Source organism: Anolis carolinensis, chromosome 1, assembly GCF_035594765.1.
Source record: "Anolis carolinensis isolate JA03-04 chromosome 1, rAnoCar3.1.pri, whole genome shotgun sequence".
In the NCBI taxonomy this organism is placed as follows: domain Eukaryota; kingdom Metazoa; phylum Chordata; class Lepidosauria; order Squamata; family Dactyloidae; genus Anolis; species Anolis carolinensis.
In genome coordinates this window covers 329,583,329-329,850,375 of record NC_085841.1, presented here as the reverse complement: position 1 = coordinate 329,850,375, position 267,047 = coordinate 329,583,329, and the positions used below count along the sequence as shown (strand labels likewise).

Below are 267,047 nucleotides of genomic sequence, written 5' to 3'. Positions count from 1 at the left end.
TAGATCTACACTGCCATATAATCAAGTTTCTGAATCCAGACTATCTGCTTCAGGTTACAGTGTTCCCTCACTTAATGCAGAGTCTAGGTTCCAGGACCACCCACAATAAGTGAAAATCTGCGAAGTAGGGACACTATATTTATTTTAATATTTCTACATTATTTTAGTAGTTATACACTACTTTAGTCTTTATCAACCAATCGTATGTTGATAAATCGCCTCATTCTCCTCCCGTTGCTGCTTGGGCTCCATTTCTCCCCCTTTCAGCTTCTCCTTCCTCCCTTCCTTAGACAGTAAATTGTAATTTTTTATGATTTATAATAGTTTTTTAGAGTTTATTGAAAAACCGCAAAACAGCGAATCCGCGAAAAGTGAACCACAAAGTAGTGAGGGAACACTATATATGAATCTACACTGCCATATAATCCAGTTCAAATAAAATAATCTGGATTCAGAAAATAGATTATATGGCAGTGTAGATGGGACCTCAGGCAAAAGCAAACTGCCACAGCCTCTGCTAGTTTTTTTGCTTCTTTCTCAGTAATAACTTTTGCCACCTCAACCACACTCTGATGTTGCTCCCCCCCCCCCCGTTTTCATTTGACATGTTGGAGGGCATGCAGTGGCATGACTCAGAAGTCAGTTTCCTGTGTTCTTTTTTATTCTGAAGAATAGGTGGAGAAATGGAAAAGAAAGGACAGATTAGGGTGTAATGCCTGTCCATTCATTCTAGCTCTTGCATAATCCTTGGCTGAAGGACGCTTGCTGGAGTCTCTTTGGCTGAGGCTTTCCTTATGGGATGCGGACTTGAAGTAGACAATGGCCCCATTGTTTGAATGGTGGCAGGTGCTCCTTTGGCTCTTTACAGTAAAGCCTCTTCCTGAAAAAGGCAAAAGTTTTGACATTTTGACAGCTAAGCCTAAACACAGCTTGGAACAGCCAGGTTTTTTAAAACCCTAATGCTAGCTGTGGAAGTGGGTGGATTCTGGGCATTGCAGTGCAAGAAAGTGACTTTCCAAGATCTGAGCATGAGGTGAGAAGAACCTCACTTCTGCTAGCAATTTCTTAGCTATGCATACGTAAGTGTCATAAGACAAGAGCCCCATCTACACTGATTAGACAGCCACTAAACAATGAACTCACACAAAAGTGCACAAAAGAAAGACCTTAATGCGCATCAGTGCTCTGTGGTTAGTGTAATCACCATCTGGGCGACAAACTGGTTCCAGGATTTCCTGTGTAATCATCTGCACAGCAAAACTAGTTACTTCAACACCTACTTGAAATTGACTGAAGTAGTTAGTATAGATGTGCCCTATGTTTCTTTTCCTTTTTAATAGTCCAACGAAAGGGAATTTCGCCAAACTCTAACCCAGAATTGTATACCTTTTGGACAGAACTGGGTGTTCCTGGGGGAAGAGTACAACTCTCATTTTCTTGCACTGCACAGTGTCTTCCTTCATGCTCCTGCTGTGCGTCATGGTGGCAGCTGCTGCCCAGGGCATGCTGCAGGATGTGTGCGCCTACATGTTGCCTAAACAGTGCTCAAGAGCATAGCAAACACTATCCTGCCAGACGCCCTCCGCCTGCCCTTGCTATGGCAACAGCCTCACTCAGTTAGCTGGCATCTGGAGCCTGCTGTTTGTTTTTGTCCAGGTTTGGGACTCTGTGGCAGATTAAGAAAAATCGCCATGGGAACCAGGCTGCCCGGTTCCCTTAATGGGGTCCGCAAGAATGGTCCGAGACTTTTTGTCTACTGTGGATCTCAGACTAGAAAGGTCAGAGCCAGCAGGGAAGGATCTCCTTATGGCATTTTGCCTCCAACCATTTCCGCTTTGAGATCCCAGTCTTGGAAAACCCAGACATGGGATGAGCCCAGCGTGTCCGATAGTGATCTAAGATTGCTAATTGACAGAGGAAGGGGAGGGAGAAGGGAGAGATAATCCTGACCAAAGCAGGCCTGACCTGCTATTGTGCCCTTTATGACAAGTTTATCTGCACAAATCAGCAAGTGGGGCTTTTCACAGTAGGGAGAGAGAAACCTCAGGCCAGTTTGCTGTCTGCGTCGCAAGCCACTGCCAAAGACACAGTAATTACAGAGGCCAATTGAGATGTTGTCAACCCTGCCAACATCATTCCTGCAGCCGGAGGCCCTTCACTATTTACATTTCCCAGACCTCAGGTTCTCCAGTCAAGATGGGGATGAAATTGTTTGACCTCTATCCTTCAGGGATTCCCACAGGGCAGATTATTACCTTCTCAAAGAAAGGGAAAAGGGTGTTCTGCCAACAAAACTCCCTGTAATTGAGTTTCCCTTTCTATGCAAGATGAGTTAATCCTACTTGGGCCTTAGGAACATCACATATTATTTATTTACTAATTAGTTACAATTTTGGGGCTGGTCGAATGAAACCTGGAAAGGGCTCCTATATCTTTAACAGCTGAATAGAAGAGGGAATTTCAGCTGGCAATGTTTGCCATGCAACCGGGGCCCATTTGCACTGCGATTATAGTGCTTTATTTCATTTTAAATCCTATAGCAACATCCCATTGAATCCCAGGATTTGCAGTGTAGGGAAGAGCATTTAAAATGATCAACCAGAACACTCCAGTGCCTCAGCAAACTATAAATTTTAGAATTCCCTAGGATGGAACCTTGACACGTTTTTTAAATCATGTTAGAAGCAAATTGAAACAAGTTGCCCCTAGTGTGAGAGAATCAGCTGTCAGCAAGGATATTGTCCAGGGGAGGCTCAGATGTGTTACCATCCTGCTGGGAGGCTTCTCTCATGTCCCTGCATAGGAAGCTAAGGCTGACACATGGGAGTTCACCCTGTCATGTGGATTCAAACCACCAGCTTTCAGGTCAGCAGTTCAGTCGGCACAAGAGTTTTACCCACTGTGATAGTTAAAGAGGAATAATAGTGTTATATCTCAAGCTAATGGCATCCAGATAACAAGAAACATCTGCTGAAGTTCCCTCTTCTACATAAGTATGAAATGTACAGGAACCATCCCTCATTTTCCATCAGGCAAATCTATGAAGTTATACCTATATTCTACATTTCTGTCTAATGATCTCAAGGTGGTAAAATAAGGCTTTTTTTCTTCCCACTTTAGCCTTAAGCCTCTTCTACACTGAAATATAAAATCCAGATTATCTGCTTTGAGCTGGATTATATGGCAATGTAGACTCATATAATCCAGTCCAAAGCAGATAATGTGGATTAGATAATCTGGATCATATGGTAGTGTAGAAGGGAGCATAGTCTCTGGATCATACAGATATGCCCAGATCTCATCACCAGTATAAACATTTCTGAAAACTTCAGGAGATAATGCTTCTGGTACATGGCCATACAGCCCGGAAAACTCACAGCAACCCATTCCTGAAAAGGTTGTCCTCATGGGCCTCAAATGCTGCCTACAACTCCAAACTCAAATACAGTCTCTTCTCTTTCTAACCAGCTGTTAACTTTTCTGTACCCAAAATTCTAGATAATGCACTTGACAGCAGTTTGACCACAGCTAAGTTCCTTAATAATCTCTTGGACAGTCATACGCTGGTCTGCGTGAATTATGAAGTCCATCATGTTTTAGATTACATTAGTGAACACTGGCAATTGCCTGCCACTTTGTGGCTTGTCTTCAATACTGGTTTCACCTTCTTTAAACCTTTCCACCCACCTTCACACATTACTCTCAATCATTGCCTCACCATACGAATTTCTGAGCCTTCTATGGATGTCAACAGTACATCCTTCTGTGGTCAAGAACTCAATGACTGCTCTTGGTTTCTGTTTCATATCCATGATTTTGCAACTCTCCAAAATACATAAATGATGTCAGCCATGCAGTATGAATGATTCTGTCTGGTGGTGTAATAGCATCACATTTGGATTGATAGTTTTAATTAAAATGGCACACAGGCATTGCTTTTAGTGTATGTCTGTATGTCAAAAATATGTCAATTGTATTTTAAATTAAGTAGTTTGTAGTATGACTGACTGTGGTTCTATTTCTAAAGATATCAATGTTTAAAGACAGTAAGAGGTACAGGATGTACTGTATTTTCCCTCAGAAAATTGCCATATCACATTTTACAGAACTAAAAAACAAGTAAACTTGTATGACAATAAATATGTCACATTATTTAATAATTTTGTCAATTATGTTTACCAGATATTGTTTTGTATCACCACATATATACAACACCAAAAGCAGATAAAGGGGAGATGCTGTACTGTCTCAGATATTCCTTCCTAAATAATTATTGCTTGCCCATGCTCTGACAAATAAATTCAATTGTCCTTTATGGTGGCACTTGGATGTAGTAAGATTTGAGTATAATAATTTCCGCCCATTTGCCAAGGAAGGAATCAAAGTAGTTGCCCACTGCAGCAAGAAGGGAAAAAAGGTACTAGTGATGGGTGACTCATTGCTTATAGAGACAACTGTATTCTGGACTAACAAATTCAATAAGGAAATGTGTCATCTTTCTGATACACATACAAAATTTCCGGCAATTTTGCCAAAATTCACCAAGAACACAGATTGGTATTTCTTTCTCCTTACTCACATGGATACTAATGACACGTTCAAAAACGTATTTGAACAGACTTGGGCAGGAAGCTGAAGAATGCTGAAGTACAGGTGCTGTTCTTGTCCATTCTATCAGTGAAAGATAGAGGACTACAAAGGGACAGGCAGATACTAAAAGTGAATGACTGGTTATGTAGATGGTGTTGACCAGGCATGGGCAAACTTCGTCCTTTCCAAGTATTTTGGACTTCAACTTCCACAATTCCTAACAGCTGGTAGGAGTTGAAGTCCAAAACATCTGAGGACTGAAGTTTGCCCATGCCTGGTGTAGACAGAGAGGTAAAGGTTTGACTTATGGGACCACAGTCTTCACTTCTTAAGTTGCTTCCACATAGCCATTTAAACCAGATTAGGATGTGGATTTAAGAGATCCAGTTTCCTACAGAGTGCCTACATAGACATCCAAGGTACAGGCTGGAAGCTGATACAATAGCCACAAAGATCAGCTGATTGCAAATCAATCCAATCCTTGTCTTGTAGGATGTGTGGATGTGAGGAGGATCAGCACTGGATGAAACCAGGACAGAGGAAGACAGTGGGCATTCCCATGGGAAAACTGTGGTTTTCTCAGGAAGAGGTGTTGTTTAATTTCTGGCTGGGCTGTGTATCTGGTTTCGTCCCCTGAATGATCCAGCACAAGTGCTCCACATTTTGTCATGAATTCCACCTCTGCAAGGTATATATCCAGATCAACTGGAGTGGATTTTATGACTTGAACTGGAATTTCTGGTTTCCAGCAGGATACCGTGCACATTGTGGATACTCCGACTTTGAGCCACTTCAAACTGGATTTTCATGCCTGTGTAGAAATAATAATAATAATAATAATAATAATAATAATAATAATAATAATGTTTATGTCCCGCTTTCTCTCTCTATAATGAGACTTAAAGTGACTGACATTAGAAAACATTATAATACAATTTAAAATATACAAATATACAGTATTCAAACAGTATTAAACATCATTAGTATTAAAAACAATCCAGATTAAAACCATAAAAAACATACAAAACCATAGCAGTCCCGACATGATCTTAAAAACCTTCTTCTTTAAAAGTCTGCATGAATAAAAAAGCTTTAGCCTGCCGCCAGAAGGACATCAGGGAGTGGGTTATTCTGGCTTCCCTGGGCAAATGATTAGGTGAGGATGGACAAAGTATCATTTGTCTATACATCAACATATAGTTTGAGAAAGAAACAAGATGAGCTTGAAATTCTTTTGCAGCAAGGTAAATATAACTTTATAGGCATAGTGAATTGTCAGAACCCTGCTACTAGAGCCTGGATGTGGCTCTGAGTTTCAGGGTCACTGACATTGATAAGACACCTGCGGCTCAGGACTCGGAGAAGAAACGGCTGCTGGACTTGGCGGGGAATTTGCGCGGGGTTTTGCTGAGCGGGAAGAGACTTTTCAAATGAGGGGGAGGGTATATAAAGGATGGTTGGCCGGAGCTTCCCATTCTTGGCTTTTTTGATGTTCATGTTTCCTACAGTAAAAGTTTCTGGTGATATCACAGAGAGTCTCGTGTGTTCATTCAGGAGCGGCTGTGGTGAGCTGACACTAAGCCAAGAATACGGACACCATCCCGCTGTAGCGGTGAGGTGTAACATGCAAGTGGAGGATGAAGAGCTCTTGGGCGCAGGAGGAGGAAGGTCGGAAAGGGCCACTCCCGAGCCGGACGCTGAGTTCCACCAGCTGGCGGCCCTGGCGTCATCCACCGCTTATGCCCAGCCAAATGGGGTAACCCAGAGGCGTGGAGTGGTGCGGGGAGACAGCACCGGAGGAGAGGATGTCGGCGATGGAGACCACCCTGGCAGTGATGTCGAGGGCGATGGAGCGCCTGGCGTTTTTGGCGGAGCCAGAGAGAGGAAGGGAACTTCGGGCTGGCTCAATGTGGGACGTGAGCGTGGGAAGCAGCCAGGGCTTTGCAGACCTCCCAGCACCGAAGGGAAGGGAAATGCGAAAGGAGCCCGGCGCCCGGCCCAAGACCCAAACAAGCCTGACGCGGGTGGAGGAGAGTGACGACGAAGGGGAAAAACCTCCGAGAATCCCAGCTACGCTCCCAGCTGAGACCCTGGTGCCCCTGGCGAATGCCGGGCGTGGCACAGGGCCAAGAGAAGCAGCAGCGGGGCCCACTGGTCCGCAAGGGGGCTTGCGACGGGCGGAGAATTGGGGATTGCCACCACAGGGACCCCTACCGAGACGAGAGGAACTAAGGATCGAGTTTGGGGGAGAGTCCTCTGAACTGGATTTTTTCCTGACCACGGTGAGGGGCTATATGGAGGACAATGCTCACACTTTTAGAACGGAATCCAGCCGGATACGGGCCATTGGTGCAGTGTTGAAGAGGGGAGCGGCCAGCTGGTACGTTCAGCTGCACGCGCGGCGCGACCCATGTCTGGGGTCACTCCGACGCTTTATGGGGGCCCTGGAGACCCGTTTCCGAGATCCACTGGAGCAGATCCGGGCGAGGGAGAAGTTGAAGACCGTCTCCCAGGGGCAGAGGTCGGTATCTGAGTATGCGGAGGAGTTCCAATGCCTCGCCGAAAAGGTGCCGGAATGGTCTGCAGTAACAAAGATAGAACTCTTCAAAGAGGGTCTCAGGCGGGAGATCCTCTCCTGGGCGGTGCATCGTGATGAGCCTGACACACTGCGCGGATGGATTCAGCTGGCGGGGCGCGTCGAGACATCGCTGGCCCAGGCGAGGAGGCACCGAGGAGGGCTACAGCAGCGGCCGCAGATGAAAGAGGGGAGCCGGAAGGAGGGATCAACCCCAGCCGGGAGGAGAACGGAGCCGACAGGGAACGGGAGCGCCAGCAGGAGTGGCTGCTTCGTGTGCGGCCGGTTGGGCCACAGGGCTGCCGAGTGCTGGCAGAGAAAAGGGGAAGGCGGAGGCCAGCCCAAACCAAGAGCCGTGGCAGGAAAACGCGCCGAGGAAGAACCACCGATGAGGCACCACTCGGGGGGGTTGGTAAGTCAGGACAAAGCTATGATAGTGGTCCCCATTCAGCTTGAAAATGGCAGCAAACAAGCAACCTGCAAAGCATTTGTGGATTGTGGATGTTCCAGGAACATCATCTCCCCTGAATTAGCCGAGGGATTGGGATGCGAAAGAACGAACCTAGAATCCCCAATAGCTTTTTCGCAGTTGGACGGATCCACAGCATCGGGATCGTTAGCTAAGTACAGTGCCGAAGATGTAAAGTGTAAGATAGGGAGTTGGGAAGGAAAGGTGTCATTTGTGATATCACAAATAGCCAGCTATAATGTTATACTAGGCATGCCGTGGCTGGGGCAGGCCAACCCGCAAATCAACTGGGAGGATAAGAGCATGATCTTCAGGATGAATTTGGAAGAAGGGAGCCAGGAAATTGAGAGGGAGCCAGGGAAAAGGGGGGAGGAAGACTCTATCAGAATAGCAGAACTGGCAGATAAATTACCCCCAGAGTATCGGGATTTTGTGGACGTGTTTGATGAGAAGGAAGCAGACAATTTCCCACCGAAGCGGAGAGTTGAAGTGAAAATAGAGCTAGTCCCAGGAGCAGAGCTTCCCAAGGCAAAAATATACCCGATGTCAGCTAGGGAAAAGGAGGAACTGAGAAAATACATTGATAAAAACCTAGCGAGGGGTTTCATAGAGCCTTCAAATTCCCCTCTAGGGGCGCCTGTGTTGTTCAGGCGGAAAAAGGACCAAACGCTGAGGCTCTGCATTGACTACAGGGGCCTAAATGCAATCAGTACTGTAAATAAATACCCCCTACCCTTAGTGAAGGACTTGATCGCCCAGTTATCGGAAGGACAGATATTCACTAAATTGGACTTAATTGAGGCCTACCATAAATTGCAGATCAAACCAGAGGACAGGTGGAAGACGGCCTTCTCCTGCGCATTCGGATTATTCAATTATCGTGTGCTCCCCTTCGGTTTGTGCGGGGGAGGGGCCGCGTTCATGCAATTAATCAACGAAGTATTGCATCCATTGTTGTACAAGGGAGTCTTTATTTTTTTAGATGACATATTGATAATGTCTCGAACAAAGGAGCAACACGTAGAACTAGTCAGGGAAGTCCTACAAAAGTTGAGGGAAGCGAAACTGTATGCGAAGCTTGCCAAGTGCGAGTTCAATAAAGACCAGATAGACTTTCTGGGGTATAGGATTTCCTCCCAGGGAGTGGCGATGGACCCGGCGAAGGTGGAAGACGTGAGGGGGTGGGAAGCCCCCAAAACACGGAAGCAGCTGCAATCCTTCCTAGGGTTCGCAAACTTCTATAGAACATTTATCAAGGACTTTGCGCGCCTCACTTTGCCATTAACGGATTTGTTAAAAACTAAAGGCAGGGGAGAAACAGCCAAAGTGAAGGCCCCAGGGGCCAAACTGACATGGACAATAGAATGCCAGGAAGCTTTCGAAGCCCTTAAAAAGCGTTTTACTGAGGAACCTGTCCTACAGCACCCTGATATGTCTAAGGCCTTTGTACTACATTGCGATGCGTCAGACCGGGCATATGGGGCAGTTCTGCTGCAGAAAGACGAGGGGGGAAACCTGAAGCCATGTGGCTATCTGTCAAAAAAGTTTAGCGATACAGAAAAAAACTGGCCGATTTGGGAGAGAGAAGCCTTAGCGATTCTAAAAGCACTAGAGTGCTGGAGACACTTTCTGGAAGGAAGTGGAACACCGTTTGAGGTGTGGACTGATCATAGAAATTTACAGTATCTAAGATCCCCTCGTAAACTATCAGCGAAGCAAATTAGATGGGCCCAATATTTCAGCCGTTTTGATTTCAGACTCAGATTCTTCCAGGGGAAACATAACATACTCGCTGACGCTCTCTCTCGGATGCCTCAGCACGGGGGAGGAATTCAGGAATCTGAAGGGAGCCTGTTCCTAGATAAGCAGTGGGGCCTGGCAGTACTAACTCGAGCACAAGCGGCCAAAGAAAACAAACGTACTGCCATTTCCACGGGGGGAGGAGAAATATGGGAGGAAGAGTTGAAGCGAGCGTATGGAATGGACAAATGGTTACAAACTAACAAAGAAAAGGGAGAATTGTGTGGGGATTTGGTGTTTGTAAATAAGAAATTGTATATTCCTGAATGTTTAAGACGAGAAATGCTAAGGAAGTGCCACGATAACAAGGGTGCGGGTCATCTAGGCCCCACCAGGACTATTAAACTGTTGGCCAAACAATGCTGGTGGCCCGGAATGAGGAAAGACGCCAGGGGGTACGTCACGCAGTGTGAATTATGTGCAGAGGGAAAAACACCACCGGGGAAGCCCCAGGGGCTATTGCAGAAGGTGGTGGAGCCCATGAGGCCATGGGAATGCGTGGCCATGGATTTTGTAGGCGAACTACCCCCCAGCAGAGGCCACAGATACATTTGGACAATATTGGACCTATTCTCGAAACAGGCACACTTTGTGGCCCTGCCAAAACTCCCCTCAGCTGAAAAACTTGCTGATTTGTATGTGAAGCATGTATATCGCCTACATGGGTGTCCCGACAAAATAATTAGCGACCGGGGAGTCCAATTTACTGCAAAATTTTGGGGAAAATTCTTACAGCTGTTAGGAGCAGAAAGGAACCTGAGCTCGGCCTTTCATCCCGCAACCAACGGGGGAGTCGAACGCACCCAACAAACACTGTGCCAATTCTTGAGGATGTACACCAATTATAGACAGGATGATTGGGCGGACCTTCTACCGTTTGCTGAGATGGCTTTTAACGGGGCCGTACATTCGGCCACAGGTCGTGCCCCATTCGAAATAGTATACGGACAGGAGGTGGCACCTTTCCCCAGGCTACCCGAGTGGAAGGAAGGGGAGGGCCAGACCGAAAAGGAATGGCCGGCCAAAATCAAGCAAGGGTGGCAGACCGTGGTGGAGGCATTGCGGGAAACACAAAAGAAGTACAAGCTCTTTGCAGATCGTAGGCGCCGAGAGGGGGACAAATTGGGCGAAGGGGATCTAGTTTGGCTGAGCACAAAAAACCTGAAATTGGGGTTCCCATCTAAAAAATTGGCTCCACGCTATATAGGGCCGTTCAGGGTAGCAAAAAGAATAAACGAAGTGACCTATGAGCTGAGGCTACCCAAGGACCTAGGAAAGGTACACCCGGTATTCCATTGCAGCCTGTTAAAAAAGTATAAAGGAACTCTGGACAGCGGAGAACAATAGTTGTGTGTAATCTTTTCCTTCCAGGACGAAGGGGAGGAGGACGCCATGTCAGAACCCTGCTACTAGAGCCTGGATGTGGCTCTGAGTTTCAGGGTCACTGACATTGATAAGACACCTGCGGCTCAGGACTCGGAGAAGAAACGGCTGCTGGACTTGGCGGGGAATTTGCGCGGGGTTTTGCTGAGCGGGAAGAGACTTTTCAAATGAGGGGGAGGGTATATAAAGGATGGTTGGCCGGAGCCTCCCATTCTTGGCTTTTTTGATGTTCATGTTTCCTACAGTAAAAGTTTCTGGTGATATCACAGAGAGTCTCGTGTGTTCATTCAGGAGCGGCTGTGGTGAGCTGACAGAATACTTTGTGGGATGAGATGACACTTGTGATTAGAATATTAGAATGGAAGGATATGACCTACTCAAACGGAATAGATGTGGCAAAGATAGATTCAGTCGTACAGAAATCCATGAAAATGGTCAGAATGAAACAACTGACAGCATTTGGATAAAAACAAATGGAGAAATAAATAAATGTAACATGATGGTAAAGGTAAAGGTTTTCCCCTGACATTAAGTCTAGTCGTGTCCAACTCTGGCGTTGATGCTCATCTCAATTTCTAAGCCAAAAAGCCGCCGTTGTCCATAGACACCTCCAAGGTCATGTGGCCAGCATTACTGCATGGAGTGCCGTTACCTTCCCACTGGAGCGGTACCTATTGATCTACTCACATTTGCCTGTTATTGAACTGCTAGGTTGGCAGAAGCTAGGGCTAACAGTGGGAGCTTACCCACTCCCCGGATTCGAACCGCAATAATTAGTAGTTATGAAGGACTTCAGTTACCATGATATTATCTTCTGGAAGACTAACGCTGCTAAACATAGGTTCTCCAACAAATGTTGCAGACCATTTACTATTTCAAAAGGCAGAGGAAGGAATAAGGTGATCAGCAATCCTAAACGTGATCCTAACCAACAGGGAGGTGGTGGTCACTGGAATCAAAGAGTCGATACTTTAAGGCAATGGTTCTCAACTTGTGGGTCTCCAGGTGTTTGGTCTTCAACTCCCAGAAATCCCAGCCAGCTTACCAGCTTTTAGGATTTTTGGGAGTTGAAGGCCAAAACATCTGGGGGCCCACAGGTTGAGAACCACTGCTTTAAGGGAAAGAGAAAATAGAATCCTTGAATCCACAATTATGGGACAGGACAAAGAAGAGTAGTGTCAAATATGGATCACGGATTTCAGGAAAAGTGATTTTTAGTTCAGGGAAATACTAGATGGAATCCCATTGTGAGACATGCTAAAGGAAAAAGACATCCAACAAAAGTGAGCATTCTTAAAGAATGAATTGCAAGAGGCACGCTACTAAACAATCCATTGAAAGAAGAAAAATTCAAAACATCTGAAAAAGCCCATGTGGCTGCATGACAAATTCAAGGAGGAAGTAAAAAAAACAAAAACAACCAAAAGAATACAGTATGTTTAAAGAATAGAAGGAAGGATGAATCACCAATAAAGAGTACAGGTGTGTAGCCCAAGCTTGCAGGAATATAAAGCTAAAGCTCAGGATGAGTTGAGAGACAACAAAAAGGGGTCGTCCATCCCAGATAAATTCAAGATAGGAGAATGAGTAAGGAGAAAGTGTGGCTGATGTTCGGTGAGGATGGTTAAATGCAAACAGATCATAACAAAAAGGCAGAACTATTTTGCTTCAGTTTACTACCCAAAATAGAATTGTTTGCTTCCACGCAGCAGCAGAAATCTTGGCAAGGGAGTTAGTCAGGAATTACCTAGCTTAGTCATGAATTACCTATCTAAGATACGTAAAAGAAACCCAATCCTGAGCCAGATGAATTGCACCACAGAGGGCTGCAGGGTTCTGCCCTAGAACCATTACTCTTCAACATTTTTATCAATGACTTAGATAACAGGATAGAAGGAATCTTTATAAAATGTGTAGATAACACAAAACTGGGAGGAAAGACGAACACATTGGAAGATAGGAACAGAATACAAAAGAACCTAGATAAACTAGAAAATTGGGCATAAATTAATAAAATCATCTTCAGTAGAAGCACATGCAAAATTTTACATTTAGACCACCATCTCCCCCAACCCACCCAAATGCATAAGTATAAGATGGGCTCAGTAATGTTACATGTGAAAATGACTTAAGAATTATTATTTGTCATAAGTTGAACATGAGCCAGTAGTGTGAAGCTGTGGCAAAAAAAGGCAAATGCTATTGTATCATGTATTAAATGAAGCATAATTCCCAAGTCAAGGGAAGTAATAGACTAGCTATAGTCTATGGTGATCAGGCCTCATCTGACGTATTGTATTCATTTCTCAGTGTCTCACTTTTAGAAGGATGAAGTCAAGTTGAAACAGGTCCAGAGGAAATCAACAAGGAGGGATGACATAATCACACTCTTTAAATATCTTAAGGGCTCTTACAGAGAAAAGAGGGCGGTTTCTTGTCTGCTGCCCTAGAGGATGGGGCCAGGTTTGATGATACAGGAAGTTAGATTTTGATTGAACATTGGAACTTCTTGGCAGAGTAGTTTGGCAATGGAACTAGTTGCCTAGAGAACTGACGTGGCCTCTTCTGGACATCATTAGAGACTGTAAAATTACCTGCTGGAGATGCTTCAGCTAGAGATCCTACATTGAGGTGAATGTTAGACTAAATAGCTATGAGGGCTTTGCCTAAACAAGCTTATGTTCAAGCGTAGCAAAAGCCTAAGGGAGATTGGGAACTACTGGTAGATTTGAGTACTTTTCAATAATTAAAAAAAATCAACTAAAATTTGTCAACATACTCACTAAATTAGGCGCTTGAAATGATGGAATATTAAGTGGATTCTACATTGTCCTTATATCCAAGGTTCTGATCCTAGGTTATCCGCTTTAAACTGGATTATTTGAGCCTACACTGCCAGATAATCTGGGATAAGAATATAATCTAGGATCAGATCCTATAAGGACAATGTAGAAGGTGCCTAAGAGGCTAATTTTGGGTGATCAAAATGATTTCCTTTATGGTACTGAGAATATGGCTATCTCAATCCCTGAAGTACTGTTTTGCCTCTGGTCCTGATAGATAAAGCTTAAGGCTTTAGGGGAAACAACAAAAACAACAATTAGCCTGATGCTTGTCCACCCGTTTTTGCACTTCTTTTGTGTGGTCAGGAAGATATGTAACTTGAAACCAATAGTCAGGATTTACTGCCACTGAAACAAGAGACAGAGAAAAGTGTTTCAGATATACGTGAGTATATCTTCAATCTGCCTGTTGATGGATGGTACACTCATGAATTTCTTGGGGCTTTTTTTAAGACAATGAGTACTCAGAGGTGGTTTTGTCATTGCTTTCCTCTGAAATACAAGCTACAGCACCTGTTTGTTTTTTTTTGCTATCCCCCATCATGTACTAACCAGAACTGACCCTGCTTATTTTTTAAGATCAGACAGGATCTGGTGCTTTTAGGGCATTTCTAGAATCTAACTGCTCATACTGGCTGGGGGATTCTGGAAGTCATAATCCAAAAAAGTAAAATGTTTTCAAGTCCTATACAGGGCTGTATAAACCAAAATGCCTTTGGCTGTATTATCTTTAGTCCTTTCTATCCTGGGGACAGAGCTGAACTGATCTGATGTGCCAGCCAAATGTAGGCCCCTGAACAAATAGAACAGCGTTGTCCCAGCCATGTGCAGCTGGAGGTGAATAATTGCTTGTTGCTTCCTGCTGATGCGGACAGAAACAAACAAGGTTGCACGTGGCAATGGAGGTGAACAAGACAGACCATTTCCCCCAATTGTCATGCCCTTGAGCAAACAGAGCCCTTATACACCTGGCCTGGAAGAAACTTAATTTTTAAAAAAGAACAACAACATAATGTCTTGTGCCACCTAAAAAGATTATCAGTTTATATTATGGCATAAGCTATCAGGGATATTGTCTACATTGTATCAAATACATGAAATGTTACTCCATTGGTAGAATGGTCCATAGGCTAATAGTGCGACACAACTTTCTTCCTCTTCTGTCCTCTCGTGTGCATTGCTAAAAATAATCTCCAGTTTCTCAGTTTTTCATAGCAGACATTTTTGGGGTGGAATGAGCTGCTGGGGCCCTCCAGGAATGCCAATATTGCCCAGTTAGCCAGAGTTTAACTAGATTTTAGAAATGATGTTCTGTTCCTATTCACATCATTAGCGGAATCGGTTTACAAGTTTTCGTTAAAGCAAACATTACATACATACAATCACCTCCACCATTCCTACTACAGAAAGTGAGACTGCTACTTCATTTCAGGGTGTTTAATCAATGCATTAAAACAATTTCACCATTCAAATTTAACTGTCAACTAAACTCTTATTTGCTTGACAGTTGCAGGATTGTATGGATTTCTAATTTTAGGGTGACTTGATCTCTGCACTGCTAATGTGCATATAGGTCTGATATGCCAATGGAGCTGTGCATTTTTCCTTACACTAATATTTCTGTTTATCTCAACAGACCGTGAAGCCTTTTTTTTTTAGTCACTATGGCTTTCAGATGGCATTCCATCCAATGTTCATTTCATCTGAAATTAGCCACACTTAACTCAGGCCCCTTCCACACAGCTGTATAAAATCCACATTGAACTGGATTATATGGCAGTATGGACGCAGACAACCCAGTTCAAATCAGATATTGTGGATTGTCTGCCTTGATATTCTGGGTTATATGGCTGTGTGGAAGGGCTCTCAGTGCAAGGAAGAAGATATAGCAAGAGGGAAAAGACGGTGGAAAGCACAATGGAGGGTTGTGAACAAGAAAGGAAGGATGTACAGAAATGTACGGTGAAGCACGTGGGAAGGGAGAGAACTGTGGTAATGAGGGATGTAGTGATGGGATTTAAGATACGCAGTTTCAAAATGCTTACGTACTGTGGGAAATCCTACATTCCCTTTTGAGTCTGGATATTTTGCCTGTTTTGAACTAGCTGTGTGGTTCTTGTTATTCACTTGCTTGACAGCTTTACATTTGTCATGGTGACAATGAAAGTCTTTAGGTTTGAAAATCTCTGAAACTGGAGCTTTCACCACTTCTGCTTTCACCTGCTTACACACTCTGGCATCTGGGTTAGTCCCAAACAAGAGAACCACTTAATCAATTTCTGGATGGTATGTACTGTAAACACATAGGTAAATCCCGTTGATTCAACGAGTTCATTCTAGTCAGAACTAACAACACATTTTGCAATCTGTATGTGCCTAGGACATGATATATTTATCTTGAGTGGCTATTTTTCTTCCCCTGAATGGTATGTTTGCATCTTCCCCCCCCCCCCCTCTAACAGAATTCCCAGCAAAGTTATATGGAATTCCCCCTTGATGGATTGTTACTCTATTGTGGAGAGAGGACTTGCATGTTCCAATGAACCTGCGGACGTAACCGTCGGAGTCATGTACTCCCAGGAGGGGCTGCAGGGGACGTTCCAGATCAAGCACAATCTGAAGACCCAAAGACCTCAATGGCAGATCAAGCAGAAGATAACATGGGACATGTTACAACAGCTGTGAAGATGGAAGAAGACTGCAACAGACTGAGAAACCACCGTTGTCATGTTAACTATGCCACTGGTTGGGACCCTCACTCTGTGAAGCCTGTGTGTTGATTGGCTGTGCGCTGACCTCCACACATTAAAAATACCCTCATGTACAGGTGTCTTTCAAGAATAATAAAACCCTTGGAAGGCCAGCAAGGGATCGCCTAAGTCAATAAGTATATGGTACTCCTGTGGCTCCATGTATAAGAATGGAAAAGAAGAGTATTCTGGGAGCTCACAAAATGCCTTGGGGGCAATGGTTGGAGGTTGTGCTCTCTTTAGTTCATACAACAAGATATAACTAGAACCCACCTAATGTTTCTTACCAATTGTTAAATCTTTTATATATTGTGTATTACTATGTTATTTAACTATTTTTAACTGTTTTAATTCTTATTTTATTGTATTATGATGTATTGGTAGTGATCCTGCCAGTTGTGTAAACCGCCCTGAGTCCCCTTGGGGAGAAGGGCGGGGTAGAAATATCGGAAATAAATAAATAAAATAATTGAAAGCTGTTATTCTGGTAGGGGATTGAGAATGCAGGAAGCTGATATGCCACATAATTTTCTTAATGGGAAAATTATTTGTATAATATGAAAATGAGGCTGCTCAGATCTGGGGGACAGGAATACGACAACTGCCTCCTCCTGTTTCTGCCAATGGAGGCATTTCTATCAACAAGAGATTGCTATTAGATATTGATCCAAAATGTCTACTATTCTGTTAATTGCAATCTGAAATTTCAGTGTATCATTCAAGAATGTTCTGGTTTAAAATGTTCCAAAATCAAAAGATGAGTTTAATTTTTTTCTGAATGAAATATAAAGACACATGAAAGAAAATGAGAGAAAGGTGATTTTTATCTCTCCAGGATGTTTGCAGGTTGTTTGACATAAAAATTGTTCGATGTCGTATCCACTTATTTGGCTTTGTTCAACAGGTTGCACAGGTTTTTATATTGCATTAATACATGCTTTTGCCACTTTTAAACTTCTTTTTCAATGATTGTGTATGAATGAAAGCCTTCTGGGCTCTACTTAATTGCATCCTTCATCCTGATTTTACGGTCCATGATTATTTCAGTTGAGCAATTTCTAATCCCGTCATGGGGTTTCCCCTTTTCACGTCTTGTGGACCCTTCAATAATCTCAACATTGTTAATGCACCTTAAAATGGAAATGGATTTTATAATTTTGGAAATTATTTGAGGGACACTTGGCTTCCCAAGGATCATGTTCATACTTCCTTTGTCACACTGTCTGTTGATTCCTGCAGTTTTTGGCAATGACTATCTGTTACGAGTATTTTATCAGAAATCTCCCAGTCAGACAAATTGGAGCACCAAAACCTTTATGTGATTGAGACTTCCCAGGAATAATAAAATCTGCCTGCAATCTATCCTATTTATACTTATTTGTGAATAAGCTACGTGGAACATATGGAGGGCACATCTATTAGACACAGTACTTGTAAGCCTTCATAGTGAGGCAGGTTTCTGTGATAATTTTCCTCACTTGCAAGTTCATCCCAAACTTAGAAAACAGTTCTGGGGTGCCTGGCTGTAGCTTGCAGAGCCTGATTGTAATTGCAACCAGGCTCCATCTCCATAAGGTACAGTTTTGTAAGGTGGTTTGTTTAATTGTCAGGCTATCCAAATAACTTGGGTGGCAAAACAATGACAGAGTTTGTATGATCTCTGTAATCTGCATTGTGGTTTTCCTGCTTTTAGGAAGCCATTGTTGGAACAGGGAGGGAGAAGTGCTGTCATGTACACCTGCTCTCAGGGAAACATAAAGAGCAGGACAAACGTCACAGCTTTCCTGCCAGCAGAGCGTATGTGCTGTGCTCTCATGCAACATCTGATGAGTCTATGCAGGTTTTCTCCTTCCAAATTTCCTCAGGCTTCTGAGGAATGTTAATGGAATGGGAGTTATGTGAGCCAAGCTTACAGATAACATTCCACAGACTAGGTTGCTGTCTCTGATATGTATACAAGCAAGCCTTAGCATATGAAATATTATTTGTATTTTTGTGTTTGGAATCAGGATTACTACTTCACCTGCTCTATGCTTCTGTGGAGCCTTATAACTTCTGTGGCTTCATGAAAACGGAGGAGGGTTTAGTTGGAAGGATCCACATGATTTCCAACCTTAATTTTTGTTGTGCGTCTTCATGTTCATTGCAACTTATGGTAACCTTAAGGCGGTATTATTGATAAGTGTGAGCATGGTGACGTCGGAAAACATGGATAAGAATGGGAGTAGAGTATTCTATCTCTTTCTCACTTAGTCAAACATGAAATTTTGTCTGTTAAGAAATCAGGACTTTGATCATCCAAACTCTTCCTTATACAGTTTGGTATGCTGAACACTGAGCCAGCATGATGTAGTGCTGGCAAAGGCATTTGACACAGTGAATGGCAGTGCTCTCTAAACCATTGGATGCTCTGACAAATTTGTGAACATCCTGCAGCTCCTCCATGATGACATGATGGCAACAGTTTTGGACAGCAATGGCCTCCAACGTGAGCCATTTAAGGTGGAATCAGGTGACAAACAGGGATGTGCTATTGCCCCAACCTTATTTTCCATCTTTATAGCTATGATACAGCACCTTGTTGATGGGAAGCTTCCCTCCAGTGTGAAAATCATCTATCAGATGGATGGCAAGCTATTTAACCTCAGCAGACTGAAAGTCAAAACCAAGATCACAACAACATCTGTTATAGAACTCCAGTATTCTGATAATAATGTGTTCTGTTCTCATTCAGAAGAAGACCTATAAGCCACTCTAAATGCCTTTGCAGAAGAATACACAAAGCTTGGCTTCTCACTGAACATCAAGGAAACCAAAGTGCTCTTTCAACAGGCACCAGCCAATCCCTCAGCAATACCAGAAATACAGCTTCATGGTGTAATGTTAGAAAATGTTGACCATTTCTGCTACCTTGGCAGCCATCTCTCCACAAAAATCAACATTGACCCTCAAATACAACACCTTTTGAGCTCTACGAGTGCAGCATTCTTCCAAATGAAGCAGAGTGTTTGAGGATCGGGACATTCGTAGGGATACTAAGGTGCTTTATTATAAAGCCTTTGTTCTCCCAACTCTGTTATATGCCTGAGAAACGTGGACTATCTATAGACGTCACATAGCTCCTGGATCAAATCCATCAATGTTGCCTCCGAAAAATCTTGCAAATCTCTTGGGAAGATAGGCGGACAAACATCAGTGTCCTGGAAGAAGCAAAGACCACCAGCACTGAAGCAATGATTCTCTGCCATCAACTCCACTGGACTGGCCATGTTGTCTGAATGCCCGATCACCTTCTCCCAAAGCAGTTACTCTATTCCCAATGGAAGAACAGAAAATGGAAGGTTGGTGGACAGGAAAAAAAATTAAAGATTAGCTTAAAGCCAACCTTAAAAACTGTGGCATAGATGCTGAAAACTGGGAAGCCCTGGCCCTTGAGCACCCTAACTGGAGGTCATCTGTTACCAACAGTCCTGTGGAATCCAAAAAGACACGAATGCAGGGTGAAAGGGAGAAACATATCAAGGGGAAGGTGCGTCAAGCCAACCCTGACTAGGACCGCCTTCCATCTGGAAACTGATGTCTTCACTGTGCAAGAACATGTGGGTCAAAAATAGGTCTCCACAGTCACCTATGGACTCACTGCTAAGACCCTATGCTTGGAAGGCCATCCTACTTGGATATGAGTGATTGCCGATGATGATGATATAGTGGTTTCAGTGTTGGACTGTGACTCAGCACTAGAGCTTGAATCCTCCTTATTATGATTACGTTTATTTATGAATCCATGGAAACACACTGGATGAATTTAGGAGTCCACAATAGTACCATACTTTTGGAATCCCTGAAGAGGTCCAATAGGCTGCCTCTCATACCATTTTCCATTCGAAAACATATGTTTAGACCATGTATTTGGTGTGTTCAATGTGTAATTAGTTGTTTTAATTACCTGTATTTTTGACACTATCATTTTATTAATGTGTTAATTTTCATATTTATTGAGATTTAAATTTACTTTTGATTTATGTATGGCTTTGTGTCAAGTTAGGGTGCAATTTATTGTTGAAAAGCAAGATCAACGGTATTTATACTGCTTTTTTTCTTTTAAGTGACCCCATTCTCAGGAAATGCTTCTGCTTTCTGTGGAACTAATTTTCTAACATTCAGAGATCATATAATGTGCTAGAATACTTGTGGTATCATCTGTTTTGATGTTTCAAGGTTAAGATGCCTGCTAATCAGAGGAAGAAGTATTTCATTTGAGTCCTGGTAGAAACCACTATGGAGGCCAAGAACTCGAAATATTCAGCTCTTTAGGTGTCTGATTGGTTAATGAAGCCAAGTGGGTTACAATAGGGTTCTGCTATAAAAATGGATCTAACCCCATTGTTCTCACCCTCACTTCATTTCTCTTATTCTGGTCCTGAAATCTTCTTTTTGGGAGGTTTGTGGTTTTGGCATTTGTATGGAGTTAGTCTAATGGGCTTTTCTTGTTGTCTGCTAAGTGAAAATAATTCATACTGTTTCTCTGTATATTCTATTTTTCTAGCCATTGTAAACACTGGGTAGAAAAATAGCCTGGGTGTGTATGTGTTACTAAAGGAAGAGTCTGGTTCTAAATCCAGCATCTAGCTGCTTGGCTTATTGCTGCTGAATATAGTTCGCAGTGTCTAGCCTGGAACTCGAAGTAAACAGAGAGTGTGAGTAGGGGCTTGCCCCTTCTGGATTTATGCCCTAGGGATATCCTGTAATGTCTGTACCAGAGTTAGGTTGGAGAGAGAATGGTGGCAGTATATTTGGCAAGATTGCTGTTAAACCCTTTTATTTCAGCTATAGTGTGTTATGCCCCTTTGATGATATTCATAAACACATAAAATAGTTATCTGCTTCCAAAGACAATAGTCTCAGCAGGGTGATAAAGCCTGACACAAATTAGGATCAGTTAAATTAAAATTACAGCTTTGTTGATGTATCCCAAGCCCTGCTTGTGTTTTTAGAAGCTTGTTTTAGGGGCAAAAATCAGAGTATAAATCGATGGCCCTGGTGCTAATCCAGCCTTTCAAATAAGTAAATAGGGCCATGTGGATTGCAAAATCCATAGTTTGATGAAGCGAATCCTGTCTTCAGATCTAGTTCAAGTGCATTTCTTGATACTTTCAAACTTCATATGGGCTTCTTGCTGATCTGTGCTATTTCAAAATGCATGTGAAAACCACAAGTTTTAAAAAAACACACACACCTAAATTTCCCAGCTTTTGGAAAATGAACTCAACAGGGAGGAGGCTATGGATAGTGTTCCACGTGCAACTTGTGGCAACGCAGCTTAGGGGAAAAAAAGATTGTTATCCGTGCTTAGAAACAACACATCAATCCAGCTCAATCTTCTTTGTAACTGAAACATTAATGTGGCAGCTCTTAAGAGAGAAAACAAAATCTACCAAACATTTTGCCCATCTTCAACTCTCGAGAGCTTTTAGCACACAGAGAGACAACACAGGCATACACTTGAAATTTGTGGAATGTCAATCTACGGCCAAAAAACTGTAAAATTCCAAGCCACAACTGACTTGTACAGTTTGATTGGTAGCAAACTCATTCTCTCCCATTTGTGTTTGTTTTCTTGAACCGACACCCTCACCGGCATTTCTACAACATTAAGGGACAATAAAATATTAATTCTTATTTGCTTCATCTGTGACTGCTACAATAAAAAAGATTAGCAAGAATGACATACAACATAAATGCTCTTTCAAGGCACACATCCAAGAGCAACAAACCTGAGGTTTATGCCGACTCCTGAGAACCTGAGATCTTAATCTTAATGCGGTGTAGAAAATGAGAGAAAAATACCAATGGGGAAAACGTCACAGGAGAGAGTTGTGAAAATATTATAGACTTCCATGAATAAGACTCATTGAGCTTCTTGTATGGTCCCAGACAATCATCAGACACTAAGCCAGATTTTTCTCTATAGTTTCCAAAGTTATTTTAAACCTGACAAAATAAATACAAGTGTCCTGTATAATGATTCATTTTACTAAATATGCTAAATTAGCTGGATTATATGTTAAAATATAAATAAATTATGTCTGGAATCCTGTTTGGGAGTTACAAAGGCGTAACCATGCAATTATGCAGCCACACAATGTCCTAATCCAAAATGCAAACTACTACAGCATTGTTAAGTTGCCCAAAAAAGAGATACACAACTGAGTGTCAACATGTATTATATTGGCAGTCCTCTGTATCTACAGATTCAATCATTTAAGATTTGAAAATATTGCACTCCCCAAAATTTCAAAAAGCAAACATTGCTTTTGCCATTTTATATAAGGGATACTATTGTACTGCACCATTGTATATAATGGGACTTCGGTATCCACAGATTTTGGTATCCAGGACTGGAATCAAACCTCAGTGGATAGCAAGGGCCATTATACATTGTTGGTTTCATGAAACAAGATGTTAAGCAGGGAGCTGGAAGAGAAGGGTGTTGTTCTTCAAGCCAAGACGTCTGTGTCCTGTTGCCTTGAGATGTGATGAAGCGTCTGTGAACTTGCAAGTGGAGCGCAAATTGAGTGGTGTGATGGTGTTAGGTTTCAGGCAAGGATGCCCACTATCTTGCAGGCAAAGGCAAGCACATTTATTTGTGCACTCTCAAAATACAGCCCCCTCCCATGAATTGAATGCATCCAGGCTGCAGTACTGTGGACAGTGGCAACTCCCTCATCCTCACAAACGCATCGCTCTGCCGTTTTTCACACAAGAAGGCCAAACGGATGACCAAATGACTAGGCAAGATGGATCATAATCCATGTCCATGCAGACCAGAGCACAGAATCATTACAACTCCTCACTAGCACAGGAAAAGGAGTTGCAATGCAAAAGAAAGGGATAACTTTCTGGATTGGATTAAACATTAGGTAAAATAAACATGTGCTTAGTGCATCAAGGAAGGGAAACACAACAAACTTTCTATTGCCAGTTTTACCATAATCCAAATGGTGGAAAACTGCAAAGGATGTAGCTGAACCAGGTTTCACAAAAAGGGGCCCACACAATAAAGGACATTTTGCAATAAAAAGGCAGAAACTTTTTTTCAAATATCATTAAAGTGGAAGCACATGTAAAAGAGATCAAAGGACAAGGGGAAAAGACCACAAAACAATCAAATGAGATACAAAAAAATACTGTAGCCATTATTGTTGTTTATTTGTTCAGTCGCTTCCGACTCTTCGTGACCTCCTGGACCAGCCCACGCCAGAGCTCCCTGTTGGCTGTAGCCACCCCCAGCTCCTTCAAGGTCAAGCCAGTCACTTCAAGGATACCGTCCATCCATCTTGCTCTTGGTTGGCCTCTCTTCCATTTTCCCCAGCATCATGATCTTCTCCAAGCTTTCCTGTCTTCTCATTATGTGGCCAATGTACTTCATCTTTGCCTCTAATATCCTTCCCTCCAGTGAGCAGTCGGGCATTATTTCCTGGAGGATGGACTAGTTGGATCTTCTTGCCGTCCAAGGCACTCTCAGGATTTTCCTCGAATACCACAGTTCAAAAGCGTCTCTCTTCCTTCACTCAGCCTTTCTTAAGGTCCAGCTCTCGCATCCATAGGTTACTATGGTGAATACCATTGCTTTAACTATGCGGACCTCGTTGCCAGTGTGATGACTCTAGCCAGATAGATAGGCAGATAGACAGACAGACAGACAGACAGACAGATAGAAGCTTTGGGTAGCATAAGGAAGAGTTAACACCCCTGTGGTGTTTGTTTTGTTGTCTATGCCCCTGTTCAGAAGATTTCACCTCACTTTCTGTCCTCGTGATCATTGGATTTTGAAAAATGTGACTTGCTGTGGAAACACAGATTGGTGATAAAGCTTCAGTGGAGACCCCCTTCCCCCCTCTAATAACTCTCTCAGGATTGATTTTCCCTTCCTAGGGCTAGATTTCTCTCACTTCCTGTTGTATCACTCCTGTTCCTAACTATAAGTCATTTATCAGTCAGATGTGTTGTCCAAGGTTTTTGTGGCTGGAATCACTGGGTTGCTGTGAGTTTTCCGGGCTGTATGGCCATGTTCCAGAAGCATTCTCTCCTGACGTCTATGGCAGCATCTATGGCAGCATCCTCAGAGGTTGTGAGGTCTGTTAGAAACTAGTCAAGTTGGGTTTATATATCTGTGGAATGTTCATGGTGGGAGAAATAAGTTTTGTCTATTTGAGGCAGGTGTGAATGTTGCAATTGGCTACCTTGATTAGCATTGAAAAGCCTTTCAGCTTCAAGGTTTGGCTGCTTATTATTATTTATTTATTTACAGTATTTATATTCTGCCCTTCTCACCCCGAAGGGGACTCAGGGCGGATTACAATGAACACATATATGGCAAACATTTAATGCCAACAAACAACATATATAGACAGACACAGAGGCATTTAATATTTTTTCCCAGCTTTATGATTCTGGCCACAGGGGGAGCTGTTGCTTCACTGTCCAGTAGTGGCTGTACTTCCTCATTCCTTTCCTCGTGTTTTGCTGGCAGTTTTTTTATGATGTTGTAAATTAGTTAAATTAGCCTCCCGCATAAAGTGTACCTGAATTTCCCTACTTGATAGATGCAACTGTCTTTCGGGGCTGCATAGGCCAACAGCAAGCCGGGCTATTTAATGGTCGGGGGCTTAACCCGACCCGGGCTTCGAACTCATGACCTCTCGGCCAGTAGTGATTTATTACAGCTGGTTACTAGCCAGCTGCGCCACAGCTTACTGCCTGCGGAATCCTTTATTGGGACGTGTTATCTGGCACTGAGTGGAAAGAATGCTTCTGGAACATGGCCAGACAGTCCTGAATACTCATAGGAACCCACTGTCCGTGGGATATTTGTAACTGGGGGATTGCCTGTCCAAAGCGCATCTTCTAAGTGGATTGTGCTGTCCTGCATGGCAGAGGGGGTCGGGCTGGATGGCCCTTGGGGTGTCCTTTGGCTTTTATGATCAGCACCATCGTTGGAGGCCAGCGCTTGCTCTCCCGGTCCAGGCGCGGGAGGGGGCCATATCCCACGGGGGACGTGGGTCTGGGAGGGGCTGGAGGGCGGGGAAAGGGAGGGAGGGGGAGGGAGGGGAGGAGGAGCAGCATCAGCAGGAGGCGCCCTCGCCGGTCTGGCTCAGAGGCATCCTGGAGGCGCGTCTCCCTCTCTGTCTCTCCCGACTTTCGTTGTTCTCTGGACGTCCAGGCTCTCTGTGCCCGCTCCGGTGTAGGAGCCGCATGTCAGGTCTCCGGAGACGCGACCGCGGATTTGGAAACCTTGCGACGGCGGCAGCGCCTCTCCCTCCCTCCTCATGCCGCTGCCCCTGGGCGCCGCCTTCTTCATCGCCCTACTGCAGGTGCTCCAAGCGCAGGTAAGGATCCGCTCCTGGACCCCCAAGTTTGGCCCAAGTCCACCTGGGCTTGTAGGGGAATCGACAAAGGGCTCCGAGGGGGAGGAACCGGTCACGAACGCAACACTCCGCTTTTCCGCAGCTTCGGGTTAAATGAGAAGCCCCGGGTTGTCCGTCTTCTCTCAAAGCGAGGTTAGGACACGACTTGGTAGCACTGCCACCATCGCGCATTTTCCAAGGCATAGGAGGAGATCTTTCATCTTGGAAAAGTGGGAAGCAAAAACCCTTTCCCAGCTCTGATGGGTTGGACTGTAACTTCCATCATCCTCAGCCACCATGAGTTATAGCCTAGCGTATCTGGAGAGGATGGATGGCCATCTGTCGGGAGTGCTTTGATTACACAAGCCAACTAGTATTTTTCATCAGCTATAACTTTAGGTCATTCTTATGGAGTTATTTTTTTCAGATCTGTGTTTTTTTTTCTTTCTCTATCACATGTAGTTTTTGCAATTATGCTCTTCAGATAATTAATCCATTTATGAACTGATATCAATCAGATTCTATTGATATCAGTGCATAAATGCATAATTAATCGGTTAGCCTCATCACAAAAACTATACGATAGAGAAAAATAAACGCAGATCTGAATTCAGTGCAAAATATATACTACAGTAGAGTCTCACTTATCCAACACTCGCTTATCCAACGTTCTGGATTATCTAATGCATTTTTGTAGTCGATGTTATCTATAAATCATGATATTTTGGTGCTAAATTTGTAAATACAGTAATTACTACATAGCATTATTTCATATTGAACTACTTTTTCTTTCAAATTTGTTGTATAACATGATGTTTTGATGCTTAATTTGTAAAATCATAACCTAATTTGGTGTTTAATAGGCTTCTCCTTAATCTCTCCTTATTATCCAACATATTCACTTATCCAATGTTCTGCCAGCCCCTTTACATTGGATAAGTGAGACTCTACTGTATAAGAATAACCTAAAATTATATCTGATGACAAATACTTGTTGGCTTGTGTTATACGAATATGATGAGAAATGTGCAGACTTTACTGTAGTCCGCTGTAATGTATCATTCATCATATTTTAAAAAGTTGATGTGATGGGAAAAGACATATTTAAAAACAGCATAAATTTGATTTAAACTGTGCTACTCTCATTTCTGATGATTACAAAAAGTTTGATTTTGTTGGCTTGTGTTATGTGTTCTGCATGGCTGACTGGGCTTGGACTGGGTGGCCCTTGGGGCCTCTCTGGTTCTGATTCCATGAAGATTGAGGGAGAATAAATATGAAAAACTTGGTGAACATTCCAGGCGGAGTGTCCAGCTCAGATTTCCTGGCTTGGTACATTGTGTAGTCCATAAGATAAGAGATTTTAGCATTCCAGCTCCAAATCTTGGAGTTCTTAACACTCTTCAACTGCCCCACTCAAACGGTAGCTGCCATTCCTTTCCCTGCCTTCCTTTGTGGGATTCCTTTCCATGATCTTGGGGATGGACCAGCAGCTGAGAGGACAAGTGTTGCCTTGCTTATGTTCTTTGAGGAACTTCTGCCAAGTCTTTTCCCAAGTCCTGAGTGTCACTCACAGCCAGGATACTGTTCTCTTCCTCCACCTCCATCTTTTGTTTTTTTCCTCTGATTCTTTGCTGCTGCTTTTGTGTGCCTTCAAGTTGTTTCTGACTTGTAGCAACCCTAAGGTGAACCTCTCACAGCAGTTTTCAGAGGGACTTTGCTTTTGCCTTGTCCGAGGCTGAGATTGTGACTCAGGCCCCTTCCAAACAGCTGAATAAAATCCAGCATTATCTGCTTTGAACTGGACTATATGGCAATGTGAACTCAGATAACCCAGTTCAAAGCAGATATTGTAGTTATTTGCTTCGATGTTTTGGGTTATATGGCTGTGTGGAAGGGGCCTTGGTATCATAGAGTTGGAAGAGACCACATGGGTCATCCAATCCAATTCTCTGCCATGCAGGAAAAGCACAATCAAAGCACTCCTGACAGATAGCAATCCAGCCTCTGTTTAAAAGTCTCCAAAGGAGCCTCCATCACACTCCAAGGCAGAAGTTCCACTATTGAACAGCCATACAATCAGGTCAGGAAGTTCTTCCTAATGTTCAAATCTCCTTTCCTGTAATGTAAACCCATTGCGCCTAGTCTTAGTCTCCAGGGCAGCAGGAAACAAGCCTACACCCAGTTTCTATGGCTGAGTTGGGAATCAAACGCTGCTCTCTTGGTCTAACACTCAAATCACCACACTACATTGACTCTTACTCTCTGACCTCTCTGTCAAATTAAATGTATTTATTCAACTGATCCTTCACCTATCTCCCAAAAATTGAGACTAAACACATAAGGTTAAGAGGAACAAAGGAAGGTAGAACATAAAATGATCAAAGGTCTACAAAATGTAATACACAGTGTATAAACAATAAGAAAAAATGCAGCAGCCAGCCTATTAGAAACCCCTTCTGCCCTAAGTCAGGTCAGTTGCCTGAATGAAAAAAAAGCCTTTGCCTCTTGGCAGAAAGAGGACAAGGGAGTAGCTTCAGAGCCTGGGAGGAAGCCAAAGATACACCCAGAGAAACTTTTAGACTGTGAAAAACCAGAACTGAAAGAAGCTGATCTGTTGGCTACATTTCCCATTATACTCCCCTTTGGACTCTGGCTGTACTAGCTGGGAAATTCTGGGCATTATCTGCTAAAATGTGAGCTAGTGTGGTATAGTGGTTGAATGCTGGGTTAGGACTCTGGGAGGGTCTGAATCTCTGCTCAGCCTTGAGCAAGTCTCATTCCTTCAGCCTCAGGGATAGGCAAAACCATCTCTAAGAAAGTCCCCTGGGTAGTTTTGCCTTACGGCTGCCATGTGTCAAAAACAACAATCTTTAAGGCAAATATAAAAATATAACTTGCTGGGCAGTGGTTCTCAACCTGTGGGTCCCCAGGTGTTTTGGCCTACAACTCCCACAAATCCCAGCCAGTTTACCAGCTGTTAGGATTTCTGGAAGTTCAAGGCCAAAAAACCTGGGGATCTACAGGTTGAGAACCACTGCACTGGGGGAACCAAGAAAATGTCTCCATTGAGATCAGGAGCGGCACATGGAGGGGGCTCCGAAGTAATTCAGTGAAGTGGGATGGAAGAAGAGACTGCTGAGCTTGCCTCTTCACAAGCAGCTTTGCTGTGGATGGTTGCACAGGAGGCTCCTCTTTTCTTGAATAGGAATTTCCTGGACAGAATCCACAGCTTCTCCAGTTGTGATAGCATGAGGCTGTTTTCTGCTATTTGTGATATTGGAGATTGGGGCTGTCATTATAGCAGAACTTGAGAAGTTATGTGGCCATATTGGTTGGGCAGATTCTAGGAAAGAATGTCCCCAAAAAGGACTTTTTCAAGGCTGGAATATCAGCCTGTCCAATCTGCATACATACATCTGCTCCAGTTCTCCACCAGCCTTCATTATGACTTTTACACTGTTGGTTCCTTCCATCAACAATGAGAATATTGCTGGATATTCTGGAGATTCTCCTAACTAGGAACATGTGAAGTTATCCATTGGCAAACTTTCCTTGTATACTCTCACAACTGTTTCCCACCTGACATTATCCAGATCCTTTGAATTAAAACAAATGTGGTTGTGAGTGTGGGAAGATCTAGTCCAGTACATTTGGGTGGTTCAAGTTGAGTAAGGCTATAAACCAGGCATGGGCAAACTTCGGCCCTCCAGGTGTTTTGGGCTCCAACTCCCACAATTCCTAACAGCCTCAGGCCCCTTCCTTTCCCCCCTCAGCTGCTTAAATGGAACCTTTTTGCCTAAACTTATTTGTGGCATAATAGTGGTTGTGATTCAAAGGATCAACATTGAAAAAAGAAGGGAATACCTTATATGCTGTACAGGCAAAGGTCTATGAGTCTAAAGCAATGAGTATTGTTTTTTTTCCTGAGTTATGAGCTATTTATACATACACTTGAGATCTTAAAGCCCTTAGGGATTCATTTCTTAATCTCTTGTTAATTGCTGTCAAATTGGCTTTGATTTATGGTGAGCACAGAGTTTCTTTGAATGAAGTAGAGAGTGTTTGAGGATTGGGACATTCGTAGAAATACCAAGATGCTTCTTTATAAAGCTACTAGCTGTACCCAGCCATGCATTGCTGGGGTCCAGTCTGGTTAAATAGAAAAGAAAGAAAAGAGAAAGAGCTGGTTTCTAATATATGTAATTTCATAATACTTTTGGGTATACAATATTTTTTGTTGTTCCATTGCTGTGCAGATATAGAGAATGTCTGGTTTGGCAACTCTAGAACACATAACATATAATAGTCCATGTGAGAAGCAATTCATGTGTAGATCTAAACCACAGAATTCTAAAGATTGGCCCTGAGTATAAATTATGTAGTATAGCGTGTGTTGCTTTGATGTCCAGCAGATGGTGCTGTTTTTCCCAAAAAGTATATTTTTTTTACCTGCCTTCGGCTCTCTGCCCGGAGAACGGGTGCAACTTTGAGACCACCCCAACTGAAAGACGTGAAGTCATGGGAGCTGTTGTAGCTCGTCAAGGTCTTTAGTCATCTCTGCCAAAGAGTGCTGCAAAAATCTGCAGCTCCCACAATCCCACAGCCTTGAGCCTGGATTGTGAAAGTGGTGTCGAATTGCATCAGTTCTACAGTGTTTTCTCTTGGCATACTGATATTCTAGGCAGTGGAGAATTCCAATTCAATTAAATCAAAGTGAAACTAAATCAAAATCTATGAAAATTCAATGTAGCAATGCATTCAAAAGAATTGGAATAGAATGATCAAATATGTAGTAAAGTGTGTGTTTCTTGGATGTCCAATAGATGGCGCTGTTTTTGAAGAAAAACATATTTTTACCTGTTACAGGTGTGACATCTATATAGTAGTAGGTATGTAAAAACATAAAAACATGCACCTGTTCGATTGCTGCATTGTGTCAAAATTTCAAAGCAATTGGTGAAGTATTTCAAGAGATTTGAGGTTTTGAACAAACAGACATTTGCATTTTATATAGATTGTCCTCCCAGCTCTGTTGTATGCCTCTAAAACATGGGCCATGTACAAATGTCACTCTCAATTTCCGGAAAGCATTACCTCCAAAAAAAACTTACAAATCTCTTGGGAAAACAGGAGGACAAATGGCAGCATTCTGGAATAAGCAAAGACCACCAGCACTGGAGCGATGATTCTCCATCATCAACTTTGCTGGATTGGCCATATTATCCGAGTGCCTGATCACCATCTCTCAAAGCAGTTACTTTGCTTTCAGCTTACGAGCAAAAAATGGAATGTCAGTGGATATCAAAAGAGATTTAAGGATGGACTTAAAGCTAACCTAAAAAAATGGAATAAACACTAGGAACTGGGAAGCTCTGGTCCTCAAACATTCTAACTGGAGTCAGCTGTTACCTACAGTGCTGTGGAATTTGAAGAGGCACGAATAGAGGGCGAAAGGGAGAAACATGCCAAGTGAAAAACACATCAAGCAAGCCCTTATTGGGACTGCTTTCCATTTGGAAATCTATGTTCTCATTCTGAAAGACTTTGCAGATTCAGAATAGGTCTCTACAGTCACTTACAGACCCACCACCAAGACTCACTTCTGGAAGACAATCATAGTCGTCCATGTGAGATCACCTATGATGGGTATGATGATGATGATCCTTTGAATGAGAAGCAGGTGCAGAGCTGTGACCTCCCAATCAAGTCCGTTCACCTGCAATGTGATCCTCCTCTTCTCCTACTACCTTCCACTTTACCAAGGAACATTGCTATTTCTAATGAGCCATGCTCTTTGATATATGCAAAGGACACTAGGCTCATATTGGCAGTCTAGAGTATCGGCAGAACTCTCATCCAGCACCACATTTCAGATGAGCTGCTTCTTTTCTTGTCAGCTTTCTTCACTATTCAGCTTTCAAAGCCATACATAAAAATTGGAAATGCTGCAACATGTTTCTTTATACTTGTCTGTATATCTGTGTGGTGGTAGTGCTGCTACTGTAAGTAAAGGTAAAGGTTTCCCCTGACGTTAAGTCCAGTCATGTCTGACTCTGGGGGTTGGTACTCATCTCCATTTCTAAGCCAAAGAGCCGGTGTTGTCCGTAGACACCTCCAAGGTCATGTGGCTGGCATGACTGCACGGAGCGCCGTTACCTTCCCGCCGGAGCGGTACCTATTGATCTACTCACATTGGCATGTTTTCGAACTGCTAGGTTGGCAGAAGCTGGAGCAACAGCGGGCGCTCACTCCGCTCCCGGGATTTGAACCTGGGACCTTTTGGTCTGCAAGTTCAGCAGCTCAGTGCTTTAACACACTTCGCCACCGAGGCTCCTGCTGTAACCCACTCCAAAAGTCCATGCAACTTCTTTGAATTAATATCCCATATTTAATTTATTTATGAATAAGCTTTGCAAAAAGTTAGAGATACTCCATAAAGTCATTTTAGGTATAGTTTTTGGCACTTCAAATCATAATGCTTTCAAAGAGTGGATAACTTTTCACACAGTAAATAGTTCAACACAGTCATCTAGCAGGATTTAGCTGAACGTAGACATATTGGGCTGCAAAGTCAAACTGAATGCTGCTGCAGATGAAAAAAAATCACTGTCCTGCAGAGTACAAAGATGTGTAGAGCCTTGGAAAAAATTGTATTACAATTTTCAGAATTATTCACCCAAAACGTTGAGAGTTGTAATGCAAAAAAAAGTTAATTTTCCAAGCTTTGATCATGCAGATAAAGAAATATGCAGGCAAATGGAGTCATATTTAGTAAGCTCTGTGTGGTCTGTCTATGTGCATTTGTCTGCTACATTGGCTGCACATCTCTTTATCCATTTGCATGCACCCATCAGATTATTGTGCATCCTTCCAGTGGGGCAGAACATTTTCTTGTTTATCCAGCCAACTGCTGTCAAATTGAGCATGTTTATTAATTTTAATTCCAAGATACAGCCAGTTTTAAAATATATCAATTAGTCAAAATGTATGTAAATACAGTTCATGTCCTGCTTGAATAAGATGTGGGACTGCTCAGGATACAGTACGATTTAGAATTAGAAGCTGGTGCAAAAGTGTTTTTCTTTCGCTTTTTAAATTTTATTTTACTAAACCTTTGTCTGATTTTAGTATCATCAGAATAAACTTTGGATTTTTCAAAATGTTACGGGTTTATTGCTGATTATGATTGGTATCAGCAAGAACATCAGGAACACCAACATTCAGATGTGGCTGTTCTCTTTCCTCATTCCCTACCGGACCTCTGCAAAACTTTAGGATCGCTCAATGGAAGCTGTGCACTAGACTGACATCTAGTGTCCTTAACTCAATGTTCCATAGGGATTGGAAGGAAATAATAATAATAATAATAATACACTTTATTTATATTCCACCCTTCTCCCTGGAGCGACTCAAAGTGGATTACAGTATCTATAGAGCAGACAAAGGCAAACATTCAATGCCTTATTTACAAACATACAATGAGGCACACAACACAGACAAAGGCAAAGACTTCTTTGACTTTGGAGGTGGTGCACATCTCTGGGTCTGGGAGGTGCTCTTCTCCATTTTCAAGCCGAGGAGCCTGCGTTGTTACCACCTGGTTGTGTGGCCAGCATGATTGTTTGGAGAGCCTTTTATTGCCTTTTCCCACCAAAGCAGCACCTATGCATCTACTCACATTTGCATGTTTTAGAACTGCTAGGTTGGCAGGAGCTGGGCTAATAGCAGGAGCTCACCCCAACCTGTGGATTCAAACTGCCGACCTTCCGACCTTCAGGTCAGCAGATCAGCTGTTCAGCAGCATAAGGGTTTAACCGAGTGGTTCTCAACCTGAGGTCCCCAGATGTTTTTGGCCTACAACTCCCAGAAATACCAGCCAGTTTACCAGCTATTGGGATTTCTCAGAGTTGAAGACCAAAAACATCTGGAGACCTCAGGCTGAGAATCACTGATTTAACCCATTGCGCCACCACGACTGAGACAAGTGCAAAAAGATTAATCATAGAAGGAGTTTTGAAGAAGTGATTCATTTCAGAAATCATTGAATCATGGAGTTGGAAGGGACCCAAAGGTCAACAGGTCCAACACTCTCTTCATGCAGCATCTCCAGCTAAAACATCTCCACTTGGTATCTGCCCAACCTCTTTCTGAAGATGCACCAAGAAGGAGACCCCATCACTTTTCCCGTTACTGAACCCGTCTCATTCTGAAGGCATTCATTTCCCTGTTCAATTGAAATCTGCTTTTCTGTTACCTAAAACCATCAGATATAGTTCTACCCTCTGAGACAGCAGATAATAAATCGGCACCTTCATCTTTGTGACTGCCTTTGAGGTATTTAAAGAGTGCAGTCATGTTCATAAAAGATACTGAATCAAAAGTTTGTTTGATGTTGCTTTCTTCTACTTGGGAACTTTATACTCTCATCTAGAAATGGACTACCTGTAGGCCAGGAGTCCTCAACACTTTTTATGTAGAGAACCAGTTCACGATTCCCCAGACTGTAGTTTGAAAAAAAATGAACAAACCCCTATGCACACTGCACATATCTTATTTTTAGTGCAAAAAAACAAACATGAAAGAACAATACACCCTCTCCTTAGTGATGCCTGCAGAAACCTTCAGGCAAGGGAGTCTTTTGTTGGCTCTTCTTCCACTGCCAACATTCAAATATGTGCATAGGAGAAGAGTCCCTTTACTTATCTATCTCATCAAAAATGTAAAACAGTCAGGAAGAGGTCAAGTTATCCGTTTACGTGAATATACCACCAAAGAAGTAAATGACTGTTTAATCCTTCTTCCACTTTTTGTGACTTCTTGAATTATATTCAGGATACTGAGAAAGAGTCTTTATTTAAAGAGAAACAGTAACTCGGTTTATTTATAGCGTTCTTGTGGCAAAAGCGTAATGGTTACAAAGGTATAAATGCTTAGTAGTTAAGAAACGTTTCAGTATTTCAGTGGGAAATGTGGACCTGCTTTTGGCTGATGAGATAGTCAAGTTAATTAGGATTGTTGTTGTTGTATGCCTTCAAGTCATTTCAGACTTAAGCCAACCCTAAGTGTAAAGTTTAGGTGGGTGGTGGGTGGGTGGGTAAGTGACCTTGGAGGGCTGCATCCAGTCTCTGGGCCTTAGTTTGGGGATCCCTACTCTTAAGGAAAGAGACTGCACCTCCCTTATTGAAACATCTCCCCTTTTCTCTCTCTCTGCAGAAGCAAGACATGATTCCTCAGAACAGCACCACTGAGGCGTCAGGTGAGTGTGATGATCGTGCCTCTCTTAAAATGTAAACATGATTTAAGAAATGGGTGTTCTTGATTGGATAGCAGATCTCACTATCCTTCCAATTGGCCCTGTTGGCTAGGGCAGCTGGGAGTTTCAGTCCACCAATGGTTGGGAATAGCATGATCCCAAACTTTCTCAAAAAAGACAGATGTGAAGGAAAAAGACTTAATGATCAGCATATTTTCTTCCCCTTTTTTCTGTTGGATATCACAGAGTTGTTAGTTGGTCCAAGTACACAGAGAGGCTTTCATTCACTGTTGAATTTCAATGGGCTAAACTAGATGTGGTACCTCTTTGCATTTAAACGAGGCAAGCGTATCACAATTTCAGCAGGACAACAGTGTTGTTACCTCCAATTGGCACTCTTTTTTTTACAAACACAAATAATCTATTAGTGACTTCCTTTTGTAAAAGAAACACCTTCTAGTGGCCTCCCACTGGTAGAGCAGTGGGAAAGGATCACAGCTGGAAAGTTATCTAAAGAAATAGGGCATCATCCATACCCCCACTTTTTATGTTTTAATCCCTTTTCTGCCATGCTTTTGTATCTATCTAGTGGTATCCTTCCATGATGTATGGAATCGCAGCTTATGCCAGCCTTTGGAAAAGCTGGTCAATGTTGTGTCGGAGTACCCCAGTGAAGTTGAGCATGTGTTCAGCCCTCCCTGCGTTCCTTTGCACCGCTGCAGTGGATGCTGCCAGGATGAGAGGCTCCAGTGCATCCCAGTGGAGACAGCCAATGTCACCATGCAGGTGGGAGGTTGTACTACATGGTTCTGATTGTCATGAAACCCTTGGTCAAAGACCTATAGCTCCGTTGTCTCTTTGTGAAATAGTTGTCTGCACTTCTTTATCTTAAAGGTAGTCAAAATTTATCTCTCCAGGTGTGCCTTTATGATCCCTGCCTTCCAGGATCCTTCAATCTATGCCCACCTGGCACCATCGCCTCTAACCTAAACTTGTCAATTATCACTGCAAGACAGACTTCCTAAGCCAGAAGCCCCCCCCCCCCAATTTTTTTTAACTAAGAATGGACATTTGGTCACTTCTGTCTTTGCTCCCCCCCATGTACTATAAGGCAGTTGTTCTCAACCTGTGGGTCCCCAGATGTTTTGGCCTTTAACTCCCTGAAATCCTAACGTCTGGTAAAATGGTTGCAATTTATGGGAGCTGTAGGCCAAAACACCTGGGGACCCACAGGTTGAGAACCATTGCTATAGGGATTGTCAGCAGTTGAATCATAGAGCAAGACTTTGCACCTTGGTTTAGGATAATTGCATCTTCTTCTTGACATTTCCAAAAGTGTCCATTCACTTGTTTTGTCTGATCATCACCTGTATATCCTCACCAGGACTCTTGGGTTATCCAAGGAGGGGCAACTCATGGTTCTCATAATGTCCAATGTTGGTTTAATATATGGCCTGGTTTGGACCTTGAACACTTGTCATGGGAGACAGAGGACCCTTCCACTCAGCCATATAACTCAGAATATCAAGGCAGAATAATCCACAGTATCTGCTTTGAACTGGAATATCTAAGTCCACACTGCCATATATCCCAGTTCAAAACAGATAATGTGGGATTTTATTCAACTGTGTGGAAGGGTCCAGAGAGATCTGAGCCATAAGGTACAATTGGCTGGAAAGATTTTCTGTGCAAACACTACTGAAATAAATACGAAATGCTCTGTCTTCTTATTTTGATATGGGATGAGAGGGTGAGTGTTGGGAAGAGGAAATTAGATCTTGGGGAAGGAGTTGCCCTTAGATTTTCTACCTTTCACCCTGAAACACTTTGGTCCTGGCACATGGCAGGAGCAGAAAAGTGTGGGAAAAGAGATGATGCAATGCTCAGAGAGTTTACTGAGGTTTTATTCTTTCAGCTTGTGAAGATTAATTCAGAGAAGCCTATGCCATATGTAGAACTGTCCTTTGTGGAGCACAGGAAATGTGTCTGCAGGTACGTGTCTTTTCTGTCTTTTTGGCAAACCTGTTTATCTGGCATATGAATTGTGCTTAAATTGTGCATAATGTTTATGCTGTGAAGCTCTTGAATACTCCTGCATTTAATCCAGCAAAGATACTTTTTTGGACAACAGCTCCAGGAATTCCTCATCTGATACGACCATTGGGCCTTGATGGCTGGGGCATGCTGGGAGTTAAAAGTCCTAAAATTACCTCTCCCAAGCTCTGCTTTTTCGTCCATTTCATCAAATCTTCTGAAGAAATGAAACATGTCTGAAGAAGTGAACTTGAGTCAACAAAAGTTTTTTCTGAAATATATCAATAAGTCTCAAAGTGCTGCTAGATCTATTTTCTCTCCTGGCCCCATCTTTCCTTTTTATTGTTTTCATAGGGAGGCTTGCTTGACTCTGTATCTCCTGAAGTGAAATTGAATGAAACAATTTTCACTGAGTTCCTTGACATCTGAGACTTGGCATACACAAATTAGCAGAAGTGAGATTAATTTAAACTTTTCTGTGGGTCAGAATGTTGACTTTGAAGCTGATTAAGTAGGAAGCCATTTCCTCACTGTTTACTTTTTGGTAGCTTTTTAGTCAGGAACACAAAGCACCCTTCTTACTGTGTACACTATTTGTCAGAAATAATTAAGATTTATTGGCTCCATTAGAACTTGAGCTGGCCTGAGTAATTAGATCTCTTTACTCTGCCACTTCTTAAAAGTGAGCCAAGTCTCTTCAACAGGCACTTAAAATAAACCCTGCCCTTTTGTGTTGGATCATCATCACCATCATCATCATCACCGCCACTCAATAATTCTCATCACCGGGTTGCTGTGAGTTTTCTGGGCTGTATGGCCATGTTCCAGAAGCATTCTCTCCTGAAGTTTTGCCCACATCTATGTCAGGCATCCTTAAATGTTGTGCAAAACATCAGGAGAGAATGCTTCTGGAACATGGCCATACAGCCTGGAAAACCCACAACAACCCAGTGATTCTGACTATGAAAGCCTTTGACAACACATTCTCATCACTGGTTTGTACCCAGGCAGTCCAAAGCCTATGCCAGAAGAAGCTAAATTAAACAGGATAGGCAGATGATGCAAACATGCACAACCCCTCTTATTTTTTTACAACTGCATAAACCATTCTGATTTTTAAGGCACAGAGTGCAGCGAAGAATTGGGCAGGATTCTGTGGGTGGGGATGGGATCTCACACAGAGATTTCAGCAGGTTTTACCCATATATAGTTGGCTCCCTGTATCAAGGATTCAACCACCCACAGTTAGAAAATATTCCCCCTACCCCAAAGGCCAAAAAACAAGCCTTGATTTTGCCACTTTGTGTCAAGGATGCCATTATTTTACTATGCTATTGTATGTAAAAGAACTCAAGCATCCAAAATTTTGGTATCCACTGGGGTCCTGAAACCAAACAATTCTAGCATTGTTGCCATGACTACAGATGTCTCCCAAACCCATCTTAAAAGCCAGGCAGCCACATCAAGCAAAGGAATTCTGTGGTTTTTAGGAGATCTGATTGAGAAGTGCGTTGTAATGATATCTTCCATACAGGATCTTGACCAAATTTAGAAAAAAAATCATGTTTAAGCTAAAATGGTCAGGAAGCCAAATCCTGCAGCTGCCACATTCCTCCATGCTGTCTGGATTCCAATATAAAGTCAGCATATATGATGCTGGATGGACCCAAAATCAAGGAATAAAATGGTATAGACTACAGAACATCTCTTCTAACTCAGCTGTTCATCCCTGATACTTGAGATTTTTTAAGGGACATTACCTAGACAGAAATATATAAGCAGCCTCATATTGATATTCCAATTCCTTTTTGCAACACACACACTCTCTCTCTCACACACACACACACATTCCCTTCATTTCCAACTAGTGATCTTGCTCTCACAAGCTGAAACAGTATCAGGACTGTCTTCCTATGGTAATTATGCTTTCACTTAATTAAGATTAAATTAGGCCTTAGTAATCTCCCAAAATGGCAGATCTCAGTCTGGTAGAAGTTTTTGTCCCTACTTGCCTTGCTGGTGCGTGGGACATACTTTGTAACTGAATGTGTATTTTTGTTTCAGCATCAGAGGAGAGGCCTCTTTTTCAAAATATATACCTGCCTGGTGTCTGCTTCCTAATCCCCATCAGAAGTCACTTGTCACTTCCTGCATTTATCTTTTCTGGCTACCATTTCCCTCCGTTATAGCTTAAATTCCATCCCAAGAGACTTTTCCTATTTGTGGCAGCTGAGTCATAGTATCCTGAGACTGTAAATTATATTTTACTTGAATTACAGGGCTTATGTAGAGGTAGTTAGTCTAATGCAGAACTTGGGAAAATTTATTTTTGGACTATAACTTTTAGAATCCCTTGGAATTTTATCTCCCCGGGAACATTTTCAAGCTTTGGTCTTGCATGTGTGGCCTTTATTCAAGAAGGACGAGGAAGCCTTGGTATCTAAGGGCATCTAATGCAAGGAAGGAAAATTCTCCAAATTCCTTCTGAAGATGAGATTCTTACCTATAGGATAATGGTGTCTGGTGTCAACCATGTGAGTTTGACCATGAATCTATTCCAGGTTTTAATCTAGGCTTTGAAAGATTTCTCTGGGGTGCTGCAGCATATTTCTAAACAACCCCAGCACTTTGGACAGCTCCTTTGAAGCAAGCCAAAATCCACTGACATGAGAACCAACATTCATATAGGATGAATGGTTTTCAGTACTTTGCACGCTCATCATTACTATGTTGGGTTGTGGGCATTTGTCAGGGATTCAAGAGGCGCTCTCCTGAATTTGTCACATTCTGGAATATCTCCTTCGTTGCCCACTGGATTTCTGAGATGCCAGCCTTCTTTCTGTGCAATTGCCACCTTTCTATGTCCCGTGGCACAGCGGGTTAAAATGCTGAGCTGCTGAACTAGTGGACTGAAAGGCCTCGGGTTTGAATCCAGGGAGTGGAGTGAGTGCCTGCTGTTACCCCCAGCTTCTGCCAACCTAACAGTTCGAAAACATGCAAATATGAGTAGATCAATAGGTACTGCTCCGGTGGGAAGGTAACAGCGCTCCATGCAGTCATACTGGCCACATGACCTTGGAGATATCTATGGACAACGGTGGCTCTTCAGCTTAGAAATGGAGATAAGCACCAACCCCAGAGTCGGACACAACTGGACTTAATGTCAGGGGAAAACCTTTACCTTTACCTATGTCTTGTGGTTACTCTTGTAGGAGTCTCAAGAGCTTTCTGAGTCTAGTGTTCAGTTCCAGCTTGTAACAGGGACAAATGTTTATGTCTAGGGAGGAGAACATTCAAGAGCTTCATACAGAGAGCTAGCATTCATTTGTCACGGGGGCTTGTTGTGAGCCTACCTGCTTCTTCAGAGGCTGCAGCCATGCCTCTATTGCTTTGGAAATAGTAGTGTGTTGGAACTGCACAGCCATAGGACAAGCTATGCACAAAGACCCTGTTTTTGCTTTTTCCATAGTCACAGATCCTTATCTTTAAATGTTGCAGGCACTATGTTCCAACTGTGACTCTGTATCTCTTCTTGTGCCTAGGCCGCGGCAAGACGTTTTGAAATCAGGGAGGTAAGTGGCATTACCAAGGATTTTGGATGTTGGGACTCTCTGCAGTGTCTCATCTCCCACCCATTCTTCTTTCCCCCTTCTCTTTCCTCCAAAAGGAGGAGGAGACCCAAGGGACGCAGCAAGAGGAAGCGAGCAAAGCAGAAAATCAAAAATTGATCTCTATGTGAGTATCAACATCAGGGAAAAGGGGGAGGAACAAATATTGTTGTGTCACGGGTGGAGATTTTCTCCCATAGGGCCTGCTGTGGCTCCAGCTTGCCGATTCGAAGCTAAGGAAGAGAAAAATCCTATTGCTTATCTGGAAACCTGATACCACTTTGTGCATATTAATAGCATCCATATGGCTTCTGTTTCATGCACATCACCATCTCCATGGTTCTGAGTTATGCCTTTATTTTTGTAATGGTGCCATCATGTACCCAGACTGGAAAAGCATGGCTCAGGTTGCTGCTGCAACCATCAGAATCCTATTTTTGGTTCTGTTTTCATTCCCAGCTAGTAAGATAATCCACACTGTTACACACCTAATGGAGGATAATGTCAAATAGACTTTAAATGCCTGAGTGTAAACCCTGCTTTATGCAACACATTTTATGTATAAGAAATAAGAACAGGGAAATAGTTCAAACCCAAGTAAAGCAAAAGGTGGGCAAAATGGGGTCATGGGCTTCATATACCCACAGAGTTAAAAAAAATTAGAGAGTTTTTTTAGTTTTGTTTTTTGTTTGCTTGCAAATGTTCATAAAGTGTGGGAGATAGTTTCACCATGTTTTTGGCCCGTACTAGACTCATTAGAGGCATTCTTATGAAAAAAGAAGTGAACCAGAAGTGCTTGTCTTGCTCCATGATATAAATTGATTATATCATGGAGTAAGACAAGCCTAAAATTTTCTGGAGGAGAGACAAACCAACTTTCCAGCAAATTTTCCAGCCAAAACAATGATTTTTTTTTTTGTAGAGCTATATTGGAAGGGGTTGATCAAAGCAATTGCTTATCTCTGAATTAAAAGTTAGCAGCATTATCTACATCAGTGGTTCTCAACCTGTGGGTCACCGGTTGTTTTGGCCTTCAACTCCCAGAAATCCTAACAGCTGGTAAACTGGCCAATAAATAAGCTTTTATGGCTTAACATGGTCTGGAACAAGGATTGTGCGCAAGGTTTTTGGATGAATGGATTTAAACACTTTACATATTTTAAGCTTTATACATTATTTTTATTTGTTTAATTGCCTAGCTGCTTTTAATTGTTCTGTTTTATTGTATTGTATTGTTGTTTACTGGCATTGAATCTTGCCACATTTGTAAGCCGCCTTGAGTCCCCTCGGGTGAGAGAAGCGGGATAGAAATAAATAAATAAATAAATAAATAAATAACTTTCTGGGAGTTGTAGGCCAAAACTCATGGATACCCACTGATCTATATGATAATTCTTGTAAAAAATATAGTTCCTTCTGTTTGCAAAAGGGTGTAGATAAGCATTTCTGCTGATAGCACAGGCCCATCCCTACCTGCAAAATTTGCTTTGAAGGATAGGAAGACCATCTGAATCATGTTTAAGGGAAAAATTAGGAAAGAGCATATCTCATCTTTTCACCCACCTCTCAGTGGGTGAAAGCATGCTTTTGCAGGCAAAATGTACTTGGATCCAAATACGTTGAAGTCTTGCTGAAATCAATAAGGCACAAACCAGTTGCAGTTAAATCAGTGGGATGCTGTGTGGGGTCCAGGCTGCATGGCATCTTTTCCCTTTTAACAGGATTTGCATAGGATCAAGCTCACCATTTTCAAGCAATGAAAGTGACGTTTCATGATGGCAGGGATGCATTTCTGCCCTTTTGCAGTCACAGGGCCCTCAAGAGTTTTTCTTGTTGCTAGACTGCCTCATTAGAGCAGAGGCAACTTGACAAATTATAGAGACTTTCCAATTCAAGGTTGCATTTCTGCTTAAAATGTATTTAACTTTCTATATATCTTTTTAATGCTCGGCCATAAAACCTTTCTATCTTGTATGGCACTTAAAGCCTCGAGTTAAAAAAAATAACAAATGCTAATGCTTTGAATGGTTTGTTTGCTTTTTTTGTCCAGAAAGTAAACTTTAGCCTTTCAGAGGGGAAAACAGTGAAACTATTTGAACAGATTGGAGCCCTTATCTATGGGGAAAGGGAGGATAATGGAAAGGATGTGAGACAAATGGAGCAAGTTTTCAATTGTGTTTGACATGAGAAAAATGCACTGTTTCTATTGCCTCTACAGCTAACAGGGCAGCTTTACTTTTAGAGTTAGTGATCCACCTCTTAAAAATATGGCATTTTTAAGAACCCATTAGCTTCCTCTGACGTTTTTTAAAATGATGCCCTTAAGCCAGAGCAAATAACTACTTCCTCACAAAATGCTTTTTTCTGGAATAGTTAAGTGCACTAGACCAAAGCTTCTTAAACTTTCCACTTGGTAACCAATTCCACTTGAGAAATTTCTATGTGACCCTGGATATATTGGTATATAAAATAGGCATGAAAACCAAACATTTACTGATAACAAGTCATCATTTGAAAGGCTTGCTAAATAGGCAGGTTTTCCTTTTTATGATACACCTGTAAACACTGCACAACAGACTCATGTAAATGTCTAAATCAGCCACTGGGTGACATTTAGAGAAATGTTTCAGGACCCCAGAATTGAGCTAAGGGGGCCCCTTTTGAAGTCGGGACCTAAAGTTTAAGAAGCAGTCCGCTAGAAAAAAAATTAGTGGTTACTGTTGTTTATGTCAGCCAGCTTTTCAGATCAAGCAGGTTATAAGTCCTGGCATCCATAAACCAGCATGATTGGGGCCTTTAGGGATGGTAGTGAATCACAGAATCATAGAGTTGGAAGAGACCACACGGGCCATCTAGTCAAACCCCCTGCCATGCAGGAAAAGCACAATCAAAGTACCTCTGACAGATGGCCATCCAACCTGTACTGTGATAGTGGTTGTAGTTCAAGCTGCCTAGAGCAGTGGTTCTCAACCTGTGGGTCCCGAGATGTTTTGGCCTTCAACTCTCAGAAATCCTAACAGCTGGTAAACTGGCTGGGATTTCTGGGAGTTGTATGCCAAAACACCTGGGGACCCACAGGTTGAGAACCATTGGCCTAAAGGGAAACAAGTTGAGGAAAGCTGGTTTAAGTCCAGAAGTAAGACTTAAGAGACAAAGTTGTGCTGGCTAGAGGATTCTGTGCATTGCAATCCAAAAAAGTTAACTTTTCCAACCTCTGGTTAGACCAATTAGAACCATAAAATGTAGCAGCATAACAGCTTTAAAACTTTTCAGTATGTATTAACTAGTCATCTGTCTTGAGGAGCCACACACTCCACTATAACGTGCATACTGCGTATGACAACAGGAGCTGGTATGTTATCTTCATAGTTTGTTAGTGAAGCAGAGTGCTTCCATGGGTCCCAGTATTGCCAAACAGAAGACATTATAAAGCTCTTCTGCCATGCCTTACTTAATGGATTTTTAAAAATTCTGACAAGAAAAATGACCAAGTATTGGTGGGAAAAACATGGGTTATAAGTGCTAGATGATGTTAACTGGACTCCCTCAGACTTATACAATACTATTTTGGAGGCAGGGAAGCAACACAATAAAAGGCCTGGCTGGAGCCTTTGTGTTCATTCCAAGAGAAAACGAAAGCATGCCTTGAACCCTGTGAGAGTAAACCTATATAGGAGATACTGGCATTCTGTTTTTTGAGAACCAAGTTGAATATTCTGAGCACTTCTACATGACAGCAAATATAGATATTGTTTAACTGGTTTCCTAAGCCCTTGGGATTGTACTTTCTAGCAGAGTGTTTCATAATGTGATCTTGATATTTGGTTACTACTAGCTTTGTAACAATTGACTTGGATCCTAAGACAATTTACTTTAAGGACATTCATGGAAGAAGGGTTTCCTGTCCTCTCCCATCCTGCTGTCACCACAACAGCAACTTCTGCATCCTGAACCAATCCTGGTTAACAGTCTGGATACAGTGTTTTGGGCCAGTTGTTTGTCAAAAGCAAACCCACGTAGAACACTTTATAATAATCCCAAGTATAGTGTAACTAAGGCATGTCTCATCATGGTGAAATCAGATGTCTCGTGGCATAATTTCCTAAAAATTCCTTCATCCAATGCCTAATAGATTTGCCTTGCTCTTTGCATGAGGAAAAAGGCAACATGAGAGCATTTTGTTAAGAAGCCTGCAATTATTTTTCACAGTTTAACCCTCAAACAGTAACAGGTCTTCTGTATGAAAAAGAGATTTCAGCCTATGTACGTTTTCAAATATGAAAGGAGTTCCATCATCATTTTGAAGCCTATCTTATCCTAAAAGCTAATCCCATCCCCATGGTGATGATAATATAAAGCCATCTGTGCTCATTATTCCACAATTACGTCTACAGAGTAAAGAGCAAGCTGCATCCAGAGCAAAAAATGCAGTTCAAGATTTCCAATGGATGCCTAACCTTTTTGATATTGAGCTTATTGTGTGTTCTCTTTCCAGGTGTACCGTTTGATGGAGACGGATGCTTTGTCAGCAGATGGCTGACAAATGCCACGATGGCTGCTTTTATTACTCAGTCCTCATCAACACTTCTCTACCCATGAAACCAATTGCATTTTTGACTGATTAATTCGAGGGGAGTCCCAGCAGCTCCCTTGCTTGCAACTCCTGACCAAAAAAGGAGAGACAACACTGCAGTAGAAATATATCAGGCCATTATTAGGAATATGCCTATTATAATCCCATCAGAGCATGCTGTTGCAGGAGCAGGCAAATGCAGCAGCTGGACAGGAAGCTGTGTGCTTGTCTAGATCTGTGTCCTGCTTATACATACCCAGTATTTCACATGGATATCTGCAGAACATGGATTAAAATGGAAGCATGAGCAAAGAGTAGTTGTCCTGACGGATAGGTACAACATTTTCTAGTTTGAAGAACCTAAAATGAACCAGCTCAGTACTGAAGCTGAACTGTCTGGATGCTTCGACATATCCTACTGGAGATTGAGATATAAAAAAACCTCACAAAACAAGAAGGATTTGAGTCAAGCTTGTTGTCTTGTTTTCCATCAAGCCTGCTGCACTGGAAACACTTTGTTGGTGAAGGACTTGGATTTCAGAAGAAACGATACTTCTTCAGCTTCAGCGCATCTAATAATATCTTTAATTTTGTTGAATGGATAGATGGACAAAGTTTTCTCGTCAAGGAGCATCCTGGAGACAGTGGGAAGAGTTTTCCCATTTTGAGGCAGCAAGTCCTGGTCCAAAGGAAGCTCTAGCATGAAGAGGCCTTGTCCTGGAAATACGGCGATGGGAATTGGGAGAGCAGTACATGAGGGGTACAAATTGTTTGACTGGAAGAAGCCATGCAAGAGGGTACCTCCCAATCCTAAATAAATAAATGTATCTTTGATAGTGTACAGATTGATTTTCCCTAATAGAATTATAACAGTATCTTGTGCTTGGCTAATGTAGAGCTTGGAAAAGCTTATTGGGGGCTGCAAACATTTCTTGACCAGTGGGTTGCTGTGAGTTTTCTGGGCAGTATAGCCATGTTCCAGAAGCATTATCCCCTGACGTTTCTCCCACATCTATGGCAGGCATCCTCCGAGGTGTGAGGCCTGTTGGAAACTAGGCAAGTGGGGTTTATATATCTGTGAAAAGTCCAAGCTGGGCGAAAGAACTCTTGTCTGTTTGAGGCAAGTATGAATGTTGCAATTGATCACCTTGATTAGCATTTAATGGCTTTGCAGATTTAAACCCTGTTGTTGAGAGTTGGGATCTGATTATTAGCTGGGCCTGATTATTTCTTGTCTGGAATTCCCCTGTTCTCTGAGTGTTATTCTTTATTTACTGTCCCGATTTTAGAGTTTTTAATACTAATAGCAAGATTTTGTTCATTTTCATGATTTCCTCCTTTCAGTTGAAATTGTCTACATGTTTGTGGTTTTCAATGGCATTTCTGTGTAGTCTGACATGGCAGTTGTTTGAGTTGTTAGCATTTTTCTGTTCTCAGGCAGGCTTTGAATCTGCAAAGCCATTAAAGGCTAATCAAGGTGACCAATTGCAACATTCACACTTGCCCCAAACAGACAAGAGTTCTTTCTCCCAACCTGGACTTTCCGCAGATATGTAAACCCCACTTGCATCGTTTCCACTTCTGAGGATGACTGCCATAGATGTGGGCAAAATGTCAGGAGAGAATGCTTCTGGCATATGGCCATACAGCCCAGAAAACTCACAGCAACCCAGTGATTCCGGCCATGAAAGCCTTCAACAACACATTTTTTAACCAGCATGCCACTTCACCTCTCCCAAAACTGGAGGATTCTGATCACTGTAGTCCAGAAAGTAACTTTTCCAGTTTGTGTTTCACATGACAACAGTTGGACATGCATTTATCTATGATGTTGCTCTGAAGTAATTTGATAGGCTTTTATAGGGAGGCAGTTCTGGTCCAGTTCTTTTCCCCACTTATTCTGTAACACAGTGGTTCTCAACCTGGGGTCTCCAGATGTTTTTGGCCTTCAACACCCAGAAATCCTAACAGCTTGTAAACTGGCTGGGACTTCTGGGAGTTGTAGGCCAAAAACACCTGGGGATTCCAGGTTGAGGACCACTGCAAGTCTAAGAGGTCCCTTGCATGGCACTTTATCATATTTGATTATAACTATTGTAGTAGCACCCATTGATCTTATTTTACAAGCACAATGATCCAAAGACAATTTAGAATAATAAAACAATAAAACTTTATTTGTATTCCGCCCTATCTCCCCGAGGAGGAGGTATCAAAGCATATTTAGGTCACAATAAAAGTCAAACTCACTGTGCATAACTGAAGTTGAATTCTTACATTTGCTCTAGGAAGAAATTCTGATATCATTGCAATATTTTTAAATGCATTCCCAAAGACCCAACGGGATTTTGGGACCTCCTATAAAGAGAATAAGAAAAATGTAACCAATCCTCTCTCTTCTAGTCTTTAATTTGGCCCAAAACCCTGCTGCAGAAGGCCATGAAACCCCCTGGAACAGTTTTTTGGGTGTCAGAATTCTACAAGAGGGTTGCAAAAATCCTGATACAATTGCAAGCATTGCTTTGGATTTAAGCCTATGTTGTATTTTGCAAAGAACACAGCTATTATGTGTAATATCTTGCTACATGGGGTTTGCCTAAAATCATGTAGGCAAAATTATGCAAAAGAGGAAGTATCAGCACTGTTTTTTCCCCCCTTGTATTAATATCTATGACATGTTCTTAGTGAAAACAGACAACGGAGTAGGCCCTGGCATGTTTACCATGTTAGTACATTTGCTCTGCAGTATCCAGTATAAGCCAATGCTGATTGACTAAACTTATCTTTGAATGGGTTTTGTGATTATATTACAACCACTGGATGGCAACTCAATATTTATTCTGGTCTTGTGGAAGACTGTTTTATTCTGTGGGGTCAAGTGGGGCTTAGGTCCTGCTTTTCCATTCAGTGCAATGTTGCAGCAACATTCCAAATAAATTCTAAATTAAATGTTGTATTGTTTCATATTTTGAAAATTGTCAGTGTACCCTAAGGCCTCTCCTGGAAAGCAACTTTAAAGAACCAATAAGAGTGCATCTAACTGTAGAATTAATGCAGTTTGGCACCACTTTCATTGCAATGGCTTGACGCTAGGGGATCCTGGGATTTGTAATTTGGTGCGGCACCAGAGTCCTTGGCAGGAAAAATTAAAGAACTCATGAAACTACAATCCCCATGATTTTATAACATTGTGCCATGTCAGTTCCCCCAGTATTTCTCCTAAAGCTGAAATCTTTCACAGATTTAAAGTGGGTGGTATAATTTTAAGATGAATAATAAGCAGAACCTGAAAGCTTTCAATCAAGAGGCATACTTTGGCTAATGAAGGGAAAAGGACTGCTGGTAGCACTGCCGCTGGTAGGGTCTCCCAGATGAGACAGGCCTTTGGTGAGGATCCAGACTCAGCGTGGCAAAAAGCAACTGGGCAGTAGTGCTACCATTGGAAGGAGGGCTCTTTCACACAGCCATATAATTCAGAATATCAAAGCAGAAATTGCACAATATCTGCTTTGAACTGGGTTATTTGAGTCCACACTGCCATATATTCCAGTTCAAAGCAGATAATGTGGGATTTTCTTCAGCTGTATGGAAGTGACTGGAGACATTGGCAGATAACCTCTCAGAGACAATGTCAGCTGCACCATTGTTAACACTTGTTAGTAGTACATAAAGATAAACCTCCTTTTGTGTTGTTGAAGGCTTTCATGGCTGGATTCACTGGATTGTTGTGAGTTTTCATGATTTCCTCCTTTCTGTTGAAATTGTCCACATGCTTGTGGATTTCAGTGGCTTCTCTGTGCAGTGTGACAGGGTGGTTGTTGGAGTGGCCCAGCATTTCTGTGTTCTCTAGTAATATGCTGTGTCCAGGTTGTTTATCAAGTGCTCTGCTATGATTGGTTCATCAAGTGCTCTGCAAAGACATAGCAGAACACTTGATGAACCAACCTGAGTGTGTGGACAATTTCAACAGAAAGGAGGAAACCATGTAAATGAACAAAATCTGGCTACCAGAATTAAGTAAAGTAAAGGTAAAGGTTTCCCCTGATGTTAAGTCCAGTCGTGATCGACTCGGGGTCAGTGCTCATCTCCATTTCTAAGCCAAAGAGCTGGCGTTGTCCATAGACATCTCCAGGTCATGTGGCCGGCATGACTGCATGGAGTGCCGTTACCTTCTCGCCGGAGCGGTACCTATTAATCTACTCACATTTGCATGTTTTCGAACTGCTAGGTTGGCAGGAGCTGGGGCTAACAGCGGGTGCTCATTCCGCTCCCGGGATTTGAACTTGGCACCTTTCGGTCCGCAAGTTCAGCAGCTCAGCGCTTTAACACACTGTGCCACCAGGGGCCGATCAATATTAAATAAACTCTAAAATCAGGGCAGTAAATAAAAAACGGGAATTCCAGACAAGAAACCATCAGGGCCAGAAATCACCTCTCAATAAAGGATTCCCCTAGGTAGGAAACAATCTTTGAAGCTGCAAGGCTATTCAATGCTAATCAAAACGATCAATTGTAACATTAATATCTGCGTCAAACAGTTCTTTCTCCCACAGATATATAAACCCCACTTGCCTGGTTCCCAACAGACCTCACAACCTCTGAGGATGCCTGCCATAGATGTGGGCGAAATGTCAGGAGAGAATGCTTCTGAAACATGGCCATACAGCCCGGAAGACTCACACCAACCCAGTGGATACATATAATCCAGTTAAAAGCAAACAATCTGGGGTCAGATCCTGGGATATATAGCGGCTGAGGGGGGAAAGGAAAGGGCCTGAGGCTGTTAGGAATGGTGAGAGTTGAAGTCCAAAACACTTGGAGGGCAGAACTTTGCTCATGCCTGCTATAGGTCAAAGCTGACTGGATGAACACGTTTACTGGACAGCTGCCTGTTGAGGATCCTACACTGAGCAGAGGCTTGGCCTTGATCATCCATAGTTTACTTTTCAACTCAATGACTATACGATTTCTGAAATATTCTCCCAAAATTTGCCTCTTTGCAATCCCCTGCCTTGGGGCCGGGCTGTGGCGCAGGCTATTGAGCAGCTGCAATAAATCACTCTGACCATGAGGTCATGAGTTCGAGGCCAGCCCGTGGCAGGGTGAGCACCTGTCAATTAAAAATAAAAAATAGCCCCTGCTCGTTGCCGACCTAGCAACCCGAAAGATAGTTGCATCTATCAAGTAGGAAATAAGGTACCACTTATAAAAAAAAGTGGGGAGGCAAGTTTAATTAATTTACGACCTGGAATGAGGAAGTGCCATCAGAGTGGATGATGAATTAGCTGCCCTGTGGCCAGAATTGAACAGGAGAAGATTAAATTGCCTCTGTGTCTGTCTGTCTCGGTCTCTGTTTGATGTGTTTATGGGCATTGAATGTTTGCCCTATGTGTGTATAATGTGATCCGCCCTGAGTCCCCTTCGGGGTGAGAAGGGCGGAATATAAATACGGTAAATAAATGAATAAATAAATTGGACACTATGGAGAGGAATAGGAGGACTCCCTTTTCTTTCTCCCTGCTCCTAGCAACATACATCATCACCATCACCACCACCACCACCACCACCACCACCACCATCATCATCATCATCACCATCATCATCGCCATCAATCCTCTTCCCCCTCCCCTTTAAGAGGCTCCGCCGCCCGCCGATTGGTCCTTTATTCTCACCGGCGCGGCGATGAGCGCATCCTCAGCCAATGGGGAGGCTTGGAGGATGGAAATCCCCGCAGACAGACAGGTTGCAGTCCCTGCTTGGGTCTAAGGCGGAGGAGGAGGAGGAGGAAGAGATGGGCGCAGAGCAGCTCCGGAGCCACGGCTTCCTTTAGGTAAATCCTAAATTGCTCAGCCTTCCTTGGGGAAACAGGGAGGGGTTTCCCGGGACCTGATCCTTTCCCTTGAAGGTGGTGGGAGACTCTTTGCATCCCTTGCTTGCTTTCCCAGAGGATGGCGGGGCCAGGGGTCATCATTTTCCTAGCGGGGCATTATCACCAGCGAGGCAACAACAACCTTCCCGGATTTGCGGTGGTTTCCTCTCCGATCCGGTTCCATCACGACTGAGCTCTTCCCCTTAATCCTCTTGTTAATGCCAGTGGTGCTCAACCTTCCTATTGCCCAGACCCCTTAATACAGTTCCTCATGTTGTTGTGACCCCCAACCATGCGGTAGAATTATTTTCGTTATTAGTATACAATACTAATAATAATACAATATAATAATATTATTAATTATATATTTACATTACATGTAATATTACCATATAGTGACATTGTACTATTTATTTATTTATTTATTTATTAACAGTACAGTAGAGTCTCACTTATCCAACATAAACGAGCCGGCTGAACGTTGGATAAGCGAATATGTTGGATAATAAGGAGAGATTAAGGAAAAACCTATTAAACATCAAATTAGGTTATGATGTCACAAATTAAGCACCAAAACATGTTATACAACAAATTTGACAGAAAAAGTAGTTCAATACGCAGTAATGCTATGTAGTAATGACTGTATTTATGAATTTAGCACCAAAATATCACGATATATAGAACCATTGACTACAAAAATGTGTTGGATAATCCAGAACGTTGGATAAGCGAGTGTTGGATAAGTGAGACTCTACTGTATTATAATATTATTAATTATATATTTATATTACATGTAATATTACTAATAATATTACCATATAGTGATATTGTACAATATAGTAATTTAATGCTAATCATGTGCTATGCTAATAATATAATATATTGTCTGTACATATAATTTGTACATATAATAAAATGGAGCCCCGGTGGCGAAGTGTGTTAAAGCGCTGAGCTGCTGAACTTGCAGACTGAAAGGTCACAGGTTCAAATCCCAGAAGCAGAGTGAGCGCCCGCTGTTAGCTCCAGCTTCTGCCAACCTAAGGTTAAGGTTTCCCCTGATGTTAAGTCCAGTCATGTCTGACTCTGGGGGTTGGTGCCCATCTCCATTTCTAAGCCGAAGAGCCGGCATTGTCCATAGACACCTCCAAGATCATGTGGCCGGCATGACTGCATGGAGCACTGTTACCTTCCCGCCAGAGCGGTACCTATTGATCTACTCACATTGGCATATTTTTGAACTGCTAGGTTGGCAGAAGCTGGAGCTAACATTGGGCGCTCACTCCGCTCCCGGGATTTGAACCTGCGACCTTTCGGTCTGCAAGTTCAGCAGCTCAGTGCTTTAACACACTTTGCCACCAGGGCTCCTCAAATTAGGTTATGATTTTACAAATTAAGCACCAAAACATCATGTTATTCAACAAATTTGACAGAAAAAAGTAGTTCAATACGTAGTAATGTTATGTTGTAATTACTGTATTTACAAATTTAGCACCAAAATATCACGATATATTGAAAACATTGACTACAAAAATGCATTGGATAACCCAGAAGCTTGGATAAGCGAGTCTTGAATAAGTGAGACTCTACTGTACGTGAAAAAGATCTTGAAGTCCTCATGGACAACAAGTTAAGCATGAGCCAACAATGTGATGTGGCAGCAAAAAAGCATGAGTAGAAATACAGTGTCTAGATCCAGGGAAGTCATGCTACCCCTTTATTCTGCCTTGGTCACACCACACCAGGAATAAGGTGGCCAATTCTGGGAATTGCAATGTAAGGTTGACAGGCTGGAATGTGTCCAGAGGAGGGCAACTAAAATGATCAAGGGTCTGGAGAACAAGCCCAATGAGGAGCGGCTTAAAGAACTGGGCATGTTTAGCCTGCAGAAGAGAAGGCTGAGAGGAGACATGATGAAGGCCATTTATGTAAGTGAGGGGAAGTCATAGGGAGGAGGGAGCAAGCTTGTTTTCTGCTGCCCTAGGACGAGGAACAACGGCTTCAAACTACAGGAAAGGAGATTGCACCTGAATATTAGGAAGAACTTCCTCACTATGAGAACTGTTCAGCAGTGGAACTCTCTTCCCCGGACTGTGGTGGAGGCTCCTTCTTTGGAGGCTTTTAAGCAGGGGCTGGATGGCCTTCTGTTGGGGTGCTTTGATTGCAATTTTCTTGCTTTTGGCAGGGGTTTGGACTGGATGGCCCATGAGGTCTCTTCCAACTCTATGATTCAATGCTTCTATAATCTGCATTCTGAAACTAGATTATATGGCGGTGCCGATCCAGTCTGGGATTTGATTGTCATGTGTTTTGATCTTCGTTTTCTGTCTTAATATATGTGTTTGAATGGTTTTATATATATTTTTACAATGTTTGTACCGTGCCTTGAGCTTTGAGGAGATAATACAAATAAAATGTATTATCATTATGGTGATAGAGATGATGATTATGATGATAAGAAGGCTAGAGGGGTCTCTTGTGGCTAGGGAGGTCCTTTACCTGTCGTCTGCTTGATCTATAGTAAGATCAGGGCTACCGAGCCTCACTCCCCTGCAGCTGCATCTGCCACCCACTGCCTTTATTTAGCACCAGCCTCAAAGGCCCTGGGAAGGATTTACTAACTAGCCAGGCCCTATCTGGTTGCGTTTCCTCTTTGCTCGCCACCCAGAGACAGCAAGAACCAGAAATAGCCTCTTGACGTTTCATTTCTTCCTCCACAATCTGCGGAAACTGCAGACCAGGGTGGATCCGCCTGAATGTTTCCTGCTCAGATGGTTAAGGAAATTGGAAAATCAAGGATGCATCTATACCAGGCCTGGGCAAACTTTGGCCCTCCAGGTGTTTTGGACTTCAACTCCCACAATTCCTAACAGCCTATCGGCTGTTAGGAATTGTGGGAGTTGAAGTCCAAAACACCTGGAGGGCCAAAGTTTGCCTAGGCCTGGTATAGAATGTGATGTTGCTCCTTTCTTACTACCTTCAGTCTTACCAACCATTACTCTCTTTTCTATTAAGTCACTAGCTGTGCCCAGCCATGCGTTGCTGTGGCGTTGTCTGGTGGTGTTGGTGAGAAATTGTTGAGGTAGTGGTGGTATTGAATGTCTGTTGTATGGTTGTCTTTATGTTTAGTATGCACACTGAAGTGGATTATATGGCAGTGTGGAGTCAAGATAATCCAGTTCAAAGCAGATAATATAAGATTCTAAATGGGTTATATAGCTGTGTGGAAGGGCCTTGAGTCTACACTGCCATATAATCCAGTTTAAATCTGATAATCTGTGGAAGAGGCCTAAGTGAGGCCTAACTGTGCCTGTCCCCTGGGCTGAGTAGGTTGCTAGGAGACCAAGTGGGCGGAGCTTAGCCTTAAAACTGGCAGCAATTGGATAAAAACTATTATTCCTCTCCCTGTAATTAGGACTTTATTTTTCTTTTCTTTTTGTTGTATCAACCTAGAGCCGTGAATGATGGGTTGTGTTGTCAAATTTCGAGGTTGGGGAGCCTGTAGTTTTGTTGTTTTGTCCGCTGCCGTGATTCCATCACTCTTTTATATATATAGATGCCATGTTATCTCATGATATGTTTTAAGTGTGCTGAGGAATCATGGAAATGCCTGTGGCCCTCCAGGTGTTGAGCTCAATTTCCCATCAGTCCTAGCTAGTATTATTATTATTTATTTACCCTATTTATACCCCACCTTTCTATACCCCAAAGGGGACTCAGGGTGGCTTACATATGGCAATTATTCAATGCTTTTAAAAACTCATACAAAACGTAAGCTTAAAGTATTTAAATTAAAAATTAATACATATTAACATTTAAAGCATTGCATTCAATTTGCCAAATAGTCACTGTTGAATGTTTTTAGGTTGAATGTTTTTATGTTGAATGTTTTTATATTGTGGAATGATATTTTAAATTGTAAGTCGCTCGGAGCACTCTGGTGGAGAGCGACTAATTAAGAAATAAAGTGAAGTGAATTAAAATTTGGAAAGGTTTTCATTTTTATATAAACTGAATTAGATGCCAAATATTAAAACAACAACAATCTATATTTTCAGATATAAGCTCTTAATTAAGACTGAAATATGTATATAATTTATGGATGTGGGCAGCATGTTAATTTTACATGAAAATACAGTAGAATCTCACTTATCCAAGACTTGCTTCTCCAAGGTTCTGGATTATCCAAGGCATTTTTGTAGTCAATGTTTTCAATATATCATGATATTTTGGTGCTAAATTCTCAAATACAGTAAATATAACATAACATTACTGTGTATTGAACTACAGTAGAGTCTCACTAATCCAAGCCTCACTTATCCAAGCCTCTGGATTATCCAAGCCATTTTTATAGTCAATGTTTTCAATATATCGTGATATTTTGGTGCTAAATTCGTAAATACAGTAATTACTACATAGGATTACTGCCTATTGAACTACTTTTTCTGTCAAATTTGTTGTATAACAGGATGTTTTGGTGCTTAATTTGTAAAATCATAACCTCATTTGATGTTTAATAGGCTTTTCCTTAATCCCTCCTTATTATCCAAGATATTCGCTTATCCAAGGTTCTGCCAGCCCGTTTAGCTTGGATAAGTGAGACTCTACTGTACGTGGGTAGGTTAACCAAAATCAGTATTTCATTTTGTATATTGGTAGAGCACACACTTATTGTTAATCTTGCATGTCATGAATTTCATCCAACTCTTATTGCTGTTATTACTATCTCCAAGAACACACAGATTCTGTTTCCAGTTTATTTCCATCTCTGATCTGTAAAGTCCTTTGTTGTTTCTCTAGACTATTGAACCTACCCACCTTTGGTCTGTTTATAAGTCTTTCTTGGTCTTCAGCATTACAGGAAACAGGCAGACAAGGATTTCTTGAGAATGACTGGGTTATAACCAAGGAGTCTCTTGAGCCCCTGACCGGACATGGATTCAGAGTCCTGCACCCGAGCCTTCTCCCAAGCCAGAGTCTATCTGGAGCAGATCCGAAGCCGCGTGGCACCAGGAGGCGTGGACGTCCATGGGACGGTGAAACGCGACTACCTGGTGGATGCCGCTAAGCAGATCCGCCTGGCTTTGGAGCGGGATGTCAGCGAGGACTACGAAGAAGCTTTCAATCACTACAAGAATGGCGTGGATGTGCTGCTCAATGGAGTGCAAGGTATGGCCGGAAAGTGGCATGATGGACAGGGTAACATGCATGGGAAAAACCATCTAATACAATTTATAGAGATACAGGTTCCATATCTCTTGTTTGGGAGTGCCTCAAGATTCTTTGTTGCAGTTGAGGATCTCTTTTCTGAAATGGTTGGAGCCGGAAGTGTTTTGAATTTTATTTAAAATCTGGAATAGATTTATTTGCATATCCATACATAATGAGATACCTTGGGGATGGGAGCCAAATCTAAACACAGAATTACCGTATATACTCGAATATAAGCCAGCCCAAATATAAGCCGAGGCATCTAATTTTACCACAAAAAAACTGGGAAATCATTGACTCAAGTATAAGCCGAGGGTGGAAAATTTCAGAAATAAAAATAGATGCCTATAGAGGCTGTGGAACACCCTCCCCAGCAACATACGGCAGATACCAACTCTCCTAGGCTTCAGGAAAGCCTTAAAGACATGGTTGTGCACACAGGCTTTTAATGAATGAGAACATGGACTTTACATGACCTGTACGAAGACTTGAGGATTCTGGATGAATGGTTTTTAATCTTGGACATTCTTAAAATTTTATATAATGTGTTTTATTTTGAAATGGTATCTGTTTTATATGAACTGTTGTTTTGTAGATTGTTTTATATGAATTGCTGTTTTTACATTGTTTTAGGCATTGAATTTTTGCCTATTTACTGTAAGCCGCTTTGAGTCTCCTAGGAGAGAAAGGCGGGGCAAAAGTAATGTAAATAATAATAAATAATAATAATAATGCCAAAAAGTACATTAATTGAGGCATCAGTAGGTTAAATGTTTTTAATAATAATAAAATAAAATAATACATGTAATAATAATAATAAATACAGGAAAATAATACATGTAATAATAAATAGAGTAGAATAATAAATATAATAATAATAATAATAATAATAATAATAATAATAATAATAATAATAATAATAATATTAGAGTGAAATAATAAATGTGAGTAAAATGAATGTAATAATACCAATAATAATAGAGAAAAATAATAAATGTACCATATATTCTCGAGTATAAGCTGACCCAAATATAAGCCACCCAGGACCCTCACCCGAGTATAGGCTGAGGGGGGCTTTTTCAGTCCTTAAAAAAGGGCTGAAAAACTAGGCTTATACATGAGTATATACAATAAATTCATTTATGCTTTGTATATGCTGTATACAGCAGGCATGGGCAAACTTCAGCCTTCCAGGTGTTTTGGACTTCAACTCCCACAATTCCTAACAGCTGATAGGCTGTTAGGAATTGTGGGAGTTGAAGTCCAAAACACCTGGAGGGCTGAAGTTTACCCGTGCCTGCTGTATACAGATAGCTTGAAGGTACAGTATTTTTAAACACATTATTTTTTATTCTTTTGAGCATGATATGAAGGAACTATGGCAGTTAAAGTAGTGTCAAACTAGTATCAAACTAGTGTAAATCTGCCTTGTGAATAGGCGTCTAGCCCATAATACCTGTGTTCTTACATAACTAGGAGGGGTTGTTTCATTTTGGGAGTTTGCAAGGTGATCGCCCAAGCAGCAAGTTTGCTAACATGTGGTTATCTATGGTTAATTTTTTTTAAAAAAAAAATCAAACCATATACGAAAAATGTGGGGCAAGGTGAAGTGTAAAGTTTTGCTGAAGCAGAACTATGCTCCATCTCTTGTGCCCGAACTCTCCTGTCTCTTGCGGGGATCGTCTGACATGGCCATGTAGCTGGAAGTGTGGTGCGGAGGAGTTATCCCTAGCTATGCCCCTGTGATCAAACATACAACATCAAAGGAAAAATAAGGTGTGTTACATTATGTGGGAGGTACAGTTTTGGAATGCTTTCTTACATTTGAAAAAACAAAACAAAATCTCTCTGTAAGTTAGAAAAAGCGAACAAACCAGTATACCATGCCCATTCTTGTTTCTTGGAGAGATCTTTTGTTATTATTGTATTGTATTATTGTATTTTGTTATTATTGAAATACCTTAGCCAATTGGACTAAATTCTTGACTATCTATATTGCTGGGTGGCAACAGAAAAATATGCAAAATTGGAACAATTGTCTAAAAAGCATGCAAAATAAGAAAACTGTAAACATGAATAATTTATAGTGTGCAGTGTTGGAAATAGCAAGCTTCTACAAACTTCCTATACTAGTTATTTGTTATATATATAATTGAGATAGCTTACAATATTGTATGCATATATTGATATGCAGTTTTTCCTTAACTCTATTTGTTATTTATTTATTTACAATATTTATATTCCACCCTTCTCATCCCGAAGGGGACTCAGGGCGGATCACAATGCACATACATGGCAAACATTCAATGCCATTTATAGACATAAAACAGATAAAGGTAATTCAACATTCTTCCAACTTCGGCTTCAGGAGATTATGCTCGATTCTGGCCACAGGGGAAGCTGTCGCTTCATCCACTGTGACACCAAGTCCTTTTTGATTGTAGTATTTCCTCCTTCAATCGCAGGCAGTTTTATGGTGTCGTAAATTAAATTAACCTCTCTGCTTAAGCGGTCCCTAATTTATCTACTCCCAGCTGCAGCTGTTTTCTAACTACTTAGGTGGTCAGTAAGCTAGACTATTAAACAGTCAGGTGCTCAATCCAACTCGGGCTTCGAACTCACCATCTTTTGGTTGGCAGTGATCTATTGCTGCTGGCGATTAACCAGCTGCACTACAACCCAGCCTATGATGTTCGGCCAGTGTTGAACAACTCTATGTCCTGGGAGGAACTGCAGACCATGTGACCAGATCTGGGAGTATTCAGACTGAGACTCTATTTTGGAAGCTGTTTTTACCTCAGAGTCAGTTTGCGGTAGAGTTTACCTCAGGAGTACAGTTTAGAAGTCAGCAAGTGTCAGTATAGTTATAGTATAGTTAGTCTTTATTGAGTCAATGTTCAGTAATATATTAGACTTAAGAGAATGTTAGTCTGTATGCAACAAATAAGAGACTAGAATAGAATGTTTTAGAGAACTTACTGTTTAAACTTTGAACAAATAAGAAATGTACCCGTATGCTGAATACATTAAGTTTATAAGTAAATCAACTATGTTAACTTTTAACGAAGACTTCTTCTTCTTATTTTTTATCTCTTCAGAGCATGATTTAAAAGCAATATATTTTATGGGAGAGTAGATGTTTCCTTTTGGGCAACTGAAATAACACTTCTGAAGATCTGTTTTATATATATATTGGCATATCTTTGTTCCTAACAGTTCAAAGAGAAAACCAGGGATATCAGTCTAACAACTGAGAAACCTAAATTGCTTTGCATGACTACTAGTGGATATTTACCACTAAAGAGAATATTGACTCAAGTGAGTTTTTAACCCTTCTCAGGAAGATCATACTTTACAAAAAGGTTATGGTTATTCCAAATAGTGTGAATGCCAATTGATCTCCAAAAAGTGTCATGCTTCCAAATGGCTACGTAGATTTTGGTTTTCCAAAAGGTTATGATCTCTAACAAAGTCACGACTTTCCAAAAGGCAGTTTATCAAGCTTATTGTGATGCAAATTAGAATTGCCTAGCTTGTTTAATTGTAAGTAATTCACATCTTTGGTTAGAAGGCCAGTATGATGTTCAGAAGAGCTGAAGATATATGGTGATTTCATTTATGAGGATGAAACATTATTGATGCGCATGGCTCTCTTGCACAGTTGATCCTAACAAGGAGCGCCGTGAGGCTGTGAAGAGGAAGATCACCCAGTACTTGAAGCGTGCCGAAGAGATCTTCAATTGCCATCTGCAACGGACTCTAGAGAATGGAAGTTCTGCGGAAACGGTGAGGAACCGAGCACTCGGCAAAATGGCTTCTTGGCTAGTTTAGGTTTCCAGGTGGAGAGCTGATAATATGCTTTTGGAATATGGCAAATGGTTAAGGGACAATGGGTAAGAATGCAATATGCTTGAACTCACCCAGAGCTTGGAAAAGTTACTTCTCTGGGCTACAGTCTCCAGATTCCCACAGTTGCAATGGCCACTGGTCAGGGCTGGAACATTCTGAGAATTGTAGTTCTGAGGTTATTTTTTTCCAATCTCTTATCCTGTCCAGTTACAGATGTGGCATATTGCTTAAGGACAAGAATGAACTACTTTTGTCATTCAACTACAGCTCTCGTGACACCTGTCAAGTGTTGAAAGTTGCAGTCCAGCAACATCTGGATGGCCACATGTTTGCCTGTTTCTGATTTAGGAGGAACAAGAACAGCTGATCACCCTCCAGGCTTTCTTATTTTCAGAAAAAAACATACATACTAATGCTCTCTAAATGATTCAGAAATTATACCAAGTGGATTCAAAGCTGTTTGGAAGACAAGCTGGAGCTGGCTGATGCAGAGTATCATACTACTTTATAGCAATGCTGTGTTGTGTTGCGGTATAACAACAACCACTAAATGTGTGTGTTCAGAGAGTGGAGGAAGAAAGATTATTTTGAAAAGTTTTTGATACCCTCAAAAGTGCTGAATCAACCGTAGAAGCAATCCAATTGGTTAATGGTTTCCATTTTCTTATAATGAATGTGGTTGATGTTTTCCAATTCTTTATTTGCACAGAACTTGGAAGTGAGCTCTATTGGTACACTGAATAAATCCCTTGCGCAGGGCTGCCTATGACATTTTGCTGTCGGAGGCAGAGCAGGATAAGATGCTTTCTTTCTTCCACCCATCACATTGTCTTGTGCCCAAGGCTAGTGAGGTTATTTTCGCCATTGAGACAGAATATTTCATAACCCCACATTACTTATAGTAAAAATAACAAAGTTAATAGCTGAGAATTCTCACCCCTTCAGACACCGAAATCTATTGCCTCAGGAAACTATGTTGCTCCCTACTCACCTCAATTTATTGCATTAGGCTAATCCTCAATAGAACTAGACTCTCCAAAATTAATGGGAGCTTGGTAAATCAAAACATATGTAGGTTGCATTGACTCAGTAAGTCTTCTGTAATTGGGACTAATGGTAAATACTGATTAAGGTCTTTAGTTCCCTATTCTGTACTTGGATTGAGTTCAGTTTTGCATAAATGAGAACAGAGAACTAACTTGAACATTACAAAGGAAGTTCTCTGCTGTGTCTTTATTTGTAGAGAAGTGCATTTTCAAATGAAGATTTTTTTTTGTATTGATGTTTAGGCTACTATCTCATTTCTGGTCTAATGCTGGTAAAATAGCTTGCATATGTGATCCAGAAAGGAAGGTATTTTGAGAACTGTTCCAGGGCTGCAACTACCTCAATCCAGACTTGCATGAGATACATAATTAAAAGTCCCATCAAACTTCTGGAATGACATGGCTCTAACTTTTTTGGGTGAAAGATGTGGATTTCAATGTTATTAAGCCCCTGGTGGCACAGTGCGTTAAAGCGCTGAGCTGCTGAACTTGCGGACCAAAAGGTGCCAGGTTCAAATCCCGGGAGCGGAATGAGCACCCGCTGTTAGCCCCAGCTCCTGCCAACCTAGCAGTTCGAAAACATGCCAATGTGAGTAGATCAATAGGTACTGATCCGGAGGGAAGGTAACGGTGCTCTATGCAGTCATGCCAGCTACATGACCTTGGAGGTGTCTATGGACAACGCTGGCTCTTTGGCTTGGAAATGGAGATGAGCACCAACCCCCAGAGTTGGTCACGACTGGACTTAACGTCAGGGGAAAACCTTTACCTTTACCTTTAGGCATAAATACATCACTGAGATGACAGAATGGAGCAGGAAAATGAAATGTGCATCTAGGTAAATAGTGCCATAGCAAAGGTAGGGTTGAAGTTAGATCTAGGAACAGGTTATCATGGTGTAGTGATTTGGGTGCTGGACTAGGACACTGGGCGACAAGAGTTCAAATCCCTGCTTGGCCATGGAAACCCACAGGGTGAACTTGGACAAGTCATGCTTCCTCAGCCTAAGAGGAAATCAAAGGCAACTCCTCTCTTAACAAATTTTGCAAAGAAAACCCAGTGTTAGGTTCACCTTAGTGCAAGCATGAGCAAACTTCACCCCTCCAGGTGTTTGGGACTTCAACTCCCACAATTCCTAACAGTCAATAGGCTATTAGAGATTGTGAGAGTTGAAGTCCAACACACCTGGAGGGCCGAAGTTGGCTGAAGTCACCATAAGGCAGAATCTGCTTGAAGGCACACGACAGCAAAGATCCCATTGACTTCTGGAGACCAGGTAAATAGACATTGAATTTTGTCTCTGGCTCCTTTCTTTCATGATATGACATTGTTGTCATGTCTCAAATGAAGATATTTCTTAATTCTTATGGATTAATTCTTATTGATTGGCAGGGTTACAGCAGCCTTCGCTTCCGTCCAATCAGGACACTTAGCACACCAATTGAGAACCTGAGACGCTGCAAAGTTGTGGGAATCATTGATAAGGTAACTTAATTGTTTGCACCGGATATTTCTTGTTTGGGGGCAGAAAAGTAGCCATGTTATATAGATTTGGCAATAACAATGAAAAGTCATTGGAACCCTAATAAACTATACTATTTATTTGGTATCCACTTTCTAGGCCAGGTCCTCAATATAATTTAATGAGTCTGATGAAACTTTGGGTCCAATCTGTACTTTTAATATGGGACATGCAGCTGCATTGGTGCTTTTAATTATTCCCAGGAACCCAATATAGATTAAGAACCTAAACTGGTAAGGGTAAAATAAGAGGGTTTAAATCAGTGGTTCTCAAATGGTGGGTCCCAGGTGTTTCACCCTTCAACTCCCAGAAATCCTAACTGGCTGGGATTTCTGGGAGTTGTAGGCCAAAACACCTGGGGACCCACAGGTTGAGATCTACTGCTTTAAATACTGTGCTTCCTGCTGGGGTCCCACTTTGGTTCACTTCCCACACTTACAATTTGCACTGCAAAAGGTTCCCATTGAATTGAATAGTGGCTTGCTTTCCATATGCAAATGGTAGGTGTGGAAATGGTGAGGCTAAAATGTTAGTTACATGGTTAAATCTGCCGTTGTGCTCATGATCTGGACTTGGCAAATAAAAAGTTCTTACCAAATTTCTACTTCTGCCAACCTAGCAGTTCGAAAACATGCAAATGTGAGTAGATCAATAGGTACTGCTCTGGCGGGAAGGTAACGGTGCTCCATACAGTCATGCTGGCCACATGGAGGTGTCTGCAGATAACGCTGGCTCTTCGGCTTGGAAATGGAAATGAACACCAACCCCCAGAGTCATATATGACTAGACTTAATGTCATTGGAAAACCTTAACCTTTACCTACCAGATTTCTAAAATTTATGACCGAGATTGGTCACGCAGACATAGAGTATGTATTCTGCGGTCAAAGTGCTATCCTTGGTCTTTTGCCTTTGCATTTCTGATGTCACAAGTTAGGGGCATATTATTCCAAACTAGAAATCTGGATGGTGGTTCCCAGATTCTGCCTTCTAGCTGTTTGGAGAATTGAAGGAGCAGTTGCCGAAAAAGAGGTCTGCAAACTTTGCTGATCTTTTGTATTCCCTGTAGGTGCAAATTGTGCAGGACCCAGCCACAGGAGGAACCTTTATACTGAAGGTATGTGCCTTCCCTTGCCTTCCTTTGTGTTGGTCATTTGATGTTAGCACAGAACCAAGTGTTGGACTACTTTACACGAACTCCAGCAGCTGGTCGTCAGAGCCATATAATGCCATTCATACTCCCTTTTGCCATAAAGTACCATACGTTTCCATAATTTTCTTTTAAAGCCACCTGGGCTGAAGAAACATCTCTATACCTTGTGATAACAAATTCCTTAAATGATGTTCACTGGTGGTCTTCACAGATTCCCGTCTCCCCACAAAGCCACCTATGTTAATCTCTCATGTTTTTCTGGAATATTTGCAACCCACCAGATAGCTTTTCAAAAACTCAGGGAATAGCAGGAAGAAGTTAAATCAGACTTTTCTTTTAACATAAGAGGAGTTCTGCTAAATTCTGATTGTTCTATAGAGCCAGTAAGCTGGATCTATGGAAATGTTTTTGAAGACATTTTTCTTGAAGGGACAAAAGCCTGCATCTAAATGAAAAGCTTAATCGAATAAATAAATTTTCTTAATCTCTTACTGCTCCAGAGAATCTATTGGAAAGCCTGTGGGGGGATTTTTATATGGCATGTGCAGTAGGAGCTCCATTGTGTCCTATTGCAGGACAAGCACAGCCAGCAACAACACAAGCTTTTCTGTCCCTTGAAAAGCAACATTATCCCCTGTCCTGCCTTTCTGAAGCTTCACATCTGTTTGTTTCCTTTCTCCTCCTCACCCCATCTTCCTGTTCTTCCAAACAATAGAAAAAAAAAGTTTAGTCCTGCTGGCTTTATGTAAAAATATGCAGACTGTGCTTCTTTATACAGGCATGAAGAAAGTATCCCTTTTCTAACCCCCTTCTATTTTTTTTAAATGTGGGCATTATTATAGTAGACCCCCCAGTGGCGCAGCAGGTTAAACTGCTGAGTTGCTGAACTTCCTGACCAAAAGGTTGGTGGTTCGAATCCGGGGAGCAAAGTGAACTCCCACTGTTAGCCCCAGCTTCTGCCAACCTAACAGTTTGAAAACATGCAAATGTGAGTAGATCAATAGGTACCGCTCTGGTGGGAAGGTAACGACGCTCCATGCAGTCATGCTAGCCACATGATCTTGGTGATGTCTATGGGCAACACTGGCTCTTCGGCTTAGAAATGATGATGAGCACCAACCCCCATAGTCAGACACGACAAGACTTAATTTTAAGGGAAAATCTTTATTTTTACCTTATTTGACCTCAAATGCTCCAAAATACTGCAAATAATCCCAGAATGGATTGGGTTGCTTTCTTCTCACCACTCATAATCGTATCACTTCCAGTCTGGTAGAAATGTAGTGGTTTAGCCTGATGGGGATGGAAGCAGGAGAAAAATTGGCTCCCATTCTTTGCACAGTTACCCATGTCAGACATTGAAGTGTCAGTTGGTTTGACAGAAAGTGAGGAGGAGTTGCACAAGCAAGAGAGGCGATGGGGATGATGGTCCTTGCTGTTATGAGATGGCCCTGTCAGTCTGCTTACTGATAGCCTGGCTCTTGCCCTGATAAGACTATTCGTGAGACTTTTCCAGTCCAGTTGTGCCCAGGAAGCCAATCAAATCTTTGTCTACGCTTGTGTTAAAAGTTTAATTTGAAGTGGGTGGATTATGGCAATGGTTCCCAACCTTGGGTCCTCCAGATGTTTGGGACTTCAACTCCCATAAATCCCAGCCAAATTAACAAACAGCCAGAGCTTTTGGGAGTTGAAACTCATTGAGGACCAAAGTTGGGAACTGCTGGATTATGGTATTAAACCAATGTATATACCAGGCATAGGCAAACTTTGGCCCTCCAAGTGTTTGGCCTACCGGCTGTTAGGAATTGTGAGAGTTGAAGTCCGAAACACCTGGAGGGCCGAAATTTTCCTATGCATCCTATATAATGGTAGCTTGCAGATGTCAGGAAACAGAACCAGGATGATTATGGCATGATATTACTGTCACAATAATTAATTAGCCATTTTTAATTTCTCATATAAATGTTTTAACATGTAAAGTGATAGTAATTTGATAATAAGAGATGCTGAAGATTAGAATGATTAATCATTACAATAATGATTGTAAGGTCAGAACCTTATGGGTACTTTAAAGAATGTGTGAATTTTATATTAATAACATTTGATAATTTAACTAGAAATACAATTTATTATATATTAAGATAGACCATTATATATTATGATAAATCAGAAGATTTTGAAAGTGGCAGCGATAGGTATCAATTGTTGGATTTGAAGAACAATAGTACTAAAAATATGTAGCTTAATTAACAGGTAATGTATAGAAAGTAAGGTTTGATAGTTTTTGGGGTTTTTTATTGTGTCAAAAATGACCTGGAAACATGCTGCAAGTTGCTTCTGGTGTGAGAGAATTGTCCGACTACAGAGACGTTGCCCAGGGGACGCTGAGATGTGTTAGCTGGGAGGCTTCTCTCATGTCCCTGAAAGTTAGAGCTGACAGACGGGAGCTTACCCCATCTTGTGTATTCGAACTGGTAACCTTCAGGTCAGCAACCCAACCTTCAGGTCAGCAGTTCAGACGACTCAACGGCTTAACCCATTGCGCCACCACGACTCATATTACTCATGTTAGTAGAAAGTTGGAACTTGCATATGATTCTCCTTGTTGTTGGTCTGTGTATGTATTCATTTAGGTTACTGTGTTAGTCTGGTATGGTTGTAATTTCATGTAGTTTCTCCCTCTCTGTTGTTTTAATATTTTTAAAATTGTATGCATCAGTAAACATAGTTTTTAATTACTTTAAATCTTTGTTTGCTTTTAGAGCCTCCCCAAATCCCACATGGAGACCCGTAGAAGACAAACAATAATTCCACATGGAGTGCCCTTCATGGTTGAATTGTTGCGCTATTCTGCAAGCGAGGACTCCATCTTCCTTCATTTGGAGCATGTCAAAGGTGAGTGGTACCACTGAGTGAGTATATAGCTCTTTTCTACAGAAAGCCCGTGAGGCTCAGCGCCAGTGCCGGATTTACCATTGTGCTTTGGTGTGCTGAAGCACAGGGTCCCATTGGCCAGCGGGCCCCATCTTCCTGCCCAATTATTTTTACAATGGATTTTGCTTATGTGGTGCAATTCTAAATTTAAAGGTCTCATTTGTCCTCAATCCAGTACTGCTCAGAGCTATCTAATATTGTTTTGTATGTTGGAGAAAAATTATAAGTGATGATGGGTCTGGAAAGACCATGGAAAACAAATTACGGCAGCCAATTCAGATTGGTCATGAGAGCAAACAAGAGATAAGAGAAGAAGGTGTGAAAACAGACTTGTGCCTGAATAGGGTTACTTGTGTCTGGGATGCAGATAACCTACTGAAGTTAGGGTTGGCAGTTCGAATCTGAGCTCCCGTCTGTCAGCCCCAGCTTCCCATGCGGGGACATGAGAGAAACTTCCTACAGGATGGTGACACATTTGGGCATCCCCTGGGCAATGTCCTTGCAGACTACCAATTCTCTCACACCAGAAGCGACTGCAATTTGTTTCTGACACGGGGAAAGAAAGTAATGGGTAAATGCTTCCAATGAATATAATAGGTTAATCTTATTCAGCAATCCTTTGAGGGTAGGGAGGAATCATGGCTTGACCTTGAAGGAGCTGGGGGTGGCGACAGCCAACAGGAAGCTCTGGCGTGGGCTGGTCCATGAGGTCACGAAGAGATGGAAGCAAATGAACGAATAAACAACAACAACAAACAGGAATCATGGTAGACAAGCTGGTGCTTCTTAAGCTGTGCCAGCTCTCAACAGACTAAGCAGAAGGGGATGGGTCAAGAATAAAAGTTTTCAGTTTAACATTTAGAACATTTCCCCTCTCTTTGACATTATTAATGGGAGAGGAAATCACTCTAACACCTCTAAGATTTGAGTATCTTTTCTTCTTTTGTCAGGGTCAGAGAAGAGTGGGATTCTGTAGTAAAAAGCCTCCACTCACCACCAATGCCCCCATCCCTTGCTGTGGTTATTTTGTATCTTCTATTAATTTCTGGTTTATGATTATCCCAAGATGACACTACCATTGGATTTTCTTGGCAATATTAGTTCAAAAGGGCTTTGCTTTTTTGCCTTCCTCTGCGGCTGTTCTACCATGCTTCCATTATGTGTCTTCAAATTGACTCTGTCTTATGGAAATACAGAGGCAGCATTGTCTTTGCAATATTTATTGAGTGGAGGTTTGCCTCCACTGATGTCTGATGCTTCTTGTAGTGACAAAGATGCCTGGGTATCTTTGGAGACCTGCAGCTGAAATTATTCATATAGCCATTTTTGTTCTCCTTCCTTGTTCATCCCTTGCAGGAGGAACCCTCTGGTCCCATCTTCGTTCGCAGCCTCGTTCCCAGCATTATGATGCTTCCGACTGCTCCTGTCCATTGGGGAGTTCAAAACTCAGCTTGGCTACAGAGCACACCAGAGAGGATCAGCTCATAGGAAGCTCTCAGGAAGCCAAGACTAGGTCTCAGCAGAACTGCAGTGTCCACACCAGGAACAATGCTGGCCAGATCCCTGCTTGCTCTAATCACGGTCAGTTGAGAAGTGTTGATGGTTTGTCATCTCGGAAGGAGTCACCCAGCCACACTCACACCACAGCAACAACTGAATTCAGGGGGCAGGGAATTCATGGGGGGAAGGAATCAAGCACAACACACACTTTGCCTGCTGCGACAGAATCTAACTTCAAATCAGCACCTCGGGGACGTAGCCGCTCGGCCAACCAGGGTCTAAATTTTCGGTCATGTAACTCACTTGTTGCAATCAATGGTATCAACGGCATAAATGAGAAAGACAGTCCTCATCAGGAACCAGCAACACATCCAGGTGAGAGATCTAGCCAGCCCATCTCCAAAGCAGCGAGAGGGTGCAGCACACCAAAGACGGACACTCAGCGTCGCAGACTCTGTCGGCTTTCGCGTCACCCAGCATCTCTCCCACGGCAAAACCAAACGTGTCCTGGGTCTCCTCTCCAGAACCACTGCAGCCAGAAGAGTCAGTGGGAGAGACCACACAGGAGAGAAGAAAGACATGCTCTGCAAGAAAAGACTGCTCCTGATAGCAAACTGCACAAAAACCAAATGTCACCTGAGCAATATGGGCCAACTGCACATCAGCCTTTTGAAAATCATGGCACCAGGGCCTGGGATGTTTATGAGAATCAGGTACAAATTTGGGCAGCAGAACTGCTTTTGGCTCTGGAGGGTCTCCATCAACAGGGGATCCTATGCCAGGACCTCAACCCACGAAACCTGCTTCTAGATGATGCTGGTAAGAGTTTCTTGATAAGTATATGGAGGGCACATTTTGTCCATGATTTAGAAGAGTTGTAGAAGTAGGCTTGTTTTTGGGGTTCAAGGAAGAAGAGAAATAAAATTATTCCAAACTATATGTATAGTTTGTTCAGCTTGACAGTTTCTAAATATTTCTAAAGTCACTTGGACCATGCCTCTTGCATTTGTTTGGGGCCCTTTCACATTATATACTTATAGCACTATGATTCCATTGTAACTGCTACAGCACCAGTCGACAGAATCCTAAGATTTGCATTTGGTGAGGAATTTGAGCTCTGAGAAATCTAAACACCCCTTCCTAAACTGCCAAAAGCAGGATTTCATAGGACAGTGCCATACTAATTAAAATTTAATGTTACAGGGCCCTTGCTTTTCCCAAGTCCTATAGCCTGTTTCATGAGTAGATGTCCTCTTTCATCATTTAATAGAACAGGCACCAAACAGAAGGGTGGCAGTTTGAAATTTGTTGGGTTTTAAAGCATTGATACTTCCATAACCTTCAGATTAATTCTACTGATGTCATTTTCTTTCTATGGTGACAGCAGCGCTGTTTGCAGACCAAGGTTTAAAAGCTTTTATTTGGGGAGGTTAAAAGCAGTTGTATTATTACTATGTATAGCTTTACATAATCACTCTTAATGTTCTGGGGATTTATAGGTCACATCCATCTGACATATTTTGGCCAGTGGAGTGAGGTAGAGCCACAGTGTTGCAGTCAGGCACTGGAAGATTTATACTGTGCTCCAGGTAAGAAAGAGATCATCTGTTCTTCTTTTACCTTCTGCAGTTAGTAGCCGTGAATGTGCTTATCCTCCTACCCACACTTCTTCCTGAATCCCCCATCCCCACCCTGAAAGGAAGATGGAGATCACTCTCTTGCTGTGAATGCATTCTGTTGAAAGTGTTTGCCTAAGCTGTACAAAGGGATTTGACTCCTGGGATTGTTTTTCATAAGTGCTTTTTAACCTGTTCTTTTTCTCTGCAGAAGTGGGCGGAATATCTGATCTAACAGAAGCCTGTGACTGGTGGAGCTTCGGGGCACTTCTCTATGAGTTACTGAGTGGAGTGGTAAGTAATCTCATGTTTGTGCTGCATCTTGAAGGGCAATCCAGAAAAGCTGGTTCAAGGCACAAAGACCTATTGATGAACTGGGTAAGTTTAGCTTGGAGAAAAGGCTGAGAGGGAACATGATAGCCATGTGTTGTCGAAGGCTTTCATGGCCGGAATCACCACAGGGTTGTTGTGTGTTTTCCGGGATGTATGGCCATGTTCCAGAAGCATTCTCTCCTGACGTTTCACCCACATCTATGTCAGGCATCCTCAGAGGTGGTGAGGTATATTGTGTTGTGAGGTATATATATCTCACAACCTCTGAGGATGCCTGCCTTAGATGTGGGCGAAACGTCAAGAGAGAATGCTTCTGGAATATGGCCATACAGCCCGGAAAACACACAATAACACTATGATAGCCATGTTTAAATATTTGAGATGATGCCACATTGAGGAGGGGGTGAGATTTTTTTTGCTACTCTGGAAACTAGGAAATAGAGCAATTGATTCAAATTGCAGGAAAATATTCCATTTAAACATTAGGAAGAAATTCCTGATAGTAACAGCTGTTTGTCAGTGGAATATGCTGCCTTGGAGTGCAGTCGAATCTCCTCTGGGGGGTTTTAAGCAGAGGCTGGAGGGCCATCTGTGAGGGGTGCTTTGTGTGTTCCTGCATGGTAGGTGCTGGACTGGATAGTCCTTGTGCTCTATTTCAACTATTTGTTGTCCAGTATTAATTTTGATAAAATACATATTAGCCAAGCCCTCCTTGTCTATTGGAAATGAAGTCATCATTGTGAACTTGAGTTGCTATCAGACTACTATACTCAGCATTTTTTTGCCACAGGCCAGACTTTTTCCTAAAAAGCTAATTTCCTCTCTTACAGTCTTTATCCCAGAATCACCCCTCAGGGATTCATCCTCACACGCAGCTCCACCTTCCAGAAAATCTCAGCAAGGCTGCCTCCTCCCTGCTTTCAGAGGTGAGGTTGCTGCCTTGCTGGCACAAGGGGTGGCAAATAAGCTATAAGAAACAAGCTGCTTGGGATCTAATGGAAGTCTGATCTACTCTCCGTCTGATGTTTTATTTTCAGCTGCTGAGATATGATCCCAAACAACGTTTGGGCTCTGGAGAAGATGGAGTGAGCACAATCAAATCACACCCATTCTTCAGCACCATCCAATGGAACAAGCTTGTTGGATACTAAGAAACAAACAATGGACTTTGGGGGGGATGTGGGTATGAAAATTGAAGCTGTGGGATAGAACACCGGGTAGTTTTGTGTGCTGGGTTGTGTCCCTTACGAGCAATGATTCCATAGCCTTCCAGAAGCACCTCCTCCCATAGCCTTCCACAAGCACTTCTCAGGGGGAAATCCAATGCTGAGTCCAGACTTGTTTTCATCATTCTGCTGCTTCTATTCTATTTCCTACCTTTATGCCTCTGTCAGCTGCAGGGGACCAAGCCAGGCTTAGTAAGAATGTTTATGCCCCTGCATATGTCTTTGAAGAATATTTGTCCCAATATTCTGTAAATGCTACGTGCAAAACCATGTACAGGCAGTCCCCAAATTATGGACGAGATAGGTTATGTAGGTTTGTTCTTAAGTTGAATGTGTATGTCAGCTGGAACAGGTATATTTTTAAAATGTAACTCCAGCCAAAAATATGTATTAGCCTTGGATTGCATAGGAAAGGGTTAACTCCCCTTGGGGTTTGTTTGGCTGTCTGTGCCCGTTTAGATTTCACCTCAATTTCTGTCCCTGCAATAATTGGATTCTGAAAAAAATGTGGCTTATTATGGAAACAAGGATTGGCGATAAAGCTTCAGTGGAGACACCTTTTCCCCACAATAACTCTTAGGAGTGAATTTCCCTTCTTAGGGACAGATTTCTATTTCCTCGTACTGTATCATTTGTAAGTTGGATGTTTGTGACTCTGGGGCTGTCTTTATTAGAATTCCCCTGCCCCAAATCTGGTGCTCCCAAAGGAAGTTGGGTGTTGCCCAACAGCTACCAGATGGTATGCCCTCGCCTCCCCCATACATATATATGACCCAAAGAGATCACTCTCCCGCCCTGTATGGCTGTTGGCTTCCCTGTCATTCCTTATTTCACCTTTTCAAATTATACCTCTTGTCCTTCCTTGCCCTGTAGGTGCCCTGCTACATCTTACCTGACTTACTTTTTCATCTAGAAACATCTTGCTGCTATTCCAGCTTGACTCATCCCAGTTTATTGGTGCATTTCTGCTAAACTACCGCTAGGTGACATTCTTTGGTAGCTAGCTAGCTACACATTTCACAGCTTGCATGCAGGGCTTCTGAAACTGGCTTCTTCTGCAAAAAGTTCACTATTACAGGGAAAGAGATCCAAAAGCACTTCCTATGACCCCGTTCTATGGATCTTCCACTTTCTTGCCTGTGAACATTTTGAAAACCAATAAAAGACTCACAGCACAACCAAACACTTGTGTGGCTTTTTGGAGACCGCTGCAACCAAGGCTTTTTGCTTTTCGCAATGTGGTTTTTCACAGTAAGTAGTGTTCCTTCACTTATTGCGGGGGTTACGTTCCAGGAAAACCCGCAATAAGTGAAAATCCACGAAGTAGGGACACTATATTAATTTTAATATTTACACATTATATTATAGATTTAATATTTACATATTTAATACTTACACATTATATTAGGGGAGTAGTAGCCTTTCTCCCCTTTGCAAGCCTTCTTCCTGCGCCTCTTCTTGGTGTCCTCCTCACCGGTGCATTGGCATCCAGAATGGCCCAGCTGTACGCTGATGAGAAGGAGGGCACATGCGCAAAAGGGAGACTGGCAGATGCCCCTGATCAGAAAAAAACCCATGGAACAGCGAGGGAGCGAAAAGTGAACTGAGAAGTAGTGAGGGAACATTGTATAACTAGATCCCAGCCTGTCCTAAATAACTCATCAATGTTCTATGTTGCTCAATGAACCAAGTTCCCTTAATATTCACTTCTGGTTAAATTCTGGTGCTATAAAAAATAAGTACTTCCAAGAGCAACCCTTTGGCTAGTGGAGAAAGCTTCCAAATTAGGGGCAAAGATACTCAGAAAGGCAAGGACGTGTAAAGATGCGCACTGAGCACCCCATAGCATGTTTTAATGCCTAGCCCATGTCAAGAGAACACAGAAATATGGACTATACTTCATGTGTTGCCATCTTCCCTCAAACACAATCTGAAAAAGTTCTGCGGAGTTAATTAGCTTCGTCTTAGCGGATCTCCTCATCACAACATTCTCAGTCTTACAATGGAGAAATGTAGGAAGCCTATCTTTCAAGCCTACCATTTTTGAATTGTGCCATCCATCTTTATACCATAAGAGTGTATTACAACAGCAATTCTACTATGTAATAGTAGAAAAGATAAGCTCCAAGTTAAAGCAAAGCATTTCCACAAAAAAATAGTGGCTAAGAAACCTGTATTATAATGGAGCATCATTGTTGCTACTTCTATAGATGCCACCCCTCAGGAACCTCACTCTTTTGTGGCTCTGCTGATTGAGAATTGCTGCATTCAACCAGCAGACTCAGACAAGCATGCTAAGAGGGACACGATTGCCATTTCTAAATATTTGAAAAGATGTCAAATTGGGGAAGGGGCAGGTTTGTTGTGGAAACTTAAGATATGGAGCAGTGGATTCAAACTGCAGGAAAAAAGAAACAACCTAATCATTAGGAAGAACTTCCTGACAGAGTTGTTCAGCGGTGGGATATGCTGCCTGGGAGTGTGATGGAGTCTCCTTCTCTGGAGGCTTTTAAGTAGAGGCTGGGTCAGACGGCCATTTGTCGGGGGTGTTTTGATTCTATATTCCTGCATGGCAGACTGTTGGAGTGGATGGCTCTTATGGTCTCTTCCACCTCTAGGATTCTGACTGAAAGGTCCTGCTGCAGCTGCTTCTCCCATCACACACTTTGTGATCAAGAGAGCCCTGCTGTCATTATTTCCCAATACCCTGATCTGCAGTGCCTTCAAACTCCCTTGGTTGAGATACTGACTTAAGAAGTAGGGCTTTGAGGTCTTATATGTTCATTAACTCCTGCAACCATAAATCCCAAAAAGTTATGAGATCATATATCTGGCTTATGAACTGAATAGGATGGCAGACAATCTACTTGTAACAAACCATGGGGAGAGTAAGTAAATAAACCGTCACCCCCCAAAAAAGGCCTGTTATGTCATCTGTCACCTTACTATGACCCTTCAAAGAAAAGTGACATTTTAACCAGATGCAAACAGATTTTAAATTGGGGAAGGGGTAAAATTCAGTGCATAGGCACAGTTCTGCACCCTCATAGGAAAAATGACCACCAAAATTACTGAAACAAAGAAGTTTTGCTAGAATTAGAATCAGCATGAGCAAAAGGAGAGGGCTGGAAAGGGGGTGAGTATACAGCACACTTCTTGCCCAGTAACACTGAAGAGCAACTCTGGAGAAGGGAAAGAAAAGTTTCTGACACAGCTGCAGAAGTCAAATCCTGTTCTTTCCACTCTGCATATGACTAAAGTAACTACAAATATTACTGTAGTACTTATAATTAAAAAGATGTACAAATCTAAAAACTAACAGGTGTCTTCAAGCACCTGAAAAAATGCTCTCCGCATCCTACTGCAGTTGCACACCCTAAACTTTCCCATAAAAGTTCTGATTTAGAAACTGACATCATCATGGTTTGTTATCACATTTAGCAAGACAAATTACAGGTTATGTGCAAACCAGAATTGCAATGTAATCCAAACTGGGTTTGAGAAAAAAAAAACAATTTTCCTGATTTGGATGAAAACAAACAATGTTTTGCTGCTAAATCTGATATTGGTTGGGAAGGCATAGGGTAGGACATGTTGACAAGGCACCAATGATTTCACCTTACACTTGAACTAGAATGAGGTAGCTCACATGACACATTGGAAATTCAAATATCTAGACTTGAGGTATCAAGAGTTTATTTCCTCTGCTGAGAGTAGAAATGGTCAGGATAAAATCTGCCCATATTATTCAATGTATGCTTATTAGCAATTCAGACATGTTTTGGAGTTTAAATTCTACTTTCCCTCTGACACATACACCCAATTGTCTCATTCACATGCACACATGTAATTTCCTTGTTTTATTTTGTTTAAAATCTCTTTTGTTAAATACTTTAATTACAAGTTCTGTGCGGCGACAAGAGTAATAAACCTTGCAGGCACTAGCAACCCTCTCACTCAATAATACATGTGTGTCTATTATACTAAGGGTATGTCCCATGAACCAGCAGCCTTGGGTTGAGATACATGCCACGTGTGACACATGAGTCCCAACTTACATTACCACATTATCAGACCAAACCACTGCAGACAAGAAATTGATGAAGTCATCTTCTGAGGATCAGATGGAATGCAGGACAGCTGTAGAGGATTGTTTCCTCTCACTAATCCCTGGCAACCAGTCCATTTGAACTGACCCTGACAGGGACACTGATTCTGCCCTATCAGGTTAGAACAAAAAGGAAGAGCATCTGGATTTGTCACGGCCATTTTCTTGTTCTCAACAGGAATAGGTTGGAGGAAAATCTGTGAAAACAGTCTTTAACACTGCCTCTCGGCAATCATGGGGTGTAGGAAATGACAAGGGAGGCAGGAACCCCAAGAAGCGCCTCGCTCTTGCTAAGGTCGAGAAACCACAAGGTGGCTAGAGAAAAAGATCTCCTCTCCATCACTGGAGGTGTAGAAGACCAGGCACTGCAACAGAGTCATTTTACAGGTTCCCAGGCCAGCTTCACTTGCAAGAGAAAGAGAGTGAAAGCCTTCAAATGGAGCAGAGACCCAGCAGCAACCTTTTCTCTCCCTAGCAGTCTGCATGGCTGACAGTGAATTAAAGCTGAAATTCTGTGCAAGACCAGCTTGGGAGTGAAAATCTAGCTAAAATGCGGACTAATCTAGCTATTCCCATGAGATCTTAGGAGTGAGGTGAGGCTAAATCGATCTGAAGTCAGAGGGAGAAATAGTAGCTTACATCTGAACTAGTCATGAAAACTGCCTTAGGGAAGAAAATGATCTATCTTTGGAAGAGACAGGGAAAGTGGGTGGCACACGATCCTGAGGGTTCAGTTCAAAGCACCTCCTGCACAATGAGGAGGAGGATGCCAGAATGAAGCCCTGCTGATCCCTGGCAGCCCTCTTCTGTCTGCTGGTGCGGTCTCCTTCCTCGGCTGGCTGGGGTGGGAGGGGGAGGTAAGCTGCTGCCCATTTACAGGTCAAGCAACAGCACACGAGGGTCTTCCACCACGGCCTTGATCTTACGCAGGAAAGTCACTGCCTCTCTGCCATCAATCAAACGGTGGTCATATGTCAGGGCCACAAACATCATTGGTCGCACCTCAACCTAAAGAAGAAAGATGTCCTTGTTAAATTAATCATTATTTTTGATGGTAACTCTAGTTCAGGCTGGTAGGCTGTTAGGAATTGTGGGAGTTGAAGTCGAAAACACCTGGAGAGCCAGTTTCCCCATGCCTGCTCTAGTTCTTCTCTTCAAGAGCCAGGCCAGTTCACATAAAAAAAAAACTTCACACAGTTCAATTACACTAGCATAGCCAAGAAAGGACCCTCTTTTTCACTAAAACCAAATGCACATATTTCTAAACTAAAGCCCACTTTGTGTTGTCAAAAGCTTTCACGGCCAGAATCACCGGGTTGTTGTGAGTTTTCTGGGCTGTATGGCCATGTTCCAGGAGAGAATGCTTCTGGAACATGGCCATACAGCCCAGAAAACTCACAGCAACCCAGTAAAGCACACTTCTTTCAAACAATTTGGGATTTCACTGCACACAACTCCTTCTCATACATTTCCAGCATATGAATGCTGATCAGCACTCAGAATTGTTTCCCAAAAACCATACACCAAAATTCTCAATTAGTGAGCCTTTTCTACTGTACTTAGGAGGCACTGAAACTAGTCAAAGTTCTTACACTTCACTACATTAAAGGCCCTTGAAATATTGCTATGATCATATGAGAAATGCCATGAGCATTTCCAGTACGGACCGGAATTTGTCCACTGAGTCAGGCAATTTAAGAATCATCCCAATTGAGCAGCCATGCAAACCATGCAAAGTTGGTGAACCATGTATTTTAATGACTGACTACGTGAAGTGCATTTGAACCTTCCACATAGTACATACCTTGCCTCCAATAGCAACAGGCCTGTCAAAGATGCCGTGCATCCCCAGAATAGCAGACTGAGGTGGGTTGATAATGGGCGTTCCAAAAAGTGATCCGAATACACCACCATTGCTGATAGTGAATGTACCACCATCCATGTCTTCAATGGCAAGCTCGTTCTTGCGGGCCTAAAATGAGAGTGAAACCCCGGACATGACACATTTGCTCTGGTTGCAACATGCAAGCTTTGTAAAGGAATCCAAAAAGAGAAATCAAGATAAGTAGGGGTTTGCCTAACTGCTTCTTATCTATTCCAAGTAAGAGGAACTCACTGCTACTTTTAAACTTTTAACACTAAGATTATGTGAACAGTTCAAATACTTCTCCCCACTAGAGCACTGCTACCTCTTGACTGTTGCGCTCCTGGTAAAGAAACAGTTGAATCCAGCAGGTTGTGAGCTCTTCTTTCTTTCTTTCTTTAGATCCATGAAGGGAAATACATTCTATCATGCTAATGCTACACTGGATATAGGCCACTATTTCAGCATATCAAAACAACCTTCTAGGATGAAGACACCTTGAGAAGTCTGGCCTCTAATGCCGAGAAATGTGAATTCTAGTATATTTTTACAGATAAATCGTTATAATTATTAACAACACTTCTTTGCCCAACACAATAGGACCACTAGCTTAGATTACTTTTTAAAAGATAATCTTCACAAGCTTTTTATCAAGAGCTGATAACCATGACAGACAATTGAATCCCCAATTTTGAACATACTGCATCTCAGATGATTCAGTCTTGGGTTAGACAACATCACAGCTCTAGATGAGTACTCTTTTTGTAAGTTTCCTAGAGGTGCCTTTCTAATATTCGAAGCAGAATACAGGCAGTCCCTGAGTTACAAACATCCGATTTGCAAATGACTCATAGTTAACAACAGGGGTGAGACAACAGGAAATGAGAGAAATCTACTCCCTGGAAGGGCAACTCACTCCTGAAAGAATTATCATGGGAAAGGATGTCTCAGCTGGAACTTTTATCACCAATCTTTGTTTCCACAACAAGCCAAAATTCTCAAAATCCAATTATCACAGGGACAGAAAGTGATGTGAATTCTTCTGAACAGGGGCACGGACAGCAAAACAAATATCACAGGGATGTTAACCTCTCCCTTTACTATCCAAAGTTTGGCTGGAGTTACACTTAAAAATACACCTGTTCCAACTGACATAAAAATTCAATTTAAGAACCAACCTACAGAACCTATCTTGTTTGTCACTTGAGGACTGCCTGTACTGGACTAGATGGATCCTTGCTCTAGCCTAGTGGGAATCTTTTGTTCAATCTAGAGCTTGGAGAATTTATATTTCTGGGAGCTGTAGCCCACAAAAGTCATTTTCCAAGCTTTGAGCCTTATGAAATTAGACTATGCAGAATGCTTAAGATATTTTTTTAGCCAAATTGCTGAACCAGAATCTTTATCATGCTATCCTGTTTTTGTTTTTCAAGTGCCACAAGTAGCTCTCTCTCCCATTTTCACCCCTTTGGGATGGCCTTGTACTCATCATCCATTACCTTTTCTCCCAGTTCATTGATTGCTCTTTCAATATCAGCAAAATTCATTGTGTCTACATTTCTGATGACAGGGACTACGAGACCCTATAGGGAAGAAATATCATGGGATCAGACAGAACCTCCATAATACTATACAACATTACAGGGAGATGGGATGGGGGAAAAACATCTTTAGACAGAATGATGTCTACAAAAAAAAATCACTGGAAGATGGAACTAAAATACATTGCTAGTAATATTTTCCTGTAGTGCATGCACCAGATAATTAGAACCATCAATTACTGAAACATAAAAGGATTGTATAATTTTAGAAAAAAGGAGCCTACAGGTTTTCTGGAAGTATCCTGTCTCTTGAAGTCAAGAGGGGAAAGTAGAGTAAGGCAAGATACATACCCTTGGAGTTGCAACTGCAACACTGATATCCACATATTCCCTGTATACAATCTCTTTGGTTGTATCATCAATCACTAGGACAAAAAAGAAAAGCAGGCTGTTACATAATGCAACATGAGGAGGCAAGGCTCCAATCAGTGTGGCCCAAAGGACATAAGAACTGAGCCCTATCCACATCTCTTCAGATTAATACCGGAGGCCTGACCGGACCAGATGTTGTGATGGGCATTTATGCCTCATCCTCAATCAAAAAAAAAGACCAAGACAAGGAGAGTCTTCTTAAATGTACAGGGAAGTGCGGAAAAGGTAGAGGGGAGAAAAAGGAAACCAAGCTAGTAATTTTGGACACCTACGGCTATATGGTGGCAACAAAATGGATCAAGATGTTCTTAGGCTACAGTTAAGCTTTCATGTCAGGGATGGGGAACTTAATTAACTCCAGAGGGCAATTTTGGCCCCACTTTGGATCTGCCACAGGCCATAGCACAGCTTCCTAATGAAACTAAATCAGACAAAGTCTACTTTAGTTTATATTCCCCTTCTTTAAAGAAAACAACAACTAAATCCAGAAATGTGTTGACATGGAAGTGGTTCTGAAGCTAGATCATGCTTCCTGGTGTGTAATTCTTCATTTGTTTTAAACTGTGTACACTTGGACTTCTGGGAGAATGGCCTACCATGAATATGATGAAGTGTGCCCTAAATATATGAATTAGATAACTGGATATGGTACAGATGCCCTAAACTTCAAGCCTATCATCATCATCATGTGACTTTTGCCAGGAAAGGGATTTTCAAATATAGTAATTGTTATTTGTACAAAAGCACTTCACATAATCAGTATCACTGTAGATATTCTCAATGATTTCATCATGAAGTCCAAAGCCTAACTCCAGTTTAGCAGTGTGAAAATGCCCGCTAGTACAATTGTGATCAATTATACCTTTACTCAAGCAAATGTGCAAAACTGCTGTGGTTAAACAAATACTTAATGCAACAAAGTAATATTGTTTGTGGTAAAAAAAACCCAGTGATACACTATATCTGAAAATCTCAACTGCTAGTCCAATGGTACAACTGGACAAAGGCCTGAGAAATTGTAGCTCCCATTCAGGCCTTTTCCTGTAAACTTTCAGGCCATCTTTATCTCACGAATATAGGCCCGCTGTCCTTACCTGCATTTACAACGGGTTGCTCTTGCAGGGCAAAGGCTGAAGCTTTCACAAAGGCAGACATAAATCCAAGTTTCATATTGTGCTTCTTTAGGAAACTGTCCCTGTGTCGGGCTCTCATTTCCTGGATGTTACTGGAAATGCCAGAAGAATATTTATGATCAGAGAGATCTTAACAATTAGCAAGGTCAGAAAAGTTCTTATTTTCTCTGTATACAGAGGCACCAATTCTACAATATATTCTGTCTGGTCTATATTTGCTTTACATCTCAAATATATCTTGTAAAAAAGCTTAATGCTATACTAGACATTTACACCATGAAACAAAGCAAAAACCTTCAGCAACACTGCAGATTCAAAATCCAGGCTGACTGGACTGTTTTCCAGATTAAGAGATGCACTGAGAGATACTGAAATGTACAGTATTCCTTCCAAACTTCTTAAAACTGTATTATTGCTAAGCAAGGAATTTTGAAAAAGGTCACAGTGAAATATTTCTTAAAACCTTTAAGACACTTTCAAACTAAAATAACACTAGAAAGATAAAACGGTAGTAACTTTTTTAGAACATCCAATTTGATAATTCATCAGCAGCCAATCCAGTTACAGCCACAGAATGCCTATCAAAACAAATTTCTGCATGCTAGTCTAAAACATCCACAATTACTCAATGTTTTCTCCTGTATGAGTTCAAACAACTAGGCATGAGCACATTCCAAATTCATACAGACTATCTCAGAAAGAGGCCTGAAGGTTGCCCCAATTTAAAGTACTAACAGCAAATTTCTGTGTTCAAGGGTTTTGAGAGTTGCCACCAAGGCAGAGTACATTATACTGCAAAGAAAAGACTAATGTCCTGAAGCAGAAAGAGGAAGCTTTAGAATAAATTGTACTGAGAAATAAGAAGGAACCTTCTGCTTACTCTGCTTATCTAATCCTGAAGGAGTTCTCGTATGGTTTTATTTAATAAAATCTAAAAAAGGTAAATGTCCAGGGGTTTTTTTGGCCTCACATTAAAAAACAAATAGAGAATATGAGTTTGGCGCTACATCTTTTGAGGGTCTCCACAAAAATGGTTTTCTGAAATCATCTTTAATTAGAGGACAGAAAATAGCAATTTCCTTCTTCCCTTAAGAGAACCCAAACCTGCTGTACAAATCGAACAGAGCAACTTTTGTCTTGATCGTTCTAAACATTTACATTGTTAACATTTATCTTCTACCTCTCAGACAATATGGCTTTACAAAGGCAGTTTTTAGAAAGTAAAAGTGCCCCTTTGGGCTTAGACTGTGTGTTTTCCTTTGCCTAATCTTGTTTGCAGCTAGGATTACTGTCCAAAGACATTATTGCCTCCCAAGACACACATCCTGCTAGACTGAAGGAGTGGTTTGAGAGGAAGAAGCCATCATGAGCCAGCTTCCCAACAGACACTGATTCCCAAAGGGAAGGCAAAAGGCCCTGCCCAGGTTCTTGCAAGTTGACGGCACGGCATTCAGGCTGGGGACAATCAATTCAAAACAGATTACTGGCTGCAACAACAGCCCGGGGCCAGAGTAAAGCGACACCTCCATTAGTCTCTAAAAAGAGATAAGTTGCAGCATTTCCTCTCCAATCATGATTGTTTTGCCAACCTTATTATTTCAAGCACAAAATATTTACATGTTTTGTCTTAAGAAGCCAGATAGAATTTCATGGGGCAATTTGATTTGGGCACCATTACCCTTAATGCACTGAAATATAAGCTTTTCCCTCCAGAAATCCATTAGCACTCAGGCCAATCAAGCATTTGGCTGGAACACTGTTGGTCCCCCACAAGTAAGATACCATAACTGAGTGAAGGTCCCACAAATTCTTTATGGCAAGTGGCATTACTGAATCCTTCTTTGGAGAGTTTCACCCTTAAACATTCACCAGCTAAACAGAACTACGAACACAGGATGGGAATGATGTGAGGGAAATGTGTTGGGAGTCAAATTTTATGCCTCTGTAAATTGGGAGGATCTTGCTTCCCAAGAATCCACCCAGCCTTTCTCAGTACTGTGCAAAATACACTCCGAATAAGCTGATCAAAACCATCAGCCCAGGACATGACTAATAAAACTCTGAGGAGCTGAGCAAACAAGCTCAAATATGACACCAGCAAATCAACATTCCCACAGAATTCAACAGGGAAAGGTGTGGGTTTACTGAAGGTTTTCTTTTACCTCATATCAATTTCATTGAATGTAGTCAGCATGGCACATGTATTTTGAGCTTCTTTCAGGCGCTGGGCTATGCGCTGACGCATCCGATTCATCTTCACCTGAAGGAATAATAAAAGCAATAACATTTCCATTACCTCACATTCAAAATTATGCAAGCCACAGTTTTCCTTCCTTCTTTCTCTTCCTGATTAACATGCCAGAAGAGACTGCTACACCAAATTATATAATGAAACTGACCCTCTTTTTTGAGAAATAAACTTAGAACTCAGCTATAATAACCACTGGAGAAATATTAATAACATGTGAAGATGACATTCCAGTCTCAACTAACACACATTAGAAGGGGTTCTCAACCTGTGGGTCCCCAGATATTTTGGCCTTCAACTCCCAGAAATCCTAACAGCTGGTAAACTGGCTGGGATTTCTGGGAGTTGTAGGCCAAAACACCTGGGGACACACAGGTTGAGAGCCACTGCATTAGAAGTTGTGTTTAAGAGAAAGCTAGCAGGAAGGACTCAAAAGCAGTAATTCACAAAAGCAGCAAGGCAACCAGCTTATTAGCACAGATAAGGATGTACAGTTCTGATCATCACTCAGATCAGAACAGTAAGTAGAAAAGACAGTGCTGTTGAATCAAGAACGCTTCTGAATTGAGCTACCGCCTACTGTGTCTTCTGCATAAGGGAACTATTCTCTGCTCAATCTCATCCGATTTCACCAATTCAGCACCTCATTCCCCACCAGATTGCGAAACCTGAGAAATTTACCCTTTGTTCCAACCTGGCACCTTTGCTGACCCCAGGTTCCGCAGGAGCAGCTGCTGGAGCTGCAGTTGGCTTTACTGCAGACACTGAAAGGAAGTGAAAGAATCATGTCAAGAGATTGAGAAAATAGGGTTACTGGCAAAGAGAACATTCATTTGGGAGAAGGCGCCTAAAGAACAGACAATAGCAAAACAGGAATTACTTAATTAGTGTCCATGGAGAATTATGAAATCTTTAGTTCTGACTGATCCTCTGCTATACAGATTGGAGCAGATTTGTTCAACAGGACTACAGACTGTTGGCCTCACCTGGTTTAGCATCAACAGGGACTGCTGACACAGGGGGCACTGGAGGCATTGCGGTGGGAATTGGTGCTGCAGGGGCAATTGGTGGTGCAGGTGCTGCAGCAGGCTCTGGTGCAGGGGCTGCTGCTGGTTTGGCCTTGGCAGGTGCAGCTAAAAAAAGAGAAAGATGAAAGACGGTTACGCATGCAGATTTATTTCCCCACACAAATCACTTAATACTTTTCCAGCATCTTGCAGAAAAGTGGGCCCTGGATGACGCAAAAGTGCTTTGTTCCACTACCATTAATGCTTAGTCTCATGAGTGAGTCCCATTAATAAAATATATCCTTAAATACTCTACCTGTCCAAATGCTCCATGGGTGAAGTTTGTGGGGTCAATTTGAAATCCCAGCATTGACCGTAAAAATTGTAATACAGTTTGGGATCAGATTGTCTCTAAACTTAGATAAATTCATGTTGCTCCCCAAACTTTGAAAAGGCATCTGAGACCATACTATTAGACCTGCCATTAACCAACTTTCTTAATGATTGGCTCCACAAATGTAGCACTCATTTCCCATTTATATTTGCCAAGCTTCCTCCCTTCAATTTTACAAAGACCTTTCTGTTTTGGAAGGCCTTTTGCTATCTAGCTTTCCTAGGTTCCTATTTTAAACAGCTATCTTTATTTCACTGACTGCATCGTTTTAAAGTTTTATGCTAGCTGTAAGCCACTTTTGAAAGCCTACTGCCTTTAAAAGCATTAGTACAAATTCCTAATTAAATAATATGCTTTACAACTATGTTTGTACATTAATACAAGTAGACAAAAGTGTGATTTCATTTTTCCTTGTCTCTCTCCTCATTCTGGAGTAACCTAGCCTTCAACCTTAGAGAAACTGCAGGTAAAGCCTCAGCTGTTATAGTCTTCATTTCTGTTCAAAAAGAACAACTGCTTCTGAGATGCCTGCTGCCACATTTCATGCTTTCTCAAATAATCAGGTGTTTTCTTCTACCTTCCGACAAGCAACAAGCTTACACAATCCATTCAATTTTACAAGATGCCCATGTGTCAGTTTACTGATGCAATTAGGCAGATCAACCAGATGTGTACTGAATTACATAAACTGTACATCAATGCAGATTTTTAAGCTGCAAAATCAATTTTCCTAATTTAAAATTATTGGTAGTTTCAACAAATAAATGGAAAAGAGATGATCAATTAGTTACATGGTCCTGACTTACCTCCACCTTTCCTGAGTTTAAACAAAGGTGTACCTCCTTCGACTTTCCCTCCATCAGGGACAAGAAGTGCTTCAATTACACCAGCTGCTGGAGCTGGAACCTGCACAGATGTCTGCAGATAAAAGAAGAATGAGTTGCCTGCCAATAGTGGGAAGAAAACAGTGGCACCATTTGAGGAGGAAATAATTATACATTTCTGGAACTGGCCCTCTAATAGAAATTATGTAAAAAGGCAGAGCATTCTCTCTCTCTCTCTCTCTCTCTCTCTCTCTCTCTCTCTCTATATATATATATATATATATATATATATATATATCAGAAACAAGTTACTACGCTTTATTGCATGGAGAAAATGGAGACTGTTTTCTTCAAAATAATGATTCATTGCTTTATAGTCAATGAAAAAGCCAATGGTATACATGCTGATTGATCAACCTTGTTTTCTTCACTGTGCATAAGACTGTTTCACTCTCACTCTAAGAATGATGGAGGAGATATTAGTTCCCAGCAATCAAAACTGAGAAAACATTTTCATACGCAGAGGTTAGAATTAGAGTTGGGCCCAAATCACTGTTAATGAAAAGATTTGTAGTTTTCGGAGGGGCGTTTTGTCTAATTTCCGAAAACAGAAAGGGGAAGACAAAGATGAAAAGACTAGTGAAATGGATTCAGAGAGACAATATTTTTTGAAAGAGTTACGTCCACAAAATACCTGTGGTGTCTTTTTGTCTCTCCAGCAGAAGAAGCTTCATTTTTTTTCTTGGAAAGTTTCCTCCTCCTCCTCCTCCTCCTCCAGAGGAGACCTAAGAACCCGCTTTTTTCCCAGTGGCACTAGCCTAGGGTGGCCATTGAAAGTTCATCTCAGAGCATGATGGGAGTTGAAGTTTTTTTTTCTCTGTGTCTCTCAGCCAATAAAAAGCCCATGCTCTGATTGGCTGAGAATGGACACAACCAGCGACTACAATTCCAAAATGTTATAGCAAAAACTTAAAATAATTTTTAAAAATCAGTAGATTGGTGAAGTGTTTTGAAACTTGACAGGCCTGCAGTTGTAAATGGGGTCTACAACTGATGTAGATTTCACACAGAAAGGCCTGAAATGGCTGAGGATTGAGCCTTGTAGCCATTGGGCTGAACCTCTGCCAAGTGAAATAGAAAACACCCCTCCCCTTTCAGGTAACTTTCTGATAAACAAAATGAGGGGTCAGACAAAACGGACTTGAAAACGGCATGCCTTTTGGCTTGAATGAACATGACTTGTTAGAATATTAAACAACTTTGCAAGTGGTTGCTTTTTGTCTATGTTTTGTGACTTTCTGTCCTATTTTCCAGCTCTGTCTACACATACAAATACCTATGTCAGTTTTTTTATTGTGTTTAATGGCGATGATGTTAAATTAAAAAGAAAAACAAAACATTTACCTTGTCTGTTTCAATCTCACACACCACTTCATCTTCTGCTACTGTGTCTCCCACAGCTAAACAAAAGCAACAATGAAATAAGGGGCAGTGCTCTATTAATATTTTCTTTAGCATCATATATGTTTCACAATAATTTCAGTTCTTTACATCTACTGTATTTTTAATTCTAAGATTGTAAGATGCACATTAATTTCAGTACCATAAACAGAAAAAATATTTATAGGTAAAAAAAAAAACACCCACATTTAAGAACACACCTCATTTTTAGAGATGTTTATATAAAGAAAAAGTGCACCTCAGAGTAAGTGATGTACTTAAAGCATTTACCAACTTACAAAATTTGGCTAATTTGGTTCTGGATACCTATGAGTATCCAGAGCCCCTTTATCCAATTCAACTTTTAGTCCACTTTCATAGCAGATCAAGAGAAGATTATATGGGAAAAGATCAAGGGGAGGAGCAGCTACTCACCTTTCTCCCACCTGACATCTCCCTCTGTGACTGATTCTGCAAACGCCGGTGTGTTCACTGTAACAACTTCCTCCCCTGTAAAAGAAATATGAGCATAAAGACATAATAAAATGCGTCATATTTTCCAATTTCAAACCCTTGGACATCTACAGAAAAGAGCTATTTCCATGTCAAGGAAATATGTCACGGAAGTAATCACAGCAAATAGTGCCTTAAATAACTTGTCAATTGTTGCCTTATAGCTCCTAATGGTCAGAATTCACTTCTGTTACATCTGCATGGTTCCACCTGTTTTCCAGGCTCAGCTTCAAACCCGTCACTTCTTCAGATGTTTAACTTCTTCCATAATATTAGAACTTAGGGCCCACCCTATGAAACTGTTTGACAGGGACTTCAGATCAGATGATGAAAGAAATTATTCTGTAATTATGGCTTCTAATTTGTCTGAATGAAAGTAAACACTGTCAGTGTTAATCAGTGTTTGTCCAGCCAAATGAAACGTCTCAAAGTTCCTCCTAATTTGGGTGGAATGCAAACTAAAGGACCGGGCTATGGCGCAACTGGTTAGTAGCCAGCTGCAATAAATCATTACTGACCGAGAGGTCATGAGTTCAAAGCAAGCCTGGATCAGAGCAAGCTCCTGATCATTAACAGTCCAGCTTGCTGTTGACCTATGCAGCCAGAAGACAGTTGCATCTGTTAAGTAGGAATTTAGGTACCGCTTATGTGGGGAGGCTAATTTAACTAATTTACAATACCATAAAAATCTCCAGTGGCATGCGGAAGTATGAGGAAGTATTCCATCAAGGACTTGGTGTCACAAGTGGACGGTGAAGCAGTAGCTCCTCCTGTGGCCGGAATTGAGCATACCCTCATGAAGCCAGAAGCTGGAATATTAAATTGCCTGTGTCTGTCTATATGTGTTTGTCTATATATATGTTGTGTGTCTAATGGCATTAAATGTTTGCTACATATATGTGCATTGTGATCCGCCCTGACTCCCCTTCGAGGTGAGAAGGGCAGAATATAAATACTGTAAATAAATAAATACATATAGGCAGTTTCTGAGTTATGAACATTTGACTTGCAAATGAGTCATAGTTAAGAACAGGAGTGAGACAACAGGAAGTGAGAGAAATCTATCCTTAAGAAGGGAAATTCACTCCTGAAAGAGTTATCATGGGGAAAACATGTCTCCACTGAAGCTTTATCACCAATATTTGTTTCTACAACAAGCCACATTTTTCAAAATTCAATGAGCGCAGGGACAGAAGGTGCAGCAAAATTTCCTGAACAGGGGTGTTAACTCTTCCCTATGCTATCCAAAGCATGTATGTATACGTGTGTGCATGTATATATATGTGTGTGTGTGTGCGTATGTGTGTGTGTATGTATATGGCTGGAATTACACTTTAAAATGTATCATTCTGACTTAAATACAAATTCATCTTAAGAACAAACTTACAGAACCTATCTTGTTCGTAACTTTGGGAATGCCTGTAATTCCATTCCTTATTCACATCATAATAAGCTATGGTTCCAATTCGGCATGATGTATAGACAGAGCTGTTATCTTTCACATAATTGAAACATAAATTGTAATTGTCCTTCCTTAGGACAAGAAACATTCCTTTTGATCTTGTATTCAATTGGAGAATGCTATTTAGCCTGCTGACATAAGATAAAAACGCTTGACCTGAGGCACAGGAAAAATATTACAAAGGGATTTAACATGTCAGAGCCCAATCTGCAGTGGAACACCACAATTAGCGCCGTGATAAGAAGCCCAAATCCATTTTCCTATCACTTTGCATCTGTGTATAAGAGCAAAAAATAAAAGTGATAATGTAAATGTGATCTAAGGAGCAAGACTACATGTACTTCAGCAAGTAGAAAATCTGCAAGTACCAGTCACAATCATCCGAGTTACTTACGACATGCTGCGGTGCTTCTGAAATAACGGACAGTGAACACACGGGAGCTATTTACCCTGAAGGAGATGGAAGAAGAATAAGATCAATTGATATCTCAGAGGGAGCATCAAAATAAGGGAAGAGCAAAGTGCATTTTGGCAACTTGCAGCCCACTCCAGAGATTACTCATCTTGAAAAATATTCTACCTGAAGCCCATTTTCTCTCCCTAGAAGCTTCCAAGAATTATAGTTTTTCAGAGTTGAATGATGCCTTTCCCAACTTAGAAAACAAACCTGGCAGTGGATATTGTGTCAGTTTCATCTAAAATGTTTGATTTTTCAGATTTGCCAAGACTAAATGGTGCTGAAAATTGCCCACCAGGCCTTTTCAAAATTGCCCACCTCCCATTTAGGTATTACAGATATTACACTTGACCAGGTTGGCTAGAATGCCCATAAGCAATTATGTTACTGTTTTTAACCAGGATGCAAAACTAGAACTATAATGTATGTTTTCTGTGATACTGTCACTTGAACAATTGGAAGCAATTGCTTTTATTTCAGCCACTTACCAGGTATACTTAAAAAGAAATCACCTGGAACAAAATGCCTCCAAATATACTCTTCTACTGCTGTGGTATTTCTGTTGACAGCCAATGTAATATATTGGGATAAAAAAAATCCATACATCATGATGCAGGAAAGAAGAAGTGCTCGGTGTGTCAGAAGGTTAGCAACATTTAGAAGGGGGTGGAATTCTTACTGGGGTCAGAAAGTGCACAGAATGTACATTAAGAATTAAATGTGACCCTTACTCTCAATATATTAGAATTCTCACTGACATTACACAATATAATTCATTCCATATTTTAAAACATCCTGATGAATGTGATTTAATATTTCATAACAATACCTAGAACAGTCTAATTTCATGTATTCAACAATTTAGAGACAAGCATATCTGTAGGATGAGCCTGGATAGGTGTCTAAGTAGCTGACAAACAACTTTTAGAGCAGAGATGGGCATTATACAGCCCTCTAGGTGTTGCTGGACTGTAATTTTCATGATCCATCACAACTGGCTAGACTGGCTACAATTGGTGCTAACTTTAATCCAACACTTGATAGGCCCAATATTATTCAGTTTATTTTAGGGATGTTATATGTAATAGAGCAAACACAAAGTCAAACCCATATTTACCTCAATTGGAAATATTAACATTCCCACATTTAAGAACAGCACCCGAATATATAAGCAGAGTGCCACAGAAAACCTCGGTCACTGGGTATACTTTCATTATATAGTCAGATGCAAAAGGCAAAGACAATTCAAGTATGACAGTCATAGCACTGCAGTATCATTCCAGAGAATGGACTGTGCACAAGATATGGTTTAGTAGAGCCATATATGTCCCTGCAATGAAGAATCTTTCCAACAGACTGCAGGTTTTAATAAAAACAGTAGCCATTTACATAACCTCCTCTCCGAGACTACAATATAATTAGAAACTGATGCTGTGCTAGCTTTTCCGAACTGTAATAAGCTGGGATAGCTTACATTTGCTGACTTTGTAAGCGGCATACTTACAAATGCTTCCTACTGTTGGCATAAGCCAGCCCCTGGCATCGAGAGACACCTTTGAAGCAGAAATGGCTTTAATTAGAAATTTGGTTATTTTATTACAATAACATATAGAACAAGAAAGAATGTTTATGTGTTTATAAAAGGCTTGAAAAAACATTTTCTGATAATCACTGGGTTTAAACATATTTTAGTTCTTGTAGACTACTGGTGGTCCATGGACCACAGGCTGGGAACCACTGCCATACAGGAAGATAAGGAAAGCATGAATCCCAGCCATCTAGGACTCTCTAAGTCACAATTAGCACTGCAAATTGATCCCAGAAATAGACTAGTAACCAATGAAGCTGTCATAATAATTTGTTTTCTTAGTCAGAAGTCTGATTACGGCATCTTGGATCTGCTGAAGCTTCTAAACACTTTCCAAAGGAATCCACAGACAGAGTGCATTACAATAAACTAAATAGGATATGACAAAATCATGTGCCTGTATGTCCAGATCAGACATCATCAGGAACAGGTTTAGCTAGAGCCCTCGTTTTAACTACAAATATACTCTCAGCCCCTGCTGAAACTGAAATATCCTACTCAGGACTGAGCCCAGAGAGTTAACCAAGCTGAAATCCTGAATTTTTAGCAAAGTATAATCCCAACCAGAACAGGCTGATTAGATCCCTGTTCTATGATCTGCTTTTTGCCTGATTAGAGGTTCTTCTGTCTTATCTGCATTAAGCTCCCAATTGTTCAGCCTCATCTAAACCTCATCTAACTCAAGAAAATATCTTATTAGAAGTATTACACTTGCATTAGATGTCAGCAGGAAAGGGGATTAAAAACCAACAGTTATGCTTTTGATGCGTTATGCTTTCCATGCATTATGATCTATTTCAACTACTGGCATCCCTCCATGCTGATGTTAACCTTTTGTTGACTTGATTATTTATGTATTACTGTATTTGCTACTGCCCTGTGCCAATTTTAACAAGGACTATGATAATGCTAGTGTTGCTGGGAGGAAATAAAATTGGCAGGTTGGCTGGGCCTGGCTGTGTTCACATCCCAACACTCACTCAGGGGGGATGGGAGGAAGGAGGATAGACAGTACATCCCCTTGCTCACTCATTCAAGTGGGAGAGGTGAGTGGGGTGAGAATGGGGGAAGTGGCAGGAGGGAGGGCACAGGTGTTCCCTTGCTTGCTCACTGACTCAGGTGGGAGGTGGGAACAGGGTGGCAACAGGAAGGAAGACATAGTTTTCAGGCTCCAGGGTGAATAGAGGGAGGAGAATGAGAGGACGGGGGAGCTGAGGGCAGAATGAGGAGTGCAAACCTAGCAGGAAGAGGCTATCATGGCAGTTCTTTAAAAAGTGGTCATGGAAAATCTGGCTTCAAAAGGACCATGAGTCTGGCTCAGAGCAAGGCCTGCCTGCCACTCTTGGGAGTTTCTTAATAATTCTTGCTGAAGTAGTCACTATAAGAGAAGCTGCTAAAGCCACTTTCATTTGCCCTTTCCCTCAGCCCTCAACTGTCATCCCACCTGTCCTGATAGAGGGTTGTAGCAAAAATCCCCTTCACTGTCCTTGTCTTCGTCTTCCTTCTCCTTGAGAAGCCTGATGATACTGAAAAGTTTGCAGCAGCAGAGTCTGTTGGGAGGCTTAAGATATTCATGGTTTTCCCACTTTCGCGGGGAACCTGTGCTCCTAATCTCCACGAAATTCGAGTGTCAACCCTATTCTACTCTGCAAACAAATCTAAGTGAATGGGCTCATTGGACTACAAAATATAACTATTAGATGTCTTTAAGCAATTTGCTTTGCAGTGTAAGTTTTTGTGTGTTAAAAGTTGGCTTTCAAAAAAAAGACAATGGATTTTTGTTGTACTTTTAAAATATGTTTTGTGCAGGTTTTTCTTTTTTATATTTATTATGAGACATACAAGCTATTAACCCAAGATAAGACTCACCAGAGAGTGAACGTTTTCCCTGTGGACAGTTTCCCTGCCAAAGGAAAATATGATACAATCACCATTGCAAAGACCACTCAAGAGTTATTCAGGGCAGATTTATCTCATGATACTCTATATTTTGCAAGAGATAAAAATCTGGGCAAACTCATGAGATCTCATATTTTGCATTAGACAAACAAATATAGTACTCAGCAAGTCACAGTGGATCCTATTCAATAATAGCGTGTGATTACACTATTCTGTCAAAGCAAAAAAAAATGCTAAGTTTGCAAAAGCATTTTAATAGGAAAATGTTCTGAAAAATATATGACACATTTGTACAATGAAGTGAGAAAAAATGGTTCAGAATCATGGTCAGCCTTGAATAATTTTGAAAAGTTGATTACCATATTTTGCTATAAGAACATACATTTATTATAAAACTTGTTGCACGTGATAACATAATGTTCTGGCAGGAAAGTTTACTATGATCAAGGACCCTTTAAAATAATGACCTCTACTCTTTTCTATGTACACAGTACTCTATATACAATGTGTACAATCAAGAATACTTTTCAAAACTGAAGGTCAGACTACTAGCTTGAGATATGACAAGCCCAAACATTTTTAATTATGTAGAGCATATCAGTTAAAACAAAGCACAGCATACTATAAATAATTTATGGATACTACTTGGTGCTCCAGAATATACTACCAGAATTCTTTGATAGAACTGAAGCTACATGATATATGGTCTGCAGTGAAGTTTTATTAGTTTCTAACAAACAAAAATGAGATCCACTGTGGTATCTCTTATATGATTTTTTTACACAGACAAGCAAGTATGACATTGACAAGAAAGAGATGTTCTCACTTGTAAAGATATAAATTCTGCTGTCATGGAGTAACAGACTCAAGTATTAAAAAAAAACAATTCATGGAAACCATGCTGTAAGTCTATTTTATGATGATCAAATTCTTAGACATCCTCAGAACTGTACTCCCCAGAAAGGCACCAAATGAATGATTAAGATCACATTATCCCCAATACCACCAGTTTGTAAGAAAAACAAGAAAACTTAACTCCATGCTACAGATCACCACTGAACTCAATACAACAATGTTTGTATCATACACAATTCTGTGCACACAGCCCAAGACTATACACACCCAGGTGTGCCCCCCTTGCTTGTTTTCACTCCTCTTATTTTTATTTTGGAAAGTTAAGGATTCAAAAGAAAAGAAGTTCTATGGTTCTTAACAAAGCAATGCCTAAGTGCCATTTAATACAGTGGAACAGCAAGTCTCAACTTTGAACAAAGGTCAAAGATCTGGTTGTGGGAAAATTCTTCTACACTCATCTACTTCCTTTCAATTGTTCCTTCTATCTGTAGAATACATTCTTATTCACCTCTTCCTTATCCAATCCACACCATTAAAGTCATCTTGCAGTTGCTTTTCATTTTCAGATTATCAATGTTACTGTTGTTTCCTCTAATCCCCAAAACAGCACACTTGGCTTTGCAAATGCCTTCATACTTGTTATTGAACAAATGGTAAACATAACTGTTCCCCAAACTCCACCCTGGTTTGTTCAAGTTCTTTCAACAGCCTTTTAGTTAACGTTTGAAAGCCAAAATACTTTAATGTCTCAATTATTCGGGCATTACTCATAATGCTAAGAGCGGTCTGACCACATCTCAAGAAATATTTTAATAATTCACTGCCCACAATGGAAAAAAATCACAGCAAATCCTTCCATTCCTCCAATATCAATTAAAAGTTAGAAAACAAGGGGAGGAAAAATTCTAATGGTACACAATATTGACAGCCAGTGTGGTGTTGTGTTTTGGGTGTTGGACAAGGACACTGAGAGACCAGAGTTTGAATCCCTATTCAGCCATGGAAACTCTTTGGGTGACCTTGTCTAAGCCACACTCTCTCAGGAAGGCAAAGACAATCTCCCTCTGAGCAAATCTTATCAAGAAAACACTGTAATGGAGTTTCATTAGGATGGACATAACCCAGAATCACCTTCAAGGCATATCACAAACACATACATTGCAGTAAATGAGAATGATGCCAATGGGAAATATCTGCCATTTTGAAATTATCTTTACTGACACCAAGAGCAAAGGTGTGGAGCTTCTTAAGCTTTTTCCATTTGTGACTCCTTTCTGCCCGGGAAATTCTTCCATGACCTCTTTCTGCTCAGGAAAGGTTTATGTGACCCTGGGTATAACTTTTACTGATAATAATCCAGCATTTATAAGTCTGGCTAAACAGGCAGATTTTCCTTTTTATGAGGTACAGCTGAAATCTTCTGCAGAGTCCACTGTAAACACTGCATGTTGTTGCCAACAGATTTGTGTAAACGGGTGGCATTTAGAAACTTTTTACTGAAGCCACAGTTTAAGAAGTGCCATAGTACACAGAGGGATCCTGTAGTGCCTTTGAGACTAGCAGCCAGTACTCAGTTGCATCTAAACCAGGCATGGGCAAACTTCAGTCCTCCCAACTGTTTTGGACTCCAACTCCCACAATTCCTAACAGCCTGGCTGCCAGTGTGCCACCGAGCACAATTCAAAGTGCTGGCTTTAGCCTATAAAGCTCTAAACATTTCTGGCCCAGCTTACCAACCCAAACATCTCTCCCTCTATGACCCACATCGGAGGTGAAGCTCATCAGGGGAGGCCCTACTCTCAGTCCCCCACCTTCACAAGCGCGGTTGGTGGGGACAAGGAACAGGACCTTCTCAGTGGTGGCCCCTTGTCTGTGGAACTCCCTCCGCAATGAAAACAGGTCAGCCCCCTCCCTTCTGTCCTTCAGGAAAAAACTTAAAGACAAGGCTGTGGAACCACTGCAATAATAACAAATTAATTGAATAGAAAATTGGACAGGCCTTTGGATTTGGATTGTGTGGTTTTAATTGATGTTTTTAAATAATTAATGTTAACTGTATGGTTCATAATTGTATTTATTTACCTTTTGCTTTTCTATGTGTTCGCATCGAAAGGCCGCCCTGAGTCCCCTTCCAGGGTGAGAAGGGTGTGATACAAATGTGAGAAATGAAATAAACAGTGGGAGCTAGAGTCTAAAACACCTGGAGGGCCGAAGTTTGCCCATACCTGATCTACACTGTAGAATTAATACAGCTTGCCACCACATTAACTGTAATTGTTCAATGCTATAGAATCATGGGATGTCTTTAGCCTTCTTTGCCAAAGAATGTTGGAGCCTCTCCAAACGATAAGATCATTTTGCACACTGATCCAAGACCAAAGCGGTGGTGTCTTGTGTTGAATGAAATGCTGAGAGCTCCTGATTCCAGACCAGACTGGACCACGAAACTCACTGAGTGACCTTGGGCCAGCCACTCAGGGCACATCTACACTGCCCTATAATCCAGTTTCTGAATCCAGACGATCTGCTTTGAACTGGATTATGTGAACTGGATTATCTAGCCTCGCTTTCTCAAACTGATTGACTTTCACAGCGTAGTTGTGAGGACAAAAGTGGAGAAGAAAAGGGCCACAGTGGAACACAAATCTAATAATAAACAAAGGAGGGAATATAATAAAGGCGGCATACAATATTGGAAAGACACCATAATCATCTTCAGTGGTTATGTTTGCTGGAAGAATCACGAATGACCCAAGTTTGCCCATGCCTGCGAATGAGGCTGGTATACCACATGCTTTCTATAGGGCAGAAACTCTGAAAACGCCCGAATTGGCTTGCCCCCGCCTTGCCCTTGGCGCCTGCCTGTCTCCAGGCCGGGCCCGTCTGGCCGCCTCGCTTTGCTTCCCTTCTCCCCCGGGAAGTACCTGTCGCGGAGCGCAGAGCGAGCGGCCCAGCAGCCGGCTGAAGCAACGAGCCCGAGCCAGAGAGAGGAACAACATCGCGGCGGCGGCAGCAGCTTGAGGCCCAGGGCGTGCACCGGAACCAGGCCCGGCAGAGGCCGGATGCGGCCTGGGAGCAACCAAGTGTGCCCGAGAGGAGGGGAAGGGCGGGGAGGGCCGTACCACTTCCGGGCAGCAGGGGGACGACGGAGGGACGGGCCAAGCGCGGAAGAGGGAGGGGGACTCCGCCATTGAGGAGCCAGAGACCTATACTAGGTAGAGGCGTGGTCTGCGTGGAACTTCCGAGTTTATGTAAAACCCCGTCTTTGGGTTCATTGGTGTTAAAGTCAGGCGGGATCTACACTGCCGCATAAAATCCAGATTATCCGCATAAAATCCATATTGTAGGAAAGTTACTCAAGCCCCTTCTGCACTGCCAAATAATCCGGGTTATCAAAACAAATAATCCACATTATCTGCTTGGAACTGTATAATATGAGTCTACACTGACATATAATCCAGTTCAAAGCAGATAATCCGGATTATATATGGCAGTGTAGAAGGGGCCTAAGTATATTAAAGGAAAGTTACTCAAGCCCCTTCTGCACTGCCATATAATCCGGGTTATTAAAGCAAATAATCTGGATTATCTGTTTGGAACTGGATTATATGGAAGTGTAGACCAGGCATAGGCAAACTTGGGCTGGTAGGCTGTTAGGAATTGTGGGAGTTGAAGTCCAAAACACTTGGAGGGCTGGAGTTTGCCCATGCCTGGTCTACACTGCCATATAATCCAGTTCCAAGCAGATAATCTGGATTTTATATGGCAGTGTAGAAGAGGCTTTAGGATCAAAGAAATGGGGTATGTTGCTACCTTGAGATCCAATCCTAGCTCTTTTAGGATATGTAAGAAATCAGTTTAGTGTGTGTCTCAACTGCAAAATAAGGTGCATGAAGTTGATTGGTTGAACCATGCCTGGAGAGCTGTTAAGCCTGGGAATTTTTGATATTGTTGCAATTTTGTTCAGGCTTGAGCTAAGCAGTTGGAAGAAAGAAGCAGGGAGAGAGACAAAGTTTTATGAGCTGCTGGAAGGAATTTATCCACCTGGACAAAGGAAAGACTATTTTAAATATCTCATAAAAGGAGATATTTAGATATGTGAGTTGGTGCAACTGAGCACATTGTACATATGTCGTTCTGGGTTTAAGAAGAATAAACCACTTCTTTATTGTTCACCTATATGGCACATATCTTCTTTCTCTGGCAAGGCAGTGCGTGGACTACACATTTTGATTTTTCATTGTGTCACAAGCTCAAATGTTGTTCAAGACAAGAGAGCCAGGCACTTTGATCTATTTTTCTCCAACGCAATCCTGATAAGAACTTGCACTGCCTCTTTCACATTTAGGGCCCTTCCACACAGCCATATAACCCAGAATATCAAGTCAGGAAATCCCACAGTATCTGCTTTGAACTGGAATATATGGCATTGTGGACTCAATCCAGTTCAAAGCAGATATTGTGGAATTTTCTGCCTTGAAATTCTGAGTTATATGGCTGTGGGCCCCCAGAAGACTCTTGGATGGACTTCGATAAGTCTGGGCACAAAAGAGAGTTAAAAGTGGTTTGAAAAAGGAGTGGATGTACACTCATCCCACATCTCCCTCTGCTAAATCTTTGTATATTGTTTGAAAAGCTGTGAAATTTGCTAAGCATAAAATGAACAAGTAGTTTCCTCCTTCAAATGCTGTAACTATGGTTCCTTTTGGACTTGTTCCCTAAGGGAATTTCATTAAAGGCAACTTGACCCCGGCATCTCTGTGTGTGCATATTCATTGCCTTCCCAAGCTGGTTGGCTGCCCAGGGCCACCCTCACACCTCTCTGAGGCAGCAATGCAGGGATTTAAGGGATCTTGAATGACAGCAGTCCTGATCCAGTGGAAGTTTCTTCATTCAAGAGAAACCTCCACTTGCTTTGAAAGTACAGAGTAGTGCTCACTCTGCAACCAAGGTGAGCAACCTCTCTTTCAGCACCAGCAAAGAAGACTCCTCACGGTCAGTAATGGATCACTTGCTCACAGGTAGATTTTGGCTATTCAGAGAACCACTGAAGATGAATTAGGAAGCTTGTAGATGCACTTGCTTTTTAAAATAGCTCTCTGATAGTAAACACTCAGTTTGGTTTCCTTTTTAAATGTTTTATGTTGCTTGTTTAATTTCTTCGTAATTACAATTTTGATGTAGATAAAAGTACATATTTTTTAACATTTTGATACTTTATTTATTTTCCTTCCTTTGTCCTAATGCAGGATCCAAGGCAGTTTAGGATAAAGAGACAGTTAAGATAGTCAAGGAGTGCATCAATGCTGTAGAATTAATTTGGTTTGATGCCACTTTAACTGCCACGGCTCAATGCTATGGGATCATGGGAGTTGTAGCTTTACTTTGCCAAAGAGGGCTGGTGCCTCATCAAACTTCACATCCCAGGATTCCATAGCAATCAGCCATAACGATCAATGTGACATCAAACTGCATTAATTATACCAAGTAGATGCACCCAAGAACCATCTATCTGGTAGGAGGATTTGAGAACCACATAGAGATCATACAAATAAATTCTGTAGATATTATTTGGGATGCATTTTTAGAGAGAGGCTGTTTTTGGAAAGGATGTCTAGTTGTTTGCATACCATGAGAGAATGTTTTTAGGTATGTTGTCGAAGGCTTTCATGGCTGGAATCACTGGGTTGCTGTGAGTTTTCCAGGCTGTATGGCCATGTTCCAGAAGCATTCTGTCCTGAAGTTTCACCCACATCTATGGCAGGCATCCTCAGAGGTTGTGAGGATGCCTGCCATAAATGTGAGCAAGACGTCAGGAGAGAATGCTTCTGGAACATGGCCATACAGTCCAGAAAACTCGCAGCAACTCACTGTTTTTAGGTTTTTACTATGCAATTATAGTGCATGGATGCTACTTTAGTTTCCTTGGATCCATGCTATAGTGTCCTTGGATTTGTAGTTTCATTAAGCACTTAGAACTCTTTTCTAGAGAGCTCTAAAGCAGTAGAGAATTCTAAGTATCTCACTAAATCAAAACTAAATGGCACCAGACTATCCAAACTGCAATGTGTGTTGTGCAAATTCAACTTGATTCCAAATTATAATGATTCCAGCAATACCCCATTGCAGGTTGTTTTAGCAGTATTTGTTTGTAGGAGGTTTGCTATTGCCTGTCTTAGGCAATGTGAATTCTGCCTTACTATTTTGTATCATGGAGGAGTCTTCTTTAACCCGGGGCCCCATAGAGATATTGAACTACCTTTCCCTAGCCAACCTCCCAGGCAAAAATTGCCCTTAAGCATCTGTGTCAGGATGATGAGAGTTGTAGTCCAGCATCAGATTGGGAAAGACTGACAGATATCATGACATAAATGCATGGGGAGACAGACTTTGTATATACTTTTTATAACTATACATAAATATAAATAGGATTAGGCAGAAACTGGCCCTAAATTTGGGACGAAACCATGAATGACATTTTCTGACACACATACAGGGACAGAGATTGGGAAAAGTGTAGCGGCTGCTTCAGGTGCAAAATTCAGCAAGGTAGCAACATGTGTCCCTTGGTCAATTTTCCTAAACCTTCTGGGAGCCTCTGGTGATTCAGTGTGTTAAAGTGCTGAGCTGCTGAACTTGCAGACCGAAAGGTCCTAGATTCAAATTTGGGGAGCGGAGTGAGTGCCTGCTGTTAGCTCCAGCTTCTGCCAACCTAGCAGTTCGAAAACATGCAAATGTGAGTAGATCAATAGGTACTGCTCCGGCGGGAAGGTAACGGCGTTCTATGCTGTCATGCCGGCCACATGACCTTGGAGGTGTCTACGGACAATGCTGACTCTTCGGCTTAGAAATGGAGATGAGCACCAACCCCCAGAGTCAGACACAACTGGACTTGACATCAGGGGAAACCTTTACCTTTACCTTAATGTTAGTCTGGTCCTGTTAGCACAGAAGAGATACTATATGCCCTAAAACAAGATTTCAGAATTTCATTAGGTCTTTTAATTTTGGAAAGAGGACAAGTTTGAAAAGAATGATGTGCTTTGGTTATGTTGGACAAATCTTTAGAATAAAGGTTGAAGAAACTGGAGAATGTTAGTGGGGATGGGAGGATTAAAGGGAGAAATATACTGAATGGTTGCCTCCCAAAATTTTAGTACCTGAGGCAGTATCTCCAAAACAGTAACCCTGTAATAAATATGAGACATAATTTACAAAGCAAGTTTTTTGCTAGCATCTTGAGGCATATTAAACCACACCTTATTATAACATAGTATACAATTGAAGTCTTTGTTAGATGCCTAAGGCATTTTAAACTACACCTTATTATAGTAGAGCGATCTGTCACGTCTTGTTCGGTATTAAGCCTGAGAACAGATAGGAACAGTTTGGAGTTATTGATGTGTAACCCAATGAAAACAGTTATTCCTAATGTGATATCTTCTGGAGGATTTGGCCATCTGTCGGGGGTGCTTTGAATGCGATTTTCCTGTTTTTTGGCAGGGGGTGGAATGGATGGCCCACAAGGTCTCTTCCAACTCTTCGATTCTATGATTCTGTGACTACAACTCCCATCAGACATTAGTCAGAATAATCAATGAACAGGATTCATTGAGTTTAGAGTATCCATTTGGGATACTCTTCTCTCCATCTGAGCAATTAATTATCATTGTATAAGAAAGACTTTGGGGAAAATTGAAAAATATCAGATTTTTCTTTTTCCTCCACCAGGTAAATGATTATGAGCCAAAAAAAGTGGGTTTTCTTGAAACAAGATGAGAATAATTTCAGTGTGTGTGTGTATGTGTGTGTGTTTGTTTAATTTATGAATAATTCTTTAACAGTTGTTTGGTTGTTGTTTTTTTTTGGCTGTTCTAGCGTTCTGACCTATCAGAAGTGTAAAATATTCCCACCTTTCTGATCTCAAAATTGTGGGTTGTGACAAAATTCTAATCTTACTACCTCAATAATCTCTGCTGTTTTGTGTTTCGTTGGATGCCAATTTGTCACCTCAAAGAAGAAAAAGACATGAATGGAAACCCTCTTTCCAGCCTATATAATTATAATCTCAGTTCTGGATACTCAGACAGACAGAATGGAGAACACTGTGTTGAAAGAGACTATTTATTTCCTTCTGCGTCTTACTATGCAGCCATAATATCATACCTCCTTAGCCAGTCAGAAGCTCACGGTGAGTTGGATCCAAAATGTCTTCTCCATTCCTCACCAAAAAAAGATCAACCGTTGCCAAGTGGCAGGAATGACACCTCTTCTCAGGGACCTCCCTCCTCTTTGGCTCAGTTACCTGCTTATGCCTTGAGTGACTCTAGTCAGTTCCATCACGATCCTTTACAAGCTAAGAGGGCCAGGGTTGAAAACATTATCCAGGGAATGAACACAATGCCAAACACAATGGGGCCTTGTACTTTGGAAGATCAGCACCATGCTGATAAAACAAAGAAGGGCTATCAAGATAGCAAGAGAAAACAGAAACTTCCTCAGCAGCAAACTTCGCTGGCAAGATCTGATAGGAACAGCATCCAGTCAGAGGAATATCTCCATCTGAAAAATCAATTCAATCTTTTGGAACATCAGCTGAAGCAACTTCAAGAAAGGTTCTTCCAGCCTTGTGAACTCCATTTTTCCAACCTGAGTCAAGAGAGTATGGAGACAATGAACAAATTGAAGGAAACATTTGGACCAAGTAGGGACAATAGTAATTGTGCCGTCATGAATGGCCAACAAAGAGATTATTTCCGAAACAATATCCCTGTGTTGAAAAGGTCTGAATTTTCAGATAAAGAAGCTGTAATTATGGATTCACATATTCCAATGTCAGACGAAATCATTCTTTCAAATACTTTGAAACAGGAGTTAATGCAAGGGGTGACACAGGCTGTGGACTCCGTCTTGAAAAGGGTCTTGTCTAAATCTCCAGGACTCCAGTCCCAGCTGCCCATTGGCTCCCCAGAAGCAGTGTCCTCTCCTGGAAGAGAATGTATAGGTTCTGGAGGAAATCCATCAAGGAAATGGCTTCCAAAGATCTTTTCCCATGAAGACTCAATATCAACACTCACAGAAAAACCTCATGTCCTTCCAAGTTGTTCCATTCACTCAAAACCTGGAAGAAAACCCTGCCATGTGCTCTGTGGGAATTATCCCTTAACCTCCCCTGAGGTCCAAAAAGATGGCCTTATTGGTAAGATGCTACTATGTGGTCCAGATAGCCATTGGCTCAGTCCCACACTGAGAATGGCCTCTTCCCCAGAGTCTTTAGATATGCCACAGCAACCAGTCAAATTGAAGTCCTCTGTCATGAGACAGCAACAATATCCAACAACCTGCAAACCTGTGGAAATAGAAACTTTGGCCTCTCTTCCAACATCAAAGGCAGCATTTGCTGAAATGTGTGCTCTGATGGATGGGGTGTACTTTCCCTCAATACATATATCCTTTAAAGGCTTTCTTTTATCTTCTTCTACCACAAGAATACAAACTTGTGACTCTCCAGGGGTTTTTGGATTGTAATGACTACTGGTCCTAATCCATGATGAGGAATGATGGGTTTAGTCCAGCAACATCTGGAGGAGCAGAAATAGCCCATTCTTGATTTGGAGCCTCTGGCATATATGGCTATTTTGTGCTGACTTTGCTGACTTCTCATACTACAGGTGTGTTGACCATAGGGTCAAACAGGAGGACCTAGAGATTTACAGAACATTTTAAATCAAATACGTAATTTATCAAATCCACAAAAGTCAAAACTGCAAACATGGAGGGATGACTGTAAATTAAAGTTTCTCCCATAGACCTGTGTAATAATAGAGCTAGGAAGACAGTTCTTTGCATAGGCACTTAGACCTATCAGTCCATGTCATCCTGATTTAACACAGTGACATGCAGAATGTGGGAGAACAAGATGCCCAACAGTGACGTCTTCTAAACCTTATAAAGAACAACGGAACCTTTAAAAGCAATGCAAAATTGGCAAATTCTTCCAAGACAACTTCTCTAATTTTTGCAAAGCTATGACAGGAAGGATCAAACCTCCTCAGATTTCTGTGCAGTTCTTTACAGAATAATGATTTTCAAGCAAAGGGTTGCAAATGGTACCAACAAATTGTGTTACTCCTGGAGAGGATTACCAGCCTGCTACATTTATGGGCACTTTTGCTGCATGGGTCCGTAGATCTCTGCCCCCAAAGTCCTCTTTGATGGCACCCTTGCACAGCAAAAGAAGGGTCCAGCAGGTATGTTTGGCAATTAGGGGTTTAAGCTGTAATATGGGATGAGGCTCCTATAACCCAATCCTTTACAGCATGGTTATGGAGTAGTATGAAGTCCCTTAAAACACCTTAAAGCAGAATGAAGGTATCTATCCTCTCTCACTTTCAAAACCTGAACTTTCATTTGCTGTTATTCACTCAAAACATGGCTTTTGCCTTCTGGACAGAGAGCAGGATGATGGAGAGGGCAGGTGCCTTGATTCTGCATCATTGAGACTTATGGTACCTTTTGCATCTCAGTCTGTCAAGGATTGAAGCTATAGTAGCTCTGCCTTGTATTTGATCTGCTAACCTGATTGGCAACATATGATGAATGTAATTCAGGTTGTCTATAGGAATTGCAAGTGATTTTCCCTTGACTCCAGATTACATTCAGGAAGCCCTGACACCCGGTCATTTGAAAAAGGCTAAGCTGATGTTTTTCTTCTCTCGGTATCCCACATCTTCTCTGCTGAGAGCCTATTTTCTGGATGTCCAGGTAAAAATATTTTTCTTCATGGATCAGTCAAGGACGAATATGCATGTGTGCATGTCAGTATTTCCAAAAGTATATAATTTTAGACTGCACCATTCAATTTGGACCGTGATAGTGTCTCCTCTCCTGGAGGTTTTTAAGGAGAGGCTGGATGGCCATCTATTGAGAGGGCTTTGATTGTGTGCTCCTGCATGGCAGGGGGTTGGACTGGATAGCCCTTAGATACTCCCCAACTTTATGATTCTGTCTCTATCTGTGCCTATCAAATTTGTCTCCAGCCCAATCTGTTATTTGGATGAAATGTTTTAAATTATTATTTTTTTGCTGTGAGATGCCTTAGTTCCAACTTTTATGGAGAAAGGTGGGACATAATTAAAATAACCGTTAAACTAACAAGGAGTAACACTCTCTTGTTTGGGTTTATTCAAAAATGCATAACAAACTTGTCATTAAGAAAACCATCAAATTGATATTAGGACAGAATCTTTACTTAGGCCAACCAAAACTTTATAGAAAGATTTAAAGCATTCCAGTTCTCCTGATGCTTCTGGAACATGGCCATACAGCCCAGAAAACTCACAGAAACCCAGTTAATGGAATATTAGTGACCCCTAGTGACCATTTGCAGAGCAGTTATCTTTTCATGTGTTATGGTGGGGGTGTCAGAATCATTTTCATCTAGGGCCACATCAGCCTTTGAGTTACCTTCAAAAGGTCATTGAATCAATGTACAGAGAATCATGCTACTGAGGGCTAATCATATACACACACACACACACACACACACATACAATTTGGGTCCCTAGATGTTATGGAATAACAACTCCCATCAGTTTTCATTATCTGCCATGCGGACTAGGGATAATTGGAATTGCAACCCAACAGCACTTGTGGCTCTGAGGTTGAGAAAGGGCTAAAGGATATTTTAAGGCCAGGCATCATATCCACAAGCCTTGTATCTAAATTCAGCCCCATTATCCTGACTAAACAGAACAAACTGCAGCCTTCCAAATGTTACCATATCATAATTCCATCAGCTCTACTCATGATGCCTAATGATGAGGAATATAATAGTTGTAGTCCAGCATCTAGAAGGCCATGTAAAATGACTTGGTGGGCCAGATTTGGACCATGGCCCTCGAGTTTGACACATGTATGTTATGGCATTTTAACTTTACATTTAAAGACAAACCAAGTTATTATACCACACAGTTTTTCCTGTGATGTAATTGTAGCCCATTGAATGCTTGCCTTGTTTTGTGTTACGCTTGGAAGCCGCCCTGAGTCCCTTCAGGGAAAGAGGTGTGTGGCGGATTGAAAATCACATGTAGTTCACGTTTGACCAGTCCACACACTGTCTTGCCAGAGAAAAGATATCCCATGCAGATTATCAGTAAATAACAAGAAGTTTACTCTTCAAAATGCAGAGCAACATATTTACAGTTATATGGACAGTTGCACTGACTCACATAATATCCTTTCAGAGAGAGATTCAAGTAGTCCTTAGGTGTCCATTTAAAAGGTCTTCTTCCAGCAGCCCAGAAGCAAACCTCTCTTGGTATGCTCCTGCACAGAAAACTATACGTAACTGTTGCCAAAACTCCCAGGCTCAGTTAGCTCCCTGGGTGTAACCCAACCAATCATCTTCGTGCTTTGCATTTTCAGATAACACACTCACCTACTGATTTTTACCAGTTCTAACAAGGTGTGGGTTAGAAATAAAATTTTACTATCATTATATTATTATGATTTTACTTTATCTTCCATATCTGCATCCTAAGGAATCCTGGAGTTTGTAGTCGGGGATGCACTAGAGTTGTCTGACGAAGAATGATAAATTCCTCTTTAAGTTGCCAATCCCAGGATGTCATAGGACAGAATCATGGCTGTTAAAATGGAATGATAGAGTGTGGAAAGACCCATTATTTATGTAGATTGGAATTTACTTCTTCATATATGCTTAAGTCATAACAAACTGCTCAATTCCTTTCCTTGTTTCCACTGGAATCAGTTAAAATGTCCATGCAAGATGTTATGTTGGTTTACAGTGGATAAAAACAAACGACTACAATGAATGGGTTGCTGCATTAGTAATGGAGACTGGTCACACAAAGCCTACTCCACTCAGAAAGAAAATTCTGGTCCACGGCAATGACTGGTCCATGCTGTTTCCACAGTTCACCCGCTGCATCACTTCCCAGCTGATCAAGTGGTTTAGCAACTTCCGTGAATTTTATTACATCCAGATGGAAAAGTGTGCCAGGCAAGCCCTCTTGGAAGGGGTGGCGGATTCCAGCCGCCTCCTTGTGACCAGAGGCTCAGAGCTCTTCCGGATCCTGAATGTGCACTACAACAAAGGGAATGATTTTGAGGTGAGCCTACCCAACATGTATTCCTCAATTCAAGGGCTATGTCTTATTCTGAGAACATGGCCTTTATTTTTGAACAGTGCATCCCTATGACATAAGGTGTACCTTGTTATTCCAGGACAGGAAAATTAAAGGGAAAGGACACCATATTCTATTCAAACCAGTGTGACGCATGTGTAGATGTCAAATCGTATGTTTCATATCCCTAACCTCTTGTTCTTTTTCTTGACAGGTTCCTGATGCTTTCCTGGATGTTGCCAGCCTGACCCTTCAGGAGTTCTTTAATGCCGTCAGGGAAGGAAAGGACTTGGACCCTTCCTGGAAAAAGCCGATTTACAAAATAATTTCTAAACTGGATAGTGAGATCCCAGATGCATTTAAATCCTCCAATTGCCCCAAGGAATTACTCTAAGATTAATATAATGCTATCATGGCACCTGACGTGTGAGTGTGAGATGTTGTGGTCCTTTGAGTCAAATGTGGTCAGAATTAAAGTGAAACTTCAATTGCGTGCACAAGATGAAACCTGAATTCACCAAGGCCCCTTCCACACTGCCACATAATCTGGATTATCAAAGCAGATAATGCACATTATCTGATTTGAACTGGATTATATAAGTACACTGCCATATAATCCAGTTCAAAGCAGATAATTTGGATTTATATGGCAGTGTAGAAGGGGACTGAAAGATGATAGTATAATCAATACTCCTAATACTATTTGGAGTAAAATACATAGTTGCAGCTAGGAACTTCCTATTTCTCTCTGCTGGCCCCTAATGGTTCTATAGCCAATATTATTCTCCATATACATAAAACACGCACACACACACACACACACACACACACACACAATACAAAGTACAACCTTTGTATCTACATGGGATCTGTGGTTTCATATATCCCTGTCTGACAAAATATGACCTTGCTAGGCATTTTTGAGGTCCCCTGGTGTGACTTTATGGTTTTCTTGCGCCAGAAGTACTTCATTTCAATAGAGCTTGCTATTGCCCATGGCCTTGTGTATCCAGACACATTCTTGGAACAAATTCCCCATGGATATAAGGGCCAGCCTGTAATGTTAAGCTATGCTGTAGTCTTATAGTTTCTTGGCCTAGCAAAAGTCAGGCATGACCAAGTTTCAGTAAAAGCAATGAAACTAAAATATACTCTTAAATGCAGTGTAGAAGGGCCTTAGTTTACTTCAGTTACTGCAAACTGAGGCCCCTTCTACACAGCTGAATCCCACATTATCTGCTTTGAACTGGAATATATGGCAGTGAGTTCTCAGATAACCCAGTTCAACGCAGATATCATGGGATTTTGTGCCTTGATAATCTGGGCTATATGGCTGTGTGGAAGGGCCCTGAGTTCAAAGTACAAAATAATGTTTGCCCAGTGAACTCATCCAAAAAGTGTGGAATCTTGTCCTTCCCAATAGATTCCAAACTTCTATGTTCTTCCTCATTGTCAGGTTTTCCAGCCATCTAACCATTGATTTCAAAGAAAAGTCTTTCAAATAGTACTTCTATTTCTTAACAAACAGCAAGATGATGACACTCTTTATCACAACTGAACGATCTCTACAAACCATCCTTGGTTTTGCATCAGTCAAACCCTTTCCGCTTTGTTCCAATGTGAGAAAGATTCAGTTTCCCAGTTTCATCTAAACTTAAGTGTAAACAGACTTTTATTGCTTCATCTGGTCACTTTTGATTATCTGAACCAAATGTTTTGGATCAATGCTCTTCCATAAACCTTATATGTTTCCATATAGTGTATGTATATATACAATAGCTGTGTTCCATGTTGGCTTTATGGCATGACTTCAAAGGAGTTGCGAAACTCGTTCTTATTTTTTGACCTCACTCTGATGTTGCTTGTCCACAAGTGTTCTCGTTTTCGTCTGTGAAATGTTGGAGAGTATGCAATCTGTTGTTGTTGTTGTTGTTGTGACTTCGAGTTGTTTCCAATTCATGGTGACCCTAAGGCCGGCCTGGGCAAACTTGGGCCCTCCAGGTGTTTTGGACTCCAACTCCCACAATTCCTAACAGCCTACCGGCTGTTAGGAATTGTGGGAGTTGGAGTCCAAAACACCTGGAGGGCCCAAGTTTGCCCAGGCCGGCCTTAGGGTCACCATGAATTGGAAACAAGTTTGCCCAGGCCGGCCTTAGTAGATGTTCCCCCCTCTCTAAGCAAAGGGAAGGGGATAATCTGTATTGTAGTGGGGTTTGGGAGTAATAAAAACGCAAAGAGAAATGACTTGTTCTTTCTTCTTAACCCCAATTACCGATTTGCCACGTTTAAGTTCTTATTAAACCGTCACAAGGCCAGGAAATTGGTAATGTTTAACCAGTTCTGTGTAGATTAAATCCTTCTGTCTGACTTCTGACCAGATGTCACCCTTTCTGCATGTTGAGTTGTGAGAAGTTACCTGTCCTTGGGCGTGACAGTAACCTGTCAAAGATGCCAATCCTTTTGAAAGCTATCGTATATGGTACTTACTTTACTTACTTTAACCTCTCTCTCTCTCTATCTCTCTCTCTCCCGCCAGGGGGCGCTCCCTCCGTTTCTCTTTGTCTCCCTTTCGAAGCTCAGCTCGGAAGGGGCGGGTAAGATGCAAATGAGGCTCCACCGCAGGGCAGTGTGGGAGAGCGCAGACCCGGGCGTTTCGGGGTTTAGGAGCCGGAGGAAGGGGATCCCTGCCCGCGGTTTGGGGTTTACTTCGATAAGGAAAGAAATGAGGTGTTGAGTGCAGGGGAGAGATGATGCCCGCCGTACGTTAGAGTGTATGCGGCACGGGTGGGGTAGGCGGCAGGCGAGGCAGAAAGCATACTTACCTGGCAGGGGAGACATCTTGATCATGAAGGAGGTTTTCCCAGGGTGAGGCTCATCCATTGCACTCCGGGTGTGCTGACCCCTGCGATTTCCCCAAATGCGGGAAACTCGACTGCATAATTTGTGGTAGTGGGGGACTGCGTTCGCGCTTTCCCCTGGTTTTCTGGTATTCAAAAATAGATTTGAGCGGCTCCACGAGACTGTTTGATTATTGCATCTTGTTATGCTGTCTAATGTATGTCTCGAGAGTCTTAAAGTTCTCCAGTTCATTGCATCCTGTGGAGGACTGACATCCATAAACGCCCTGTACAATCCCCGTTCTGTGCTTTTTTAACAGTCTTTCTTGATTCTGATAAGTATATAAATCAGTCATATTAGCACCTCAGGCTTGAGTGGCTTAATTCAGGGGTTCTCAACCTTTCTAATGCCAAGACCCCTTCCTTAATGTTTCCTCATGTTGTAGTGACCCCCAACCATAACATTATTTTCGTTGCTCCTTCATAACAGCCCACCCATTTTAGCAATAGAAAAAATAAAATATTTTGGAAATGCCGATTGTGATTATCCATTGAGGAAACTACACAAGAATAAACTGTAGTACAGTGTTCCCTCACTACTTCGCAGTTCACTTTTGGCGGATTTGCTGTTTTGCGGTTTTTCAATAAACTCTAAAAGACTATTATAAATCATAAAAAATTACAATTTACAGCCTAAGGAAGGGAGGAAGGAAAAGCCGAGGGCAGAGAAAAGGAGCCCAAGCAGCAACGGAAGGAGGAGGTGATTTATCAACACATGATAGGTTGATAAAGACTTAAAATAGTGTATAACTACTGAAATAATGTACAGTAGAGTCTCACTTATCCAACATAAACGGGCCGGCAAAATGTTGGATAAGCGAATATGTTGGATAATAAGGAGGGATTAAGGAAAAGCCTATTAAACATCAAATTAGGCTATGATTTTATAAATTAAGCACCAAAACATCATGTTATACAACAAATTTGACAGAAAAAGTACTTCAATACATGGTAATGCTATGTAGTAATTACTGTATTTACGAATTTAGCACCAAAATATCATGATGTATTGAAAACATTGTCTACAAGAATGCGTTGGATAATCCAGAACGTTGGATAAGCGAGTGTTGGATAACTGTATAAATAGTAAAATAAATATAGTGTCCCTACTTTGCGGATTTTCATTTATTGTGGGTAGTCCTGGAACCTGGAAAGTGAGGGAACACTGTATGTAAGAAGTATAAAGGGAAGCATTCCACACATTGTTTACACCAGGCACGAGCAAACTTGGGCCCTCCAAGTATTTTGGACTTCGACTCTCACAATTCCTAACAGCCTACCTGCTGTGTTGTCGTAGGCTTTCATGGCCGGAATCACTGGGTTGTCGTGCATTTTCCGGGCTGTATGGCCATGTTCCAGAAGCATTCTCTCCTGATGTTTTGCCCACATCTATGGCAGGCATTCTCAGAGGTTGTGAGGTGTTGGAAACTAGGCAAGTGGGGTTTATACAGTAGAGTCTCACTTATCCAAGCTTTACTTATCCAATGTTATTGTCCAACATAGTCTGCCTTTTAGTAGTCAATGTTTTTGTAGTAAATGTTGCAATGTTTTGGTGCAAAATTTGTAAATACAGTAATTGCTACATAACATAACATTACTGTGTATTGAACTGCTTTTTCTGTCAATTTATTTGTAAAACATGATGATTTTGTGCTTAATTTGTAAAATCATAACCTAATTTGATGCTTAATACGTTTTTCCTTAATCCTTCCTTATTATCCAACATATTCGCTTATCCAACGTTCTGCTTATGTTGGATAAGTGAGACTCTACTGTAAACTTTTAGTGATTATAACGATTGAACTCTGTATGTTTGCCTCCTAAACTCTAAATTCTTTTCCAGCCACAACACTTCACGTTCTGCTTGCTGAGAGCTGAATGCTCAACCCTAAGTATCCTGACTGCATATTTTTGGATGCTCTGCTGTATTTTATGAGTTTTCACTGACATTAAGTCCTAACAGGCAGTGGGTCCCTAAGAGACTGGGGAGTCACTCTGGGTCTGCAAAGTCTTTTGTAGTGAAGTGAGGACATTTTTTGAATTTATGTCAAAAGCACTGCATAATAAGTAAGTTTGAAACTGATAAAACAAAGGGATCACAATCAGCTAAATAGTTGTAGACCAACAAAGTGAGGCCATGCTTTTCCAGATCAACTAAAGCAGCAATTCTCAATGGGGGTGGGTAGGGGGTTAGCAACGATGGTTTCAGAGGGGTCACCAAAGACCATAAGAAAACACGTATTTCTGATTGTTTTAGGAACCCAAATCCCTCCAGTATTTTCTGTTGGTCATGAGGGTTCTGTGTGGGAAGATTGGCCCAATTCTATCCTTGATGGGGTTCAGGGACTTTTTGATTGTAGGTGAACTATAAATCCCAGCAACTACAATTTCCAAATGTCAAGGTCTATTTCCCCCAAACTTCCATCAATGTTCAAATTTGGGCATATTGAGGATTTGTGCCAAGTTTGGTCCAGATCCATCATTGTTTGAGTCAACAGCGTTCTCTGGAGGTAAGTGAACTACAACTCCAAAACTCAAGGTCAGTGCCCACCAAACCCTTCCAGTTTTTTCTGTTGGTTATGGGAGTTCTGTGTGCCAAGTTTGGTTCAGTTCCAAAGTTGGTGGAGTTCAAAATTCTCTTTGATTGTAGGCTAACAGCAACTACAACTCCCAAATGACAAAATCATTTACCAGTATTCAAATTCGGGCGTATTGAGTATTTGTGCCAAATTTGGTCCAGTGAATGAAAATACATCCTGCTTATCAGATATTTACATTATGATCCATAACAGTGGCAAAATGACATTTATGAAGTAGCAACGAAAATAAAACAGTTGGTTCTCGCAGAAGCAGAGGCAGCAGGAGGACATTTTTGCTCCCTGGCTTCAGGTAGGATTTGGCTAAGATTTGGCTAAGATTTTAAACTGAGTGTGGGCTTGGCTCCTGTGGTCAAAGTCTAACTGTTGTGTGACTGTTGTGTTGAAAGAGAGCCAGGTACTTAAGTTGATTGACAGCAGGCATTGTCCCCTGTTAATTGAGTTTCTGGGAAAGCTTTATTTGCCAGTGTGAGTTTCTGCCAGAGCCTGATCCCAGAAGGGCAGTTGGTTCTCGCAGAAGCAGAGGCAGCAGGAGGACATTTTTGCTCCCTGGCTTCAGGTAGGATTTGGCTAAGATTTGGCTAAGATTTTAAACTGAGTGTGGGCTTGGCTCCTGTGGTCAAAGTCTAACTGTTGTGTGACTGTTGTGTTGAAAGAGAGCCAGGTACTTAAGTTGATTGACAGCAGGCATTGTCCCCTGTTAATTGAGTTTCTGGGAAAGCTTTATTTGCCAGTGTGAGTTTCTGCCAGAGCCTGATCCCAGAAGGGCAGTTGGTTCTCGCAGAAGCAGAGGCAGCAGGAGGACATTTTTGCTCCCTGGCTTCAGGTAGGATTTGGCTAAGATTTGGCTAAGATTTTAAACTGAGTGTGGGCTTGGCTCCTGTGGTCAAAGTCTAACTGTTGTGTGACTGTTGTGTTGAAAGAGAGCCAGGTACTTAAGTTGATTGACAGCAGGCATTGTCCCCTGTTAATTGAGTTTCTGGGAAAGCTTTATTTGCCAGTGTGAGTTTCTGCCAGAGCCTGATCCCAGAAGGGCAGTTGGTTCTCGCAGAAGCAGAGGCAGCAGGAGGACATTTTTGCTCCCTGGCTTCAGGTAGGATTTGGCTAAGATTTGGCTAAGATTTTAAACTGAGTGTGGGCTTGGCTCCTGTGGTCAAAGTCTAACTGTTGTGTGACTGTTGTGTTGAAAGAGAGCCAGGTACTTAAGTTGATTGACAGCAGGCATTGTCCCCTGTTAATTGAGTTTCTGGGAAAGCTTTATTTGCCAGTGTGAGTTTCTGCCAGAGCCTGATCCCAGAAGGGCAGTTGGTTCTCGCAGAAGCAGAGGCAGCAGGAGGACATTTTTGCTCCCTGGCTTCAGGTAGGATTTGGCTAAGATTTGGCTAAGATTTTAAACTGAGTGTGGGCTTGGCTCCTGTGGTCAAAGTCTAACTGTTGTGTGACTGTTGTGTTGAAAGAGAGCCAGGTACTTAAGTTGATTGACAGCAGGCATTGTCCCCTGTTAATTGAGTTTCTGGGAAAGCTTTATTTGCCAGTGTGAGTTTCTGCCAGAGCCTGATCCCAGAAGGGCAGTTGGTTCTCGCAGAAGCAGAGGCAGCAGGAGGACATTTTTGCTCCCTGGCTTCAGGTAGGATTTGGCTAAGATTTGGCTAAGATTTTAAACTGAGTGTGGGCTTGGCTCCTGTGGTCAAAGTCTAACTGTTGTGTGACTGTTGTGTTGAAAGAGAGCCAGGTACTTAAGTTGATTGACAGCAGGCATTGTCCCCTGTTAATTGAGTTTCTGGGAAAGCTTTATTTGCCAGTGTGAGTTTCTGCCAGAGCCTGATCCCAGAAGGGCAGTTGGTTCTCGCAGAAGCAGAGGCAGCAGGAGGACATTTTTGCTCCCTGGCTTCAGGTAGGATTTGGCTAAGATTTGGCTAAGATTTTAAACTGAGTGTGGGCTTGGCTCCTGTGGTCAAAGTCTAACTGTTGTGTGACTGTTGTGTTGAAAGAGAGCCAGGTACTTAAGTTGATTGACAGCAGGCATTGTCCCCTGTTAATTGAGTTTCTGGGAAAGCTTTATTTGCCAGTGTGAGTTTCTGCCAGAGCCTGATCCCAGAAGGGCAGTTGGTTCTCGCAGAAGCAGAGGCAGCAGGAGGACATTTTTGCTCCCTGGCTTCAGGTAGGATTTGGCTAAGATTTGGCTAAGATTTTAAACTGAGTGTGGGCTTGGCTCCTGTGGTCAAAGTCTAACTGTTGTGTGACTGTTGTGTTGAAAGAGAGCCAGGTACTTAAGTTGATTGACAGCAGGCATTGTCCCCTGTTAATTGAGTTTCTGGGAAAGCTTTATTTGCCAGTGTGAGTTTCTGCCAGAGCCTGATCCCAGAAGGGCAGTTGGTTCTCGCAGAAGCAGAGGCAGCAGGAGGACATTTTTGCTCCCTGGCTTCAGGTAGGATTTGGCTAAGATTTGGCTAAGATTTTAAACTGAGTGTGGGCTTGGCTCCTGTGGTCAAAGTCTAACTGTTGTGTGACTGTTGTGTTGAAAGAGAGCCAGGTACTTAAGTTGATTGACAGCAGGCATTGTCCCCTGTTAATTGAGTTTCTGGGAAAGCTTTATTTGCCAGTGTGAGTTTCTGCCAGAGCCTGATCCCAGAAGGGCAGTTGGTTCTCGCAGAAGCAGAGGCAGCAGGAGGACATTTTTGCTCCCTGGCTTCAGGTAGGATTTGGCTAAGATTTGGCTAAGATTTTAAACTGAGTGTGGGCTTGGCTCCTGTGGTCAAAGTCTAACTGTTGTGTGACTGTTGTGTTGAAAGAGAGCCAGGTACTTAAGTTGATTGACAGCAGGCATTGTCCCCTGTTAATTGAGTTTCTGGGAAAGCTTTATTTGCCAGTGTCGCGCGCGCCTGACGGCGCGCACGAAAAAGGCACCTTTACTAACTATCCTTTGCAGTACATACAGGAAACAAAGCAACATAAACAAATACACAAAGAGGTGGTTTGTTGCAGTTTGCGCATAAAGTGCGTGCATATTACTTAACTGTACAAAGATCCCACTTGGCCACCACGCTCACCAAGAGATGCAACAAAAGCAAAACATTCCCATCACATGCACCAGCTGTGGCATGTTCCGCTTTTTCACACAAAAACTAGACAACTACATCTGCTCCAAATGCAAACAGATGACTCTGATGGAGCAGAGGATCCAACAGCTCGAGCACCGTATTAAGACCCTTAAGGACATTCAGGCACTCGAGCTCTTCTTGGACACTGCACAACACGTTGCTGTAGATCAGCAGCCTGCATCACACCAACACCACCAAGACCATGATCAGGAACCTTATGGGGAGATCAACTCAAAGGTAGACAACCCTCAGGCTTGGAAGGAGGTCACCCATAGAAGGAGACGCAGGACCAGGCAGCCTCCGCAGAACTCCTCTGCTCAGCTGCATTTACACAACAGATTTGAAATTCTTACATCATTAACATACAATCAGGAAACACATCTTGTGGAGGACCACAGTTTCTTAGATACCACTCAGTGGACCACCCTGGATCAATGCGCAGGGGATACCCCTGACGGGGAGAGTGCATCACCACAGTCACACTTATGTAATCATGCAAATGCTCCATCCCCAATCATAGACCAGGAGCAACAGGAACATCCTTGGGAGAGTAATGGGCTCTCGGATGTATCTCAATGGATTGTCATTGATGAATGCACTGGGGATGTTGAGGAGGAGGACAACACTTTACACCTACATGATTCACTTCAACAGGAACACTCTTCAGGGGACATAAACACTGTCTTGCACAAAAGGGAGCCTGTCAATCCTCAAAGGAAACAGGTCTTGGTAGTAGGTGACTCCCTCCTTAGAGGAACGGAAGCCATCATTTCCAGACCGGATGGGATGGCTCGAGAAACATGCTGCCTCCCGGGGGCAAAAATACACCATATCACTCAGAGGCTCAGCAGGCTCCTAAAGCCCCATCACCCTCCCCACCTTATGTTGATTCATGTAGGTACCAATGACACCGCTAGGCATACTTTTCAAAAGATCACAAATGATTTTCGAGCTCTGGGAACAAAGCTAAAACTGTATAATGTACATGTGATCTTTTCATCCCTCCTCCCTGTTGTAGGACACGGCTCTACAAGGGCCGAAAAAATAGTACAGGTCAATAACTGGCTCAGAAAATGGTGTCAAGAGGAGCATTTTGGCTTCCTTGACCATGGTCTACTCTTCCAAGAGGATGGACTACTGGCAAGCGATGGGGTGCATCTCACACAAGTAGGAAAACATCTTTTTGCACACAGACTCACAAACCTCATCAGGCGCACTTTAAACTAGATCCACTGGGGGAGGGGAACAACAGCCTGGCGAACACTATATTACCCACGACCACAAAGAACCGCCGAAAGGCTAAACGGAGGGCTGCACAAACACAGCAAGGACCAAGTACAGAGAGCACAATAATCCCAAATAAACAGTTCAAGGGGAGGTCACAGGGGCTTACATGTCTTTACACTAATGCTCAGAGCATGGGAAATAAGCAAGACGAACTCCAACTCCTAGCACAGCACCACACATACGATGTCATAGGCATCACTGAAACCTGGTGGGATGACTCCCATCACTGGAATTTAACCATTGAGGGCTATAACCTCTTTCACAGAAATAGAACAAAGGGGAGAGGAGGGGGAGTAGCTTTATATGTCAAAAACAGTTACGTTGCAGAAGAAATGCAAGACTGTAATCCGGGAAACCAGCTTGAAAGCATCTGGATAAGAATCAAGGGAACCGGGACTCAAAAAGATCTTGTCGTGGGTGTCTACTACAGACCTCCGAGTCAGGATGAAGGACTTGATGAAGCCTTCTGTCAACAGCTGACCAAACAGGCACAAAGAAGAGATATAGTAGTCATGGGCGATTTCAATTATCCCGATATCTGCTGGAAAACAAACTCAGCCAAGAGTACAAAGTCCAACAAATTCCTCACTTGCCTTGCAGATAATTTTATGGTCCAGAAGGTAGAAGAGGCAACAAGGGGATCAGCAACTCTTGATCTAATCTTAACAAATGTGGAAGACCTGATCAATACAGTTGAAGTGGTTGGATCCTTAGGGGCAAGTGACCATGTGCTCCTGCAGTTTGCAATACAAAGGAATGCTGAAACTAAGACAAGTCAAACACGCATTCTGGACTTTAAGAGAGCTGACTTCCAAAAAATGAAGGAATTACTGAGCGGCATTCCATGGACGCTGATATTAAAAAACAAGGGAGTTAAGGATGGATGGGAGTTTTTCAAAAGTGAAATACTCAAGGCGCAAATACAAACAGTGCCAACAAAGAAGAAAAATAAGACAAGTGCAAAGAAGCCAGAATGGATGTCCAAAGAACTTCTAACTGAGCTAAAGCTCAAAAGTGACATGCACAAGAAGTGGAAAAGGGGAGAAATCACCAAAGAAGAATTCAAACGTATAGCCAACACCTGTAGGGAAAAGGTTCGCAAGGCTAAAGCGCAAAATGAGCTCAGGCTTGCCAGGGACATAAAAAACAACAAAAAAGGCTTTTTTGCTTACGTTGGTAGAAAAAGGAAGAAAAAGGAGGCGATAGGGCCATTGCAAGGAGAAGATGGGGTGATGGCGACAGGGGACAGGGAAAAGGCAGAACTACTTAATGTCTTCTTTGCCTCGGTCTTCTCAGAAAAAGAAAGCCATCTTCAACCTCAGCAACACGGAATGGACGAAGGATTGGGGGAAATCCAACCCCAAATAGGGAAACAAGTTGTCCAGGAACACTTGGCCTCTCTAAACGAATTCAAGTCCCCAGGGCCAGATCAGCTACACCCAAGAGTACTGAAGGAACTAGCGGAAGTTATTTCAGAACCACTGGCAATTATCTTCGAGAGTTCTTGGAGAACGGGAGAAGTCCCAGCAGATTGGAGGAGGGCGAATGTGGTCCCTATCTTCAAGAAGGGAAAAAAGAACGACCCAAACAATTACCGTCCGGTCAGCCTCACATCAATACCAGGCAAAATTCTGGAAAAGATCATTAAGGAAGTGGTCTGCGAACACTTAGAAACAAATGCGGTCATTGCTAATAGTCAACACGGATTTACCAAAAACAAGTCATGCCAGACTAATCTGATCTCTTTTTTCGATAGAGTTACGAGTTGGGTCGATACAGGGAATGCTGTGGATGTAGCGTACCTGGATTTCAGTAAGGCCTTCGACAAAGTCCCCCACGACCTTCTGGCAAACAAACTAGTAAAATGTGGGCTAGACAAAACTACGGTTAGGTGGATCTGTAATTGGCTAAGCGAACGAACCCAAAGGGTGCTCACCAATGCGTCGTCTTCATCATGGAAAGAAGTGTCAAGTGGAGTGCCGCAGGGCTCCGTCCTGGGCCCGGTTCTGTTCAACATCTTTATTAACGACTTAGACGAAGGGTTAGAAGGCACGATCATCAAGTTTGCAGACGACACAAAACTGGGAGGGATAGCTAACACTCCAGAAGACAGGAGCAGAATTCAAAACGATCTTGACAGACTAGAGAGATGGGCCGAAACTAACAAAATGAAGTTCAACAGGGACAAATGCAAGATACTTCACTTCGGCAGAAAAAATGGAAATCAAAGATACAGAATGGGGGACGCCTGGCTTGACAGCAGTGTGTGCGAAAAAGACCTTGGAGTCCTCGTGGACAACAAGTTAAACATGAGCCAACAATGTGATGCGGCTGCTAAAAAAGCCAATGGGATTCTGGCCTGCATCAATAGGGGAATAGCGTCTAGATCCAGGGAAGTTATGCTCCCCCTCTATTCTGCCTTGGTCAGACCACACCTGGAATACTGTGTCCAATTTTGGGCACCACAGTTGAAGGGAGATGTTGACAAGCTGGAAAGCGTCCAGAGGAGGGCGACTAAAATGATTAAGGGTCTGGAGAACAAGCCCTATGAGGAGCGGCTTAAAGAGCTGGGCATGTTTAGCCTGCAGAAGAGAAGGCTGAGAGGAGACATGATAGCCATGTACAAATATGTGAAGGGAAGTCATAGGGAAGAGGGAGCAAGCTTGTTTTCTGCTGCCCTGCAGACTAGGACACGGAACAATGGCTTCAAACTACAGGAAAGGAGGTTCCACCTGAACATCAGGAAGAACTTCCTCACTGTGAGAGCTGTTCGACAGTGGAACTCTCTCCCCGGGGCCGTGGTGGAGGCTCCTTCCTTGGAGGCTTTTAAGCAGAGGCTGGATGGCCATCTGTCGGGGGTGCTTTGAATGCGATTTCCTGCTTCTTAGCAGGGGGTTGGACTAGATGGCCCATGTGGTCTCTTCCAACTCTACTATTCTATGATTCTATGATTCTAATGTTATGGTTGGGGGTCACCACAACATGAGGAAGCATATTAAGGGGTTGGGGGCATTAGGAAGGTTGAGAACCACTGAATTAAGCCACAGAGGCCTGAGGTGCTAATATGACTGATTTATATACTTATGAGGAGCAAGAAGGACTCTGTAGAAAAGGAGAGAACAGTGAGTAGAGATAGTAAAGGGCCAGCGTGAAAGCGTTTAGAGTGTCAATCCTCTACAGGATCCAACAAATTGGAGAAAAGGAGCACCAAAGGACAACAAAACCAATACATCAAGCTTTTATCTATTTCGTGTCAAAAGCATTGCATAACAAATACATTTTAAAAATGATGAAAAAAATAGAGGAAATCACAAAACAACTAAATAATGTCAGACCAAAAGCAGGCAACAGCAACTACATTGTCCGTAGCTTTAAGCAACTCCTCCTCTGTACATGAGGTAGGACATTGTGGGCAAGCATACATACGCAGAATTGTTTGTTCTGCTCTTCACAGCTGACAAAAAAATAATCAAATAGTCTCGAGGAGCCGCTCAAATCTATTTTTGAATACCAGAAAATCAGGGGAAAGCGCGAACGCAGTCCCCCACTACCACAAATTATGCAGTCGAGTTTCCCGCATTTGGGGAAATCGCAGGGGTCAGCACACCCGGAGTGCAATGGATGAGCCTCACCCTGGGAAAACCTCCTTCATGATCAAGGTGTCTCCCCTGCCAGGTAAGTATGCTTTCTGCCTCGCCTGCCGCCTACCCCACCCGTGCCGCATACACTCTAACGTACGGCGGGCATCGTCTCGTCCCTGCCTTCAACACCTCATTTCTTTCCTTCTCGAAGTAAACCCCAATCTGTGGGGCAAGACCCCCTTCATCCGGCTCCTAAACCCCGAAACGCCCGGGTTTGCGCTCTCCCACACTGCCCTGCAGCGGGGCCTCATTTGCATCCCACCCGCCCTTCCCGAGCTGAGCTTCGGAAAGGGAGACAAAAAGAAGCGGAGGGAGCGCCCCCTGGCGGCAGAGAGAGAGGGAGACAGGTTTACGCACGGAGCCCATCGCCTTTCCCTCGCCCTCAATTGCCTCCTTTCTGTTTTTCTGGAAGGAAACTACAAGACCTCCTAAGCCGCGGGACTAGACTCCCCTTTTCTGCCATCCCTGAACCCTGAGACGCCCCGGTTTGCGCTCTCCCATAATGCCTATCCGTGGCACCTCATTTGCATATCACCCGCGAAACCCCGCCCCGCTGCCGCCTTTTCTTCACGGCTGCGCGCTCCTCCTGGGCGGGGGAAGAGGAGCGGAGCAGCGCCCCCTAGCGGCAGGGAGAAGGAAAAGCTTTCCTCGCCCTGCCTCCAGGGTTGGATCTATGTCTACACTGCCAAATAATGCAGTTTACCCAGTTGGGTAGAGGGTGGGGAGCTCACCTTGAGCCCCGAGGAGACGTGGGTAGCTAATAAACAACAACAATTTACCCTTGCATTTCTCTGATCCACAGATAGTGGAAGCACTGCATATTTATAAAAAGGGAGCAAAATACAGTAGAGTCTCATGTATCCAACATAAATGGGCCGGTAGAATGTTGGATAAGTGAAATGTTGGATAATAAGGAGGGACTAAGGAAAAGCCTATTAAATGTCAAATTACGTTACGATTTTTCAAATTAAGCACCAAAAACATGTTTTACAAAAAATTGACAGAAAAAGCAGTTCAATACAAGATAACATTATGTAATAATTACTGCATTTATGAATTTAGCACCAAAACATCACAATGTATTGAAAACATTGATTAAAAAAACATTGGCTACTAAAAAATTGACTACAAATAAAGATAGAATTGCGTAAAATGAACTTACAGTAACAACATTGTTGGAAATTAAATTCATTAAAAGTCCAATCTTTGCTGCCTAGAGAAACAGCTGTGGATCAGGGCAGGAGGCAAACTGTGCTGGATAACCCAGAACACTGGATTTTTTTTTCCGTGTCAGAAGCAACCTGAGTTGCTTCTGGAGTGAGAGAATTGGCCGTCTGCAAGGACGTTGCCCAGGGGACGCCCGGATGTTTTTACCATCCTTGTGGGAGGCTTCTCTCATGTCCCCACATGGAGCTGGAGCTGATAGAGGGAGCTCATCCACACTCTCCCCGGGTGGGATTCGAACCTGGCAGCCTTCAGGTCAGCAACCCAACCTTCAAGTCACAAGGCTTTTATCCCCTTGGCCACCGGAGGCTCCAGAACACTGGATAAGTGAATGTTGGATAAGTGAGACTCTACTGTATATTCATTTCCTGAGAGAATCCTTTGTTGGGAGGTGAGAACACAGAAATGCTGGACAACTCCTAACACCCACCATGCCAGACTAAACAGAGAAGCCATTGAAATCCACAAGAATGTGGACAATTTCAACAGAAAGGAAACCATTAAAATGAACAAAATCTGGCTACCAGTATTTAAAAAAAACTCTAAAATTAGGACAGTAAATAAAGAGCAACACTCAGAAAACGGAATTCCAGACAGGAAAAATCGGGGCCAGCTAACACCTCCCAACAAATGATTTTCCTAGGCAGGAAGCAGCCACCCCTTGAAGCTGCAAGGCTTTTCAATGTTAATCAAGGTGATTAATTACAACATTCACACTTGCCTCCAACAGACAAGAGTTCTCCCCTCCCCAACCTGAACATTCCAGATATATAAACCCCATTGACTAATTTCCAATATGCCTCACCTCTGTGATGCTTGTCATAGTTGTGGGCGAAACGTCAGGAGAGAATGCTTCTAGAACATGGCCATACTGCCCAGAAAACTCACAGCAACCCAATTCTTCATTATCTTCTTATACAGCAAACACTTTTTCACACAATGCCTAATTAACTTTCTGTATTACAAACGGCCAGTGGTGATTTTTGACAAGTGATTGTTTATCATAAGAAATATGTCGACATACATTTCCCCAAATCATTAGAAATGCCAACTCCCAGGCAATATCATGTTGTTGTATGCCCTCAAGACACTTCAGAGTAATGGTGACCCTATGGCAGACCTATCACAGGGTTTTCTTGGCAAGATTTGTTCGGGGGGGGGGGGGGGGTTGCCATTGCTTCCTCTGAGGCTGAGAGAGTGTGACTTAATCAAGGTCACCCAGTGGGTTTTCATGTTTGAGCAGGGACTTGCACTCTGTCCTCCCAGAGTCTTAGACAGATACTTTTGACAAAGTCTACAACCTAGCATGAACCATTTCCCACCATTTTTCTCCATTCAGCAGCTGTGCTATATAAATTGTACATATTTGGGGCCTTGCACTCTTATTACCAACATACTTGTGTGCCTGCTCATAATGACATGTAAGACCTTTGCCATCACTTCCCTCAAAAACAGAAATAACTTGTTCACCTATTAATTCAAAAGAATCATGAAAGGCTTACAAACAAATGGGTAGCATGGCATTTACTGTTTCCTTCCTTATAAAAGCAGGACCATTAATGAATGATTCCACTTTTTAGCCAGTATGAGAACCAATGTCAGGAGAGAATGCTTCTGGAACACGGCCAAACAGCAACCAAATGATTCCGACCATGAAAGCCTTTGACAACACATAGAGCCAAGGCAGCTTGTAATGTAAGTTAAACCTTAATAAAGGGCAATGAAACAAAAATAATGGCAAAAATAAAGCACATCCCAATTAAATGGCCTTCTGCAATAGGGAATTCACAATTGAATTCCTGGGTAAAAAGGGGCTTTGCCTACCAGTAGAAAGATATCAGAGGGAAGCCAAGCAAGCCCCTCCAATAGCCAGGGGACAGCTCTTGCCAAGGGTAATGGGCACTTTTTCAATTCAAAGATAATAAACACACAAGTGGTTAAGAGCACAAAGTTTTATTGAAAAACAGGCAAAGCATACAAACTTAGCAAGTCTATCCCTCAATCATCCTGTCGGGAACTCTGGGGACACAATGCCTCACAAACCAAATCTTACAGCACCGATTTCAGTCTGTAGTGAAGTTCAGTGTAAAGCTAATGTCTTTGGACTTGTATGGACACCTAAGTTGCCTAAGTACTTTGTCTCCCTTCAAGCCGTGGGGAGAAGAGGGTAAGAAATAAAATTATTATTATTAGACTGGAATAATCTTAGTAAATCAATCATGACTATTCTTTAATCCAGCTACTCAAAACAGACTACCAACACCACAAAGAAACATTATTCAAACAATATACTGACGTCAAATATCATCAGCTCATGTAATTATGAAGGTCAGCTGGTGAAAGGAAGGCATTGAAAAATAGCTTACTGCTATTTAAAAATAGCTTAATGCTTTCATTAAAAAATCCTTGATAATTTACTAAATTGGGAGCCACAAAATTAAAAAGCAAAGCAAAACTATGCACACATAACTCATTATACTCTTTCCTTTGTGACAATGTATGTTACAAAAACTGCGAATACTAGATTTTAGTCTCTTGTAAATCATGACATTGACACAGATTGGCTTGGATAGGTCAAGTCTGTAAAATGTAATTGATTCTTAGAAGCCTAGTTTAGATTAGTGATGAAATAAGACACTTAAAATCAGGCAGGGTTGAAATTTTATGCATGCACATATGTGGGCACGGAGTATGATACATGCATGTATGTGAACACGGATTTCTTACAAAATAATTGATGCCATTTTTAAACATCCCCTGGTGGAATAGAGATCAAGAATGTAGGAACACATAGGATGTTGGCTTATACTCAGTTCAACCAGTGCTCCATCTAACTTAGAACTGCACAAAGCAAGGGTTTGTGCTATACTAAGCATCTCTCCAGATATTCCTGGGCTGCTGGAAGATGTAGTTACAAAATATCTTAAGGCCATACTTTGCCAACTCCTGGAACTGGGATTGGCAATGTCTTCCTAAAAGGCCTTTCTCAACCCTAGTAGGAGATTCCAGAGTGGAATCTGATGTACGCTTACCATTTTCATATTGATTTTATCAACTGGTTATAGTCCTTCTCCAGGTATGTTCTAATCTTTACCCATTAGTAAAAAGTCAATAAAATAAAAACAGCACCACATTCAAAACCTTGTTCCGTTTATTATTAGCTGGTAAGGCTGTTAAATCAGTCTCAACAGCATTCAGGAATTGTATACTTACCTGCATCAGAGCATTTAACAGTCACTATTTACAGAGCTGCAACACACAATATCACAACTTCACATCTTCTGCAGAAGCATGTTATCTTCATAGGTCACAAAATGGGCACAAGCATTCTGTTATGGAGAGCCTAAGAGTTTAAACATCTTAAATTAATACCACCTTGCTCATTATTAAAGGTCATTGTAGATCTTAGTCTGTACCCATGTACTCATGTAAATTTTGAGCTGAGGAGCCCTAAATAATTTGGGTGGCCCAAAGATGGACCCTTGGCATTGTCATACTGAGATACTTACTTCTTCGTCAATACAATCATGGCAATACTGGAGCATCATTATTTATAATGCTAAAATTTACAGTATTGCTCAAATGTTGGCATTAAATATTTTATATTCTTTCTTCTTTTGGCTACAAATATTAATTTGGCGTCCTTAAGAGAAATGAGAAATGAATTAATGAAAAACCACACAAAGGATAAGTACTTCTGTTACTGGACTGTTTTATTCCAGACATTCTGGTAGGAAATAGACATTAACATTATATATGCCTATAAAATATAGTTTGATGCTATACCACTTCTTATAAACCTAAGTACAAAGGAATTGTATAGCTTAGAGAAAATACTCAGATCATACCTACCTGTCACCTGGATGGGAGGTGGAAGCCTCTTGAGAATCTCAGGCCCATGCAACTTGGAAAAGAGACAATCAAATTGACACCCAGAAATTGTGATTACATCTCCACTGCAATCCAGTGTTATGTGAGTCATGAAGTAGTACAGTGTCTCTGGTGACCTGTCATAATGCAAGAAACTTTGGGTATTGCACTATCATACCTCATTTGCCTCATACAAGTTTAATAGTCTTGTGAGATCATAAAAGCCAAGATTTACTAAATATGCATTCAATAAAATGTTTAATAATTTTCTTGCAAAATGGAGGGTTGTGCTACAAAAGGAATATTTAATAGGCAGAGAAACAAACTTTGTCAAAAGCTTTGTGAAAGGAAAGCACATACCTTATAATGCCGGCTTTGAAGGTAGGTGGCTTCGAAATAGTTGAAGTATAGTCAAATCACCCTCTGAATACTGAAAAAAAATGCTATCATCCAGGGATGGTGTGATGCAGTGGATTGAACTCTAGAACCAGACCATGGTTCTAATGCTTCCTTGTACGTGAAGCTCATTTGCTGACTTCAGAGTCGTCACTTTCCCATCTGCCCCTGAATGAAACCTACCTCATTTAATTTCCCTCAAAGTGATTATAAGGAAAAAAATTATTGCTATACACTTCTATATATTTGTTTAGTGTTTTGTTTTATGGATTTGTGATCATATGGCATAAGAAAAACAATTGTGTTGGATACATTCATTTTTGCTGCCTCTTGTCTCAGTCCTTTGTTCAATGAGGGCAGCTTTTGCCTATATTGATTCCTCCAAACCAACTGAACTACAACAGAAATTTCAAAGACAAAATGGAGGCCTATACCTCCTACACTATCACATGTATGACATTTTTTTGGCCAGATGAAGCAGCTAGTGGAATCTTGAAAGCTTGGCTGATGTGTTTTGTGCACTTTGGTTGGGCAACAAAGGCGTCACTCTTTTGAGGATTTTGCTTTATTATACAGCGAAACAGTGCCTGAAGCTCCATTACTTGAACAGAACACAGCTTTCCTACACAGTAGCTTTTTGGTGTGTACGGATACATATTTACTGACATTCTATCACATGCTATAAGAAAGGTCTTATTTCTCTGGTTCTTGAAATTTTGATCTTGCCCATCAGGAGCCCTTGAATGGAGCCCTTGGAGTCTATACATAGTTTTGAACTAAAGAGTCAAATTGGAACCCTTTAGTTCAAAATCCATTCTGCTGCATATGATCCTTCCATGAGGGGATGTTATGTATGCAGTTGAGACCTTAAAGTTAACAGATCTGGGGGACCTCAACTTTCATGCCAAGAATATTTAGCAGTCTGGCTTAGGAGTAGATAACTTCCATGGAGCTCCTGTGATGTATTTGACTCAATATAGCAATTGATTTAATCATTCCTTTTGGGTGTGAGAAGCCCGATTCTGTTACTGGTGGGTTACAGCAAGTTGTTACAATCAAACTATTTCCACAGCATCAGCCACCCCCATCCTGTTGCTGCAAAGACAGAAGTTATTTTAAAAGTATGACTTAGACAATCAATACTTTCTAAATGCTCTGGAGGCTTCTAAGAATTAGAGCACACATACTTACCAAGATCTTGGCCTTACTATGGGGTGGTGAATAAGGCACACTAATGTGTCCCGAGTACCCTTCTCATGCTGTAGATCCCATTGGTTTCTACTGTAGTGTTGTACATAGAGGAAATTAATGAGAATTCTCCATCACAGAATTCCTAGTCCCTCACCAAACAACAGCCTCCAGATCCTATAGGATGGAGTCATGACAGCTGAAGTGATATCAAAATGCTGTGATCATACAATGTAGATGTACCCAATGTGGCTAATAAAACTGGGTATCAACCTCAGAAACCTGTCAAGAGTTTGGAAAAGTCACATTTTAATAAACATTGTCAGCATCATTCAGTCAGTGTCTAGGAGCTGAAGTTCCAAAAAGGAGTGTGGTATAATTGTTTGAGAGTGGGCTAGGACTCTAAGAGGCCAGGATTCAAATTTCTGCTTGGCCATGGAAACCAATTGGGTGACCTTGAGCAAACCATACGCAATCTCCTCTTTTGAACAAGTCTTGCCAAGAATACCCATGATGCATTCGATCTAGGTTTCTGTCAAGCATTGTGAGAGACAGATCACACGGTTATGATTGGCTATGATTATGACAGTATGTATGTGATAGGGTAGATAATCCTGTATCGTGTGGCAGTGAAGGGAGAAAAAGTTTATTTTGGTGACTCTACTGGATCCTTTAGTAGCTGTCCAGTGAAACTTTCTTGAGTGACATGAAGGCTTCCTCCATCTGGCAAATAATATTTTCATATGCTTGGTGGCTTGTGACACCTTTGCCAAGCAAGACCTTAGAAAATGCAGAGTACCTGAAACCATTCTTGCTTCAAGAACAGAATTAGCATTAGTCACCCCGACAGATGACTATTTATCAGGTGAGGGAAAATGATCAAACTGCTTCCTTTTCATTTCTCATATTTTATACAACTGGCAATATCCAGGATGGCAATATAAAGTACTTATATTGCTATAGTTCTGTTTGTACCTGAGGTTTCAATTCCACAGAATAATATTGGGATCTGTGTCTCAGCTTCTTGATCATGGTGCTGTAGATTAGACAAAGCAGTCGTGACCCCAATGCTATTTAGCATTTGTATGAATGACAATGAGGATTTGAACTTAAGTGCTATCAGTATACTTAAAACTACTTTTGAAACATCCAAGCTGAGCAAGTCTATGAATGACTTGAATTAGTACTGTGATACAGAAAATTGGAGGAAGTTTACCAGTAAGTCAAAATATAATCTTGAAAAGATAGAGGCACTATTAGTATTTTCTGGTCTCAGAAACTGGGTAACTCACCTGTTATGGATAGGGTTGCATTTCTACGGCATGTATAGGTATGTAGTTTGGAGGAGCTCGGGGATTCATCTGCCATCGGAGGCTCAGGCAGCCTCTATATGGTAACAAACCTCCTTCTTATCGACTCATACAGCAGCTGTGATAGTTCTTGGACATGCCTAGGCAATCTAAAACGATTCATGTATCAATAACCTCAAGACTGCCCTGCTGTAATGCATGTCATGAAGGCTGCTGTTGAGACTCATTCAGAAGCAAAAGCTGGCCCAGAATATGGTGGTTAGACTGTTCGGCGGTGCTCTCTACTGCATAACGTATGATTCCTGTGCTGAAAGCTATTCACTAATATACCAATTACTTGCAGAGCCAATACATTATTGTTGATATATGAGGCTATAAAAAGTTGAGGTTATCTACTGTATAGGTAGATCACCCCAGTCTTTATAAGCCATTTCAGGAATACAGGAAGCTATTTTATACTGAAGTGAAAACTTAGGTCCATCTAACCCAGTACGGTGAACAGTGATTTATAATGGCTACCCAGTGTTTCAGAGAGACTTAGTTCCCAATCTTATCAGGCACTCCTATTCATGTACTGAGCCCAGTTCTAGGTCATTTCCAAATCAGACGAGAGCAGGAGGACTCACCATGCCACAGTGAGGTGTGGAGGATTTGGGACTGTTTCCTATACAATGATAACACCCAGCTGTATTTCTGTTGCATCCAAGTCAGGTATGGCCACGAATCAGCTAGAGCAGAGCTTTCCAAACATTTCATGGAGATGACACACGTTTTAGACATGCACCATTTTCAACACAGTCATTAAGCTTCCCTAGCAAACAAGAGCCTAAACCAATCCCTAATAAGTGATATGGACACATGCTTAAATGGTAAGAACAAAGTGTATGGGAGTACAACGTATCACATGAAAACCTTTTATTTATATATTGAAAAATGGTTTATTGTTTATTTCATAGACTCCAGGGATTTCTCACTACATTTGTGCGACATACCTAAATACTGCAGCTGACACACTAATGTGTCATGACACAGTTTGGAAAGCTCTGACCTAGACTATTGTGGCACCTACTGCAAGGAATGTTCTTCCCATTGAGGAGTGTACCCACTGAAAACTTAAAATTTGTTTGCACAAGTGTTTTTCTGGTTTGTCAGCATAGTCTTGTAATGTGAATGGAATATTTTACTATTTCTTATTGATCAGTTTATTGTACTATGTTATGACTTTATTTTGTGAAACACAATGGAACTATGTTATGAGTTTATTTTTGTGAACCACAATGCCATACAGCCCGGAAAACTCACAGCAACCTACAATGGAACTCTCTGTGAAAATGAAAAGCAGCACACATAATTTTAACAAATACACAAATATGGCCATTCAACATTTTTTTTAAAAAAAACAATGAACTGATATTAGAGATGCAGCATAAATTTAAGAAAGGGCAACATCTTGATGGATGGAATTTGTAACACAATTATTTTTACAATACGTAGCATATTTGAGCTCTCTCCAATGCTTATATTCCCACTGATGTTCTGTAATGTTGGGTTTTGTTACGCATGATGTATTCAGTTCTTGTTTACAACAAGATGATGAATGAAACTGGAATAACTGTTACTAGTTAAATATAACATTGTTGGATAATGAGCAATGGTCATGCAAGTAAAAACTAAGTAGGTACAATTAATTTCAGTATAGAGTCAATGGCATTTTAGTATCTCAAAGGCAAGACAATATTCTATGGGTTTTTTTTCCATGTCAGGAGCGACTTGACCGACTATTTTATGTAATGCAGTGGGGAAAACAATGGAATAAAAACAGTAATAAGTAGACTAGTTGATATTCCACTTTGATCATTATTAAAAGCTAGTATTTCTAATTTAGTGTGAATGCACTGAACAAACACAAAAATGAAAGATTAAAATGCAAGAAAATAAAGAATAAAACACTACAGTATGAAGAATATTAGCATAAGAAAAGACTTAATATAAATAATAATAATAATAAACTTTGTTTATAACCTTGACTTGTGTACAAATCTGTCACTCAACATTAGGGTTTAATCACAGAGTAAGTATAACGAGAACACTCAACTAAACGTGAGAATAGTCTCTATAAAGATTTGTCAATGAAGTGTTAAGGATATTAGGTCTAGTGCTTGCACTGAGAGGGTTGTTTTTCACATGCCAGTTATAACATTGCAGAAGAGTGTGTGTAGTGTGGTAGCAAGGAACAGCTTGCAAGTTCAATTAATTATCAGATCCTGTATCCAAAGATTTTATGACAAAACTGCACACTCATCATTCTGGAAACAGGAGATTCTGGAAAACTGATGAGTTCAAGTTATAATGCACAATTACAAAAGGAATGAAAAAAGAAATGGAAATATGTACAATACACTTCTTATGAAACACATTTAGTGTTATTTGTTCAATTGGATGAAGTGGCTCTATTGTCCACAGATATCAGTGAAATGAGCTAATGAAAGCAAATAAATTCATTACTAAGGCTTATTTATTTCTAATTTAAATTCATTGTGAAAGTTGGGAACCTTTGAGAATTTGTTCTATTTCATCTTATTGTTGATTCTATCAATATATTTTTGTCTGCTTCAGATATGTGTAAAAAAACCCCATCTCTATTCCACAAATCACAAGAAAGTTCCTTCCACACGCCTTATAAGTGAAAGCTACACAAATCTCGTGATTTCACAGGAATGCATGATAATGGACACATAAATCAACTAGTGATCTCACCTTTTTTAAAGCAAAAAATCCTCTAGCATTTCTGATTTAAATGTCAGAAGTAGCTGAATATCACTTCAGTGGTTGTGGAAACAGATCTTTCCTCATATCCATGACTGGCAAATATCACAATTATGAAAAATAAAATGTTAGATATACTTCATTTTAACACCTTACACACTACGACTTCTGGTGATGCAGAATTTAGATTGCCCGGGTACAACACCCCCCCCCCCCCCCTCAAAATACTCAGTACAGAATGACTGTGAAAGAGCTTGCCCCACATCATATGTTGTTCTACACTTTCAATTCAGGTTGTATTTAACCAGTGGCAGAAGTGGATTACAAGTTGTTATGAGACTTCAGATTGGAAAGGTAGTCACAAAAACCACATCTCAAGTTCTATGCATCTACTCTACCAGGAAGGAACACTTGTATACTTACTTACCTTATATGTTTGTATGTCTGTGAAGTTCTAGACTTGTGTTTATTTTTTAGAAAATAATATATTTGTTTCAAATATAGACAATGTTGTTTTGCTTACGTTATAGAAAGTAAGGTAATATAATGTCATGTATAGCTAAGTACTGTATTGTTTTGCATGAAATAAGGAAACAGTTTGTTGGGAGAGTTATTGGACTTTGGTGGAATGTCCAAATGGGATTGTGAAAAGGCTGTTGCATATCATAATCTAGGTCAGTTAGAGTTCGAGAGTAAAATTAAGAAGAGTGACAGTTGTTAGAATAGTCAGAGGACAAAGTGAAGTCTGTTGGGGTGTTTTAGGAAGGATAATACAAATAGTCACGCATTATGTTTTAAAATTTTTATCCCACCTTTCTTCCAGGGCATAAATAACTATAAGAGCTAAGTTAAAGCATTATTTTATAACACATTTGATCAACAAGTAATTGTGAATAGTTTCATTACTGTCTTCAGTTAAATACATGATTTTGTTTATATACATGCATATTTTGAGATCACTATACTGAGATTAAGTTATTGACGAGTCAGACACAGAGGTGTCTGTGAATATGCAATTATACAATATCTTTGATTATTATTTTTGTGTGTGCTAAGAATCCACATGAAAGTGATTTTTACAAAAGCAGCTCACTCAGAAGAAGTTTGTTACAAGTGTTGATAGCAATGGGATAGAAAGAAGTCTCCACAGATTCCCAACAGCAGACCAGGATGGTGCTGATCCAAACAGATCATGAAATAAAACTAAAATTGTTCTTTTAAACTATATAAATCAGGTGATATGGCAAAATGTACAGGCAATCCCCGAGTTATAAACATCTGACTTACAAACAACTCAAAGTTAAGAACAGGGGTGAGACAACAGGAAGTGAGAGAAATCTTTCCCTAAGTAGGGAAATTCATTCCTGGAAACTCTTTTCAGGTGTCTCAACTGGAGCTCTCTCACCAATCTTTGTTTCCACAACAAACTAAATTTTTCAAAATCCAAAATACCACAGGGATAGAAAGTGAGATGAAATCTTCTGAACAGGGATACAGACCTCAAACATCACAGGGGTATCAGCCCTTCCCTATGCTATCCAAAGCTTATATATACACGTGTGTGCGTGCGTGTGTGTGCACGTGTGTATGTGGCTGGAGTTACATTTAAAAACGTACCTGTTCCTACTTATATACAAATTCAACTTAAAAACAAACTGATCTTGTTCGTAACTTGGGGGCTGCCTGTACTGGCAAATTTGAATGCAGTTGAACACTGTGATTTTATGTGGTTATTAGAGCACCAATTAGAATATGAGAATTAAAATATTATTCGATATAGTTTGATATTCATTACATAAAGGAAGAGTGACAATCTACAGTGCTATATGCCGGTATATGTAACGTCTCTTCTTAAACAATATAACTGAAAAAATACATGACTGGTGAAGAAATTGTAAGATTTGCAAAGTTTACTACTATATCACTTTATAACAAGATTTTTGCCTCAGTCTAATCTGGTGTGAGTTCAGCCCACTGTGGGATGTTATTGGTGCATTTGATTAGGATTTTATCAATATAAATGTGAGGTTTATATAAACATAAATAAATTTAATAAAAAGGCATGTATCAATAGAAATATGTGGAAATGTAACAAATATTGTGGTGAATGAATGCTTAGGGGTAAATCATCTATATTCTTTAAGCCGGGCTTAATGAGGCTGGAGGATAGATATCTCATATGCCATATGTGTCCAGTTCTGCGCCAGAAACATCCTTAACACAAGTGAAAGCAAATAAAAAGAGCTTTACTTCAGCCAAAATAAAGATAATGCAATTTAGAAAACAGAAAGCAATATCTCGATATTAATCTTCAAGTAAAGTCAAAACAAAAGTCTTTGAAGCAGACATCAAATATAGCTTTTACTAGACAGGCTTACGAATTGTCAATAACAGGTTTCAGAGATTCCACGCTATATGTACACGATGCTGGGTTCAGGCTCTTTCTCGAAAGTAAGAAGGTTGCAGCCAGCACTGGGCTCTAGCCTTGCTGCTAATTTGTGGCCCTTAACTTTCCAGCACAGCTGACCCTTGGGCAAGGTCTGATTGCTCAGTGTTCTCTCTGCTAGCCTAAGCTGACCTTCTTCTGCCTTCTTTCTCCCTTTGTCGCTCCAAAAAAGTAGGGATCTCTGCCATATCTGTTATCATTCCTCCCTTGTCTTCATCATCACCAGTTAATCCTAAATCCCCAAGTCCTGCTGTGTCTTCAACCACCTCCTTCTCCCTCAGAATCAGAAGACCAATGTACAACATCATGCAAGTGAAAGTATTGTTTTAACAAATAAACTATCTTGCTGTTACTGACCAAAAGTCTATCTAATCCAACAGTGCCTAGAAAGATCCCACTGGTAAAACCATGTAGAGAGATAATATCATCCATAGTTATTGACATCAGTGTTTGGTAACAAGTGATTCTGTATTGTGTTTCTGTGTATGGTCACCTCAAATTTCTGCATGACGTCCAAGGATGCAGAATTGCCAGGAACAATGCTTGAATCTAAACCAAACTGTTTTAAGAGTGTGCAAAAAGTGAAAACTTATAGAAATGTAGCCCAAACCCTCCCATTAGCTGAAGTAGGCATGCAAGTAGCATTCCTTAGGTATCATATGGAGGTTACTGCTGCCATATCCCATGTCATTTATATGCACAGTAGTGAACATCCAATCACTTGCTCAGTGTACTAATGGTACTGACCTCAAACTATGGAAAGCTCTCCCACTGGTTACAACATGCAGATGTTAAATAGCATGGGGAAAATGAATGGAAGCAGAATCCCTCAGTACCATTTTTGGGTTCTTCCCTTCAGAAAAGAATGAAGCCACTGTAAAAAAGTGCACTGAAGACCATGACAGAATACTATGATCAACAGCATCAAAAGCATCAAAGCAAGACATTCACTAAAAGGACCAAACCCAATTTTGTCTTATTGCCAGGACAACAACAGATTGAAATGGATGTAGAAAATCTGCCTCACCAAGGAACACCTGGAGCTGAGAGGCCACTACACGTATTAGCACCTTAAGGCATCCTATTACCTTTTAGCACCTCTCAAAGGTACAAACATCCCACTTACATCCAACTTCTAGTTACAAAAAGCGGTGAGAAGAGGAAAAAGACTCATAGGAAAGGCAAAGCTCCACTAAAGCTTTCTCGCCAATCCTTGTTTCTATGACAGCCCAAAAATTTCAAAATCCAATTGTCACAGGGACAGAAAGTAAGATGCAATATTCTTAACAGTTGCATAGACAGCAAAGCAAATGTTACAGGGGTCTTAACCCATCCCTGTGCTATCCAAAACTAAAAATAAATTGGCTGGAATTACACTTAAAAATTGTACCTCTTCCGACTTACATACAAATTCAATTTAGGAACAAATCTACAGAACCTATCTTGTTCTTAATCCGGGGACAGCTGTAATCTGATAAATGGATGAAGAATCTTAAGAGCAACAGCCTCTTTGCCAGACTTATTAGTTATGACAAAATCTCTATAATAGTCTTATGTTAATTTCTTAATTAATTTTAATTTTATAAATATATATTGCAAATCAGAAAGGAAACAGAAGAAAAAGTGAGATTTATAACCCAACTCAATACATTTATAATCCATCTATAGAAAGGAATTTCCTGGATTTATGGAAGGTTAACACTTGCCTATGAATAAAATACAAATAACCCAAATTAAAAAGAAGATACAGATACACATAAAGAATGGCTGAAGTCAAACTTAAAAGTTCAGTACCTACAAAGTCATAGTCATCCACTGGGATTCACATCTGTGACAAATGCTTTCCAAGTTAAAACCACATTTGAAAGCAATAGAAAAATTTTCTATTGATCCAATCAGATCTTCATATTTCAAGATTTTCCTCACTGAATCACAAGTTCATTTAAACCTTTAATATTACAAGACATAATTTTTAATTTTTATACAGACATTTAAGTCTACTCAACCCCATCCCCCCCACCTTTTCCCCATCCCAGTCAGCAAAAGAAACATATTATATTTCCCAATAATCAGTTCATTACTCTTAATGTCCCTTTATTTGTTAGTCTTTCCCCCCACTTTTTCATTTTCTTCTTCCACTTTTTCAACTTCCTCTTCCTCTTCTTTTTCTTTATCCGCTTGGGTGCTCTCCTTCTCATTTTCCTCCTGCTCCTTCCGCTTTAGCTCTTTCCTTTCCTGTGGCACCCCTTTACCCCTTCTGTGCCCCTGGCTCTCATCGCCTGCAAGCTGTTGTTCTCCATTCGGAAAGTCCTGGGCGTATTTCCTTAGGAACTGTTCAACCTTCCCTGCATCTCTAATGACTCTTTGACTTATGGTAGAAGGAGATGCCCTTTGGGAAGAGCCATCGAAAGGGGGTGCCTTTGTTCTTCAGTTTAACCACCAGCGAATTAAATTCTTTCCTTTTTCTGTGAAGCCTTCCCGGGATTCTCCTTCATCATTAATATTTTCTTTCCCTCAGTCACAATTGGGGTTTCATATTGTTTTTTCAGCACTATCTACTTAAATGTTTTGGCAACATACAGTCACTGGGTACTTTTTTTGTCTATTTTTGACTATTAAGTATATTGAAAGGACTAAGCATATCAGACTAACAGAGCCCATAAAACAGAAGGAAATAAATCATCTACATTACTGAGTGAACAGTGGTTACATGCATGTTATAATTTGATAAAAATACCTAGATCACAAAATATAAGGCCATTTCTATATGGTCTACGTCAACCACTACTTGCATATGCAGTTTTAGCACCACAAAAAGATGTCTGCAATGAGGCAGGGTAGAAGGAGTCATTAATATTTATAAAACATATAATAGATAAGTAAGTCAGTGCAGCCAGCTTTTGGGTGACCTGTTGTGCAGCCAGTAATTGTGGGTAGCCATTCCCCTTGATAAATGTGCCAACTGTTTGTGGATTATTTCTCTGGGCCACCTCCAGTCAGATCTATTTACAGCTAGACAGGAAGAACCCAGGCCTGAATACTGATTGGAATCTGACTGACCCCTGTGATGGCATATGCACAAACAGTAGAGAAAGGCTTAGTTGAAATTCAGAAATGGGCAATTGTGACCTTCCAGAAATTGTTAGACTTGTGAGTGCATCTAATACTTCACTCCTAAGTTATGCCTTTCCATCTAGTATTATATTTAAATCTGTCTAAATCAGGTTGCTATCTCAGGTGGACAGCTTCTGCTACCAACAAATGTCTCATGGCAATATGTCTCAGTGCTAGCCATGAACTTCTTTTCCTTAAATGTGTGTATGGAGAGACTACATTAAGGTTTAGATAAGAAAAAGATAATTATTTTAAACATATTGCCTCCTCCCCAGAAAAACGATACTTCAAAGAGATTTTTCTAACCATCTTTGTCCAACTTCAGTTATTATTCTGGCTTTGAGAATACTATAGGGTTCCTTTATATCATGAGATATGAGAAAATAAAAACAATAGGAGTGCCATCTTGACCTCTACAAGGTCTTAAAAGCTTTCAATTTTCTATGTCTTTATACAATTACCATAAAATGCAGGTCCAAAAATAATTTACAAATAACAAAAAATAGCATGATATAATGGGAAAGTATACATACGAATAAGCTTTCGTGGCATTTTAACATTCAGATATTCTATTATCATTCTGAGAATGAACAATTTTTAAATTATACATAATTAATCAGACTGGAAAATGTCAAGTAAACAAATGCATTACAATAGGAAACCAAACCATTCATGATATACTGAACTGTGGTCCTCTTCAATATGGAAATATGCCTTCATCAGTACTAATGTGCTCATGAATAGGAATTGCCTGCAAAGCAATCACTGACTGACTAAACAGAATCTGAAGCCGCTTTCAGATCACCCTCCCCGTTTCAAACTAAAACTAAGAACAACAATTTCAAAGATAATTAACAAAAAAAGCCTCATTCAGGCTTTCAATCCAGCATCTTCTCCAGCCATATAATTCACAACATAATTGGAAATCTAGAAGGGTAAATGTATTTGTTCATTAGCAAATATGTGAAGCCATGCATGTCATGAGACAGAGAGAGCACTGTATGGAAAGTCACTCAACCATCTTTCCTGAAGGCAACTTATTTACTCTCTGGTGTAAAACAAAGGCCTCTTGGAGCAAAGATGTTTTTTCTCTGTGCATCAACTAATGCTTTCTGGTGCATGTTTAATTTTTTGTGTGTATAATAAAAATACTTCGAAAAAAATGTTTATAAGGAGTCAAAATTCTCTAACAACCAAAGCCACCTGGGCTCATTCACTCACATTCTTCTATATGGGCCTTTTGAAAAACAGTCTGCAAAAAGACAGATCACATATTTTTTAAAGATAGCTGTTCACCCACACAAAGAAAGAGCTCACATAAAACACAGCCAACTACAGTATAATTCACTAAATTCTTAGTGAAAATTTATTGTTTTTTTTCTAGTACAATAAACTACAGTTTGTACAGTATAAAATAACAACAGCCACAAAGCAACAATGCAATAGTAATGCTGACATTCTGTGATAATACAGCGAAGAAAATGTTCTTGGCCTTACCATTTCATTCTACTGCAAGCGTAAAAGCTAAAACTACAAATTTTAACACAAAAACCTTCTTTCACATTTAGATGCAAGAAGACTCCATGTAACTTGGGGATCCTGGACAATACCAGTTAAGAATGTGGATGTACCCAACAAAGTAAAAGTTTTAAAAGAAAAGTACACAACTTTCAAGATGGATAATGACCTTCTCCATGCTACCCTGTGTTCTGTTCTCACCAAAGCAAACGGTCTGCAAAGAAAAGACAACATTTACAGAGAACAAGTCAATTTTTGAGCCTGAGTGAAATACCCACATAGCTGCAAAGTGGTCAGATGTTTCTTGAAACATTTCTCATTGTGATGTTTTGATTTCAAGAATTGCCTTTCTTTGAATCATAACACCTCATACAGATTAGAAATAGTAAAAAGACAAGTCTATCTATGACCTCATGAGCAAATCATTATATAGAGGAGGGTACATTTTTAGTTCATTTTCAAAATCACACAAGAGGCATAGCTCTTACCTTAAATGAAGAAAAGCTCCACTTGACAATTGCATCAGATGTATTTAGTACGATTGAGGGCCCTTTCAGCAAAATGACCAGTTTCATCTGTGATTTTTTCCCAATCGGTTTGTCCAACAACAAAGCCAATAGCTCTTTTTCTGTCTGCATCTTTTTTCTCTTCAAGGTCTGCCCACCTCACCTAAAAAGAAAAAAGAGCTGGGATGAAACTTGTTTCAAGAAAAAGAAACAAGACTTTTAAAAACCCAAATGTATCAGGCAAAGATTTCAAACACTTCCAAAATGGGATGGCAACTCTATTTAGTTGAAGAATCTTAATATACTGATTGAGGTGGACACATCTTAAAGCCTGACTCGATTTCTACAGCCTGCATAATTTCAGAAGTCTACGTAATTATTTCCAAACAATGCTTTTGCTCAAAAGGAAAGGTAAGATAAAAGTCTAAGAGAACTTTTGTGCCTTATGGTCCTTTATAAAATTCGGCATGAATGAATTGGTGCTTGTGGAAAAATAACCCAATGTTCCTTTTTTCAGAAAGAACTTAAAACATTTATGTTTCACTACTAGCTATTGGAATACCAAATTCTTTACTGAAAAGATTATTTTAAAAAGTTGCTTATAATCCTCTTGCAGTAAAATGTGTGGACCTCACAAGTATGGAATTCTCATATTCTATCTCAGTGAACCTGCTCCAAGGTCCCTTCTCATGTAAACATGAATTCCCACGTCCAGAAGTATATCACTTGAGGATATGATTTTTGCTTTTTTGTGTGACATGATCATGTCTCGCCTATTTCATTCATGTTCTTGTTACTTCCTATTTTGATGACAAAGCTCTCCTGCTGTATCAGAAGACTGCGAAAAATCAGTCCTGTTAATGCAATAAATCAGGACAGTGTTCATCCTGTTTAGTATACTTAATTCTTAATGGTAGCTGGTTTTCAAACTCAGTTAATTTTTTTTAGTTCTGATATCAAGACTGAGCAGAAAAAAATAGTTCAACTTACTGTATCTACTTTGCACTATCTATATATCATTATTTAGCTCTAAATTTTAGATAAAACGAGACAGCAATGAAACTGAGAATGAAGTACTGAAATAATAAGGAATAAAGATCATGCTAACCAATTTCCTCAATCTTTCTTTACTACTCTCAAGATTAAAAAAAGATGATGTAATGGAACTAACACTGAGCCAAACACTGAGGAGAAATTACACAATGATTTCTGTTCACAATTTTAGCACATATTCCTTTGTGAAAGGATGCAAACTGTCCTTGAATAAAAATGTAAACCTTTTTTTCTTGCTGTAGTGATAGGACAATTGCTCCTTTGCATTCAACTGTTTAGTGTAGTTCAGGGTGTGTAAAGGATAATTTCCCAGATGTTATCAGCTGGATTTCAGTTCCTATCATCCTTCACCATTAGTTATGCCATGTATCATTCCTGGGAGATGAAATCCAAAAGCAGCTGAAATGCTGTACTTTGCTCATTCCTGGTTTAGCTGATTAGCTTGGGCAGGAAGAGACTATATATTCAAGATGCATGTCCAAAAGTGTATTGTACTGAAAATAAGGCAATGGATGTCAATTGCTTCTGGATACTGTTCACTTCCACTGAAATGCAGAAATGAAACCACCCATAGAGTGCAGTAAAGCAAGGCATGTTAGCCAATTGTCTAGGCAATAAAATGTGTAACCTTCTCTCTACCACCATTCTGCAGCAGTAGATTGGAACAATGTCTATAGGTATGAAAACATGGGTAAAGGATAATAAAATGCTGGGTTTTTGTACATTCTTCTAAACATCTATTTTGGATGTAAAAATTACATTTCATACATATTTGTTACATCGCTAAAGAGAGCAAATTATTTTCCTGGGGATGTGTGGGACATCAGAGAACATTCCTAATGTCTATCCTCAAGCCAAACTGCTTTTCTAAAAAATATTTAAAAATGTTTCTGCAAAATATTTTTTTCTGCAAAATATTTATAAATATTTGTTTATATTTAAGTTTTCTCTTTTCCTAGTTATGTATTTATTCTTACTAAACCATATTTTTTGCTCTTAGCTTTACACGGATATTACTATGCTATAGTCCTTTCAGCCACCTATATAAGATTAGACATGCTGAATTTCAGAAGTTTTGCCAGTAAGAGAAAGGGCAGAAGAGAACCAAAGCTTTAACTAGATGCCCCCAAATTAAAACATTTTGTAAGATCTTTGAGACTGAGATACAGCATGAGGTTTTGTAGACTCTTGTCTACCTCATAAGATGCATCTGATGAAATAGTCTATGTAAGTGTATGCATCTGATAAAATAGACTGGGTCTATGAAAGTTTCTGATACAATTCTCAGTATCTAATGTGTTGCAAGATTCTCTTCTAATACAATCACATAGAACACTGACATAATTACGTCTTTGAATACAATCCAAATACAAAGGAACTGAATGAAAGAAATTGACTATAATGAGCTCCCATGAAAGAACTGAATCAGACAGCTCTAGCTTTTTGTGAAAAGCCATCTAGATACATTCTCCTGAAACATCATAATCATAAGTGATATTTTTTACCCTCTTCTTTCCTGGTTCCGAAGCACGGGTATCATAATCATCAGGAAGTTGCAGATAATCTTCCATTCTACTGGCAATTGCTTCCCAATCACGCTTCCTCTTAGCACCAGTTCGTAATCCATCCAATTTGTCTGAGAAGAAACATATAGCCTTAGAGTTAAGGAAGAACTGCATAGCACCCAGCATAAGCAAGATGCATGGAGATATTCTCAAAAGGTGCCCACAGCAGTAGAAGTTCCACATTGTTGTATTTTTCATGAGTGGAATACGTTCAGAAAAAATGGGAAAATTCTTTTCCATCTTTCTGAGGCATCCTTGCTTAAATCTACAAGGTATAAATATATATTCGCAGAGAGAAAAAACATCTTGTCTTGGGTAACTGAGAGTCCATATACCGAGGTAATGCTTGAACACATTCCAGAAATAACTCGATTTTCCATCAATTTTATGATTAAAACCAATATGTTAGGTCAGTGCTGTGACAAATAGATGCTACCAGACATTTATACATCTTTTAGAAAGATCACAAGGTCATTTTTCAGCTGTTTCAGTAAGGAATCAGATTGTGGTGCAGAGTATCTGATACAACAGGAGTACGTGCAGCTGTCTGCCATTTTCTCTTTGAGCAAATCACAACGATAATGAAGTTCCAAATTACATCTGCAGCATTTTTTGCTGTTATGGTAGCTGTTTTTTCTTCCAGAACAATCTCAAAAATGTTATTGGAAACAAGCAGTTTCTAGCAGGTGATGCCATCATGTACATTCTAAGTCATCTAACAAGTCAACTATTTTCTAGATGCATGATTTCTAATTTTCACATGTCTGCAATGTTAAATGTTAGACTCAACACTTAAATATTTTGCCCATAAACCTGTTTAAATGAGTTTTAAAATTCTAGTTTGTCCAAATTGTTATTAGGAAATGCTAATAAAATTGAGAAAACTTTCTACATTTGTTCTGGACAGAATGTTGTAAATTATAACCGTGTATTTTCAATACAGAAAATAGAATACAAACAGTTATATATGATTTAATGTATGGAATTTTATATTCTGGATATAATATGAATTTCTGTGAAGTACGAAACAATCTCAATTCCAATATTACTGACCTACTTTGATTTTCTCAAAACCTGAAGTCTGAAAAACAGCAAAAATCCAATAAATGAGGTCATTTACTAATAAATTTGCACTAACGTCTTTTATTTGAGGTAATTTAATTTTAATTAAAGTCTATCTTCTGTCGGTCTGTAAAAGAAAAAGTTCCAGTGATATGTATTTGCACACTAAATTAAAATTATTGCCAGTTTCATAGGTTGCCATCAGCTGTAAAAAGTATGAATATTTCTCAAAAGTTAGCTCACAGGAACCAGCTTTCACAATGAATAGTGCAGTCAGTGTGTAAAATGCATGTAAGGAAAATACATTTATACTTATAATCATACAGTTAGTGATCTGAGATATAGAAGATGTCTATACTAGAGATCTCACAAACCATGGCAATGATCCAGGACGTTCTGTAATCATGTGGAAACTTTCTTTCATGAGGTATGTGTTTATGTGTATACATGTGTTTTGCTATTTTCCTTTCCAGCTAAACTCTTTCAATGCTGCACCAAATCGTGCTCCAGTGTATAATATTTTTCAACGGTAGCTTTTAGGGGAAGGGATTGCAATGGGAACGAAGGATAGAAAACTCTCAGCACACATACATCTGCTTCATTACAGATTCAGGCGTCAAACTGTTCAGACTTAAAACATTAACAGGTATATCTAATCAGCACAGAAGAGCTATAGGAATGATACACACGATATCTAGAAAGAAAAGGATGAAGTAAGTATGAAAAAGGCATCCTTGTTCATTCAGTTAGCTACTTCATAATGATTTATTTTTATTATTTTGGCCTCCAAGTTTCATTCCTTCATTACTGTGTCTTTAAAAAATGTAATGTAAATATCATAAAACTTTATGAAATGTAATAAATATTTAGCTAAGCAACTGTAAAAGAAACAGAAAAGCAATTTAAGATGTAATAAATAATTTTCATGTAAGCACAGGTTTTTATAGAATAGAGACAAAGTTCAGATGCATAGTAGTAGTAGTAGTTTCAGTTACAAATAAGTTTGATTTGGAGTTGAAATAATGAAATTAGTACTTGATAGAGATTACTACAAAAATCCCCATGAACACTCAGCAGCTGTTATATTTTCGCTAAAGTATTATTGCCTTTGTAAGCAAATACAAAAGGATATTGCATGAACACATTCTAAGGAGCACACACAAATATAGTATGTTATTGGCAAAATTGACAGAAAAGGTATTAACATAGGAGATATGTTTATGAAAAAGAAATCTAACAAATTGTATTTTACAGATATTTACCAGAAAGCCCTCATAGAGTAAGTATGTGAAAGGCTGGCTGCGATCACAGTATCAAGATGCACTTAAGTTTCAGAGATACTTTGGAAGGTGAGCAATACCTCTATACTGCATTACCCTTCCAGATCATCCTGCTAGAGGATCCTCATTAGGAGATGGGCAAATAAAGTGCATCATTATGACTCTTCCTACATGTTTCAGATGCCTTTGATGATATTAACCAGGGTAGGGTATGCGGCTGTACATCTCAGATGGAAACTGCAGTCCTCACGAGGGACTGCTGCTCTGCTTCATGACATATATATTGCATGGTTTCACAAACTCTAATATTGACTCTTAAGGTATTTTAAGCTACATAAAACTGTTGTGAGGTAATTTGCAGAGAAAGAGAAAACTAGCAGCAGTAGACACATATCTGTCTCCTTCCTATCCTTTTAATTCAGGCAGTATTGTAGATAAACTGGGAGTAGGTTTATGGAACTTGTCTATGGGTTGTACAATGACCCACGGCTAGCACAGCAGGTTAAATCGCCAGCTACAGAAGATCTTGCTGATGGGAAGGTAGACAGTTAAAGCTGCAGGCGGGGTGAACTCCCCCCATCAGCCTAGATTCTGCCTATCTAGCAGTTCGAAAACAGCAATGTGACTAGATAAATAGATACCACTTTAGCGGGGAGGTAAAAGGTGACCCTAAAACACACACCAGCAGTTCGATCGACAGGCTCTTCAGCGTGGAAGAATGGAACAATAGCATCTCCCCATGGCCAAGTCAAGCTCAGACTCCAGGTGCAGGAAATGAAAAGAGGGAAGCCTGCCTGTTTATGTATTGTCTGTCTCTGTCAATTGTATAATGGCATTGAATGTTTGCCATATATATGGACCTGCAATCTGCTCTGAGTCCCGTCAGGGAGATAGAGCAGAATATAAATAAAGTATATTATATTATTACTATTCCTTTAGTCCGCCACTGTATTTCTCATAGTAATCAACCAGATGCCTCTTGGAGGTTTAAAAGAAGAGCATGAAGGCAGAAGCCTCTCCCACCATTGTTCCATAATGACACATTCTCAGACAGGGTTGATGTTCTATTGGCTAATATTTCAAACTAGATCACAGTAGTCCATTCTGAATATTAATAAGGTACAAAGAACCCTAGCATGAACTTATCTCAAAAATGGCTGCAGCTGATAAATGAGTTTATTAACAAAGTTGAGAGACCTTCTGGGAATAAGGTATCATTAGCTTAAAAACAATAAGATAAAAATGATTTAATTTTGCTGCAAAGCCAGTGGCAAATTCAACAACAGTTGGGATGCTTGCAGATGGGTGAGCATGCAGCCTGGATGTTGTCCAACTGCAAAGAACCAAGTGCTCAGTTTGTGAGTGCTATAAGATCTGGCCTAAGAGATTAATATTATGGTAACCTCCACTTAGTATACCATCCGGAATAAATTTTGAAGATGAAATCAGCTAGAGTCATTCATCAAAAGCTGGAACAGATAGTAAAAAATGTATCTTACCAGTTTTTGTTAATAGCTTCACCATCTACCAATTTGCTTCTGGACATATTTCAAAACTCTGTCTTCAGCTTACAAAGCCCTATCAGTGTCTTGGGATCAAAGCAACTAAATAACTGCTGATGTCCATATAAACATTCTCAGTTACTAAGATGTTAGATATTCTGTTCAGAGTACCACTACCTCAGCAAGGTGAGTGGGTGACAACGATTGACATGTCTTTCCAGTTTGTGCCACCTCATTTGTGAAACTTCTTTTTCTTATTCATTACCTTAGTCTCTTCTTTGAAAGTTTTTAGATGCCAACCAGATGCATTTACTTCACACAGGTTTGCTGACTCACATTTTCAATGCATTAAAAACCATTTGATGAGCTCATTAAAATAATGTATCCCTTGTTGCTGTTTAATGGTGATTTTTTACAGTTCAATTTAACTATGTTGAAAACCACTACAAATCACAGCAGACATTAGAGCTATACATATATTTAAACAAATAAATTCAGGTCCTTAATTCAGTGACGTAACATTTAATTTACATGTAGTGTTCTTTTGAGATGAGTGTTCTGTTTATAACATTCCCATGAAGACAAAGCAGGCTGCTACACCAAAAGTGTGAAAACAATAACCAAAGATTCAGGAACTTTACCTAGACAACTATATCACTTAAATATACATCTATCAGTTTAGGCACCACTGTAAGATAACTGCTGTCTACCATTTGCCCCAATATAGTAGCAGTGAGTTGTAGGAATCCTTTGAATTCTACATAATTCTGCAAGATTTCATCCCTGTGGAATGGTAGAGACCACCCTTACCTTTTTATATTCATGGATATTTGAGTGTATTATGTACAGTTTAAATTGTGTTTCTCCTTTTGTGTAACACTTCAAGGTTTGCTATCAACCATGTTTGGTACCAGTGTCAAGTTCCTGACTACCTAATTGCTGCATAAAGTTGAAAGCACATAGAATTACTAGAATACTGAGGCAATCACACATAGTAGCAACATAACTTCCTGTAGGAATAAAATTGCAAGAGTGAACTGGTAATGATTTTCACATTATGTATTTGTACATAAAGCATGTGTGTGAGAAAGCAGAAATGTAACATATGTTGTGTCAAGTTCACAAAAATTCTTTATATGTGGAAAAATGTGTTCACTTTTACATATTAAATTCATCAAGATACTTGATATAATTTTATACCACTCAATTATGACAAAATGTGTCAAAAATGTGGCTAAAACCGCAGCAAGATTAAATTACTTACCTTCTTTGGTAGTCCTCTTATCCCCCAAATCCCATCCCACATTAGCTACTAAACACATTAGCTACTAAGTCGGCACTATGCTTTCTCAAAATTTCAACAGCTCATCAACAAACTATAGTGAAAGAGACGTCAGAAATAGGTTGGGGTACCCTCTTAAGTATCTTACACAACGAAGCTTTAAGAGATGATGTTGGGATGCATATACAGTACTAATAATTTAATTCAGTTTGCGTCTGAAATGTAATGTGCAATTATTCAGCATTATATATAAAATATATGCTCTTCATTTTTGCCAGGGATTTCTTTCAGCTAAAAAAAGCACATAACATTAATTTGTGTTTACACAATTTTCTTTTACAGTAAAGTCTGTTTTTAAAAAAAATGAATTCTATTTAAAAAACTACAATAATTTTCAATTAAGTACCAAGGCTGCAATAAAATTATAGAATGAGCTGGCTCTCAGTCATATAGCAGTGGCTTTTTACATAGCAATGCTTTGAAATACTGATGGTTCCTTGCTGATTCCAATTATGTCAGGGCAAGGTATAATGCTGAACAATGCACACAGGTTAACCATACTGGGTTCCTATAGCCTTTGGAAATTCTAAATGAACCTTTTTGTTGTGTGACTGCAAGTCATTTCCTACTTATGGTGATGCTATAGCAAGATTTTCTTCATAAGATTTGTTCAGAGGTAATTTGCCTTTGCCTTCTTCTGGGATTGATAGTGCGAGTTGCCCATGGTCACCCAGTGGGTTTCCATGGCTGAGTGTAGATTTGAACCCTGTCTTCTAGGATTGTAGTCCACTATGCTGAATATACTATAAATATTTGCTGTTAGACACAAATAATATAAAGATAAAGGCGTCATGCAAGTCACACAAAATGTCACATTTTCAAGGACATGATTGTGTTTTGCACTGTGGAAGACAAGCTGCATACTACAGATATAATTGGGTAGTATATCTGCAGAAAAGCTAAATTTTATTTGTTTTATTTTTCCCTAGGTAAGCCATCAGAGAAGAATGTCTGTGCAAATAGTTTCAAGAGATTAAAAAAAAATTAAATACCCACCTAATTTTGCTTCGGAAGTATCCATCTCCCATTTGCTTTTCGGAATGTAACCCTAAATCATATACAGAGAGAAGCTCGAAGGATTAGAGAAAGATATAGAAGACATAGCACACATTTTAACTTGCAACAGCATTACATTACAAACATTTCCTTAGGACAAACTAAATCTCAATTGTGACGTGAGAGACAAGATTTGAAACTGCAAAGTAGGGCAAATTGCCATAGCTTTTTTGTACCAAGTATAACAGCTTAATGCTCAGAAATATTGAAAACTCAATACCACAACACTCTTCACCTGGTTTCTAACAATACTGGTACAAATAGATATCACATACATCTCCAAGTAGCTTTAGAAAACAGTAATTAAGTACTTTTACCAGGATTCAGAGACAAATGTGCAAGCTTTTACTTGCACACCACAGCTCACCAGATTGAACAAAACTCTCATGTGCTGCATCAGAATGTCCAACTTTCTGGAATAAGCACAGGGTGCAGCAGAAAAAGGGCTTCTGAAGCCCCAGAGAAAGAATACCAGTCTTCAGTAAATGTATACTGTATAATACAGTGTATATTCTAAGAATACATTTCAAATATTTATGAAATTTCCACCTTCTTTAACAGTATGGATATTTGTAACTTGTGTTCACACTTCTTGTGTCAAAAGAACCAAGAAAGAACTGAATATATATGAAGATCATCTATCAATGAATGTATAAACCCAGCCCCACGTGTTCCAGTTTAGCCTAGTCATATGTTCCAAGCTATTAAATAACATTTCTAATTACCAGTGCTATGTATTATGTGTACACTTAGCCAGGTTTGGCTTTGAACCAACACAAGATATATAAACCAGCTAGGAATCACTGAGCAGCCTTGTTTTAAAAAACCACAGAATTCCATTTCTTCTCTTCCTGACCATCTGATAACATGGTTTCAGCATGGAAAAGAAATGATATAAACATTACCGTTGCTGTTAGTGTGAAGCAGTATATTAATGTGGAAAATATGTGTGTATATAACAATCTGTATTGGTTGCCAGTCAGTTGCACACTTCAATTAAAGTTGTTTGCTACTGCTAAAGTCCAACACATTTGGGTATCTAGTTATCTTTAAGATCTGTGGTCCTGAAGTCTGGCAGTTGCCTGTTAGAAAAAACATTTTGAAGCATGCTAGAAACTTGGTCAGAATGTGGTAGGCCTACATATTTTAATACTTTATTTCAAAATAGCTCCACCAATGTGTCTTTTTCTTTCCTCCAATTTCTTCAAATTATTGCCGATATAGCTCATGTTTTTAAAAGATTTTGATCTTAGGTTCTGTTCACAAAATGTGGAGTGCAGTCTTCTGAATTCCTGAAAAACAGTTCCTCTGTAATAGCACAGGATGTGATATATTGAGGTTGCCCTAAAGAGAACTGTTGAAAATGGGCAATTCCTCTCAATGTGTACATAAACATGACTTCTGCTTGTGTAGTAGCACCTTTGGGATTCAAACCATTGTCATTGGAATTTCAGTGGCTGGGATCTCATTATTCCACTATCAAAAGGACATTTTGGAATGTCACATTAGGACATAGGAGCACATTTCTCCTTCCTGCTACTGCCAAATCTTGCTCTGTTACTGCTGTCACCTCCTCCTCTTCCCCCCTGCAGGCACCTTTGTTCTTCTTCTTCTAAGACTGGCCACTACAAATGTGGAGGAAGCAACCATGACAACTGCAGGTGCAGGAGGTCTCAGAGGAGGCAGCCTGCATGTTGTTAGAGAAAGGAGAAGGCATGGATTGAGGAAGGAATCCCAGTGTTATTCCTGCTCTTGGTGCAGCTGACCTTCAGTTTTTTAAAGTTTCAGAATAAGACAAGATGGTGGAGTTTTAAGTTACATCAACGTTTCACAGTATCTCAGCCACAAAGATTATTAAACAAATAAATTCCCAATAAAGACATCTGGAGTACACAGTCAGATGTATATGCTATCTTTGTACCAATGATGTGGGATTTCCTGAGATACAACAGGTAGCAAAATGTTTGTAACATGACAGAGTCACACATACACACAACATGCATCCAGTACATATTTTAAAGAGTGCATTTTAGATTTCAAGCCTAAAAGTGTTCCAAAGACCCTCTAATAAAATGCAATGGGACACAGAAAGAATGACGTGAGAACATGTAAGCGGGTATTTGCTCTTAAGTTTAAGTTCTAGATTGCCCAGTTCTAGAAAGTTCACATTTTTTTCTGCCAGTTGCAGGATAACTCACACTTGTGAATACAGGGACCACGAGGAGAAAGTGCTATTACATTATCAAATGTCAACCCAATAATTATATTCATCCTCCTACTACTGGGAAATTCTTTTATATTCTTTCACATATAGAAGTCAGTTCTAGTAACTTCTAAACCGCAGACTACTTTTCAGATCAAACTGAAAATAGCCAGAGTATTCAGAATTGTATATACTGCAGTTGATGAATTAGGCCAGGTCTCTCGTTCTCATACAGAAAGAAAAGTGAATTGTAAAAGTCCATCAGTGGGAAAGAGTTAGGATAGGTTAAATGTACAAGAAATGAAAGGTCTTTGGATGGAGTTCCTATAGGATATCAAAATTTCTCAAACTGGGCTCCTCCAGATGTTTTCGTCTTCAGCTCCCACAATTCCTAACAGCTGGTAAGGTGGCTAAGATGGAAGCTGAAGTCCAAAACATCTGAAGGAGCAGTTTGAGAAACAGTATATATACATGTTTCCACTTTAGTCTTTTCTAGAGAACATTCAGCTTTTTCCAATATTTGGTTTTTACAACTTAATTCTATTTCCCTTGTAAAAAGACAGTTTTTAATTCATAAGAAACAAAATCAGTTGCATCTACTAAAGACTGAAGGAATATAATTGTAATGTACACTAGTTAAACTAGAACTTGAAATGCTTTTCTATACCGAATGAAAACTGCATTTCAGCTAGTAAAGAAGGATCACAGTATTTTTTAAACTAAAAAGCATGTACTATTTTAGTTTTCTAAATTTCATTTATCTGGATGGTAATAGCCACCAATGTGAGAATCAGAATAAGTGTGCATCTAAATACAAATTGCAAGGGAGAAACAGCAGAAGAATCTGATTATCATCCTCAAATCTTGCTTTTGAGCTTGCTATGGGAGCTGTTTGGCCACTGTGGGAAACATGATATGGAACAAAACAGGGCTTTAATATGATCCATCAGGGCACTTTTAATGGTTTGATGATATAATTTTACTTTTGGAGAAGAAACCTGTTTACTGACAAAGGAAAACAAAGGTTCCAGTTATGCAAGGATCTCTGTTCAGAAGATCAGCCAGGAAATCGACAGGAAATATATTGAGCTTTTATTTCAGAAAGTACTATTCCAGAAAGAAATTTCTGTCCAACTTGGGGAAACAATTCAAGGACTGGTGAAGCGCTGACTTACAAAAGAGTATGATAAAACTCTGAAAAAAGTTGAAATTAAAACTGGTAAAAACAGAATGAAAGTGAAACAAAATGAAAATCAGGACAAAGAGGAAGAATCGGTAAGAATACAGAAAGAACACTGAGAAGATTTGAGCAGTTGTAAAGCTCAATTATTGAGTGGACTTCTATCTGCTAAACAGAAAAGAACCTCAATAGCAAGGCCAGTTTCCCTTCTGAGTTCCAACTGCAGAGACCAGTCAACAAAATGATGAATTGAAAAAACAACTGCAGTCCAGGAAAGGACCATATACCTAGGAATGAAATCGTATCCTTTTAGTTGTTAGAGACTATTTGCATAATCCTTCTTCAAAAAAATTCTACTGCTGCTTCAGTATCTCTTTGTGGTATCTTACAAAATTTCAGATTATGGAACCGCAGGTATTCTCCATCTCTGTTTAACTTTAATATGTAGGACTGGGCATCAGTCAATGCAAGGGGAATACTATTTTCTATAGCAAAACCATCTTCTCAGAGAGATGGGGAAAAGGCCTTAGAATAAGTTATCCATGAATTGGCAAAAAGTCTTCAATAAAAGGACCAGCATTCCAAAATTGTAGATTCAATACCAGGAACTGGCTTTCAAAATACATCCACCATGTTCCATACTCAGATTAGGAGACATGTTATAAAATCTTTCCTTTCAATATGATTGGTTTAATGGACGTTGCTATGGTTTGATAGTCCACTTTCCCCAGAATCATAAATGTAGATATTGATCTTCCCATCTCTGATGCATGTGCATCCGTGTGATACTTTGAAGATGTTTCAGAAGTTATAAACTATTTCTGGTTTGTTTTCACTCTGTCTTTCAATGGGCCAAGAGTCAACTCTCAGCAAGACTATATGAAATACTCTGATGTTCACATATATGCGAATGATTCCCAATAAATCAAAGTCTTAGTTTGTCTAGATTTTAATAGTTACTCTCTTTCCGCTCATTTGCTATCTCTGCTTGATATCCTCAAGAGCATTGGTGTGAAATGCTACAGAATACACCGCTCTTCTGAGGGAGACAATCACGCCAAGACTTATAAAAGATCAATGTGTTTTCCTAATCCACCTGATGAAAGTTGATCTATACACTTATAAATAAGGCACTTCAGTGGTTATATAAGTTGAACAGATTTGCAGGACATTATGTCCTTGCACTTAAAAAATACAGTGTTCTAAGCAAATAATGTCAAAGATATTTCTTCTCTTTGGAGCACAGGTTTGCAGTATATCTGCAAATTTATCATGCATATGTATCTTCAATATTCCAAGCTCCCGCATCAACGGAAGGCTTATCGAATAACCCATTTTGGTACAAAGCCTTGATAACAAGAATAAGCAGCAACAAATAGTAGTGTACTACCATACCATACAATACGGTGGACAAAATTCTTGAGTATGGATTCTTGAGTATGTAAAGTGTTTCACTGTGCATATGATTCCTAATAAAATTCATGTGTCCTCAAACTTTACACAATGTACTCTGAAGAATAGCAACAGCACAAATACATAATCTACAAATGTAATAATTGCGTATTTGCTGTCCATACACTTGCTTCACATCACAATTGTTCAAAATAGTGATGAACAGTTTCGTTTGTTACCTCTAGAAATATTAAAATAAAATGTATTGAAATAAAATTCCATAAAAGTTGTATCCTTTTCAAAACAGAACATCTGAAAGAAACAAAACAAGAATGATGATTTACCTTCTAGAAACACGTTAGCAAGCTGCTAAAAAGGTCTTTGTTCTTATGTACTGGAGAGAATTAGGACCCAAGGGCACATATATGTTTATATCTATATATGTGTGTGTGTGTTTGTATGTGTGTACAATGGAAGCAACTTAATATTTACAGATATGAGTTTTCACTCTTTTGAGATTCTTGATTACTTATTAGATTGCATTTGGCTCTTGGAGCTGAAAGTCCAAAAAAGGCAGGAATCCAAAGACTATCCGAAGAGTTTCATCACATAATAATCACATTTTTTGCTTTTTTTCCAGGAAAAAAGGGGTGAAGCTATTACGTGACAAACAAAAACTCTGGTCTGGTTTCTTTTCTTTTTTTAAAAAAAACCCACCTTACCTCTGAGACAGGAGGGCCCCCAAGCAAACAGCTCCATTTCTGTTTGCTTTTAAAAACTGCCTTGACACTGAGGAAGGAGGATTTTGTAAACTGCCTTGCCTTCAGAGAAAGCAAGGAAGGAAGGAAGGAAGGAAGGAAGGAAGGAAGGAAGGAAGGAAGGAAGGAAGGAAGGAAGGATCTGAGCCCCAAATGGCTGTGTTAATTACATACGACGGTTATGCAAAGGAAGGCTGGAAGCCAATTTTTGAAGCCAAAAAAAGGGATGTGCGATGATTATGCGGTGCCAACTATTATGCGGTGAATTACTGACAGCATGCAGTTGATAGCATCTGTCTGGATTTTCCTTTCTCTTGAGTAAATATGTTCTACTTAGGTTGGCCAGAGCAACTTATTTCCTAATTAAACATTAGATCATAGAAATATTGCCTCTGCAGCCAAAATGAAACAACCATGATTACCTTAATTATGATTACTCACATTATTGAACCGAGAGCAAGAATTGTTTTAAGAGAATCCAAAAGGTCCACCTAACCACCATGATGTGGTACAATTATTTCTGATACACTGCCGTCACCCTTGACCATCACCTGATGATTCAACTATATGTGAATGTCAGGAAACATGGGTAAGCTGGCAGTACTCAGGTATGACTATTCTAATCAATGGCAGTCAGTTTACCAAGCGGATCAGGTGGAAGATAACATGGTACGTTACAATGGCTATGAAGGTGGAAGAAGGCTACAACAGATTGAGAAGCCACTGCCATGTTAACCACGCCACTGGTTGGGACCCTCACTCTGTGGAGACTGTGTGTTGATCGGCTGTGCACTGACCTCCACATATTAAAAAAAAACCTCACACACAGGCGCCTTCTAAGAACTTGGAAGGCCATCATACTGGAATAACGAGGGATCGCCTAAGTAAGTACCCTCTTCCGCTGAGCACATAATCTTTTAAAATTATTGCTTCAAGAGCTTGATGTCCAGAATATATTTTCTGATATGCACATGAAAATGGTGCCTTTGGAATTGTGGAACTTCCCTAATAGAACCTTTGTGCAAAAAACAAAAACAAAACATAGCATCCAGAACTTTTAGGTGGTCTTGCTTTATCTTGTACAAGGATCTAGAACAAATGTCATTGTGTAGTTACAAGGTCCAGAGCATAGGCTGACTGTGCTATCCTGAATAACAAAAATATTGGTGACTGTAAACTTCTATAAGGGTAGAAGAGCTTTAGCCACAATCCATCTTCCTCTTACAAAAGACTTTTACTTGGTGGTCATCTGCTTCCTTCTTGGTTTTGGTCTTGTCAAAAGGGTACATCAACTTGAAAAGCTGGTAATTTTTTGACCATGAAGGCTTGGATCCTCTAGCCTCCTTGAGGGTAAACGATATAGATTTCATGTCTTTAGCATGAAATCTTTCTTCTGATTTCTATTCCTCCAGGATTGATTTAATACTTCATTTAGAAATGAAGTTGTAGTTGAGACTATGTTTGCTATTTCTTAGGATTAGCACACTGACTAATTATAGCACAGAAATTTCTATATTGCATCTTTGACCAGTCTAGGCTGGATTTTTCTTTGTTCCAATCATTTTATTCTCATTATTGTAGCCCAGCCTCCATCTGAGCTATTCAGGTGAGCCTGAAGTTGGGCCTGTTCAGCCTGTGATTGTCCCTGCATCTGCCTTATCAGAGGACTCCAGATTTGAGCCTGAGATGCAGCCAGAGTTTGTCCCAGTGGATTTTGGGACCAGAGTCATAATGGTTTCAAGCAGGCATCTTGAACCACATTCCTCAAAGGACTCAAAATCGGATCTCCTGGTGCCAGATTCTAGTTCGGATTCTGGAAGTGATAAGGTGGATAGGGCTAATGAGCTTGACAAGGAAGGCGATAACTCAGCAGCTGAAAAAAGGGAGTGTGTCAGACGAAGTAAACGATTGCTTTTGAAACGAAATAATGAGCACAGTTCTCACGGGAAGAGACCTTGAATTTCCCTTAAGGACTGCTTTCTCTGAAAGATTCAGAGGTGGTAACTTTGCTTATTCAAAGAGAGGAAGATCTCTGCTTCGTGCTCCTGTGAATTACATGTTATTGCCTGCAGCTTTGTATCTTGATTCTAATGCCAGCCTTGCTCTTATTTCTGGGGATTTCTGTGTATCCAGTTGAATGTTCCAGTAACCTTGCAGTTTGGTTCCTGCTCCAGCCAAGACCCTTGCCTTGTGTTTTAGCATTAACCTTGTACCGTGGACTAAACTTGGAGATTTATTCCTGTGTTCCAGCTTTGACTTCCTGTTTTCCAGTTTGACTCATGCCGTGGATTAATCCTTGATATCTTGTTTGGGCTATTCTTGATACCTTTCTTGGGATTTACTTTGATATCCGGTTTGGACTATGTTCTCTGAGTGACTTTTATGGACTCTTGCTTCAAGATTTTCAAGTACTTTGTTCTTGTGGATTTAAACACCCATTCTATTGACTTTGAACTTTGATTTGCTATTGCTTGTATATAATCTTCAATAAACAGCTTGCTTGCTTATATTCTGGGGCTCCAGTGTGGTGTTGAGGTGCCTACACAGCCTAGGGGTACAACACTCATTTCAAGAGCTATACTGTCTTAAGGCAAAGTTCACAGCTTTCAAACTAGATTGCAGGAGATTAAGTCCTAGGTGGGGACTTGCATCTGCCATCTTGGAAGAATCTGTAGAGAACGTCTTTGTAAATGTTTTTAACCACTTGGACTTTAGTTGATCTGAATCTGGATCTCATTGGTTCCAAGGTCCTGAGACCATCCCTTGATGGATCCAAAAATAATAACATTTCTTCTCACAGAGAAGAACATTTTTTCCTTTTTTTCTAAAATATCTACCCCTCTCAAAGTAGTCTTTACGCAGACAGAAAACCAGAGAGAGTACAACTGTGAAACTCTTCTTCTCTTCTCCATCAAAGTATCACATGAAGTACTGGTAAAGGGGCAAAGATCAGGAGTCATCCAAGAAGAAGCAGGCGGACTGCACATAAAACCTATTCTAATTTTTACAAAAGCTGGTGAAACATGAAGATTACTTTTCCCTGTTAGAACATTTGTGATTACAATGAAGCTGGCTTTGCTCTCTGTTGGAGTTCCAAGGCAGTTATGCCCTCCAATGAGAAGGAAGGACTGAAACTTGAATCTTCTACAGGAGGAATGTTATGTTTGTAAACACTCTTGATTGAACTAAAGGAAAAATTAACCTTTTACTGACTCTTTTATCAGTTAAATGTAGATGAAGTCCCAAAGTCTGTGACATGTGGAAACCTATGTGCACATTTATATGAATAAGCCACACTGGACAAAATGGTGCTTATTTCTAACTAAAAGTGAACAGGATTATGCTATAAGAAATATTAATGACAGTTAGATAAAACAATTAAGAGTTGTTATGACATCTGCAAAATGACAATACACCTGCCCCTTCCTATATTTAACATTTCATAGAAAATCTCTCTATATCAGTGGAAAACATTTCAATTTGAACTTTTCCAATGGACTGAGATACAACTTTTCGCATTCTCAAGATATACTGCTAACTCTGTTTCTACTAACAGAAAATGTAAGAGAAAGCTTTAACTAGACTCAGCTAAAAATAAGAATAGTATTGAAGGCTTCTCAAAACGAGTAAGAAATTTTTAAATGGTAATTCATACATTTCATGCCCTCACACTGAGTAAAATGGCAGAAACAGGAAGGGCAAAAGGGATGCTTTGGCAAAAATAGCAGTATTTAGTGCAGACAGCATCCTTGTTAGCACAGTAGTTAAATACATTTGATGCTGAGACAGGTTGATGTGTTTCCCTACCAGTTCACTTTCTTCTTCTTCAGCATCCTTCTTATTTTCTTCTTTCTGATCTTCGATGTTGGCATCAAAATCTTCCATTTCCACCTATGAGAATACAAAATATACCTCAGATAAGACAAAATACTAACTCAAGTATTTAACATCTACACAGAAAACACACAACAACCATGTGATTCCAGACATGAAAGCATTCGACAAAAATAAAGTTATTCTTCCAGAATGTTAACAATTACTAACTATGACTATTCAATCTGCAGTCAAACACTACATTAGTAGTGTTTTATTTTACAATTCACATTTCTTTTCAGCCACATGTAAGTCTATGGTTAAATTAAGATTCTTAAAAATCTTACCTCTTCAATAGCAGCATCTTGTAGCAAAGAGCGAATATCTAAGCGCATCATATGACGAGGTGCTGTCTCCCAATGATCAGCCATCTGAAAATGGGAATCAAAGATGCTTCTACAGTATACATTGTTTTCAGAAGACAATTATTGCTTTGGTTAGGAATTTAAAATTTCTCTGAATATAGACAAATTAAATTTTGACATGTGTATGTATGCAGAGGTGTTCTACTCTAACACTTCTAAAGGTTTGTCTACTACATTTTGCTATCAACTCAATTACCATCTTTAGTAGAAAAGTCCAAATCAGACTTGTTATGGATGATTAAAAATGTGGAAAAGAAGCAAACTCACAAGGTAATTTGTCTATTAAAATAATTATTGCAACTGACCACTAAAGTCTCCTATAAGGGAATATAGACTTTGTCCAAATAAGGTTCTTTGATTATGAAACTCTTAGTCCAGTTTACTGTTATTCTTTCCTTTTTCTTTCTTTATATCTTGATTTTATTTCTTTTTTTTGTTTATTGCTGGACTGCTTGTGTTAAGGACATAAATGCTTTACACTTTCAGTGTTCTATTACCACTTGTACACAAGCTAACAAAATGTCCAATAAAAACAAAAGGAAAATATTGTAGATATTATGATCTTTCAAAAATCACTTCATAAGAGACCCACCCCCAATGTTGGTAGCCTTCAGAAAAATACATAAAGAGATGTTGTGCTTTTGCATCTTTATAAAGTTACCTTATTAATTTCCTTGAGTTTGCGTCCATGAACATTTCTCTTACAACAAATTTGGTGGTCAGCAGTTATTTCAGCCAAGTAAACCTAGAATGCAGGAAGAAATGAGAATCTGCTCAGAATCCATATCACAACATGGAAAATAAGATTAGACAGGAACCATTCATGCTGAAGCAGCAGGCACGACTGAGGGAGTCTGTAAGAACTTTCTCTCTGTCCGCAAAGCAGACAGAGAATGTTATCGCCTGATATAGATATTCACAGTTCAAAGTCACTCAAAGCCTATTTTTATAGGTACTAATGACAAGAGGGATAATCCATGAATGTTTACCTCAAATCCTTTTGTTTTTGCAGCACTCCAGAATTGCTCAAAGTGGCGTACTCGATCATTAATGGCATCAAGAATAATAAAGGGAAAGAATCCATCATCCAAAGTTTTTTTGAAAGTTTTGAATAAGCTGGTACGGTAGATTTCTTCCATATCAGCTTCAAATTCATATTCCAAAACCTGTTAGAGAAAGAAAAGGAAGGTTAGAAAAAACAAATAATATTCTTCCTAGAAGGGCTTAGTTTATACTTCAACTATTACCTAATTTATAGAACTGGTGGGGATTAATTGAAAAGGGAAGTGTGATTTAGATATCATCTGCATGCTAATGACACCCAGCTTCAGATAACCATTCCCAGTAAAGCAGCACTGGGAGAGGCGAGGCAGAAAACAGTAGAAATCCATGACATAGGTGACAAGGAGCTAACTAGGAAGCTCCTAGCACAGCACCTTAGAATACAACCATTACACATGCATGAAAAGTCACTAGATTGTGATATCAATTTCCAGTTTGAATAAATGATCCAGAAGATTCCCATAGTTGATAATACTGAAAACTTCCAGCTGGTCCTGAAGAAATCATTATCTCATCACACCTCTCCACAGACCATTTTAATTCAAACATTAGGTGAAAAATATAATTAATGGAGTGAAATAAATTATTCTCCAGTAATTCCAAGGAGCTGTGTCACTCTCACCTGTTCCAATTCTAATAAATAAAGTGGAACTCAAGACTAGCCAAAAGGTGGAAAAATGTTGGGGCTTCTTGAATAGTGGTCTCAAAAATGAGTCTCTCAAAGCAGGTTTGAGAATCACTTTCTTAGTAAAGCATTTACCACTTCATAACCCAAGCAGATCTACCTTGTTGCCTAGACATCATCAGTCAAGATAGGCAAGCATACTCACAGAACACTAAGGTATGCGATCTATTTAGATATATGTAATCCAGAGGGACCAAGGGTCTGAGCTGAGTTTTCAGGAAGTCTCATCTCAGCCTCTAGAGATTTTTTTTTATTCCAACTCCCATTTGGATCCACCTGGTATTGAGGGTAGAGCAAGTGGCCCCCTCGCCCTTGTAAATGCTGGAAAATGCCAACAGACGTATCAGTTAATAATTGGTTCATGAGAATCATACTCGTGACAAATGCTCCCAGACTGTCATTTAGTCAAGACCACAAAACTAAATAAAGCTTGTTGCTCAGAATACTTCAGGATTGGTCCAAGGTTATTTCTGTGATCATGAATGCTACTGCAGAACATGCAGCACCTTACCGAGAAGTCAGTTAACGCAATTTAATTGACAAAAAGAACATGAATAAAAAGTACCTTCTTTTTTACTCTTTTCTTTGTATCAGGGTCTCTCTCTTCTTTTTCTACTTCAGTAATAAAATAGTCATCCAAGCTGAGTACTCTGGGAGCAGCTCCTCCACATTCTACTTCCTTATCCTGGGGAGGAAACAGAAAAGAAAAGTAGTTCACATTGCACATGCACGTAGTATTCCATCCTGGGGCATATGGAGCCAGAGACCGCTCCAATTAGTAAGAGAACATGTTGTTTTCATCCTTTCAGTCAACCCAGCTGCGATGCTTTGTAACATTGGACAAGAATACCCAAAATATGTGGATTTCTGGTCTGAATTGAGAAATAAAGAAAACTGTAAACACAGATGGCTGAGAGCAAAACATAATTAAGTTATACTCTTCAGTAAAATATTGATGGCATAAAGAAAATTGCTGGTTAGTGACTCACCCTGATGAGCTTTGCAACATGCGTTTTTCCACTGCCTGGCAATCCTCGCATGATAATGACAATCTAAAACAAAGACCACATAAGTGAAAGACTGGACACCTACTAAGTTGAATAATGAGTGTGCAGTGGAGTGTCAAAATACAGTCAAACTACAAATCAACTCCTTGTAACCTCTTGGTAAGAATTCAAGAAATGAGACCAAAGATTGCCACATTATTAAGGTAATGGATAGTGATTCACACAGCTGTTACGTCCAAATTACATCTGTGTGACTCTTTGTTGTTGTGGAGATTGGAATTCTCTGCTGACCTCTCACAACTAAATTCCCTCCAATATCACATTTCACCTGTTGCAGGCCTCCCACAACATGGTCAGTGGAGAAATGGCAAAGAAACATCCGAAGTTCGAATGTTTTTTTCTTCTGCTCATATATCACAATAAAAATTTATATTAAAAAAGAAACATCCTACAGTTGGATGTAGAACATTCATCCCCTGGGATCTCTGAAGAACCCCTAGGAGGCTGCAAATGATGCCTCATCAAAGTGTATCCAATTTCTGCGAAGTGGACAAAGTGTGATCTGTGGGCAGCATGTTGCCCCGGCGTTTTTGTAGGACAACCCAGTGGTGGTTTTTGCACCCAAATATTTACAAATGCCTGTAGGAGGTGTGGGGGCATTTCTGTCACATCCCTTCAGGCATTTTAAGCCCCACTAGATCTTTTTAAAAACTGGGAGTGGTTAAAAATGAACCTCTCCTAAACCTGAAGTGGCATGGTCCTCCAAAAATATGGCAAAAATTGCCACTTATAGCACATAAGAGAGCATTGAGGGTATATTTGTAGGTATTTTTACAGTATATGTGGTAGAGGTGCTGTTCCCAAAGGTCTCTTATATGTTGCCTGTCTCTGAACTACAGGAACTGAACTATTCTGAATTACACCTCATAGTACAACACTTCCTTCCTACCTACATATTCTCCACCAGTCAGTAATTGGCTGGGTGTGCAACAGGTAACAGGTGGATTGGGGGGGGGGGGGGCAGGGGAGGAAGAAGATGGGATGTAATTCCATCCTGTGGACTTTACCTACATCTCCCTAATGCAGGATATCAGCTAACAGTGGACCAGATCTCAGATCTATATTGCCATAACTCCTAAGACTTTTGCATTAATCTAAGCCCACAAAAAGGGAATTCTATTTCAGGAACCCAGGGATGTTAACACTATTTATATGCACATTATTTATAAGAAATGTAACAATTTATTCATTTTTATTTATTAAATGTTAAGTTAAATATTTATTAGCCACCCTAAAACACATTTTCTGGGTGCCTTACTATAAAATCAACTTAAACAATTTAAAATCAAATACAAAAACACATTCTAAAACTATACTGAACAACTGAATAATTTAGATGTTAAAATAGTTTATTGGACAGCATTATGTTACAAAGGCTTTAATTTCAACTTGTGCCCCAACTGATGTTGCAAAACTTTGCAGAATTCTGTGCATGCCTAGTTATTTTTGTTGAGTTTAATGAAGATGAGAACCATTAGCTCTGCCCTTTTCACCATTCAGACTCCAAACAAATCCTAATTTTCCTTAAGGCCAAAGGATAAAAGAGCCTGCTTCTTAATTTTCGACATGCAGGTATTTGTTGATAGAATTTTATGACATCATTAAACATTGCAACCATTGAATTCAGCTGAAAACAAACAGGCATCTTAGAATAAAGAGAAGGCTCAAATGGATGGAAATTCTCTGTGTTTGCTACACAACCAATGAAGTCCCTATGTGAGTGTTACTTTCATAATTACAGCACCTTCACTGAGAGGCAAATGAGACAGAGGATTAGTCTAAGTGAAGACACATTAACACCTGGAAAGAAGAACATAATCCATATGTATTACATATCTTTGCTGAAATCTAATGACTTTGATATATATATCTTCTTCCACACCTTGCTTAAGATTAGAAAACCAAATTCCCAATACGTACCCTCTCTGGTCTACTTTCCCGCCCAGGTGGTTTCAGTATATCATCCACATTTTTAGACTCTGGTTTTTTCTCTACACGAGGGGCAGGTGGTGGCTGTCGAGGTATTGATGGGGCAGAAAGGGGCATTCTATCCTCAGGGTAATTTCTCCGGTCACCTGAACACAAAGTTTACACAAGAATGGAAAAAGAAAATTAGATTTGAAAACAGTATTCTGTGGCAAGATCATAATTCTCCAGATGGCTCCCCCCTCAAAAAAAATAAGCTGCTTTGGCAATTTAAATTTTCTAACTAGAGAAATTCTGTTAATCGATTTCCAAATAATATTTACAAATTAGAACAAAAATAAGCCAGCAGAATATGGTATGTACAATACAGATAACTTCCCTTTCAGCTAGATTTTTATACTGTACTAACATTTTCTATAACTGGGACAGCCATTAAATGTTTGTTTCAGAACAAACTGGATTATACCCTAAGTTTGTTTTAGGCCTGGGGCAGACAGGATTTATGAGGCACTTAAGTCTGTTTGAAATGTGATTTTAAACTGCACCTTCATCTTTAGTGTATAATAACTAATGATTTTGACCTGGAAAATTTAATTAAGTTGTTTGAATTAGGGTCACACACACAGAGTGGGCCTGACAGGAAAATATTTTTAACTCACAAGACATAAAAAATTCCCTATAGCATTGCTTAATTTTGCTTCAAAAGACAACTTTACATAATAGAATTCTGTCCCAGTAAATACTTGATTTTGTGAACTATAATCCGTGGAGCAGGGTGAGCTCTCGTTGTTAGCCCCAGCTTCTGCCAACCTAAAAGTTCGAAAACATCCAAATGTTTTCAAACTGCTTAGAAATGTAGAGCACCACCCCCCAGAGTCGGACTTGACTGAATTTAATGTCAAGGGGAAACCTTTACATATGTATTATGCACATTATGTGCATGCACATATTTTTGTATAATTTGCACACATTCTTCTATCTAACTGGCAGTTTGAAGTCCCGCTTTCAGCCCTTACTGGCCTTACATTGGCCTTGACTTATAGCAATCCTATGGATTAGAAAACATGAGCTCTGCTCAGGTCTCAAAAACTTAGGGCCATGGCTTCCTTTAATCAATTAATCTGTAACATGGTATTCCTCTTTTTCTACTGTCATCCACTTCAGCAAAAATGATAATCTTTTCCAATTGAGTCATGCTGGATCAATCAAGTTGACAGACTATCATTTCTTCAAGATTCAAGAATTATACCTCCAAACATAGAATGCCCATGATCATAAGGCGGACGATCAGGTTTCCTCTCATATGGCTGCCTTTCAAATCCTCCCTTCCTTGCGTTTGAATAGTCTTTGTCACGGTAAGACTGAGTTCTTGAAGGAGATGGCCTACCAAATGGAGACAGTATTTTGTTAACACAAACAATAAGAATGTACACATTATTTTGAATACATTATGAAAATGTATACAACACCCTGTGATCATCTAATTCTTAGCCAAACTGATATGCTACTATTAGACACAAGGAACAGACTCTTGTTAGCACACACCTAGCAATACAACAGATAAGAAAATATTAACTGGTCTCTTGGAATCTAGAAGTCCTTCCTACCCCATTTTTAGAAATATACAAACATGTTTCCAAGTAAGCAGTCTTTAGGTTTTTATACAACTATATAACAGATTATATAATCATGCTTTACAGAAGTCCAATTATTTAATGGTAATTGTTATGTGCCTTCACATTGTTTCCAATCTATGGCAACCCTAATGAGACCCTGTCACCACCATTTTCTTGGCAAAAATGGTTTTCTGAAGGTAGTACCGGTTGTTTCTTTATTTTAAAATATGAGAGGTGGAATTTGACTACAGGTGGAAGCTACAAGTTGACACCCCGAGATAAATCAAGGTAAGGTAAATGTGAATGACATATGGTGTTGGGAGAGTATCTGCTCTTGATGGCTCCTTCTACACCATTACGTGTTCATTTTTTTGGGTTTTTTTGGCTGCCAGGGGGTCCAAACCTTGGGAACAGGGGGAATACAGGAAAAAAATCAGGGTATAAATTTGTAAGGGGTTTATTTCTACAACTCTAAATACACTGCTCTTTGAAACTGGAGGAGTGAAATGCTCACCAAAAGATAGATTTTGCCCTAAACTGCCACAGTGATAGAAGAATGCTCACCACATAGGTCAGCCAAATCTAGTTTATAGTTTCATCAACAGTTCTTTCAAAATGATGCTGATGCATCTTATGCTGAAATATACAAACAACATCATATTTAGAAGAGACTAGCTTGGGGACTCGGCGGTGCCCGGGTTATTAGAAGAAAGCATTGTTTGATTTGGGATGCTAGGAAGTATCACTGAAGTTTGATCCAGATCTGTTGTTGGCTGGGTTCAGTGCTGTCTGGATAAGGGTGAACTACAACTCCCAGATTCCCAGGGCAATCACCCCCAAGTATTCACAATTGGTCATGTTGGGTCTCTGTACCAAGTTTAGTCCAGAACTGACATCAGATGGATTTAGTGCTTTCTGGATGCAGATGAACTACAACTCCCAAAACCAAGATACATTTCTCTAAACCACTGCAGTATGTTCAGTTGGTCAAGGGGCTTCTCTGTACCAAGTTTGGTCCCAGTCCATTGCCGGTGGTCACAGTATCACCGAAGGTACTGCGAGTCCCATTATCCGTGGCAAATTTGGTCCAGATCCATCGTTAGTTGGGTTAACAGTGCTCTCTGGGTGTAGGTAAAGTACAACTCCTGTAAATCATGATGAATTCTCCCCAGACCTCTTGTTCAGTTGCTGATCCATTCCTCTGTTAACTGTGTGCCATAGGAAAGGGTTAAGGTAGAGGCAGTGGGTGGGGTCATACAAATTAAGGAACCCTGGGATGTCCATTCTGGAGGAAAAAGAGAACATCTAGGATGGAATTGTCCCCGCATGAAAGCCTTCACCTGGGTGGGGGACAGAATGGCATTTGTGGAGGACATTGGCAGGGTTTGGGCTACATGTTCATGGTGCTCTCTAGAACTTGCACGTCAGTGGAGGGAGGGCCATTGGTGTCTCCTGCTCAGTGGGAACTATAGCTGTTTGTGGAGGCGGGAGGCTGTCTGTGTAAGTGGACACCTCCTCCACATACACACATACACATTTTTCACTTTTATAATGTGTACAGATGATGTTACAAAATCCAAACTACAGGAAGTTCCTGGGTTATGAACAAGATAGGTTTTGTTAGTTTTTTCTTAAGTTGTATTTCTATGTAAGTTGGAACAGGTGCGTTTTGAAAGTGTAACTTCAACCAATTTTTTTATCGTTTTGGATAGCATAGGGAAGGGGTAATATTTCTGTAACTTTTGTTTTGCTGTCTATGCCCCTGTTCAGAGGATGTCACCTCGCTTTCTGCACCTCTGACAACTGGATTTTGAAAATGTTGGCTTGTCGTGGAAACAAGGATTGGTGATAAACCTTCAGCAGAGACACCTTCTCCACATGGTAAGTTTAAAAAAGTTATTTATGTATTTAATATTCACATAAGCCCATGTTACTATATTTGAGTCTGTATGATAAAAAATCTCAATTGTTGCTAGTGTGGTGTAAAGGGGTTTGAGCACTGGAATATAATTCTGGAGATCAGGACTTGGAACTCCTTGGCTGGCCATAGTGACCAAAAGCAAGTCACTCTCTATCAGCCTCAAATGCCCTCTGAACTAATCTTGACAAAAAAGCTCATGATAGGTTCACCTTAGAGTCGCTATACAATGGAAATATACACAACAAAAAAAAACAAACAAACATAAAACTGCTCAAATAATAATTTTAAACAAAAATGCTAAATTAAGATGTACCCTCACTATGGGGACACACTTCTGCATCAATTACTTCTACATTATGTACCTATCTTCTCGTGGATAGCGTTCTTTGTCAAATCTTTCCCGTTCATGCTCCCCAGAAATACGTTCCCTAAATGGTTCTCGTTCTCTCCTGAAATCTCTGTGATCTGAAGTATTATTTTGCCGCTCAAAATAATTGTCTCTCTCCTTCATGTATCGATCTCGTTGGCTTGGATGTTCTGAAAAAACAAAAACTAAATTATTTTAGAACTGTCCTGTAATTAAACACAAAATAAAAGTGAAGATGTTTCCTCATATTAAACATTCCTTTCAAGAAAATTATTTAATTATAGATAAAACTATATAACACTCTCTCTGTTGTTTTCTTATGTACAGGATCTTAAAACATATATGAGGATATTCAAAAAGTGGCAGTCCGTCCTGCACTCCAATGCAGAAGAATCTTGAATTCACCACATTTTTATCTCTAGAATAGTCCTAACTAAATATTTTTAAAACCCGAAAGCACGGGGAAGTATTTAAATCACCTTTGTTACAAAACAGAAGAATGCTACCAATTATTAAAGTGATGCCTGCCTTCTTCATAGCAGTAGCAAAGATATACTCACCTTTTGAAAAGGACTGTCTTTCATGAGGAGGTTCTGGACGTAGAGCTATTCGTTCCCCATAAGGAATATGTCCACCTTTATTGGTGCTAATGTCTGTTAAATATAAATTGGCAATAATTTAAGTAAAGACTCCTTCTTTCAACACATTTATAATTTCTTTATAAAAATAACTACTCCGGAGAAGATAACAGCTACCTGCTACTTAAAATATGACCTACAGCAATCATTTAGGTTAGGCATGGGCAAACTTTGGCCCTTTGGAAGTCCAAAACATCTGGAGGACTGAAGTTTGCCCATGCCTGACTTAGATCAAAAAGTTAAACACAATATGAAGATTACATGTTTTGCCTTACTTACAAATATTAAGACATAGTAATGTTAGTCTGGATCAGTATGCAAATGGATCTTGTAACAACTTTCAGGCTAACCAAGAGTAACCCCAAAGTGTGGGACTGCTCTGGAGCTTTTGTAGTACTCCTTGACTTTGGTTTTGGCTTTTTTTTGTGTCAGAGAAACTGCAAGTCGCTTCTGGTGTAAAAGAATTGGCTGTCTGCGAGGACGTTGCCCAGGGGACACCTGGATGTTTTGATGTTATTACCATCCTTGTGGGAGGCTTCTCTCATGTCCCCGCATGGAGCTGGAGCTGATAGAGGGAGTTCATCCGCACTCTCCCCGGGTGGGATTTGAAACTGGCAGCTTTCAGGTCAGCAACCCAACCTTCAAGTTACAAGGCTTTAATCCACTACTCCACCGGGGCTCCTGGTTAATGTGGGCAAAACAAGATTATGTGGCCTTGTCCTGCGTTGGGCGCAAGAAGGGTCTGTTTGACATGTGAACATCATGAGATGCCCCATAAGATATGCCCTAGAGATGTAAGTAGGAAAACACTGTGGCGTAGTGGCAAATCTACCAAAACAATTGTATATTCCAACAAAAGCATCAAGAAATAATTATTAAGAAACAACCACTATGACAAACATTAAGAACACTCTTGATCAGGAAGTGTCTTACTCCAGACTAGTCCAACATCTTTTTTTCTATACTATTCTTAATTTTACAACCCTCTGTAACATATCTTCTGTAAATTCAAATAATAATACCTGAAATGCTTTAACAAGAAAAGGACTCCACTTATTTAAACAGCTCTATCATTTCAGTGGAGTTATAGAACTGTTTTAATACACAAATAATATACAAATTGTAACACATGAATCAACCTCTTCTAGTAAAATGGCAACTTCGGATTCCTTCATAATAGTCATGTAGACTGCCAACTGGTATATTATTGTTTACTAGTACTGGGTTCAAACTAATCCACGCCTTCTATGGTACCGGTGACCAACACAATGTACATATTTTTCACTCTTAATCCTGACTATTGACAACAAAATTTAGGGAAACAATAATAACAGAATTTTCTATTAAAAAGGTGAATGTGAAGAATATTCATCTTATTTACTACGTTTTTAGGGTCTGCAGAAGTCATCAAGAGCTGGTACTTCCATTTCTAACAAGATGAGTATGGAATGCCTAAGAGAAAAGCTAATCAGCAAGAAACATGGTGCATATTTCCTGTGTGTCTTGTTGTAACGGCATTTGCATCTTCCTCCCATCATCAGTACTATGCTGTTTAATTCTAATGGTAAGGCAGTGTGTACATGTGTGTAGTTGGCCTCTTCCTTGCAAATAAGACATACAGGGAATATATGCTGTTTACCACTGGTTAACACTTTGGGGAAGTATTCCTCAAACACAGTGTCTTAAAGGGGAATGCCAGCTCATTTCCCTTTACTGAATCCAATAGGGTAGCTCTGGGTGAATTTGGAGGGGAGTATATTCCTACTCCAAAAGAAATGTAGCAAGAATTTCTTAGTTAAGTAAGAAACTCAAAAGATAATTAAGATAGAAAGGTGAAGGGTCTCATACTTAACACCAATGTCCCTCTAAACTTCTCATTTAGAATACACACAATGATATTTGCTGTGCTCCTCTGAAGACAACAGTTTCTATTCATGCTTAATAGGTTAGGTAGCATTAAGAAAATTTAACACATTTCACCTTGGCCATGACTGTGTCCATGTCCATAATCAACTGTCTGATGAATAATTGGTGGCTTGGAAAACTGTGCCATTCCTGGAGCAATGGATGCTGGGATTGTTGATGAGGGCAATGAAGGACCTGCTCTAAAAGAGTCATACTCTAACTTTAAACCTTTATCTTCACTGATATCCCAAAGTCCCTGGAATGAATCTTCATCCCAACGCTCCTGGTTCATGCCAGGCGATGACTTTATCACAGGAGCTGCAACGTGTGTGGGTGCTGCAGTTGACATGAGAATTGGAGCATTTGGCTGTGTTGGTAGAGCAGCTTGTTGGAAAGCTTTTGTCGTTGGAATAGATGGCGCCATAATTGGGACAGAAGGCTTTGCCACTGAAGTAGCTGGCTTGATTGTTGGCATCTGGCTTGGGGTAGGCTTCTGAAACAAGACGGGTGGTTTTATAATTACAACTGAAGTTATTTATTTCGTGTCAAAAGCATTGAATAAAAAGTATAAAACTGATAAAAATTGAGGGAACACAAGTGGCTAAATAATTTTTGACCAAAAATGGGCAACAGTGACCACATTTACTGTAGCTTTCTACATTGCTAATGATTATATCTATTAATATGGAAGGTTTGTTACTTGTTAAGGAAGAGCTACTGGTCAAAATGTCTGAGAACATTTCGTGTGACATTTTATGTATACAGCTGGAGTAACAGACTGCTCCTCTATTGGGACCTCAGTCTGCATTTCCAAAGGGGAGCAGAGAAAAGGAAATTTGTAATTAAAAGATTTATAAACTATCAGGCTCCATCTACACTGCCATATAAAATCCCGATCTGCTTTATACTGGATTATATTAGTCTACACTGTCATGCAATCCAGTTCAAAGCAGATAGCCTGGATTTTAGATGACAATGTAGAATAGGCTCCGTCTTGGTGCAAGCATGTCAAGCTAATCCATGATTTAGATCAACTTGTATTAAGAAGGAAGAGAACAGAGAAAGGCTGAGGTTGAAACAATCCTTTCTCCCACCAAGACAGAAGGGAGAGTTTCTTTTTTAAACTGCTACCATGTTTCCCTGAAAATAAGACAGTGTATTATATTAATTTTTGCTCCCAAAGATGCACTAGGTCTTATTTTCAGGGGATGTCTTATTTTTCCATGAAGAAGAATTCACATTTATTATATACTGTACAGTAATTGTCGTCACAAACCAGCATAACCAGACAAACTGTGAATCCTATCAAGAATTTAGTGTTACTACTATTATTTCCATGTACAACACTCTATGATGCATACATTTACCGATCCTGCATGCTTCCAAACAAAAGCATGTTCTTTTGTTCTGTTTGGCAGGCATGCTACCAAACAAAAACTTTGCTAGGTCTTACTTTCGGAGGAGGCCTTATATTTAGCAATTCAGCAAAACCTCTACTAGGTCTTATTTTCAAGGGATGTCTTATTTTTGGGGAAACAGGGTATTTTTTATCTGGGACAACAAAATAAGGTTAGCATTAACTTAAGTTTGAAAACAAATCCATTGTGAATCATGCTTTTTGTAGCTGTTCTGTTATAAACCCCCATAGTTTGTTTAGTTAACTGTATTTCTAGGTCTAATGGATAAGGACTGAAATAGCCACCATGTTGAATTCAAAGATCAGTTACTCCAATGCACCAGATGAACACACTCCCTTCCCCATGGCGCCATAATTTGGTGATTTATCAGCTTTTGTTCAGATTTTTTTTTACCATTTGGAATATTGAACTGCTTTCCACCAAGGTTGGCTTACTGGCATTAAGGGCCAAAATAATCGGACATTTTGATCCCATCCTTTTGCCTCTACCCTGTCAACTCCTTGAATGCATACTCCACAAGAACGTCTCTGAAAATGATTTCAGTCCTTGGCCCAAGAGATATTTCCCTGCCCTTACTGTTCCAATTTTATTCATAATGAAGCAACCCTCCTCTCAATTTGGTAATTGCAAAGGATGACGGTCATTTCCCAGATCTATTAAAGGTTATGAAAATAACCTACAAAATTCTTACCTCCTGAAACCTGGACAAGATATTATATGAAGTAAATTTCCCATATTTTCCCTTGGCTATTGAGGTCTTCATAAGAAGTCCCCCAAATGAAATTTCTTTGAATCATAGAGATGAAAATCGGATTGTTCTACAATGGTTCTAACATTATGTAGCTGCTTCTGAAAGGCATCTGCCATGTGACCTTCCAAAACACAGGCAAAATCAATTCAGTTTGGGGGAAATCCAGAATAACTGCTGGGTTGACTACTCCATTGCATTCTGCAATGCTGTTACATTTTATGTGATTTGGATTATAACTATTTGTGCAATTTTAAATCACAGTAGGCTTCCTTTTTGAATGAAAGATAGATTACAAATTATAAAAACAAGGTACACCGAACTGTTCAGGAATCAAGGATGCCTCTTCAGAAAGAAAGAGAAAAAAATTTCATGGCAGTTCTTCCTTTCAAATTACTATTGGTACAGCCTAGCTTAGATTGTTACGAACCTAGAACAGCCCCTTGAAATATCATCCAGGATCAGCATTTAATGTCACACAGTTTGTGGTAAAGACCTGGCATTAATCAAATATCTTCTCCTTAAGTCCCTTGTTCTTACAATTGTTCAGGCAATCCCCTACATTATCCAATTTCCGTAAGGAACTGAAGACCTGGTGGTGTCGGCAGGTTTTTGAGTAATTATATTGGACTACCGCCGATTTCTGAGCCTGAATATATTGCACAAGATTTCCCTAGCCTAAAATGATACATTTTAATATATTGGGTTTATAGTTCCCATCCCCTTGATCTGGTCATGTAAGTGTGATTTATTGTTATAATTGTATTATTTTACTTTGTTTAATAATGTGTATTATGTTGTTATGTAATGTTTGTGTTGCTTTTATGACTGTAAACCGCCCTGAGTCCCATCTGGAAGATAGGGCGGTATATAAATAAAGTTTTATTATTATTATTATTATTATTACCCAAGATGGCTTTATGTTTCTATCTTTATCAAAGATGTTGGAACTAAATTTAAAACAATCTGCTTGAATGAGATCATGAAATACTTTCCTAGCAGAACTCCCCCAGAATTAAATCTTTAAAGTCAATGATAAAATCATATTTTTCTTGTTAAGCTAGGTATTTATGGTTACTTCTTTTAATTCCAACAATTAAAAAAATACAGAGCTCATCATTTATGCAACTTCAAACTCTACAGTGGACCACTATTTGGTAGGAAACCAAATTTTAAAATCTTTTTTAGAAAATGTAACAACAGTCATACATATAATATCAAAGTCACATTTGTCCAGGTATGCCCATAGCAGTGCTCAACTTACCAGAAAATTATCCTTTCTACTAGCTGTATTCTGTGATATAGCCATTTCCTGCTGTGACAATTCAGACATTTGGGGCTCAGGAAGATATTCTTTTATGTGATGCATATGTTCCTTCTGTTCTCTGTAGAGAAAATGTATATATATTATTTTCTTAAAATGCTTTTACGAACCAGCAATTAAATTATAACACACCCATATTAAACCATGATATACACATTATACCATTTTCAGAGAGGCTGGAGAATTGAACATACCATGGGTATGTTCTGCTCACAAGTTTTCCTTAATAGTATGAGAAAATTTCTAACACTTTTAAAATACTGCAAATTCATTAAATCGATAAAAGTAAATCTCAGTGATTTATAACTTACAGGACGATGGATGGGAAGAGACCTAAAATGGGTACATTTCTATAATAAATAAACATTTTTTAAAATAAATAAACAAATACTGAAAACCAGTGTGCTGTAGTGGTTTCAATGCTGGACCAGGACTCTGGGAGATCAGTGTTTGAATGTGCAGTCAGCCATAGAAACCTATTGGGTGACCCTGGGTAATAGCTAACCCCCCCCCCCCCTTGAAAAGAAAAGAAAAATATTCCCAAGAAAATCCCATGATGGAACTGCCATGTGAAATCTACTTGAAGGCACATAAAACAAAATAAATAAGTACAGTATCAACTCACCGTATCATTTTTAGCTCTTGAGCTGCTTTCAAAATGATTTCATGCTGTCTTTGACTAAGGATCATTACTCCTCCCACAGACTGCTCAGAGGTTACATTTGACTCTTCTCCCAGTAAATCAGGCCGTGGTGGCAGAGGCGGTGGTTCCATACGATCTTCTAAAAGTGGGAATCTATCCCTTTCATCCTGGTACCACCTATCTGAAAACCTTTCCCTTTCCCAATCACCCCTGTCAGGTGGTAAGTCAGGCTGTTCTCTCCACATATCATGTCTCTCTGGATACTCTCGAATTCTTAGCTCTCCCCGTTCTCTAGGATCTCTGTCATAGAAATCTCTCTCTCTTTCATCCAACCACCGATCCTCATGATATCTGTCTAAAGGAGGAAGAGGAGGCAATGGAGGGAGAGGAGGTATATCCAGATCATGACTCGCTGCATCCCTGTCCAGTGGTCTCAAGTAATCTCTGTCCCAGTCTCTTTCTAATCTATGATCATACACATCCATGGGTCTTCTGATCCGATCAAGATCTCTTTCTATCTCCCTGTCTCTATGCACAGGCCGTTCCCAGTCATCCCAAAGTGGATCTTGTCTCTCTACATCAGTAGATATGGGAGGTAAAGGAGGCAGAGGGGGCAGAGGTGAAAGTGGAGGCAATGGATGGCGGTGTGGTAATAAGTCATCTCTCTCATATGAATCATGGGGATCATCATACCCCTGGTCATGGTCATGCCAGTATCTGTCTCTGTCCCAATCATCCGATCGCCTGTGCTCTGGGGGAGGAATATCTCTGTATTCAAATGGATGTCCTTCTTCCATTCCAACTTCTCTGTAAGCCCATGGAGGCCTAGTTTGTTCTTCACAAAATTGAGGTACATTTTCATTATCACCTCCATCGTATCTGTACAGAGCCCTCTCCCATTTACCAGGCCTCCTCCTCCTCCCTAGTTCTCTTTCCTGACTACTAGGTCTCCTGACTAGGTCTCTCTCCCAGCTACTAGCTTGATGAACTGGGTCCCTCTCCCTGCTCTCAGTCTGCCAATCCAGTCCTCTCTCCTGGCTGTTGGGAGGCCTGACTGTACCTCTTTCTAGGCTACTTGCACAGTCCCTTTCTTTGTTGCCCATCCGTGGTGGTAACCCCTTCTCCTGGCTGCTTGGTCTCCTACCCAATGCCCTTTCTTGGTTGCCAGGCTGTCCTCCTATCTCAGATTCCCAACTGCCCTCTGATAGCTTGTCATGGTTTCCTAGTCCACTGCTTACATCTCTACCAGCTACATCTCTAGTCTGACCTCTACCTCTATTTGACATTCCTCTGCCTCTGACATCTCCAAAGCGCCCCCGGCCCCTGCCTCTTGTATCTTCCATTCTACCCTGGCCCCTGCCTCTGCCAACTGGCCCTTTTGCCGGCGTATCTCTTGGCGTAACTTGGCCCCTTTCCCTGTCCTCCACTTTAGACTGTTCCTTGCTCTGATTATTTTCTGAAGCCAATTTATTTTCCATAGAGTTAACATCTTTATTTCCTATTACTGGTGATGGTAGTAATGCTTTCTTCGCTCCGGATTTTGGAGGAAGTGAAGATACTGGTGGCTGATGCAGAACAGTTGAAGTACAGCTAGATGCTTTTGAAGTTTCTGATTGTGATGCAGATTCAGCTAAATTTTGCTTTTTTGCTTCTGACATTACCTCAGACTCTTTTTTGGATAGATTTTGTTGTGCTGCAGACAAGTCCTTATCGGGCTGACCTGGGTCAGATACTTTTGTATCTGGTGTAAATTTAGATTTATTTGCCACTGTCTGGCCACTTGCCATTTCAGTAAGAGATTCTTTACTTTCTCTGTGATGATTCTGGTGTCCCAGAGGAGGTCTAGGTCCTCGCCAATGTGGGCCACCAGCTTGAGATGTCTGGATTTGTGATGCACCTGAAGGACTATAAAATGCTGCTGCTGGACCCCGAGGGATAGGCCCCTGTTTGCCTGATAATCCATCGTTAGGCTGATTTTGAAGCCTTGGCCATGGACCTTCTAAACGTTGGCCCTGAATATGAGGCATTCTCTGTCTTGGGGAGTCAAATCTCTCAAAACCTCTTCCTCGTGGTTCATCAAACCTTTGTGTTTAGAAAGAAAAAAATTCCCGTAAGAAAAAATTATACAATCAGACTGCATTATTGAACAATGTAACAAGTTCTTTTTGTCAAATTAAAACCTCATGAAGTAGTAATGAACATAAAAAGTAATCAGAAAGATGTAATGATACAAAAGAATGCAACCAGGATGAGGATGGATTCCACACAAACTTCCCCTTTTCAAAAGGAAGCAAATTAAACTAGAAAAATCAAGTAAAGTAGATATTATATTTAGCCATGAAAACAATGGCCAAGTTAGACATAACTCCCTGAACTTAGCAGGACTGGCAGGAAGTTTTGGGTCCGAGTACTTGGATTATGTCTTCCTGCATTGCATGGGGTTGGATTAGATGGCTTTTATGCTCTCTTCCAAATCTATGATTCTATCACATTCTTCTATCCACAAGACAACTGGCACAGATGGATGTTCAATTAGCCTTCCATATTATCTGGGGTTCAGTGCACAGGATCCCCAGGAAAATGGAAAACTATGAATTGAAAAAAAATAAACACGAGGGAACACCTTTAGGTGTTCAGTGAGCTGGAAATTGACTATTGAGTTGTGCTGAAGGGCCTGCAGAATCCTAGAGACACTATATTAATCAAATCTGTGAATAATGAATTCCACATAAGGAAACCCACAAATGTGGAAGGGTGACTATCATTATTCTACTGTTTCAGCTATACTCGGGGACAGACAGGTGAGGGAAACAGAAAAGGAATGAAGCACAACTATCTGTGAGTCTGAAATACACATTTAGGGCATGTTAATCAACTGATATCTGGGGTTCTAGAAAGTCTTGAATTTAGGAAAACAACAAATCAGATCGATCACTTTAAATATAGATGGAAGCATTATGTCCAAACAGTTCTTTGTAGCAATTTTCTCTCTGATGCCAGATGTCTCTGAAAGGTTTGGAGTTTTTGAAGAAGGGAGAAAGTCTGTGGCAGCAGGGTGATAGGGTGATATTTCTTAGCTCTGTGTGTTGATGGGAACAGCAATGGGCAGCCAAGAATCTGGAAAGCTGTAACTTGCCAGGATCCTGTGCTGTCCTCCCCATTCACACATTCTGTGTGATATCAAGCAGCCAGGAAGGCAACCAAGAAGTTGGACCCTGTAACCTTTCAGAGTCCTTTCATGGCTCGCCTGCACCTGTTTGCCAAGTGACTCTGGAAGGCAAGTTTATTTGAAAAAGGAGATTGAGAAAGCGGGTTTTCTATTACTCAAAGCATCCTTTCTCCTCAGGACTTTCAATATTCGGTCCAACTTTAACAAGAAAAGAAAGTTTGTTTCACTGAGTCAGAACTGCAAACTAAAGTTTTAATTTTTGAAAGTCAGTGCCTGCTCACCCCAACATAATCCATATACAAGAGGACAAGAGGATGATGAGGATTTACACCTCATGTTTTCTCTCTAAAAAGAGACTCAAAGTGGCTTATCATTTATAGTTTGTAGTCAGGTATACACATTCTGACCATTGTCTTTTCTGACTGATTAAAGCAGTCAGGGAAGATCTGAGTGAGTAGAGAGTGGTAAATGCATATTTGAATATGGAAGTTACGACAATCAACCTTATGGTGAATGTTGTAAAACTTGTATTAATATGCCCTCCATGAATTACAGTATTCCAATTAGTGTCCAACGTGCCAGTTTTGGGAAAAGATAAGTTGAGGGCAATCTCTTGATTCTTGGATGAAATGAGCCTTCTGGATTTTTTACAATCTGTCTTCAGGTCAGGCCTAGGGCCCCTCCAGACAAGCCCTATATCCCAGGATCTGATCCCAGATTTTCTGCTTTAAAGTGGATTATATGAGTCTGCACTGTCAATCTGGGGTAAACAGAAAATCTGGGATCAGATCCTGGGCTATAGGGCCTGTCTGGAAGGGTCCTTAGAATATGAGATAGTTTTGATCACCCTGATGGATTATTAATACCAGAGCAGGGGGCATATGCCCTTTTAGTTCTTCTGACTTCTGAACAAGTATTCAATATCAATAACATGGATATTTTTCTTCACAACTTAAAAAGGATTGGCTTAAAAAATATCATAATATAATGGCTCCAGTCCTTTAGGGTTGGTTTTAAAACATGATATGTTTGTTCACTGCTTTATCCCAGAGTATGAGCTGGCCTGAATTTTAAGATTTTGGGAGGGAGGGCTTTCCCTTGGTTGCATTATCATCACAAACATGTTGATGAGGATAGGAAGGAGCCTCTTCAGTGCCTACTCTTAGAATATGGAGTTACCTTCCACAGGAGGTCAAGTTAACCCCCTCTCTGCTGCTGCATAAGCTCCAAAATCCAAATTACATATTTGGCAGCAGACCTAAGCGTGGAAACTAGAGCTCCCACTGAACTGTTGCAGGAAGTGGCAAGAAATATGTATTTAGCCACTCAATAGTTCACTTTTTAGGTCCAACTTATGTCCACCTTTCCTCAAGTAAAGTAGCTGTGTGAAGTGGCTTGCTGTAAGAAGTTGTCGTCAAGTGAATGCAGACATTCTTTGCTCACTGCTTTCCTCTCTAAACTGTCCTTCAGTGTAATCATTTTACAGCTATTTTGTGGTGATACAAATGGCTAGCTTTGACGAAAGACAAACAAGTAGAGTACTGTATAACACAGGGGTCCCCAAACTTTTTAAGCAGAGGGCCAGTCCACAATCCTTCAGACTGTTGAGGGGCCGAATTATCATTTGAAAAAAATACAAACAAATTCCTATGCATACTGCACATGTCTTATTTGTAGTGTAACAACAACAACAACGAACAAACAATACAATATTTAAAAATGAAAACAATTTTAACCAATATAAACCAATTAGGATTTCAATGGAAAGTGTGGGCCTGCTACTGGCCAATGAGATAGTCAAGTTAATTAGGATTGTTGTTGTTGTTGTTGTTGTTGTTGTTGTTGTGTGCCTTCAAATCATGTCAGACTTTGGCCGAGCCTAAGTCTAAAATTAATTATTTATTTACTGCATTTATTTACTACATTTATATCCCACCCTTCTCACCCTGAAGGGGACTCAGAGCAGCTGTATGTACATACAATATATTATATTATTAGCATAACACAATATTAGCATTATATATTACTATATTGAACTATACCACTATATTATTATATAATATGTAATATATACCATATAATTAATATTATTATATGGTATTACTATTAGTATTATATTGTATAACATAAGATTATTATCAATATTATATGTATATACAATATATTATATTATTAAAACTGATATAAAAATATTATATTATAAAACTGAGGGCGGGGGCCAGGTAAATGACCTTGGAGGGCCGCATCCGGCCCCCGGGCCTTAGTTTGGGGACCACTGGTATAACACATCCACTTTTCCTCATGAGGAAGTTTAGAAGGTAACATAGGCAACTTTTAAGGAACATATATTTTAACAATTTAACAAAAAAGAGATTAAAAATTTCATATTTTGGAATTCCTGATTGGACAACTATAATTTCAATATTTCACATACCCATTTCTTTTTCAAGCATTCATTAAGGAGATCAACAGATATGGATGTGTTTGTCTGTTTCAGAGTTGCTCTGGAATATTTTTTTTTCAAGGTGGACAGATTTAAAACATTCCAAACCACAAGATAAAGATGGTTTTCAACTGGACAGGGACCATGGGATGACTGTGGGATATTACATAACTGATTTTTACTATGCAAAAAAAAGAAGAAAAGAAAGAAAACCTACCTTGAGCCCCTTGGATCTTCATTGTATGATCCTCTTGGAGAATCGGAAAACCCAGCTGTTCTCCCTTGTCTGTTCTGATAAGTGATGGTGGTGGTTGTAGTAGTAGTAGGAGTAGATGCAGATGATGATACTATAGAATGGGGTTTCACTTCAACAGAAGTTGGTTCAGATGAACCAAATAACATGGGCTGTTTACCCAGAGGAACATAAGAACTTCCTTGGTCTGAAGAGCTAGCAGATGATGTTAGATTTGAGCGACTAGATAAAGTGGAAGATGTATCTGTATTTTTATAAGAAAAGGAACCAGGGGTAGGGAGAAGAGCTGCTCTGCCTGTTTCAGTGGCCTGGGAACTGGCAAGTGAATCAGAAGCTTTAAATGACAATGAAGTAGAAGTAGGGGTAGGAAGCAGAGCTGGTCTGGTTGCCTCAGTTGACTGGGAAGTGACTGAGGAATCATTATTTTTATAGGAGAAAGAAGTATATGTAGGGGTAGGGAGCAGAGCTGGTCTGCTTGACTCCATGGTCTGGGGGGTGGTAGGAGTCTCAGCTGCTTTAAATGTAGAAGTGGAGGTAGGAGTAGGAAGCAGACCTGGCCTGGCCACATCTGTCATCTGGGATGTGGGAAGTGGCTCACTGGCATTAGAAATACAACTAGGAGTAGGAAAAAGAGTTGGTCTAGTTACTTCTGTGTTATGGGTACTGGACGGTAACTCAGCTGCTTTGTATGCATAAGAAGAGGCAGGAGTAGGAAGCAGAGCTGGTCTTACCATCTCTGTGGGCTGGGAATTGGGAAGTGATTCAGTAGTTTTAAATTTAGAAGAACCTGCTGTAGGTAACACGTTTGGCCTTGTTTCAATGGCCTGGGTGCACTGAAGGCCAGGATCGTTTGAAACAGGCATATCAGATGTCTGTGGGTCAGAAGAGAATCCAGTAGAGGACAGAGGGAGTGAAGCTGAGGACAAAGTAGATGATGCCATTGGCATACCACTCTGCATTGTTTGAGAATATGGAGAATATAGAAGTGGTAAAGTTCCACTGCTAGCATATTGACTGTTCATGTTTCGAAGAGACTTGACTTTTTCTTGAAGGTGAATATGAGTAGCTTTCATCTGTCCCTGCCACATCATCCACTGTTTCTCACACTCATAAAGCTGATCTTTGTGAGGGTAAGTCTGAAGCTGATCCTGCCATTGCTGAAATTCACGTTCCCATTCTTTGTAAAGTGGTTGGAATTGTTTATTCTGAGTCTCAAAGTGCTGCAGTTGCATCTCCACGGAGAAAGTCTGCCAGAAACAGAAATTAATAATTACATATGTGCTGGCTTCATTCAGCTGGTCTACTCCAGTCAGCAATTAGATTTAGAAACTGATATAGTCCTATGTTTTATAAGCACAGCCTTTTCTAATATGTAAATGAACGAAATACAGATTTAGAAATGAAACATTTCAAACTGTTCATAGCTTTAATAAAATTGTAACTGTACACTGAATGTGCAGCCATGCCTTGAAGCCTTGAAATACCATAATCCTTCACAAATTATATACATAACATGTATCACATCTCAATCCCCAATCATCATAAATGAAGTCATACTCTTGCACTAAACATTTATTATGATCACTTCCACTGAAATTAATGAGAATTCTTTCTACACAACCTGTTTCATATGATTTTAGTAAACAAATATTTTAGTTTCTTATAATTTAGAAGAGAATTACACCTGTGGGCCTATGAAGGTAAACTTTTTCCACAAAACAAAACAAGAAGGAATGGGAGTTCTACAGGCTTCAAAACTGATTTGGGGTGAGGGAGGCTGTGTGATACCTGCCCACATATATACAGACAAATAAGACTCCCTCCAAAGTCTATGCTCAGCATTCAAGTAAAATAACAATTTTATTTAAAAAGGAGGAAGTCTGAATCAAACTCACAGGCAAATGTGGTGGCTGCTGCATGATCTGCTGGTAGTGCTGCAGAATTTGTTGCAGCTGTGCATGCTTTTGCATGATTCTCTGATACTGAAAGCCCACTCGCTGCTGTGGATGCTGCTGCCATTGTGTTGCTGCCACCTGCAACTGCTGTAATCGCAAACTTTCCTCCGGGTCCACTGGTGGCTCAAGGCTCAGCTGAGGGCACTGGTAAATATCAAGCAAAAGAAAGTTTGTTCAGCAGTGTAAGATACATCAGATATACAACTCTGACTACTGAAAATACTGCTGTGTGTTTTATACACATATACAATTGATGGTTCAGATGCAGTATAATGAAACAGCAAGCCCCTCATATGAAATATCTCAAAGTACAAAGCAGAATGATTCACTTTTAAGGAGAGCCTCCAACAAAGCAATAGCTACTTTCCAAAATTAGTACTCTTTTTGTTTTTGTCGAATTGTCACCCTTTGTGGACAGAAGTGCTTCCATTAGTGCAACCAAGAGAAGGCAATTTTTCTCCCTTGTAACCCTTACCCTCACATGCCCTAAAAACATGTTATGTAGAACAAATTTGTGAGTAGTATAGAGGGCTATGGGGTGGGCAGTAGGAAAGCAGACTTAATTATAAACAAGAACTGGACTTCAGAAATGTATGAGTGGGTGAAATTCTTATACTGTTTCATGAACGATTGTGCAAGAGCTAATAGAAAATTGTTAAATGATTTAGAGGAACATGACCAAGCAGACACAGTTCTGGATGTCAGATCTCTTTTCACTTAACAATGTTGTAATAAGACAGAAATTTTGATTTTCCATTTTAAATATGGGACACTATTTTACTATACAACTGTATATAATGGGACTGGAGCACCCACAGATTTGGTATTCATGGGGTCAGGTTTGGGGGTTCTGGAACCAAACTCCAGCAGATACTAGTGCATTAATATCTGAAGCTACAATCCAGCCGTGAGACTAGAAATGGGAAGGCCTGGGAAAAAAACAGAAAACATTGAGAAAAAAGTGTTTTTTTCTGTGTGTCCCCCCAATTTTTTTCATCCCCCCCCCCCCCAGCCCAATTTTTCTGATTTTTTGATAGGCCTTCCCATCTCTACGTGAGACATGAAATTTAGATGCAAATGTCTATAAAATCTAGGAGCAGAATGTAATGGATGTTCTCCAAGTGTGTGTGTATGCATATGTATTGTGTTTACATCTCACTTTACAGTCACAAAGAAAAACTTTACATGACACAAAGAGGAAAAAAAATGGCTGTGGATGAAAGGACAAAATTCAGCACATACTGATTCTTATCTCACTGCAATGACAGGGCAGTGACAGTTGGGATGAAAGGAAGGCCTTTCATTTGTTTCTGGACCTAGGGGAGGGGAGGGGAGGGGAAGGTTGTCCCTACCCCCTTATCGAAGTGTTTCTATGTACATCACAAGAAAGGCCTTTCCTCCCCATTTTGACCACTAATAAGCTTGGTACGCTAAATGTCATTCCCATGTCTGGTTCAGAACTAATATTTTCATCTTAATAAATTCTCTTGTTCAATAAACTGAAAACAAGCATTGGAGGATCTACTCTGTTTTCATTTTCATAATGGGTTCTGGAGTTTCTTTTGATCTAAACCAAATGCTGAATTCCAGTTAGAGCAGATGACTTAATCAACTAAAAGTAGACACACAGACCTACATCTTTATCCTTCTAACAATGTCAGCCCCTCAATCTTTTTCCCACCTTGCAACCGTGAAGTCTCAACCAGATCTTACATCCCTTTCCCAAGAATCCACCATATTTTTTCTATTTTTGCAACCATTGGGACTACAACAAAGACACGTGTAGCTTCTCTCCTGCGTTTTTGTCTTATTTGCAGTTCTTGTGGAGACATTCACACTCAAGCCATTAGGTTGAAGAATGAAAACTTTAAAAACTATCATTCTAGCATTAATGGGAAAAATAATACAGGTGGTTAAAAGCACTTAACAAATTATCAGTGGATACCAAACTAGTATTAAGATTACTGGAGTTAACTTGATTAGAAAATGAGAAGATGAGCTATATAGCACAGAGCACATTTATGAAGTTACGGATTTGCTAGTCAACTTCAGTCCCATATAAATTGGAGGAATTATTATGAATATTACTATCAAACACAAAAAGAATAAATGATCCCAAGGAATAATAAGTATCGCTTCAGCAAAAAGAGATATGTACTTCATATCATATGATATATTAACATAAAATTCACTACCATAAGAAATGAAATTAATTATAATTCTGAAAACTTTTAAAAGAAAGAATTAGATATTATTAAAAAAAATCATGTCAGGAGCGATTTGAGAAACTGCAAGTCACTTCTGGTGTGAAAGAATTGGCCGTCTGCAAGGACATTGCCCAGGGGATGCCCAGATGTTTTACCATCCTGTGGGAGGCTTCTATCATGTCCCTGCATGGGAGACTGGAGCTGACAGATAGAAGCTCACCCTGCTCCCTGGATTTGAACCACCAACCTTTTAGTCAGCAGTCCTGCCGGCAATTAAACACAATAAGTTGGACAGACTTCTCACCTTTTTCAATCTTAGGGAACCCCTACATAAAAATATCGTAAGTACAGCTCCATTTTTAAACCCCATCTTCATTCACCCCACAAATCATGATCTTTCACAGAACTCCTTGCAAAATCTCATAAAATCCTTGGGCTCGGGAATTCTGCTTGAGAAATCACAACACAAAGGGTATGAATTACATGTATGTGGGTGTGAATGTGATACAGATTGTCTAGTATAGTGGAACTTTGACTTAAGAGCATTTTGAGTTAAGATCTGAAACTCAGCCCAGGTTTTGCTTTGATATATAAGCAGCATTTTGAGTTAAGAGCTAGCGTCAGAGGGAGCATTAGCATGAGAGAATAAGGTTTTAAGTTAAGAGCTCAGTCACAGAATGGATCAAACTCTTAACTCAAGGTATCACTGTAGTACTATTTTGGGTACTTGACAAATCTGGATGGTCACTTCTAAAAACAAAAAATTAGACGTATTCCACGGAACATATTCAGACCAACCAAAGCAAACCTATACTCTTGGCATTCGATTTCATTATGGAATCACTTCTCCACTATATAATCACATACAGTAATGTGAATTACTCCTAATCCCAAAATCTATTCAAAAGCACACAAAAATTATAATGTGTAATACAATGTTATATTTGTTCTGTGATGGTCTCAGGTAGTGAAACTACTACTCAAGGCAGAGTGATACCAAAACCTATTTTACAGATAGGCAAAGCCAAATGAACACAGGGTTTTCACACACTGGCATGATGTCATATACCTAGACAGACACAAATCCTGAGCCTGAAGCCTAAATCTCATGTCTATCTATTGAACAGATATGGTTTCTGGTCATTCATTTGAATTTATATTCTTCCCTACATTGAAGCCTCAATGCAGGATGCACATACAAAATATAAATCAAAATAGTATCTCCATGAGAAGGCCATAAACCCAAAATTAATGCATCAAGCATGAATTAAGGCACTGTACACTTCAACTGACTGGGAAAGCACTGTTATTAGCTCCTCTTGTATTCTAAAGCAACAGTGCTAGAAGCAAACAGTTTTCAGACAGCTCCACTGAGAGCAGATACTTGAAAGTAAGGAAAAGAGGAAATGAATCCCTATTAATAGGCAAAACAGTGACAGCTCTGTGCACAGCATACCTTTGCCTCAACAGATGACAAAGGGAGATCACCACCTTTGAGATGTGGTAATTTAGGTTCATAATGCAAAGCAGACTCAGAAAGTTCATCAGAAATGGGAATGCCCCTTTCTTCTTGTCTCTGCTCAGGGGTATCTTTTACAGCTCCCAAAACTGATGGCAGCTGCTGTCCCAATGCATGTGTTTTTGCCCTCTGCTGCAGAGTAAGCAGATGTTGTTGATACCAATACTGCTGCTGTTCCTACAACAGAAAAGATGAGAAGGACAATAATATCTAATTTTAGAAGAAAATATCATATCCAAAATTTTAATGTGAACAAGCAATATTAGTCATTGAAAAACAGAGAACAAATCTCATTTTTAAAAGCATTAAATACCTCAAATAAATCCAGATGCAACATATTTCTACTGCAGTAAATATTAGAAGAGCCAATGAAAATATAGGTCACAAATCTAATCAAGATTTAATTCTACAACCAGATTTTAATTAGTGATCTTTTCACTATTCTTGCTTTCTTGCTCTTCATGCTTGTTTTAAGTTTTTTACCAGCTGTCTGCACTTTTAATATATAATTGTAAACTAATAATGGAACAGTATTGTTAGAAAGACAACATCAAGCTTTTAAAAAGATACCTTCAGTGCTGTAATTCATAGTGATTTCGATTTTTCTAGATGCTATTTATCCATTTCTTTGAATTTAACTGGCAAAAATGAGGTATATAAATTTGTAACATGTTGACTACTCTAACATATTCTGTGCAGATCTTTGTCAATTTCAGCTGGTCTAGTATGCTGGAGCTCAGATTACAATTAAAGCTGGTTATACTGAGTACAGGCATTCCCCAAGTTATGAACAAGATAGGTTTCTTAAGTTGAATTTGTTTGTAAGTCAGAACAGGTACCTTTCTTACGTGTAGCTCTAGCCAAACACACACACACACAATATAATAATAATAATAATAATAATAATAATAATAATAATAAAACTTTATTTATATTCCGCCCTATCTCCCCAAGAGGACTCAGGGTGGATTACAACACACTAAAAAAACACATAGAGGCAAACATTCAATGCCTAACCACAAAAGCAGACACGGATACAGTTAACAACCCACCCAATGCCAACACCAACCGACATCAAAAACCAATCATAAATAAAACCTAAAATTGCACAAACGGTTACATAATAAAATTGTATCTAACCATAAAAACATAAACATTATTTCAACCATAAAAACATGAACCTCAGTTTAACACACTCCTGAAGGTTCACTAAATTTTTTAAAAATATTTAAAAATTCAAGGTTGGAAATTGCTATAATATCTGACAGCGCCAAACCAACCCACCAAGGCTAGAGGACGATGAAAATATCTGATCAAAGGCAAAGTAGCTGACTGTCGTTCCCTAGTTCTCTTCCTCTCTGTATGCTAAAGTGCACAAGTAGGTTTTTAATTGTTTTCTTGAAGAAGAGGAGGGAAAGAGCTGTTTTTATCTCTTTAGGGAGGGCACTCCAGATGTGAGGGGCGATCACAGAGAAGGTCCTCTCTCTCGTTCCCACCAACCGCACTTGAGGCGGGGGTGGAACCAAAAGTGGGGCCTCCTCCGCCGACTGCAGTGTCCAAGTAGGTCTATAAGAGGAGATGCAGTCCTTCAAATAGCCTGGATCCAAACCATTTAGGGCTTTAAAGGTAATGACCAGCACTCTGTATCTAGCCTGGAAGCAGACCAGCAGCTAGTGGAGCTGCCACAGCATGAGAGTTGTCCGCTCCATGTACGGAGCTCCAGTTAGTAATCTGGCTGCCCATCTCTGTACCAATTGATGCTTCCGAACCATCTGCAAGTTGCTTCTAGTGTGAGAGAATAGGCTGTTTGCAAGGACGTTGCCCAGAGGATGCTGTAAATGTCTTAAATTCATGTTACTGACTGGATACATTAATCTATTTTTACTGCCTGTTGTTTCTACTATTTGATTCATTTCCATACCTATTTGTAATTGTTCGTACTAGTTTATTTTTGTGACATGTGTTTATTAAAATAAACGCCTGAGGCTCAGTAGAAGAATGATATGCTAACATGTAAGTAGTATCATAGCAAAATTTAAGATCAACAGCAATATTTTTTCACAGCCACAGATCCAGAGGATGCAGCATTGTATTTCCTGTTGTGTGCATGTGAGATTACTCTGGCCAAATAAGATAGCAACAGAACATTGTACTCAGAGAATATGATTACCGAATCATTATCAATGCAATTGTGCCCAACTCTACACAGAATTAATTTCTCGTGAGTTCAATGAAATCTAGTTCCAGCTACAGCTTTTGATTTGTAACTGATGTTCTTCAGAGATTAACAACTGTCTGTTGCAACATCTATTCAACAATAGAACTAATGTCAAGTGCAGCCTCTGCTACACAGAACCCCCTCAACAGAACAGAGAAAGCTTATTTCCATTGCTGAAAAACAATAAAGAAATGTGTGGCAAAAAGAGGTATTAGAAGAAATTCTAAGGATTTATTTATTTACAGTATTTATATTCCACCCTTCTCACCCCAAAGGGGACTGAGGTCGGATCACATTGTACACATATAAGGCAAACATTCAATGCCATAATATAGAACAGAGACAGACGCAGGCACGGGCTGGCCTCGAACTCATGACCTCTTGGTCAGAGTGATTTGTTGCAGCTGGCTGCTAACAAGCCTGTGCCACAGCCCGGCCACATTCTTTGAATCTTCAAAGAATGTGAAGATTCACAATACAGGATTTATAAAATGTACATGATTATTTGGATCTAACTACTAGCTACTCAGGAGCCCCGGTGGCGAAGTGCGTTAAAGCACTGAGCTGGAGACCGAAAGGTCCCAGGTTCAAGCCCCAGGAGCGGCGGGAGCGGCCGCTGTTAGCGGTTCGAAAACATGCCAATGTGAGTAGATCAATAGGTACCACTCCGGCGAGAAGGTAACGGCACTCCATGCAGTCATGCAGGCCACATGACCTTGGAGGTGTCTATGGACAATGCCGGCTCTTCGGCTTAGAAATGGAGATGAGCACCAACTCCCAGAGTCAGACATGACTGGACTTAACCTCAGGGGAAACCTTTACCTTTTACTAGCTACTCAAGTCATGTCTACACATTACACAACCATGTAGGTTTACTGTATACACTACAGGAACAAGCAGAAGCTTCATCCAGAAATCATGGAAGCGATCCAGGTTAGTCAGAAGGCAGATCAGGAAAGAAGGATTCAGACTATGCTGAATCCTTCTGAATCCTGGATTCAGACTGTGATGAATCTTGAAACTTTAGGGCTGTTGCTTACTCTCAGCTCTGAACCTGGATGCCCAGGTTTTGGCAGTGGTCAGGGGCATGTTTGCACCATCAGAACTAGTGTTTCAGCTATGCCTCTTTCTGGTGATATCAGATCTAGTTGTGGTTAACACATGCACTGATTACATCTCATTTGGATTACTGTAACATATATTACATTAAGTTGCCTTTTGAAGCTGTTCAGAAATTTCAGCTGATCCAAAATGGGGCTAAACTGCTGACTAGAGTTATTTTTAGAAGCACATAACCCCCTTGTTGAAACAGCTTCAATGGCTACAGATATGTTTCTTGATACAATTCAAACTACTGGTTATAATTTCTAAATATGTCTTAGGCCCAGACTATCTCCCTTTGGGGAGATGGTGGCAAGATAGAAAAATACAGTATTATCATCATCATCATCATCATCATCATCATCATCATCGGAAAGCTTGTATATCCCTATGTAAGCTGTCCTAAGCTTTACAATGTTCTAGGGAGGGCCTTCTCTCAGCCCCACCCCCCTCTTGGCTCCAAGGGATGCTCAGTTGGTACTTTTCTTGATCTCCTTTCACTACTAGGCAAATACTTACTTATGTAAACAGGACTTTAAATTAGATTTTGGGTAGAAGACTATGCTGCATTTCAGTTTTTAAAACTAAAACCAAACAAACAAAAGTCCCATAGTGATTAGTGAGTGGCGATGGGACAGAACTGTGAAATCTGGAAGCCCCAGTCAAAGAATGGCACATGGACGGTGAATATGGATTCAGTCGTTCTACTTCAAGGTTTGTGGTAGTTGAGTAGTTTGGCAGCAGTATCCACAACTGAGCAGCCCTTTTTACAGTCCACTATGGAAGGGGTTAGAAAAGGTTTCCTAAACATAGTCTGCCTCTCTTATCCTTGACTGGACTGCCACATCCAGAGAGGTCAACACCTTGTGGCCAAAAAAAGAAAGATGAACTTTGGAACATGAAATGCATGGACATTGTTGGACAATGAATGGCCAGAACACAGGACTGTTATTATTGCAAGGGAGCTGAGACATTTTAACATCAACATAGAAGCACTTCAAGAGACCTGGAGAGAAGGAGAGGGGCAGCTGAAGGAAGAAAAAGGAGACTACTGTACACCTTCTTTTGCAAGAGACTATCTGAAGAAGAATGAAGAATACACTGAGTCGACTTTGCTATTAGTGAAGTAAGATGAAGCATCTGTTCGAAGCACCCATTGGCATTAACAAACGATTCCCAACCTTACAAATTAACCTTGTCAAAAACCAACAGGCAACTATGATAAGTGCTTATGCAACAACACTAGATGCTGACAAAGACATCAAGGAAATTTTTTACTGTCAGCTGGACACCATCCTGTCGGAAATACTTAAGGAGGACAAAAATCACCCTTCTGGGTGATTTTAATACAAGAGTTGGATGGAACTTCGACCTGTGGCCAGGGACCATAGGAAAATATGGGATTGGCATCCTGCTTCTCACCAAATGTGCAGAACACAATCTTGTCATCACCAGCATGCTCTACCACCAGAAAAACAAGCTTAAGCCATCATGGAAGCACCCCTGGTCAAAGCATTGGCACCTCTTAGACCAGGGGTCCTCAAACCTTTTAAGGGTTTTTAAAAACCCTTTTTAAGTGGAGGGCCGGTTAATGGTCTCTCAGATGTTGAGGGGCCAAATTATCATTTGGCAAAAAAACAAAACAAAACAAAACAAAAACAAAAAAACCCAAATTCTTATGCACACTGCACATGCCTTATTTGTAGTGCAAAAAACACCCAACAACATTTATTTATGTGTTTATTTACTACATTTATACCCCACCCTCTCTCACCCCGAAGGGGACTCAGAGCGGCTTACAAGTTTCATGTACATACAATATATTATATTATTAGCAGAGCACAATATCAGCATTATATATTACCATATTGTACTATACCAATATACTATAATATTATTAGTAATATTACATGTAATATATAATATATAATTAATATTATTATATTATACAATATTATTACATTGTATTATTATTATTAGCCGCCCTGAGTCCCCTATTGGGTGAGAAGGGCAGGACAGAAATACTGTAATACAGTAGAGTCTCACTTATCCAAGCCTCGCTTATCCAAGCCTCTGGATTATCCAAGCCATTTTTGTCGTCAATGTTTTCAATATATCGTGATACTTTGGTGCTAAATTTGTAAATACAGTAATTACAACATAACATTACTGCATATTGAACTACTTTTTCTGTCAAATTTGTTGTATAACACGATGTTTTGGTGCTTAATTTGTAAAATCATAACCTAATTTGATGTTTAATAGGCTTTTCCTTAATCCCTCCTTATTATCCAAGATATTCGCTTATCCAAGCTTCTGCCGGCCCGTTTAGCTTGGATAAGTGAGACTCTACTGTAAATAAATATTGTATTGTATTACATTATAATATTATTATCAATATTATATGTATACACAATATATTATTACCATAGCACAATATTAGTAAATGAAAGAACAATACAATATTTAAAAATAAAAACAGTTTTAACCAACAGAAATCTATCAGAATTTCCATGGAAATGTGGGCCTGCTTCTGGCCAATGAGATAGTCAAGTAGGATTGTTGTTGTTGTGTGCCTTCAAGTCACTTCAGACTTTGGGTGAGCCTAAGTCTAAAACTGAGAACGGGGGCCAGGTAAATGACCTTGGAGGGCCGCAGCCTTAGTTTGGGGACCCCTGTCTTAGACTATGTAATTATACATGCCAGAGACTGCTGTGATGTGCTTCTCACAATAGCCATGACAGGCGCTGATGACTGATGGACAGACCACAGGTTAATTCAATCTACGATGGCCATCAAGATCGCCCCCAAATGTAGACTCCAAGGAAGAAAGGTAAGGCATAAAATGAACATCCAAGCTCTTTATTTAAGAGCCCTCCAAACAAGTCCTTCTCCAAACAACACTCAAGGATTATCTACCCATAGAACAACCTGAAAATGTCGAGGAACATTGGAATAAACTGAAGACCTCTGTCATCACAGCCTGTGAAGAAACCATTGAATACGAAACTAACAAATGCCAAGACTGGTTTGATTAAAATGATACCGAGATCTAAGAGTTTATTGATAAAAAGGAAAGCCTTCCAAATATGCCAGAGAGACACTAACTGCACTGCTAAAAAAGAGATCTACACCAGTACAAAAGCTGAAGTCCAATGAAAGACCAGAGAACTGGTCTTGGTGTCCAGCTAACAGTAAAATTTAGCCTGTAGAAGAGACGGCTGAGAGGAGACTTGATAGCCATGTACAAATATGTGAAGGGAAGTCATAGGGAGGAGGGAGCAAGCTTGTTTTCTGCTGCCCTGGAGACTAGGACGCATAACAATGGCTTCAAACTACAGGAAAGGAGATTCCACCTGAACATTAGGAAGAACTTCCTCACTGTGAGACCTGTTGGGCAGTGGAATTCTCTGCCCCGGAATGTGGTGGAGGCTCTTTCTTTGGAGGATTTTAAGCAGAGGCTGGATGGCCATCTGTCGGGGTGTTCCTGCTTCTTGTCAGGGGGTTGGGCTGGATGGCCCGTGAGGTCTCTTCCAATTCTACGATTCTATGATTCAAGAACATCTGGTGGGGAAAAAAAGGCTCACAAAATCCAACACTTTGCAGATGTCCATGATGTACGGGAATTCTTTAACACCACAAAGGTCATCTATGGCCCAACAAATCATGGCATACACCCACTATACTCATCAGATGGAATCAAATTTCTGAAGCATAAAAAAATAAATTCAACTATGTTGGAATGAGCACTATCATGACCTTCTTAACTGCAGCTCCAATGGGGTTCTCTTGCAAATCCTGCTACAACCAGGGATGAGCTTGCAGCATTGCCTAGTTTGAGGAAGTCAGCAAAGCCAACTAAAAAAATAACAAAGCCAGTGGACCTGATGGGATCCCTGCTGAAATCTTTAAAGGAGGTGGATACAACAATTCCACCAGCTCATTAAAAAAGTGTGGGCAACTAAAAAAAATCCCAGCAGATCACAAGGATGCCACCACCATCACTCTTTTCAAAAAGGGGAAAATAATAGACTGTGGAAACTATCAACATATCTCCCTTCTAACATCCGCTGGGAAAATCCTTGCAAGAATCCTTGCAAACCGCCTTCTACCTATCTCAGAAGACATCCTCCCAGAATGTCTTCCGCCCCTCCAAAGGAACAGTAGATATGATCTTCACTGCACGACAGCTCCAAGAAAAATGCAGGGAAGAAAATCAACATCTGAACATTTATTTATTTGGGTTGTTGTATGTTTTCCGGGCTGTATGGCCATGTTCCAGAAGTATTCTCTCCTGACGTTTCGCCCACATCTATGGCAAGCATCCTTAGAGGTACCTCACAACCTCTGAGGATGCCTGCCATAGATGTGGGCGAAACGTCAGGGGAGAATACTTCTGGAACATGGCCATACAGCCCGGAAAACATACAACAACCCTGTGATCCCGGCTATGAAAGCCTTCAACAACACATTTATTTATTTATTTTTATTTACCACATTTATATCCCGTCTTCACCATGTAGGGAAGTTGGAGCCGCCTTACAAAAGGCACAAACTTGATGTCACAACATACATAAAATAAAATCACAAACACATTAAAACAACAAGTTAAAAACATCTCTATATTAAAAAAGGCAACTAATCAAAATTCATATAATCCAAAGCCGTAATCCGTTGCCGTTCCAATTTGTCATTGCATTAGTCATAATTTTTTAACTAAACTACAAGTAACTGTCCAAAAGCTTGGTTCCGAAGCCACGTTTTAACTTTTTTTCTGAAGGTCAGGAGGGAGGAAGCTCATCTAACTTTGCTGGTGAGGAAGTTCCACAGATGAGAGGTCACCACTGAGAAGGCCCTGTCTCTTGTCCCCATCAACTGCATCTGCGATGGAGGTGGAATCGAGAGCAGTGCCTCCCCAGAAGATCCTAACCTCCGAGGTGGATCACAGAGGGCAATGCGATCGGACAGGTAAGTTGGGCCGGAACCGTTTAGGCTTTATAGGCTAAAGCCAACACTTTTAATTGTGCTTGGTAGCTGACTGGTAGCCAGTGGAGCTGATGTAATGGGGGAAGGAAGGGTTGTATGCATTCATTGTATGATATTTATTGACCTTATACAAAAGCATTCAACACAGTGACTTGCAGTACTCTCTGTACCATCCTGCAAAAAATTGGATGCCCTGATAGGTTTGTGAACATCCTGTGGCTCTTCCATGATGGCAATAGTCTTGGACAGCAATGGCTCCCAAAGTGACCCATTTAAGGTGGAATCAGGTGTCAAACAGGGATATGTTGTTGCCCCAAACTTATTCTCCACCTTCATTGCTATGATACTGCACCTTGTTGATGGGAAGCTACCCACTGGTGGAAATCCTTTATTGGACAGGTGGCAAGCTATTTAACCACACTAGACTGAAAGCCAAAACTAAGGTCACAACAACATCTGTTATAGAACTCCAATGTGCTGATGATAATTTAGTCTGTGCTCATTCAGAAGAAAGCTTGCAAGCCACTCTAAACACCTTTGTAGTAGCATATGAAAAGCTTGACCTCTCACTGAACATCGAGAAGCCCAAAATGTCCTTTCTGCAGGCACCAACCAATCCCTTTCCAATGCCAGAAATACAGCTTAATGGTGTAACAATAGAAAATGTAGACCATTTCCGCTACTTTGGCAGCCACCTCTTCACAAAAGTCAACATTGACACTGAAATACAACACCATCTGAGCTCTGTGAGTGCAGCATTTTTCTCAATTAACTGGCACGAATGGGGATTTCTTGATACCAGATAAATGTAGTTTCTAGTTGCTTGAGAATAACTATCAAAATAGGACTAACCAATACAATGCCCCATATTATATCAAACCATAGACACTGTATTGACTTGATATTAATCTATATATATAAAAGAGTGATGGCATCACGGCAATTCACAAAACAACAAAAGTACAGGCCCCCCAACCTCAAAATTTGACAACACAACCCATCACCCACGCCTCAAGGTTGATACAACAAAAAGAAAAGAAAAATAAAGTCCTAATTAGAGGGAGAGCAATAATTTTTTTATCCAATTGCTGCCAGTTTAGAGGACTATTCTCTGCCTACTTGGTTGCCTAGCAACCAAGGGACAGCCAGGTTAGGGGACAGGCAGATTTAGGCCTCACTTAGACTTCTTCCACAGATTATCTAATTTGCACTGGATTATATGGCAGTGTAGACTCAAGGCCCTTCCACACAGCTATATAACCCATTTATAATCTTATATTATCTGCTTTGCACTGGATTATCTTGACTCCACACTACCATATAATCCACTTCAGTGTGCATTTTATACAGCTGTGAAGAAGGGGCCTCATTTAATCCAGTTCTAAGCAGATAATTTAAGATTATCAATATACAGTAGAGTCTCACTTATCCAACATAAACAGGCCGGCAGGATAAGTGAATATGTTGGATAATAAGAAGGGATTCAGGAAAAGCCAATTAAACATCAAATTAGGTAATCGTTATACAAATTAAGCACCAAAGCATCATATTATACAACAAATTTGACAGAAAAAGTAGTTCCATGCACAGTAATGCTATGTAGTATTTAAAGTAGAGTCTCACTTATCCAACACTCGCTTACCCAACGTTCTGGATTATCCAATGCATTTTTGTAGTCAATGCTTTCAATATATCGTGATATTTTGGTGCTAAATTCATAAATACAGTAATTACTATATAGCATTACTGTGTACTGAACTACTTTTTCTGACAAATTTGTTGTCTAACATGATGTTTTGGTGCTTAATTTGTAAAATCATAACTTAATTTGATGTTTAATAGGGTTATTCTTAATTCCTCATTATCCAACATATTTGCTTATCCAACGTTCTGCCAGCCCGTTTATGTTGGATAAGTGAGACTCTACTGTATTTACAAATTTACCACTAAAATATCACAATGAATTTAAAACACTGACTACAAAAACATTGATTATGAAAAGGCAGACTGCGTTGGATAATCCAGAACATTGTATAAGCGAATGTTGGATAAGTGAGATTCTTCTTTAATATGAAATAATTACTGGGATAGAATAATGCAGAACAATATAATCTCTAAAACCAGGACAGTAAATAAACAGGGGAATTCCACACAGGAAACAATCGGGGCCAGCTAACACCTCCCAACAAAGTATTCCCATCATCAAAGTCTGGAAAATCCTCTGTTTTCTCAGAGCCACAGACAGTAGAAGCACATAAAATATCGCAAACAACACCACTCTGAAAACAAGGGAATTCCACACAGGAAACAATCGGGGCCAGCTAACACCTCCCAACAAAGTATTCCCATCATCAAAGTCTGGAAAATCCTCTGTTTTCTCAGAGCCACAGACAGTAGAAGCACATAAAATATCGCAAACAACACCACTCTGAAAACAAGGGAATTCCAGACAGGAAACAATCAGGGCCAGCTAACACCTCCCAACAAAAAATTCACTCAGGGAGGAAACAGCCAGGCTTTAAAGCTGCAAGGCCATTACATCCTAATCATTTTTCCTAATTGCAGCATTCATACTTGCCTCCAACAAACAAAAAAAACCAATCAGAAATATTGTATATTCACAACCTTTAGGAAATAATATCCCCTGATGGCGCAGCGTGTTAAAGCGCTGAGCTGCTGAACTTCTGGACCGAAAGGCCACAGGTTTGAATTGGGGGAGCGGAGAGAGCCCCCACTGTTAGCCCCAGCTTCTGCCAACCCAGAAGTTCGAAAACATGCAAATGTGAGTGCATCAATAGGTACTGCTCCGGCGGGAAGGTAACGCCGCTCCATGTAGTCATCCCACATGACCTTGGAGGAGTCTACGGACAACACTGGCTCTTCGGCTTAGAAATGGAGATGAGCACCAACCTCCAGAGTCAGACACGACTGGACTTAATGTCTGAGGAAAACCTTTACCCTTGACCTTAACTACCACCAATTCCTCAATACTTTATTTCCCATACCACCAGACTTCGCCACAGCAACGCGTGGCCGGGCACAGCTAGTATTGAAATAAAATAATGAAAAGCAAATTAAGACAAACAACAGTTTTCCTCGTGGCCCGAGGCGGGTTACAGAATAATTAAAACACATAAACATTGTAAAATATCACAAATACGCATATTAAAATGTATTTCTATAAAATACATATTAATATACACAAAACAGAGATTAAATAAAGGACACGTGTTTAAAATTCAAGAGTCTCAACCACAAAATGAAGTTTCTGGAATAAAACAACTCCTTTCAAAGTAAGTACCGTACAATTAAACATGACATATAATAATAAGAACAACAACAACAACATTCAGCTTGGACTATGACTGCGGGACTAGATGTTATGTTTTTAATAGTTATTTAATTGTATTCATAAGCTTTATTTTCTGGTTTTAATGTTTAATGTGTTGTGTATTTGTGTGCTTTTATGTTTTAATGTGGCACTGCATATATGCCAAACTGGAAGCTGCCCTGGGCCCCCTCTGGGGTGAGATAAAGTGGGGTAAAAATGCAGCAAATAAATACATAAATAAATAATACTTTCAAACCAGGAACAGGATGAATCAGAATAATTATTCTGTATTTCAGGGCTTTCCAAACATTTCATGTTGGCAACACACTTTTGAGACAGGCATCATTTTGCAACACAGTGATTCAGTTTTGCTAGCAAACTGGAGGTTAAACCAGCCCTTTATATGAGATATGGACACATCCACAAATTGTAATAACAAAATGCATGGCAACACAATCATGAAAATATTGATTTATTGCTTATTTAACAACAGAGTCAGAGGTTTCTTGTTACGTTCACGTGACACATCTATGCACTGCAGCCAATACATTAACACAAGCTTAGAAAGCTCTACTCTTAAGTGTACATGATGCTTAACAGTTAAAACAAGCAAAAAAATGAGTTGTCCATTCTAAAAATATGTGTATACACACAAAGAATGAAAGAGGAATAACACAACATAATCAATCAATCACACTGAATTTATTATTATTATTCTGGGAGTTGAATTCCGAAACACCCGGAGGGCCAAAGTTTGCCCATGCTTGTGCTATTACATGGCCATACAACCACACTTCAGGCTAATGATTCAAGCCATGAACACCTTCCACAATTATGCTAAACTTTTATACTCCTTGTCTTAGCTGTAACCCAAATGTCTTCCATTAAAATGACATGTGGAGAGGTGGCTGCTAAGGTAGTGGAAATAGTCAACATTTTACACCATTAAGCTGTATTTCTGGCACTGCAGTGGGATTGGGACTTCTGGAAGAGCACTTTGGTTTTCTCGATGTTCAATGAGAGGCTGAGCTTCTTGTATGCTTATGCAGTTCCAAATGTTCTGCAGTTCCTAATGCGTCCAATTCTGGGCACCAAAATTGCAGGGAGATGTGTCCAGAGGAGGGTGACTAAAATGATCACAGGTCTGGAGAACAAGCCCTATGAGGGACGGCTTAAAGAGCTGGGGATGTTTAGCCTGCAGAAGAGAAGGCTGAGAGGAGACATGATGAGGGCCATGTATAAATATGTGAGGGGATAGGCAGGAGGGAGCAAGCTTGTTTTCTGCTGCCTTTGAGACTATGATGCGGAACAACAGCTTCAAACTACAGAAAAGGAGATTCCACCTGAACATTTGGAAGAACTTACTAACTGTAAGAGCTGTTCAGCAGCGGAACTCTCTCTTTGTCCTGGAGTGTAGTGGAGGCTCCTTCTTTGAAGGCTTTTAAAAAGAGGCTAAATGGCCATCTGTTGGGGGATGTTTTGAATGCGATTTTCCTGCTTCTTGGCAGGGGGTTGGACTGGATGGCCCACGAGGACTCTTCCAACTCTACTATTCTATGATTCTTGGTTCAGACCTACCAGTTCTGAACATTAGTAAGAACTTTCTGACCATACAAGCTGTTCAGCAGTGGAACTCTCTGCCTTGGACTGTGGTGGAAACTCTTTCCTTGGAAACTTTTAAAGAGAAGCTGGATGGCCATCAGTTAGGGATACTTTGATTGTGCCTTCCTGCATGACAGGGGATTGGACTAGATGGCCCATGTGGTTTCTTTCCAACTCTATTATTCTATGACAGAAGGCCCCCTGATGGCACAGTGGGTGAAACCTCTGAGCTGCTGAACTTGCTGACTGAAAGGTCAGCGGTTCAAATCCGGGGAGCGGGGTGAGCTCTCACTGTTACGCCCAGCTTCTGCCAACCTAGCAGTTCGAAAACATGCAAATATGAGTAGATCAATAGGTACCGCCTTGGCAGGAAAGTAACGGTGCTCCATGCAGTCATGCTGGCCACATGACCGTGGAAGTGTCTATGGACAACTCTGGGTCATTGGCTTTGAAATGGAGATGAGCACCACCCCCCAGCAGACACGACTAAACTTAATGTCAGGATGAATCCCTACTTTTACTATGACTGTGGTTCTCAACCTGTGAGTCCCCAGATGTTTTGGCCTACAACTCCCAGAAACTCCTAGCCAGTTTACCAGCTTTTAGGATTTCTGGGAATTGAAAGACAAAACATTTGGGGACCCACAAGTTGAGAACCACTGTTCTATGACATGGTTTCAGCGGGTCGGTTATTCTTACCTGGAGATTCATCGCAGAGAGGTCTGTTTTGGGGGTGCTTTGCTGCAGTTCCCCTCTAACCTCCAGGTCGGGGCCACTGCCTTTTCTTAACTCCTGGGAGTCAGGAGGGGGCTGAACCACCTGGGAGGAGGCGAAGCAAGGCTCGGGCTTGGAGCTGGGTGGCGCCATGGGCTTGGGAGGCTGGGGCGGCAATTGGGAAGCAGGCTGGTAAGGCTGGGAGGCGGCGGCGGGGTCCGGAAAGGCCTGCGACGACGACGACGACGAGGCTTGCGAGTGAGGCAGGTAAGCCTGGGGCGAGGTCTGGCTCTGCGCGGGCCCGGGCGGCGGCGAAGAGGAGAGGTCCATGTCCATATCCAGGCTGCTGGCGGGGCCCTTCCAGGCCTCGGGCGCCTGGGCTGGCTCGGGTGCCTCCTCCGGCACGGCATTGCGGAAGGTCGGCTCTCGGTGCTGGAACTGCTGCTGGTAGCTCCGCACGGGCAGCGGGGGCGGCGGGGCGTTGGGCCACGGGGAGGCCGGGCCTGGGCCCGAGGCGCCGGGCAGCGGAGGCGGCAGGCCCGGCGGAGGCCCCCCGGGAGGAGCGGGCCCGCCCAGCAACACCGCCTGCATCTGCTTCTGGTGCATCTGCTGGAGCTGCTGCAGCTGGACTAAGTGCTGCTCCTGGAAGCTGAGGAAGCCCCCCGCCGAGGGCGCCGCCGCCGAGGGCCCGCCGTAGCCGCTCAGGGGCGCCGGGGGCGGCATGGCCGGCGGAGGGCCCGGCATGGCGGGAGGCGGCGGCATCATGCCGGGCGGCGGGTAAGGCCCCGGGGCCGCCCCGTACATGCCCCACGTCGGGTACATGGCGCCGGGGAGGGAGGGAGGGAGCGAGCGAGCGGGTGGGCCTTCGACAGGCCGCGAAGGCAGCGGCAGCAACGGATCACTGCGGCTGCGCACTGAGGGCGCGCAACCCTCAGCAACCATAGAGCGTGGCTTCCTTGAAATGTAGAGCGGTTCCGGCTGGCCCCAGAGAGAATGCACTTCTTCCTCTTCTTCTAAGACCGCCAAGTCGACTTCTGCCTCCAGAGGCAAAGCAAGGATGGGCAACTAGGAAGTCCCTGAACAGGCTCATAAGCGGAGTGGACAGATCAAAACACAACCTGGCAAAATGGCACTACCTGGAGGAATCCTCCACCTTGTGTGACTGTGGAGCCGAACAAACAACTCCGCATCGGTATGCTTGCCCACAATGTCCTGCCTCATGTATAGAGGAAGAGTTGTTTAAAGCTACAGACAATGCGATCGCTGTTGCCCGCTTTTGGTGTAAAACAGTGGTTTTCAACTCTTGGGGTTCCCAGACATTTTAGCCTTCAAATGAGAAGTAATATAATTATTGAAATTAAAAAATCTATTGATTTTTTTTTAATCCACTGTTGTGGGCATACTCTTATACACAGAACGTCAAGGAAAAAGAGAGGCTGTAGAGCAGTGGTCCTCAACCCAATAATATGCTATGCTAGTTATATTCAATATAATTTACAATAATATATAATAATTATAACATGTTGTATATACATATAATATTCATAATATTATATTGCAATATGATATAATACTAATACAATATAATAGTATTAATTATATATTATAGTTTACATGTAATATTACTAATATTACAATATATTGATATAGTACAATATAGTAATGTATTGCCAGTATTGTACTATGCTAATAATATTGTATGTAATTTAATTTGTAAGCCGCTCTGAGTCTCCTTCGCGGTGAGAAGGGCAGCATATAAATGTAACAAATAAATAAATAAATAAACCTGTGGGTCCCCAGATGTTTTGGCCTTCAACTCCCAGAAATCCTAACAGTTGGTAAACTGACTGGGATTTCTGGGAGTTGCAGGCCAAAACACCTGGCGACCCACAGGTTGAGACTGACTGGTCTAAAACTATTTAGGTGCTTGTGATCCCTTTATTTTATCAGTTTTAAACTTATTATGCAATGCTTTTGACACAATAAATAAATAAGTTGACTTTGGTTTTGGACATGTGTCAAAGTTAAGGCCCACCATGACATTATTATATTATTTTTATTTATGCCCCGTTTTTTTTCTCCACATGGAGACTCAAAGTGACCTATATTAAAGGCATTTCAATACAATTTGAAATATACAAACATTAAAACAGAATTAAATATGTGTTGTCGAAGGCTTTCATTGCCAGAATCACTGGGTTGCTGTGTGTTTTCCAGGCTGTATGGCCATGTTCCAGAAGCATTCTTTCCTGATATTTCGCCTGCATCTATGGCAGGCATCCTGAGAGATTGTGAGATCTGTTGGATACTAGGCAAGTGGGGTTTATATATCTGTGGAAAGTCAAATAATATGTTGTGTCCAGGTTGGTTCATCAAGTGCTCTCTGCTATGGCTGACTTCTCTGGTTGAGTTAGTCTGCAGTACCTTTCATGTTCTTTGATTCGTATCTGGATAATGCTCCGTTTGGTGGTCCCTATGTAGATCTATCCACAAGTGCATGGTATACGGTAGACTTCTGCAGAGGTGAGAGGATTCCTCTTGTCATTTGCTGAACTTAGCATTTGTTGGATTTTCTTAGTGGCCCTGTAGAAAGTTTGTAGGTTGTGTTGCTTCACCAGCTTTCCTATGCATATACCATGCAACTGTGGACAAGTCTACATAGGGACCACCAAATGCAGCGTCCAAACATGAATCAAGGAACATGAAAGGCACTGCAGACTAACTGCAATCTGTAATACTTGGGGAGGTTATTGTATTGAAGCAGTGTGTACTAAGACAGTGTTTACAGATAAGCATTTACTGTAATGTATTTTTGACATTATTTAGGAGCCCCGGTGGCGAAGTGTGTTAAAGCACTGAGCTGCTAAACTTGCAGACCGAAAGGTCCCAGGTTCAAACCTCAGGAGCGGCGTGAGCGACCGCTGTTAGCTCCAGCTTCTGCCAACCTAGCAGTTCGAAAACATGCCAATGTGAGTAGATCAATAGGTACTGCTCCGGCTAGAAGGTAACAGCGCTCCATGCAGTCATGCCAGCCACATGATCTTGGAGGTGTCTAAGGACAATGTTGGCTCTTCGGCTTAGAAATGGAGATGAGCACCAACCCCCAGAGTCAAACATGACTGGACTTAATGTCAGGGGAAAACCTTTACCTTTTTTAATTTTTGACTTGGCTTAATGCTATGAAATCATGGGATTTGTAGTTCTGTGAAATGCCAACATCTTAGCAGAAAAGGCTAAAATCTTGTAAAATTACACCTTTCATAATTCCACAGTATTGATCCATGACAGTTAAAGTGGTGTGAAATTCCATGACTTCTACAGTGCAGATGCACTCACAATCTACTTCAAACTAAATTTAAATGCAGAGTCTCTATTCCTTATAATTTTCCAGAGCTGAATGTACATTCTCGTGCTGCTAATTTTGCAGAGATTTGACAGAACAAATTGTAATTTGATGGCACCCCAGATACTTTCTTTTTACAGAGCTCAGATTTTCAGAACATTATACATTTCTGTAATTGCCAGAAAGTAAACAAAATTTTGAATTACTCCCATTAGTGGGTCCATCCTAACACACTGCACAGGAGTGTCATGTGTAAACCTAATTTAAATGCATGCGATCAGAGAAAGGAATCAAATAAATCTACTTTTACTTAATGAGGAATATTTATTCTGGATCATAAAGCAAGAAAAAGATTGCATTGTCTTTTTTTTCTGGAAAAGATGTTTAAGAAAGCAATCCAGTACCAAGCACCATACAAAGGGAATTAGAAAAAAGGAACCTTAGAACAGATTCAATATTTGGAAAATAAAAAATAGCAGACATATTTTGTTTCTTTCTAGAAGCAGGTTAAAATCGAGGTGCTCCATAATCATCAGGCATCCGCTCAATATTATACCTAAAATGAGAGAAGAAGTCTTTTGTGAAATGTTGCATCATATTTTCACCATGGTGCACTATAAGTTCATAGTAAGAGGACATGGTATTTGCTAGCATTATATATTCCTTTTGAATCCTTTAATATAATGGTACATGGTCTAAATGAATCAATAAACTATATAGCTAAGCAAGTGACATGTTAGCACTCAAATGGTGAACAGCAAGTGACAAGAGCTACAACTACTGCAGAAATTCAATATATGATACCAGTGAGTTAAAAGTAATGATTACAGATGTAAAATGTATTTTTTGCTACAAGGAAATTAAACAATTCACCTTCATTATTGAGAACAGGGATGCATGAGAGGTACAAGAATAAGAAATGTGCATGTGAGAAAATGCAATTACATGAACTTAGGTTGCAATCCTATATTCAATTTGCCCCAGAGGAAGTTCCATTTCACTTAAACGGGATTATTTCTGAATAAACACATATAGTTTGTATTTTTTAGGTTTATTTGAATTTAATATAATAGATACAAACTTGCAAAATATATTTACCTATAACTGTCAAGGATCTAAAGTTATTGAATTTCCTATTTATTTATTTACAAATGCATACATATGAGCAGCTGCTTGATGCTGAGATCATGTATTTTATCTAATCTCACAATCTGAATTTTGGGTATGTTCTATCATGAGTCTCAAGGTTCATCCAATATACAAGAAAGAGAGTTTATTGAAATAGCATCAGCCTTCCATGTAAGACTACCTCCTGTCATAACCACAATTACTTGGAGGTGAGCTCCACTGAACTCAAAAAAATTACTTGTAAGCAGAAGTGTTTAGCATTCAGTTTTAATTTTATGTAGCCAGATAACACACAGTTGTACAGTAAACTAGATACATTTGTATTGATACCTTATTCCAGCATCAGGTTCCAAATGGAACCACTGCAAATGTAAACATGTTACAGCTTTTAATATTACCAAGAATCTCCTTTACACAATTCAGTTAATCTGAAAATACACATACAGTAGAGTCTCACTAATCCAAGCTAAACGGGCCAGCAGAAGCTTGGATAAGCGAATATCTTGGATAATAAGGAGGGATTAAGGAAAAGCCTATTAAACATCAAATTAGGTTATGATTTTACAAATGAAGCACCAAAACATCATGTTATACAACAAATTTGACAGAAAAAGTAGTTCAATACGCAGTAATGTTATGTTGTAATTACTGTATTTACAAATTTAGCACCAAAATATCACAATATATTGAAAACATTGACTACAAAAATGGCTTGGATAATCCAGAAGCTTGGATAAGTGAGGCTTGGATGAGTGAGACTCTACTGTACTTGCTTCCAAATATTCAAAATCCACTATTACAAAATGAACTGCCAATTCAATTTATCATATATAATATCTTGGAAACTCACTCACCTATGATTCGATATATACATTATAGGGACTCCCGGTATTTTTCGTATTCTTCGCTTGAGATCTCTGTCTACAGTAGCCACTATGTAACATTTATGCTGCAGAAAAAAAGAAGCAGATTTATATTGAGAAAATAAACCAGATGTTTGAATTCTCTTGAAGCAGGAAGTGCTAGAGAATATCTATTTCCAAATAAACAGTAATTTGGACAAATATTTTATTCATGAAATGAGAGGTGAGGAAATGGAATTATCAACCCTGAAATCATCTGTTTGCAATTATGATATAGTCTTATGAATTAAGCAGCATTAACTACAGTATAGGGAAGCTCCTTTGTTGAGTATCAGCTTCTTTCAAGTTACTGGCAGTAAAATTACATGGCTTCATATACTTTTGGATGTAAATAATAAACTGCAGAAATTCCTACAAGAGATACCTGAGTGACTCTCTGTACCAAACAGTCATCTGCATAAGTCCCTTTGTGAGTGCATGGTAAGCGTTCAAATCGGGGGTCTTTTGCTATCCTGTAGAATCATAAAAAAGAAAATTAGGTACTAGCCAACCATTTAAACATACCAGAATAAAGAAGCCAGATCTTGAATCAAGGATGAGCCTTAATTCTACATATTTATGCTTTAGGCATGGATCTCCAAGTTTGGGTTTTTAAAAATTTTCAGCAAGTGCTGAGAACCTTTAACAAAACAGCTGTTGCTGAGAAGTTTGGCAATTCACAAAGGGTTGCCATGTTGGGTATGACCAGTCACACAAAATAATGATTCCCTATGAGGCAAATTGGGAAAGAGAAGTAACATGCCTAAGAATTTGTTTAAATGAAAGGCAGAAGTAGAAATCTGAGCTCTAAAACTCAAAACACTAGCTATACTTACAGCTTCAGTTCCTATTTCATAGAAGGCAAAATGGTGATGCCTAGAGATTCACACACAAAATCAAGGTAGCAGACATCAGATAGAACCCCAACTCACAACAACAAAACTATAGCTAGGCAAAACACACAACACCCCCAATAGTCAAGAACCCCACTACCAGAAAATAACTAACAAAGCACTGCAACAAAATAAGCAAAATATACATACATCACACATATCCCTCAGCTACCCTAACACTCAGATTGATTCCTAAAACACTTTCCTGTTATCTGGACTAGTTTCCCAGATACAAAAACGTATGGGGTAGTTTTAATAAAATATGGTGCTAGGAATTGGTGCCAGCCTCTCAGGTACAAAAACCTTTGCGTGGTGGGCTAGAAATCAAGAGTGGCAGGCAGACATGCAGGCACCAACAAACATGTCCACAGATGTTACAAAATAAAATGAAGAACAGAACTTAGTCAACCTGTACTTACCTGAGGGCCACACGATACTTCTGCCCCAGTTTCTCAATTTCAGCCATAACACAATCAGTGATACAGGGAATACCTTTAGGAAAAGAATACCACTATAATATTACAAACCAGCACAACAGCATTCTATTACAGGTAATGCTTTCTGAAATGACTTAGGTTTCAAATCTCTGCATATTTACTCATGCAGTTACTTTATTAACCTCCTTGAGACAGTCTCCATGGAAGACTCACAGGAGATTATCAAAATTACACAGCACATTCTTCAGTTGACTGGTTTCTCTTTTTACACTTAATGTAAGTTTTCTGCGCATCAGAAAGAAAGCACATTATGAACGAAGAGTTCTTTGATTGTAATTATCAGTTGATCAAATTTGTTAATTGAAATGTTGTTTACTTTTCAACTTCATAACAAAATTTTAATAAATAAATTTTATTAAAATTACCATAAACTGGTGATCTCTGGCTCACTACTTTTTAAAAAAGAAAGAAAATATGCCATTTTAAATAATCACAGGTGCATTTGCCAATCAAATAGTAAAGCACTTAACAGCAGACTTTTAAATAAATAAACAATAAATATGAGAACCTAGTCCCTCATTGTTATATCTGCCTCATCGATGTTCTTTGTAACGGGGCCTTCTCATAGTTTGTAATTTTATCATAATACTATCCTTTAGAATAAATTGCAACAGCTGTAGATACTTACATTTGGCATAAAGACAATCCATCATTGACTGAACCAAATCCAGTTTGGCTTTAATGGAAAAATTAATGAAATTGGTATCAACCAGGATATAGTAAGGAGGTCCTAGTTGTGTGTTGTATTGGAAGAACAAACAAGATGGATATTTAGGGCTGAAAAATAAACAAATAAGAAGTGAAATGAAACATACTATATACACATGGTGCACAATATTCCAGAAGTGTTATTCCTTGGCATATAAACTTCAGTTAATTTTAACTGTTCAAAGAATACTATGATCCTCATGTTTCAGAAAATCTGTTTCAAATGTCAGCAATATGTACTTGGAAGTTAAAATATGAAGATGCATCCAATCAAGATTAAGTTCTGAATCTTTAAATGTGTGTTATTAAGAAGGGAGAGAGCTAGTGTAACATAGTTGTTGTGTTGACTAGAACTCTGGGAGTCCAGAGTTTAAATTGCCATTTGGCCATGGAAACCTACACATACACTCAGCCTCAAATAAAGGGAAAGACAAACTCCTTCTGAACAATCTTACCAAGAAACCCCCATGTTGGTTTCATCTTGAAGTCTACATAAGAAATTGCCCAATTTCTCTGAAACTAGAAAATGTCACAACCAGAGACAGGATGCCATGATTGTCTACACCTTTCCCCCTGGAAATGGGTTCATTTTCAGGATTTGAGTTTTCAGTATATTTGCATGTCTGACTGGAAATGACATTAGAAACATTGCCTCCCCCCCCCCCCCTACAACAAACTTCATCCTTCGCTTAAATCATATCTAGCTACCTGTCATTTGACAATCTTTTAAGTGCAGCAATTTCCCTCTGTATTAGACTGCATTAGTCAATCTGTGGAGGGCTATATGTGTGGGCGATATACTGCAGTGCAGAACTGACTGGAAAGTGGTGGTCTTTAGACTGATGCTAATCCATGAGCACCCCCAAATTGCACATACAGAGATTTGTGCTCAGATTTGGTCATTTTCATGCTACCCCTATGGAAAAAAAAACAGAGAAGCTAATAAATTAATACTTACACCTCGCTCTCTTTGAGTGCACTTGGATCTTGCTTCTTTTTCTCCTTGGGTTTTGCTCGATCTGCCTCTTTGCTAGAAATGACAATAAGTAAAAATGTTTATATGCATTATCTCCTGTTATCAAAACATAAAAATAAATACATACAGTATGACCTCATATCTTCTGGGGATATGTTGCTAGACTCTCCTGAAACTCAGAATAATTGCAAAACTACCATATATTTGGACTTGAACATACCATAGAATCACACTGGAGGATCTAAACCAGTGGTTCTCAATCTGTGGATCCCCAGGTGTTTTGGCCTACAATTCTCAGAAATCCTAGCCAGTTTACCAGCTGTTAGTATTTCTGGGAGTTGAGGGCCAAAACATCTGGGGATCCACAGGTTGAGAGCCACTGATCTAGAGAGACTTGCAAGCATAGCAACCCTGTGATTCTGGCCATGAAAGCCTTCGACAACACTTCCAGGAGCATTTTTTTTTTGGTGCATAGGTAACTGAAACTATTAATATCAAATCCATTGATAATCAGGGGGTCATATTCTAGAAGTAAATACCATATTTATTAGAGTCCAATGGTCACCTTTTTAGGTTAAATTATATCACTAAAGTTGAGGTGTGCATTAGATTTGATGGTACATTAGAATGGCACACCTAAACCTACCTGTGCTAATGGGCAAGAGATTCCAGCTAGGGACAAAGGATGGAGAGGCAGGGGTGGCTGCGAAATGGCTGGTGGGAAGCTGATGTTGGCTGCAAAAAGGCTGTTGGGAAGGCTAGGAAGAGGGTCGTGACTTCCCACCAGCCTTTTCGTGGCCACTACATGCTTCCTACCAGGCCTGTTGGAGGGGGCGTGGCTTCTGACTAGCCTTTTCACAGCCACCACTGCCTCACATTACATTTGACAGCAACCCCCCCTTTTTTTTTTTGTAAAACTCACCTTAAAAATTGAGGTGCACATTACATTTGCTGGTGCATTATACTCAAGTAAATACAGTAGTTTTCCTTCAATTTCTCACTCAACACAAAGCCTGACAAAAATCTGCCTTCTCTTTGGTGTCTAGAAATTTGATTTTATTCACAACACAAACGTAAAGACATTTGCTTATTACAGCTGCCAGGCAAACACTAGGGTTTTTTTGTGGGAGGCAGGATATTAAAATGGTCCTACTCATATGATTTAATTCTGAATATAAGATAAAAGAGTGTTGTCATCCATTTAAATTTAATGTTTAACGTGACAAACACAAATAAATAAGTACTCTGTTCCAAGAGCTCTTTTCCCCTTTTCAGTGATAATTTTAATCCCCTCTCCCTCAATAAACCCTTTTTATAAAATGCCTATCTATTGCCCAAAGTTTCTCATTCTTAGGCAATAAATACAAATAAAAGTGCTCAAGGGACATACTAGCTCAGTTGAAAGACACCCTTGTGACTGTATCTCTCCCACTCAACCTTTTTAAAAGAGAATGTTAGCTTCTTAAATGGAGCTAAGAGGGAAAGTGATCTGAATCAACATAAGTGTGAGTATAAATGAAAATACACTAGAGTCTCGCTTATCCAACCTTCACTTATCCAACGTTCTGGATTATCCAACACAGTCTGCCTCCCACCTGAATCCACAGCTCTTTCTCTAGGCAGCAAGGACTGAACTTTTACAGATTTAACTTCCAACAGTGTTGTTACTATAAGCTCATTTTATGCAATTCTATATTTATTTGTAGTCAGTTTTTAAGTAGTCAATGTTTTTGCAGTCAATGTTTTCAATACATTGTGATGTTTTGGTGCTAAATGTGTAAATACAGTAATTACTACATAACGTTACCGTGTATTGAACTGCTTTTTCTGTCAATTTGTTATAAAACATGATGTTTTGGTGCTTAATTTGTAAAATCATAACGTAATAGATGATAATATGCTTTTCCTTAATCCCTCCTTATTATCCAACATTTTCGCTTATCCAACGTTCTGCCAGCCCGTATATGTTGGATAAGTGAGACTCTACTGCAGTCTTAACATTACAGGAGGCATAAATGTATTAAAGGAATTAGAGGGGAAATGGATTTTTAAAATGGTCTTTGTTCTTTTTGTAAGTATTTTTTTTAAAAGCCTGTACCAAATAAGGCAAGACGCATTTTCAATCTTAATCTAAACATTATACATGAATAGATTTAACATGTTATCATTTAAATATATATAGGACTAAACTATAAACATTTCAGATCAGCTAACTGTTCAAACTTATGAGTTCAATACAAATACAAATTCTTGAAATAGTACTCACAGTCTCTGGTCACGGAGGCTGATCATGCGTTTCATGGTAGCATATTTTCTTGTTTTCTTCTGCTTCCCCTACAAGTTAATAATAAATCATTATTCTGAAGAAATATGTAACATCCTCTCTAATTCTTTCTAACAGCAAAGCAGAAATGAGAATCCTGTGGTACCTTGAAGAACTTAACTGTTATTTTATGTATTTCATTTAACTTTGATTTCACCCCTACAATCACATACTCCAAAATCCAATACTGTCCACATGGATGGCTGAAATAATAACATCCCCCACTTTCAATGCACACAAACCTTGTTTCAGGCACAACATTATTAACAAATATTGTAGAAAATTAACTTCAGGCTATATGTATAAGAAATAAGTTAATTTCGTGCTTTTAAACTTGGGTCCCATCCTTGAGATATCTCATTATCTATGCATATGCAAATACAGAGACACTGGACACCCCCATGAAAGTGAAAAAACATAAGCAAAGAAATTGTCATTTTTTTATTTGAGAAAACACACCTCTATGAATTTCTATGTCTTTTAACATGACTGTACAGTCAACAACTGCTGGAAACTCAACATTGGAAGACTTAGATTCCTAGAGGCATTACTTCTAGAAATCATAAAATCATAGAATTATAGAGTTCGAAGAGACCTCATGGGCCATCCAGTCCAACTCCCTGCCAAGAAGCAGGAAAATAGCATTCAAAGCACCATTTATATTTAGGTCCTTCAGTATGAGAGAAGGAAGTTAACCATAGGTCATCCTGGAGGCCCTAGAGGTTCCTAGAGATAATATTTTTAATCATATCTGTGAATACTAAAATCCAGAAAAGCCAAAGTCACAAATGTGGTGGACAGACTGTATTCTAAACTCTAAAAATATGTGAAATCGATAGGATAGTCCATTTTAGAGGTGGGGGTGGGGTTGAAGGAGAAAACAATTTTCCCCATTTTCGCTTAATTACCCCTCCCCACTTCCCAAATCATAAACGAAGGTTGTTTCCGGGGGGGGGGGGGGTGACATGGGTGTGGGGAATAACAAGAAAACATGGAGGGAATTGCTTCCTTCTTCAACCCACCCTCATAGAATGGACTGTCCTCTCTTTTGTGCCCTCTTGTGGCCTCCGCCCATATAACGGAACAGTACAGTGAAATCAAAAACGCAAGCATTTTGGATATAGGATACAGAATCTTAATAGCTTAACTGTAAGTAAAAGAGGGGGTGCATCTACACTGTAGAACTGATGCAGATCAGCACTACTTTAATCACCATGGACCAGTGGTATGGATACCTGGGAGCTGTAGTGTTACAAAGTCTTTTGCTTTCTCTGCCAAAGAATATGGATTTGGCTTTCAAATGCTTTTAATTTTATCTTTAAAATGCTTTTAATTTTATCTTCAATTGTCTGGTTGTCTTTGTTGTTTGTGTAAATGTAAACTGGGTTCTATGTTTTGGTTTATATTATTTTGTATTTTATATGGCATTGAATGTTTGCCTCACTATATGTTGCAAGCCACCCTGAGTCCCCACTGGGGAGATAGAGCGGGATAGAAATAAAGTCTCATTCATTCATTCAAAGAATGCTGGTGTATCACCACAATTCCCAGGACTCCATAGCATTGATCCATGGCAGTTAAAGTGATGTTAAATTGCATTAACTCTACAGTGTAGATAAAGCATGGGCAAACTGCAGCCCTCTAGGTGTTTTGGATTTCAACTTCTACAATTCCTAACAGCCTACCAGCTGTTAGGAATTGTGGGAGCTGAAGTCCAAAACACCTGGAGGGCCAAAGTTTGTCCATGCCCGGTGTTGATGCACCCAGAGAGAAAACAAGGTGTCAACTCAAAGTGGAGAGGCCACAGGAAAAAAAGGGGCACTTCTCTCAGGCTATTTTTTATCGTTGTTCAATGAACCATAAAAGAGACCCCTACGGGCCATCCATTCCACCCCCCCCCCCAATTTTGCCATCCGGAAAGACACAAGCAAAGTATTGTCAAAGGCGTTCATGGCCGGAATCACTGGGTTGCTGTGAGTTTTCCGGGTTGTATGGCCATGTTCCATAAGCATTCTCTCTTGATGTTTCACCCACATCTATGGCAGGCATCCTCAGAGGTTGTGAGGTCTACTGGAAACTAGGCAGTAGAGTTTATATATCTGTGGAATGTTCAGGATGGGAGAAAGAATTCTTGTCTGTTTGAGGCAAGTTATTTTGTGTGTGTGTGTCATGAGCGACTTGAGAAATTGCAAGTCGCTTCTGCTCCGAGAGAATTGGCTGTCTGCAAGGACATTGCCCAGGGAATGCCTGGATGTTTGATGTTTCACCATCCTTGTGGGAGGCTTCTCTCATGTCCTGGGAAGTAGCAGCCAGCAATGAAAGGACCAAGGCAGTGACATCTCCCGCCCATCACCTGTTTGGATATCTGCCAGCACGCCAACGCCTTAAACCAAGAAATAGTTTTCTAAGATCTACAGAGCTATTCGCAAGAACACCTCAGCCAGCAAGGGTCCAAAAGTGACAGGCACTCCAAGTGGCCAGCTACTGGTCAAAGGACATTATATATTTATTTACTTCATTTCTGTCCTGTTTTTCTCCACCCCAAAGGGGACTCAAAGCAGCTTACAAACATTAAAATGCATCTCAACAAAATCAACAATCTAAAACATGAGCAATTAAAACACATATCAATCAATTAAACAGATTAAAACTAAATAAAATGCTGAGTCATGATCTCATAATGCCAAGTTTTTAAAACTTTGTTTGTGTTTTCAAATACATTACAACTGGTACCCTCGGTTTGCTTCTGACATGGGCTGTGGCGCAGCTGGTTAGTAGCCAGCTGCAATAAATCACTTCTGACTCAGAGGCCATGAGTTCAAAGCCCAGGTCGGATTGAGTGCCCAACCATAGCCTCAGCTCGTTGTTTACCAAAGCAACCCGAAAGACAGTTGCATCTGTTAAGTAGGAAATTTAGGGACCATTTATGCGAGGAGGCTAATTTAACTAATTTACGCCACCATAAAAATGTCCAGCAGGATTCATGCTGGAAGATGAGGAAGTACTCCATCAAGGACTCGGTGTCACAGTGGATGATGAAGCAGCAGCTCCTCCTGTGGCTGAAATTGAGCATACCCTCATGAAGCCAGAAGCTGGAAAATGTTAAATAGCCTCTGTGTCTCTATCTGTGTGTGCCGTATGTCTAACGGCATTGAATGTTTACTATGTATATGTACATTGTGATTTGCCCTGATTCCCCTTCGGGGTGAGAAGAATGGAATATAAATACTGTAAATAAATAAATGGGGAGCTGGAGCTGACAGAGGGGGCTCACCTGCTCTCCCCGAATTCGAACTGGCAACCTTTCTGTCAGCAGTCCTGCCGGCACAAGGGTTTAACCCATTGCGCCACCAGGGGCTCCACCTTGAGGCAAATGTGAACGTTGCAATTGGCCACCTTGATCAGCATTGAATGGCCTTGCAGCTTCAAAGTCTGGCTGCTTCCTGCTTGAGGAAATCCTTTATTGAAGTTATTATTATTATTACAGTAGAGTCTCACTTAGCCAAGCTAAACGAGCCAGCAGAAGCTTGGATAAGCGAATATCTTAGATAATAAGGAGGAATTAAGGAAAAGCCTATTAAACATCAAATTAGGTTATGATTTTACAAATTAAGTGCCAAAACATCATGTTATACAACAAATTTGACAGAAAAAATAGTTCAATATGCAGTAATCTTATGTTGTAATGACTGTATTTACAAATTTAGCACCGAAGTATCATGATATATTGAAAACATTGACTACAAAAATGGCTTGGATAATCCAGAAGCTTGGATACGCGAGGTTTGGATAAGTGAGACTCTACTGTATTATTATTATTATTAATATCCCGCTTTTCTCCCGTGGGTGGAATTCAAAGCGGCGTACGACATATAAAATTAGCTGGCCCTAATTGTTCCTCCAGGCAGGAAGCAGCCAGACTTTGAAGCTGCAAGGGCATTCGATGCTAATCAAGGTGGCCAATTGCACCATTCACACTTGCTAGTATGCTCATAACATGCTGAAGAAGCGAAAAAATTAACCTAGGCCGACTAGGCCTTGGTTAAAAACCCGGGTCCGGGAAGACACTCACCATCTTGCCGGCCCTTCACCACACGCTCGTCTCCAAAAGGCTCACTTCCGGCGCACCTTGCATTGGACCGCGGGTTTGTACGTCACGTCCGGGTCTTGGCGAAAAGGGGAGGGAGAGCGTCAATAGCAGGAGCTTGTTCTGAGAAAGAGAGAGAGGAGAGAGAGAGGGAGTGCGCAGCCCTCGAGCAGACGCCGTCCGTGAGTACATCCTCCTCCTCCTCCTCCGGTGGAAAAGAGAGCGAAAGGGGAAAGGGGAGAAGGCAGGCCTTGCAGCCGGGAAGGGGGCGGCGCCCGGGGAGAGATAGCGAGAGCCATCCCTGGTTCCTCCGGGTCCTGCTGTGGGGATTATTGGGGTGTATGGGGAGAGGCGCCGGGCCCTCTTCGCCTGAGGAGAGGAAAGAAGTAGCTCCATTCGCTCCTCCATGTGCTTTGGGTTTGCACCTGGCCAAATTCTCACATTCCTGGCGCTGTTTGAGTCTCCATGTCCCGATAGGAGAGGCACCACCTGCTGTGTTTCTTGATCTCCTCCTTGCACTCCTCTTAACCTTGTTGTTGTTGTTGTGTTTGTAAATGATGGCGGGGTTTTCTGAGGCTGAATGAGTGTGACTCGCCCAAGGTCGAACTCCGGTCTCCAGAGTCCTAGGCTGGGTCCACACTGCCCTATAATACAGTTTGTAGACCAGGCATGCGCAAATTTTGGCTCGCCAGGTGTTTTGGACTTCAACTCTCACAATTCCTAACAGCTAGTATGCTGTTAGGTATTGTGGGAATTGAAATACAAAACACCTGGCGAGCCAAAGTTTGGCCATGCCTGGTGTAGACCCATACAATTCAGTTCAAACTATCATATGGGTCTACATCAAGCGTGGGCAAATCAGGGCCCTCCAGGTGTTTTGGACTTCAACTCCCACAATTCCTAACAGTATACCAGCTGTTAGGAATTGTGGGCGTTGAAGTCCAAAACACCTGGAGGGTCCAAGTTTGCCTATGCTTGGTCTACATTGACTATATAGGTAAAGGTAAAGGTTTTCCCCTGATGTTAAGTCTAGTCATGTCTGACTATGGGGGTTGTGCTCATCTCCATTTCTAAGCCGAAGAGCCGGCGTTGTCCGTAGACACCTCCAAGGTCATGTGGCCGGCATGACTGCATGGAGCGCCGTTACCTTCCCGCCGGAACATAAGGCAGTTCAAACCTGGCAGTGCAAATCAAGCCCTAGTCCAGCACTCAAAGCACTACACCACACTGACTCTTTAACCTGGGTGCTTATCATCTGATAAGGAGCCCCTGTGGCACAATGGGTTTTGGTCAGGACTGCTGACCAAAAGGTGGCGGTTTGAATCTGAGGAGTGGGATGAGCTCTACCTAGAGCTCTGTCAGCTCTAATTCCCCATACGGGGACATGAGAGAAGTCTCTCACAGAGTGGTAAAACATCAAACATCTGGGCATTTTCTGGGTAGTGTCCTTGCAGACGGCCAATTCTCTCACACCAGAAGTGACTTAAAGTTTCTCAAGTCGCTCCTGACATGAAAGAAAATTCTTATGATGCTGTTTATTTATTTTATTTATTTGTGACATTTATATCCCACCCTTCTCACCCTGAAGGGGACTCAGCCTTCAGCCCTCCGATAGGCTATTAGTAATTGTGGGAGTTGAAGTCCAAAACACCTGGAAGGCCGAAGGTTGCCCATGCCTGCATTATTCTGTTATTTCAGCTACTTCATGCTTTCAAGTCCTTTCCAAATGTTGATGACCCAAAGGTGACACTCCAATCCAGAGGTTCTCAAACTTTTTCAGCCCTTTTTGAAAAAAGGTTTCTCATGGAGCCCCAAGAAATGTTTTTATATCATATATTATATTGTATACTATGTATATATATCAGGCATGGGCAAAACCTTTTGCTGCATTGTGTTTTAAAATTTGACCGATGGGCCAGGCCAGTGGCAGATAGCTGGCGGGAGAATGTTGGTGTGAACTAATTGAAAAAAACACGAACAATTTCCTATGCACACTGCACATATCTTGTTTGTAGTGCAAAAAAGAGAGGGAACAATACAATATTTAAAATGAAGGACAATTTTAACCAACATAAACTTAACAGTATTTCAGTGGAAGATCCTGGGGGTCATCCCGTCCAACCCCTTTTATTCTGCCATGCAGGAAAAGCACAACCTAAGCACCATCCAACCTAATAATAATACAGTAGAGTCTCACTTATCCCACATAAACGGGCCGGCAGAACGTTGGATAAGCGAATATGTTGGATAATAAGGAGGGATTAAGGAAAAGCTTATTAAACATCAAATTAGGTTATGATTTTACAAATTAAACACAAAACATCATGTTATACAACAAATTTGACAGAAAAAGTAGTTCAATACGCAATAATGCTATGTAGTAATTGCCGTATTTATGAATTTAGCACCAAAATATCACGATGTATTGAAAACATTGACTACAAAAATGCGTTGGATAATCCAGAACGTTGGATAAGTGAGTGTTGGATAAGTGAGACTCTACTGTAATATCAGAAACCTCAGGGGCCATCCAGTTCAACTACCTTCTGCCATGCAGGAAAAGCACAAACACCCCTGAGCAGTGGGAGGGAAATAGGGTTTTGGAAGCATGGAAGTCAAGACGGAAAGAATCTGGGTGACAAGGAATGTGAGGAAAAAAGGATTTTGGCCACAAAGGGAGGGGGGAAACTTTTGTTACAAGGGGCTGAGGGGAAAAGGCTTTTGGTGGCAGGAAGAGGAGGAAAGAGGAAGGAAAGCTTTGAGAGGGAAAGAAGTGTGGAACCTCTCAGTAGGCTTCACTGAGCCCAAGGGCTCTGCGGAGCACATTATGAAAACTGCTCTGACAGTGTGTTCTTGGCATGAATTGTTCAGGACAGGTTTGCCATTGCCTTCCTCTAAGGTTGAGAGTGAGTGACTTACTCAAGGTCACCCAGTGGGCCTCCATGGCTGAAGTCTCCAAGTCATAGGATCCATCTACCCTGGCCATTTAATGCAGTCGGAAGCTAGCTTCATACTGGTGTGGGTCACGAAAATGAGCAAAGGAAAGATAGCATTTAATGCATACCTGTACTTTGTAATTGCTATTAAACGGGTTCCAGAATTTTCTTTGTAATCACCTGCACAGTGAAACCACTTGCTTCAGTGCTGCTTTGTAACTGCTTTAAATTGTCATTTCAGATAGGGCCACAGTCCACTGCCCAAACTACTATGTCACCCTGGTTATTACCTTTTAGAAGAAGCTTACTCCCATTCTCAAATGTTTGGTTCCTTGTTCTGGCTTTCCTCACTTAATGCTTTAAATTTGTCTTGAAAGTTAGAGCTTCTTCTTACTGTATTGAAGAAATCAAATAGTGATACAGAAATCCTTTCTCGTTGTTCTTGTTTCATGGGCAGTGGGTGGCAGTTGCCCCATTCTAGGGTCCATCTTGATGTTAAAAGCTTTCTTTCTGCCCTATAATAATTTCTGCATTATTGTCTGCATATTTAGCTGCAGTGAGGTATTTTTCATTGTTCTGCAGGAGTGTTCAGTTTTGATTGTACTGCTGGTTTAGATGAACCCTTTTGGGAAAATATTTCCCTTAATTGTTTTTCAGATTACTTTGATTTTCACAGCAGGCCTTCTGTTTTGGTTGTAGTGCTGTCGGAATTTTCTGGTATGTTCAGCCGGTCTTGAATGGTCCCTTAATTTTGAGTTTATTATTTATTGGAGGCAAAACAAAACAATATACTTGTTACTAAGAGTCAGGTTTCCTTTCTATAAATATTAAACACATTTGCAAAAAACTGAAATTCACAGTAGAATAGTCTATTATATGAAATATAGTGGTAATGTCTTAGGCTGTGAAATCCTACACTGGCCTTGTTTTAGGGATTCTTTAAGGAAACCCTTACAAACTGAAAGTTAATGAGCCATTGAATTACTTCCAATTTTGTGACTCTTTTATAATAATCATGAATTCTTGTTTCTCTCTGTGTAATGTGGTAATACAGTTTTTGCTACAGACAAAGTATTCCTTTGTGGAAAGCGTCTTTCTTTGTGACAAAGAGACAATGGTATATTATTATCTATAAGCCTGCTCTTGCATCCCCTTTTCTCAATTACTGATTTGGTAACTTAGGATGAGCAACAATTCCTTCTAGATGACCACATGTAGAAGTTGTACTGAACTACTTTTTCTTCTGTCTGGTACACAAATTATTAGAATATGTATTGGGGAAACCAATGTTCTGTTTATTGCTGTTTTTCATAACTATCTAGAATTCCTGTTCAAAATGCTGTTTAGTGAAATACATTGTACTTATATTTTGTAAAGGTTAGCTAGCACTTGCATGTTATGGTTGAAGCCCCATTTTGAAATTTTGACTAGGTTCTTACTCAGTTGCTCTTATAATATATCTTCTGCCTGTATTTTGTGTGACTGCCCGTGGCCCCTGAAGCAAAGGCAGTTGGATTGCCTTGCTGTCATTTCTGACTTATGGCAACCCTAAGGCAAATCTATCAGAGGTCTTTTGTTTTTGTGGAATTTGTTCAGATGGGGGTTGTCCTTGATATCATCTAAGGTTGAGTGAATGTGATTTGTTCAAGGTCACAGCAGTAGGTTTCTTTGGCTGAGTAGGTGTTTGAACTGAGCAGCTCTCCCAGTTTCCTAGTCCATTATGTGCCACTGGCTTTCTATTGGTGTGTTGTTAAATCTTGTATATTTAAATAGCTTAATTTTCTCTACTGCTCATTTTTCAAATCCTCTTATTTAATGGAAATCAATATGCACTTATAGTGTATCTTCCTGTTGTGTTAGAGAATAAGGTTGCTGTGTTAATAATTTCTGTTTAGATAATGTGCTTAGCGTTGGCTTGGAGCTGCTTGCTCTAATCTTATTTTTTTTCTGTGGGCTACTTCTCACAAGATGGCTTTCCTTGTGGGAAAACTGCAGAGATCTAGTATACTCATTACATTGAACTAAAGAACTCATGCCTGTTCATGTATAGAAAACCACAATTTGCAGTAACTTTCTATTACTTCCAGTGAAATAATTGTCTGTATATGATAAAATACATACAGAATTTCTTTTGTCGCCTACATGAAAGTTATTCCTATGTCCTGAGCAAAACTGCTACTGATAAAAAGTTAATAATATGGGGCAAATTCTAACTCAGGGATTTCACAGAACTGTTCTTGTAAAAAAGGGCTTAGGTTTTCAGGGAAAACTGTGCCTGACACATGATCTGTTTTGGAAACTAGGGTACAGAAAGAAATAGGTTAATTGTTCCAGTCACAATTATTTTTTGTAATCTATGATTGTTGTAGCACTTTCAGCTAGTTGATTACTCTCAAAAATCATTGGGTCATATGAATTAAACCAAACAAACTCTGTTTTCTCTGTAATGTTGGATTTAGAATAAGGTTTAGGAAGAAATATGATTGAATCAATGTTGGAATAATTACTTTCATTTTTATTTTATTTACAAAGATTTAGGGCTTTTGATAGCTTTGAAGAAGTGCATAGTTTCCAATTTAGGTGAGATGATAAATGGCATAGTAATATGACCTCAAAATGTTATATAAAGATCAAAGCTTGTTATTTTGTACTTTGATGGTAATCCTATATATGATACACTTTTTAAGGCATATATAGGATCAGATTGAAATCTCTTGACTTTTCCATGCTAAATGAAGAATGTTGTATTATCTTTGAATTTTTTTGGTTAATTTTAGCCCTGATCTTCTTTATCTCAAGGTCATATTGGATCCTATACCTGTATTTAATGTGATAGCTAACCTTCCCAGTTTTATGCCATGTTTGCATCTGGTGAGTATATTTTATACATGCATGCACACACTATTATAGCAAATATTTTGCTTGTCAGAAAAATGTGATGAATTTTTGTTAGAGATTTTGGGGAGATTATTGTTCCATTCCTATAGCATTGCCCTGATAGAATGACTAAGGGCACAGTCATCTACACTAACCATTTAATGCTGTGTCATACCAGTATTGAATAAAGTGGTTTCATTGGGCAGATGATTACATAGGAAATCTTGGGACCAGTTTGATGCTTGGATGGTGACTATACAAGCCACAGTTTATATAATCACTCGCTTTTGTGAGTTTGTTGTCTGGCTGCTTACTAGCTTTAAATTGCATTAAAATGGCGAGTGTAGATGGTGCCTAAATGGATCTATGAAGAGTAAAAGGTTGCTATATACATTGATGGATAAAAGGTCCAGAATATTGAATCTGTTTTAATAGATGCAGAGTTCAAGCAAACAGATTATAGGAAATCTGATTAGTGTAGCTCTGAGAGCCATATTTAGAATGGTGGTATTCACATTAAAAGTATTTCATGTGTGTTTAATGCAAATTGCTGGTGATGCAGAATACAAGTAACACAGGACATACTTTCTTGATGGTTGATGTCTGCAAGTACAGTAGAGTCTCACTTATCCAACATAAACGGGCCAGCAGAACGTTGGATAAGCAAATATGTTGGATAATAAGGAGAGATTAAGGAAAAGCCTATTAAACATCAAATTAGGTTATGATTTTACAAATTAAGCACCAAAACATCATGTTATACAACAAATTTGACAGAAAAAGTAGTTTAATACACAGTAATGCTATGTAGTAATTACTGTATTTACGAATTTAGCACCAAAATATCACAATGTATTGAAAACATTGACTACAAAAATGCGTTGGATAATCCAGAACGTTGGATAAGCGAGTGTTGGATAAGTGAGACTCTACTGTAGCTGTAAAAGCAAGAATACGTTAACTTATTTTCATAGCAGCCAGAGAGAAAGAAGACACTACTCTCAGTACTGCATGGAGAGTGCAGGCCGTTATGGATAGACTGTTGACAGATCAAATATTGTATGCACCCATAAAAGATTACCTCTAAAAGTCAATAGCACCAGATTACTGTCTTTGTGTCTGCTTTTAACAGAGTGAACTCTTAAAACTACTTGATAGCCTTCAGATGAAGATGATTATCTTAGTCTGGTTTCTAGTAGGTCTTTCTGATTCTCCTAATTCATAGACTCCTAGTTGGAAGAGACTATAAAGGCCACCCAGTCCAACCCCATTGTGCCATTCAGGAATATACAACCAAAGCAAGCCTGACAAATGACCATCCAGCCCCTGCTTAAAAACCTCCAGGGAAGGAGACTCCAGCAGTTAGGAAGTTCTTCCTAGTAGTTAGGTGGGATCATTTTCCTGTAATTTCAACCCATTTCTTCGAGTCCTAGTCTACTGAACAGTAGAAAACCAGCTTGCCGCTTCCTCAATGTGACACCCTTTCAAATATATGAACATGGCTATTATGTCCCCACTCAATCTTCTGTTCTCCAAGTTAAACAGACCCAGCTCCCTCATAGTGCTCCGTTTCCAAACCTTTGATTGTTTTGGTTGCCCTTTTCTGGACACCGTCCAGCTTGTCAATATCCTTCTTAACTTATATTGCCCAGAAATATACACAGTATTCCAGATGATGTCTGACTAAAGCAGAATAGAATGGGACTATGACTTTGCTCGATCTAGGTACCGTATTCCTGGTAATGCTGACTTGAATTGCTTTGTCTCTTTTTAGTCGCTGCATTATGCAGTTGACTCATGTTTCTTTTGTGATCTACTAAGACTTCTAGATTTTTTTCACATGTATTGTTTTCAAACCAGGTGTCAACCATCCTATATCTGTGCATTTATTTTTTATTGTCTTAAGTATAGTACCATACATTGCAGAAAGTATTATTATGAAGTCATCATGAGGTCAAAATTGGAAAAGATCATAAAGATTTTGGTACTGGCCTGCATTATTTTTTTAATATCCCAGTTTTCCCCCAATATGGGACTTAACATCCATTACAACAAGGTACATTTAAACATACTCATACTAAAAGTTATCACATTTAAAATACATTTAATGCAATTACAATGTTTTAGCGAAGATGGATCTAAACAAGTATCTTATGAAAAACTTTGCAGCTCTTCTGTTTATTATCTAGTTGCTCCAAGAGATTTGAAATAAATTAGCTTTTTGGTCTGAGAATGGATACTGCTGTATATTGGAAGCTAGCTAGCTATGAAGATCAGTTTCTTCCGGTCCATTAAATATGTTTGTTATATACTACAAAGGAGCATAGTTTGCAAGTGTCAGCTCCTTTGCTTTCTCCTGTCTGCTTTTTCAATCATTTCATGTACAGCAAATGACTCAGAGATAAATGTACTACTAATGTAGTAAGAGCAACTTTCAGGCAAAGAGAATGCTGACACAATGTACCTAAGAACAGTAGTAGAACTGCTGAGTTAAAGCTAATGTTAAAAGAATATGAGTGATATTGCCAGGTTTTAGACAAAATTATAGAGGAAGTATGTTATTTCATCAGACATGAAGAACACTAATGGAAGGACAGGTTGGAACACTAGTTTTATTGCTTGCAGTAGCTATTTTTATGCCTGACTGGAGGGAGAAATACTGAGACTGAAAAATCTGTGTTGTAGTCAATCAAAATTCTTTATCACTGAACAATTTTTAAACACGTTCGTTTTAAAAGTTGCATGTGGTGAAAGTGAAGAAACAAGACTGTTCAGTGGCAGAGTATCTCTACTGACTTTGTTAACAATTCAGTAGAGACCTTGTTTTCACAAGATGGACTTAACAGAGACAGCTCCATTAGTTTGCATTGGAAATATGTTTTGATCTACTTCTGTATTATCAATTAAACTTTGTAGGGTCATTGTTATAGATTGATAGTTATATTATTTTGAGGAGTACAAAATGGAGTGGTTAATCTATGAGTTGATATGATAAACTCTATAGGTTTGAAGAGGAATCAGTTTATCCCTCCAATATTGAAGCCAAACTTTCTCCACCCAGGTTTAGAATGCTTGTACAAATTAAGGGACAGCTGAAGTAGAACATTATATAGTATAGATTAAATAGGGATGCAGTGACTTTATGCTATTCTCCTCTTTCCACCCATATCACCCAGTTCAGTCTGTTTGGTTGCTTCCATGCAGAATTTTAGGAAGGGATCTCTAGAAGTCATTCCTTCTTCAGTGTAGAGCAGGCATCCTCAAACTACTGTCCTCCAGCTGTTTTGGCCTCCTACTCCCAAAAGCCCTAGACAGCTTGTTCAATGGTCAGAAATTCTGGGAGTTGTAGGCCCAAACAGCTGGAAGGCTACAGTTTGAGGATGTCTGATGTAGAGCCATTTCTGGTCTAGTCAGATTGATGGCACCACAAGTATTGCATGTTAATCTGGCTTGTGAAAGCTTATTTGAAAGGAAGCATTCACCATCCCTCTGTCTAACCTTTTCTGACATTGCATGTTTTCTTTACTGGTCTTGCAGATACATTATACAAGTTTCAGATTGCAACAAATTATTTAAATGATCATTAAATTATAATTGTTTTACATTGTTTATATTACTTTAACTATATGGTGGTTTGATATCTTATGATACAGAACAGGATAGAAATATTTAAATAAATCCTGTGCCACTGGAGCACTTTTGGATCCGTAATAACTGCATTTTTCAATGCTGAAATTTAGTTTGAGAATATAGACTTGGAGTGGCTTTGCTAACCTGCCTAATGAACATTTCTGCATATTTGGAAAGTTAAGCCTATTTCTTGTTAACAGAAAACTCGAAAGATGGACCTGCTTGGACAAGTGGGATTTTCCCCAGTATGTGCAGATTGAGGAAGTATTTGGGCACTGGAATTTTGCTGAAGTATGTACAATAAAGGATTTTGGAACAATTCTGTCTATCAGAGGAATGAAGAATAACATGTTCTTCCCCTGGAAAACTATGGGACTTATTGTTGCTTGACAGGAATTGGTGTGCTTCAGCAAATAAGGGTTGTAAACTTTCTCATCCATACTTCATTCCTTTCTCCCATAGCACCCTTTGTCTTTATAGCTATCTTCAGGGAATAATTGAACACTTATCAGAGGTGTGGCAAGAAACTGTAGCTTTTTAAATGTTCCAAATATTTCTGAATTCTGGCTAGATTAGATTTTCCCCTTCTGTATTTTAGCGGTCTTTCTTTCTATATTCAAATACTTCTGCATAATACTGTATATTTGGTTATTTTTTTGTCTCTTGTTTTGGATACACGAACATATCCTAATAACTGATTAGCTTGGTTATATTCTTGATTATATTCGCTTTTTCTAATATACGTCATGAGATATTATATCTATGAGCTCCCTCATAAGCAGTTTTTTTGTTTCTTTTTAATGTATTAGAAACACTCAGTTGTAGCTTACTTGTTGCACAGAATCTACAACTATCTTTTCATGATGTAATGCCTCATTGCAAAGACACCACTTTGTCCATTGTTCACACCATGGTATTTAGAGAATGTGATTTCTTGCTTTCAATACGCCAGTGATTATTGTGAATTCTGTGGGATAGTTTCAGTGGCATCTCTGAGGGAGTGACACGCGTTTCTTCTGCCCTTGCCTGTACCAGAAAAACATTGTATTCACTCTAGTGCTATTTGGCAGGAGTATGTGTATGAAAAAGGGAGAGATGTGTGTAACAGTGCAGCAGCCCTTCTCTTCACTTATATAGAGATTGGACATTGTACTGTTATTTTTGAATGTTGACTGAAGCATATATTAAATATCATATGTACAAATGTAATATCCAGTACCCTTTTGATCTGCATAATTGTTATTTTGTCATCTTCCAAGTATCTTTTTTGACTGTGTTTTACTTAATCAGCACTTATCAAAATCCTAGAGTTTGTATACAGTATAGAGTAAAATCCGTATGATAAGGAAAAGTAGTGAAAGGCAAGGTTTTTTTTTAAAAAAAATTTTTTTTGCTTGACTTCTACATATTTTTTTTGAAAATAGTTGTCTCTATTGCCCCCTGGGCTCTAATCTGGAAGATACTATGAGACTCCATTGCATCCTCTTACCTTTCAGACTGTTTTCTGTCAATCTCAGGGCTGCTAGAAGCTTCAAATGTTTGGCAACTCTTGCAACAGAATACAAAATAATTCTGCTACACAAGTATAGGTATATTTCAGTCATGGAAACCAACCCTAGGTACGCCACATTCAGCAACAGGGAGAAAAAGGCACCTCCCCCCCCCCCCCAAAAAAAATCTTAGGGTCACCATAAATTGGAAATGACTTGAAGGCACACAGCAGCAACAACACAAAGCAGATCTGTTCTTGGACATTGCTTCTTTAATATTTTTTTAAAAAAAACTAGTGGCAGAAATAGCATGAAAAAATAGGGATGAGTTATGTTACTGTAAAAAACAAGAGTACATCAAATATTTAGTCAGAATGAACAATGTGTGTGTGTTAAATTAAACAATCAGGTCATTTAAGTCATGCATTTTAAACCTCCTAGAGACCATATGGAGGCTTTTCCAAAAATACAATTATGGTGATTTTTTTCTTGACATGCAGGGAAGAGCTAGTAAATCTGGATTATCTGCTGCCCCTTTTCTCTGTTGTGTGCTGTTCACACATACTTGGTATCTGAAGGCAGCTGCTGTTTATGTTGCCTGTTGTTGGCAGGTGCACATGATGACTGTAGGTTGGCTAAAGAATCCCACTGTTCTTGAGCTGAGGTTTCCCAACATTGTTTACTATAGACATACTACTGCAACCCTGCACAAAGAATGTATTTCTTCAGATTTCCTTCACTGTTTTCCTGCTGCCAAAAAAGTCCCCTCTGAACTTGATGGAGGAATTAGGGACAAGGCTGGCATAAATCTGCCCCGTCAGAATCTTTGTTAACTGAGGGTTGCCTGTCTTGTGGTAGTCTAGGAAAACTGTTTATTTTGCAAGGTATACTAATTGTACATGTGCCAAACTCATTGCTAATTGCAATTCCCTACTATTTATCTTACAGTGAAAAGAAACAAGTGTGCACTTGTGAAACATGGAGAAAACCCTTTTTGTATTATTATTACTATTGCTATTATCCTACTTTTTTCTCTAAAAGAGACTCAAAGTGACTCAAAGTCTAAAAGAACAATTTATATAGGCAAATGTTTGTGTGCAAAGGGACCCTACACGTCAGTTTTAAAAGTCCAGCATATGTAAACAAGAATAAAATGGCTTATGATGTTGCATTGTGGTGTTGCTCAGCTGCTGACTGAAGTGAAACCTTGGTTCATTCAGTTTAAAAGATGAATGATACAGATCCTCTTGTTTTGTTTGTTAGTTAAAATTGTTATAACCCATCCTATACCTAAAGACCTAAGGGTCAGAGGCAACCAGTGAAGCAGCTTGAACAATTAATGTGTATCTTTGTGTATCCCTCTAGAGAGATTTTAGGCAAATAGTTGACCTAAAATATCTAGGATGACTAATTACTATTATTATTATTTATTTGCTTTTATCCCACAAATGGGACTCTAAGCGGCGTACAAAAATAAAAAGACAACTACATAATATAAAAACCATCAACCCACCCAGCCAACATATAAATAATAAATTACACATTACATAAAAGTTTAACTTAGTGCAGAAATTGACCTAATCAGACCTCATGGGAAAAGGCACCACTGCAGAGAAGACCCTCTCCTGTGTCTCCACATAATATGCTGTTGTTATCATCACCATCATTACTATCATAACAATATATTTATTACTCACACAACATAGTTAAATGCATCATAATTCTAAAATACATTTCATTAAAAGGCACATATTAAAACACATTTCTCTACATATTAAAATACATCTATCAAAAATTAAAATAAGTATAGAATGTGAATTTAAAATCTATAGTTCATTGGAAAGATATGTTTATATACGGAAAGACACCTTCTCATATCCCCAAGCCATTCTGCCTCCATTGTTCAGCTTTTTAAACATTTGATAATGTTGATAATTTGATTATGAGTTATTGCTTTTCATTTCAGGAAATCTACCACCAAGTTTTTGAGAGATTACACAGTGTAAAGTGAAAATGCAGAGTGCCACTTCTTGGAATGGTCAACTTGTTGCTGTGCATGATTCCCTACCTTTCCATCTGTATTGTGAGATTCAGGATTATTTGTCTCAATGATGATCTGGCAGTCATCCCCACTTGCTGACACTTTCCTCTTTTCTGCATTGTGAACAAAACTGCAGAGGAATGGGCACTCCCTTACTGTCTTTTGTGGTATGGGAACTTGTATAAAGGTATGTTGTATAAAGATATGTTTTTTCATTTGACTTGAGGGATAGGAAGTACACCCATGTTGACTGTAAATTGCAGTTTGATAGGCATATTATGAGTCATTAAAAGGAAAGATAAAATCCAGATTTCATGTGTACTATAATTTGCTGTCCTCTCTGGATGACAAATTATTTTCTATTTTCAGATCTTGGAAATTTCAGTAGATTCTAATTGTGTTCTATCTTGGTTGGGAAATGGAATGCCATATTTGGTTGATTCTTGATTAGCGTGCCTGAATGCTAATCACTATGTAACAAAATTTGAAAAAAATCTGTTCCTAGTTTGAAAGTGTTATTTTCTGTTTAATTGTGCACTACTTACTTTGAAAGTAGTTGTTATACTCCAGAAAGTTTATTTTTTGTGGTTGTCACAAACTATGTTGAATTGGTTGAGACGCTGAGATATTAATTGAAAAACTATAGCAAAACGTGTTGCAGGATGTCCTGCAAAAACAATATTTTTGCAGTTCAATAAGCTTTTTCCATGTTTTTATTATAGAATCAACTAGAAAATGAATTTTTACCCAGGAACAAAAGTTGTGTTACATATTATAACAAAGCATTGGCATCAGGTCTCAAGAACTTTAGTACACAGTCCTGTAAAGACTGCTAGTATACTTTTTAAAATAAGCAAGCCTACACAATATTGATTTTTTTAGAAGAAGCGAAAGATGCAAACAAAGCTCCTTCTCTTTTTCTATATCAGAACTAGGGACAGGTGAGAAACTTGCTGTGTCAGTAGATTTTAAAAAGTTAACCAATTTGCACATCAGACATCATTTGTAAATAGAAGCCCAAACTTTCAAAGAGCTTCAAAAGAAAACAATGCATTTGACAATACACACACATTTGAAAAATATCCAGATCGTGAATTATTCAAAGAAAAAGTCCAATAAACTTTAGTCAACTGCATGCATAGAAAAACACAGACACTTGAAAAATATGCACAAAATTACAAGAAGGCAAGGTGGAAGTGTGTTGCTTTTGATCTGTCTTGCTAAGAACCAGTTTGGGAATGGGTTTATTTGCTGTTTGTCCAGGGTAGTATTAATATTGGTCATGAGTTTTCCATTGTATTTTTTCCTGTATTGCTCCTATGTGATTTGGTTTTCATTCAGATTTAATCAGATTTGGTTCATATTTGTTGCTGGGTGCCTTGGAAATTTGTTCCAAAAATTTAAGTGGGGATATAAATAATTTCTGTTGAAGTGACTGAATGCCAAAATGACTGCAGTTGTTAATTGTACTGAGTGTGAACTTTTGCAGTGCATGTTGATGATAGTCACTTTACTTTTCTTCAAGTGCGGGGTAGAGTTATGGGGAAAGGAAGAATTAAAGCATGCCTGTTGTGTTTATAGGAGTCAGGCATTTGATCAGGAGATCGCTGGGGAAGGATATTGAACTGGGTCTCAATGTGTTGTCGAAGGCTTTCATGGCCGGGATCACAGGGTTGTTGTGTGTTTTCTGGGTTGTATGGCCATGTTCCAGAAGTATTCTCTCCTGACTTTTCGCCTGCATCTATGGCAGGCATCCTCAGAGGTTGTGAGGTACATGGAACATGGCTATTCAGCCTGGAAAACACACAACAACCCTTGAACTGGCTCTGTTTTCTCTATTTCAGATGAAGCTGTGAGCCTCGGCTGTGTGTCTCGTTGAAGGGACCTAATGTTTTACATTATTGGTAAGCAAAGCAAATATTCTGAGATGCTGCTAAAATAGATTGCCGTGTATCTATTTTTAACTCAGCTGTGTTAGTCAGAGACTATTTCGCTAATACTTTAGCATATTAACTTGCATATTATTTTCTCTTGGCATAACCTTGTCCGCAGATCTACTACAGTTTTCCTCTTTTAGCTCTTGTTGTGGGTTCAGCAATTGCTGAAAGCATTTTAGTTCCAGAGACAGAAAATTCAAATGGCGCTTCCATGTCATAGCGAATGAATAAAACTAAGCAGTGGATAATTTGTTGCTTTTTTATTGTACTCTAAATTTTGCTGCCTAATAACCCTGTGTGGTGATTTTTTCTTCTTCTGTGGTTTTTTACTTCAGAGTAATTCTGAGCTGCCTGAAGTTTATAGTGACAGATGCTGAACATTTTCCTGGAATGAATAAGTCCTTTCTGTGTTCTGCTTGCTACAGGTGGGATCACAGTATCTGTGGTAGCCTTTTTCTTCACCATTAAGTTCCTCTTTGAGCTTGCCGCACGTGTAGTCAGCTTCCTCCAACATGAGGACCGGGAGCGCAGAGGAGAGCGGACCATTTATGACTACGTGCGAGGCAATTACTTGGACCCCCGCTCTTGCAAAGTGTTCTGGGATTGGAAAGACCCTTGCGAGGTGGGCCACAGCATGGCCTTCCGAGTGCATGTAAGGGAACATTTCTTTTTTCATGATAATTCTGGGACTCTATCTAGGTTTTTATCTCTAAGCAGTACAGGATGCAACTTTCTTTTTGATGCCTATGAGATTATTCCCTTTGAATTCTTGTCTCAATTTTGTTCCAAGAGCTGAACATTTTCTGCAGAAGTGGATAGCATCACCACAGGTACAGGCAATAATTAATTGATGTTTCCTATAAATCATCTTCTTCAATGGATTTCATGTGGAACTCTGGCTTTCAAATTCAGATGGTTGAGTTTAGTGATCTGATGTGTGGTTTTGGCCCTTTCTTTCTGAGCTTAATTCTGTCACTTTCTATTTGTTATGTGCCATTTGACTTATTGCGACCCTACAAATGAAAGACCTCTAAAATTTCTGCTGTTAACCTGATCAGGACTTATCTGTTCAGAACCATTAGTTCTTTAATTAAGTTAATTTATTTCACTATGTTTAGGTGTAAACTCTGAAGGCTACCTATTCTGAAGTATGTTTGGAGGTGCCACTTTTTAACAGTGTAAAGATTTCTGCCAAGTGTGTTAAGCCCAGAGATAATGACAATTCCACAATGAAGACACTTAGCTGTAATGACAGGAAGCCTGACTTTTATTGAGTTATGCTAACGTTACCATCTGTCTTGTTGCCTGCAATAACTGCATTAGACAAATATGTTTATTTCTTATTGTAAATTTGTTTTGATAGATTATTGTTTTACCTATGTATATTGTTTTGTATTACCTTTTAGGGTCCCATTTAGGGAGAAAAGCGGGATAGAAAGATTTATTATTGTTGTTGTTAGTATTATTGCATATCTGAGAATGATATTGAATACTTATTTATTACTTTGCACTTCTTGCTTTAGTAATAGAAAATATATGTTAACTTATCTGACATCTCAGCAGCTCACTCACCAGAGTTTTTTGATTATGCAGCTGTTCTATAAGAATGGTCAACCCTTCCCTGCTCATCGTCCTGTGGGACTGCGAGTTCACATTTGCCATGTCGAGCTAGCAATGGATATTCCTGTGACTCAGGAAGTACTTCAGGAGCCCAGTTCCAACGTGGTGAAGGTGGCATTCACTGTACGCAAGGCTGGACGCTATGAGATAAGTGTGAAACTTGGAGGCTTGAATGTGGCATACAGTCCTTACTATAAAGTCTTTCAGCCAGGTAAGTCCTACTTTAAGCCATAGCAAGGCAAGGCATAAATGGGAAAACAAATACAGTGCATTGTCACTTAACATTTATTTATCATCACGACCATATTGGGTATTATTGTGAATATCTGGATTGTATTCTATGTGGCAAGGTTTTAGTAAAAGCTTCAACTTAATATTTTATTTGGTCATTAAACTAATTTATATCCTTCTCTATCTCATAAGATGTATGGGTGGCTAAGCAATTTAAAATATTAAATAATAAAAATAAGCTTTCTAAAAACTAATTCAATAATTTAAAAGTTAAATAACTTTTAATATTAATGTTTAAAACCATATACATATATCAATTTCAATAAAATGCTAGGTCCCAAAAGCAATGAAAAGATTAGCCTGTACGATAGAGATTTGGAAAACGTTGTTTTTAGATAATTATTTTAAAACAGAGTTGTAAGGGTATGGACAATCATACCATTAAAATGGGAAGAAGGAGCCTGAAAAGATGGGGCAGTGGAGACTATGGAGAATATGAGTGTGGAGAAAAGTAGGAATTAAATTTATAGTGAGATGGGAGGAATAATGTTTATGAAACTTGATCTCAAGATCTATGACATTGGAAATTGAATGTAGAAATGGAATTAGACAGAAATATTGAAAATAAAAATGAAGCGAATACAGCTTAATTTTACAATATATAATGCATTTACAAGGTTAGTATTATATAACCATAAGAGTAAGATGAGGTCAGTATTAAGAACATGGAATTGGAATATTGTTTGATAAAAGGTAATAAAATCTAATGGTTTAAATTATTTGATAAATGCATAGAAACTAATAAATGTATTTTAATATTAGTTTTGTTAATGTTTGGAATAAGAAAAAATATTTTTGCTTGGTACAAAAGAATGATAAATAGGAAAAAGAATGAAAAAGTGTCACATTTAGCTTGAAACAGCTGTAGGCTTAAATAATTACTGAAAGGAAGAGTGGAAGCTATTCTTTAGTTATTTAATATTTATTCTTATTCTATATATTTTCTCTTTTTCTTTAAATATACTTACATATATGTAAAGTTTTAGTATATTTGGAAATTCTCAATTGAAATGTTTTTTCTTAAAGCTACAGCAACAATTCATGATATCTGAATAGACAGTTTCACCTCAAAGGTGCATAACAAATAAGTCACAGTGGGGCTTTAAGGCTTTTTAATATTTCTTCCTGACAAAATTGGATGTTGCTATTATAAGTACTGCCATAGGTGCTAAGATATTCAAGAAAAGTTGACTGCATTGATTTTTGTTGCTAAGCAGATACAAAGGGGATAGAGAAATCATCCTTACTTAGCTACCATTGTCAACATAGTCTAAGCCAGAACTTTCCAAACGTTTCAGATTGCTCACACACATTTTTAAGACCTGCATCATTTCATAACACAGTTTTACTAGGAAACCCAAGGTTAAACCAACCATTATAAGAGATATGGACACATACATAAATTTTATTAACAAAATGTATGGGGACACAACATGTCTCATGAAAACTGTCATTTATATTTTTATAAATATTTGATTTATTGCTTATTTCACATAGATTCAGAGAGATTTCTCAGTGTGTTCACACAACATCTACACACTGTAGTTGCCACACTAATGCAGAGCTTTTTGAACTGTGTATTATGACATGCTAGCATGTCGTCTGTAGTCCACAACTGTGTCACATGAGAAATGCTGCTCGCCCCCACAAACAAAGGCTTGGAGGGAGCGTGTAGGAAATGGGAAGGCAGAAGGAAGGGTGGGGGCACACGCTTCCAATATCTGGTCCTTGTCCCTCTTCTGATGGCATCAAAAGTGCAGGCGTCCTCCTTCCTGCCAGCTGCCTTCTGTTAGAGAAGAAGGGCTGGAGAGGCAACAAAGTGAATGCCTAGCCACGTGCAGTCACTGGTTGGTCTAGAACAGGGCTTCTCAAACTTTTCCAACCACGGATCCCTTTTTGAAGCAAAAGTTTCTTGTGGAGTCCCAAGAAATTATATAGTATATTATATAATATTTATATATCAGACATGGGCAAACCTTTTGACACATTGTGTTGTAAAATTTGACAAATGGGCTGGGCCAGTGGAAGATGGCTGGCTGGAGAGTGTTTGTGTGAACTTGTTGAAGAAAACATGAAGAAATTCCTATGCACACTGCACATATCTCGTTTGTAGTGTAAAAAAAAAATGGGGGGGGGGAGAAGAAGAGTACAATATTTTAAATGAAGAACAATTTTAACCAACATAAACCTAACAGTATTTCAGTGGAAGACCTCAAGGGGCAATCCAGTCCAACCACCTTCTGCCATGCAGGAAAAGCACAATCAAAGCACCCCCAACAGATGGTCATCCAGCCTTTGTAATAGTAATAATAGTCATAGGAGCAACAGACCCTCTGAAGTTGCCGGCCACAGTTGCAGGTAAAATATCAGGAGAGAAGGCTACTGGAACATGACCATACAGCCTGAAAAACTCACAGCAGCCCAGTGATTCTGACCATGAAAGTCTTTTGACAACATTTATATTATATTAATGATATTACATATTAAATTGTGTGTGTGTGTGTATTTGTATGAAACTCTTATAAGGGGTTAGTTTAATCTCCAGTTTGCTAGTAAAACTGAATTACCATGTCGTGAAATAACACACATCCAAAAAGCATGTCACCAACATGAAAATTTTGGAAAGCTCTGCACTAATGTATAATGACACACAGTTTGAAAAGTTCTGGCCTAAGCTCTAAAAAGAAAACTAATATATGTTCAGCTAAATTCATTTTAATTTTTCAATACCTTTTTTTCATCTGACATCCTATCTATTTAATTGCTTTTAATTCTAGGGTGAACCAAAGAGGAGAATTCATCTAGTGAGGGGCTATTTAGGAGCATCATCTACCAGTAAAGTAATCTCTTCAAGAATTTATTTTTTGCATCAGTGAATAGGTCTAGACCAAGAATTATTGTCATATTTAATTGTGCAGTCTGCTTATTAGCTACCCTTCAATACACTAGGGCAGTCATTATAATAGCATTATCTTTTGGTATCTGTATAAGGACCGTTGGCTCTTAGCCACATCAGTGTATCATCTTCCATATATATGCTGGGCTAACTCCATGGTTATCACAACTTTATAACTTTGAGCTGTCTGTTGCATGCATTTCATTGTCTAGTAGTCTTAATTTCTACCTCCCCTGCAAGTATTTGGTAGTTCAGAATCCATCTCACTTTCGTGACATCTTATACTCCTAGTTACATATGTTTGCTTGTAAGATTGTATGGATTTCCAAAATTCTTTTCTTCCTTCCTTCAGGTACGGTAGTTCCCTCCAAAACCAAAATTGTTTGCCATTTCTCCACTTTGGTGCTGACGTGTGGGCAGCCACACACCTTGCAGATAGTTCCCAGAGATGAATATGATAATCCTACCAGTAACTCTGTATCATTGATAGATGAGCACAATTATAGCCTCTCAATCCATGAGGTAAGTGACATATGTTCTTTTGTGTCTCATCTCTTGTGTGACCAGAACACATCAGTATATCCTAACATTGGTTCTTTTTTTCCAGCTTGGCCCCCAAGAAGAAGAGCCTTCTGATGTTTTGTTTGAAAAGTCTGTGTTGTCCAATCAACAGACCTGTCAGGTTTTCCTGAGACTCACCCTACTCCGTAGGGGATGTTTTCGTGCCTGCATCTCCTACCAAAATCAGCCTATTAGCAATGGAGAGTTTGATATAATTGTTCTAAGTGGTAAGTTTAAAACACGATTTATTTATTCATTTATTTATTTCATGTATATGCTGCCTTTCTCCCAAATAGTCCAGAACAAGAACTTGAAAGTCTACATGATAATTTGCCCCTTGTCAATTCACCATGGGTCAAACCATGCCCTCTGCTGCTGTGCCAGCAAATGTTGGTTGTTAACATTTGAAAGAGCCATTAGTACAAACGTAGAATGCTTATTTTGAATAGTTTTCTTCCAAAATTCAGTGGAGTTCATGAGGACCTGGGGGAGTTGCATACATTTCCCCTAGAAGTAGATGTAGTTGCATCTACAGACCATTTGTTGGCCATTACAATCCTAAGAAATGTATTGTTGAAGGCTTTCACAGCCAGAATTACTGGAGCAGGGGTCCCCAAAGTAAGGCCCATGGGCTGGATGCGGCTCTCCAAGGTCATTTATCTGGCCCCCGTCCTCGGTTTTAGACTTAGGCTCGCCCAAAGTCTGAGATGACTTGAAGACACTCAACAACAACAATCTTAATTAACTTGACTAGCTCATGGCCCATTGAAATCCTGATAGGTTTATGTTGGTTAAAATTGTTTTTATTTTTAAATATTGTATTGTTCTTTCATTGTTGTTGCGGGGGTTTTTTGCAGTACAAATAAGACATGTGCAGTGTGCACAGGAATTTGTTTGTAATTTTTTTCCCAATGATAATCCGACCCCTCAACAGTCTGAGGGATTATGGACCAGCCCTCTGCATAAAAAGTTTGAGGACCCCTGCTCTGGAGTGTTGTGTAGTTTCCGAGCTGTATGGCCGTGTTCTAGCAGCATTTTCTCTAGATCCTGGATCCTCTGAAGATGCCAGCCACAGATGCAGTCGAAACGTCAGGAAAAAATGCTTGTTAGAACACGGCCATACAGTCTGGAACCCACACAACACTCCAATTCTAAAAAACTTCATCCAAAAAAAAGTTATCCAGTTACATATAACATGCACACAGCTTCAATTCTGATTGTTGTCATTTACAAAATTCAGTTTTGGAATCAGTTAAAATAAGTTTGAGAACTATCAGACAACCTACTTAGTCAACAACTCTTTAAAAACTATTAGCAATAACCTTTTTAGAATTTACTACCTAAAATTCTTTGATATTTAAAGTGTCAGGCTTTGTCTATTGTGTATCTTGCAGAGAATGAGAAGAATATTGTAGAGCGAAATGTTTCTACCTCAGGGGTCAGTATCTACTTCGAGGCCTATCTTTACAATGCTAGTAGCTATGCCAACACCCAGTGGCATCTTCCACCTTTACATTTGGGTTCTTCACAACGCCGACCTTCCACTGCTACTGAAGATGAGGATGAAGACTCTCCTTCTGACAGCCAGACCCCTGAGAAAGTGAAGAAACCAAAAAAAGTGTATTGTTATGTCTCACCCAAGGTAGTAATAGCTTCTGATTTTGCCTTCCAAACATTGTTAGAGCCATTTTTACAGAACTCCTTATGTATGATTGGCATTATCAATAACTTTCAAAAATTATTTCAGTCTAGCTGTCAGTCATTATCACTGTTGTGGGTGGATGTGCTATGAAAGAGCTTGAAATACATCTACAAGGAGAAATAGTTCTGCAAGAAATTATTGTCCTGCCTTGGCTCATTTCTGTGCTAGCTAGAAAATAAAACTTTCTGAAGCATATAACTTATATTACTTTTGCTATATTTATTCAAAAGAATGAGCTCATTCATTGTTCAGGTTCTTTAGGAACACAGCCAGCCTTTCTCATTCAGTAGGATTAGGGATGCAGGGCCTCAATGAATGTAAAAGACCATAAGTAAAAAATGCTAATTTTTTGTCTGAGAGGACACATCTCTAGAAACCTCCAGGTACTCCAGCACAGTTATCATCATGTTTTGCCAAACATTAACCACAGAATCACACTGGAGGACCTAGAGATTCCAGCAGAGAATGTGTTAATCAAATCTGTGAATAATCAAACTTGCAAAAGTCAAACCCGTAAATGTGGAGGGCTGATTATAGTGTATTCGTGAAGCTTCTATTTTCATAGCTTCTATTTTCTTTGGCTTTAAAGCAATTTTCGGTAAAGGAGTTCTACTTGAAGATCATTCCTTGGCGCCTCTTTACTTTCAGAGTATGCCCTGGCACCAAGGTGAGTTGACAAAAGTGATTTTTTTTTGGGGGGGGGGGGGGTTCTCAGGAAGCTGGAGATGTTTGTTCCAATTGTCAGCTTAAATTACAAATGCTTAAAAGTAATATTTCTTTGTCACAACATTATAATGTAGATCTTTCTTGGGAGCCTGTTGTAAACTTCTTTTGCACTTTGTTCCCATCTCAGCTTTTTTCTTCTTGTAAACTTCCTATCCATCCTCTAATACAGGAAGTGCCAAAGCATAGTCTGTGGAAACTGGGATTTTATGACAGCATTACTTCAGCTGAAAGATTTGGCAGTACCTTTCCTGCAAACTAACTCTGAGCAGGTGGAGGGGGCAAAAGAATGTATGCATAGGATGGCTTTGCTTCATCTGCTGAGCTTTCTGGTGAAGGCCCGGGCTGTGGCGCAAGCTGGTGAGCAGCCAGCTGCAGCCAGCTGAGACCAATCACTCTGACCAAGAGGTCATGAGTTCGAGACCAGCTCGGAGCCTGCGTTTGTCTTTGTCTTTGTTCTATGTCAAGGCACTGAATGTTTGCCTTATATGTGTAATGTGATCCGCCCTGAGTCCCCTTCGGGGTGAGAAGGGCGGAATATAAATACTGTAAGTAAGTAAGTAAGTAAATAAATAAATGATGGTTTTCCCTCATCCCTTTTCTTCATCTCTTTGCTGCTAGTTTTCTTACCATGGGCCTGACCCTGTGCACAAGCTGCTGACACTGGTGGTGGATGATGGGATCCAGCCTCCTGTGGAGCTCAGCTGCAAGGAGAGGAACATTTTGGCAGCCACTTTCATTCGCTCTCTGCATAAAAATATAGGTAAATAGAGTTAGGGGCATAAGATTTTGTTGCTTAGTGTATAATGCAGAATTAGGAAAAGTGTGACTGTTTTTGTTGTCCTCAATGCTGCTACATTACTCTGACGACCTTTTTTGTTTTATTTTGTTGCTAAAACAAGGTGGATTGTTTTCCCGAAAATGTCCTGGAATAGCACTTTTAAATAGGTTGCAAGGCCTCCCTGTAAGTTTGACATTAAAAAACCCCTATAGTTAGGACCCAGAAATGGACTTCTGACTCTTTCCGGTTTTTATTTTTTGATTGTTCATGTGACCCTCAAATGGTCACATGTAAAATAAAATTAGCCTTTGGATTGTTGCAGTAAGTTGCTTGTGGTTTAATGTAATTTGGGTGCTGATCAGTCTTCCGTGGTGGCATTCTTATCAGGGATTCCATGATTTGTGTGTTATCTGCCTCAGACTTTGCCTATAAATGGAAGAGCACAAATATAGGAAAGGGAAAGAAATGATGGGTTAAAGGAAACAAGGCATATAGGAGTCTGAATGGTGTTGCGAACTGAGTGTTAGATTACGACTCCAGGACACCAGACTGGAAACCTGCAAAGTGACTTGAAGACAATGACAAACTTCCTCTAATAAATTTTACCAAGAAAACCTTATGATACAGCTGTTTAAGTTGGAGTCAACTCAAAGGCACAAACAACAACAATAACAACAAGAAGAAAATTCTAGTTGGAGAGATTTTTATTTGTACATTTTATTTATACACACATGCTCTCAGATATGGTACATGGGACGAGATCGCATTAGCATTATAGAACAAAGGCTTTTGTCACTTAGTTTGCTCCTGCAGAATTTTAGGAAATGTAGTTTAGGGAAGGCAGAACCTCTCTAGCTGAGAATTCCAAAGGCCCTGTTCTACACTACATTTCCCAGAATTCTGCAGGAGCAAACCAGGCAATTGGGATACGAAAACCTCCGTTCTATAACACTAATATGATCTCGTCCTCTCAGTGTTTTTTGAAATTGTGGTTTATACTTCTTTGCTTCCTTATGTCCTTTGTAATGACATAATGAATCTTTTTGAGATTGTAATAAATCTGTATTTTACTATGATAGACCAGACCATGGCTGTTATAAGGCAATGCTGTTTTTCAGGCTGTGTGATAGATTGACTCTGATATCTTGGTATTTGGTATTTTTGGTATCTGCTACTAAAAAGAGTTGAAGATACAATTAATGCTTGAGTTGTTTCATAAATCAGAAATGACCATGGGCTTGTTGGTTTTAGGAGGCTCAGAGACTTTTCAAGACAAAGTCAACTTCTTCCATAGGGAGTTGCGTCAGGTGCACATGAAGAGACCCCACTCCAAAGTTACTCTGAAAGTCAGCCGTCACAACCTCCTGGAATCAGTGAGTGTTTATTTTACAGAAATATTAGGTGAATTTTGTACACCTCTTTTGGAGCGGTCCTACACAAAGAGGTTTTTTTTTGAACTGGTGGTTGTTCACCAGCCATCAGTTGAGATTCTAGAAAATAAGGTAATAAATAGAAACCAATGAACACAAAGTGGTGCTAGTCCCTAATACATTGGGGAGGGGAAGGTAACCCATATCAAGTAGTTTAGGAAGTACTCTTTCATAGGCAACTTCAAGGGGCCACCAGAGGCACATATCCAACTTGCTACCACGCATAAAGGTTTTCCTTTAAGGCATTTTGCTTTCTTCACAAGAATATTCACACTTCCAGTACATCTTATTTAAAAGCAGGTTAAAATTTTAAATGACTTTTACTAAGATAAAATGCCATATTTTTCCTGTTTGTTTTGCAGGAAGTGGGGGAACTTGGAATGGCTGCAAAATTGGAAAAAGGCTACCCATGGGCAAAAGGGAGAGGATGGGCGGGGTGCTTTTCTTATTTGCATGTACAATATGGCTCCTGTTTTTATGGAATCAGTACTTGTAATTTTCCCATGTTCAAAAAAGTTCTCTCCAAGCCTTTTCTAGGTCACCCACATGATTCTATGGTATGCTTCTTCAGTAGTTGACAATACAGTTGCATGGAGGGACTTATGAATCTAGAAAGTGTTCTCTCTAGCCATCTAGGTCCTCCAGCATGATTCTATATTAGGCTTCTGTTGGAAGCTGTTTATTTCATTAGGGTTGACTGTTACCTGTAGTTTCTCATTTCTACAATCAATCCAGCGTCATACCCGTTTTGGATACAGGGCTTATACTGTACTATATGCATGTATTTGCACATAATAGGGGCATGTACTTATAGATCGTAGCCTGCATTAGTCCTTTCTGACATGGCAAAGGTTAATGGGAAGATTGGTCTATGCTGTAGGAAGACTTTTGATTGTTCACAGAAGACAGCGTGAAAGTTTAGTTCCTTCATTTGTTACTTATGCAGAAAAGCCAGTGTACTTTATATCAGAGACTTGTTATCTGTTCACACAAAAGAAGTTCTAATATTAGTCTCTTGGCTGCAAACATCAGTTTACACTGGGCTTTCTTTATATAACTAGTCCCTGAAAGCATCACGGAACTTTTCTGTTTCGGACTGGAGCAAAAACTTTGAAGTAATTTTCCAAGATGAAGAAGGTGAGTTAACTTCTTACTATGTTTGTGCATCTTAGAAAAAGAGAGGAGTTAGATGTAAGTTTGGCTTTATTGTTGATGATCAAAATTTCATAGGGTTTCCATAATATTTTGCAAACAAGCACAAATATAATGTTCTCTATTAAAAAACTCATTTGTGAAAATATAATAAAACAAAGTAATACACCCAAGAAATGACAAATGAGTATGTAGCAGAGCTAAAGCAGTCATCCAACTCTCTTGAATGCAGTTAAGATTTTGTTGTATTTTTTGAGTATAGAAATTATTGCTGATGCATTTCTTCTGCTTTTAAGTCTAGAAATCAGTTTGTATGTTCACAGTACACAATACATACAGTCTATACTTCTTTATTGCTTTGTTAAGATCAGGGGCACCAAACTCATTTTCACAGAGGGGCACATGCCTTCAAAGGGCCACTTGTAATTGTAAGAATGCATGAATGTAATTTTGTTGCCTTGGCATTAGAGCCTCATGGACCACATAAAATGATGTGGTGGGCCAGATTTGGCGGGTGTGATTTGGAGGGTACAAGGCTGTTGCAGGATCTGATTGGTCTTGTTTTTTCTGTCTTTTAGCCTTGGACTGGGGAGGTCCTCGCAGAGAGTGGTTTGAATTGATCTGTAAAGTTCTATTTGATACTTCCAACCAACTTTTTACCCGCTTCAGTGACAACAATCAAGCATTGGTAGGTATCTTTCTCCAGTAATTAGTTGAAATAAGGAATGATGTATCTGTTTATGTCTTCAGTGTAGAGATTTATGATCAAACATTTACGTTCCTCTCACAGTTTTTTTCTAGTTTGTGCTGTTTTGCAAGTTTATGAGTAGGCTGATGGATGAAGCAGTAAGCTATTATGAACTTGTTCCAATAAATGATAAAAAAATACATTTTGGTGCTGAGTAAAGAGAATATCACCTTTTCACTGCTGTAGATAAGTTTTATTCAGGTATCCATGACTACCAAATGTGTAGAGAAGGCAACAAAAGATTGTATGTCTCCTGGCTGATCCTACGAATGGAGATCATTGGCAGTTGAATAGTAGATGTTGTATACATGCAGGGTTTTCTGTCTGTATGGGGATATCTGTCTCTATGAAAGAAAATCTCTATCAAGGTAGTAGCGGCTACAAAAGGTCCCAGGTTCAAATCCCGGGAGCAGAATGAGCACCCGCTGTTAGCCCCAGCTCCTGCCAACATAGCAGTTCAAAAACATGCAAATGTGAGTAGATCAATAGGAAGGTAACGGCGCTCCATGCAGTCATGCCAGCCACATGACCTTGGAGGTGTCTATGGACAACGCTGGCTCTTCGGTCACAACTGGACTTAACGTCAGGGGAAATCTTTACCTTTTACTAGCGGCTACAATAGATCAGGGTGCTGCTTTTCAACTCCAACACGCCAGTGCTTGCATGGGCTGCCCAAAATGATAGACAAATCACTAACAGCTCAGAGTGGCTGGAAGTTCACTTCTAGTTTGAAACACAAGTATTTTGTTGGTGAACAGTGCAGTGCATATGATGTATCACATCTCTTTGGTCACAGAGATATCCTAATGTGATTTTGTGCTGTTTCTGATGGGTTCACGGCACAGATGATTAGGGATGAAAGGTGAAACCCTGTGATCACAATGTACAAGACATATGCATAGAATCTGTCCAGTTTAGGCTTGTTCTGATTACTGTAGACATTGGTATGGTAATTTGTGATCTCTCTTGATTGTAGGTGCACCCTAACCCCAACCGGCCACCTTATTTGCGGCTGAAAGTATATGAATTTGCAGGGCGTTTGGTTGGAAAGTGTCTTTATGAGTCATCTTTGGGAGGTGCTTACAAGCAGCTGGTGAGAGCTCGATTCACTAGATCATTTCTGGCTCAGATCATAGGATTGCGGATGAATTACAAGGTGATATTTCCTTTAGTAATCTATTAGGTTTTAGAATATGCAGTAGAGAGCAAAGTTGGTTTCACAATCTATACAAAATTTATTTTCTTTCCTTTTTCTCTTCCATTTTTTTTCTCATAGTATTTTGAAACAGATGACCCAGAGTTCTATAAATCTAAAGTTTGCTTCATCCTAAATAATGATGTGAGTGAGATGGAGTTGGTCTTTGCTGAGGAAAAATACAGCAAGTCAGGACAGCTTGAGAAGGTGAAGCATTACTTGAGACATTTCAACTTGAGTTACCTTTGCCCCCCCCCCCCCCCCCCCCCCCCAGTTAGGGAAAGAGCACTTTGTTACTAGAAAGGAAAAGAGAGTAAATGGATGTGGGCAGCTTGTGATCTTCCCAATATCATTTTATTTATTTCTATATCCTACTTTTGCCTGGCATGGGAAGCAAGGCAGCTGCAGATCCTTTCAGCTCTAGCTAATGGTATAAAATTCTCAGAGTTAGAGCCCATCAACATCTGGAATGCCACACATTTCCCATCCTAGATATAAAGAAATTCTTCGTGTGTAGATTGATTAAGCAGAGATGACTTTTATATGAATTTTTGTCATATTTTATTTTTAGGTGGTTGAACTGGTAGCTGGAGGTGCTCAAGTGCCAGTAACAAACGAGAATAAAATTTTGTACTTGAATCTGCTTGCACAGTACAGGTTAGCCAATCAGGTTAGAGAGGAAGTGGATCACTTCTTAAAAGGTAATGGGATGAATGTGATTGATGCTTTGTTTTCAAAATCACTATAACTTAATTGAACAAACAAACAAACAAAATACCCAGTCCCAGAGTAACAGAGCAGTGCTTTGTCAGCACCCTTCCGTGTTCAAGTGATTATTCTTTTGTGCTTTCAGGTCTTAATGAGCTTGTTCCTGAAAACCTCCTAGCTATTTTTGATGAAAATGAACTTGAGGTGAGATTGCATGCTATTGTCCTTTAGACCACCTGTACTGAAAGTGTGACCTTAGACTGCTGCTGGTCTCTGATATCAGTCCCTAGCAAGTTTCCAGCAAAGAAAGAAACATTGTATCTAGTGGGCACAAATATGATAGCAGTCCCTGGCACATAGATAAAAAATTAATTGCTGGTCCACCACATCAGATAGTTCGAGGTGCACTGCTTTAGACTGCTGTATCTTCTAGGTTGGATATGAAATGGTAAAACTGTATCATTCAAATAGTTATGACATACCCAGACTGAGAAGACACATCTGGATAATTTAAAATGTCTTTGCAATACAGAATTTTGGCTTCTCCCTCTCCCCCCCTTTTTTAAAAAACAAAACAAACTGGAGCAGTTATGGGCATGTGGGCTCGTAGACTTATTCTTACGGCCCATTAACTGTGAGACCACATTTTAAATAGCATTGCTGCATCAGATTACTTGTCTACTGCCCCTGTTTCCTTTCTGTGTTGTACAAATACTAGCACAGTCTAAAACCAACTGTCTTTTAGTCATTTGCAAGGAGCCCTGTTGGAGGCACTTGAGCCTATGCTGCATCATGCTTATAATGCTTAATACTGAGTCCCAACGGAGAGGTTACAACCTAGGACACATCCCACCTTAGAGATGTAACACCGTAGAGATGTAACATCTTAGGTACTGCATATTCTAGACAGCAAAAATTTATACAGTATTTCCTCACTATTTTGCGGTTCACTTTTCACGGATTCGCAGTTTTGCGGTTTTTCAATAAATTCTAAAAGAATATTATAAATCATAAAAAATTACAATTTACAGCATAAGGAAGGGAGGAAGGAGAAGCCAAAGGGAGAGAAAAGGAGCCCAAGCAGCAGCGGGAGGAGAAGGAGGCAATTTATCAACACATTGGTTGATAAAGACTTAAAAATAGTGTATAACTACTAAAATAATGTATAAATATTAAAATAAATATAGGATCCCTATTTCGCAGATTTTCACTTATTGCGGATGGTCCTGGAACGTAACCCCCGTGATAAGTGAGGGAACACTGTATATACAAAATACTAAAGAGAATCTTCAAACCCAGTTTAGGACAGCCTGTTTGTTTTGGAAGTAGCTGGAAAGAGGATGTATATGCACATATGTGCCTTCTAAGTGAGGATTTCTTAAGCTGAAAACCTGAATGATTCTGTAGTGCTTTGTTAAAAAAGGATGATTACCGTAATTATTTTATATTTCATATATACACTTCTGGTAAAGATACTGGGATTTCTGTCACCAGGTTCAGCATATGGGATGATCTGTAGAAATGCTAACCATTTTGAAATCATATTTTTTTCAGGTTTTAATTCTGCCTTTGAATTTTCATAGATCAGATTGATCTAAAATAAAAACCTGTATTTCTTCTCCATTTCCTTAGCATTAGGTATAAAATAGATACACCAATCTTGCTTTGCACCTTGAACATGCACCTCTTGTCAAGGTGTATACAGATATAAATGATTCCTGTGATAAATTATTGTAGTTAGCTTCCACTCCTCAGAGGCATGTCTCCTGTTCAGAATTCAATTGTGGCAGTCCATGCTGCATGTCTCACTACAACCTCAGTTCCATTTATTTCCTCTTCTGCATTTCTTGTCTATTAAGCATGTTCTGTAAAATGAACACATGTAGGGCTATAGTTAGAAGTGGTGTACCACCATGTCCTTTTATGCCATTTCTTTTTCTCTCCCATCCTCCTTGCTTATTGAGCACCTAGTGAAAGAACAGAACACTCTTGTTGGGGATCTGAATTAAAGCAGAGATCTTTTGAGATTAGATTGGGGGTTGCCTTCAAAACTAGGTTTTTTTGTTTGTTTTTTTGGAAAGATTGTCTGCAAACTTTGGTATTTTCCTTAGTGCACAAGTTGGGTATCTCTTATCCAAAATGCTTGGGACCAGAAGTTTTGGATCCCCCCCCCCCCCCGATTTTGACATAATATTATATTTTGGAGATGAAACCCAAATTGTAACATAAAAATTATTTCTGTTTCATATACATAGCCTCATACACATAGCCTGATACCAATTTTATGGACATTATTTTTATAATTTTGTTAATGAAACATTGAATTGATGATGAGAAAGTAAAGGCATCCATGTGGAGGATTTTGGAGGATTTTGAATTTTGAAATGTCGGATAAGGGATGCACAGCCTGTACTTCCCATTTTTATCTTCTGTCTAGGCTGGAATCCTTTCACACTTCAGCACTTGAGTTGTCAGGAGTGATGTCCTCATATTCTGACAAGTTCTAGAGCTGACTATTAACTTAATGCATGAAACCATCTAAACCTTTTTGATTGAAATTGCTTCTTTTCTTTCAGTTGCTGATGTGTGGTACTGGAGACATCAGTGTCTGTGATTTCAAAGCACATGCTGTAGTAGTGGGTGGTTCTTGGCACTTCCGAGAAAAGGTACATAGAATGACTTGCCTCCACTTCAATAATAGATTGGCTGTCTTTTTAAATAGTGGGAGTTGGAAAGGAGTGGGATGAAGGAATGCAAAGATTGAATACCAAACTTTCAAACTAAATCTATATCGGTGAACCTTACATTTTTATTTCTGTGATTTCATGCTAACCATCCCAGGAATGTTATTTGCACATGTGCACTTTGTGCTTTCTGAAAAATATTATTTTGGTGAAATTTATGTTATTATAATAACAAACCAAATCTAGTTTTGTTATTTAGCTTTTTGTTGATCTGTTACTAAAAACAGGAAAAAAACTAAATTCTATGAAACCTTTAGGATTTAGCAAGGTCTTGGGAAGTGGAGAGGTTAGCAGTTCAGTTCAGGAGATATGATCATAACATGTTTAATCCATTCTCTGGTATATCCTTATAATTGAAAACTCTAGGCAACTTATTTTTCAAGAACTTTTTAGCTGGATATTCTCTCTGCAATCTGATGTCCTTAGCTCCGTGACCTCTTACTCAATTGTCCAGGTAATGCGGTGGTTTTGGACAGTTGTCTCCAGTTTCACACAGGAAGAGCTCGCGAGGCTGCTACAGTTCACCACTGGTTCTTCTCAGCTGCCTCCTGGAGGATTTGCTGCACTCTGTCCATCTTTCCAGATTATTGCATCTCCAACGCACAGTACACTGCCAACAGCCCATACTTGGTGAGAATATTTTGTAGGGTTGTCTTGGTCATCTGGCATCAGCTTGGTAGCAAGCACCTGATTTTTTTTACTTCTGTCGTGAGGGAAGGGACATTTATGGTTGGTCTGGAGCTCCCTTTATTGGTTACCATTGAGCAATGCTGCCTAAGGCTGCTCAGAGTTGTAGTTCAAAAATATCTGAAGGATCACACAATTTCTGTTTTTGTGAAATTGATCAAACTTCAGGCTTTACATCCTGTTTGTAACACAAATGTAACTCCATCTTATTTTAGTTCATTGTGGAGGTTGCAACAATTGCACCCCCCCCCCCGCCAAATGTGTCTATGAGTTAGACACCAACCCTAGCCATAGATCAATAAAATAAACTGTTGGGACCTCTGGAGAAACATTTCCTCCGTTTGCATTTAGGTGGCTGTCGTAACAACAGAATGCATTTTGATTCTTGTGACAGGGAGACATAACAGTTTTGCATGTGGAACTGCTATGCTACAGAGGACTGTAGAATCTTGGCCCAGATGTCACCAGTGAAACAGATATTCCTTCATTTGTCTAGAGAATACTGGAAGCATTATGTGTCGATGTCTTATATTACTTCTGTTCTTCCTTTCAGTTTTAACCAGCTGTGCCTCCCAACATATGATTCCTATGAAGAGGTGCACAAGATGCTTCAGTTGGCCATCAGTGAGGGCTGTGAAGGATTTGGTATGCTCTGACTCCCCTAGGAGTCCATTTAGCTATCTGAACTCTTCAGGGTAGGTTCAGCTTGACTTCTCTCCTCTAGTCTCATGCCACTCTCAGAGCAAGAGGATGGAGCAAAAACACCATGCGAACAGAAATGTCAATCTGTGATGTCACATAGATGCCTCCCTGTCTCTGAATCCTATTATTAGGAGCACATATTGCCCCTTTCCCTTTCCAGTATGGTACATGAAATGGGGTTCATCTTTTGGGGTGACATGGTACTTGCATTTCATAAGGCATTATATGCCTGGTTTTCTGTATGAAGGAAGTTCATAAGCAAATGTGAGGATTTTGATACAGGAGAAGATGTGTAATTTGTAATGTTCGGATTACGTTGAGGATGAGTTAGACCAGTATAGAGTTCTAAATCCCCAGATTTTGGGAAGCCTTAATACCTTTCCATGCCTTGGCCCAAGTTTTCACATAAATTGTCCTCTTGGATTTGCAGGAGTATAATTTTTTTCCTACCCACCCTTCCTCGCTTCCTTTTGGTACCCTACCCTTTAGGGATTTTTACTTTTCCTAGCCACTTTGCACTGGATAATGCCCATGTTCTTGCTGGGGAAGGAAGGAAGCATTTCTGGAGTGCAAGTGCTGGTCCAACAGTGGCATAATTCTACCTCCACCAGGAGCCGGCGTCAGGATGTATTTTTGTGGTGACAGTGGCATCCACTGGCCTTTTCCACTGAATTGAAAATGGAGTTTCTTCCCCAAGTGACTGTTTCTAACACTGGTCATATTCAGAGAGAATGGATGTACATATTACACCTGAGATCTCGTGAATATCCTAGTACTGACCTTTTGGGGTACTTGAAGGCAGAGGTAGTAGGTCAAGAGGCAGCTATTAATGTGTGCATCAAACATATGTTTGTAAATTAATAAATGGAGGGATGAGTATTGAATAGAGCCTAGTACTTTGGTCTCTCTCCCATTTCACAGGGTCTGGTTTCTACCTCTACCACATGGCAGCAACAGTATTATTTCTGTAGCTTGCATCAGGCAGAGAATTGTTAACTAAGGCTTTAATAATTATGCCCTCCGTATTTTCATTTAAGTTGCATTCTGTGTCCGGAGCATTCCATGACATGAGAGGATTAAAACAGAGGTACTTAAGAATGCACTGAAGAAGTGGGTGCCCAGGGGGATACAGTGCTCTGTTCCCTTCTCAGATTAAGAAAGCAACAATGTGAGCTGCCATGTATATTAGATGAACATCTCTTGATTCTGATTCCATCCCCTTCACTGCTCCCATTTCCTTCAAAATAAGGAATAGGAATTCAGGGATTCCAGCTTTTAATCTAGCTAGCTTTTGTCAGTAAAGCCAAAATCAGATTGTATGGTGAACTGAATATTTTGTCGGCACCTAAAATATGTTTCTCCTGATCAAGAGAGAGATGTTGGTGGCTGTTGATAGAGTGAGAAGTGCCTACATTATGACTGTCTGGATTAATGGGTCCCCCCTCCCCTTCCCGTACCCACAATTAGAATCTTAGTTGGATAGCTTGTAAAAGCAAACTCTCAAAAATAACAAGTCATTGCTGTGCAAAGCCTTCCAATTTCAATCTGCTGTAGACTGAGGCTATAGCTTTCTTGAGAAGACAACTGGTTATAAAGATAGTTCTGTGCTTTTCCAACTTAAACTAAATCACTAGTAATTAGAAAAGTCAGTTTACAAGCAGCATGAATAAGATATTTTATCTTAACATTTCCTTTATCTGAATGCATATCACATTTGTACCAAACTTAAAGCCATTGTTTTGCCAAAAATGTTTAAAACTCTGAGTATTGGAATAACTCAGGGAATCCTTCCCCTTGGGGCATTTTAGAGACCACCACTGTATTTATCTTCACAGTAGGCATTTTGTTTCACCTCAAGCAGTTGCTCTCTGAAAAAGCTTGTATGTGCCATCATACTGCACTAAGAGTGGCTTTTAGACGCAGTGTGATTCAGGCTCCTAAACACCTTTTGTCACTATCCACTGCTTTCTGCAGGGACCAAAAGGCAATTATGCTGCACAGCTCAGCCAGTGAATGGTTGGGGGTCGCTGCTTGGTGCTGCTCCAGTCCTTGTCTTGTTTCTTGGCCTACTGAAGGCTTTTTCCGGCTATGGCTGGAGGTTGGTTTTGCTACATCTTCCTCAGGAATCCTCTCCTTTCTTCTCTAAAGCTCAGCTGTTTTTATATTGAGAACTGAGTGGCTGGACATTCAGCAGACATCCTCTGCTTGAAACCACTCTCCTAATAATATGTATTTGGCACTTCTTGCCTCTCTGCAGAAGCCAAGGATTTTCTTTTTACACAAGCACAGTCAGAGCAGTGGTGGATGCTGCTAGTTCTTCGCTATTCATATATTTGTGTGTATGTTCCTTCTCACCTCCATCATTAACCGGGTCCATTCTCCCCAATGCTTTATAACCTGAATTATTTTCCTATTTCTCTTAGTGTTCATTCCTAACCTTATATGTTGCTCAGATTCCCAAGAGGGAGCCATGGTACAGACTGCTCTAGCTATCTATAGTGTGCGTGTATGTTAAAAGACTTCTTCCTATTCATTGCCCCATATTTGTTCCATCTAATATTTAATGCATCAGCTTCCAAGATGGAGGTTAGGGCCATGATACAGTCTCAAGTAAATCTCTATCCTCTGGAGCTGCTCTGGATACCATAGAACTTCGCCTGCATCTGAGAAATATCTTGCATGCTTTAGAAATCAAAATCCATTTCAGCTTGGCCAGGGCCTATTTCCAGCTAGCCAGACCTAGACAGGATTTAGCAAGAATTATGTAAGTCTCTACTAGTTGATTGTGTAAATAGTTTGTATAATAAATAAAATTTAAAATACATTGTGTGTGCGTGTTGTTTCCCATACAGGGCTCATTGAACACTTTGAATACTAGCAAATGGACACCCCAAGTTTGCTGTGGTCTCTTTCACAGTACAGAATTGTAGCACCTTAAAAGCACTGTAAGTGCCACCTTTTCATCTTACAGAATCCTGGAATTTGTATATTTGTATTTAGAATGTTCTGTTAGGGAGCCCTAGTGGCTCACCAGACTGCAAATCCCAGGATTCCATAGAATGCAGCCATGGCAGTTAACATGCAGCAGGGTGTCTCCTGAAAGTCTGATTGTTTATAGGGAAGAAAACTCTTCTACAGTACTAAAGTACACTTCCAAAGTATCCTTAATACAGACTGGCATGTGAAAAAGAATGATATACAAGCAATGTTTTTAGCTATCCAGTAAGGACTATTGCTAAGTAGTTTAAAAAGAGATGGGTGCTCTAAGGTTGAAAACCTATTAAGGTGAATGTTGTATTGTGCTATTTTTTCTCTGCTGAAAACTACATATACATATATGTACAGTAGAGTCTCACTTATCCAACATAAACGGGCCGGCAGAACGTTGGATAAGCGAATATGTTGGATAATAAGGAGAGATTAAGGAGAAGCCTATTAAACACTAAATTAGGTTATAATTTTACAAATTAAGAACCAAAGCATCATGTTATACAACAAATTTGGAAGAAAAAGTAGTTCAATAGGCAGTAATGCTACGTAGAAATTACTGTATTTACGAATTTAGCACCAAAATATCACGCTTTATTGAAAACATTGACTACAAAAATGCGTTGGATAATCCAGAACGTTGGATAAGTGAGACTCTACTGTATGTATATATGTGTGTGTGTGTGTGTGTGTATTTGAGAGCAGTCAATTATCCTCACTCCATCCTGCTTATGAATAGTTTTGCGAACAATTTGTTAATACTAACACAATATAATAATAATAATAATAATAATAATAATAATAATATAATACTGTAACATAATATAACTAATATATTAAATATAATAGTACTGCTAATATATAATAATATATAATGATAATACTGTTTTATTATATATGTTGTAAGTTGTAATGTTTTTAATTTTGAGCAACTTTGAGTCTCTGTATGGAGAGCTAAAGTAGGATATAAATAAATAAAAAATGCTGTCACTATGTAGCTCAAAAGAGATCTTTGACAGAAATTCTGGGTTCACACTCATTCCAGAACTTCTTCATAAGGAAGGATTCCATTCATGCTCTACAATATGAACCCCCACTCTAATTTATTGAAGTAATAATAATAATAATAATAATAATAATAATAATAATAATAATAATAATAATAATAAACATTATTTATATCCCGTCCTATCACCCCAAGGGACCCGGGGTGGCTCACAACATGAATAAATACAATAAAATAAAATATACATAAAATACATAGAATAGAATAAACAATAACACAGCCAATCAATAAAAAACAAATAAGATATGTCACAAAAAAGTAAAATTAACAATAAAAATTATAAAACAATTAGATTAAAAACATATGAACTAAAAGGGGCCTACTATCCAAATCGAGGTACAGTAGATTCTCACTTATCCAAGCTAAACGGGCCGGCAGAACCTTGGATAAGCAAATATCTTGGATAATAAGGAGGGATTAAGGAAAAGCCTATTACTCATCAAATTAGGTTATGATTTTACAAATTAAGCACCAAAACATCATGTTAGACAACAAATTTGACAGAAAAAGTAGTTCAATACGCAGTAATGTTATGTTGTAATTACGGTATTTACGAATTTAGCACCAAAATATAACGATATATTGAAAACATTGATTACAAAAATGCATTGGATAATCCAGAACCTTGGATAAGCAAGTCTTGGATAAGTGAGACTCTACTGTATAGCCATATCACAGAGATTGACTAATCATTGCCAAATGCCTGTTTAAATAGCCATGTCTTCCAAGTCCTTCCTAAATGTCATAAGGGTGGATTCTTGTGTAATCTCCCTGGGAAGGGCATTCCAGAGTCAGGGGGCCACTACTGAGAAATAAATTCATAATTTTCTGTGTTCCACATTTGAAGGATCTCTTCACATAATTGTGATGATTCTAGCAATTGCTTGGGCTGCTTACTTCTTTCAGATTAAAGATAATATATTCTGTGATTAATCCGTGATAACAGCCACCGCAGTCATGGTCATAACTCTAGCTACCTACTGTTCTTTGTTTTTGTATTCAATATGAGCTTTTTTGTGGTCCTTTTAGGATCCTTGCTTGATCAATCACACATTCGTATCGGAAATGTGTATGTATAAAACACCTTTCAAAATATCTATATCGAATACAGTCAAATAGCATTTTAGGGACAATAATCTCGATGCATAAGAAGTACATAATAACTCAGTAAAAACACATATGCAAATACATTTTGAAAGTTATTAAAAAGCATCTAGCTTTTTGTTTGATGGCAAAAATATTAGAAATATATTGTAAATGGTCTTTCCTGGACAGAATGATACGTACTTGGAGAACCATAAAAAAGAGGGATCTTTTGTATAGGAGTGTTTTATCCACTCAGAACATTTATGTGTAGCTTGTGTTGACCCATTAGATGGCGTGTAGTCTGCCTCTTTACCCAATTTCATGAGGTAGCTAAGAAAATGCCATTGAGAAAAAGAACAGTACTGTATATGATTTCTCAAAAGTCTTGTTGCCTTTGAAGGGAAAGGTTGATTGTATTTGGCCAGTAGAGGGAAGTCTATACTTAGAATTTTTCTGTTCTGACACTGCAGTGTGAAGCGAAACCTGGGAGTAGATATCTGTCTACTCATAAGTATATAAAACAGATAATTCTGTTTTTTTAATGTGGAGGAACCAAGAGTACCCTCACATTAGCCCCTTATTTGTGATCATTATTTAGTTAACACTCTAGAAATAAAGTACATGCTTCAGTTAGCTGGAGCAGAGCTACAAGCACCATAAGAAGCCATTTTTTCTTGAATCTAGAAGAAAGAACAAGACTTTATAATCATGTAAGAGCAACTTAATTTTTATGATGGTGTAAGGATTCCATTAAAGCTTGTTGCAAATTGTAAATGGACAATGGCTATTCTAGTTTAATACATAGTATAAAAATATGTATGTGGTATTGAATGTCCAGCCAGCTGTAGCCTTTCAGGTTTTTTATGCGTATATGTCTGTGAGCATTATGTGCCAATACTCCAGTCCAAACTTTGGAAGAAAAGCAGCTGTACTCATGACTGCACTGCAGGGAAGGGGAAAATGTTTGAACCTACGTTTGTGCCATGTTAATGCTAAACAGTGATTTGAACTATATTTAAATGTGCATTTGTTTGATTCCAAGAATTGCAACTCTCTGTAATTAAGGTGAATACAAGGGGAGTTAATAGTTAATGTTAGAGAGCCGCTCTAAACATATCTAAAGGTTCTCAGTTTCCCCAAAGTTAACTAATTCCATGTCTTTCATAAGTAAAATGAGCTGTTAATGACAAAGTGGGTTTTTTTTAAAAGCCTTAATAAAAGAAAGCCAACAATACACATTGATTTACATTTGTCCTAACTATAGTATCTATGAAGAATATAAATAAATTAAAGGTAAGTGCTGCATGCCCTGCAATTAAGTATGAAGTGACAGGTAAACTTAATGAGGACTATTTTTATTGAGCTCATCTAATCTGTCCTCTAGAAGAAAAATACATTGGCTCTGAATATCCTGTTTTCATGCACCCACAGACTTATTTCCATAAAAATAAGGTACTGTATGTTCAATGTAACTGAATTGAGTATCTTTACAAATTTAATTTTTTTTTGCAGCATGACCATACACTTAATGGGTTATTGGGAGCAAACAATTTTATTAAATTTCATAAAGTTGTAATTTTGCATGCTGACTAAAAAAAATTAATTGATGTTCATCCTATCAAATAAAGCCCAAAATGTATAATAAAACAAAATGGTCAGATAAGACAAATACAACCCAGGTTGAAAATTTTGTTTACATCAAAGCATGTGTTCTTGATTCCTAGCCAGTTGAGGTGCAGCAGTATTTTTCTAGTGCTTTCTGGATAAGAAAAGCAGCACATTCTTAATTATTAGCTCAAAAATTGTGCTAGTTCCGATTTCTTTATGCAGTAACACCCCTTCTTGTAGTGGTGGAATAATTGCCTTTTCGACTAGGTCTAAATCCAGCTGCTAACTGATAGGATAAGACTTATTGAATTGGGATTCAATTTGTCTATTCCTGGCAGGGACTACAAGTGAAGTTAAGCCAATACGTTTGCTTGTGTTTTGTTCCTAACATAAGTACTGTGTATCTCAATACTGAAGTCAAAAGCATTTGCCTAGAACCTTCATCCATGTTGATAAGAGATCAAATGCTGTTAGAGTAGCAGAATGCTAACACCTAATTAAACAAATTGTTGCCACCAATGAATAGCAAGTAACAAGCTATCCAACACCAAGTAGTGAATTCTTGTCTACTGATTACAGTAAATGTATTATTGATGCAAGAGCACTTACATCATGTTTGTTTTCCCTTTTATGTTTGCTTTTTATTCTTACAATATATCCCATCAGCACCACTTCCCAGAATCCTTACAAAAAGATGTATCAATTTCTTTCGGCTTTTCTATCACAAATGCAGAAAAACAAAGCCACATAAGCAGTAATTGAACAACAAATAAATCATTAGGAATTTAGGATTAAGCTATGAACAAGGATAGATAAATTGGTTTAAAGGCTTCATAGTGTTTCAGTGTCAAATCATGGTGAAGGGTGAGCAGGTGTGGGGAAGAGGTTCTAGTTTGTGTGGGATACGAGTTTCGGTGTGTGTATGGTCTGTAATATGTCGTGTGCTGTTTGAATGTTATGGTGAACTCTTAAATTAAAAAATGACAATAAAAAACAAAAAAAATGCTCTTAATATATTTGCAGTTATTCTAGCATTTTGGTTGCCTTACATCATGCCTTCCTTATATTTAAAAACCATTGTTTGACATTAGATAATTTCAGAAATGTTTTTATATTTTAATATTGGTTTTACAGACACATTCTTCTATTGACAAGCAAAATCTACTTCTGTGTATTTTCACAAGAACAATGTGGAGCAGCACTCAACAACCAAATGTGCTTAACAGGCTCCATCACCATCAGCCAACATGGCCAATGACAAACCTCTGTAAAGCCTTCTGTATCATTCAACTGGGCAAGAGCAGCTTTACTTTTCAGAAAAGATCTCAATTTTTTCAGTATTATCAATGAAAACACTGACCAAGAAAATACAAAAAAAGATTAAGCTAGCAATGAGAAACCTTTGCTTTTTGTCTGGCTTCAAGGTGTTTCTGAGTTTTTTAAAGTCGAGGGCCAGTTAACAATCCCTCTGACTGTTGGGGGGGGGGAACTATAATTTTCAAAAAACATGAATGAAGTCCTAAGTACATTGCACCTATCTTATTTGTAGTGCAAAAAAATAATAATTAAAGAACAAAATGCTTAAAATGAAGAACAATTTTAACCAGCATGAACTTACCAGTATTTCAGTGGGAAGAGTGGAACTCCTTTTGGCTGATGAGATAGTCAGGTTACTTAGGATTGTTGTTGCTGTGTGCCTTCAAGTCGTTTCAGACTTAGGGCGACCCTAAGTCTTAAATTTAGGGCAGGTCCAGGTAAATCCAGCCTGCAGTCCTTAGTGTGGGGCCCCTTGCCCTAAGGTGAGCTTATCGGGGGAGCGGGAGCTTTGTCTTCCTTTGAGGGTGAGAGAGTATGACTTCCCCAAGGTCACTCAGAAGGTTTCCATGGCTGATCAGAGATTCAAACCCCGGAATTCAGAGTCATAGTCCATTACTAAAATCATTACATCACACTGGCTCAATGAGAAACATTTAATCCTCCAGATGTTTTGAAGTATTTATTTATTTAGAATATTTCTATCCTGCCATTCAGCCAAAAAGTTTCCTAGGGTGGCTTACAAATAATTAGACTGTTCCTTGCCCACATGCTTACAATCTAAATAAGAGCCTCGACCAGATTGCAAAAAAATCTCAAAGGTTTTGCACCTGTACAAACCAGTTTCTTGGGAATGCACAGCATTATTGAGGACTTTTCATTCCTACATCCCAGGTCAGTTTAAACTAATCCTTGGCAGTCTATGCTGTATTATTTCAGAGTTTGCTGTAATGGCTGCCACCAGTAAAACAAATCTGTTCTCTTGTTTTCTTGCTTTCTAATGCAATAGAGAGCTTTACAAACATTTCATGTTGGTGACACACCATTTTAGACGTGTCATTTAGCGACACAGTAATTTGGTTTTACTAGCAAATCAGAAGTTAAGCCAACCCCTTTATAAGAAATACAGACACATATACCAATTGTAATAATGAAATATATGGGAACACAACACATCTCATGAAAATTTTTCATGTATATTTTTAAAATACATGATCAATTGCTTATTTTACAGACTCAAAGGTTTTCTCATGTTCATGTGACATCCCTACACACTACAGCTGACACACCAGTGTGTCACAACACAGAGTTTGGAAAGTAATGCAGTAGACTCCCAGCCCCCTTCTACACTACCATATAATCCTATTCAAAGCAGATAATCTGGATTTTACATGGCAGTGTAGAAGGAGCCTCTGTCATCTGGAACCAGAATTCTCAAGAAACTGACAAAGCAATTGAATAAATAATACTTTAAATAAACATTAAAATACAATCATTTTAATAATACAGTTTTTATACTATAATAGAGTAAAACTGTTAAATTACTATATTTACTCGAATCTGATGCTCACCTTTTTGGGCAGAATTACATAGCCAAAAGTGAGAAGCACATTAGATTCAATGCTGTGTGAGACTCACGCCCATAAACCTACCTAGTACCTACATCTCTATATCAGGCTGAAGCTGGCAAACTCACTAGATTCAGAAACTACATTTATCCATCATCCACCAATCCCTATGGGTCCAGTTAACTGAGGCCCCATCTACACTGCCATATGAAATCTAGATTATCTGCTTTGAACTGGATTATATGGCAGTGTAGACTCATAATCCTGTTCAAAACATAATGTGGATTATCTGCTTGGATAATCTGGATTGTATAATAGTGTAGAAGGCTGTAGTGTCTACTGTAGAATTTTTTCTCTCATTGCACAAAGAAAGTAATTAGACCTTCCTGAGCACTAGAGAAATCCAAGCGAGGAGGTAGCAGCTGCAAATGACAGGGCGATTGTCCTGAGGCTGCTTGTCCTTTTCCTTTCACCGAGGACCCAAGGTGTATGTGTTCATTCCTCCTCATGCTCCCTGGATGGCTCTTACCTTTCCAGTCAGTCAGTTGGGTAATTTGCCCTGGCACTGTTTTGGCACAAGCTGGACCTAGCAGCCAGGGTCAGCTGTCAGTCTTACAGCCATAAGCCTAATTCAATATTACAGATGTAGATATTTTTTCCAAGTTCTCTCTGAGCTGCAGGCTTAAAGTCTCTGTTCTCAGCTGGGGTCCTTGATGCAGTCACTTCCCTCACAGTTACATAACACCCCATTAGGAGAAATGGCACAAACATGTTTTAAAGGGGCCCCTTCCCCTACCCAGTAAAGCCATCAGCGACCCTGGATTTTAGGAATGGAAATAAATTTTGGGAGGAAGAAGGATGCTCCTTTTTTGGATGTTTCTATTCCTTCTAATTTTTTTATTTTTCATTGTTTACTTGAAACACTCTGCAGATTTTGCACAGCCTAGAGCAAGCATGGGCAAACTTCAGCCCTATCAGCTGTTAGAAATTGTGGCAGTTGATCTCCAAAACACCTGAAGGGCTGAAGTTTGCCCACACCTGGCCTAGAGTATTATTCCAACAACAACAACAATAATAATAATAATGACTGTGCAAGGAAACTGACGAAACCATTGATCATATCCTCAGCTGCTGTAAGAAAATTGCACAGACAGACTACAAACAGAGGCACAACTATGTGGCCCAAATGATTCATTGGAACTTATGCCTCAAGTACCACCTCCCAACAGTAAAGAACTCTTGGGATCACAAACCTGCAAACGTATTGGAAAATGAGCACACAAAGATACTGTGGGACTTCCGAATCCAGACCGACAAAGTTCTGGAACACAACACACCAGACATCACAGTTGTGGAAAAGCAAAAGGTTTGGATCATTGATGTCGCCATACCAGGTGACAGTTGCATTGATGAAAAACAACAGGAAAAACTCAGCCGCTATCAGGACCTCAAGATTGAACTTCAAAGACTGGCAGAAACCAGTGCAAGTGCTCCCGGTGGTGATTGGCACATTGAGTGCCATGCCAAAAGATCTCATCTAGCATTTGGAAACAATAGACATTGACAAAATTACGATCTGCCAACTGTAAAAGGCCACCCTATTGGGATCTGTGCGCATCATCCGAAAATACATCACACAGTCCTAAACGCTTGGGAAGTGTTCGACGTGATTTTGTGATACGAAATCCTGCATATCTATCTTGTTTGCTGTGTCATACAATATAATAATAATAATAATAATAATAATACAACTTTATTTTTATACCCTGCCAACCATCTCCTCGAAGGGCGGCTTACAATTGGGACCAAGCCCAGAACATACAACAAAATACAGCAAACCAAAACATGATTAAAAACATAATAGCATATAAACAATCCAATTAAACATTTAAAAATACAGCAGGGCATAAAAAACATCATTAAAAGTAAAACTCAACCACAAGAACCTGAACTAGGACATGATTAGACTAGAGAGGGCTGGGCATAGACTTGTGCAAGAGCGGAATATAGGACCAGGGCTAGGTTAAAATGCTGAGTACAACCTTATCGATAAATAGGGGTGGGCATTCATGAATATTTCTATGCTAATTATTTCCCTCCTCGTGCTTCTACAATGGCTGTGAAGAGATCCCTGGTACACAATTTCAGAGACTACTCATGTTTCAATTTTAGTCCCTAAAATTAAATTTTGTTGTTCCAACTCTCTGTGACCTCATGAACCAGCCCACACCAGAACTCCCTGTCCGCCGTGGCCACTCCAAGCTCCTTCAAGGTCAAGCCAGTCACTTCAAGGATACCATCCATCCATATTACCTTTGGTCGGCCCCTCTTTTTCCTTCCATTTTCCCCAGCACCGTTTTCTTCTCCAAGCTTTCCTGTCTTCTCATTATGTGTCCAAAGTACTTCATGTTTGTTTCTAATAGCCTTCCCTCCAGTGAGCAGCCGGGCATTATTTCCTGGAGGATGGACTGGTTGGATCTTCTTGTGATCCAAGGCACTCTCAAGATTTTCCTCCAACACCACTGTTCAAAAGTGTCTCTCTTCCTTCGCTCAGCCTTCGTATGGTCCAACTCTCGCATCCATAGGTTACTACGAGGAATACCATTGCTTTATGCAGACCTAGTTAATTGTTTAATCTAGTAAACAGCTCGGAGAACTGAGCTTGAAATGTGCAGAGTTATCACACATTTATTTAAATGCTTGTGTCAAATTGTCAACTTTGGTTTTACACAGGAATCATTCAGGTTGTTAAAATCCATTACACAAACAAATAGTAAATGATCCATAACTCATCAGTTCCATTGATTCCAACTAAAGGAGAATTTGTGTTGGTTGAAAAGTAAAACATATATTTACTATTATTAATAATAATACTGTGCCCATAAATTCACACAGTTATGAATGTAAAAGGAGACAGAGCAGAACTTTTGAAACAGTAGAGGAAAGAATGGATTGAGGGACTGAAAGGAGAGGTAAGGTAGGAATTCATTAGAGCCTTTGCAAAGCTGAATTTTTCTATGGTTAAAGTAAACCCCGGTGCTTCATAATCAGTTGAGGACCTTGTGCCCAACTAACAGCCACCTGAGTAACACATTCCTGCTGACATATTTTGTGATCATGATGAATCATTATGTTTATACAGAGGAAACAGCTCTTGGGACACTTTGCTCAATATGATCTCTAGAACTGGCAAGAAGTATGACGTAGCAAAGGCTGTAAAGAGCCAGTTTCCTTTTGGAAAATTCAAGTTTCAGACAAAACAAACAGTTTTAGGAGAGTCTGGAGAGGTCATGAATACTACAAAGTGCTGTCATCTTGTGCTGGGCTATAGCATTGACAAGCCTTGTATGTTTGTTTTGGCTGTTAATGCACGAGCTTACAGTGAGCCTAAACATCCATGTGCTAGAATGTTACCGTAAAATATTCATTCAGTTCTTTAAAAAAGCTGTATTAATATTGCAAACCTCTGCTGCACTTGTACTCACAGTTTTATGATTATTAACAACATTTCCTTTGATTTGGCTGTTTTGCAAAATAGACAGATTCGAACATAACAAACTTGCTTTCAGGAACAAAGGCAAGCCATAGACATGCACCTCATTTTTTTCCTGTCTGAGACTGTCAGGAATTTATTTGAGGAAGTCATTTTCATATTTTTGTACATTTGAGAAACCCTTTCCACATTGACTTGTCTGCCGTCAAACCCTTGGGTATCATTGAAAGTTATGGAGCACATTCTGGCACATTCAGTTCATCTAAACCACTAGTCACCTCATTGCTTCATTTGAACCAAAAATACATCCTGAAACACATCCAGCATCCCTCAGTAACTATGCATTGCTAGGAAAGACTGATAGCTGTAGGAAAGCACTGTTTCAGGCAAGCTTATCTGTCAATACTGATCTTTTTGTTGAGCTGAAAAAGCCTCCGGTAACCTCTAGTGCTGTCTGAAACAGTGTCTTAAAACCAATGTCTTAAAACCATGAGACAATTATGGACCTGGGAATGGGGGCTCAACCCCCTCAAGACTATCTCCCCCCCCCCATCCCATTGCAGAGTAAAATTAGACTCCTCTGTGTTTTTCAGCATTATCAATTAGAAATTGACAAAATTATCAAGCATTAAGTATTACGAAGACTATGGTTGTGATCAGGGCCGTAGCCAGAAAATTTGGGGTTTTTTTTAAAAAATTGGGGAGGGGGGGAGTGTTGAATCCCCTCCCCCTGCTACAGGCCTGTCAATATTTGCTTGAGATAGCGCTTGTAGTTCTGGAGGGACTCTTAATTTTTTTGTGTCTCATAGACTTAGCATGGGGAGTTGGTTAACCAGTTAAAATTCATGAGTAAACCAGGTTTTTTTTTTAACACCCGCGGCTACAGCCCTGGTTGTGATTAGGTTATTCTGGAATTAATGAATTTTGTCCGCAGTCTTCCCTAGGCAAACCTTCTTTGTAGAGTAGGCATGGGCAAACTTTTTTTTGCTTTGTGGGCCAGGAGGGTCGGGGCACATGCTGGGTGGGATGGGTCTGGGAGGGGAGAACCTGGGGAAGGGCAGGACCAGGAGGGGCAGGAGAGGCTACCCTCGTGTTGTCCTCCTGGCATTAGGACAGGGCTGCTCACCCCATCCTTATGCCAGGACCAAAACGAGACACGCGGAGACTGCCCCAACCCCCCTTCCCAAGCCGCCTCCCTCGATCTCTTTTGAAGTCCTTTTGGCATTATGCAGGAAGGAGAACGAGACAAGCGATGGCCGAGAGCCCTCTGGAGGACTCTCGGCCACTACGTGCCTTCCCCAGGCCATCCTCTCGGCATAAGGATGGGTATGCTCACACAGTCCTTATGTTGGGAGGAGAGCAAGTCATGCGGTGGCTGAGCATGCCCCAGATGTCTCTCAGCTACTACATAAGGATGCGGGCCACCATGACCTTATGCTGAGAAGATAGGGAAAATGAGGAGGGCCTGAGGTAAGCACCCAGGTGGCCGCATTCGGCCCCCAGGCTTAGTTTACCCATGCCTGTTGTAGAGGCTGGATGGTCAACTGTCAGGGGTGCTTTGATTGTGCATTCCTGCATGGCAGGGAGTTGGACTGTATGACCCTTGTGGTATCTTTCAAATGATGATTACAAACATAAAGGGATTTTTAAAGATAAACATGCTTATAAGGTAAAGGTAAAGGTTTCCCCTGATGTTAAGTCCAGTCATGACCGACTCTGGGGGTTGGTGCTCATCTCCATTTCTAAGCCGAAGAGCCGGCGTTTTCCATAGACACCTCCAAGGTCATGTGGCTGGCATGACTGCATGGAGTGCTTATAAGCACCTTTATATTTGAAGATATTTCAGTAATGATGGGAAAAGAAATTTGCCCACCGATTGCAAACAAGTAAAATTAATAACTTGCTCATTATCTAATTTGACAGTTCCCTTCATTCTTAAAAAAACCCCTTCAATCTAAAAACATAGGGTACCCAAGAAAAAGGAGATGGCAATGAGGGAGGGGATTAAGACCAATACATTCTGGATGTTCTTATTCAGTGGCCAGAGCATTGCAAGTTAGATAATAGGAATGGCTATGCACTAGTCACTGGGACCAAGGCACAGTAGAGCAGTGAAAGATGGCTTGTATTTATGATGCATACTGTGTTCAGATGCATCTACTACCAAGGTGTAGAAATGGTTTCTTTGTCTGTTTCATTCAGTTTAAGAAAGCCCTCCCATCAAGGCTAGGCTTTGATCAGAACCATCAACACTCTTATGTGGGTGAACCCTCCTGAGAAACTACCAATCAGAGGTGTCTTAGGGTGTGTCTACCTATACTGTCGAATTAATGTGGTTTGACACCACTTCAGCTACAATGTCTCAATGGTATAGAATATTGGGATGTGTAGTTTGGTGAGGTGCCATCACCCCTTGGCAGAGAAAGCTAAAGATCTTAGGCACTCTCATGGTTCCATAGCATTGAGCAATGGCAGTTAAAGTGATGTCAAACTGCCTTAATTCTACAATGTAGATATATCCTTAATGTAGAGTCATTTTACATTTATCTTTTCTCTTTCCTTGATACATGTTTTTTTACAATTTTACATGTTAACAATGGCATAATAGTTCATATCTTATTTTGTCATGCTAATCACATTGTTAACTTCTTTAGTTGATATGATTATTTGCAATATGTATTTCTAATGTTTTGAAATATAGATACATACACACAAATACACACAACAAGTATGGATAATTATATATTATGGCCAACCAGCTAGTTTTTACCCCTGTCCATCCTTAAAACAGTTCTGGGGTTTCAGTTCCCATGGATATCTATGTGACCACTGTGTGAACAGAATGCTAGACGAGATAAAGTTGCCAGATGAAAAATTTGGCAGGGCTCCTGCAGATTTGATATTTTTCAAAGAAGCAATCAACGGTTGTGTATGTATCACCATTAATGTTTAGGTGGGATCTCTTTTCTTGTAATTTTAACCCATTGCTCTGAGTCCTACTCTCCAGGACAGCAGAAAATAAGTCTGCTCCACCTTCCTTATGACAGACCTTCAAATATTTAAACATGATAATCATATCTCCTCTCAATCTTCTCTAAAATACACAGCTCTTTAAGTCACTCCTTATAGGGCATGGTTTCCAGAACACTGATCAGTTTAGTCGCCCTCTCCTGAACCCGCTCCAGCTTGTCAACATCCCTCTTGAATTGTGGTGCCCAGAATTGGACACTGTATTCCAGATGAGGTCTGACCAAAGCAGAACAGAGGGGCACTATTACTTCCCTTGATCTAGACCAGTGTTTCTCAACCTGGGGTCCCCAGATGTTTTTGGCCTACAACTCCCAGAAATCTCAGCTAGTTTACCATCTGTTAGGATTTCTGGGAGTTGAAGGCCAAAAACAACTGGGGACCCCAGGTTGAGAAACACTGATCTAGACACTATACTCCTTTTGATGCTGCCCAAAATCCCATTGGCTTTTTTAGTTGCTGCATCACATTGTTGGCTCATGTGGTCCTAGATTTTTTTCACATGTTCTGTTGCTGAACCAGGTGTCACCCATCCTGTATCTGTGGATACGTTCATTTTTTCTGCCTAAGTGCAGTATCCTACATTTCTCCTTGTTGAAATTCATTTTGTTAGTTTGTCCCAGTTCTCTAATCTGCTATGGTCATTTTGAAATCTGATCCTGTCTTCTGGAGTATTAACTACTATCCTTCCCAATTTGGTGTCATCTGCAAATTTGATAAACACACTCTCTTATGCAGTGCAATGTTCTTTTCACATAAACACATATCCATGGCAATCTTACTTGCTAGGCTTGGGATCTGCCTCCTCATATCTTCTTGTTCATTCCTTTTCTTTCCAAGATCTTTGCATCCAAAAAAACTCTTAGAACCCCACCCCCCCCTTTCAAGAATGTTCAAATAATAATTAGGGAAGGGATTCACCATTTTACAGTTTGGTGGAATGAAATTGCCAGTTGGATTTGGTATCATTCAGATATGCCCACTAGGTTGAAAGGTAAAGATTTTCCCCTGACGTTAAGGCCAGTCGTGACCAACTCTGGGGGTTGGTGCTCATCTCCATTTCTGAGCCGAAGAGCCGGCGTTGTCCGTAGACACCTCCAAGGTCATGTGGCTGGCATGACTGCATGGAGCGCTGTTACCTTCTCGCCGGAGCGGTACCTATTGATCTACTCACATTTGTATGTTTTTGAACTGCTAGGTTGGCAGGAGCTGGGACTAACAGCGAGCACTCATTCCGCTCCCAGGATTTGAACCTAGGACCTTTTGGTCTGCAAGTTCAGCAGCTCAGCGCTTTAACACACTGCGCCACCACCAGGGGCCCTTGCCCACTAGCTGCATTTAAATTGATATAAAGCTGTTGTCGACCGCGTTTTAGGGGATCGGGCCCTTAAGGAGAGACCCGACCCGGTCCTGAGAGAACGGACCTTGGCGGAGCCAATAGGAAAATATGAGCCGCAATACAACCTGAAGCCGAAATGAAGAAGGTCCGCCAAAGTTGAAGGAAAATCCGCCAAGGAGTCTTTATTGAGCGATTCAGCTGAAAAGGACTCTAGTAGTGATCATTCAGTCTACTAGGGTACCATATAATCAAAATAAAGCCATATTTATACAAAGTTTCAGTCTGACAGCCCTTTGAATTTCCCGCCCCGCTCCCCCGCCCATCTGATCGCTGGTAGGCTAGAAGGTTGAACGAGGCGGGCTTTCGTTTCCCGCCTTGCTCTGTTGGCCCAATAGGGAGCTGCTTTTTGTCCCCACTCGAGCCAATCAGGAAGGAGAAGGCGGGAGTTATTGGAACAATGAAGTGACAGGGCAGGAAAAATCGGATTAATTCCTGCCCGGCCGATTTCTAAAGGGATTAATGACAGCAATCAAGGGTTCCTGTCGCGTATACAGATTTTAGATATGCCTTGGGGTGTCAGGGGGGGAAGTGGTGATGGGTGCTGATGAGCCATAATTGACAGGCTCCACAGGGCGCCTTCCTGAGGTGTCCTGGAATTTCCTTAGGATGAGATATGACAATGTTTGCCTTGGGGGCGAATCACCTTTTGTTTTTGGGAAGGGAAGCCTGGGTCATAGGATCTGGGGTTCATGTTGAGTTCAAAATATTTCCTATTTGATTTCATGATTTGACAATTATACGAAATAAAATGAAAAATAAAATAAAGTTGGAATATAAACCCTGCTGGGAAAAATACATATTTTCCGGGGATCCCAAAGAGTACAAATACATATAGGCAGATAGATAGATTTCGAGGAAATAAGGGAGAATCCATAAAGGTGGGTTACATTGCATAAAGGGGAATCATGAATGATATAAACAATTGAAAACATTTGATAAGAACGAAGTTCATAACATCTGGAGAACCCAGCATGGAAATTCATAAAAGTGGAGTTTTAGCAGCATGATTTTACAATTCATGAAGTTGTTATCTCTTGCCTCAGAGTGCAGGGATAATCCACAGTAAACTCCAGTAAAAAGTCTCAATCACCTTCTACTATAAATATATGAAATATAGAACATAAAGTCTTGATTTTTGAACTATCTTTTACAAAGTCCTGGGGGGGGGGGGGGTGGTCACCTCGATCACAAAGCCACGCACAGATATGGCAAATAACTAAAATTTCCTTTTACCTCATTCTGGGGGGCAGTGATTGACATAGAAAGTGTTGGCTAACATATTGGATTTTAATTTAACAGTCTGTACTTGAACATTTCTCTGTAGTGTTTTTTGGAAATGGGATTAGTCTTGGATTGCCAACTGCTTTCAAAGTCGAGTTCTGGGTGTTAGTTTTATTTTAAAATCTCTAATCACCTTGGCTGTCGAAGTAACTCTCAGGCTATGTGATGTGGGGATTGGCAGCATTTCTTCTAATACATGACAGATATGTCTCATATTTGGGATCATTGGATACAATTGTTGCTTTCCTGGACATTCTCAGTGGGCTGGCACCTGATGGCTGGGGAACCCGCACTGATCCACAGTCAGCCCCTTTGAATAGTGCTGACAGAAGGAATGAATTCTCTCTTCAAACTTTCCTTTCTGAACTCTTTTATTGATTAATGTGATAATTTTAATGGTTGTGATTTTATGATTTTAATAGTTCTACTGTTTCCTCTGTTTCTAATTTGCTTTTAATCTGTTTAATGCTATTGTATATTTTAATGGAAAAGTGGGGAATAAATTTAAGAAAGAAACAACAAGGGCCGTTGGGAGAAAAAAAACTCCTAGGTTTCTTTTTATGAAATCACCCCAAGGACATAAAACTAGGTGTGGACCTGTCAAAGTTGCCCACCTGTGCCTTAACTATCAAACAGCAATCCACCTATTCTGACCAACAAAATCCGGGGAGAAGGCAGAATTAAGGCTAGAAGAATCTTGAAGACAACAACCTTCTACTGTGAGTTTCTTTTCGACTCTGCCATCTGATTTAGAGGTTAAATTTGCCATCATGGCTAATTATAGTTTCAGACATGGTATTTGTTCCAATAGCTTTTCACTCCAAGAGCATTACACTGCCTCTGGGTTCACTCTCCTATTTAAGATCACCAGAGAGTTAAGAGCTGCAAGAAAATAATACAAGGGCCTCATAGCCCATTATCACTGTTTACATTGATCTGTTAATCTCAGGTTTTCCCTTCCTTTGTGAGATACATGCATGAATTAAAGATAATGGCTGCTGGCAATAGTTTTACAGTAATTTAATCCTGATTGGGGATGTCCGTAGTTCAAAGGAAGAGTAAGTGCATTTTTTACACCCCATTCCTCAGCTATACTTAAAGTGTGAATGATTACTAGCAACACAAATCTCCTCTGGCCCCACCAGTGCTATTTCATGACCTTCAGAAAGCGATTGGCTGGAGGAGCACTCCTTTTCTCTGTACATAAACATAAGGGTGTATACATCCATATTTTCAGTTGTCTTCACTAGCTGCTTCTGCACAAGTCATGTTTTATGTTCCTTCATTTTCTAGAAGTGTACCAAGAAACTTTACAGATTATTTTAAAGAAAGATAGTCTTTATTACATAAATGTGTTATGCCCTGTAAAACTAAATATTAACCAATGGAATTCTTGTATAAATGTGTTGTGAAGTTTTTTTTTTTTAAACTGGGTCAAGCCATGCTTTGAGGAGGTACCCTAAATCAGGTTGCCCATGGTGGGGAAAGCAGAAGGCTTTATTGTAGAACTATTGCTGGTGTTTTATGATGGCATAAGGGGCACTAATATCAGAATAAATAACTTTTTTTAAAAAAAACAACAACTAAAGAGTAAGTATGGAGTATGCAGAAATGTTCTTGCTGTCAACAAATAAACCCATCCTGGCAGTTTCTGAGGTGTAGTGCAGCTTTCTCTCCCAACAGAAATGTAGATATGCCAATGAATCAAATCCGGGTCCTAAGCTGCTGTTGCTGCTTCTTGCTTGCTTGATATATTGATTGATTGACTTTAAAATAAAAAGACCTTCATGTGGACTTTTTTTTCGTGTCAGGAGCAACCGGAGTTGCTTCTGGAGTGAGAGAATTGGCCATCTGCAAGGACGTTGCCCAGGGGATGCCCGGATGTTTTGATGTTTTACCATCCTTGTGGGAGGCTTCTCTCATGTCCCCGCATGGAGTTGGAGCTGATAGAGGGAGCTCATCCACACTCTCCCCGGGTGGGATTTGAACCTGGCAGCTTTCAGGTCAGCAACCCAACCTTCAAGTCACGAGGCTTTTATCCCCTAGGCCACCGAAGGCTCCTTCATGTGGACTGAAACACTGTTTTGGAAAAAGTCACTGTATTTAATAGGGAAAATCGCTACAGAAAGTATGTTGTTGCCACCAATTTCGCCAAGACTACATCTCTAGTTATAACACCATAGATTAATTGAATGTCATAGGCCTCAATATGTTGCTTCTTGTCTTTCTCTGAATAAGAAGGAATGAAATCCCATGCAGATTACAATTTTTGACATGCTGTAACACTTGAACATCTCGCTTATGTGGAATTATGAAATCCAAAATACTACAAAATCTGAAATGGTCCCCACATGTGGCTGAGATAGTGACCCCTTTGCTTTTTGATGGTTTAGTGTACACAAGCTTTGTTTTATGCACAACCTGATCAAAAAGATTGTATAAAATCATCTTCAGGCTATGTGTATAAAGTGTGTAAGAAATGTAAATGAATGTTGTGTTTAGACTTAGCTCCCATCTCCAAGATATCTTACGATATACAGATACAGTAGAGTCTCACTTATCCAATGTTCTGGATTATCCAACGCATTTTTGTAGTCAATGTTTTCAATACATCGTGATATTCTGGTGCTAAATTCGTAAATACAGTAATTACTACATAGCATTACTGCGTATTGAACTACTTTTTCTGTCAAATTTGTTGTATAACATAATGTTTTGGTGCTTAATTTGTAAAATCATAACCTAA

At 40.0% G+C, this 267,047-nt stretch overlaps 7 protein-coding genes, 1 long non-coding RNA gene and 2 other non-coding genes across 22 annotated transcripts; 6 read left to right on the top strand and 4 right to left on the bottom strand.

The window, feature by feature from the left end:
- The first annotated feature begins 25,526 nt into the window (after nucleotides 1–25,526).
- pgf (placental growth factor) lies at nucleotides 25,527–48,234 on the top strand. Of its 5 annotated transcripts, none has more exons than XR_010002117.1 (7): nucleotides 25,527–25,799; nucleotides 35,034–35,076; nucleotides 35,663–35,859; nucleotides 36,989–37,065; nucleotides 40,606–40,679; nucleotides 40,775–40,842; nucleotides 45,211–48,234. XR_010002117.1 is itself a non-coding variant. In XM_008123596.3 (7 exons), exons 1-6 carry the CDS (start codon nucleotides 25,740–25,742, stop codon nucleotides 40,833–40,835), a joined length of 468 nt encoding a protein of 155 aa, XP_008121803.2. In that variant the 5' UTR covers nucleotides 25,530–25,739; the 3' UTR covers nucleotides 40,836–40,842; nucleotides 45,211–48,234. The 5 variants fall into 5 exon arrangements, 4 of the variants coding, with proteins under 4 accessions (XP_008121919.2, XP_008121969.2, XP_062824389.1 ...); XM_008123596.3 differs by having other exon boundaries at nucleotides 25,530–25,799; nucleotides 40,650–40,679; XM_008123712.3 differs by lacking the exon at nucleotides 40,775–40,842.
- A 2,742-nt stretch (nucleotides 48,235–50,976) lies between these two features.
- rps6kl1 (ribosomal protein S6 kinase like 1) lies at nucleotides 50,977–72,723 on the top strand. Its single transcript, XM_003214443.3, has 11 exons — nucleotides 50,977–51,115; nucleotides 56,005–56,320; nucleotides 60,024–60,148; nucleotides 62,650–62,742; nucleotides 63,848–63,895; nucleotides 66,694–66,826; nucleotides 68,222–69,184; nucleotides 69,865–69,954; nucleotides 70,193–70,275; nucleotides 71,145–71,240; nucleotides 71,352–72,723. The coding sequence occupies exons 2-11, from the start codon at nucleotides 56,086–56,088 to the stop codon at nucleotides 71,463–71,465; spliced, it is 1,980 nt and encodes a 659-aa protein (XP_003214491.2). The 5' UTR covers nucleotides 50,977–51,115; nucleotides 56,005–56,085; the 3' UTR covers nucleotides 71,466–72,723.
- Nucleotides 72,724–75,219: 2,496 nt separating this feature from the next.
- dlst (dihydrolipoamide S-succinyltransferase) lies at nucleotides 75,220–96,511 on the bottom strand. The gene is made up of 15 exons (XM_003214444.4): nucleotides 96,230–96,511; nucleotides 92,421–92,454; nucleotides 90,468–90,516; nucleotides 88,901–88,956; nucleotides 86,967–87,041; nucleotides 86,496–86,551; nucleotides 85,074–85,185; nucleotides 83,853–83,999; nucleotides 83,548–83,630; nucleotides 82,781–82,878; nucleotides 80,580–80,710; nucleotides 79,405–79,478; nucleotides 79,012–79,095; nucleotides 77,453–77,620; nucleotides 75,220–76,656 (listed from the first exon to the last, which is right to left on the bottom strand). The coding sequence occupies exons 1-15, from the start codon at nucleotides 96,494–96,496 to the stop codon at nucleotides 76,522–76,524; spliced, it is 1,569 nt and encodes a 522-aa protein (XP_003214492.2). The 5' UTR covers nucleotides 96,497–96,511; the 3' UTR covers nucleotides 75,220–76,521.
- LOC134295516 (uncharacterized) lies at nucleotides 96,452–98,060 on the top strand. Its single transcript, XR_010002119.1, has 2 exons — nucleotides 96,452–97,403; nucleotides 98,029–98,060. It is a non-coding gene; the product is annotated as an uncharacterized LOC134295516 (long non-coding RNA).
- Nucleotides 98,061–102,492: 4,432 nt separating this feature from the next.
- Nucleotides 102,493–108,459, top strand: prox2 (prospero homeobox 2). Its single transcript, XM_062967430.1, has 5 exons — nucleotides 102,493–102,504; nucleotides 103,495–103,555; nucleotides 103,957–104,069; nucleotides 106,244–106,438; nucleotides 106,668–108,459. Exons 1-5 carry the CDS (start codon nucleotides 102,493–102,495, stop codon nucleotides 106,845–106,847), a joined length of 561 nt encoding a protein of 186 aa, XP_062823500.1. The 3' UTR covers nucleotides 106,848–108,459.
- An 808-nt stretch (nucleotides 108,460–109,267) lies between these two features.
- LOC134295733 (U1 spliceosomal RNA) lies at nucleotides 109,268–109,431 on the top strand. Its single transcript, XR_010002370.1, has one exon. It is a non-coding gene; the product is annotated as a U1 spliceosomal RNA (small nuclear RNA).
- A 10,423-nt stretch (nucleotides 109,432–119,854) lies between these two features.
- On the bottom strand, nucleotides 119,855–120,018 carry LOC134295732 (U1 spliceosomal RNA). Its single transcript, XR_010002369.1, has one exon. It is a non-coding gene; the product is annotated as a U1 spliceosomal RNA (small nuclear RNA).
- On the bottom strand, nucleotides 119,860–198,692 carry ylpm1 (YLP motif containing 1). 4 transcript variants are annotated; one of them, XM_062968311.1, is made up of 21 exons: nucleotides 197,749–198,690; nucleotides 183,749–183,988; nucleotides 180,026–180,229; nucleotides 178,095–179,377; nucleotides 172,248–174,347; nucleotides 171,563–171,683; nucleotides 168,208–168,622; nucleotides 166,150–166,242; nucleotides 165,585–165,759; nucleotides 162,935–163,068; nucleotides 161,680–161,834; nucleotides 159,682–159,744; nucleotides 159,258–159,377; nucleotides 157,935–158,111; nucleotides 157,607–157,690; nucleotides 156,868–156,951; nucleotides 156,515–156,598; nucleotides 147,115–147,166; nucleotides 140,873–141,003; nucleotides 138,297–138,477; nucleotides 119,860–138,022 (listed from the first exon to the last, which is right to left on the bottom strand). In XM_062968311.1, exons 1-20 carry the CDS (start codon nucleotides 198,583–198,585, stop codon nucleotides 138,331–138,333), a joined length of 6,699 nt encoding a protein of 2,232 aa, XP_062824381.1. In that variant the 5' UTR covers nucleotides 198,586–198,690; the 3' UTR covers nucleotides 119,860–138,022; nucleotides 138,297–138,330. The 4 variants fall into 4 exon arrangements, with proteins under 4 accessions (XP_062824381.1, XP_008122330.2, XP_008122375.2 ...); XM_008124123.3 differs by having other exon boundaries at nucleotides 168,208–168,625; nucleotides 197,749–198,689; XM_008124168.3 differs by lacking the exon at nucleotides 183,749–183,988 and having other exon boundaries at nucleotides 168,208–168,625; nucleotides 197,749–198,688.
- Nucleotides 198,693–201,410: 2,718 nt separating this feature from the next.
- fcf1 (FCF1 rRNA-processing protein) lies at nucleotides 201,411–212,723 on the bottom strand. Its single transcript, XM_062968318.1, has 8 exons — nucleotides 212,606–212,723; nucleotides 208,477–208,544; nucleotides 206,193–206,264; nucleotides 205,155–205,303; nucleotides 204,449–204,521; nucleotides 203,522–203,609; nucleotides 203,089–203,183; nucleotides 201,411–201,662 (listed from the first exon to the last, which is right to left on the bottom strand). The coding sequence occupies exons 1-8, from the start codon at nucleotides 212,606–212,608 to the stop codon at nucleotides 201,614–201,616; spliced, it is 597 nt and encodes a 198-aa protein (XP_062824388.1). The 5' UTR covers nucleotides 212,609–212,723; the 3' UTR covers nucleotides 201,411–201,613.
- On the top strand, nucleotides 212,667–248,293 carry arel1 (apoptosis resistant E3 ubiquitin protein ligase 1). 6 transcript variants are annotated; one of them, XM_062968315.1, is made up of 22 exons: nucleotides 212,667–212,802; nucleotides 218,356–218,427; nucleotides 222,264–222,354; nucleotides 225,520–225,781; nucleotides 227,439–227,498; nucleotides 227,957–228,183; nucleotides 229,125–229,362; nucleotides 232,691–232,860; nucleotides 232,946–233,126; nucleotides 234,294–234,541; nucleotides 235,191–235,268; nucleotides 235,946–236,087; nucleotides 237,357–237,478; nucleotides 238,597–238,672; nucleotides 239,266–239,375; nucleotides 240,412–240,591; nucleotides 240,712–240,837; nucleotides 241,202–241,331; nucleotides 241,484–241,542; nucleotides 243,915–244,004; nucleotides 244,537–244,712; nucleotides 245,323–248,293. In XM_062968315.1, the coding sequence occupies exons 5-22, from the start codon at nucleotides 227,483–227,485 to the stop codon at nucleotides 245,423–245,425; spliced, it is 2,472 nt and encodes an 823-aa protein (XP_062824385.1). In that variant the 5' UTR covers nucleotides 212,667–212,802; nucleotides 218,356–218,427; nucleotides 222,264–222,354; nucleotides 225,520–225,781; nucleotides 227,439–227,482; the 3' UTR covers nucleotides 245,426–248,293. The 6 variants fall into 6 exon arrangements, with proteins under 6 accessions (XP_062824385.1, XP_062824382.1, XP_062824386.1 ...); XM_062968316.1 differs by having other exon boundaries at nucleotides 212,700–212,802; nucleotides 218,334–218,427; XM_062968312.1 differs by lacking the exon at nucleotides 222,264–222,354.
- Nucleotides 248,294–267,047: the final 18,754 nt, after the last annotated feature.

Bases quoted from the DNA above. Each gene is read 5' to 3' on its own strand.
- pgf (XM_008123596.3), top strand. From the start codon at position 25,740: ATGCCGCTGCCCCTGGGCGCCGCCTTCTTCATCGCCCTACTGCAGGTG. The intron at 25,800-35,033 runs GTAAGGATCCGC...CTCTCTCTGCAG, and splicing joins TGCAGGTGCTCCAAGCGCAG to AAGCAAGACATGATTCCTCA. The intron at 35,860-36,988 runs GTGGGAGGTTGT...TTATTCTTTCAG, and splicing joins CAGCCAATGTCACCATGCAG to CTTGTGAAGATTAATTCAGA.
- rps6kl1 (XM_003214443.3), top strand. From the start codon at position 56,086: ATGGATTCAGAGTCCTGCACCCGAGCCTTCTCCCAAGCCAGAGTCTAT. The intron at 63,896-66,693 runs GTATGTGCCTTC...GTTTGCTTTTAG, and splicing joins GAGGAACCTTTATACTGAAG to AGCCTCCCCAAATCCCACAT. The intron at 66,827-68,221 runs GTGAGTGGTACC...CATCCCTTGCAG, and splicing joins TCATTTGGAGCATGTCAAAG to GAGGAACCCTCTGGTCCCAT.
- dlst (XM_003214444.4), bottom strand. From the start codon at position 96,496: ATGGCGGAGTCCCCCTCCCTCTTCCGCGCTTGGCCCGTCCCTCCGTCG. The intron at 88,957-90,467 runs GTAAGTATGCCG...CATCTCCTTCAG, and splicing joins GCCAACAGTAGGAAGCATTT to GGTAAATAGCTCCCGTGTGT. The intron at 84,000-85,073 runs GTAAGTCAGGAC...CTCTTTTTTTAG, and splicing joins TAAACTCAGGAAAGGTGGAG to CTGCACCTGCCAAGGCCAAA.
- prox2 (XM_062967430.1), top strand. The intron at 103,556-103,956 runs GTATGTTTGGCA...CCTTGACTCCAG, and splicing joins GCAAAAGAAGGGTCCAGCAG to ATTACATTCAGGAAGCCCTG. The intron at 106,439-106,667 runs GTGAGCCTACCC...TTTTCTTGACAG, and splicing joins ACAAAGGGAATGATTTTGAG to GTTCCTGATGCTTTCCTGGA.
- ylpm1 (XM_008124123.3), bottom strand. From the start codon at position 198,585: ATGTACCCGACGTGGGGCATGTACGGGGCGGCCCCGGGGCCTTACCCG. The intron at 165,760-166,149 runs GTGAGTATATCT...TTGTTTTTTCAG, and splicing joins AAGACAGTCCTTTTCAAAAG to AACATCCAAGCCAACGAGAT. The intron at 141,004-147,114 runs GTGGGTATTTAA...GTTTCTTCTCAG, and splicing joins TACTTCCGAAGCAAAATTAG to ACAAATTGGATGGATTACGA.
- fcf1 (XM_062968318.1), bottom strand. The intron at 204,522-205,154 runs GTAAGTATCTAC...CTTTTCCTAAAG, and splicing joins GGATTGTCTTTATGCCAAAT to GTATTCCCTGTATCACTGAT. The intron at 203,184-203,521 runs GTATCTCTTGTA...TTTTTTCTGCAG, and splicing joins TGGTACAGAGAGTCACTCAG to CATAAATGTTACATAGTGGC.
- arel1 (XM_062968312.1), top strand. The intron at 236,088-237,356 runs GTAAATAGAGTT...TGTTGGTTTTAG, and splicing joins CTCTCTGCATAAAAATATAG to GAGGCTCAGAGACTTTTCAA. The intron at 238,673-239,265 runs GTGAGTTAACTT...TCTGTCTTTTAG, and splicing joins AATTTTCCAAGATGAAGAAG to CCTTGGACTGGGGAGGTCCT.